The sequence below is a fragment of the Macrotis lagotis genome, chromosome X, assembly GCF_037893015.1.
Source record: "Macrotis lagotis isolate mMagLag1 chromosome X, bilby.v1.9.chrom.fasta, whole genome shotgun sequence".
Taxonomy (NCBI): domain Eukaryota; kingdom Metazoa; phylum Chordata; class Mammalia; order Peramelemorphia; family Peramelidae; genus Macrotis; species Macrotis lagotis.
This window is the reverse complement of record NC_133666.1, coordinates 688,000,362-688,288,719: the sequence shown is the minus strand read 5'-3', so window position 1 is coordinate 688,288,719 and position 288,358 is coordinate 688,000,362. Positions and strand designations below refer to the sequence as shown.

At 40.7% G+C, this 288,358-nt stretch overlaps 1 long non-coding RNA gene across 1 annotated transcript; it reads right to left on the bottom strand.

Annotated features, from left to right (window-relative positions):
• Positions 1 to 265,136: 265,136 nt before the first annotated feature.
• Positions 265,137 to 266,782, bottom strand: LOC141498061 (uncharacterized). The gene is made up of 3 exons (XR_012471535.1): positions 266,699 to 266,782; positions 265,962 to 266,031; positions 265,137 to 265,445 (listed from the first exon to the last, which is right to left on the bottom strand). It is a non-coding gene; the product is annotated as an uncharacterized LOC141498061 (long non-coding RNA).
• Positions 266,783 to 288,358: the final 21,576 nt, after the last annotated feature.

The following is a 288,358-nucleotide window of genomic DNA, read 5'->3' as shown; positions in this document are numbered from 1 at the left end:
TGAGATACATAATGTAGGCTGAACAGAGAGAGATTAGAGAAGGAAAAAGTAATAATTCCCTTGGAATTTTAGGTTATGTTTAGAGGTTGAAAGGATATTTACTACTATTTCCCCTAGTTATTTACATTTTTTCATGTCTTAATCAAATGTTTTTATTATTTGGTTTATGTTATTTCTGATAAAACTTAGCAATGCAGTAAGTAAATGAGCCACCTGTTATATAAGCTATGACTCTTAAGACATTTACACTGAGTCTGGAACTCCCGAAGGGTAATAGTCAATGAAGTTCACGGCCTAGCCTACATATGACCCATTGCTCTGTTGCTAGATTATCCCAGAGAAACAGTCAGTACAATGAGCTCATTTAACAGATGAGACTCAAAGTCAGGTCTTAGGAAGCCAAATGCAACATAGCTGCCTTCCAATCAAGGCCCCAAAATACTTAGGACCATGGAACACCAGGACTAAAATGGTACTGAAGTCTAATTGATATGAAATGAATGAGGAGTATTGACTTTACTACAACTCATTAACCTGTTGTTTTAGGATCTTAGAGATGACTGAAGCCCACTCTGCTCAATTCTACTCCAATCTATTCCATTCCAATGGTGGTCCAATTGGTCTCCAGAGACCCCTCAATGGACCTTCTCGCTCACTCCCACATTAGATCCTCATGATCCTTTGTCTTGAATCCCTGATCCTTCTATCCTTTGGGGTGCTCCTATAGGATACCCCTTAATAGTCGAGGAAATTACTGAATTTTTCTGTCTTCTTTTCTTTCCCTCAACTAGCTAATGGCAAATGATTTTTATTTGGGGTTCCCGGAGGACATTGGAGTGCTGCCGTTTCTTCAGCACGGAATTCCATTTCTCGGCCCAGAGAGCCTTATCAGCCTTAAATATTTCCCTCTGTTTTCTTTCCTGTGGATAACATGTCACTAATATAGTCTCGGAGGTAGTAAGGGGGTATTAATGTATTATGATGGGATGTAGCAGGAGACAGTGTTTGAAAGAGGTCCTGATTGACAGGTGGGGGGGTGGGGGAGAATCTACCCAGCTGAATGGAGGGAGTATGCTTCCCATTTGGAATTCTGTCTCTCAGAGTTTCGAGACTCACTTGGTGAGTGTCAGTAGTGAAGGAATAGAAGTTCTATTCTTGGTCATGGCAATGAAGAAGACTAAAATAAAAAATGGAGGTGTTGGGGGGGTGCTAGTGGGCAAAGAGAAAATAAAAGATGGGGGCTGATTTTCAGTGGGGTTCTTTGGAGACACTGTCTGGCGGGTCTGTGGCCCGGCTGGGGCTCTGAGCAGGTCTGGGAGCCCCCCGGAGAGGCTGTGGAAACCAGATGTGGAGGGGGAAGGGAAAGCAGAGAAGGGGTGGGAAGGAGTGGGAGGGGGAGGTGAGGATCTGTTCACAATTACCCTTGATTTTGTGTGATGACATTGAAATTGTGGTCAAACATGAAAGAACAGCAGTGGGGACAGCCGTGTTCCGACTGGCCAATGGAGGCAGGAACAGAGACTAACACACACACACACACACACACACACACACACACACACACACACACGTGAGATGGCAGCACATGGAAATGTTTTATATCTGTTTTGATGTTTCCCTGACTGAAGGGGTTTCTTTGCCTGGGCTGACTTATGGACCTCCCTCTCCCCTTCCCCCCATCTTACCAGATATAGTTGAGCTCCATGTGGGGAGAGGATAGGTTCAGGACCCAGAAGGCCGGCAAGGCTTGATTATGGGGGCAGTTTGGAAGAGGACTAGGGCAACAGTTGAGTCAATTAATTCAGCAAAGCAAGATGCAGCCAATGGAGGGTTTGAACTTTAAAGGTAGAAAGCCCTGAGTTCAAATCCTATCACAGACTCTTAGCAAGATCTTGGGCAAATTACTTCTCTTTGGGTCTCAGAATCCTCAGCTGTAAAATGGGGACATCAATACTTCTTGCCTTTTTTTGTGAGACTAGTGTAATGAGAGAAGTGTAGGGTTAAAATCTAGGTCCTGGAAGTGGGAAGAAGTGAGTTCAAATCCTACCACTGATATTAGTGACGAGACTGTAGAAAAATCATTTTTGCCCTCCTCATCTCTAAAAGGTGAGAGTCAGCAAGATGGTCTACCAGGTTTCTTTTCATTGTTAATCCATCCTCTGGTATATACAAAGCATTTTGCAAATCTTCAAACTATCAAAATTGCGAGTGATAGCCTGGGCTTTGGGGAGACACAAGTAAAAAGGAGAAAGTGTCCCTGCCCTCAGGAGATTGATATTCTACTGAGATGCTAAGTCAGATTTTAGAACAACTAGGGGATATTAAGGAACATTTAATCCAGTCTTTTTTTTTATGTAACTGAAGATGGCAGATGACTTGCCAGGGTCTCACGCCCAGAATGTAGTGAAACAGAAGCCAAATCCTTGAAATACAAACCTAGGACTCTTTCCACTGGACTTGACCAGTGAAGGAAGTCGGCCTGAAGGAGGTGACACTGAGCACTACAAGATCCTAGAGTAGGAAGGGAACTCAGGGTCATCAAGAGCCAGCTTCTGTCTCCTGCAGGAAGTTTGTCCAGGTTCCTCCAATTTAATATTAAAAGCTAAGATTACTAGCTAGCATCTATGCAGATGATCTCATTTGATCCTCATAACAACCTTGAGTGGCAAGGTTTTTTATTATCTTTTTAGTTATTTTATAATATACTATATCTATTTATAATATAATAATATTTATTATTTACTATCATTATTTTATTATTATCTCCATTTTATGGATATGGAACCTAAATCAAACAGAGGCTATGTGACTTGCCCAGGGTCATGCAGCTAGTAGGTGTTTGAGGCTGGATTTGATCTCATAGCTTCCTGACTGTGCCTCCAAACTGCCCTCATTTCTAAACTAAAATCTCTTAATCCTTCGGAGACTCAGTTTCCTCATTTCTAAAAGGTTGAGCTAATGCAGATGACCTCTAGATCTAGTTTCTATTTTTTTAAAACACAGTTTTCCATAAATATATTGATGGAAAATCTGCCTCCCTGTATCTGGCCCCTGATGGTCCTTGTTCTACCTTCTAGGGTCAAACAGGCCAGGCCTAATTCCTCTTCTATGGACAGAGTCTGTGTGGCAGATTCTGGTGGTCTTCCCCTCCCCCTTCCCTCCTCCCCTTCTCCTCTCCCCATTTGGGCTGTTCAGTGAACTGAGGCCCCTTCCCAGGAGCAAATGCTGCTGTCTGGACCTGTCTGGAAGCTGAGAGCTGAGAGCTGGGAGCTGGGGCTGAGGAAGGGAGCATATTTCCCGCAACTCCAATGACCTCCATGCCCCCCTTTGGAGGGAGGCAGGAAGGGGGCTCTGTAAAGGAAAGGAGGAGGCAGTGAGAGGGAGGGAGGAAGGAGGAGGAGGAGGAGGAGGGAGAGAAACCCCCTGGGGGAGGGGGAAGAGTTGATGAAATTTCAGGATGTTTCAAGTTCACCTCACAGCCAGTCTGTCTGAGCTATCATGAAAGACTCACATTTAGCAAATAGAGATTTTCAACAAGCAAGACCTGGGGTTAGGGGGAGAAGAAGGCTGGGGTGGGGTGTGTGGAATTTTTATTCCTTGCTAAATCCCACAGATTCATAGTATTTTAGAAATGATTTGGAGTCTTGGACTTTATATAATCTAATCTCCTCTGTGTCACTCCCCAGGCTTCATTTGCATACCTTCAGTCATGTGGAACTCACTACCAAGAATGATAGCCCATTAAACTTCAGACCATTGTAAATGTGAAGAATTTCCATCCTCTTCCATTGGTCACAATTTGACTCTTTGCTTTTATTTATTAGTCTCAAAAGGAAGAAAAAATAAACATTTGCTGAATATTTAGTTTATCTAAACACATATAAATATTAACATATTTACATACAATATATTCATCCATATTTACATATGTATATGAATAAACGTGCATCTCCATCCATATATAAACATATGTAGACATGTGTGTATTTATATAGAGTTATATGGTCTTGTGTCAGATAAAATAATGTCAGAGTGAGGAAAGATCACTACTTCTGAAGAAAGAGCATCTGGGTTCAAATTCCACCAAGAGGAAGTTTTACTAGGGTTCTGGTTCCCAGATCTGTAAACTGAAGCTAATGGAATAATAAATCTATTATCTTGTGAGATGTTCTTGGAGCTGCCCCAAATATGAGCTTTTGGCTCTCCCAGATCTGCCGAGGCCTCAGTGACCCACCCCCACACTGCCCTGGGCCTGACTACTCAGCCAGAAATGACCTTCAGAGGCCTGGAAGCCCCTCACCCTTCAGACCAAACCTCTGGGAAGGAGACATAAAGGAAAGAGGCTGGGGGCTGGGCCTCTCTGGTAGCCTCCCCAGAGAATTCCTTGGCTGTCTGGCTTCTTGAGTTAGGAAGACTTGATGGCAAATTTGTACCTGAATCAGCAGGGTGTGGAGAATCCCCTTGGGGAGTGCCTGGTCATGAGAAACGAATGAATGAGAGGGCTAGGCCTTGTTTGTTGAGACCTGGCTGATCACAAGCCGCCATTGTCACAGGGACCCTGAAGGTCTGATGCTAAGGACTCACCAGGCTGGGAATCCCAGAGCCATACAAGGCTGGAGGCGTGAGTTTTAGAAATTAGATTGTGAGCTATGGAAGGATTTAGAAGGGGATGTCAGGGCTAGGAGGGGTCTTAGAAGAGGGGTTGTCAAAATTAGGAGAGGGTTTTAGAACAAGGATGTCAGTCTGGGAGGGGCCTTAAAAACCATTTTGATCACTCCACATGTATGTAAACTGAGGATTTGTGAGGAAGTGACTTGCTCAATTTAACACAGGTCTAAACTCAGGTCTAGTCATGTCATTCCCTCTTACTCAGCACCCTTCCCTTTGAGATTGTCTCTATCTACTCGGTGGGACCCTAGTTATTTATATGTTTCCCATATTAGAATATAAACTCCTTAAAGGTAGGAACTGGCTTTTATCTATTTGTTTGCCTTTTTTTGTATCCCTAGCACCTGACACATTGCTTATATACTAGTTCTTCCGAAGTTTTGCTTTCCTAAATAACTTCCCTAGTATAGTGCTCCCCCTCTCCGCACAGGTCAGATACTGGCTGGGGTCTAAGGCTGGCTTTGTCTCCAGAACTAGACTTCCTCTTCTTGGAGAACTTCAAGTATTGTCGAGATGGCCATAGGTTGATATGTTCTGGTAGATATTCCTCTTGGATATGGGTTGGGCTAGATGTTTTTGGAGTTCCTTCTAACTCTAGGGTAATGTATTTTGTGAATTTTGTTGTCCAGTTATTTCAGTCATGTCCAACTCTTTGGCACCCCATTGGGGGGTTTTCTTGGTGGAAATACTAGAGTGGTTTGCCATTTCTTTTTCCAGATCATTTTATACATGAGGAAACTGAGGCAGATCAAGTGAAGTGACTTGCCAAAGGTCATGCAGTTAGTCTCTGAGGTTGAATTTGAACTCAGGAAGATGAATCTTCCAGTGCTACAATACCTCCTAGTCAGTCTTTTGTGAATAGTGAGCTTGAATTATGCTTCTGCCCCTTTCTCTTGTAATCTTGGGAAAGTCATTAATATTCTAAAAATCTGTTTCCCCTTTGTAAATAGAGGTTTATGCTTATATGACCTTCAAGATCTTTTCCCTGTAAGCTTGGAACAGAATCCCCTTCCTGCTTCTCCACACCCCCTGATCTCATGGAAAGTTGAGGAAGACAGAAATTGAGCTTCTCCTCATATTGACTTTTCTCTCTGAGATATTAAAAACCTCTGTGGCATCCCACAGGCCAGGTCAGTCACACAGGTGTCCATCCCATCTTCCTCTAGCCAGAGCTCCCTCCTGGAGGCTGCAGTGAAGCTGAGAGCTCTCCAGGGAAGCTCCAGCTAGGGCCTGTGGCCCTCGTTAATGAAGGAAATTGGGCAGAACCCCACTGAGGTCTCACCACCAGGCTCAGGCTCCTTGGGGATCCATTCAACGCTATGTTGTTGAATATTTGTGGTATACATGGTTAGAGACAGGATTAAGAGGCATCAGTGTGTGTGTGTGTGTGTGTGTGTGTGTGTGTGTGTCTGTGTGTGTGTGTATGTGTGTGTGTGTGTGTATGTGAATGGGGGGGTATGGGGGGGCTACCACTTGGGATGGCTGAGTCAGACCTTGTTTTCTCCCTGGACTGAGTCTCTGAAAGACTGGAGATCAAACATAACCCAAGTTACAATCCCATTAAACTAAGAGCTTGGGTGTTAGAAGGTTACCCTCCTCATCTTCTTGACAAAGCACAGTCCTGGATGCCCAGGCTGATCTTTTAAACCGCAGATTGGACTCGCGTTTCAAGAGGATTCTCTGTTAACATTGGCTTAGTGCTAGGGGAGAAATAAACAGCTATAAATACGCCCTCAATTTGCTCTGTGAAAGCTCTTCTGTAAAGTTTACCATGCAGGGGGAAATATGAACAAAAAATAAACTCACCACTCTAAAGGCTGAAGAGGCCTTCTGGGCTTGTTCATGGTGGTAGCCATCGCACCCTTGCCCCCATTTTAAACTCCCTAAAGATGCTCTAAGTTAAAAAGGAAATCTTTTTCCTAGGGTTTACTATCGTGATGAGGCTTTGTGGGACTGAATGGAAGGGAGAGAATACAACCCAAGAGGAGAAGCATAGATTTAGGGCTAGGGATACAGAAAAGGAAAGTGAGGCCCAGAGAATTGAAGTGAGTTTCCTAAATTAGTGACTGAGGCAGGATTTGAACCCAGGCCTTGTGGACACCATGTCCATCATGGAGAAGCAAGAAGCCAGCCAGTAGTCTTTGTGAAAAAGAAGGAGGAAGAAACACAAAGCAGACAGCTATTTAAAAAGTCTGTGAAATGCCAGCCTGAGATGGCATCTTTGTCCATGTCATTAACATCCTGGACAAATGGTTAAGGGTGGTTGGGTTCTAGACCTAAAGCTTCCTTAGCTTAGCCTCTTTGGGCATCAGAGGACTGGATAGGGTGGTCTGTGGTTTTCTGGGTCTTATAGGCCAACAATCTGTGATTCCTTTGACTATGTTTTATGTTCTAATATTTCATATCCTAATTTCAATTCAATTCATTCCCACAAGCCTCCAAAGAACTTCCAAACCATGGAGTAGAGATAGGGAAAATGTATCCCAATCCACACCTGGATCTATCATCCTACGATGCTGAGTAATTAAAAATTATATTCTAATTTAAAATATTGTAATTTTGAGGGGGAGAAGCATTAACAATTGGGGGAATAAAAAAAAAACCCTTTCTATATGTGGGGCACTTGAATTGAACCTTGAAGCATTTGAAGAATTGAGATGAGTAGGGTGAGTATTCCAGACAAGATGGGTTTCATCAAAGTGGGAAATGGAATGTCATAAAAAGCAATAAAAAATGGACCAGTTTGGTTAAAGTTCAGGGAATGTGACAGAGAATAATGAAAAAATCAATCTGCAAGGATATATTGGAACTGGCCTGGGAAGGATTTCAAATGATAAATAGGTTTTGTTTGGCAATAGGGAGATTATGAAGTTTCTTGAGTAGAGGAGTGCGTGGTCAGATCTGTACTGTAGGAGGATGGCTTTGACATCCAAGTGGAGAAAGAATTAGAGGGGAGAGAGAGATTTGAGACCACTGGGCTGGCCATTGAGATGATAGGTGATAGGTAGTGATTGTGCAAGAGGAGAGAATCAGTGGAAAGGGAGAGAAGTTGTGAAGGTAGAATGGACTGAATAGGGGACAAGGTTGAGAAAAGTGTCCAAGATGGCTTGGAGGTCACGAACCTGGATGACTTTAATGTTGGTTTAGGAGAAATGAGGAGAAAGGTAGGGTGGATGTTTTTATTGTGCTTTGTTTTTTCTTTGCTATTTCGTCTAGTTGTGTGTGGGTATGTTGTTTTTGTTTGTTTGTTTTTAGAAATATAATCAATTCTATTTTTTACAGATTGAGCCTGAGGTGCTTATAGTACAACTTTTTGGAGATGTCCAGTAGGTGCATGGAGCTCAGGGGAGAGAGGAGGGCCAACTATGCAAACTCAGTAACAGAAATGATTGGCTTTTGTGTTTGACAGTTCATACTTTTGCTTTCTAGGGTTTTTTTCTGAGTTCTAATATTCAACTATGATTCAACTACAGAGGGAATAGCTTTTGCCAATGAAAATGATACCTGTATGGAATTACTAGTCTTAGAGAGTATCCTGGAGACCCTGAGAAGCTCTCGAGTCAGAACAAGAAGCATTTATTAAGTGCCTGTTGTATTTCAGACCCTGTCCTAAGCACTGGAAATAGATAAATTAGAAAAGGGGGAGGTTCCATTCTCAAAGAGATTTCATTCTAATAGAGGAAGACACCACTTAAAAGGACATAAAAAAGGGGGAATGGAGAGAGAAGGTATACTGGGGTTAGAAAGAAGTTCAGAGATGGAAGAGAGGAGGCCAGATCTGAGCTTGGATGTTGGCTAGCCTAAACCCTTCCTCAAAATGGAGCTTCAATTGTTCTGCTTTCCATAGCCAAGATGGATTAGAAGCAGGACTTTATTCTGAAGGCAGTTCTCTATGAACTGCATTACAATGACTCTGTCTCTCTATATGTGTCTTTCTGTGCCTGTCTCTACTTCTCTGTGTTTGTCTCTCTGTCGATATTTCTGTGTCTTTGTATTTCTCTGTCTTTCAGTCTCTGTCTCTGTTTCTGTTTCTGTCTCTGTCTCTGTCTCTTTTTTTTTAAGTTTTTGCAAGGCAAACGAGGTTAAGTGGCTTGCCCAAGGCCACACAGCTAGGTAATTATTAAATGTCTGAGACCGGATTTGAACCCAGGTACTCCTGACTCCAAGGCTGGTGCTTTATCTACTATGCCACCTAGCCACCTCTTTCTCTTTCTTACACACACACAAACACACACACACACTCACACACTTTCACACATCACATAAACCTTCATATCTACGACTTTGCACCTGAAGGATTGGATCTGGCATCAGACAAAACTGGACTCCAATGTCAGCTATGGTATTTGTTTCTGGTCATTCTGAACCAGTCACAACCTCTTTGACCTTTAGATTATTTTCTAGATTGATCATTTAGAGATGGCCTGGGGTCTGTGCTGGGGGAAGATGTTGCCACACCAAGAACATCCCCCAGCCCTTTTGGCTTTTCACATAAGATTCCTAAATCCTAAGGTTCAGTGACTCTTAAGTGAACCATTCATAGGCTTTCATTCTCTCCCATTTTGGGATTCTTGAATTCTTGGGGGGATGGAAAGGGAGCAGGAGGGAAATCTGCCTGTGGCAGAAACCTGCATGAAGAAACCAGCCCAGGACCACAGAAAGGCTGTCTGTCCCCTGGCCAAGAAAAAAGACAATGAATTGGAATGGGCATTAGCTCGTAGGGGCCCAACCTAATACAGACACAATTACATTATGCGGGAATAAGATTGCATTAGTTAATTGAGATGACCTCAGCAGTGGAATGCCCTCTCTTATTAATTCATTTATGATAATTTCATTAAGTCTCTTTCTCCAACTGAGTCTAATAAGAGTGTGTCTCCATGGTCAATAGCATCTGAGTTCCCAGAGACATCCTCAAGAGATTGTGGGGGTTTTTTCCATCTTATTATTTCTCCTTCTGTGGTCAAAGGGATATTCTTGAATCAAATGGCCTATGATTAAAATTGCTAAGCTGAATCTTTGCCAGGGCTGAGGTTTTTCAGGTAAACAGACTCTAGAGGTGTAGGTTTAAGAATCATAAGCTTTATAGGGGAACAGAAACACACAAAAGACAAGAAAGAAAATGAGGAGGAAGAGAGGAATGAATTGGTAAATTGTAATTTCAATCCCAAATTTTTTGTGCCTCATAAATCAAGTGACTTTTTTTTTAGGTCCTCAGTTTCTCCATGAGGAGGTTAAAGTGGATGATTTCCAAGGTCTCTTCCGGGATGCACATTCTTATACACTAGTTTAAATTGATGTCACAGCAAATGTCAAAGCAAGTGAAGTGATAGAATTATAAGGCGTTTTAAATTCATAGAATGTTAAAGTGGAGAACAGAGAATGTCAGACCCAGAAGAAGCCTTAACTGTTATGGTATGTTAGAGCCTGAAGGAATCTTTGAATTCTGCCAGAGATGGAAAAAGGAGTTTGAAAAAATAGAACAGTGGAATATTGAATGCTAGAACATGTAGTAAAGGAAAGGAGAGATGGAATGGGACTGTAGAATCCAGAACATCAGCACACTTAATATTAGAATATCAAACAGGATTCTAGAACTGGAAAGGGACTTTAGAGCATAGAATGCCAAAATATAGAAAATCAGTCAAAGAAAAGAGGAGAAAACTCGAGATGGAAGAGACCTTGGAACAAGGAAAATGTAGGGGAAAAAATAGAATGTTAGGACACAGAACAGAGAAAAAGGAGGAAGATACTTTGGAGACCATCTCTCTCCATTTTAGGCAAAGTCCCAGAAAGGGGACATAAACATGCTAAGGTCACAGATTAAGTCAGTGGCAGAATCAGGACAGAAACTTACCACCATTTCAGCTCTCTTTGGGGGTGCTTTCATTTCTTCTCTTCAAAGACCTGGAGTTTGAATTGAATCTCTGTGACTACCCAGTTATGTGACCATTGGATTCACAAGTCATAATGGAGGCTGTAGGTAGATGTGGGGTTGTCTAGATGTATTCTGGTTAGCAGGGATAGAAAACTCGCAGTCTATTGGTGGATGACACCCATCCCGTACCTGGAGAAGATAGAGAATTGCTAGTACCTTCTCTCCTCCCCCAAATACTCCAAGGAGGGCTATGATGTCTATCAAATAATCAATAAACATTAATGAAGTATTTATTATATGATGACCCTGTGCTAGATGCTGAGGGTACTATCAGAGAAACACAATTCTTGTCCTTAAGGAACTCACATTCTGTTGAGGAGATAGTGTGTGCATGCATTTATTAAATATTATATATATATATATATATATACATATATAGTTACAACATAAAGTTGATAGAAGAGTGGGTGGGGTGAGGTTCTAGTATCTGGGAATGAGTGGGAAGAGCCTCATGTAGAAGAAGACACTAGAAGGATGCTAAGGATGTCCAGATTCAAAGGTAAGCTCCCACCAGTGTTACTTTTCAATAGTACCCAAAGATAAAAAATAGGACAAAACTTTGACATTTTCTAACACAGGGCAACACAATATTTCCCCCACCCCAAAGTCAGGGATAGATCCTCTTCAATTATTGAGTATCATTGAAGGGAGTGGGCATACACTGATATTATAAGAAGAGAGGAAACATGTTGTCAATGCACATGATTGCTGTTGTTCAGTCATTTCAGTTGTGTCTGACTTTTTGTGTTCCCATTTGGGGCTTTATTGGAATAAATATTGTAGTGGTTTGTTCTTTCCTTCTTGAACTTATTCTACTGATGAAGGAACTAAGTCAAATATGGTGAGGTGATTTGGCTGGGGTCACCCAGCTAAGAAATGTCTGAAACTGGATTTGAATTCAGATCTTCCTGACCCAACACTCTATCACTATGTCACCTAGCTGTCCAATATACATGGAGCAAGGGGGTAAATCATGTCTCCCAAGACTACAGAAGGACTGATGCCTCTATTGCACTTCCTGACCAATCTTGGTCTCTACAAAATGCTGCCACTGACAAATGCTTTGCTATTGTCTCCACCACCTCCAGTTCCTGGCTTAGATAAAGTCCTTGGCTAGAATATTGCTAGAAGAAGCAGGGACCCTCCCTCTTCAAGAATGTTTTTGTCTTGGCATCCCTCCTTCCTGTCTATCACTCTCTCCTCAAGCTTGAAACCTAGGACAGACTGAACTGATAATATTTTCCCAAGGTATCAAGTCAGAGAATCATGAAATGTTAGTGTAGTTTCTTTTCTCTTTTTTAAAAAAAACTTTTATTTTATTTAAGGCAATGGGGTTAATGTGACTTGCCTACAGTCACAAAGCTAGGCAATTATTAAGTGTCTGAAGTCAAATTTGAACTCAGGTCTCCCTAATTCCAGAGCTGGTGCTCTATCCACTGTGCCACCAAGCTGTCTCTAGTTTCTTCTCTTAGATGCTTTCTCAATTCATAATAACCTGTTAGATCCTCCAGCTTCAAGATTCTCCATGGATCTGCATTCTTAAAACTATAGTTTCTGAGCCCCTACTGAAGTATTTAATCTCAATAATGAGTCAGAAGATACAATTAATTCAGGCAAAAAGCATTTACTATGTAACAGCATAGTAAAATCAGTTGTATAACAAAACATTTCACCCACAATCCTTAGACACATTCATGTAAATTCACACAGTGTCAGAAGGAAGAGTGGACACGCACATAGAGCTCACTAGTAGTTCTTGTCCTGGAAGGCCTTAGTTACTTTCCTCACATTGATCCCCTGGGGTTCAGCATATCTGCTTGTGATTCCATTCCACTGGGAAAAGTCTGAAATGAGGGGAGTTGACCCCATCCCATTAGGACTAGAAGGTACTTTATAAAAGAAAAGAAACAAGTTGAGAGAGAGGGATCATCTTAGAATAGAGAATATCAGGGCTAGGAGTGGCAATAAGAGCATCCATTGTCAGACATGAGAGGGAGCTTAGATTATATAATGACAGAACTAGAACTAGTCTGAGAATAGAGTGTCAGAGCTAAGAGGGTCCTTAGATGAGAATGTCAGAACTGGGAGGGTCTTAGAACAAGGAATATCAGAACTGGGAGGGGACCTCAAACAGGGAATGTCAGGACTGGAAGGGACTTTAGAACAGGGGATGTCTGAGCTGGGAGGGACCTTGGAACAAGGAATGTCAGGACTGGGAGGGGGCTTAGAGATCCTATAGTCTCATATTTCATTTTAAAAATTAGGGAAGGAAGTTTCGAAGAAGAGATAGATCGTAAGTGCCCTGGCTCCCTTCATATAGTGACGGACACAGGTTTAGATTCCCAGCTTCCCTCCTCCTAATTTCCAGGGTTCTTTCCTTCATTCTGTCCCTTCTGCTTTCCTCAGAAGGTTTCCCTCCTAATCCCAGCAGACCTGAGTCTATTCAGGGTCCTCAGAATGCCCTTGATGTGGAGACTCAGAAAACTTGGTAGGTGGAGGAAGGCCCAGCCTCCCCCTTCCTTCTGCACCAGCATCCTCATTTCGCAACAGTTGTTCCAAGAACAAGTTGTCTTCCAAGGAAAGCAATTTTGAACAGAAGGTTTGGTTCTCCCCTGCGTTCCCCCTTTTTCCTTCCTTCCCCCCCTTCCCCTTGGCCCCCAAACACTCAAGGATCCTGAATGATTTCAGCTGTTTTGGCGAGAATTCTTTTTATGACATCATAATCGGATGCGTGGGTTTGGTTTGGTGGGCTAAATGGAGTCAGATTCAACCCCCCATCCTCAGAGTTGGATCCAGCAAAGTGTCCACACTGGGGATGGCCCATGTCCTTGGTGAAGACTTTGGACAGTGGATTACATTCTAAAGGCTGCATCCCTATATGCAGTATATAGCATGTGCATGCTTATTTTTTTAAGCTGAAAGACCCTGAAAAGATTGTCTTCCTCCCAAATAGCTCCCTCTCTGATCAGTTGCTTTCTCTGTGTTTCCCATTTGAAGATTGACTTCTTTGGGTTAAGGCGTTAAGTTTTCAGAAGACTTCTGGACAACATGGTCTCTAAGGTCAGGGTCTCTGGGATCCTTTCCAACTGTGATGGAATTTTAAATCTAGAACTGGAAGGAAGTCTTGGGAGACATTGAATCCAATCTCTGTCTTTGTCTCTCTTTTTTGTCAGTCAGTCTCTTTCTCTGTCTCTGTCTCTGAATCTCTGGCTTTGACCTCATCTCTCTTTCTGTCTCTATCTTGGGCCTATTGTTTCCTAAGAATTTTTCATAAATAAATGTTCAGGTTTTAGAGTTGGTGGAAGGGACTTTGGTATTATTTACTCCTGGGGACAATGAAGAAAATTACAAATAATACTGATCCTAAGACAGAGGATGGATTCAAATAGAACCTCTAATGTTCTTGTCATTGAGCGAACAACCCCCCTGGGCCTCACTTCCCTTCTGAGATTACAGACTAGATGCTTCTGAGGTCCCTTTTAGTTTTAGATTTATGATCTGACCCTTATTGAGAAGAAATCTATGGTCCATGGAGGGAAAGTCACTTGCCCAGGGTCACAGAGCCAAGGAATGACAGAGCAGCAACTAGAACCCAGTTTTTATCTCTTCTCAAGCCTCTTTTCACCATTCTTTGGTTTGCTTACTCATCCCTATTGAAGGAGGGGAGAATCCCTTGGGCAGCTAGTCTGCCTTTTGCCTGGAGCCTTCCTCCAGTTCCATTCTCTGGAACATCCTATCATAGCAAACTAAGAACAAAGGATCTGACAAAGGAAGCTGGTGGGTATGGACATGGGGGGTGGAGGAGGGAAGCAGAGAGAGAAGGGGGGAGGCATGAAGGGGGAGGGACACTTGGCTTACCTCCCCTCTCCCTTTCTATTCCCCAAGTGTTTTGATTTCAAGACTGAATGTAGCTTCTGAGAGAGAGAGAGAGAGAGAGAGAGAGAGAGAGAGAGAGAGAGAGAGAAAATTCATGTTTAATTTGGAAAACTCTTGAATTTGAATTTAACACTTTCCTACCAGGGATTTGGGACCAAGAGAGATGGGGCAGGAGAGATCTCTGATTGTCTGGTGACATCACAGACTGTGAGAGATGGAAGGAATCTCAAAGACCTAGAAGTGGTTTTCAACATACTTCATTCTAGTTTGTACTTCTTATTTTATTTGTGATACCAAGAGAAGCTAAGAAATTAGGGCAAGGTCACCCACAGAGTAATGGCAGAGCTGGGATTTGAACCTATATCTACTGCTTCCAAAATTAACATCCTATTTGTTGTATCTTGATATCTCTGTATATAAACAAAGGATACCAGAACCTCTATAGACCCTAGAACATGGAATGTCAGAGTTGGGAGGGTTCTTAGAACCAGAGAAATATCAGAGTTGGAAGGGGCCTTAGAACAGAAGAGCCCTTAAAACTTAGAATCTAGAAAGTAACCCTGTTAGTTCTTTCAGATCAATTATAGTTTTGGAGGGGGATAGCACCTTCTAGGTCATCTATTCCAACCTCCTTATCCCATGTGAGAAACTCTTCTATAAAACCTCTGAAAGTTGGTTATCCAGACCTGGATCATATATTCCCAGGAAAAATGGAGCTCACCACTATTCTTAGAAATTTCATTGTTTTGCCCTCATGTTCTTGGGTTTCATGGTGTGTGTTTGAATCAGTTTTTTTGGTTGCCCCTTCAGATTGGCCAAAGACATTGACTTGGAAGAATTGGATTTTTATACTACAAGGATGCTTAGGCTTCATCTTCTCCAGCCTCTTCATTTTGTAGATGAGGGAAACTGAGGCTCAGAGAGGGAAAGACACTTGCCCAATTCACACAGCAAATTAGTATAAGAATCCAAGTTTTCTCCCCATAAGTCACCTCATGGGTATGACCTTGATAGAAGTTTGAGGACCAAAGAGAATAAGCATTTATTTAGTAGTTGTGAGCCAGAGTGTAAAAGTATTTCACAAATATTATCTTATTTAATATTTCCTACAGCCCTGTGATGAAGTAGGTGCTATTATTATCATCCCCATCTTTTTAGATGCAGAAACTGAGGCAGAGAATGGTAAAGTAACTCACTGAAGATTTGAGGTTGGATTTGAACTTGGGTCTTTCTAACTCTAGGTACAGTGCTCTATCCCGGTACCACCAAATGGCTCTGGCATCCAAGGACCATCACCAGAGTCCAGGGTCCTGGCCTGGGAACTCTATGATCCACCAGCTCATCACAGTAGGTATGAATATACAGCCCCAAATCTAGTCATGCTTAGCCTTGGTCAGTAATGGAAAATGAATGATAAGGGTGCGTTTTAAATAATAATGAAATCAGTTTTTAAAAAGAGATTTTCTGTGAAACAGAAATTTGAGGCAAGGCTCAGAGCTAGAGTTTTCTCAAGGGGGGGGTACCTGTTTCTCTCTGATATCTTGACATCCTTGGGCTGGAGAAGGGCTCTTCAGTTCTTCCTCCACGTGCAAGCCACACTGAAATTTTCAGAAAAGGGTTGTGAACTTCTTTTCTTTTGTCCAATTAAGTCATATATTCCCCAACCCTGATGTAGAGCAGAAGTTCCTGGACTGAAACAGGGGAGGAGACCTGTGGCTTTTACTACCTTTTCACCTACTACCTATGTGAAAGTCATTTCTCTTATATGAACCTAATTTTTTTCTTTTAAATTGGGGATAAATGAGAGGTCAGTCTGCATTGTCTGCAGTAATCATGTCTACATTGTGTATCTCACAGGGCAGTTGTAAGGCAAAAACACCAAAAAGTTGTAAACTAGAAAGCATCAGATGGATGGTCACCATTGTAACTAACATTGTAACCAACTAACATTGTCTTAGTGGAGGTTCCCACCCCCAACCCACAGAGGACCCAGACGTTTATAATGAATCAAATAATCAAATTATTTTATTAAGCATATTATATAATTATATCATGTATATTATGTTAATTATGTATGAATAACCCCTTATCCAAAATGGAAGAATCACAGGGGCTTTATTTGAATGAAAGCCACTAATGCCATACATGAAATGTCTTATGGTTGGTTGAAGAAAACCAGTCATGCTTCATGGAACTATGTATAAAAACAGTAAGTTTGTCTGGAGCTAATCAGTTGAATGGTAGCCAGATCTAGCAGTGAATGACTAGAGAGGGAAGTGCCTTGGGGGTGATGGCTGGGGGTAGAGGGAGGAGAGTTTTCATTCTCTCTCTCTCTCTCTCTCTCTCTCTCTCTCTCTCTCTCTCTCTGCTTCTCCATACCTCTCTCCCCACCCCTTCTCTCTCTCCATCCTTCTCCCAAATGGTCAGATGACCTTCAGAAGACTGGAGGACTAGAAAAACTGGAGTTCCCATTGATGCCATTGTCCATAATTGTCACTGGCAATCTTTCTAGAGTAGCAGTGGTAGAATCTGTATCCAGATACAGAGACATACAAAAGACAAATTAGATAAAAGTAAAACCCAGAAACACTGAGGAAAGCTAAGCTCAGATTTTTTTACATTTTATTTATTGAAAGCAATGGAGTTAAGTGACTTGCCCAAGGTCACACATCTAGGCAATTATTAAATATCTTAGTCTGGATTTGAACTCAGAACACCAGGGCTGGTGCTCTATCTACTGCACCACCTAGCTGCCCCTAAGCTCAGATTTTACAAAGACATTCAACCTCAGTGCCAGCAAAGTTACAGCTAAATGGAGGAAGGACTTCCAACAAGCAGGAACTATGAGTTTACTAGCTGGACATGTGTTCTCTAAGTTTGAACCCACCCTTCCTGAAAAATTTTGCATTGTAAGGGGAAGGTATATTCTTGTTTTGGGAGATGTTTCTGTAATAATTGTCCTTTCTACGCCTTTTTAGGAAATACCCCTTCTAAAAGTAAATTATATGACTGAAAATTAATAGGGAGCACACAGATGGGGGCAACTAGATGGAGTAGTGGTTAGAGTTGGGAAAACCTGTGCTAAACCCAGTATCTTGACCAAGAAGATGCTCATATAGTATCATGGAGTCAGAAATGTCTGAAAAGACTGAACAACAACACAGATAAAGAAACTGAGGTTGAAAGGAATTAAATGACTTGCCCAGGATTCTATAGCACATGGGTAGAAGGTAGGCTCTGAAGCTCAGAGAAGAAACAAACTTTGCCCTGTTATACTCAGCTGATGAGTTTCTGAAGCAGGATTCAAACCCAGGCCTCTTCTAAGTCTAAAGCAAGAACGCTTTCCATAGGACCACACTGCCTTTAGGGAGAGAGAAAGAAAGAACCCAGAGAATAGCCAGACACTTAGTTTCAGAGAGACTGGCCAACTTCTTTAAACTTGTTTCCTGAGTTGTTACCCTCCTCATTGTTATATATAGTATTTTTAATGTTTTATTTTTGCATTTTTCTTTTGTTTTTACTGTTATGTGTCCATGGTGTTTTCCCCAATAAAAAGTAAGGTCTTTGAGGTCAAAGACTGCTTCAGTTTATCTAAGTATCTTCAGATTCTAGAAGAGTGTCCAGTATATTGTGGGTGCTAGGTAAATGCTTTCTGAATGAAGGTATAAAATAGATAATCTCCAAGGTTCTTCCCATCTCTGACAATAAATGTTCTAAGATCCCTTTGTCTCTGAATTTCTGTGTTCTAAGGTCTCATCCAGTTTTTTCTTCTCTGTTATAAATTCCTTTCCATCTGAAATTCTTAGTTTTAAGAACCATCCCATTTCTGATGTTCTCAGATGTTCTAAGATGTTTTTGAAGAATGTTAGATGATCTCCAAGGTTCTTCCCAAGTCTGACATTAAATATTTTGAGATCTTCTTATTTCTGACATTTACTTTCTAAAACTCTTTGACTTCTTTCATTTAATGTTCTTGGCCCCCATTCATTTCAGACATTCCATGTTCTAAGGACCCTCCTAGGTCTATTATCTGTGGCCAGAAGGGGTTAGTTGAGGGTTCTGAGAAAGATGGAAGAAGGGCCAGATTAAGAAAGAAGGCAAAAACAGGCACTTCAAGATAGAAGGAACTCCCACAGTCCATTGTATGCTGACTATGGTTGAAAAAACTCCACTTTGGGGCCCAGGGAGGGTCAATGGGCAGCAGCCCCAGTGGCCTCTCAGGCTGTTCAAATCTCCATGGCTCTCAAGTAACAAGATTAGGCAATTTCGGGCTCCAGGAAGGATACCAGTAATTACCGACTGATTGGACAAATGGTGTAATTCCAACAAGCAACGGCTGCCTGTTCTTGTGGGAGCTTCAGCTGCCTGGGTAGGGTCTGACTGGGCTTGGTCAGACCACGCCATCTGGATGGGCACAGTCTCATAGTCTCTGGTCAATGGGATCTGAGGAACCATTTATTTCAGCTCCTAGGTAGAGTAGGAATCCATTGTCCTGCTGCCCTGATTACAGTCCTCCTGTTCTGGTTGAAGACCCCTAGAGACAGGGTCCCTCATGATTCCTAAGGCATCTACTTCTTATTTGGGATAGCCCCAATTATTGAAAAGATTATTTTTAAATAAACCTCACTCTGCCTCAGGTCAACTTGCCAGGATACCACCATTCCCCCTTTTCACAATTTCTTTTTTGGGTGGATGGGGAAGAAGGAAACCTTGCCTTGCAGAACCATCTTCTGAAATGGGGCTGGGGGTTTCCTCTGCTCATCTACAGCTGGACATATTTTAAAAATTAGCTTTTTAATTGCTTTCTGATACCTTAATTTCTAGCTATCTCTTCGAATAAAGAATTTATTTAGGGCAAGATTTAAAGGAAAAAACATTCAGGAACATTAACGTTTAAGCATCAATAGAGAACAACAGTGTCAAAATTCCAAGCCCATCTCCCACCTCTGCGTGGGTGACAATGAGACATTTTCTCATTCATTCTCTAGGTTGGATGAGGATTTAAAAATCTGGATCTCTTTGCAGCCTGTACTCATAGGAAAAAAAAGGCTAAGATTTAGGAGGGGAGGAATTTCTGCCTAATCCAGGTCCTTCAATTTACAAATGAGGAAACTGAGGGACAGAGGTAGAGCAGCTTGCCCAAGGTCACCTGGCTAGGCTGCCAGGCCAAGACCCTTTCCACTGCCCCAACAAGCATCCCACAAGTACATCTGGGAGGCCCTTTCTTTCAGTTGGGCTCAGATTTCTTCCTACTTGTGCTCTCAACAGCTTGATATTATTTCAGGTTGAGCCCTAGCCGCCAACATCCCCCCAGGAAACAAGGAGAGGGGTCCTGCTCAGGGAGTGTGCAAAACTGCGGCCCTGCCCCTCCCCCTCACCCCCAGCTGAGATTGAATATCAGCTGCGCCCTAATGCAGACCAGATTCGGGGGCCACACTCTGGGAGCTGGGCAGCGGCTTTGTCACCAGGTGAAGCAGAGGCGAGGGGCCAGGGCCCCAGGGCCCCAGATCCAGTTACATTCTGCTTGTTTTAGGTGGTCAGAGACAGCAGGAAAACTGACCCCGCCGGAAATTCTACTCCCAAAGAATTTGGCCTGGACCGGCCAGCTTCTGAAGGCCTCAGTGGGGCTCCTCTTCCTCCATCTCTCTCTCTCTCTCTCTCTCTCTCTCTCTCTCTCTCTCTCTCTCTCTCTCTCTGTTTCTTCCTTCCTTCCTTTCTTTTTCTTTTTCTTTCTTTTTCCCCTTCTTTCTCTCCACCTTTCTCCTTTTCTTTCTCCTTTTCTTTTTCTTTATTTTTTCTTTTCAATTTTTCTTTCTTCTTCCTTTTTTCTTTCTCTCTTTCTTTCTCCTTCCTTCCCTTTTCCTTTCTCTTTTTTCTTTCTCTCTCTTTCTTTCTTTCTCCCTCACTTTCATTCTTTTTATTTATTTTTTCTTTCCCCCTTTCTAGATTTCTTTCTTCACTTTTCTTCACTTTTTCTTTCGCTCTCTTCCTTTCTTCCTTTCTCTCTTTTTTCTCTTTCTCTCTTTCCTTCTTTCTCTCCCCCTCTTTCTCCTCCTTTTCTTTTTTCTCCTGCCCCCCTTTCCCCCTCCTTCTCCTTCTTTGTCTCTGTCTCTGCATTGCCCCCCCCTTATCTTAAAAGAAGCTTTGTTAGGAATGTAGCAAACTATTCTTTGTCTGCTAAGGGGCTGGCTTGGGGAAAGGGAGGAAACACATTCAGACACACACACAGACACACACACACAGACACACACACACACACAGACACACACACACACACACACACACACACACACACACACACATGCGCGCGCGCAGAAGTAATCTTCAATTTGGAGATATTTGAAGGAAGTCTCCAGCATAAAGTTTCCTTTCTCACTTTGAGCCCCATGGACTCTCCTCCCCCTCCCCAAACAGACTTTAACCAAATGGAATTCTACCCATTTGTAGTAATAAGAAATTACCAGCCTTTCCTTGGAAAGCTTATAGGCAGAGAACCATCTCCAGTCTCACTTGAACTGTAGACCTTCACTCTATATCAAATATGCTGTCCCCCAAGGATTACAACGCCCCCCCAAACCAAGACAGATAGGAAAAACAGACAGTCTCTGACCTATCCAACAGGCTAGGATATTATGGCAGCCATGGGCATGAAGGCATGGAAGCCAGAGTTGGAAAGGATTTCACTTCAGCAGGAATCTCCTCTAGAACACATGGGACAAGGAAGGGACTGGCCAGATTTTTGGTGAAACCCCAACTCCTCCTAAGGCAACCATGATGAGAACACCATGTTTGGAGACATTTCATTAGTAAAGTTTTGTTACACCCAATCTAAATCTGCCTTTTTGTAAAGAGAAGTCCATGAGATACTTCTTCACCCATTGGGAGAATAGGATTTCTTGACTCTTTTCTTTTCCAGTATAAACAATTCCTTTTCCTTCACAACATCCACTGATGGTATAGACCTCGTCGTATTTTGGGTGGCTTCCTCTGGGTACTCTCCAGATCCTTGTGAAATGGATTTTATAATCCTTCTGGGAATTTCATGGTGGGGGGGAGAATCCTTTCTTTCTGGTCCTTCAGGTGTTAAGGGCTGGACCTGTTATTAGCCAGAACAACAGAAGTGTAAATGTGATCCCTAATGTGTTCTCCAGCAGCTCCTCCTTATTGCCAGACCATGAGCTTAGTTCTGGCTCCAACTCTGGAAGATATCGATGCTTCTCATTTAACACTAAGCCCAGAAAGTCAGTATCACACCAGCCCCTTACTGATTGCCTAAAACCATTCAAGCTCTCCCTGGTGGGGATGATGCACAAAGTCTCTCTCTGGCCACCTTGGAACGTTTTCATCCAATGAGGCCCCATTTGACCGGATGATGTTTAATCACAACACCTAAAACCAGACACACTCAACTGTCCATGATTGAAACCACCTGGGATGGCAAAGAGATGCTTGCTTTGGTCAAGATAGCAGAGGATGAGAAGACATCATGGTGGAGTAGAAAAGAGCATTCAGGATGAGGACAGAGGTTCTGGATTTAAATCTTGACTTTATTACCAGTGACCTTGTCTCAGTCAATTATCACTCCTGCACCTTTATTCCCCCATCTATAGAATAAATCACTTACAATAGATGATCTCTGATGTACCTTCTAATCCTGATCCAACTGTGGAATTGGTTGCACGGCATTCTAAGATCCCCTTTAGCTTGACTTTCCACATTTTCTGTTCTAGGTGACATTCTCTAGTTCTTATTCGGTGTTTTAGGGCCCTTCCCAGCTCCAATATTCTATGTTCTAGAGCAGTCATCAAATCTAATTTCTATGATGTATGGCTTTTTAGTAGGGTTGGTTAAGTGAAATAATGACCCTACTCTCTGTCCCTCTAATTAAAGGGCTGAAGGCAGGGCAAAGAGCTCCTTTCAAAGCTGCCATTTGAGAAGGGTTCCAGGATGGCCAGCTCATGGATTGAACCTTCATGCTCTCCTGCTGGGTCCCTTCTCTTTCCCTTTCCCTCTTCAGCTTTCTTTTGTGTGTCTCTTCCCATTAGATTGGAAACTCCTTGAGCACATAGATTACCCTTCTTTTTAAAATTTGTATCCCATTATAGTATCTGACACATACTGGATACTTAATAAATGTTCATTGATTGACTGAATGACTGATCCAGTTGAGTGGATTTTCTAGCCTGAACTCATGAGTAGAGCTCAGGATGTTTCTCTCCAAGCACCTCAAAGAGCCACAGCCACGATCCATACTTCTGAGGAATCTACAATGAGATTCTTGTTCTGGGCAACTTTTGGCTGAGTTTGACCAGTTAGAACTTTGAGAGAGTATGGGAAGAGTAGGAAAGGCAGGAGAAGAGCAGAGGAGAAGGGAGAGGAGTGAGAAGAATGGAGAATGTTATGATAAAAAAGATAGAAAAAAAGATCAGAAGGGGGAAAGAGGCAGGAAGTGCGGTATGGCGAAAGAGCTCCCTACAGAACTTCGAGGTCTGTAGATTTGACCTGGTTTTGATGCAAATGTACGTAGGGTAAGGCAATCAGGGCTTTGCCCCATGGTCCAAAATTTAGAAATCCACCAGTAGTACTATTTTCATGTCATTTTCTTTTTCCAAATGATAGCAACCCTGGATCCCAGTTCTCAACTTCATAACAGTGGATCTGTTGTCCAGCATCCTAGAACATCCCAATGTCCAGGGGAGGGGCCCTTCCATAGCTCTCATACTTAACATGAGTTCTCCCCCAAATCATTTTGATTCCTCTCAAAAACATTCTGTGTCACTACTCTCAGCTCTGCTACCTTTCATCCATTTCTTCATCCGTAAAATTAATTGGTTCCTAGATCTAGTGATGAAAATGTCCTTGGAAGCCAAGTAGTCTCCAGCTACTTCATTTTAAAGAGGAGAAACTGAGACATAGAAAGCTCTAGAGATCCTTCCCCCTCAAAGTGACACAGGTAGAATTTGCAGAGGGAGGATTTGATTCCAGGACCTTTTACTCCTTAAGCAGTGATGGTTTTGATGTATCACATGATCACCATGATTCTTCCTGACCTTTCTTAATGTAAAATAGTTCAATTGCAGTAGAGAATTCAACATTAAATGTGAGAGTTCAGGGTTCAAGGTCGTCTCTGGGGGTAGGTCTTAGGTAGCTAGGTAATCCAGTGGATAGAGGGTTAATCTTGAATAGATGATTCTGCTCGGTTTTTATAACCTTTCTTGGCTATCTGAATCAAACTGAAGTTATTGGATGATTTTTTTTTTCATTTCCCTTCCAAACCTAGCATTCTAGGAGGGAAATGTAAAAAGGATTAGGGGGGAAAGAGAGGGAGAGCATGGAGAGAAAATGAATAAGCAGAAGCAAAAAAGGAGAAGAGAGGAAGGAAGAAAGGGAGAGAGACAGAGAGACAGACAGAGAGAGACACACACACAGAGAATAGAAAGATATGGGAAGAGAGAAGAAAAATGGAGAAGAGAGAAGGAGATGAGGAAGCTCAAAGAGAGAAATGACAGAAAGGGAGAAAAAATCTAGAAACAGAAAGAGTGGAGAGAAAGGGAGAGAAGAAAGTGAATACAAGAGGAGACAAAAGGGGAAGGTGAGAGTTTCAGGACAAAGCGATTCCCATGGAGGGAGAGCCAGGGAGGGGCAGGTGCTGAACGAGAAAAGAAGAAAGGAGGGAAGGAAGAGAGAATGAGTCACCAGGAGCTGGAGCGAGAGGGAGAGAGCAAAGTTGGGCTGTTTACCTCTGTGCAGCTCGGCTGACGTGAGAGAACGGGGATGCTAGGAGACAACTGCGGGGCTGTGTCTGGGACATGATGCTCTTCTGGCCCAGGGGAGGGAGGAGATGGGAGATGGCCCTCAGAGGTCCAGGTCACTGGAAGAAGGAAAACAGAACAAGATGAGACTCAGAACTCCCTCCCCCCAGTCAAGCCCTTCCAGCCTCTTCTTTTCAAGCCTTCCCTGCCAAGACGCCAGCCAAGCATCTGTATCCTGGGCACATCTACACTCTTGGCTTGGTCACGCTGGTCAAGCATAGCCTTACCTCTATCCTTCACCACCCCACCCCACCCCAAATGGTGCACATGAGAAAGCATCCAGGAAGATCCATTCTCCATCAGACCACAGGTTTCTAAGTCCTGCCAATTTGAGTTACTTAAAACAATAATATATATTTTTTAAAATGAGTTGAGTTTCAAAGTTCATATTTTTCCTTTCTTGACCTCAAAACTCACTAAGCAATGTTCTTTCTCAATTTCAAAACAATCCCAAAGACTTAACTGGGAACAGGGATGAGAGGAGGGTGTGCCTAGGCCAAAAGAGATGGAAGGGAAACCTCATGGCACTCCTGGCTTGGCTAAGACACCACCTGTATAGCCTGGGCTTCAGCATCCCCTTCCCAAACTCGTGAGATAAAGGGAATAAGGTCATTCCAAAAGCTATGGGAGATATAATAAATGAGAAGTGGGTCAGTTGGAAATCAGTCACAGATCAAAGGCTCTGCACATAAAATCGGACAGGGTAGTTTCCCTTAGAACTCAGACAAAACATCAGAGCTGAGAGGAACCTTAGAACACATAAATCCTAAGGGTGCAGTGGATAGAGCACCAGAACTGGAGACAGAAAGTATTAAGTTCAAATCTAGCTTTAGACACTACTTCGGACATATCACTAAAGCACAATTTGCCTCAGTTTCCTGAACTGTAAAATATGCAGGCCATCTGGTTTTAGACACAGACTGGCTGTATGACTTTGCACACATTACTGAATCTCGTTTTGCCTCAGTTTCTTCAAATATAAAATGGGGACCATCTGACCTTAGATATTCATTGGCTGTGTGACTTTGGACAAGTCACTTAGGAAAAAATTTCTATTTGCTTCAGGTTCCTCTAACATAAAATGAGGATCATAACAATGCTCACTTCCCAAAATTGTTGAGAGAATGAAATAAGACAATAGTCTGCAAAGCCCTTAGTACAAGTACCTGGGACATAAAAATATTAGCTATTATTATATAATATTTTATATATTATTATTATCCACCTGAGAAGGGGACCATCAGATCATAGATTTAGGGTTCAAAGGGACATTCAAGGTCTTTGACTCAAACTGCCTTTATGAATGGGGAAAACGAGACAGACTGAGGTGAAGCAACTTGCTTAGGGTCATAGAGTTAGTGGGCATCTGAGGTAAGATTTGAACTACAGACCCAGAGTTCTAATCACTGTACTACCCAGCTGCTTTCTATGGAATCAGTGGCTCTGGGAGGCCTTGGGGGTCTAAGAAATGTCAGAGCAGGGAAGAAGTTAGGGACAGAGCACATAGGTGGTAGGAGGATCACTTACTTACATTGCCAGGAATAGAGAGGTCCTTGGAACACAAAGTTAGCATGGGCCATAGATCAGCAGAACATAGGATGCTATTTAGGAGGAAAGAACTTAGAACCCAGATGGATTTTATTGACACCATTTATCCTCTTTCATTTGGAAAATTGGGAAGTTAATGCTGGCAAAAGGGAAATGACTGAGCAGGTCTGGAAGGCCCAGTTACTGACAGAGCCCGGACCAGAATGTGGTGGGCTCTTCTTTGCATCCTCTTGCCTGTTTGACTTCCAAGATTCTGGGTTCTTAAGGGCCCCTCCTGTTCTAACATTTTCTATTCTATTGACCCTGCAGACTCCAGAATAATATATCCTTGGGTGCCTTTGGGAAAACAAAACAGTTATCATCAAGGGAAAGTTGGGCCTATAATGGTGGTGGCCCAGTTTGTTTTCTTTTCTCCTGTCTCCCACTCCTGGGAATAGTATCTTCAGCTTCAACTACCAGAAGGTGAAAGGAAAAAAAAGAGAATTTTGCCCTCCCCCCATCATTGTTGTGATTTATCTCTTGTGGAGGGTTTCTTGGCAGATTTTGAAGTAGTTTCCCAAGCAGGGGAGGAGGCATCAGCATTTGGAGCAGGTGAGGACAACCATTATGGGGGGGGCGGTGGGAGGGGATTAATTGGATGGTTTTCCTATATCTGAACTGTGATCCTACACTCTCTGGCCATCGCTGATTATTAGCTCACACTTTGCCTTCTCTCTGCCTCTCTGCCTCTCTGCCTCTCTCTCTTTTTCTTGACGGCCTATCCTTTTCCCTCATCTCTCTATTCTCTTCTGTTTCCTCTCTGTTCTTTTTCCTCTTTCTCTTTCTCTCTATCCTCTGTCTCTCTCTCTTTCTCTTATTCTCTCTCTCATCTCAGCTTCTTTCTGTTCTCTTTCTATCCTCTCTCTCTCTCTCTCTCTCTCTCTCTCTCTCTCTCTCTCTCTCTCTGTCTGTCTGTCTCTCTATCTCTGTCTCTGTCTCTGTCTCTCTCCTCCTCATGATTTTTCTGGAGTGGTGTGCTTTGGCCTGAAAATCTCCCTTCTAGCCAGAGAAGAGATAATTCCACTTGGGCCGCGCCCCTGAGGGACGTGCAGGGCTTTGGAGACAGGAAATAGTGAACGTATTACAGGCCTTTCCCCCTCAATCTTATTTTCATAATGCCTGGAAAAATAGCGGCCTCTCCATGGTTGGAAATCTTAGAGCTGACGGCAAGTTATTCCCCAGTCGAAAGCTCTTTTCAAAGAGAGCTTTGCTGTGGTCAAGAGGCCAAGTGTGTGTGTGCGTGTGTGTGTGCGTGCATGTGTGTGTGCGTGTGTGTGCATGCGTGTGTGTGTGTGTGTGCATGTGTGTGCATGTGTGTGCGTGTGTGTGCGTGTGTGTGCGTGCACACTGGAGACAGAAGGAAGAGACACGTACACAGAGACAGAAGAGATGCAGAGAAAGTCAGAGACAGACACTCAGAGGAAAAGAGAACTGTAGGTTGGCTAAGTGGAGAGACAGACATTTAGAAAGATTGAGAATCCAAGACGGGGAGAGAATAAGAGACAAGGAAAGAGGAGAAGAGAGGAGGAGGGGAGAAAAGGCAAGAGACGGACAGTGAGAGAAATAAAAGAGGAGACAAAGACTGTGTCTGAAGACACAGAGAGGACTGAGACAAAGACAGTGAAAGAGGGATGTAAAATATGGGTGAGAGAAAGACACAGAAAGGATGCCAGTGAGTATATGGAAGGATGAGAGGGATCTGTATCAGGAAGGATGGAGAGACAGAGAGAGAGACAGAAATAGAATACAGAGCAAAAGAGACAGACAAAGAGGAGAGAGAGACAGAGAGATAGAGACACAGACAGAAACAGACGGACAGAGAAAGAGATAGGGGCAAAGAGAGACAAATAGAGAGAGAACAAGAGACAGACAGAGACATACAGAGAGACACAGAGACAGAGAGACAGAGAGACAGAGAGAGACAGAGAGACAGACAGAGAGACAGAGAGCGAGCGAGCGAGCAGGCGAGAGAGAGAGAGAGAGAGAGACAGACAGACAGACAGAGACACACAGAGAGAGTGTGTGTATGTGTATGTGTGTGTCTACATCTTACAGACTGGCTGAAGCCCCACCTGGGGCTAATGCTGAGCCAGGCTGTTTTTCTCAACAGGTGGTCTGTCAGACAGACATTTCCCTTGGGCTGCACAATAGTGGACGTGAGAAATCCTCTAGCAGAAAACCTTGGCCTGTTTTCGTTTATTTTCCCTTTTGGTCTGGATGCTGAGGCTGCTCCCCAGTTGGATACAAAGAAATTCCTTCTCTCCTTAGGTCTGGGCTCTGCTACAGAAAGTCAAAGAAAGGGAAGCTGGTGACTAGAAGTTTCAGGATCTCTTCTTGAAAGCCTTGAAGGTCTGGGAGCCAGGCAGGGTAGGGGGACATTTGGGCAAGACACTTGACTTCCTGCCTCCATGTCTTTTGCCCTGGCTGTGCCCATGGTTAGCATGATTCCTCTCCAACCTCTGGCCCTTGGATTTCTGAGCTTCCTTTCAAAAGCTTTGCTCTTGCGTTGGATGATTGGATAATTGGTTGGTTGGTTGGTTGGTTGAATGGTTGTTGTCCGTCATTATTGAAGAAGACCAAACAACGTTACAATGCTAGAGGCTGGCGTGTTATCTCCTCTAGGAAGCCCTTCCTGGTTCCTAAGTGCTTTCTCCTTCTTCTCCTTTTCTCCTTTACTATGTTATGTACTAAATCCCTAGCAGTACGCAAGCCTCTTGAGGGGAGGTTCTGTGTTTTAGGACAGAGCTTAGCAGGGCTCTCCCTCCTCAGTTCAGATCCGTATTAAGGTGAAAAAAAGCTCTTTACTTTGTACCTTGCCTGGAAGCACAGGGAGGCTCAAGACTGGCTCAAGATCACACTGTCAGAGCCAGATGGATGACTTGAACAAGGTTCCCTTGACTCCTTTTGCCTACATATAGTAATACATATGCTTTGATAATGCTAACGATGTTGATAGCCAGTCATTTCTAGAATTCTTTAATGTTTCCATTGCATTTACAATCCATTGATAAATGATGCCTCTCCACAACATTGGAAGAATGAGGTAGTATAAGATTAGGAGTCAGGGTTTAAATTCTGTCTCAGATACTGACATTGTGACCCTGGACAAGTCATTCAACTTTCTCATGTCTCAGTTTTTTTAATCTGTAAAATGAGGACAATATTAGTACTTACTTCTCAAATTGCTATGTAGTCACAGTGGAGCACCATTCTTGGAATCAGGAGGACTTGAGTTCAAATCCAGCCTCAGATACTTGGCAGTTACTAGTTGTGTGACCTTGGGCAAGTCACTTAACACTGATTGCCTCCTGTCCAGGGTCATCTCCAGTCATCCAGCTAGTCACTGGATCCAGATGGTTCTGGAGGGGAAAGTGAGACTGGTGACTTAGCCCAGCCCCTCCCTCACTCAAATCCAATTCACTTAGTTGTCATGGCATCACTTCCCGATACTGTGGCCTTCTTCTAGAATGAAGGACAAACACCAGGTAAACATGTGGCTAAACTTAAAACCCTCTTGCTATAAGTGCTATTTATTAGAGGCATCTCAATTTTGTGGACCAGGAAATTGAGGTTTAGAGAGGTAAATCACCCAGAGTCATATGGCTAATGAGTACCAGAGACAGACTTTGAACACAGGTCTACCTCTGTCTACGCTCCCATCATGCCCTTCCTTTCCTATCGCATGCTCCCACAAATAGAGATATTTAATAAATGTCTTTCATTTGCTTGTTGAATTGAGGAATTGAGGTCTCGAGAGGAAGTGACTTGGCTAGGGTCATCCTACAGGTGAGAGGCAGACGGCATCAAAAGACCTCAGGTATCTTGAATTCCAACCTGGTGCATTTTCCACTCCCCAGGCAGGCTCTGGACTACAGCTAGGGAAGGGGGTTGGTGAACCAGTAGGGAGAGATCTATTAAGACAGGACCCCTTGGTACGTTGGTGGGAGGCTATGGGAAGGCTGCTGGTATCTGTCCAAATCAAAGCAGACGTCATCTGCTTCTCCTGACTGTTCCCAGCCAGGCCAAGCCAGTGTTCTAATTGGATTCTCACAAGAGAGGCCTTGTAATAACCTGGAGACGCTGGAGAGGTCACAGGGCAATCGGGGAGGCTGGAGACCAAAGGCCTCTTTTGTTTAAGCTAAACAGACATCCCAGCTGCGGCCTGGGTCCCACTTTAGAAGATTTTGTGACAACAACGACTAAAAGATGAGAGAGCTGCCTTCCAGCCCCGGATTGACCACTAACAGGCCGGGTGACCTTGGGCCTTAACTTGCTTCTCTCCGACTCAGTTTGCTAATCTTGACAAAATAGGTAATTTTCAGTTCCCTCTTTGTCTGACAATTTAGGCTCTGGGTCCTTCTAGGCTACGTTATTTTCTGTTCAAAAAATGGCCCCCGTTCTATACCCATCTGTCTTCTGAAATCCCTTCCCCTCTGCCAGCCCAGGTTCTAAGTACTCTTCCAGGTCTACTCTCCTCTGATCTCTGTTCTGAGGTTTCCTCCAAGTTCTGATTTTCCAGGGGCCTGAGGCCCCTCCCAGCACCAGCACTGGGGCTTCTCTCTTAGAGAAGGATGGCCAAGCAGGATCCTTCTCTTCTCTGGTGTCACCTTTCAGTATGGCCAGTTGCTATTCAATATATGTATTTGTGTTACAAGTGGGCATTTTACTTTTGTTTTTATATCACCCGCATTCAAAAACGACACACTGCTTCTTTACTCTATCCAATGATTCCTCCCTTTTAACAAAGAATTAAAAAAGGAGGAAAACACTCAGTTCAGTCAAACTAAGGAACACATCTACTAAATAGGGATACTGAGTCTCATCTCTAGTCTAACTCCACAGTCCTTCACCATAAGAAAGAAGAGAGGGAGAACATTTTCTCATTTCTTTTCCAGTTTTAAGTTTGGTTATTATAATTGTACCATATCCAGGTCTTCCCTCCTTCCTTCCCTCCCTTCCCCTCTCTCTTCCTTCCTCCCTCCCTCCCTCCCTCCTTCCTTCCTTCCTTCCTTCCTTCCTTCCTTCCTTCCTTCCTTCCTTCTCTTTCTTCTCATAGTCTAGAATTTTAGGTTCTAATTATTTGCCCATTGGGGCTTTATGTTCTGTCTTCTAATGTTCTAGGTTCCCAGGTCATTTCCAGTTTTAATATCCTGTGAATTTGTGAGAATATGGGTGACCAAATTTGAGGTTCATAATAGAGTAGAAAGCCCCCCCCAGTGGGGGGGGGTAAGTGCCAAAGACTTCTTTGAAGTCACTTCTAGTTCCAAGTCGATTTAAAGACTGGTCCAGACCCCTGGCCTCCGTGACCTCCAGGCCCTTGGGGGCTGACTTTGTAAAGAGGAGCCTGGCCAGGCCTGGAGGGTTTTCCACTGGCCGGTGATGACAGGTCTGGAGAGCAGTTACTTCTCAGCTTGAATGAGCCTAGCTGGAAGGTTGCAGGGGGCAGGGCAGAGGGGGAGGCAGGAGCAGGGGCCAGGGAGGCCAGCCAGCTTGCTGAGCAGAAGGTGGGCATCTGACACCGATTGACAACCTGCATTTGGAGGTTTCTTTTACCTGCCATGGAGCAAAGCCTTGGGGTGCTCATTACAGTGTCTATGGCCTCGGCTCATGGTCTGAAGGAGCCTGGTGAACAGTTGGAGTATCCCAGCTGGACAGCTGTCAGCTGTCCAGATGACGGCGGGTCAAGGCTGTTGGGGAGTGGGGGGGGGGGACTTGAAGGAAGCCTCATGGAGCTGGAAGTCAGTGTGGACGGTCTCTTCCTTTCTGTCTCTTTGTCTCTGTCTGTCTCTGTCTCTGTCTCTCTCCCTTTTCTCAGTCTATCTCTGTCTCTGTATTTATATCTCTCTCATCTCATTCATCTTTCTCCTCTTCCCTCCCTTCCCCCCCTCCCCTCTCTACCTCCTTCTTTCCCCTCTTCTCTCTCTCTCTCTCTCTCTCTCTCTCCCTCTTTTCTACTTCTCTGTCCCCTCTTCTTTCTCTCTTTTCTCTTTTACCCCTTTCCTCTCTCAGCCTCTGTCTATCTGTCTCTGCTCTATCTCTGTCTGATTCTCTCATTTTTTCTTTCATTTTCTCTGCAATCATGTCTTCCTCAAGCTTTCTTTCTATCTCTCTTTCAGGTTCATTCCATCTCTGCTGTATATTTTCTGTGTCTCTGATTTAACTTTCTCTCTCTTTCTCTTTTTCATGTATTTCCTCGCAGTATCTGCTTCATGTTCTCTTCTACATTTCTGTTATCCCCAGAGTTTTAAAAAAATGACACAAACCCCCCAACCTTTTAGAAAACATCTATCAGAACTGTAACAAGGAATTTGGTCACCCCCACCCACTTCCCAAGATTATCCTGGAGGGTTGGAACACTCTCCCAAAGGTGGAGACCATGACTTATGTTGAGGACGATTCTGGAGAGACTGTTACGGGAGTCGGAGGTTAACAAAGTCTGTCTAGGCCAGGCCATGAGAGATTTTTCTAAAATGTAACTTCTCCAGAGAGTGGGTAGAACACAGAGGAGAAGCAAACTTCCTGTTTTATCTAATTATTCTTGTTTTCTCCCTCACTATCTTTTACACTGTTAAAGGAATATGAATTCTCTTTGTGCCCACTAAATTTAAGTACCCCAGGACTTCATCCCTGTCACCTCATCCTAGTTATGGTTCCACCTCAACTCCACCAAGATGACAGCAGCTGCAACCCCAAATCTGCTAACTGTGTTACCAACACCTGAATGAAATCACCCTGCCATAGGCCACTTTTATCAAAAAAAGCAACTTATACCACAGATCTCTCTATATTACAAAAACAAAATAAATATCACACGTATATGTAATATATTTTAGACTCAGAGCTGTTGACTCCCAGTCTGAGGATATTCCCATTACATCTGCAAAATAGGAATAATAAAACTTATCTACCTCCCAAGGTCTTTAGGAGGGTAATCATTAGTTATCCAGGCTGTTAATTTTACCTCTTACAATTGTTATCTAATTTTTTTATTTATTTTTGTTTCTGTTATCATCATTATTATTACATCTGGCTCAGAGCTATAACCTTACTCAATACTGATCTCCATTACCACCAGATTAAGGGTGGTTTACCATTTTCCAAAGCATTGTCTTGATAGCAACCTTGTCCAGAAAGGTGAATCGTTATTCACATTTTATTGATTAAAAAAAAACTGAAATTCAGAGAGAGGAAGTGATTTTCTTAGAGTCTTCCAGTGAATAAATAGTGAAGGCAGAATTCCATCTCAAGTCTCTCTTTCTTGATTCCAGGTTACAGGTTAGGGATAAGCATTGACTGCTGCAAAAAATAGAACAGATGCCCAAGGAGACCCACATTATCTCTATCAACACATTTCATCCACACGCTAATCCTCTGTGGAAGAATGTAAGTAATTGGGGTTCAATGAAGATAGCATGTTGGATTTGAGGTTAGAAGTTTTGAATTCAAATTCTGCCTCAGAGGCAAAGAAGGTAGCCCCTACTAGTCTCTCCTCCCTTGGTTTCTGCATCTGAAAATGGGGCTAATGAAATCTTTAACTGTTAAATGGATAATTGTTATGTCAATGGCCGCTTTTATGCTACCCCATGGCAGGTGGTTTCATTATATTATGCTATGTTATATTCTATGTTATATAATATGTTATGTGCTATGTTATATTATTGCATAGAGAGAAGGCCATATCAACACTTAGATTAACTGTTGTCTACCCTTGGTACTTGAAGAGGACCATGCCATCAGGAAGGGGATGCCATGACTAAAAAGTGAATTGGATCTAAGTGGGTGGGGGGGTGTGAAAAGTCCCTAGCCTCACTTTCTCCTCTGGAGCCACCTGAGTCCAGTGGCCACATGTGGATCAGGTTGACTGGGGAGGACCCCCCCCCACCTCCCCTTAGATTAGTATCTGGCAGGGAAGGAACTTTGTAAATACTTCTGGATTGATTGATGGATTAGTTCCATTTGACAAATGAAGAAATTAAATTTAATTCCATAAGCATTTATTAATCACCTACTTTGTGCAAAGAGGAGAGGTGATTTATTCAACAATCATGGGAAGGAGTAGGGGAATCTCTTTACTTTCAAGCTAAGAATATCTTTGCCAACACCATTGGCTACGGCGTCCTAAGAGGAAGGTTACAATCCTTTGATTTGCCTGGACCTGGTCAAAGACTTTTTCCTAGAAACACCAAAGTCTAGTGGGATGCATACAGAACCCTGAGACATTTACTGAGTGAGCTTGAAATGTGCTACAGAGGAGACCTGGAACCAGAGACTTGAGTTCAAATCTTGTCTCTGCCACTTATCTCTATGACTGTAGGCAAGTATACATAACATCCTGCAGTCTCGGTTTCCTCATGGGGTTTCATGACCTATGAGGGTCCTTCTTTCTTTAAGTCTTGGATCCTAAGTCATTTCCCCTCCCTGGGCCTACTTTGAAATGAGGAAAATAGGCTACTGAATCTAGGCAGCCCTCCCATCTCTGAATCCCAGCATTGTAGAGGAGAGCTAGGCAGGGCCTCGGTGGCTGTGCAGTTCTGCATCCTATTTGAGGTTTGAGGAGACTAAGTAACTTCCTGGAGGCTGTACAAGGAAATAACCGCCAAGGGTGGATATGAAGCCAGGTCCTCTGACTTCAGCATAGATGCCCTTCCCACTAAGATCATGCTGCCTCTCAACAGAAGGCCTTTGGATATTTCTTTGGCCATTTTTAGTACTACATGCCGACCTCCGGGCCTCGGCTTTTTTACCTGAGACAAACAGATCAGTACTAGTCTCTGTCTGTGTGTGTTTGTGTGACCTGCATGTGTGTGGGGGTGTGTGGGGAGGTGACAGCATGTCAGAGGGAGATTAGTGGGTCCTAGGCCAAAGGCCTAGACTGGCTGCGGGTCAGCCAAGGGAGTACAGAAAACCTTCTTGAAGCTCTTGTTTTCTTTACCCAGCTATAAATCTCTGGGAGGAGGGATAGTAAAGGAGCAAATTGGCAAATATTTATCAAGGCCTGAAGGCAAACATGCTGGGCCTCAGATGACTTCAAGCCTAGACTGGGGAATCCTCCTTCCCTTCCCTAGGGCCTGATATTTCTGGAAAGTGGTGTGAGACCTGGGAGGGTTCTGTCCCTCTCTAAGCATCCTGTGTTTTCTACCTGTGTGTATAAAACCATGCTTAACCAGCTACCCTGTAAATAGCCCAGGAAATCCTTGACTGTTGACAGGAGTTAGGAAGACCTGGGTTCAAATCCTACTTCTAACTGTATGACTTTGAGCAAGTCACTTAACCTCTCTCATCCAGGCTGGTCAATAAAACTGATTATAACCTTAGGAATCTTTTACATTCATGAGACTGCAAATTCTTGGCTTCTTGGTAAGCTGTAGGTGCATCAACATCAGGATGACTAGGTTGGCATAGGGCCTGAAGCTCATGCCATGTAAGAAGTGGTGGGATTCAAATAAATTTACTGTTATGCCAAACTCAACATAAAATTAGGTATTGGTTCTGCCAATGAACCAGTTGAATCTTACCACTACATGTGAGGCCTGGCTAAAGAAATTGAGAACACTTAGCCCAGGGATATAAAGACTCAAGGGTCCCCTAAAGGTTGTGTTCAGGGATTTCTTCACATCTCATTTTGCTTCATTTATTCAATATGCTACCTACTGTGTACCTGGTGATGAGCAGAACCCTAGAGAGCAGAACCAAATCCAGGGATAGAAAGTATAAAGAGATAGATCCCCAAACTGTGCAAGCTAGAAGGGAGGAAGACAGCAGGATTGCTAGCAGACTAGGCTGCCATGGGAAGCAATGGTCTCCATCTCTCCCTGGAGGTCCTTAAACAAAGGATGAACACCAACTGCTTTAGCACATTGTAGCAATGATAATTTTCAGTTTTGGTTTGGAGTCACTGTCCTCTGAACTGCCTTCCAACTCTTAAATTCTCCAATTTCTCAGAGCATACCTATTCTGACTTTCCACCCTTTACCTCTTGTTTTGCTGGAGGTGCTATTGGGATCAGATGAGATCCTATTGTTCAAAGAGGGACCATAGAAATCATGACTTCCAGGTGGACCCTGATCCACCTGGATTCCTTCTTGAGGCATGGAAAGGACCTGAGTTCACAGAATTAAAAGTTTTGATATGCTCATGCTTAGAGAACACACCTGGAAACCCAATGTGGATCAGTCTGTTACTGGTCGCACAATCTATCACTATGGCAGCATAATTGATCTGTAGGGTGAGAAGTTTGAAGTCGCTGCCATTACCCTATCAAGGTCACCAACTTCTTTCTTACCATAAGACTGGTGGTGGTGGGGGGGAGTTGCTAACCTCAGAATTCAAGCTGGCCTAGGTGTCTGAGCTGGCTCTCTGAAATTGGCCCTTGCTATGTAAGGAGGAAGACCCGGGAGCAACAGCAGTATCTTGAGATAGAAGAAAGGAGTTCTGGGAAATTTGATTACTGAGCGATTTTCTTGGTGTGTGCATGTATATTCAGCTAGATAGTGCAGTGGATAGAACACCATCCCTGAAGTAAGGAAAAACTGAGTTTAAATATGGCCTCAGACAATTGGCACTTACAAGCTGTGTGACCTTGGGTAAGTCACATAATCCTGATTGTCTCAAATCCAGGTTCATCTTCAGTCATCCTGATTCCTATCTAGCCACTGGACCCAAGTGGTTCTGATGACTTAGCACAGCACCTCCTCACTCAAATTCAATTCATGTGTATGTCACAGCATCACCTCCCCGATATCATGGTCTTCTTTGAGAATGAAGAAAAAGCATCACCATCAACATCATCATCATCATCATCATCTTCATCACCATGTGGATGTACATGTGTTTTCTATTTGGCTATGAGTATCCTTCACATGTGTCCTAAGCATTGCCTTTTCTTTCAGATCTTTTTCAGGGACCCACAGTAGTCTTAGATAGCATTTCATTCATAGTCTATTCCCAGTGCTTTATATCAACATAGTAGATATGCCTTCTGAGTCATTCTTTTTCTCTTTTGACCTGGTCAAAGGTATCAGACTTGGACAATCAGATTCTTTACCCATTTGGGTTAGGTTCATCTTCAGGAGAGTGGACTTAGGACATTGAATTTTTCAAGATGGAACAACTCAATAGGACTGTCTAAAAACCAAAAATGGCCAAGATCTCCCACTGCAAGAGAGTCATCTCTAGGCCACTTGATTCATATCTTTCCATTGGAACAAAGATGGCTCTAGAGTAGAGTTTGATAATTAGGTTTAGCCCTTCCTAATTGAGATCCAATTCACTTGTTTGTCATGGCATTATCAGACAAAGGACAAACAACAACCAAGGGGTGGTGGGGTTAGGATCTGCCACCTTGGAAGAACACAGATAAAAATCAGTGTTTCCTGAAGCATTGATGTAGGTAGACACATCTCATGGGTTTTTGTTCAGTGTCTAACAGTTCCAGATCATCTCTTTTGGGTGTGTCATTTGCTAATCAGTCTGTGAGGTTTAGTTAGTTATATCTCTTCTTGTTCCTTCCTTCCCTCCCTCCCTCCCTCCCTCCCTCCCTCCCTTCCTTCCTTCCTTCCTTCCTTCCTTCCTTCCTTCCTTCCTTCCTTCCTTCCTTCTTTCCTTCCTCCCTTCCTCCCTCCCTTTCTTCCTAATATTCATGGAACCAAACATTAGACTAGAAATGTAAGAAATGTAATTTTATCCCTTTGTACAATTTCTCTCTTTCTCTTAGTGTTTAGCACAATCCTTGGCACCTGGCAAGTGGTTAATAAATTATTTTTTAGGCATTGGATCATAGATTCCATTCTAGAAGGTATCTTAGAAGTCAGTCTTTTGTAGTTCAGGTTTTTTTTTTCAAACTCTTCATGACATTTGGGGTCTCCTTGGCAAAGATACTGGAGTAGTTTGTTATTTCCTTTTCCAGCTCATTTTACAGATGAGGAAAATAAGACAAACGGGATGAAGTGACTTGCCAAAGAAATAGTTACTAAGTGTCTGAGGTTAGATTTGAACTCAGGAAAATGAATCTTCCTGACTCCAGGCCCAGAACTCTACCCATCAAGAAATCAGGGCTCGTTGAATAACCAGATATTCAAAACATATTGGTATTGTGTATTTCAAATCCCTAAAATCAGTAAATGACTACTAAAGGGAGGGATAGCCATGTTTCTCACCTTGCTGGAAACAATTCAAACCAGTGGTAAGCCTAAAATTCCATCAACAAAAGGGTGATGATGATATTGACTTATGAATTACTTTCAGGGTTCATAAAAAAGATGGTGTTTTAGCAAGACTTCAGGCTATGAAATAAATCCTAAAAAAATGAATAGAATTTTTATATAATACCAACAAAAAATAAGAAGAATAGCAGAAAGCAGAATCCTATTTCAAATAACTTACAAATAAAAACATCTGAGGATCAATCTCTTTTTAATGTATAAATATTTTATTAGTTTTCCAATTATATACAATAGTAGTTTCTACCTATCATTTTTTGTAAGGTTTTGAATTTTACAATTTTCCCCTCATCTTCCCTTCCTTCCACCATAGAAGGCAGTCTGATAATCTTTACACAATGTTTCCATGCTATACATTGATCAAAATTGAATGTGTTGAGAGTGAAATCATATCCTCAAGGAGAAAATAAAATATTAGTGATGGCAAACTTATGCAGTACATAGAACTTTTAAACTGTTTTATTAAAGAAATTGTAGGTAATCAGTTTTTGATCTTTGTTTAAATTCCACAGTTTCTCTGGATGCAGGTGATATCTTTATCACAGACAGTGTTCCAGTTTATTGCACTGATGGAATGAGCAAGACCATTAAGGTTGATCATCACCCCCATGCTGCTGTTATGAAGTACAGTGTTCTTCTGGTTCTGCTCATCTCACTCCGCATCAGTTTATGCAATTCTTCCCAGGCTTCTCTGAAATCCCCTACCTCACGGTTTCTAATAGAACAATAGAAGGATTGATCTCTTAAAGCACACAGAAGATTGCACTATAAAACTTCCCTAAAGGATTAAAGAATCACCCAAATACCTGGAAAAATATTCAATGTTCATGACTAGGCCATGCCAACATGATAAAATGACATCATTCCTAAAATTAATTTGCAATGTTAATTCAATGCTAATCAAATTATCAAGAAGATACCTTATAGGGCTTGGAAAGATAACAAAATTTATTTTGAAAAGCAAACTATCTAGACTATCAAGGCAAATGATGAAAAAAGAGGAAGGAGCAATGGAGAATAACACTTCTAGACTTCAAGCTATATTTTGAAGCAGTCATCAAAATCATCTCACGATAGATCAATGGAACAGCCTAGACAAAATAATTTCAGAAATAATAGAACTCAATAATTAGTGATAACAAATGGAAAACTCTCTATTTGATAAAACTTCTGGGAAAATTAGAAAGTAGTCTGGCAATGACTTAGACTAACCTCTTATGTCCCATGCCATATATTGTTCATATATTATAGATCTTTCAAATATAGTACATTCCAAGTGAATTATGTGACCTTACTACTAAAAATAAAAAAATCAGATCATGTATTTCTTACTGTTAAGGGCGAGGTATATTTTCTTAATCAAGTGATAGAAACAATTATATGAAATACAATAAATAACTGATTATTTGTAACTGAAAAGCATCTAGAAAAAGAAGAGATTGCATAGCATAAAAAAGCCCTTTGTGTCTGATGAGGGTTTGATAGCTAAGATATATAAACAATTTATATATATATATATATATATATATATATATATATATATATATACACATATATATGTATATATTTGTATGACTGATACACATTCTCCAATAGATAGATGGCCAAAGGATATGAAGCACCAGTCCCCAAAAGAACTGCAAAATGTTTAGATGAAAATGTAAATGAAGAATGCTACAAATTACTAACAATAAGAGAAAACCATAGCAAAATAACTTTAAAGTTCTACCTCACACCCTGCAAATTGGGGAAAAAGACAAACAATGACAATATCAGTATTAGAAGGATTGTGGGAAGATATACACATTAATACATTATTTGTGGTGCTATGAAATGGTACAACCATTTTGCAGAACAATTTGGAATTATGCAAATAAAGTGACTAAAATGTCCATATTCTTTGAACCAGAAGCTTTATTACTGAGATTATACCCCAAGGAAACCATCAATAAGAAAAAAGTCTCCATATACTCCACTTTTTGTAAAAGCTAAGAATTGAAAACAAGCATGTGCTCAATGATTGGGACATGGTTAAACAAATTGTGGTATATGGAGTAATGAATATTATTATGCTCTTAAAAATGATGCACTGATATATTCAGAGATGCAGAGTGAAGCCAGCAGAACTGGGAAGACAATGTAAACCAAAATAATGTAGATGAAAATAATAATACACAAGAAAATTGAAAGAAAATCTAGCAAAATGCTAAGATCCAGAGGGACTTAAATGAAGAGAGATGAGAGGACATTCCAACCCTATTTTGGTGGAGGTGGGAAGTTCACAGGTATCACACATTGCTCGTGTCTTTAGACTTTCTCAATATATGCCTTCGTTAGACTAATGTTTTCTCTTGAAAACAAACAAAAAAATTATTTGCCATAGGGATTACACTTGAAAAAATGGGAAGGGAAAGATACATGAGATGCTGTGGTGGTATAAGAAATATAACATATTAATAAAATGATTTTTAAAAGTACTGGATTTAGAATCAGAAACCTTGGATTTATCTTTTAGTATCCTCAATAATTCTTTAATTAGCTTCTTCTTTTCTTTGAGTCTCTTCTATTAAATAAGGGAGACTTGGTTAAATTGTAAGATACCTTACCTAAGATCTCTCATTCTATGAGTCTTTGAGACTGACTGTATTGAATCTAGTGTCATAGACCTGGACTCATTGGCATCTCTTGTCCTCTTGGCTAACTCAATTGTCCCTTTGTCATTGAGTCTAAATGTTTATTTTTGTGAGAATCTAGACACAAAGGAATCTGAAAGGGTTTTACATCCTCAGAGAAACCAGAGAAAAGCAGTTCTAATAGAAACTTCTCTCCTCCCCCAATTCATCTCACTACTCCCTGGATCTCTAATAGCATGTTCTGTTTTGGATGATTCCCAATGTTCATTGGTCACACTCTTCATTCCCTCCTAAGTAAATAGAAGGAATGTTCCTTGAACTTTAGAACAAAGAAAGATGCTCAAGATGTGGTCTGGTCATGGTGAAATGCTAGGAAAGATTGAATCATTGTCATGCCTCTGTTAAGAGCCCATATAGTTCCTGAATTTTAGTATAGTGCATATGGATCCACCCCCGAGGAGATTCGGAGTAAAAATGTAATACCCTGTGGCAAGAGGATAGGGTAATAATGGGGACAGGCGGGCATTACTTGAGTAGTTTATAGGACATTGACAGTGGGAAGGCCTGAGGACAAGTAGATGGAACAGTAAGGGATCAAGGATGATCCTTGGCAGGGGGCGCTGCCCTTAGACTTGACATACCCAGACCTACCAGTCTTTGAGGGAAGACTGTCTTAGCCACTTACACAGAAGGTGGCTTGTTGAGGTAGGAAAAGATCAAGATCCCACCCTTCTGTTTATTTTTATGTATTATGTTTCTGGTAGAAATTGGATATTGTGCAAACATTGAATGTGAGAGACCTGGAGGAAACCTAACCAAAACAAATAAGGAACTTAAGAATGGAATTTAGATGTGATTATGGAGACATCATTTTAGACACTTTCTCTAGACCCTTTTACTTTCTAGGGACAGGCACTGGATTTGTGATGTCATTAATATACATCATTCCCAGATGAGCAATCCCCTTTACCAATGTAGTTTGACACCTTTGCTACAATTTGTAGTCTTTTGGTGAATTTGAGTGATTGTTTAATATAGGTTATGAATGAAACTTGAACCCCGATTTTCCTGGCTTCTGGTGTAGTGTTAAGATAACATGCTTCCTCTGATTTTAACTTTCTAACTTGTCTCTTTTCCGATTAAAAAAAAAAAGGAATTTCCCCTCAGAAATGTAGATAAACCACAATTTGAATCCATGGGGGAGTGACAAGAGAAAATCTGGCAAGGCAAAACCCTTAAGAATCATCATCAAAGAATACTAATATTCAAAGTGCTCACTCAGCACCCTATTTCTTTCAGAACCTAAGTGACTCATGGGTTTGGACCTGGAGGATTTATGATATTTTTTCCACTTCAGAGATTATCACAGTCCACTTTCACAATCCTCACAACATGCAACAAGTAGTAGATGCTGATGCTGCCCATTCATATCTTTATGCATTAAAAATATTGCATTGCCCTGTGCCCTTTTCTTGGCATCACTATTGCTAATTCCCCCCCACCCATCAACTCTGAGAGAGAGAAAGAGGAAAAGAAAAAGAATCTTCTAATAAATAAGTGAAATCAAGCAGAATGAAACCACACTGGGGCCATGTCCAAAAATGAATATCTTTGTACCTAGGGCCTGTCATTTCTCTTTGAAGAGGCGGATAACATGTCTTATTAGAGTTTCTCTGGAGACATGGATGACTATTACATTGAGCGGCTTTCCTAAGTCTTCCATTCTTTAAAATGTTGTACATGTAGAAATCATTCTCCTGACTCCACTCCTTTCTATATCAATTTATACGACCCAAGATTCTCCGATATTGACTCTCATTGTTTTGAAAATAATTTGTTCTTTCAAAATTTATTATGGCACCATAGTATTCCATTACTTCCATAATTTGATCACTGATTCCCCTATTGCCTAAAAGTTAATCTGAAAGGCCTCCTTAGATCCTAGCATTTGTTTCTTGGCACCCCACTTTAGTCTATCATTCAGGATCAAGAGGTATGCCTTGCTTTCATTTGTTCTTCATATTATTTCCCCTCACACATCCCCATTTGTTTACCAGTTACATTTACTGTTTTTCCATCTCCAAGCTTTTTGTGTAGAGTATGTGGTTGTATATGTTCAAATCCTCATTCTCCATCAATCATTTCAGATTCAATCCCATCATTCCTTCCTTAATTTTTATAGTTTTCACATATAATTATTTTGTCAAATGGACAAATAAAAATTGACCTTTCTAGGTTTCTATGAACTTTTATTTTTGGTTTTCAGTGTTCCTTTTCTACTCTGGCATCATATTTTTTTCACAGAAATTCTGAAAAAGTATTCCATTCCATTAAAGGCTTATTTTTTCCTGTTTAAGATTATACACAGTTTTCCAGGGTGAATGATATGTGGTTGCAGGCCTATCATTTTCAACTTTGGGAATATAATAATCCAAGATCTTCCTTCCATTATAGTTTAAAAAAAATCCTGCCACTTTAGTAGAAATTATAATTGTGATTGTAGATTTCTGGGATTTGAGTTCCTTCTTTTTGTATTCAGTGTTGTTATTATTGTTGATTTTGTTTGTTTTTTCCTTTGATATGGGAGCTCTGGACTTTTGTGGGACTTCTCCTTAGAAGGTTCCTTTGGAGATAGCTGATCGATTTTTCCCATTTTTCCTATCTCTTCTAATACATCGGGTAAGCTTTCATTTATACTTTCTTAAAATATAGCATCCAGGTTTTCTTTTTAAAATCCTTGTTTTCAGGAAGTTTGATGATTCTTGAGTTATCTCTTCTTGTCTTGTTTTTCTGATCAGTTTTTTTGATATCAGCTAACTTAAGTTTCCTATCATTTTTTCAACTTTGTGATTTTATTCTAACATCTCATACTATGTCACAAGGTCATTGATTTTTCTTTGGCCTAAACTGGTTTCCAGAGAGTCATTTTCTTGGTCGGGGTTTAATATATTTTCTTTTATTTGTTCTCCTTCTAATTCTTTCTCCTAGAGCTTTTAAATTTCTTCCTTCCTTCCTTCCTTCCTTCCTTCCTTCCTTCCTTCCTTCCTTCCTTCCTTTCTTCCTTCTTTTCTTTCTTTTTTGGTTTTTACAAGGCAATGGGGTTAAGTGACTTGCCAAGGACACACAGCTAGGTAATTATTAAGTATCTGAGGTTGAATTTGAACTCAGGTCTTCCTGATTCCAGGGATTGTGTTCTATCCACTGTGCCATCCAATTGTTTCTGCTTTTAAATTTCTTAATTCTCTTGCTTCATTTATAAAATGAAGAATTTGAACTAAAATTTGAGCTAGATGGCCTCTATGTCATTTATCCATGTATCTATTCATCTATCAGTTGATTAATTGATTCATGAATGTAGGCACCCATTTATTTATAGTTTCCCAGAGTAGCACGTAGAAGAGACTTCAGATATAATGTACCCCAAACTTTACTACAACAGGAATCCCTTCAAATCAATGGTTAAAAAATTCTGTCTTCCAAAACAATGCATTTTACTTTTGGACTCAGGTTTGATTGTTAGGAAATTCTTTTTTGTTTTTATTTTTGTCAACTCATGATATCCTCCAAGAGAAGGTACAGTCTGGGGAGGTCTGGGAGTATGGAAAAACATCAGAAAAGGCACTGCAATTAAATTAAATTAAACCTGCAATTTAAATTTTAAATCAGGAAATACCTCCTAATAAATGGAGATGAGAGGTGGTGGGCTTGCCTCTTCTTAGAGATGTCCTAGCAGAGACTGGATGACCCTAACCAGCTTAATGTAGTGGGGATTCTGATTATGTATTTAACTCCCTAGACAGCTTTGGAGATCTTTCCCAATTCTCAAATTCTGTGATTCCAGGAAGTAAGTCATATTCCTTGCCTTCAGGGGTCTTATCTTCTAGTAAGCAGAATAAGGGATATGCATGGATAAATTGATTGCAACTCAGAATGTCATAGGGACACTAGGAAAACAAAAAGAAAAGGAAATATTTGTTGAGTTGCAAGAAAAGTGAGATTCTTTCTAGATTGGGGTCTCCTGGAAAAGGTCATAACTGAGCCGGGCCTTGAAGGATGCTTGAAGAAGCTCTGGACGAAGAACAAGGAGCCATGTGTGGCTCTTGTGCTGGCATTAGCTGGAGGAGACTATTCTGGGGCTAGCGTCAGCCCAGATGCAGAGAGGTCTTCCCTTTGGCTTAGTGAGGATTTTAGAAACTCCACTAGAGAGAGAAAAAAGGGAAAGCGTTTAGCAAAATCAAAGGCATCTTGGGGTGGGGGATGAAATGGAATGAGCAATAAGAATCAATACACCAATGAAGAATTGGAGCCTAGGGGCCAGAGTGGGGGGGGGGGGCCCTCCAGGCTTCTGATTATGCTGGAGGATCGACGAGGTTCTGTAAAACTCCTCAGCTACCGTTTCTTCTCCGACTGATGTATTGATTTTCCCCTGGGAACCTCCCAACTTATCGTGGCTAAACAAAGCCTTTATTTCCCACCAAAAGGAGAAAAGTTTCAGGCCTTTATAATTAAGTGCCCCGGTGAAGGGCAGCTGCCGAACGCTGGCTCGGGGTGCCTGTCAAGACCAATGATGGATTGCAATAACACATCATTAGGGTGGTGGCACTGGTCTGAGATATGGCTGACATACATCATCAGAGTGCCAGGCAAGGCAGTGTAGATCATGAGAGCTCAAACTCACCATGAGGGAGCAGTTTGGACCTGAGGGTGGGGGGTGGGGAGCAGGCCAAAGAAGGGGAATGGAGATGGCAAGAGCCAGTGGTGGCAGGAAAGATGGCACCTAGGGATGGCGGTGGGGATAGTTCTGGAACTAGAACTCTGTGCATGGGTTCCAGTTCTGCTTCCTTCATTAAAGAAGTATGAGATGGGGTAGAGACACCAAACCTCTTTTGGCCTCAGGTTTCTCAACTATAAAACAACTGGGGTGGACTAAGTCATCTCTAAAGTATTTATTCAAATGTTTCAGATTTACAAATTCCTGTCAGATCTAAATTTTTATTCTCAGCATTCTAATAATATTTATTTCAGCTCCAATTATTATATGTGCCTATTGAGAATCCCCTTCCAAGTTAGGCCTTCTTTGTTTGATCTTCTCAGGCCCCTCCTATCTCTGGCATTCCTTGATCTAAGACCCCCTCCAAGCTCTTCAGTCCATCTTCCAAGAGACTTTCCAGCTCTTCAGTCCATGTTCTAAGATAACTTCCAGCCTGGTCATTCTCTATTCTAAGGTCCCTCCATTTCTGACATTCCCTGTTCTATTAGTCCGTGCTCTAAGGGACCTTTCAGCTCTGTCATTCTCTGTCCTAAGGTTCCTCCAATTCTGAAATTTTATCTTCTCAGGCCTTTCCCAGCTCTGACACAGCTCTGTCATTCCCTGTTCTAAGACATCTCTCAACTGACACACTTGGTTCTAAGCTTCTAAGAAGGGTATGAGCAGGGAGTGTCAAAATTGGGAGTCCCATAGAACAAAGATCATCAGAGAAGAAAGAGATGTTGAAGACCACTGACTACAATTTCTTCTCTGAGCAAACGATGAAACTATGAAGCAGAAACGGGAAATAACTTGTCCAGGGTCATAGTAGAGTTGGAGCTACTGAGTCTTTTCGTTGACTCCAACTGGAAGATCTTTCTTTCAGGTTCAGTGGGGAGATTTCCTAGGGTGAATAGAGTCCAAGAGATGACTCCCATTTCTCAAGTTTATCTCAGGAAAGGCATATCTGCCTACAAGGTATGAGCTTTCTCTCCCCAACCCCCGCCCCAATTTGGTTTCTCCAAAGGGAATTAGAGATCAAAAGAAGTTACCCTGGTTTCATTCCGGAATCTCTTCAGGCCGTCAGGTTGGGGAGGGTCCCAGGGGCCCAAAGACCTTTCAAACCTTTGCAGCAACTAATTATTTTGTATTCCATTTTCTGAAAGGTCAGGGCTGGGGCCACTGGCAGCAAAGGGAGGAGGGAGGCCTAACCCAGGAGTTGGGCCAGGAGGTCAGTCATGCAGCAGGCATCCAGGCCAGGGGGCAAAGGGGAGGGGGCCAACTTGGGGCTGTAGATGGGGGAAGGGGCCTGTCCAGGTCTGAGACAGACCCACAGCACAGGGCAGACATCAGGGCTGCCTGCATCTGGAAGAAGAGACCATGACAATGGAAGTTCGGGTTCCAGGGTTTGAGCAAAGGGGCCTTTGGTAAAGAGATCCTCATTTCTGACAGGAAAGAACAAACCAACCTTCACCAGGAGAAAGCACCCTAGGGCACAGTCTGCTTCTCGGAGAAAGGATAGTTGGACTGATGGCCATGTGGATCCCACTAGTTCTCACTCTCTGCTCTCTTATTTTTTCCAATTTTGAAATTATGTGTTTTTGTCCAGCTTTAGTTTTCTAGGTTATGTTTTCTAAGGCCCCTCCCAGCTGTGACATCCCCTGTTCTAAGAGCCCTCCCAGGTGTGGCATCCCCTGTTCTAAGGCTCCTTCCAGATCAACCATCTCACATTGGGTGATTTTAAAATATTATCCTTTTTCTCTTAATAGAGAAGTCTTGGCCAAGGTCAGAAGGGGCTTCTGGAAAAACAACCTGGGTTCTCTTCCCAGGCCAGACAGCTCTCTTAGGGGCTTATTGGACAGAATCTAATCTGGTAATGGGTGGGGGCTGTCATTAGGGGCCTCCCCTTCCCATTCCTTTACCTTCAATTTAAATTCTCCCAGTGAATGTTTCGCCTTCTTCCTTTCTGCTTTGTGGCATCTAGAAGGAGAGAAATTAGTATCCTGAGACTGGTATCTGAGACCTGGAGAGGCCACATCATTGTTAGCAGTTGTCCAGACTCTCCGTCTGGACATTCATGTCTATGTTTATGTGAACATGTGTGTCTGTGTAGGCTGCATTGTTGTCCCTGTGTTTTATATGCATTCAGTATTCATATGCATATCTATGTCTCTATCTGTGCACCCACATGTATGTATTTATGTAGCATTGTGTGTGCTCACATGTGTATGTTTATATATGTTGTGCATGTGTGTGGATTTGTGTTGTGTTGCAATGTTTAGATGCTACATGTATATTATATAATGCAAATATGTGTGTATTTGTATGTGTATTTGTATATGGTATATTGTATATAATATATAGTAGGGCAACTGGGTGGCACAGTGGTGAGAGCACCAGCCCTGGGGTCAGGAGGACTGGAGTTCAAATCTAGCCTCAGACTCTCACTAGATGTGTGGTCTTGAGCAAGTTACTTAACCCTGATTAGCTCACATCCAGGACCATCTCCAGTCATCCTGATCCTTATCTAGTCACTGGATCCAGATGCTCTGGAAGAGAAAGTGAGACTGGGACTTAGCACTGAATCCAATTCACATGCTTATCATGGCCTCATCTCCTTGAGGTCTTCTTTGGGAACAAAGGACAACCACCTAATGTGTATAATATATCTGCATGTATGTGTATGAATGCATGTGCATAAATGTGCATGGGGTGGGTACACATGTGTCATATGTTGTCTGTATGCAGTGATGAATAGCATTTCCATGTGTATGCCAAGCTACAGCTGTGCACAATAATGTACAGTTGTGCATAAGTCAATGCTGATATATGTTAATGTCATGCTAAACCACAGGGAACATGTATGTTGAATTCTCTGTGTGAATGCACACATGCATTGTGGCCTGTGTTGTATGTAGATGCATGTGGCATGGATATAAGTATGAATTCACCCTTTTTTGTGTATGTGTAGAAACATGTATTTATGTTTTATATGACTAGGCATGCACATGGCTGAATATCTCATGAACTTTTTGTATGCAAAGAAATGTATTTTCTATTATACTCTGTGATTATGCACACATTGAAATGTGAGTGTGTATGAATGCACTATGTTTATGTCTGCATATGTCTGCATTGTGACAAAAGTTTTACTTTTCTTTACTTCTCCTTGGGGAGGAAGGAAAGGCGCTAGTGAGAGAAGGTCCATTTTTGCTCAATAACAATAACAAAATTGCATTAAACTAGGAATACTAATTTTGCAGCTGTCCTATGAGGTAGATAAGATAAAGGGGAGACAGTGGAAAGAATGATGTCATTGCTTTGCTGTCTGACCTTGGGCAAGTCACTTCTGTCTAGGACCCGTTTTCATCTTAGCTTTGATGAGATCTGAGTAGATAACCCCTATATTGTCCTCCATCTCCATCTCCCCCCCAATTTTACAGGCAAGGAAACTGAGCCCCACTTGGCATTCATTGGTTTCCTAGAAGAGGAAAGAGGAGAGATCTGACTCTAGATTCAGCAGCTTTGACCAAAGAACTGGACCATCTATATGTGACCTTGGGCAAGTCAGTGCCCACGTTCTGGAGAGAGATAAAAAGAAGGGAATCTTCCCCACTCCCCAAGTCCCTGACCTCAATGAATTTACCATCAAATGAGGGAGACAATAGGTAAATATTTAATATAGACAAAATGTGTTCAGATAAGTTAAAAGGTGGTGGGTAAAGAGAAGACACAGTAGCTGTGGGACCATCCCTTTAGAAGAGGAAACTTGGGCGCCACTTAGTCCAACCTCATTTTACAAATGACAACATCTTGGGAAGATAATGATCTGCTCAAGGTTTCTTTCAGATCTAATCAGGCCAGGGTTTGAGTTCTCCTCCCGAGACTCAGTCAATGAACTTTATCCTTCTATGATTCAGGGATTTTATGCGTTAAATCCTATGATACACAGAAAGTCAAAAAATACTATCCCACTCTCAGGGAGCCTACATCAGAATCCGGAAGACAATATTTAAACAACCATGTGCATATATGATGGGGTGGATGAGAACTGTAGGAAATTCCTCTTCCAGAGGGAAAATTTGAACTGTCTTGAAAATCAGAGAAAATTACAATGTGAGACAATTACAATGGTGTAATAAGACTGCAAGGAATTTGAAGGTGAGTGAGAGGACAGGAAATAGAAGCCAGGTTTCCTGAGGCCTTAGGAAAGGAAATAGAGGCATCAGGAAATGGCTAGAGGGACTGAAGATCAAGTGAAGATGTTTTAGGAATGAATTCAACATGGTTGTAGGGCAGTGGAGAGAGCACTAGGTCTAGGGTCAGGAAGACCTGAGTTCAAATGCAGCCTCAGACATTTACAAGTCATGTGACTCTGGGAAGTCACTTCACCCAGTTTAGCTCAGTTTCCTCAAATGCAAATGATCTAGAGGAGGAAAACAAACCATTCTGGTATTTTTGTCAAGAAAACCTCAAAAAAATCATGGTCACCAAGAATTGGACACAACTAAAACTACTGGGTGTGTTTGTAAGGAGTCAGCAGAAGGAAGAGATTGAAAATTAGCCAGAGAGTGGGAATGGCAGTAGGGGCAATCTGTTGGAGAAGAGAAGTGCTGTTGACCACCTGGAAATGAAGGAGGAGATAGCTGGGGAAAATATGGATGAGATGTTAGACTAGGAAAGGGAGAGATCAGGAAGCTTTCAGTGCGTGACCTCAATTTTTTCAGTGAAATATGAAGCGAGATCCTTAGCTGAGAGGAAATGAGGATGGGGAGCCATGGGAGGCTTGAGAAGAGATGAGAATGTCTGAGCCAACTGTTGTGGTGAGGGGGATAGTGAATCAATTAGAAATGTGGAGAAGCATTGACTTTCTGCAGTGAGGGCTGAGTTGAGACGATATCACATAAATTTGGAGTTGACTCAGTCAGCCCCATTTCATATTTCCTCCAACTCGATTCGGTAGCACTCAAGTAGGATTGAAGGCAACAGATGGTGGGAATAATCCAGGGTTGGGGTTTGGCAAGACAGGATTGGTAATAGGATAAGGGATCAAGGAATCTATGAGAGGATGACTGCATAGACTTTAGCTGGCTCACCAAGAGAATAAGGGAAAGGAAGAAGATATGGCTCGTTCAGGGGTCATAGCCTGGGAAGGAACTAAGGCACAGTGAAGACAAAGAACAGTGCTAGGGTCTTAAGTCATAAGGAAAAGGGGATGATCAAAGATTATGGTGTAGTAAAGAAACTTTAGAGTTCATGAACATGGAAGTGGAACTCTTGTGGGGCATGGGAAGATAAAAGGTGTGATCATCTCTTTGAGCAGCAAGATGGAACAAAGGAATAGGTCATGGGACTTGAGTAGTTTGAGGAACTGGAAAAATGGGGCAGTTGAGGGACCAGATATATGTTGAAGTTCCTTTGTAAAACAGCAAGAATTTGAAGAGTGAGAAAGACTGTGAACCAGGTCCATTAAGAAAAGGAGAATGCTTTGGGGGGCTAAAGGTAATGACTTATGGGACTTAGATTGGGTGATCCATTTGTACAAGATGGCACAGTGGATAGAACACTGACCTTGGAATCAGGAGGATGGGAGTTCAAATCCAGCTTCTGACACTTACTACCTATGTGACCTTGGGCAAGTTACTTAATCCAGGGTCATCTCCAATCATTCTGATTCATATCTGGCCACTGGACCCAGATGGCTCCAGAGGAGAAAGTGAGGCTGGTGACTTAGCACAGCACCCCCTCACTCAAATCCAATTCATGTACTTGGCATCACCTCCCTGAGGTTGTGGTCTTTTTTGAAAATGAAGGACAAACATTATTCCCATCATATAGGAGAAATATGGTGGTCAGGTCAAAAAGTTAAAAACCATTTATCCACAGAATCGCCATTCTGATCTTACTGTTCTATTACCTATGAAATGTGGACATCCTAACAGTGCCATGCCAGGAAACGGAATTGTTTTCATTTGAATTGTCTTAGAGGATTCTGAAGATCACCTAGCAGGAGAAGATACCAGATACTGAGGTCTTTTCTCGAATGAAACTTTCAAACTCTACTGCAGAGAATGCTACTCTAATGGCTGGCCATATTGGTTGAATGGCATATACATGATTACTCAAAAGACTGTTTTACAGAGAACAAGGTAAGTGCTCACAAGGTCAGAAGAAGTGATAAAAGGACATTCTCAAAGTCCTTCTGATGAACTTTAGTATTGACTGTGAGACATGGGAGACACTGACCCAGGACCATCAGCATGGCATGCCCTCATCAAAAAATCTCTATGATGGGACAACTAGGTGGCTCAATGGATGGAGCACTGGCCTTGGAGTCAGGAGAACCTGAGTTCAAATCAGGTCTCAGACACTTAATAATCGCCTGTGTGACCTTAGCCAAATCACTTAACCCCATTGCCTTAAATAAAAAATAAAAAAATCTCTATGATAAAAGCAGAATTATAAAACAGGAAGGAAATGTAAACTGCAATAATCCAGTTTCCTCTACTCTAACTGTTCTGTCTACTTGTGTCCAATCTGTGATAGACTCTTCTACACTCATATTGGTCTGATCAGCCAAGGCCCAACACACCATACTCTGATATCAACATTGTGATGTCATTGGTCTTCTTTGAAAATGAAGGATGCCCAACAACTATATGTCAGACACTGTGCCAAGTGAAAGGAATAAAAATAGAGGCAGAAATAAAGACGATCCCTGGTCTCAATGAGTTTACATTCTAGTAGGGGAATTTGCCTCACTAAAGGATAGCTAAAGAGCAGGGAGAAGATAGAATCCAGGGAAGGGAGATGATGAAGAAAGCCAAGATTATCAGGAGTGGGGAACACAAAAAAATTAAGACTTGATCTGCTCTGGAAGCTTTCCTTAAAATGGAGGGCTTAGGATGGGATTGGCCAATCAGAGGAAGGGGTCATAAAGGCTCAGCATCTTTCCATTTTGAAAAGACCAGACAGAGAAAAATGATAGTGGAGAAACTACAGAGAGGCAGATTCTAAAAATGAAAGAATGAAAAAAAAATGGAACACACAACATACATACAAGTAAACAATGACCATCTAAAAAAATAATTAAACAGAACTCATGTGACCTTGGCAGAACCTCAATTTTCTTTTTTTCTAAAGACAAAAAGTTGAACCAGATGTGCTCAATGGGCTCTTTCGACTCTGAAATCTATGAAGTCTGGATTTGAATCCCCACCCCATTCTAATACAGAGTCCATGTGAAAGAACAGGTCATATGCCCTTCTGGGCCTCAGTCTCAAGTTCTCTAAAGTGGGGTAAATTCCACTCATATGCTTCCTCTTGTGAGTCTTTGGGGAGGAAAGGTTTTTGTAAGCTGAAAAGTATGTTGGTGATATTCAATGTTTTCCCCCTGAAATGGCCCCTGAAACTTGCCCTATCTTTGGGCCCACTTGGCCATGTCTGGGTGAGGAGACTCCTGGAGGAGATTTCCCCAGGACCTTTTCCCAGTCTGTAGATGCAGCCCAGGGAGGCTGAGGAGCAGGGGGAGGAGGGCTGAGCCACTGGCCTTGTGAATAGAAGAGCTGTTGCTAGTCCATCATCCCTCAGCCTGCTCGCCGTGTGGTCATGTCCTGCTGGAGGCTTATGTCATGGGATAGAGGGGTTCCAGGGGAACCCAGACCCCAGCGGGAGCTGGCTAGAGAATGTGGGGGCCAGCAAGGCCCATGGGCCAGCTCAGGCCATGACAGGATGAACAGGACTTTTCCAGGCCCTGCTGAAATGTTTATTTATAACTCCCACCGTCTGGCCAGGGCCTTGCCAATCAAAACAGATGGAGGGTTTTCCAGCGGCTCAGGCGTGTTCCTTTCAAAGGCCTTTTTTTTCTTCTTCTTTTTTTTTTGGAGGGGGGGGCATGATATTCGATAGGAGTTAAGCTGCAAAATTAGTTTCAGAACAGCGGGCGTCTCTTACCCATCAGCCCTTGCTGTACTGGGGGCTGCCGGGGAAGTTAACCCCTTGTTTCACCCTATTCAATTGGACTGAGACTGGAGCCTAGGTCTGCAATAGAAAGGGAGAGGGAAGAGATATGTGCCTCAGTTTCCCTCAGGTAAGGGGGGGTGATTTAAGACAAGTTCTCACAAAAAGAAACCTACCTCTGCCTATATGAATGTTTCCCTAGCCCTCCAGAAAGATATTCATGCATTACAAATCTAACAGTCATAAAAATAGCACCATACTAGAATTTTTTTTTTTTGGAGACAGGGGAAGACAGGAGTAGAAGGTTTATGGCTTAAATAGTGTTTATAATTAAAAGAAGTGATTTTAAATCTTAGCTCCTCTAAATACAAAAAGGCTAAAATCCCATTTTCTTTTTGTTAAAATTGGAAAAGTCCTGAGAATTTTGGGAGTTGGAGAGAATTCTCGAGGTCACTTGGTCTAATCTCCCCCATTCTACTAAGGAGGAAACTGAGGGAAGTCCTTTGGCCTGAATGACACATTCTGACACTGAATGACTGACTCAGCCTCTTGAGTGTCTTCACCAAAGCTCCTGATAGGCTCCTAGTCTTCAGGTTTAGGCCCTTGGGGGTCTCACCCTTTCTGTACCCTAGAAATGAATGGGATCCAGCCCCAAGACTCGCTAGGAAAGGCAGGAGTAAACAAGTCACTTGGCTAACCTGGCCCTGGCCCACATCCAAACTCAGCATCTCTTTGCAATATTTAACAATGACAAGAAAATCCATTGCAGGGCCTGAGGGAAAAGGAGAATTCATATTTCAGCCTGGCCTGCCCCTCCCCCTTCCCCTTCTCTCATCCTCTCTCCCAATCCTCCCCCTTCATCACCACTCATACCTCCACCCCCCCCAATGTGCTCCCCTGAGTGGTCCCCCTGACCAACCGAGAGAGAGAGGGAGAGAGAGAGAGAGAGAGAGAGAGAGAGAGAGAGAGAGAGAGACCCTGTTCCATAGCCACCAACTAAGAATCAATGACTGTTGGACCATAAGATGGCAGAGCTTGGAGGACCCTTGGTCAAGAAATATTTTTAAGGTCCCACTATGATCTCCAGTGGGGGGAGACACCATGGGACCAATCGGGTGCAACCAAGAAAGAGTTAGGCTTGGATTGGCCAAGAGCACTAGGGAAAAGGCCCAAGATCCAAGGTCATTAGGGAAGGGCGTACCAAAGAAGTGGTTGGGATTTACAGGAAGTCAGGGAAAGCAGAAAGTAGAAATGAGGAGGGATAGAAGTCCTGGAAGAGGAAGAAATTCAGAGAAAAGACCAAGAAGCAGAGCTGGAGGGTTCTTTGCAAGGAAGCTAATGTCACTGCGAAGAAGAATTTGTGGGAAGAGGTAAGGAGTAAGAAACTGGCAAGGTAGGAAACAGCACTGCTAAGAGGTTAGAACAAGGGATGTCAGAGCTGGGAGGAGATCGAATGTAATTCCCTCCTTTCGGGGCAGCTGGGTGGCGCAGTGGATAGAGCACCGGTCCTGGAGTCAGGAGGACCTGAGTTCAAATACAGCCTCAGACACTTCATAATGACCTAGCTGTGTGGCCTTGGGCAAGCCACTTAACCCCATTGCCTTGCAAAAAACAATCTTGCAATTCCCTGCTTTGTTCAGAAGAGAAAGCTAAGCCTGGGGGAGAAGGACTGAACTCCTTCCAGATATTAGACAAAGCTCCATCCAGGTCTCCTTCGCTCCCATCCTTTCATGTGGGTGACTCATTGATCTACTTGGAAGCTTGGCATGACCTGTTTTTCTCCTTGAGGGTCTCTCTAGTTTTACTTGGTCCTGAATGACAAACCCTCTCTCTGTCACCTGACCCCCTGAGATGACATGTTCAGAGTGGAAGAGGAGTTGGAGTTGGAGCTGGAAAGAGAAAGACCTCAGTTCATATCCTCCTTCTGACACACCCTGGTGGAACGCTGACCAAGTCACCCAACCATTTGAGCTCAGTCTTTTCATCTTTAGAATGTGAATGACAGTACTATCTGCAGTACTTTCTTCACAGAATGGAAACAGATTTCTACATGGAATTTTCAGATGAAAATTTTTCTGTCCATCTCCAAGTAACTCTCCAGGAGGATAAGAAACTGGACTGGCTGAGAGACAATAATGAAGGAGAATCATTGGGTAGTCCATGTGATCCATCCATTCTGATCTTTGGAGGAAGGTAGACAGGCTATCAGCACATAGAATGACTTTCACCTAGTAAAACCAAGAGAAGGTAGAGACAGACAAAGGAGAAGAGTTGAGATACACATGAATGGGACCCCTGAGCCACTAGTGCATTATATATTTGGACAATAAAGGAAATACCTTTATTCCCATATGTGTAGGATGATTAGGAGGAGGAGGAGGAAGATGAAGATGGTGATAGTAATGTTGAATATAATGATGATGGTGGTGGTAAAGATGATGTTGATGATGATGATGGTGGTGGTGGTGGAAATAATGATGATGGTGATAACTTGCATTTGTAAATCACTTAAGGCTTTGAAGAGCTTTAAAAACATTATCTTACTTGATCCTCCCAATAACCCTGGGAGGTTCAGTTGCCTCTGATTCTTTGTGACCCCATTTAGGATTTTGGCAGTGATACTAGAGTGATTTGCCATTTCCTTCTTCAGCTATGAGGAAACTGAGTTAAATAGGGTGACACGACTTGTCCATGGTCACAGTGCTAGTAAACTTCTGAGGTCAAATTTGAATTCAGGTCTTCCAGAACTCTATCCACTTGGCCATGGATATAGTAGAAAGAAGGGGTGAAGCAACCAAAGGTAGACCACCTCAAGAGATAGAAACTGTTATCTCCCATATTTTACAGATGAGAAAACTGAGGCAAACAGATTTAAGTGACTTGCCCAGGGTCACACAATTTAGTGAGTGGCTGAGGTCAGATTTGAACTCAGGTCTTTCTAACTCCAGGTTCAATGTTCTTTCAACTTTATCACCCAAGACCTAAATTCAAACCCTACATTAGATGATGGCTAACTATATATCCCTAAGGTGGTTAGCATTGATGGCCCCCAAGGCCCCTTCTGTTGTGGATCTATTGACCAGGGCCAGAAGTTCTAAGTTTGGATGCAGACTTTGCCACAGCCCAGCTGTGTGACCCTTGTACATGGATTTCTCTATCTTATTGGAATTAACCCTACTCGCCTTGGTTATTTTATAGGCATATTGTGAAGGAATTGTCTTTATGTCCTTAAAGTATTAGAGAATTAGAAGTGATGATGAAAAAGATGAGGATGAAGATGAAGCAGAAATGTGGATCAATCATCCATCTTCAGAAGGGGATTCACAGGCTGGGCTAGGAATGATTCGTGAGTCGTCCCCCCCCGCCCCCCGCCATAGGTACATCTTCTGCACTTGCCCAAGATTTGTTGGTAGCTCAGAGTTTTAATCACTTTAAATATTGCCAATTTTGTGAGAGGAATTAAAATTATTTGTTATCCTGGCTATTTTTCAGCTCCTGAGAAGTCTTTGGGGGCATTTTTTTCTTTCTTCCACAGCACAGGGCTTGGTACCTGGTTAATTATGAGATGAGGAAGGTTTGGAGAACTCTAAGTTTAGATGGAATGTGGGATTTTCTTGGGATGTGTTGAGACAGTTGCTGCTGGGAGGAAGGGTATGTGAAAGGGAAGGAGTCCCAGGATGGGCTAGGAATCAAATTGGAGAGAAAGACATTGGGGAAGGGGCATCACAGGGAATTCAGAGGTAGGCAGAAAACCACAAAGATTCTAAAACCTTAGAACCTTAGTTAAGAGACCATTGGACAGCCACCATCAGAGGAGAGAAATATAATAGTAATAACCTAATAAGTGTAAGAGTAATAATGAATGTATTAGCATTGATATACCATTTAAGATTGGCAAAGTGCCTTTGCAAGGTTTTTTGTACTTATCTTCATAAAAATCCTTGAAGGCAGGTTCTGTGAGCATCACCATTTTACAGATAACAAAACTGAAGCAGACAGAGGTTAAGTGACTTGCCCAAGGCCATACAACTAATAAGAATCTGAAACTGAATTAGAATTCAAAACTTCCTGATCTCAGGTCCAGAGTTCAATATATTTTGCTGCCTAGTTTTACAAAACAGAATATGAGAGCTAGGAGGTACCTCAGAACAGAGAATGTCAGGGCTGGGAGGGACTTTAGAAGAGGGGATGTCAAAACTGGGAGGGGTCTTAGAATTAAGGAATATCAGGGGCAGCTAGATGGTGCAGTAGATAGAACACCAACCCTGGAGTCAGGAGGACCTGAGTTCAAATCCGGCCTCAGACACTTAATAATTACCTAACTGTGTGGCCTTGGGCAAGCCACTTAACCCCATTTGCCTTGCAAAAACCTAAAAAAAAGAAAAAAAGAAATATAGAATAAGGGATATCAGAGCTGAGAGACTTTAGAACAGGGGATATCAGAGATAGGAGGGGTCTTCAAATAAAGGATGTCAAAGAGGGAGCAGAAAAGGACAATACAACTCGGAATCCTAGAGTTGAAAGGGAGCTTAAACTTAGAATGCAAGTATTGTAAGGTACATGACCATAAAATATCAGAGATAAGGAAGGGCTATAAATGATCAATCAGAGTTGACAGTTATCAAGATTTTAAAATATTGTCTCAGTCAGTAATCTTTAAGGCAAAATCATTCTACCCTGCCATTTTTAAAAATGAGGAAACTGGACCCCAGAAAGGGAGCTTGACCCTCCTCAACAATGACTTTGTTTCCCAACTTGGATTCCAGCCCAGTGTCCTGAGTCCTGGGTCAAGGGTCCTTTGACCAGACCAGGCAACCACCTTGCTCACCCTCCTTCTCCACCGCCTCTTGCTCTTGACCTTTATAAGCTCATCCTTCCAATGATGTTTGAAATTGGAGAAGGCTGCCAAGTGTTCGTTCCTTGTCACTATGGGATGACAGCTGTACTTAATAAGTTCTCTCAGGTCAAAGGAGAGAACCCATCATTGATCTGAGCTGATTTCCATGGGGAGGTGAGGCTAGTCCAGATGACCTCTGGGGATTTCCCTCAAACTCTTTGGCTTTCTGGATACAAATTTCTCAGTATCCCCAGTAGATTATGGCTGTTTCCTGCTCAAAACATGCTGGCTGGAATAGGGACAAGAAAACAGACAAAATAATAGAAATATTGCTTTATATTGCACACCATCAACCACCTCATTCAAACTCGTCTATCTTTTTTGGGTCATTATTGCATTACTGCAATGGGCTTCTAGTGTTTTCAGAGGTGGAAGGTGCTTTGAACAAAGAATGTCAGAACTGAGAGGAAACTTAGAGTCTAAAATTCTAGGCTTTAGAAGGGAATTTAGATGAGAAAAATGTCCAGAGCTTTGGAAGACCTTAAAACATACCCAAGACTCCTGAGAGCAGCCTGAATCTGATTAAAATATAATTGGAAAATGATTAACAAAATAAATAAAAATATAATAATATACAGAGAGTACCAATAGAATAAAATTTTTGATGTGCCTACCCTTTGACCCAGCAATCTCACTACTGGGTCTATACCCTGAAGAGATCATGAAGAAGGGTAAAAACATCACTTGTACAAAAATATTCATAGCCGCCCTGTTTGTGGTGGCAAAGAATTGGAAATTGAGTGAATGTCCCTCAATTGGGGAATGGCTGAATAAATTGTGGTATATGTACGTTGTGGAACGTTATTTTTCTATTAGAAACCAGGAGGGATGGGAATTCAGGGAAGCCTGGAAAGACTTGTATGAACCAATGTTGACCCAGAACACTGTCCACCCTAACAGCAACATGGGGGCGATGATCAACCTTAATGGGCTTACCCATTCCATTAGCGCAACAATCAGGGACAATTTTGGATTACCTGAGATGGAGAATGCCATTTGTATCCAGAGAAAGAATTGTGGGGTTTGAACAAAAACCAAAGTCTATTACCTTTAATTTAGGGGGAAAGAACTGTCATTTTATTTTGTAATTTTGTTATCTCTTATAATAACGATGTGAATTCTCTCTCATCACATTCAACTTAGATCAATGTATAACATGGAAGCAATGTAAAGATTAACAGACTACCTTGGGGGTGTGTAGGGAAGTGAAATTAAGGGAAAAATTACAAAATGCAAAATAAATTAATTAATTAAATAAAAAAGTAAAAATTTTGAAGTCAATTTGTGTCCTGAAAGGATTTTTACTTATTAAGGATTATTATGATGGTGATGTATCAGTCTGGACTCAGGAAGCCCTGAGTTCAAATTTAGCCTCAGACACTAGTTGTGTGACCCTGAGTAAGTCACTTCTCCCTGTTTACCTCAGTTTTTCATCTATGGAATTGGCTGGAGAAGGAAATGACCCAACAACTCCATTATCTTTGGCAGGAAGACCCCAAATGGGGTCACAATGAATCAGACATTACTGCAAACCAAATAAACAATTTGTTTACTATTAGTAAAATTTTATTGTAAATTATTTTATTATAGTTTAATTAAAATAATTACATTTTATAATTGAAAAAGATATTATTATATTTATTTGTAGATAATATGCTATTATTATTATTACTAATGTCTCTCTAATAATTTAGGGGACTCCATTTCTATTTGAGAATGACTTCATTTCTTGAGAAAGTAAACTATTGGAACTGGGAGAGGACTTATTTTTTTAATTAATTTTTATTAAAGATATTATTTGAGTTTTATAATTTCCCCCCCAATCTTACTCCCCCCCCCACCATGGAAAGCACTCTGTCAGTCTTTACTTTGTTTCCATGTTGTACCTTGATCCAAATTGGGTGTGATGAGAGAGAAATCATATCCTTAGAGAAGTGGGAGAGGACTTATAAAAAGGAATGTCAGATCTGGGAAGGATCTGAGAACAGGGAAAACCAGAGCTGGAGGGGCCTTGGAACAGGTAATGTTGGGGATGGAGGTATGTTAGAATTTAGAACCAATGATGTTAATGCTAGTGGGGACCTTTTATCATGATACTCCTAGTCCCTCCAGCCTCCTTGCCATCATCTGACAAATAAGCCATGTGAGGTCCTGACTGGTTAAGTGACTGCCCTAAGGTCATCCGGTCAACATTGCAATGGTAAGTCTAAACTCTGCTCCTCTAACTTGGGACCCAGCACTTTTCCCAGAGGCCAAGCCATGTCTATTCTACATCCAGATTCTTTCTCCTCCCCACACAATCCTTTTTTTCCTGCCCTAGACACAGCCCTGAGCTTGTCATCAGGTTGTCAGGTCTCCTGAGCATTTCCTGTCTCTTCTCTCTTCTTTCCAACCCATCTTCCTTCCACCAAGATGCCCAGTTGATATTCCCTAAATGCAGCCTAGTCCCTAGCCCTGGCAAGGGTGCCCTCCTCACCTTTACCACAGAATCCTCGGCATCTCCCTGGCTTAGAGAAATGCCACCATCATCAGGGAGCCAAGTCTGAGGCCTGATGGGGAGCAGCCCCTCCTAGTCCACAGAGATTCTTTGGAATCTCCTTCATTTTTATATTTGGAATTTACTCTCTCTGTCCACAGTGTTTTAGTCATGGAGATTTCTTGAGGGAGAACGGGATTGTTGGCTGTCCTCCTTGGATGTCGAGGACTTGACCCCTGGTATGTACTTTCAAGGTTTGTTGAATGAATATGACTCAATGAATGTCTTCCCTGTCGAATGTCCGCACGAAGCTGGGTCCTCACAGTCCAAAACCTCAGGCAGAGACTTGGCTTCAACACGGTCTCCAACTGAAGCTCACCCTCGGGCTCGGCCTCTCCCTCTTCTCTTTCTGCCTCTGGTTCTCCATGTCTGTCTTTGTCTCTGTCTCTGCAGCTGGCTCTCTCTCTGTCACACCCATACACATACACACACACACACACACACACTCACACACATACATACACACTCACAATACACTCACACAGGCACACACACATACGCATACACACTCACATACAAACACACTCACACAGACACACACTAACACACATACATATACACTCACACACAGACTCACATACACTCACACACATACCCACACATGCACTCACACACTCACTCATACATATACATGCATACATACACACACACTCACAATACACTCACACACAGACACACATACTCACATATACACTCACACACACTTACACATGCTCACACATACACTCATACACACTCACACACAGACACACTCAAACACACAGATACACATACACTCACAATACACTCACACACATACAAACACACCCACACACATAAAGACACTCACACACCCAACATACTCACACATACAAACACACTCACACACATACTCACCCATACACACACACTCACACACAGACACATACTAACGCACATACATATACACCCACACACATACACATACTCACGCACACACATACACACACTAACACACATACATATACACTCACACACTCACATACACTCATGCACATACACACATGCACTCACACACTCACACATATACATACACACATACTCACAATACACTCACACACAGACACACATACTCACACACAGACACACATACTCATACACTCACACACACTCATACACACTTGCACACAGACACACATTCAAACACACAGACACACATTCACTCACACATACATACACAGACACATACACTCACACACATGCACACACAAAACACTCACACATATACACACACTCACACATACACTCATACACATATAGATACCCACACACACCACTCACAACACACTCCCACATACACACATACAAACACTCACACACATACTCACACATACACATACTCACATTCACATTCACAGACAGACACACACTCACACATACATACACACACTCACACACCATACACTCACAGACACACAGATGCACACACACATACACACACACACACACACACACACACACACATAGAAAGTCAGTCACAAGAGAAATGGCTTTGAAACCGCATGCATGTGAAATCTGGCCTTGCCTATGTTTGGGAAAGGGGGGAGAGAGTGAGGGGATGAGGATGAAGCAAACCACTGTGTCTCCTATCAGAGGGAGGAGGGCCTGGGAAAACCCAAGGGCAAAGGTCAAATTCCAATCACTAAGACACATCCATCCACAGGAACAGAGTCCCCCCCCCCCTTCCCCTTGCCTTTGAGAGAGGAGCCTGGGGGTAGGGAGGACTGGCTGGGGCTGCTGCTGGAGGAGGGGCCCAGGAGATGAGGATGCCTGGCCTGGATGCCAAAGTAACCCGCTTCAGAAGCTCATCATCAAAATTTGTCCAAAAATAGTCATGAGGGAAATAGTGTTCCCATCCCAGCAGCCTGGGTTTCCCTCTTTGAGAGGAAAGGATCCTGGGGTGGGGGGCAATATGGAGAAGACAGAGGGGCCAAAGGCTGTTTTTAAAATAAAATTGAAAAATATAAAAAGAATTGATGGGTCTAAAATAAGGAAGAAAAACTACCCTGGGGAAGGCAGTGCCCCAGATGATGTTGGGAGATCCTGGGGAGAGGGGGGAATCACTGAATTCCCCGTCAGAATCTTGGGTTCCAGTCCCAACTCACCTATTGATGTTGTGATGTGGCCTTGGCTGATCGAACAGCCAAGCAATCAATTAATGAGTTTTTATTATATATGGATATATATAGATATAGATATAGATAGATAGATAGATAGATAGATAGATAGATAGATAGATAGATAGATAGATATCACACACACACACATATTAAAGCAAGTCTTATTCTAGACTTCTAGAAAGCAAGGTTCTGATCTCCAGGAGGTTGAATTCATGCTGAGAATAGACATAGACATGGCAGGGATACAGTTTCTTCCCTTCTAAAGTAAGAGATTTAGATAAGAAGACCCTTGAGAGGAGGAGCAGGAAACAAAAATGAGAAACTCTTATTTCTAGTGCACTGAGAAGGGAAGGTCGGAGCTGGGAGGGCTCTTAGAACAGAGGATGTCAGAGCTGGGAAGGGTCTCAGGATAGAAAATGCTGAACATCAGTCATTGACAAGGACTTTGGAGTTGGAATTTGTTCCATTTTATAGAGGAGACAAATAAACTCTCACGTAGAGCAATAACCTAGCCCAGGTCAGTCAGAATGTGCCAGATTGACAGTCATGAAGGCTTGAGTATCCAGATGCTATCTCTTACCAAGAATATTTCAACATCATTCTCCCTGGTTTGACCTAGGCCCAATTTCGTCTTGCCTCCCAGGCCCAGACCACCTCTATCTTTACCAATATTGATACCTGGGTCCCCAAAGGAAAGAAAAAAAAGCAATAACATAAGAAAGAAATGTCTTTCACCCAAGAATTTTATGAGAACTCCAAGACAATGGGGAACAGTGACTGGTGGTGGCTAATGAGGTGGATTTGAAATATTGAAGCATATGATAAACCGTTATGCAAATTGAATTCATGGCTAGCTACTCTGCAAAATCATCCTGTTGGCAGAAGAGTAGATAAGCAAGGGGTGAGAGATTGTCACTTTATTTATCTTGAAAATGACCTAAATTTCTTATTTCTTCTTATTCTGGTTGGGACGGGGGACATGGAGCACAGGACATGAAGGGTGACCCAAGCTCTAGGTTAGTTGAGTCTCGTTCAAAAGGGTTTATCAGGTTTTTCTTAATTTCATACAAACACTGCCTGAGTATTTTCATAACTGGCACTCTTTAGGAGGGGTCCCAAGTGACTTTTTTTTTTTTTTTTGGCTTTTGCAAGGCAGTGGGATTAAGTGACTTGCCTAATATTATACAGCTAGGTAATTATTAAGTGTCTGAGGTTGGATTTGAACTCATGTCCTCCTGACTTCAAGGCCCGTGCTCTATTCACTGTATCAACTAGCTTCCCCCAGGTGACTTTTCAAAAACATTCCTGACTTTGATCTGAGAAATAGAAATTTGAAGTGAAATGATCAGGAATTTAATAGTGACTGGGCCCCTAATTCTTCGCTGCAATTTTGATTAGAACGTTAGAACAATTAGGAGATAAATGACAGATAAGATAGATAAGAGATGAATGAATAGATACATGTATGGGAGAAAGCAAATAAGATAGATTAATGCGAGATATAGATAGATGGTAGATAAGAGATAGATAAATGAGATAGTTGCTGCTGTTGAGCCATTTCAGTCATGTACTTCTCTTCTTGACCCTATTTTGGGGAGGGTTTCTTGGTGAAGACACTGGAATGGTTTACCATTTTCTTCTCCAACCCATTTCCCAAATGAAGACTAGAAGGCGACAGGTGACATGACTTGCCCGGGGTCACACAACTGGGAAGTGTCTGAGGCAGAATTTGAATTCATGAAGTTGAGCATTTTGAATTCTATGTCTGATGAGTCACTTAGATGTGACAGATGGATAGATGGAGAGAAGGATAGACGGATGGATGGATGGCTAGAGAGATAGAGAAAGATGTATGGGTGGATAGCTGGGTAGATAGCTGCATAGACAGATAGATAGAGAGATGATAGATAGATAGATAGATAGATAGATAGATAGATAGATAGATAGATAGATGATAGATAGATGATAGATAGATAGATGATAGATAGATAGATAGATAGATAGATAGATAGATAGATAGATAGATGATAGATAGATAGATAGATAGATAGATAGATAGATAGATAGATGATAGATAGATAGATAGATAGATAGATGATAGATAGATAGATAGATAGATAGATAGATAGATAGATAGATGATAGATAGATAGATAGATGATAGATAGATGGAGAAATAGATAGATAGATAGATAGATGATAGATAGATAGATAGATAGATAGATGATAGATATAGATAGATAGATAGATAGATAGATAGATAGATAGATAGATGATAGATGATAGATAGATAGATAGATAGATGGATGATAGATAGATGATAGATAGATAGATAGATAGATGATAGATAGATGATAGATAGATAGATAGATGATAGATAGATAGATAGATGATAGATAGATAGATAGATAGATAGATAGATAGATAGATAGATAGATAGATAGAGAGATAGAGGAAGATGGATGGGTGGATAGCTAGCTAGCTGGATAGATAGATCGATAGATAGATGGCTAGATCTTATGTATTTACTTTGATACCTGCTTCAACTGCCTCCACCCCTAAGGCTCCTTCTCCCATTGGTTAGTTCTACCCAGAATCTCAATTTTGAAGAAGGGCCTCACCAGTCACTCTTCATACTCTAAACTTCAGCCACCATTTTATCCCCCCTACCCCACTTTTCTGGAACCCTCTCCCCTTCCAGCTCTTCAGCTCCCTAATATGAGAGGTCTTCCCCTATTAGAATATAAGGTCCTTGAGACCAGGGCTTCTTTCATGTGCAGCCTCAAGGGCTCAGGAAAAAAGAAAAATCAAAACCAAAACAACTACAACAACAAAATAAGATAATCCTTGTCCTCTTAGAGTTTTGTCTAATTGGGAAAATTACAAAAAAAAATACAAAGCTAAAGGAGGAAAGGAGGAGGCTGAAGATCCAAGAAGGGGCCATGCAACTGATGAAGGGGTATCATTCACTCAGAAGTGAAGGGAATAGCAAAGCAAGGACCTCACCTCCTATGTTACTTCTGGGCTGAGACTCCTGAATCAACAAGAAGTCCTGGGCTGGAAAATTATTTCCCCGGGCCTCTCTTCTAAAGCTCCTCTCAACTCTGGCATCCTATGTTCTCAGACTCCAGAGCACTGAGTAGAATGCTGACCCTGAAGTCAGGAGGACCCGAGTTCAAATTCAGTCTCAGACAATTTTCTGCGTCACCTTGGAAAAGTCACTTAATCCTGATTGCCTCATATCAGGGGACCATCTTTAGTCCTCCTAATTCATATCTAGCCACTGGTCCAAGATGGCTCCAGAGGAGAAAGTGAGGCTGGTGACTGAGCACAGCCCTTGCTCTCTTGAATCCAATTCATGGGCATATCATGCCATCGCCTCCCTGGTATCATGATCTTTGAGAATGAAGGACAAAAACATGTGTTGCTGTTGTTATTATTATTATTATTATTATTATAAGGCTCTTCCTAGTTCTGACCCCCCCCTGCACTAAGATCCTTTTTCCAACAGACATTCAGTGACCCTAATACCATAACAAGTATCCACAAGCACAAGACTCTGCGTCTTTATCCCTAACCTGCCCCCTCCCACATGCCCCACTCCCCCGCCCCTGAAGAAATCCTACCTTTTCCTCTCCCATCTGTGACTCTGATATGAGTCAAAGCCACGTCTCCTCCTGTGGGGAAAGAGTTGATGCTTTGAATCTCATCCCAGAAAGCGGGCCTTAATTCCGAGGTGATTTCTCACTATTAGTATTTTTATGAATAATCATCCTGGTGTCGGCTACAATCTGTCTGGCTGCAGTGATGGGGACCGTTGGGGCTGGCCCAGCCTCTGCCAGCTGTGCTAATGGGATGCTATGGGGGTGAGGCTCCCTCAGCCTCCCTGGTGAGCCCGGCATACTCTTCTCCTGTAGCTTCTTGAGTAACTCCATGCATAATTTATAGAATGGGGACTATATTGAGGAGTTTGATTAAAACACACACATACATGCAACTCCTCCTTTTTCTGTTTATTAAAGGTGAGTCTCTATCCCCATTGCACCTTTGTAATCTGCTCTATGACCCTGGATGACCTGAAGACCTTTATTAATTCTTGCTCTGTGGGCAGATACCAGTGGTTATGCTGTTCACACTGACTTGGTGAGTCGTCCAACTGGAGCTGGTCAGTCCTTTCTGGAACACCCTTCTTTGTTTTCCATGAATGTTTTCCCTGGTGGCAAGATCACTAAACTAGAAGGTAAGATATTTGTGTTCTATTTCCATCTCTATCCTGCCATTAGCAGTTTGGGACCTGGAACGCTGGAGTTAGGGATGAAGGTCATGAGTTCAAATGCATCTATTGGCTGTTCAAAATCCACTGTTGATTAATTAAAAGCTTTAATATTTAAAATTAAAAAAAATTAAAACTGAAAAACTTTAATAGAGAAGGGAATGGTGGGCAGGTCCACTCCCTTTTCATAGATAGATGAGTGATGTGTATATATATATGTATATATATATATGTGTATATATATTATACATATATATATATATGTATATGGATGGATAGATGGTAGATAAATGATAGATAGATGACCTAGTTGCAGCATCATTTCAGTCTTGTACAACTCTTTATGGCCCCATTTTGGATTTCTTTCTTTTACCTGACTAGTTCAATAATCTCCGAAATTGGTCTTCCAGGCTTCTATCTCTCATTTTCCCGGCAGCTGCTGAAGTAATTTTCCTAAAACACAGATCTGGTCACATCACACACTGAAATTTCAATCCTCCATGACTCCCTATCTTTAGGATAAAATATAAAATTTCCAGATTGTTATTCACGGCCTGCCACAATGTGCTGCCCACCTACCTTTCTCCTTCATTTATTATCCATTCTAATTAGACTGGCTTGCTCCATATACCCCAAAGACCACTTTGCCTCTCTCACTTTTGGTGTTTCCCATGCCTGTTAAGCTTGCTCTATACACTTCCAGCCTCAGTTTCTCTGTTGTCCTTCAAGACTCAGCTCAAACTGCTCCTTCTACAAGGTGGCATCCTTGGCCCCAAGCACCTTCCACCCAACCCTATGGGCAACTGATAGTTTGGTGGACAGAGCACCAGCCCTGAAGTCAGGAAGATTGGAGTTCAAATTCAGCCTCAGGCGCTTGTCACTTGTGACCTTGGGCAAGTCATTTAACCCTGATTACCTCACATCCAGAGCCATCTCCTATCATCCTGATCCATATCTGGCCACTGGACCCAGATGGTTCTGGAGGAGAAAGTGAGGCTGGGGACTTGATACAGCACTTACTCACTCAAATCCAATTCATGTGTTTGTCATGGCATCACCTCCCAAATGGTGTTCTTTAAAAATGAACACCAACCATCATCACAACTTTTAACCCCAAATTAGATTGGTTTACATCTATTCATGTTTTTTCATCCATTAGAGTACAAGCATCTTGAGGCCAGAACATTTTCATTTTTGCATTTATATCCCTAGCTCTTGGGCATAAAAGATGTGACTGAAATGTAGTAGGGAATTAAAAAATAGTTGTTGGTTGAAGTCAAATATATTATCCTTGAGGGTCTTGTCTTTGTATCTCCACTGCCTTGTACACGGTAGACTCCCCAATATAATTTCATTAAATTGACTTGCATTAAATGTAATACGCAAAAGTGCTAGTATTGGAATAGATGCCCTCTAGCTGTGACTTTTTATGAAATCATTCGGCTCTTTGGGGAGGTAGTGGCCCTCCCAGGCCCTGACTCCCTTCTAGTCAAGCTTTTCCCAATCCTAAGACTCCTCTTTATGTTTTCTTGAATGAGATCTTTTTTTTTCTTCTTAGAAAAAAACCAATTGTCTGAGGTGAGAGGGAGGGTGACCTATTTCTTTCTGAGATGAGATGGAAATCCATTTCCCAATTTAAATGAAAAAATCAATCTCTTCCATTTCCTTAGTATTTTATGATTCAAAGGACAGAGAATGATGGAGTCGGAAGGAACCATAGAACATAGTTGCAACGGCAACGATGGCAACAACACCACAAACAATAACCGAACATTTAGAGTATTTCAACATTGATAAAGAATTTTCTTTGTCTCATCTCATGTGATGAATGTCAGAACAAAAGGACTGTGCTGACTTTGGGGAACCTTTGAACCTTAAAATAAAAACCACAAAATGGGGAGCCAAGAGGAAACATAGAATACAGGATGAGAAAGAAAGGAGTGATCTTAGAATAATAAAACTGAAAAACTCCAAGCCAGAAGGAACCTTAGAACATAGGACGTCAGACCTGTCAGGGACCTGAGGATAGAGAATTAGAATTTGGAGCTCATAATGCCAGAGCTGTCAGAGACCTCAGAGGAGAGAATGTTAAAACATCCAGTAGAGAATGCTTTTTTTTCTTCTGCATATGGGAGGACCTGGAACTAAGGAGCAGTTGACAGAGCCCCCAAAATATTTTGTTTTGTTCACATGTATTGAGAATTGGAGGGATCGGGCCTAAGGAATCGGGGGTTGGGCCAAGTTCTGTTTTTAATCAGGAATCAAACTTCTCATTGCAGAACAAAATCAAGTTTATACAACCTCTTTTATAATGATTTCAAAGAACACATATGTGCAAGCATCATTTTTGGCTGAGATGTGCATGTGTGGGTTGGGTGCCCCAATAGTCTGAATTATTGCTGCGGAAATGTTTGTCTTTTTGAAAGTACCAACTACATTCCCTCTTTTGGGGTATCTCTGCTGTGTTCACTGACTTTTACAGGCTTAGACACAGAGTCATGCACAGACTTAAGCTGATCGAGACAGAGACAGATGCAAACAGACAGGCTCGTGCAGGCCCAGCCTCACAGACAGACACAGACACACAGGGCGTGAGACACAGGAAACTGGTCGGTCACATTGATTAACCACCTACAGTATGCCAGACATTCTTCTAGGTGGCTGGATACGAAAGAAGACAAAAGAGAGTTCCTTCTCTAGGAGTTCACAATCTAGTGGGATAGAGAGCTTGGAAGCAACTATGTACAAAGAAGATAAATACAGGATGAATTGGGAAAAAAATCAATTGAGGGAAGAAAAGTGAGTGCTGCCCTCAGAGGCAAAGGACCCACATTCAGTCCTGCCTGAGGAATGCTTCTGTGGACCTCAGTTTCTTCATCTGTACAATGAGGGGGTTGGAGTACATGATCACTGAAATCCTTTACAATTCTAGAGTTAGGATTCTATGTACACATATAGAAACATATGGTTTTCCATAGGTTTATGCCACTAGACACAGACTCAGTCCTTGTCTTCTTTCTTCCTTCATCCATTGAAGATAGTGATAATTTTTTGTCCTTCCCTAATCATTAAATTTTCTGACCTCCATTTTAAATCTCTTAAGCCAGCTCTTATATGGCCTGGTGTCTAGGTTCCTTACCACCTGGTCACTTTTCTCTGTTCATTTTCCCCATCAAAATGACATCCATTACAGAGTCCAAAACTTCCAATTTGATCTGAATAGCTTATAGTACCTTGAATCCAGCACCCGAACTTCTCCTCCCCCACGTGTACTATACCAAATCTGATCTCTTAGTTACTTCTTTGAATAGAATTGCATACTGTTGGTTTGGGGGCAGCTAGGCAGAGAAGTGGATAGAACACTGCCCCTGAAGACAGGAGAAGAATTCAAATCCCACCTTAGATGTCTGACGGTGACTAGCTGTGTAACCTTGGGCAAGTCACTTAACCTTGATTGCCGCACATGCAGGGTCATCTCCAGACATCCTGATTCATGTCTGGCCACTGAACCCAAATGGTTCTAGAGAAGAAAATGAAGCTGGTGACTTAGCACAGCCCCCCTCACTCAAATCCAATTCATGTGCTTGTCATGGCATCACCTCCATGAGGTCATGGTCTTCTTTGAGGAAAAATAAAGGATAAACATCATACTATTGATTCATATAGTTTGTGGGCCAGTAGGACTCCAGGTGTTAAGGAACGGGTCAAAAGATGCAAAGACCTGAGGGTGTGTGGAGCAGAGTATTCAAATAGGAGAGGGATTGGGGTCAGATACTTCAAGTTTAATAAGCTCTATTTGTCTATTCAACCATTTATCCATCTATCCATTTCTATCTATCCATTCATCATCTATCTATCTGTCTGTCTGTCATCTATCATCTATCTATCCATCTATCTAAAGATGGAGAAATCCTTTTATTGCCCCTTCTCTTAAAACTCTAAAGAATAACATGTTATTAGAATCAGGACAATGGACTTGAGATTGAGGCATTAACATAGGATTCAGTAAATAAGAACCATAGATATCTCTGAATACAGCTATTTGTTTCCCAGAGAGGGGGAATGGAGGCTTCAAAAGGTGAAAATTACTTGATTTATATTGTAAATCAGAGTGCCAAAATTTGAACCCAGAGCCTTTGTCTCCAAACTCTTTCCTCTTCATGTTGAGGTTCTAGAACAGAGAATGTTTGGGGGGCCTAAAAGCCAAGAATATGATTCTCAGAAGGCTTATTTAAAGATGATCTCATACAAATATTTTCTTTTACAGATAAGGAAACTGAGGTCTGGTGAGGGGAGGCAGTTTACTGGATTAATAGCTGAAGGCCTTCCTCCTCCCAAACTGGAGATCTAACTAGTACAGTAAAAACAAACAGTACTATAAGATCAGTCCTCAGGCATCAAAACAAGCCCTTGGCTGCCTGGGTCCTTCATTTTGCAACCAGCTGTTAGCTCACAAGACAGAGCAGCCTGTGATGCATCCTCCTTCCCCAACCCGGGACCCAGTCATCAGAAAGTTAATGTGGCCAGAGGAAAAACTGAGTCTAAGTTTGAGAAGACATTGCAGGTAGACTGGGCTGCCATCCAGGGAGGGATGGTGGCCATCCAAGCCCAGAACACAGAGAGCCCCTTCGGAGCAGGACGCTAGGTAATGGCGCAGACGGGGGCGTTGATAAACATGCCTGTCAGAGAACTGGCCAGCCATACTCACCAGGATTAAGAGGGTTATTCATAACTACTCCTTCCCCATCTCCATCCCTTCCTCCCCCTAAATCCTTTTTAGTGGTAGAAAATAAGGAGCATCCAATTCAACCTGACTTCTCCCACTTTGGTACCTTTGGCTTCTACATCAGAACCCCAACTCTGCCACCCACTTGGACCCTAACACCCAGAGAGAAAAGGTGGTACCCTTTAAATTATTCATATAAAACTTCATCCTTGTCCATTCCATTTTAGTATTTTGAGAAATATCGGGCAATGTGGTCATCTTGGATAGTAAATTATATAATTTATAGCTGGAAGGTACCCCAACATCTGGTACCTCCCCTTCCATCTCTCCCTGAAATTCCTTTATGTTTAATCTCCATATATTTTGTGAATGTATATACCAAAAAACACAAAGAGACATATACACACAGATTTACTTGGCTCTATGATTCTCTCTCTCTCTCTCTCTCTCTCTCTCTCTCTCTCTCTCTCTCTCTCTCTCTCTCTCCCCCTCTCTTTCTCTCTCCCTCTCTCCTTCTCTCCCTCTCTGACTCTCCTTCTAAAAAGGCTCTTAACTACAGACCCATACAGATAGGTGTGGTTCATTCCTGGGGGAACCTAACCCTACATGGGCAAGATTTTTTTCTTAAACTCATTGGCTCTTTATAACTCTGTCTGGAGCCCCAGGAAGAGTCACTTAAAATTTCAACTTAGCTCATGTCTAGAGTCTCCCCAAGACAGAGGTGGGAAGTAGCAAAATGTACAATGTAAATCAGGGATAGGACATTTAGTTATTTCCTCCACACAAAGTAATGTTTAAAACACATAAGACTTATAATCATGCACTGACAAAGATTTAAATATGAAGCCTTAACTTATAACTACAATTACATTCTCCAGGGACAATGAGACCTAAAGCAGTAACGCAAAAATATTTTTGCAGGAATGCTGAATAGACATTTTACTTTCCCTTCTCATTAGAGCTGTATGAATAGTATCCTCAAGGGACACATCTTTGGCAACCCAAGTCAGGCATTAGGATCTTCCTCCTATCCATTGTCATCTTCTCCACGAGGCATTTGAAGTGCAGGACCTCAACTTTGGCCCAGGTCATCCCCCCTCCCATCCTTTCTCCATCTGAGTCGGAGAACTTTTTAAGGAGGATTTCTCCTCCCCCATCTCCCCTCCCCACCAGCTGCAATGAGTAGACTTGTATTCATAACCACAAAGAGCTCAGCTCAAAAGGACACCATTTTCTAGAGAACACTTTGAAGACTAGCGAAGGGGTTTGCAGGAGTTGGGAGTTAACAGCTTTGCTTGTCAGAGTTAGAAGGTAGTTTCATGGGGTGACTAGGTGGCGCAGTGGATAGAGCACCAGCCCTGGAGTCAGGAGGACTGGAGTTCAAGTCCAGCCTCAGACACTTCATAATTGCCTAGCTGTGTGGTCTTAGGCAAATCACTTAACCCCATTGCCTTGCAAAAACTTTAAAAAAAAGAAAGACTTTCCTCTTAATACTATACATATTGACAAGATACTCTGTTGCAGATGTTGGAGGGATGCTTTGTATCAACTCCCATTTCTATATCACTTTATTGAATATTCATCAAGGTGGCACACTAGGGAGAGCACTGGCATGAAATCTGGAAAGCCTTAACTCAAAATCAGATTAAAAGACTTAGTAGCTTTGGCAGCATTGTATTGATTAGAGTCGTCTTTCATAGATGATCATTATTACAATGCTTCTATTGCTATGTACAGTGTTCTCTTGGTTCTGCTCACTTCACTTTGCTTCAGTTCATATAGGTCTTCCCAGGTTTTTCTGAAACCATTTTGCTTAACATTTCTGATAATATAATAGTATTCCATAACAATGATATAACACAACTTGTTTATCCATTTCCCAATCTGAGTATAACTTCAATTTCTAATTCTGTGTCACTACAAAAAAAGTTACCATAAATCTTTTTTCTGGAGTCCCATATCTCTTTTTGATACAGCCTTAGTGGTGACAGAATCTTAAAGGAGGTCAAGGTAGCCAAAAGGTGAAGGAGAAGAGGGAGAGTATTCCATGAATGGATAGGAGCCAGTACAAAGACTTGAATCTGGACATGGAGGATTATGCCTTAAGAATAGCAAGAAGGTCTATGTATCTGAGTTGCAGAATATTTGTAAGGGAATGAGATATCAGCATACTAGAAAGATAGGAAGGCTCCAGATGTTTGACACCAAAGAGAGAATTTTTAATTTGATTCTGGACAGAATAGGGAGTCGCAATTTTGTTGAGTAGGTGAGTGACATGATGTGACTCATTTTGGCAGTTGAATGGAAGATGAATTGGAGTGAGGAGACACTTAAGACAGGGGGACAATGAGAAGGCCAGTTCAATGGCCCAGATGTAGAAATGATGAGTAGTGGCAGCTGTAGGAGGGAGAGATAGGAAAGTATATGAGAGATGCTGTGAAGAATGAAACCCAACACTTGGCCGCAGATTGGCTAGTGGAGAGAGAGGAGTTGAGGTTAAGAGTCTGAGTGACTGGAAGGATGCTTGGAACATCTTTCCTATTTTCCCTACTTTGAGGAAGGTTGGAGAGGGGGTAGATAATGAATTCCATTTAGGACATATTGAGTTTAAAATGACAATGGACTTCTTGTAGACTAAATTAGGGTCAGGAAATCACAGATATTTGTGCTATTTATTCAAAACCCAAAACAAGAGTTTTGACAATTGTAATATCAGGTCGTCTGTTTTCTCATGTGCTATCCCATTCTCATCTTTTCATTCTCTGTGGAAAGAAAATGCCAGAGATTTTCTGAGGACAATGTGCTGGTATCCATCTATCCACTGGTTGTCATTGACCAAGTTGGTTTTTGCCATCTCTTGGTATTTCTTATCCAGGTCCTTTTCTGGGACATCTTATGATTCTCTTTTAGATATCTGGGTCTTTCTGTCTCCCTCCATAATTTTTTTTTTCAGGAAAGAGATCAATCAACGTTAATTACGCAAATGCTATATTCCTCACTGTGAATGAAAGAACAAAAGTACATTCATTAAGCACTTACTTTGTGACAAGCACTATGTTAGATGATGAGGAGACAAATACAAACTTCAGTTCTAAACTTTAAGGAACTTTCATTCTAATGGTTTGGAAGGAGGTAATACATATGGGGAAGTGATGTCTGTGAAAGGCACAATAGATCAGCTAGAGATCTGGGCCTGGAATCAGTAAGACATGAATTCAAATAGTTGGGTGACCCTAGGCAAGTCATTTAATCTTTATTTCAGTTTCTTCATCTGTAAAATATGGAAGATAGGAAAAAGAATGTGTGTGTGTGTGTGTGTGTGTGTGCATGAGAGAGACAGAGAGACAGAGAGAGAGAGACAGAGAGGGGGGGGAGAGGAGAGAGGAGAGAGAGAGAGAGAGAGAGAGAGAGAGAGAGAGAGAGAGAGAGAGAGAGAGAGAGAAGAGAGGAGAAAGAAAGAAGAGAGAAAGAGAGAGGGGAGAGACAGAGACAGAGACAGAGACATAGACAGAGACAGAGACAGAGACAGAGACAGAGACAGAGAGCAAGTGGTTCTTATTGCTCAGACACTTTGACCCCACCATTTTTGCCCTACACAAAGTGTATGCCAATCTACTCCCCTACTCCTTCCTGTCCCCTCTCTCTTTCTATCTATCATCTATCTGTCTATAACAATTGTGATAGATCTACACATCTACATATTTGCACATTTATTTTTGCATTTGTATATACATATATAAGATATATACACATATAGCTATAAAATATGTGCATATCAACCTATATAGAGATATATTACACACACACACACACACACACACACATGTTTATATCCTGTGTTAAGAATAGGACAAATGGAGATAAAGGGGAAAGAGGTGAGGTTTCTACTCTATTGGAGGGAATACATATACATTTATAAGTATATAAAATATAGGACTAGTAAGATTAAGGATTAAATCTATGTTCAATGGTATAAGGGACTTCAAAGTGAGAAAACAACCTCAATGAAGGTTGACAGCTTATAATAAGGAATAGCTTGGCAGAGGGCAAACAAATTCTCTCATGTTCCCCTGAGTAGTTTCCCCAGGATTCAGGGACATATGTCCCTGAAAGAAAAGGGAGAGCTATTTCTGCCCCCAGCATCTGGGAGCCTACCCTTGCCTCCTTCCTTCCTTTCTCATTTTCCTTCTCCATCAGTTCTTTCCTTTCCTCTTGTCCTCTTGATAGTCACCTTCAGCAGGGAGTTGACCTTCCTCCAAAGAACTTGGTCCAAATTGGGTTCCCCCACAGCAATGCTCTCACTCTTGATTCCACTCTACAATTGTTGGCAAGGCAAAGGTGAATGATGGGACAAGAAACCCATAAACCTGTAGATTGTTGGAGTGGGGAAAAACCTGAGAAGCCAGATCAGTGATCAGGAAAAGATCTATGAGAAATTGGCGGGTATGGGGATGTGATGGTGGACAACTGAGGAAGAGAAGGGGACATTAGAACATAGGATATCAGAGTTGAAAAGTACCTGAGAATCCAACATATCAGAACTGAAGAAACCTTAGAGACTACTTAGGGGCTACCCAGGATTTCATTGATGTTCAAAGTTGCTGGTTGAGAAAGCTAACCAAGGCCAATCCTCTGGTCTTAATAAACAGAATATAACAAAGAGAATGCAAAATACAAATATATTTACACACACACACACACACACACACACACACACATATATTTTATACACATACATGCACTTTTCCTACAATGTACACTCTGAGAAAATTGCCTGTAGCAGAGGCATCAAACATCTAGGCCCCTCAAAACTTGCAGTCCACCACACTCCAGAGGGTCACCTGAGCCAGATGAAAATGAAATTGGGAAATAGATAACAAATTAATAAATATACAATTAAACATAGATAATATAGTTGAATTCTGACAATATGGGTCTACAGGAATCCTTGTGTATGGATAAATGACCCTCATTTCTATCTGAGACATCATTGGCTGAAAACGCTAGAATATGAGGTGATTGCCTAGGGTCACATAATAAGCATATGACAGAAACTAGATTTCTTGACTTCTAGGCTAGTTCTCTGAAGAATACACTATGCTATTGGATAATAAATAGATTATAATGGAGGAAATGCAAAATATAAATATATATACACACATTATAATAGATACACATGCATACAATGCACATGAATACACAAATATGCAAATATACACTGTAATTTTATATAGTTTGTATATTTATTTTATCTCTTTATGTAGCATATTGATACAACATAGATTCATAATGTCTAAAATATATAATATATCATAACATATTATACTATACAAAATACCTATATATAATTTAATAATAATATAATATTATACATTATATAATTTAATAATATAATATAATTTAATAATATAATATATACAATATATAACTATGAGCATATACAGCTACAGATAAATGCATTCACGTGTATTGTCTGTGTGTGATATACAGACACACATACATACAATACCTATGTATTGTATACCTCCAGACATATGCACATGCAAGCAGATACACACACACACACACACACACATGTAAATCTTCCTGTCCCCAAGCTTATTAATATGGAATGTTCTCCTTATTAGTAGAGCTGAATGCCCCATCCTACGTGAGAGGAAGGGTGGAACTGGGGAGAGATTGGAAGCTTCAGTTCTCAACCAGTACCCCATGGGGACTCTTCCAACTTTTATTTGAGTCCCCAAGTACTTCTACCAACCCCACTTGAGATAACTATAGGAAGACAGGAGAGGAGAAGTCAGTTGCCATCATGTTCCTATCCTCAGCTTTTGACTCTAGATATTTCAAGGAGCTTCCCTTAGGTGACTTTAAGGTTTCTTTCTCTCTTAGTTAAGCTGACTTATCTAACTCCCAATGGAAGAGTTTTTTTATTCAGTATTCTCTTGTATAAATTCTTCTCTGATTTCTGTTTTGCTATGATTTAGATAAATGGATTTCTTTGGTATTTACTATGTATGGTCATTGTGCAACTGGTATTTGGTGCAAAAGGGGTCGTTTTGGATATAGACTTTGGGGTCTTCCTCCCCCCCCTGACAAGAATGACAAAGTAATCAGAAGTTAGAATGATCCTGATCATATCCCCTAGATGAACACTATTTAGATATACTTCTTTTTTTTAGGTTTTTTTTTTTTTTGCAAGGCAAATGGGGCTAAGTGGCTTGCCCAAGGCCACACAGCTACGTAATTATTAAGTGTCTGAGACCAGATTTGAACCCAGTAGATATATTTCTAACCTGGTACTCCCTCCCTCTGAGGACAGTTGAATGATTTTCTGGTCCCAACCCTTAATTTCTTCTCCTGGCAGAAATGAAACACTCTCTTGAAGAAGAGGTCAGGGATAAAAGGCTAGAGGTGTCTGTTTTACTTTCCATTGAGTCTCCTTTTGTTACCTGAGGGTGTCCCTAAAGTTGTATATGTGGAACTCTCTCTTATCCTACATAGAGACATACATATCTACATATCCACATATATGTAGATATGCAAGCATACATACAAACATACAGGTGGGGAAGATGCTCTGTGTTGAAGGCAGTTGAGAAAAGACTTCCCATAGGATATGTTAACTGAGTTTAAAGAAGGTAAAGAGTCTAAGAGGTGAAGGTTAGAGGGTATACATCAGGGACAGAGAACAGTTTGAGCAAAAACAGAGGTGTGAGATTTGTGTGTGAGAAGCATAAAGAAATCTCAGTGGGCTGAACCTGAGAGCACATGATCAAAGGGAATAATGGATAATGAGGCTGAGAAAGCATGTTGAAGCCAGGTTGTGGAGGGTATCACACAGTAAATAGAAGAATTCTATTTGGTCTTCCAAGAAGTAAGGAGTCACAGAAGCTTTTGGAACAAGGAATGGATATGGTTCAACCAGTGCTTTGAAATGTCAGTTTGGCTTCTATGAGGATGATGGTTAGGAACAGGAAAAGTTCTAAGCAAGGAATACAAACTGGAAGGTTATTGGGAATGTCCAGAGAAGATGAATGAGGACTTCACTAGAATGGGGGCACTAGATAAAGGGGTACATGCTGATAGAGGAATTATGCCAGTAGAAACACTGTTGGCAGTGTCCTGAATTTCTTTGGTGAGAGGGAGGGAAAGGGGTCAGATGCCTCCAAGGTGGCAGCCTGGGGGACTGGAAGGAAATAAGGAAAGGAGCCAGGTTCAGGGTTTTCTTAGAATTTCAGAATCTTGAAAAGAAACTTTGTGGAGTTTCTAGTTTAGAGGCATTAAACACAAGAGCCACAATACTCCTCTGTGTTGCTCGATCAGTTAAAATGGAATGGTGGGTGTAATTTAATGGTGTATTTCAGAAAAACCTGGAAAGACTTAAATGAACTGATGGTTAGTGAAGTGAGTAGAACCAAAATATTGTACACAGTAACAACATTATATGATGATTAACTATGGTTAGCTCTTCTCAGCTATAGTGATCCAAATGATCCGAGACAATTTTAAATATTGTGATAGAAAATTTAAAAATAGTGATCCAAGACGATTCTAAAAGACTTGTGATAGAAAATTCCATCTGCACCAGAGAAAGGTCTCTGGAGTCTGAATGCAGAACAAAGCGTGCTATTTTCACTTCTTTAAATTTATTTTTTTCTCATTTCTTCCCTTCTGTTTCTTTCTTTGCAACATGACTAATATGAAAATGTGTTTAATAGGACATGCATAGAGCTCAAAACTATTGATGGTGTTCTTGTCAACTTACTGCATTTGAAAATTAAATAGATAAATAAATTAATTAAAATAAAAATGTAATGTTTTAACAAAAGAAATAAAAATATAATAGAAAGTAGATAATGCTATTATGTGGTATTCTAAGTCATTGTGGTACCATGGGGACCCTTATGTATGTTTTAGTATTTCTATTTGATTTTGACACCTATGGTCTAGTCTAAATTGTTTAATTTTGTAGAAGATGAAGGTGAAGCCCAGTGTAAAGCAGAGACTTGTTTAAAGAACAAAGAAGAGACCGAAAGAGTCTGAGAGATTAGGAAATCCAGAGAACAACCAGCATGGTGCCTGCTATCGAGTAGGGTATCAGTATGGATTTGTTAAATTGAAGAGAATAGAGAACATATGACTCTTAGAATATTGAAGTGGAGAGACCTAACAGGACTGTTCAAACAAAGAATGTCAGAATTGGGAGGATCCTGGGAACAGGGAATGTCAGGGTATGGAGGGGTCTTGAAGGAAATATCAGGGCTGGGAGAGTCCATAGAACAGAGAATGTCAAAACTGGACTCTTGCCCAGAGAATATCAAGACTGAAAGAAATTTAGAATGCTATCTACCTGATTGAGAGAGTCCTTAGAACTGAGAATATCAAAATTGGAAAAGATATTGGAAGATAGGTAATATGTTATAAATGTTTTTTGGAAAATAGTATGTCAGAACCCAGAAAGCCAGAGGGCCTTTAGAACAAAGAAGGTCAGGATAGGAAGTCCTTCATTTTTCAGTTGAGGAAACAGGCCCACAGTGGCTGAGTGACGTCCCAAGGGCCATGAACCTCCAAGTTTTCCTCCCATTACTCAAACCTGGTTCTCCTGCCTCCAGGCCCAAGACTCATTCCAAAATAGCGAGCTGCCTGTAGACCTACCATTGTTGTGAATAGAGTAAAACTTGCCCTTTAAGAATGTTGTTTGTGGAGATAAATAATTTCTGCCACACTTGTCAGATATATTTGAAAAACATATTAATCACTTTAACAAATATTAGCTCAGAAAGCCGATAAATACATTCAGTGGGATATATTCTTTGTTGTTATATTACAATGAAAAATATGCTAATATAGTTGCCTAATTGATTGTATTTGAATAACTTCCTTTATGACAATAAATGTTTGTGGCAGTGTCATTCAGATAATGAGAAACAGAGACTCCCTGATGCCATGAACACTGCCTGGTTTGCCTGGATTATCTCCCTTGGCTCCAAAGACAGCAACACAATAAGCTAGGCCTTGTAGGATCTTTGGATTAAAAACTGGAATGACCCTTGGAGGCCACTGAGGCTGTTCAACCACTTACTTTATTTAAAAGAAGGAAACCAAGGCCCAGCAAGATTCACTGAGTTACCTGGTATCCTGCAGGTAGTAAGGGAAAGATTGGGTCTGGCACTTCAGGGTTGTGGAGTAGAGGCATTGGAATATGACCCTTTCCTAAAGACTTTCTGTAGTAAATGAGAAGAATCTCTCTGGCATTGTTAACCCCATGAGAATTAGTCAACTCATCACCACCATCCTCCAAAGCAGTTCCTAGATCAGCATGAATGTGAATTGGGAATAGTACTGTCACTATCTGGATTTCAATGTGCTCATCTAAAATGAAGGCTACATTAGACAGCTTTGATGGTACCTTCTTGTACAATGATATTAGGAAGATTCTTCCATATCTGCCAGTTCTAAGGTAGATTCTAAGGCCTCTCCCCATTCTGACATTCCCTATTCTGAGGTCCCTCCCAACTCTGACAACCCCTGTTCTATAAATTCACATGAGAAGTTACTAAAAAGCAGTAACATCTCCCTGCCCAGTTACATTCTATGGTCAACCATTGGCATAGCTTCAGTGAAAAGCAACAGAACTTTTGTATCTCTGAATTGTGATAGAGAAACCAAAGGAAATGTCTTTCCAAGTACAAATTCCATTGGGAATCAAAATGGAAATAAGAGAAGTAAGAAATATTTATATATGTATGGGTATGGGTGTGTGTGTATGTGAGGGAGAGGGAGAGAGAGAGAGAGAGAGAGAGAGAGAGAGAGAGACAGAGAGACAGAGAGAGAGAGACAGAGACAGAGAGAGACAGAGACAGAGACAGAGAGAGTTTTGTGTAGGGGGGTAAGCAGGGGATATTCACTTCAGGAAAAGAGATTATCTTATTCCCTTTCCTTTGACTAAAATGTGTTTACTACACAAAGAAGGCCTAACTAAGGAAGAATCTAGACTTTCCTTTTCTTGATATTGGATCTTTATAGGGAAAGCCAGGATGCATGGATGATCACTGGGTCTATATGGCGTGACCTGGTTGGCCCCAGACTGAACAATGGTGTCTGACAAATGTCCCTTTGTAACTCCTCTCCATCCTGATCCCTGGCTGCCTTAGATTCTTATCAAACATCTCTCATTACTGTTGGTCCTATTAGGCTTTCAAAATGAGCAGCAGTTAGCCCAAGGGGAACTTTTCCTCCTAGAGTAGATGGGGTTGGGGGGGGGGGAGGGAAAGAGCTATGAATGGACAATTTCTACAGACCCTATAGGGATTCATTTGTTTATCTTTTCAACACATAAAAATGATGGCTTTATTTAAGCCGTCTGAGGCCTCAAGGGTGACAGGAAGACTAAGATATCCAGGCAATGGGATACAGTGAAATATTTTCCCTCTTATACTGAGGTGAGAGAAGGAAACAAAGGTTCCCATGCTAGTCTAGTGTCCCCTAGAGACTGTAACTGGTAGTACTTTCTTTATGGAGGGAAGTCAACTTATCTTCCGGCCTTGAGTAGTCAATCTCAATATTTTGGAATTCTAGAGAAGAACACCTATGAACTCACTTTCCTTGGGCCTTTTATCTGAGATATGATGAGGAGTCTCTTGAGTTCCATCAAACTTGATGACTACTGCCTCCATCAACTGATATACATCCAGACAAATAAAACTACCCAAAGGAACCTAGCCATCACTGCCAAGGATTATGAAGTCCTGGGCAGGAAAAACAGATTTCGTGCTGAGGGAAGTTTGAGGATAGGAAGATGAATAAATATTTTGCTTCCTATTCCTGAATGATCAGGGTCTAAGCAGTCAGCAAAGGCAAACAGACCGGAGTAAAAATAAAGTCTTGGCCAATTCGCCTTTAAAATATCAACCTCTGTGGAAAAGTGTGTCCTCTCCTGGCATCTGTTTCTACACTGATAACTTCTCTTTGAGTATTTCATACTCATTGACTTTCTTTATACTTATACCCTTTGTACACTCAGTGTTCCCAACAAACAGGGCTCCCAGTTATTTTCCCAACCCAGAATTCCATTGTCCAACTTGGAGTCTTTACATAGAATATCCGGAATGCACTTGTTCTTCACTTTTACTTCTGAGACTCAATAGCTTCCTTAGATTTCCATTTCAGATACTACCTCTTATATTAAGCCTTTCTGATTCGTCCATTTATTAGTGTTCTTTCTCTCCTGAGATTTCTTAGTATAGTTCAGCAAGACTGAAAGTAAGCTTCTTGAGGCAAAACATGATTTAATTTTCCTTTCATTGTATTCTAAGAGCCCAAAACTTCTCTACTTTTGTCAGCAAACACTTGACTTCCCTACCAAATAGAGATGAGAATGAATATAATAATTAATAACATAGCTCATTACAGATAGGGTTGGTTTCATTCTTTGCACTTATTTCTGGGACACCTACCACAGGGCCAGACAAACCTCAATTACTAATAAATAATTGTTGACATTGATCATAAAGATAGATCTTGAAAGATTACAAGCAAAATAACCTCATATAGTGGAGACTAGCAGCAGAGAGTAAAACCTATCAGCAAACCTTATCAGATACCTTGAATGTTACAGAGTTAGCAGCAATTGTTTCTGTTCTGGCTAGAAACTGAGTCTTCCCTTTCCAGATTGATGCTTTTGTGAAGTAAGGCTAGGCTAGGCCATCTCAATTCTTACTAGTCTTTAATCACTGAATAAATGTTTCCTCAGAAAAACTGAGACTGGGAAAGATCTTAGCTTAAAAAGGTCAAGATCTCCTAAGGACTCCTATCTGGGGCCATCTTATCCTATGACTTGTCACTGGATTCAGATGGTCTGGAAGAGAGAGTGAAACAGATAACTTTATCTCACATCCAGTTCACTTGCACGTCAAGACATCATCATCTGGATGCCATTGGTCCTCTTTGAGAATAAAGGATGAACAGCAACAAGAATAATGATCCTGGGCACCAGGTGAAGCACTTGGGATACAAAACAGCAAAAATGAGATGATCTTCAAGTTTGGCCAGACACCCAACTAAGCAAAGTTACCCTGAGGGCATTTGAGGATATAAATGGAAGACCAACACCTAAGAAATATGGCAAAAAGATTATTACAAAAGATTATTAGAGCAAACTGTTTCCCATCAAGGATACTAGAGCCATCCATACTTGGATTTTATCATCATTTGTCATCAAGCTGTTCTTTTACAAGCCCTAGAAATAGGACTAAAGAGAACAGACACTGGACCAAATAGCAATTAGAACACAATTCTGAGCCTATCTCCAATTGGTCCTGTTTGCACATAATTGTGTGCATATTGTCTCCCTCATTAGATGGTGACCTTCCTGAGAGAAGGAACCATGTTTTTCTTTCTCTCTTTATAACTGGCACTTAGTAGCTACTTAATGAATTACTGATTTAACTTGATATTTGTAGGAGGTTGAAGAATTAACAAGGTATCTGAAAGAATGGAAGTTACTGTGGGGAAAATGGTCTCATGTTTTCTATAATACTGAGCAACTTGACTGAGAGAATATTGAGAATTGTGGACTTATGTCCCTATTTTCCAATCTGAACAACACTGAGGAATCTTCATTAATGTATGCATGGACTCATCAAAATTAATCAAGATTCCGAGAAAGCTGTAACAACAGAAGTGACCTGATCCTGCTTACAGACATGAGATGAAACATCAAAGAAGGAGATGAATGCTCGTCAAAAATGTTTGCCAGAGATGGAGGAGAATCAGGGAAGGATTCAACTTTAAGAAGGTTTCTCTGGGCACGATGAACTCTTCTATCAGGTGATTCTATTTGTAGGTGACATTGTGCTAGTTGCATCAACCCCTCCGTCCCCCATTGTAGAACCCCCTGAAAGAGATCTGAATTTTCTCAAAGGAGTTTAGTCCAACCATCCACAAAGTAAAGTGGATGAAGAGTGTCTTGATTAGACATTTAATTTCATCGACAACATGTTGAATCTATTTATCTACATGTATATCTGTGATGGGCAATATAAATAGATAGCGGAATAAGCTCAGAATGAGCCAGAAGAAATCAAACATCCCTGATAGCCTTTAGGAAATTGTAAAATTTAAAATGATCTCAAGCTTCTCCCAGAAACACAGGGTTTTGATATCAAGATTGGAATGGTGTCATTGTATAACTGAGACATGTAGAACGCAATAGACTCCAAAGAGTCAAAAATGATTATTTTCAATGTTGATTCTAGGTTGACTGCGTCCAAACTAATACAACCTTGGTGGACTTGTGAATTGTTCTAACTATTCTTAGCAAATCTTTAGAATTATTCTAAAGAAGTTACCTAATTGTCCCAATAATTTGACTTAGAAAGCCTATACATCTCCCAGAAGTCAGAAACCAAAAGATACCATATATGCTAAAAAGTATTCACAGCAACTGTTTTGTGGTAAACACGAACAAAGTCAAATTGAGTCACTGAACTTTACTTAAGCACTTCTATGTGACAGACATGGTGTTAAGTGCTGTGGAGACAGGGAAAGGTAAAATCCTTGTTCCTTTAAGGAACTCACAATTGGTAGCTATTGATTAGGCAGTGAGTTGTGGTGTGTTTGTGTTTGTGTGTGTGTGTGTGTGTGTGTGTGTGTGTGTGTGTGTGTGTATTCCTAGATATTGCTATTTTCTAGCAAGCTATGTTGAGCTGCTGGGTGGCACAATGGCTAGAAAGCTAAGCCAGAAATCATCTTCCTGAGTTCAAATCCAGTCTCAAACATTAGCTGTGTGATCCTGGGCAAGTCATTTCACCCTATTTGCCTCAGTTTCCTCATCTATAAATGAACTAGAGAAGGAAATGGCAAACCACTCTAGTATCTCTGCTGAGAAAAACCTCAAATGGAGTCACAAAGAGATAGATATGATTGAAATGATCAACAGAAGTAGTGAATATGAATGATTGGAAGTCAATTCATATAAATTGATGCAAACTAAAATCAGAAGAAAAAACAGGCAAAAACACACAATGATAAGACTGTAAATGGAAAGAATTTGACTAGCAAGAAAGACAAATGTATAATTCTAATTAGCAAGGCTCGATGTAAAGAAGAATTAAGAAAGTGAATGAATGAAAATGTATTTTAAGTGCTGATCATGAACCCAGGACTCTGCAACCTGTTGGGGAAACCTTTAAACAAATGATACAATTATAGTTCTCAAGGACCTGATATTCCAATAGGAAGAGATGACACATGTAAAAGGGAAGTGAGAAGTATTTGATTACAATGGAGCACCTGATACAATTGTTGTTCAGTCATACCTGACCCTTCATGACTATCCATGGGATATTCTTGACAAAGATACTGCAGTGGTTTCCAGTGGTTTGCCATGTCCTTCTCCACCTCATATTAGAAATAAAGGAATTGAAGTAAACAGGGTTAACTGAATTGACCAAGGTTATACAATTAGTATGTGTATAAGGTTGGATTTGACCTCGGGTTTTCCTGAGCCCATTTCTTTATCCCTTGAGCCACCTAGCTCCCTCCATATCCTAGGACATCGGTGCTTAATAAAAATTTTGTGGATTGATTATCAAACAGTAGAATGGTTAGGCCACTAGGCTGTGTCAAGATCTGGTTTTGAATTTGTCCTCAGACACTATGTCTTTATGTAACCCTGTGTAGGTCACTTAAGCTCTAAATGCCTCAGTTTCCTCAGCTATAAAGTGAATGGCCTCTATGGTTTCTTCAAGCTCTACAAATATAATACTGTGATCAAATGACTGGATAGAACAAATAAAAATCATTTGCATTTGCCAAGGTTGGTGGCTCCTAGGGTCTGGGACAAGACTGACCTCAGAGTCAGTCTGATCTACTTCCTTTCTTTTGCAGAGGAGGAAGCAGAGACCCAGAGACCAGAAGCTGCATGTTAGTGGCAGAATCAGGATATAAATTTGGGTCTACTGGTTCCAGCTCTAGTCTCTTTCTCTCCTCTTGTGCAGCCCCTGTGTCCAGACTCTGTCTCTAGCTGTCAGATTAACTGGCTGATTCTCACGTTAGACTGTTCTCCTCCCTAGGTCTGAGTCATCTCTCCCCTTCTGCTCTGACTACAATCTCTCCGGGACAAACAGGCCTCAGCAATGTTCCCTTCCAGTTGGCTAGGAGATTTGGGCCTGGGGCACACACCTGGCTTCAGGGATCTCTTTGTGCACATGGAGAGCAGGTGTGAGGGTTCAAAACAGTTGAAGTTTAGAGAAGGTACAAAGAGACAAGTACTGTTCCCATTCGTTCCCTGGACATACCTGGAAGTGGAATAGCCTTTTGGAAAGACTTGATGTCAGGTCAGGAGCTAGAACCCTTCCTGGGTCCAGAAGAGGTCATAGAACAAGGATGTCAGAGCTTATGGGGCATCCTTTCTAAGGCTAGGGAGAATTCTTAGAGCAGAGAATGTCAGAGCTTGGGGGGTCCTGAGAACAGTGTCAGAGTTAGAGAACTTTAGAACAGAAAGTGTCAAAGCATGAAGGATTGTTAGGACACAGAATGTCAGAGCTTGGGAGAGCCTTGGAGAATGTCAGAGCTGGGGAATTTGAGAACAATGTCAAAGCTAGAGGAAAGCTTTAGAACATTGTATTTAAGAACTGGGAGGGGTCTTAGAACACGAATGTCAGAGCTGGGGAAGAGGGGGACATTAAAACACAGGATAGAGGACTTGGAAGAGTCTTAGAGTAAAGATTGTCAGAGTGGGGGAGGATCCCGAGAACAGTCCAAAACCTAAGTGAGACCTTAGAACAGAATATATCAGATCAGAGAGGGGTTCCCATAGTGTTAGACCTTGGGAACTTAGAAATCATCCCATAGATTTTTAGAAGACAAGTTTGTATTGATATTTTCCATTTCTTACATCATCATAGTTAAGTATTCCTTTCCCTCCCCACCTGAGAGAGACATCCCATATAAAAACGGTATTTGAAAAGAGAAAACCAAGTACATAACTAGCTACACTGGCTGAAAACCTGGATAATTAGGGGCCTCCCATTTCCTGAAAGGGGTGGGTTGGGGGTGTCCTTTCATCTTTCTTCATTTGAGTCTTGCTGGAGCTTTGTTATTTTATTACATTGGCTTCCATTTTTTTTGTTGTATGGTGGGGTTTTTGCATTTACATTGTTGCCGACACTGTATATTTGCATTCCATGATTCTACTGATGTCCTCCTGCATCAATTCACAGAGATCTATCCGGGTATCTCTGTATTCATCACCTGCTTTGTTCTTACAGCACAGTACCACAGTACCACAATTTTTGTAACCATTCCCCTACAGATGGGTGTTTACTTTGTTTATAATTCTTTTCTATCACAAAAAGTAATTATCTAACCATTTTAGTGTATATGGGGACATCCTTGAGGTAGAAGACTGCATTGTTATTACACCATCCATCACCTTCATATTACAGAGAAGGAAACTGAGGCTCAAGAAATGGGGACAGTGACTTTTTTAGACCTCACACAGATTGTCAGAGTGAGTCTTTTCCACTCCCCCCCCCAACCAGGATCTTTTCTAATTCTCCATCCTCTTTCCTATAATATTAAGAGATGTGGATAAGAGATCTGGGAACCTCCCAGATGAGAACACTCCTTTTACCAATGGAGGTTGTCACCTTATCTTCAAAGTTCTAGCCTTGGAGAGCTTCCTAGAACATACATTAAGAGGTTCAGTGTACTATCCAGGTTCACACAAGCCAAGATATGGTAGAGCTGACCCTTGAATCCAGGTCCTCCTGACCCCAAACTAGGTGAAGCCACACTACCTCTCCTAGACCTCTGTGAGACTTTTGTGACCCATTAGAAAACTTCTTTAATCATGAAACCAAAGGGGTTGGGGCTCATTCTTGTTACTTATTTTCAAAAGGAAGAAAAGAGAACTTCCCACTGTTTCCCACCCCAGCCTCAGCAACATGGTGAAACTTGGTCTTATTTGGAAAGGAAGCTCACATGGAATATATGGCCAATCCATTACTTTTTGCTAACCTTTTCAACTCAGTCTGTTTGTTTTCATTTTGACAGAAGAAATCCTGCTTCCAGGGATCTGCTGGATGGATGAAAAGCTCAGCCCAACCCCCCAATGCTTCTCTGGGCCCCTTGCCCTGTCCTATCTCCCTCTGAGAGTCAGTGCCAGTACTTGGAGGGCTGCCTGGCTAGACCCTCTGCTGCACCACCTTGAACCCCTCCAGTTTCACCACTCTAAGGTCTGCCAGCTGTGGGAGGTATCAGAACACAGGGAGAACATGACCTAGATTAGCTAGGGAGATCATAGGGCTTACTTTGGCTAGGGAGGAGTCATGAATCTAGGCTTGAAAGAAGTTAATGTCTGAGAAGAGGGCAATGTTGGTATCATAGCTTACGACTCACACAAGTTCCAACCAGCCGAGAGAGCTCGGATTAACAGGTGATGACCTTTCATTCGGGGTTTATAGAATATCTGAAGGAGGAGTAACTACAGTATGGGGATGACCAAACTTAGAGGAGCCTCTGGAATATGGTGTCAGTGTGGAGAGTGATCTTAGGACAGGGAATGTCAACGCTGATGGTGATTTTCCCTTAGAATAGAGAATGTCAGAGAAGGGAAGAGGCCTCTGGAATAGGATGTCCTATAGTATACTATAAATACTTTATATCATATTATGTAGTATGTATATCACTAACAGGAGTGATATTTGAATTTCAGAGCTGTAGAACAAAGATTGTCAGAGAAGGAAGGACCCTCCTTAGAGAATATCAGCATTAGGAGGAACATTAGACATAGAATATTAGTATAAGAAGGGGTCTTAGAACAGGGGATGTCACAGTTGGGAGGGGTCTTAGAACAGAGGGTGTCAGAGTTGAGAGGGACCTTAGAACAAGATATGTCAGAGCTTGGTGGGACTTTGGTGGAAGATATCAGAGTAAAGGGTGGGACATTATATACCTGGAAAGTTCCTTAGAACTCAAAACATTGTAACTGAAGAGTCTTAGAATGTAAAGCATGGAATGGCCCTTTGAAGTCATCTAATGTAAACTTCTCACAACAGCAAACTAATGACCAGAAGGGAAACAGTCTTGCTCAAGATAATGCTGTTAGCGAGCAATGGAGTTGGGTATTGAACCTTAATTTTTTGTTAGTTCCACCATACCTGATTGATTAGAGGATCATGGGTTCATAGACTGAGAGCAAGATGGATCCCAGAGTCCATCTAATCTAACTCTCTTATTTATAGATGGGGAGATTCTGACCCAGGAACTAAACCAAGTTGCCTAAGGTCACAATAAGCTTTGGGGACAAAAATTGAGACCTGTTTTGTTTTTCTGTAGTTGGTATTCTTCCCATTCTATTCAAATCTTCAATTTGACAGCTTTAGTGTATGTGTGTGTGTATTTTTCTACCATAAAAAGAAACAGATAGAGGAGTGGGGAGGAGGTGGGAGGGATGAAGAGCTAAGAAACCAAAGAAAGAACTTTGGGACAGCATTAAGATTGTCAAACCAGTTCGACCTGTTTTCATTTTTTCTCCCTTGGGTCACAGGCTTAGTGTCTAATTCAATGCTATTTCCATAACTAAGACCAAATGGTTTTGAAGTGATGAAAGCCCCTGGCCTAGCCCGATATCTGTGAGATACTATACTATGTTTTTTCACTGCAAGCCCAGTCCTTTCTGGTAGTCTTCAAATACAGAGAAACAATCAGTTTTTAAACGCCTACTTCAAAACTTCAGAAAACCCATGATTACCTTCGCATGGGTCCCTCCTTTGGCCAGTAGGGGATTTTTCCCAAAGGTGATGTGGCCATAAGCATTTATCATTCTGTGACTGAACAAGAACTTCTCTATTTTGATGGACTGAATCAGAGAAAATATAATTAGAATTAACATTATGAAATGCAACTAATATTTACATAGTATCAATCATCACAACAATCCTGAGGAGTTATACTCATGGATGTATTATTGTTCCTATTTTACAACTGAGGAAACTAAGGCACAATAAAGTTAAGTGACTTATCCAGTATTGATTGATTGAAACAGTATTTAAACATATATCTTCCTGACTTCAGGTCTAGCTTTCAATTCACTGTGACATTTCTCTGCCCCGATAAATGTTGGCTATGTGCAGGCACTCTTCTAAGAAGGAATGATACACAGGCAAAAATGCAACCCTGGAATATTCTTTGCTCTCCATTGTCATTCTGAGGCTTACCTTCTACCACCATCACTCTGAATCTCTCTTCCTTTGAAGTTCACTCAATCTATATTTATTCTCTCATCAAAATTCTGGCAGCTGTCATCCATTGACCTCCAAACCCTCCCTTTCTTTCCTTAATGATTTTGGTGTTTAGCATATAACCTTTCTTTCCTCACCCAACTCCTTCCCTCATATTATATAACTTTAACATACCTTTTAATTTTCCAACATTCTATTGTCCCACTTCCTCCATTTACTCATTTCCTGTGACCCTACACATACCCTTGATCTTGTTTTTATCTAAAAGATGTTTTAATTCCATGTTCATTATCTCTGGAATAAATTTATCGGATTATGATTAATTATCTTTCATTTATTCCTTTTCCTTGCATCCCCAATTGTGTTCTTCATCTTCACAGTGAACTCTCTACCCTCCAGTTCTGTCCCAGGCAATAACCCTTACAACAACTGGATACTCATATCTTCACCATCTTTAACCTTTAATGAACTTTAATGAACTAGTATGTTAACTTAACACTACCTTCTTCCTGCCTATTTCTCTTAATTGACTCACCATCTCATGCCCCACAGCTGTTTTCCAAACCTTTTCATCCCTTTTCAAGCCTCTTCTGCCTTCCTCACTCCCCAGTATTTCAGTTGAAAACTTAAATCAGTTTTTACTAGAGTTGAGGCCATTCACCAAGACTTCACTTCTTCTCTCTTCCTCATTGTACATCACTCCACTCCTTTCATCCATTATCTCCTTCATCATTTTTGTCTCATAAGAAGTGGTCCTTCTGGATTCTGAGGAAACACCCTTTACATGCACAAGTAATTGCATTCTATCTCATCCCCTTCAACATATTGTCTGTTCCTTCTAATATTCCCTTTCCCACTCATCTTCTCTCTCTTTTTGTCTCCTAATTGCTTCTTTTTTTGCCTACCAACATTCGCACATCTACCCAATGATCCCCAAATCCTCCCTGGATCCATTCATTATCACTATTATCCCATATCTCTCAACTTTTTCATAACTTAAGTCCTCGAGAAGATTTTCAACAAAACATGAAGAAGACATAAAGAGAGAAAAATCTATAGATTCAGATATCTAAATTTAGATATATAGAGATCCAGAACTATCTATATCTTTCTTAAACTATCTTTCTATTTAGGCAGACAACAGACAGACGGATGGAGATGGACGGCTAGACAGACAGCCAACCAGACAGACACAGAGACAAGTAGCTAGATAATTGGGGATTTCCAAAAGGCAGTTGGAGATAGGTTAAGAGAGAGATTAGGACAAGATAAGTAGATCTGACTTTTCTACATAGAAATTACAATTGAATCTGCCGAAGTTGATGAGAGTACCAAACAAAATGATGTGAAGGGAAAAGAAAAGAGGGCTTGGGACAGAGCCTAGGGGAATACCTATCTTTATTGAGGACTGGATGAAGATCCAACAAAAAAAGACAGAAAAAGAGTGGCCAGAGAGATAGAAGGAGAACCAGAAGAGAGTTATGTCATGACAAACTTGAGAAAATATAGTGTCAAGGAGGAGTGATTAACAGTGCTAAAATCTATAGAGAAGTCAAGAATAATGAGGATTGAGAAAAATAATAGATTTGTCATTTACATGATCACTGTTAACTTTAGAGAGAGGAGTTTCATCTGAATGATAAGATCAGATGGATGATTCCAAAGAGTTGAAAGAGAGAAAATGAAGTGAAGATACCTATTGTAGATGGTCTTCTCAAGGACTTATCCCATAAAAAGTAAGAAAGCCATGGAACAATGGTTAGTCAGCAAAATGTTTCCCTGTTACTGTCCAGGGTACCACCATCTTCCTAATCTCTCAGGCTTGCACTTGCTACAAATATCCAATTAGTTGTTGTCTTTGATTCTTTCTTCACAGCATCTATTATATACACACACACTCTTCTCTCCTTCAATGCTGCCACTAGGCTAGTGAGGCTCTCCATCACCTAAATCCTGGACTATTACAATTGCCTGCTGATGGTTCCCCCCTGCTTCAAGTATCTCTCTCCATCAGTCCATCTTCCATTCAACATCAGATCAATCATCCTAAAGCACAAGATTGGCAAGGTCTTCCCTCAGTCAATAAACTCTAGAGATTTTTAATCACCTTTAGGATCAAATAAAAAAGTGTCTTGCTTTTCAAACCTTTCATAATCTGGTCTTTCTGACATTTCCTGCCTTTTTACACTTCACTCTCTTTTCATGTAGTTTGTGATGCAGTGACCCTGGTCTACTTGCTCTTCCTGACATAGGACATTTCACTTTCCAACTTCAGGTAGTTCACTGACTGTCCCTCACACAAGAATCCTCTCCTTCCTCATTTCTATATGTCCACTTTCCTGACTTCTTTCAAGTTCATTGAAATTCCCACCTGTGAGCAAAGAACCTTGCTTAGTGCTCCTTCACCTTAGTACCTTCACTCTGAGATTATTTACAGTTTATACATATAGGGATGACAAGGATGTGTTCTTTCATGTCAAAGTTTTTGTTAATGAATTCTTGTGAATTGTTGTGTTTTAAGACTTTCTTTTGCATGCAGGAAATGAATAACTACCCTATACCTGATTTAAAGTGTATTCAAACTTTGAAAGATCCTAGACACTGAGTAGTAAAATGGCACAATGGATAGAGTATTGGGCTTAGAGTCAGTAAGACCTGAGTTCAGATCTGCCCTCAGACTCGCTAGCTGTGTCACCCTCATTGTCTCTGTTTCTCATCTTGAAAATGAACTGGAAAAGGAACTAGCAAAACTACTCTAGAATCTCTGCCAATAGGACCCCCAAAAGAGGTCATAAGGAATTGGACATGACTGAAATGACTAAACAACAACATGGCAAGGGCCGTGAGGCTTTGAGATGGACATGTAGGGAGACAGGGTGAAAAAGCAAAGGGAGACTGATGTTTCTCTTTTAAGATTGAGCTCCCCTAGAATGATCCTAGTGTGCATGTGTGGATGCTAAACTAAGGAACCCTACAGAGGGAGAAGTTGAGTAGTACAGTGACCTTAGGCCTAGTAGAGGTTATGGTATCATTAATACTTGAACATTCTAACTCCTAATTTTTAAAGCCCTTTCAATCTATGACATTCTATGTTCTGTAATTTTCCTCCACATCTGAATTTTCTATTCTAAGTCCCCTCCCATTAGACCTCCTGGCATTCTCTGTTCTAAGACCAGTCCCTGATTTTACATTTTCTTTTCAAAAAGGGTAGTGGCTTAAAGTCCTCAGTCAAGACTCTGGTGTTCTATTACTGAGAAGCCCCTTCTTGAGACAACATCCCACCTGTCAGAAGCACCGTAAGCATCAGACTTGGTGGTGGAGAGCTCAAAGATCGTGGGGAGTTCTCTCTTTCTGGGTGGTTCTGTAAAGATACAGTTACACAGGGCACTCCTGGGATGCCATTGAAGCCCCTTAATTGATTTTGATTTTATTTTTGTGGCTGTGGTGTAATTATGAAAGCTTGCCATAATTATTGAAACACAACTCGAAGTATTTCATTATTAAAATACCCCCATGGCCTATTATTAATTCATTAAATAAATTTGGATTGTATCTCTCAATAATTAATGTGCAGAAGTGTATCCGGTGAACTCTTCCTTTATGAGAGAATGGGGCAGCTGTTGGTTGGCAGGGAACATATCCTAGGGCTTGGGAAAAGTGATTAATTGGGCAGAGAAAGCTTAAGGGGAGAGAAAATGGAGGCAGGTTCTGGGGGTCACATGTGGACTGGCCTCAGGCCAAGTAACAAAGTGAGTATGCTTGGTATGAGAAAATGGAGAGAACCTCTGGCCAGGAAGCAGGAGTTCTAGTGTCAGAGGTGCCATTAGGCACCTTTGGCACTTCTTTCCCTTCCTGTCCTCAGTTTCTTCCTCTGCAAAATGAACAATTTGAATAGCAACATGATTCAACAAATGGAATGTGGGATTTCACATGACTTCACATGCATTAGGGGTACCATATTGCTTGCCTTCTCAATAGTGGAGGAGGGGTTGGATTAAGAGAGAATTTGGAACTCAGAATTTTTAAAAAATGAATGCTTAAAAATTTTAAACAGGAAGAAAAAAAGGATATTGATTGACTTGGGAATTATAGGATCTGGATTTAGATTCTTCCTTTCATATTTACCATCTGTGAGATCTCAGGCAAGTCACTGTACCTTCTGGACTAGAGTTTTATCATCCACTTAAATAAGAGGTTGGTCTCTGAGGGTCTTCCCAAATCTAGATATATCCTACTTGGACTAAATGGATTAGGTGATGTCTTGGGTTTGAGGGTCCTTTGAGGATTGATAATGTGAGGGAAGCGAGGTTAGACAATAGTTTATTTAACAAATCAGAAAAGATTTTCTCGGGGTGGCTAGGTTGCACAGTGGATAAAGCACCGGCCCTGGAGTCAGGAATACCTGGGTTCAAATCTGGTCTCAGACACTTACTAATTACCTAGCTGTGTGGCCTTGGGCAAGCCACTTAACCCCGTTTGCCTTGCAGAAAAAAAAAAACACCTAAAAAAAAGATTTTCTGGTAGTCAGCTCTAATTGTCACTAGTGTGATGAGGTAGCCAAAAAAAAAAAATCAATGTTATCTTAGAGTGAATTAAGAGAAGCTTAGTGTTAGGGATTAATCAGAGAAGGTCCAGACATTTTGATTGAATCAGTTAGTCAATAAAAAAATACTAGTTATGAATAAATCCTTAATCAGTTTGGAAGAATCCCAGGGACATTGGGTCATTGACCAAAACCTGATGATATGACATGGGACATATTTTATTTTTGCTGGGGGAGAATCAGTCACGCTTGGTGGGTTTATGGATAAGAAAACTAGAGGGTCTTTGAGTTCAAAACTGTTTTATGAGTTGGTAGCATAAGCTATCTGAGAAAGAATCTGTAGAAGATACTGCTATGTGAACTTCAGAAGGTCAGAAGACCATGAGATCCAGTTGGTGTCAGTAGCAGTATGCACAAGAACAAGAAAATTGTCCCAGGATCATTAGTGGTTAATGGTAGATTCTACATTGGGACCTGAGGAACAAAGAGTAGAGAAATTAGGTACACCAAGAGAAGACATTTTCAGGACTCTACAAGGATCCAGCATATACCTTTTCTTTGCAAGGCAATGAGGTTGCCCAAGGCCACACAGCTAGGTACTTATGAAGTGTCTGAGGTCATATTTGAACTCAGGTCCTCCTGACTCCAGGGCCAGTGCTCTATCCACTGTGCCACCTAGCTGCCCCCCAGCATAGACTTTGAACTAAGGGAAATCTCACAAGAATTCAAGAGGGGAGAAAGGAGTTCTAGGAATCAAAAGTTGTGAATTTATCCTTTGACCACACAAGTTTTTTACTTTTGAGCTAGTTCTAAACAGTGGTCTTTTGTGTGAAAGTGGGGAGTATATTCGTGGGGGGAAAGCATGTTTGCTTACTAAATTTTTCTTGTTTTTCATTCAGTCATTTTAATTGTGCCCAACTCTTCGTGACCCCCATCTGGGATTTTCTAGACAAACATACTTGGAATAGTTTGCCAATTCCTTCTTTGGCTCATTTTATAGGTAAAGAACTGAGGCAAATAGGGTTAAGTGACTTACCCCAGGTCACACAGCTAGTTGTATGTAAGGAAATCTGAGAACAAACCTGAACTAAGGAAAATGAATCTTTCTGACTCCAGGTCTGACACTCCAACTACTATCCCACCCAACTGCCTTGTTTGGTAAACATCCTTTCGAAAAGTCTGGCTGATCATTGGAAAATGTGCTGGTGGGGTCTCATGAACAATAGTACTAGCAGATCCCAGTGACCCTCAGAATTATTTCTAGAATAATGACTAGGAAGAACAATCAGTCTCTGGTTACCTGACCTATCATCTTTAGAGGGAATTGAGAGAAGTAACTCTTGGTGGGGTGTGATAAAATAAAATGATAGTATTCAAAAAGAATTGCATCAACAGAATTGCTCAACAAAAGTCTTCTTATGTTTCTTTGACTTCTTGGGAAACAAAAATATAGATTTATTTTATTTTGAAGATTTGTTCTGGGGTGGCTAGGTGGCTCAGTGATAGAGCACTGACCCTGGGTTCAGGAGGACCTGAGTTCAAATCCAACCTCAGACACTTAATAATTGCCTAGCTGTGTGACCTTGGGCAAGTCACTTAACCCCAATTCCTTGTTAAAAAAAAGATTAGATTTGAAGATTTATTTTAAATTTATACAATTTAAATTCATGTATTATAATTTGTATTCAGTCATTTCCAATCAATAGACATGCACTTTGTTTCTAGTTCTTTACTTCCGTAAAAATGCTTTTGCAAATCTTTTGCTTTATATTGGGAATAGAGAGCTGGTCTTGGTGTTGTCTTGAAGACCTAGGTTTGATTCTCAGTATATACTGATTGTGTGACCCTGGGCAAGTTACTTAACCTCTTAGTACCCCCAGGCAACTCTCCAAGATCATTTGTTGCAGTCAGGGAGTCAATCAATTTTCACAGAGAAAAGCCCTCTGTGCCAAGGAAATCACAGAAGTGAACCAAAATAATGAAAGATGTGAAGAAAATGCTGAGATAAAAATGATAAATCTCTTGACCTCAAGGAGTATAATGGAGGAGATGAGGAGTGTTTGCGGGTAAGAAAATTATAAAGCATAATGTTATAGAGCAGAGGTATAGTTAAAAAAAAAATTGGACCTAGAGTCAAAATACTCAGTAAACCTAAATTTGAAGCTTTGTGCTGTCATAAGTCTTCCTGAACTGAGAAGTCTAGTCAAAGAGGACTTCTCTTTTATTCTCATGTATGACATTCAATCTCCTATTTTTATACCTTTGCACTTGCTGCATACCTTTGTGTGGGATCAGAACCATGTATTACAACATTGGTTCTCCTTAAACAGAATAAACAGAAGATCCATACTAGAGAACAAAAAGGAACTTATTTACTCTCATCAAGAAGAGGGCATAACCTTCATAACATGACTTACAACCCTAGTAGTACGACAGTGTGGTGGGGGGGAGAGTGCAAGTCCTTTTTATCCTAGTCCCTAATGCAGTCCCATCCCCCTGACTTACTCCCTATTGGCTAGATAGCTGGGCTCACAATCTTTCTGCTAGTATCTAGCCAATCAGCACAAAGCATTTTCAAGCCCTATTTGCATAATTATTCAGATTTAGTTTTACCCTATCAAAGAGAGATTATTCTGTATTCTTCCATCTATGGGTTCAATCAGCACAGTGCTACATAATCTTTGTTATCACCTGACCTTGGGGAAGTGGAAACTTTGCAATTCTTGCTGATGGTGTGTTGAAAAAGGAAGATTTATGAAACCATGAAGGAGGCTTCACTCAGTTTTAGTCCCACTTACCTTGAATGTCTTCCAAGGGAAATCTCTGTCTCTCTCATATAATACAACTTTGGATAACTCTCTCTCTCTCTCTCTCTCTCTCTCTCTCTTTCTCTTTCTCTTTCTCTCTCTCTTTCTCTCCTTTTCCCTCTCCCTCTCTCTCATTTTCTCTTCTCTAAAATGAGTGGGATGTTTTGTTGAGGGAATGACTAAACAAATGATACTACCTGAATACAATGGCATATTACTGTATCTTAGCAAACAATGAATTTGAAGAATCTCAGATAAGCATGAACTGATGTAGAATGAAGTAAGCAAAACCCAGAAAATAATATATACAATTGCTACAACAATGGAAAAAACAAATGAAACTGAACATCACTTAGTTTATTTAGACATAGTAGGATATAACTAGAACTGGAAAATACCTTAGAAACTATCTAGTTCAATTCCTTAATTTACAGATTTATATATTATACAATTTACTATTATATTTAAGAGGTGCAGTCACTTGCCTAAGATCTCACAGAAAGAAAGGATTTGAATCCAGGTTCTGTGACTCAGTCAATGTTCTTCTTTTTGTTTCTAAATCTCGGCTTCCTCCTTTATAATATGGGAGTGATAGTTAACCCTTGTTAATGCAAGTGTCAATGCAAGAATTATAAGAACCTTAATGTGCCTTACAAACCTGCATAGGGGTTTCATTGCTATAGAGAATTTCCAGAGAGATTTCCCTCTAAATGTCATTCACCATCATGTTGGCAGCTAATAGTGTTGGAGTGGAGCATTGTAACTTTCTCAGGATCTCATAGCTGATATAAAGTCAGGGTTAGGACTTGAACGCAGTCCTTGTGTCTCTGTAGCTAAATCTAATTACTATAATTCCTTCTCATTCTTCCACATTCTAAAATCAATAGAGACCATGTACAAGCAATGATAACTCTAGACACTATCCTACCTTTGTTCTTTCAAAGTCAATGTTTGTCATAGGTAGATAAAATGATGGCTTTTGTAAGTGAATTAAAACATGAAGATGCAAGCTCATAGCACATCTTTGAAACAACAATATCATCAGATAGGATGATAGAGAAGACCTGGACCTACTGCTCCCTTCCCATGGTTCTTATTTCTTTCACTGGATATCTAATTTGAGAGTTTTTTATTTCAAGTAGTTTGGAGCTCTAATCATTAGGTATGAAAGTATGATACTTAAATCTTCATGAATCAGTGATGAAAATGCTATAACTATTATTAGACTCATCGCCCTCATCTTATGGAGCTCCCAGTATGACAGCTCCCTCTACCCAAAGAAAGAGTGACTTGCCCAGAGTCATATAGCCAGTAAGTATCAGAAGCTGAATTTGAACCTAGATCTTCCCAACCCTAAGTGTAACATTTTTATACATTATTTTTCTTTTGCATATTGATTTATAAAAAAATATTGCAGGGTGAGATGCAAGGGGAAACTGAGACCTGGAGAGGTTGAATGAATTTTCTTAGATCACATAGACTAGTAATCAGCATAGCTAAGACTAGAATCAGGGCTACCTAACACTCAAGACCCAACCAGGCTCTTTCCACTATACCATTCCAGATTCCAAAGACAAAATGGAAAATTCCAGGAGGTCTGCAAGGCTTCTACCCACATTGCTTCACGCCACCGGTTATGCCTGGTGAGAATTGTACTAGTTATTCTTCCCTCAAATGATCCCCAACAGGAAACTTCTCTAGAGAAAAGAAAAAAACATTTTCCCCTTAAACCTATTTACTTTTCAGATTTCCGTTGCCATGACAACTGGAAACAACTATTTATATGAAAGTCAGGGCCGTCCAATTCTTCCGGGTGCTTCAGCAGGGGATGAGCACAGCTCAACTACTGCAATAACAACACATTTTTTCAATCAATTTTGGGCTCTGTGTGAATGTATGTGTGTGTATGTGTGTATGTTTTTCTCTAAACACAGAAAATAGGATGTGTAAAACTTAAACACACAAACTGGGATGCCTCAGGTCCACTAGCTCCATCTTTCTCTAAGTACCTAGAGAGAGGATGACACAACAAAAGGGATTGATTTCCACCTCTTTTTTTAAAGAGGAAAGAAAAGTAACAAGAAACCAATGGGGCCTGGCTATTGCACATTTCAGATAGAGAATACACGGCCTGTACTTTGCTATTTTCTTTTTGTCACTATTGTATTTTTGTCCTTTTTCTTGAAGAAGACCAATGACATCAGGGAGGTGATACCATGACTTGCAAGCTGATTGGATTTAAGTGAGGCAGAGCAGAGCAGAGCTACCAACCAATTCTCCTTTCTGAGTCTAGGGGCAAGATATGAATGATTGAAGATAACCCCAACACAGTGGAAGACCTTGCTCTTTTTAAGCTGAGATCTTTCCCAGGTCTCAGTTTGTCTGAGGTAATACCCATTCAATGATTAAAGTTAGGTAAGAAATGAGGCAAAAAATGTCCTCTTTTTTTCTAGTTAAATTAAAAAAAATTAATCTGGGAGGGAAGACCCTCAGTATGTCTGGTCAAAACAGAAACAATTGCTATTTACATTCACCCTGAGTCAGCAGAATCTGAACAATGACCAAGGTTGGCTTGTTCTGGGACCTATGGGCAGATAGATGGCACTGACCTGGGAGTCAGGAGGGAGTTCAAATCTGAACTCAGACACTTGACTCTTACTAGCTGTTTGACCCTGGGCAAGTCACTTAATCTTGACTGTCTCATGTCCAGGACCATCTCTAGTCATCCTGATTCATATTTGGCCACGGAACCATTGTAGTTCTGGAGGAGAAAGCAAGGCTGGTGACTCAACACAGCCCCCCTTCATTCAAATGCAATTCATATGCTTGCCATGGCATCACCTCTCTGATGTCATGGTCTTTCTTGAAAAAATGAATGAAGGACAATCATTATTGTTGGTCAATCTGTGAGAATCAAAGTGATTTAGTTTTAAGGCATGGTCCTTAAAAAAGAAATATAGCTATAAACACCATGATCTGTTGTGAGGTTTCAGCAATCAAAATTTAGAGTACACACAGGTAAGGGTATTTTTTCCTATGTGACAGAGAGAGAAGTTGAAAAGGAGGGAGAGGAGGTTGGGGAGGAAATGGAGAAAGATGAAAAAGAAGGAAGGAAGGAAGGAAGGAAGGAAGGAAGGAAGGAAGGAAGGAAGGAAGGAGGAAGGAACTGATTTGCTCATCTGGGACTAATATGTTCATGATTAACCACATAGGCTCTATTCCACTTCCATAGGATTACATTTCTGCAAGGAAGGGGGCTATTTCCTTAGTTCTTATCTGGGATCAAATGGTTCTTAAACTCTCTGTTCAGGTTTAATGAGCACAAAGATTTATGATTCTTGTAGCAATGCTGTGAGAAAGTCAGGGCAGGGGCTAATTGTTATTACCGTTTCATAGAGGAGAATACTGAGGCTTAGGGAAGTAATAGGGTTTGGCCAAGGCTATGTAGAGAGTAGGTATTTTTGTCAGAATTTGAACTTAGATCTCTGAATTCAATTGCAACAGTCTTATGCTACCACCCTCTCATTTTATAGATGAGGAAAATCAGACCCAGACAATTCATATATCTATATATTCTTTTTCTTTTTCCACTCAAATAATCACTAACTGATGAATGAAACACTATTTGGTAAATGAAGAAAACATTAATCAAATACTTTTAATGCACCAAGTACTGCTGTCAATTGTTGGAGGTACCTATATACCTATATTATATTATATATAATTCAAATTGAGGTTTGATGATAAATGGATCTCTAGAGGAGTAGACTGACAGTCTTCCAGAAGCTAGTTTCTTTCTTGATTTGACTATGTTTGCAGAATTAGAAGTGGGAGAGGGGGCAAATATCAGGGATGGAGTAACCAGGCAGATGGGAGTAGAAAGTCATGACTGGAGGTAGCTTGACTAGTGTGGACCAGGGGATGTCCCTACTAAGGAGAGTTTGGCATCCCAGGTTAGAGTTTCAGATTCAAGTTGTTGTTACCTCTTCCTTGTATTAATGTTAAGTTTCACAAGTATGTCTTCTTGTCTTCCTTACTTCTTCCCCCAAACAAACCCCAAACCCCAATATGAACAGCTTTGCAGACTTGACTGCAGGTGACTATGTTTGCCCCTTCTCAGAAGTCTTCCATAATTCCCTGTGGAGAAACATGGATTGTAGAGCTGTTTCTCAGTCTAAAATTGGTGGCAAATATTCTTTGCATTGTAGTATAATGTTACTCTCTTCCACAATCTAGAGTCTAGCCAAATCGGGCTTACTATTTATTGCCTGAATTGCAAAAAGTATATCTTAGACCAGCCTCCTGTGACCTAGGAGGATTTGGGCTTGAATCTTTCCTTGAGTCCCAGCTCTCCTGTAAATGAGGAGGTTGGATCAGGTGTCTTTTAAGGTTTCTCTTGGAGTTCTGACTCCAAATGGAATATGAACTCTATCAGTTCGTGGCAGTTTCTCTCTGCACCCATACAGAAGGCTTGTATGCATATAATGACAGACTGATGAGTGGGGGGGGGGAGAAGAAGGAAAGAAGGTAGAGGAAGAAGGAGAAGGAGGAAGGAGAAGAATGAGGAGGAAGGAGAGTGGGGGAGGAGGAGGAGAAGAAGAAGAAAAAAGAAGGAGGAGGAGGGGAGGAGGAGGGGGGAGGAGGAGGAGGAGGAGGAGGAGGAGGAGAAGAAGAAGAAGAAGAAGAAGAAGAATGAGGAGGAATAAGGGGAAAAGGAGAACAAGCTGGAGCAAGGAGAGCAAGAGAAGGGAACTGAGGGAGAGGAGAAAAAAGAGAGAGGAAAAAAAGGACAAAGGAAAAGGAAGAGATCAGTTTTGGAGTTGTCTTACTCTTCCCTGAGATATTTGGAGGCAATTTACTGGAAGTTCAGATTCTGCTTCTCCCCTCTCCGAATCTTTCAGATTCCTTGTCAATTATTGTCTGCTCCTCCTTCACCTGCAGGAGCTCAATCTAGGATCATGCAAACTGTGCTTTGGAATCTCCACAGGGGCAGTTCTGAGGTTGATCAGTCTTCTTTGTTGTCCAGGACACAGTCCAACTAGGCTGTGAAATATGCAGCTGTGGTTGAATAAGAGGGGGGTTATGAACACAGACTAAAAGTCTTGTCTGCCAATATAACTGGAAAATACCTTAGCTGTCATATAATCCATTTCTTTCATTTTTGGAGAAGGACATAAGCACAGAATGGAAAAGGATTCACTCAAGATCAAACAAGGCAAGAGTTTTAATCCCAGGTGCTCTGATAGTGGGTCCAGAGTTTCTCCCACTATAACATTGTTTCAAGGAGTGTGTGTGGTTTAGGGCAAAGAATACAGGAATCAGAAGAACTGGCTGCAAGACCTGACTCAGACATTCACTTGCTTTGTGACCAGATTTCCCATCTTGAGAATTTTGACCTATGAAAAGAGTATAATGATTCTGGTACTATTTATCTCATTGAGAGTCTATGGTGATCACAGGAGATCATAATGAACATGGGGAAAGAGGGCTAGTCTTAGAGTAAGAGAGATAACTATGTTCAAGTCCTAACATTTCTATTTTTTGGAATTCGGAAGAAAATGACTAAAAGCTGAGGCTTGGATCTTGTCTTTCCCAAAGGGAACAGAATGGTGTTCAATGTATATGCTATTAATTTCTTCCACACAAAAGACTCACAAGCACACATTGGTAAGATTTAAGCATAAAGTTATATGTTATGGCTTAAAATTCATATTTATTTATGATATTTAAAGTCAAAGTATGAAGTGTTTGATTAATAGATTGATAGAACTCTTCTATCATATCCAATTATATTGTTTATACAAAATATAATTATCATTTAAGGGACAGCCAATGAACATCTAAAAAAGGAAATGGTAATCACCAGGAACCAATATGCTTTCTTCAGTGAATTACAAACTGATTGGATTGCTTACCTGGGTCACTTGAGTCTGCTACTCTTTTTACCAAGACTATCAATAAGGCTCATTCTGTCTTGAATCTGTCATGGGCTCTCTTCTCTACTGCCAGAAGTCTCAGGCCTTTGCAATGCTTCCTACTCCTGGCTTTGTGTGTTTGTCTCTCTTTATTCCCTGCTGGATTGGATTATTAATCCCAAAACTACCAAAGATGGGGGGAAGATGGAGAGATTTGAGATAATTCACTCCATAATCTCCAGTAATGTATGGTTGGGGGCCACAAAGATGTCCTATGTATCAATTGTTTCTAGGCAGATTTGGCTTTATAAAGGGACATCACTGATTTTTGATCATTTGCCTTTCTAATTCCTTTATACTTCATTAAGAAATAGCAGGGTATAGATACATTTTAACATATTAAAGCCATGTAATCTTCATTAGGCCTTCTGGGACTCCTCTCCCAATTCACACTAGACCAGTGAGTTGTCACCAATGCTGAGAGCATGGTGAGACTTTACCCCTCAGGAGGTTGATTGAGACTACTTTCTCCTCTCTGTTGGTCTGCCTCTGGAATGTTTTATTATTTTCTAAATTGTCAAACCCTACAGGGTTTAATCAATACCATCAATTCTAGTATGGCATCACTTTGTTTCATTCCATGGCTTTCAGTCCTTTCAATTTATTTCTGGATTTTTTCTAAGCTAGAGTTATGTGATGATTATGATTCCTTCCCAACCTCAACCTCTGCCAAGGTACTATGAGATCTAGTGACTCTGACTCCCTTGCTGTTCCATCTCCCAGCTATCTTTGTTTCCTGGAATGTTCCCAATCTTACTCTCTGTGTCCTAGCCTCCCTGGTCTCCTTTAAGCCTCAGCTAAAATCTTACCTTCTACAAGAAGTCTCTTCCTGTCCTCTGAAACCTCAATGTTGAATCATTTCTTCTCTTCTCTTCTCTTCTCTTCTCTTCTCTTCTCTTCTCTTCTCTTCTCTTCTCTTCTCTTCTCTTCTCTTCTCTTCTCTTCTCTTCTCTTCTCTTCTCTTCTCTCTCTCCTCTCTCCTCTCCCCCCCCCCTTTCTCTCTGAGAATTTAACCTGTCTGTCCCTGATTTTTACATAGATATTTCCATGTATTCTCTTCTATTCAGACCTCCTGGAGAGCAGGGACTATCTTTAACCTTCCTTTATATCCCACAGCACCAGGAAATAGAAGATACTTTTAAAATGCTTGTTGCTTGTTGACTCAATTGATTGATTCAGTAGAAGGGTTTTCCTTGACAAAATCCCATGGGATCAAGGCTTCTGTAAGGTGTTTCCAATGGAGTTGAGGTGATTGATTTAATCCCCTAGTTTGAGAAGGAGAGACATCAACTCTCCCCTCCCCAGGAATCTAACTGATACAGTTTTTGGAAAACATGGAGAGTTGGATTGGACTTGTTCACAAACAAACAAACACTTCCTCAGAGCTGCCTAAGAGAAGAATGGTTTAATTAGAAAGGGCATGGGTTTAGTCTTCATTCAAGAAAATAATTGGTGACCATTTGGGGGGTTGTTTTGGTAAAGTTATTCAGGTACAGGTTGGCCTTAGAGATCCTTTTCAATTATGAGCTTTTATTATTCTTGGGCAAATGAATCTTTCTAAACACTAAGGTACGACTGAGATCGAAATCTGGGACTTCTTTGACATCAGAGGGCCATGGGACAATAGCAGGAATTGACCTGAAACCACAGATCGTAACTCAATATCACATAGTTCTAATAATCAGAGCTATGTGGAAGTAGAAGAGGTTGTTTTGTATGTAGTGAGTTCTCTGTCATTGGACATAATCAAATACAACACTCAAATGCAAGAGTATTTCCTTTACGGGGAGAAAAAAAATGCAACAACTAGATTTGTGTATTTGACTAGCTATGGCTTAGTTGGAAAAGTAGAAAGATAGAATAGAGAGGAATCAGAAAAAAACTCATCTTGAGTTCAAATCCAGCCTCCGAGATTTCCTAGACAGACAAGTCACTTCACCTTGCTTGACTCAGTTTCCTTATCTGTAAAATGAGATGGAGAAGGAAATGACAAACTACTGCAATAGTTTACCTTCTACAAGAAATCTCTTCCTGTCCTCCTAGTTTTTGTTACTCTAGTATCTCTGCCAAGAACACCCCAAATGGGATCATGAGGAGTCACATACAACTAAAATGACTGACCAACAACAAAGTTCAGTGTCACCCCATTGCTAAATTATCTATCACAATAGAATATAAATTCACTGGAGGCAAAGACGTTTTAAAAATTTTTGTCTCTGTAGACTCCCCACCTGACCCAATGTTTTGGATAATAGTTCATATTTAATACATGCTTGTTGGGTGAGATTTTAAAGGAACCTTATGTAGATGGCAACCACTATTATTATTATTATAAGCTCCATCAGAGTGGGTATTATGCTCTATGAGCCTAATTGAAGGCAGAATTGGCACAACTGAAGCAGTTCAAAAGACATGTGAAATAGTTAAGTTTAGAGTAACCAATATCTACGTGCTGACCTGGACTATTTGTGCCTCACCTGTGATAGAGCATCCAAGCTCAACCCCTGTCGGATATACTATAACTTGGCTCTAACTTAATGATGCCATTTTGGTCCTCTTTGATAATGAAGGACAAGGAACCAACTAAGCAGCCAACCAACAAGTATTTGCTCCCTACGTGAAGTGACAGGTTGGTATGCCGTCCTTGCAATCTAGACGTCCTAAATTCTAATCCTGCCTCAACCACACACAATTCGTGTGACCTTCTGGGTAGGATACTTATTATTTCTCAGCCTCAGTTTCCCCATCTATAAAACGGTGGTAACCACAGCACCCACTTCACAGGGTTGTTGTGCTTATCAGATGAGAAATGGCTATAAAAGGATTTCCCCATGTCAAAGCCTATATAAATGTTAGCTGGTATTAAAAATAAAATAAATAAAATGACCTTTAAAAGGAATTTTCAGCTTTACAGTTCTGCATCTATAAGAAGGAGAATGAAAAGGATGGAGGAAAAAGAGAAGAGGGAAGAATGTCACATTTTCTTCTGTAACCTTGAATTTATGCTTATCATGATCATTCTCTCCCTTTACTAAATAGAACAATAATCCCCCTACCCCAATAAAGCCTTTGTGGGCCTTGTCCCCCCACCTCATTCTGTGTTCCCGCGGCTCTCTCCAGGCTCCCTAGGATGCTTGATGACCTAAAAGGGGAGAGCACTCCACTTGTCCTTGAAGACAAAAAGCGCAAGTCTCCTGGAGGTTGAAGCCAGGATCCATCCAATTTCCCGCCTGCCGCCACATCGAAATGAGAAATCTGAGGCAGAACCAGCCACTGGGAGCTGATAACAGACGTGCAGGTGAACCTCTTCCCTTATCACAGCTGGGGTCAGCTCTGGTTTTTAAAGACTGGTTTTCCAAAAAAATAAATAAATAAATAAATGAAAAATAAAAAAAAAAAATGCCAGGCACTTGGAATAGTACAAAGCGGTGATGATAAAATGAAGCTAAGGGCAGGAAGGGCAACATGCAGGAGAAGTAGTTCTCTGGGAGGGAGGAATTGGGGACATTTTGCTCCTCCCTTCTCTCTTACAGATTTCTAGAAAAATGAGATGTCTAAATATAGGAGGACCATGCAACAGGAAATGTCAGAGCTGGGGAGGGGTCTTAGAACGAGGGATGGCAGACTGGGAGGGAGCTTTGAGGAGGGGATAGGAAGAGTCTTGGAGCAAGGAATGTCAACTTGGGAGGAACTTTGGAAAAGGCAATGTCAGCCTGGGAGGGACCTTAGAAAAGGGAATAACAGGACTGGGAGGGGTCTTAGAACAGGGATGACCAAGTTGGGAAGGGTTTTAGAATAGTGAATGTCAGAATTGGGAGGGGCCTTAGAACAGGGGAGGTCAGGGCTGGGAAGGGTCAGAGATCAAAGACTATAAACAATGGAAGGTTCCTTTGACACATGGGACAAGGAATTTTGGATCTGGAAAGGATATCTCCAAGCTAATCTAGGCTATGTTCTCCCTCCATCAGAGAAAGCTGGCCTCTGGGAGGTTGACAGAGCTTGTGGCTGGGAAACTGGGACGGACTTATGGGAGAAGGCTGGGGAGCTGGTTCTCTCACTTGTGACCTGTTCTCTTTCCAATCCCAGATCCTTCTTCACAGCCCACACCAGAACGACTCCCCACACCAACCTCTCCCTCCGCCTGCCAAAAGTAGCGACCAGAAGGGAAAAGGAAAATAGGAAATTATTTAGATGGGTTTTTTTTCTCCTCTCTCGACGTGGCAACAGTTGCTGCACAAAGGAGACACGCACAGACTTTCACACAGATTTGTTTAGCAAACAATCACCCGTGTTTTGTATATGAATCGATAATGAAGCTTATTAAAAAGGAAGAGGGGGAGGGGCAAGTTTGCTCAGCAAAGCCCGCCAGTTCTCCCATCCCAGTCTATGGGGAGATGTAGGCCCTGCTCGAAGGCTTCGGTTGACTGCAGGCCTGCCAGGCCAAACCCTGCCTGATCTTCCAGGGCTGAGGTTCAACATGGAAAGGGGCTTGAGGGACAGTTAGGTGATCCAGTGGATACAGCAGTGACCCTGAAGTCCAAAGGACCTGAATTCAAATTCTACCTCAGGCTCTGTGACCCTGAGGAAGGAAGAAAGGAAGGAAGGAAGGAAGGAAGGAAGGAAGGAAGGAAGGAAGGAAGGGAGGGAGGGAGGGAGGGAGGGAGGGAGGGAGGAAGGAAGGAAGGAAGGAGGGAGGAAGGGAAGGGATGAAGGAAGGAGGAAGGGAAAGGAGGAAGGAAAGAAGGAAGGGAAGAAGGGGAGGAAGGGAGGAAAGGAAGAATGAAGGAAGGGAAAAAGAAGAAAGGAAGAAAGGAAAAAAGAAAACTTGATAAATGCTCTATTGCTCTATTATTGCATATAAGTATCCATGTCAGTATGTATGTCTGCATATATATATATATGTATGTGTGTATTAATATGCACACACATGTGTCTAAGCATGCCTCTATGATAAATTATCCATATTTGCATCTCTCTTCTTTTTCTTTGTGCCTATCTATTTATATATACATTCTCCCACAGTCAAAGACCACCCCTTAGGATCATTGAAGGGACCTAACAAGGCAGCTAATACAACCCCTTCATTTTACAGTTAAACAAAATGAAGCTTGCAGAGGCTATGTGATTTAGCCATGGCTTGAAAGGGTCTGAGGCAAGACTTGGATTCCAAGTCCACTTCTGACACCGATGAACTCTCTGACCTTAAGCAAGTCACTGAACCTGCCCATTCCTCAGTCTCCTTCTGAAATAAGGATATTGAACTAGATACCCTTGAAAGTCCCTCCCAAATCAATTGGTATATCCCATGTTAGTCACGGATCCTTCTTCAAAGAACAAGTTTTTACCAGGGCAAGGGGAAGATAAGTGGTACATTGAAGGGGAGGGAGAGAGTTTGACCAAGGAGTGGGTGGGGGAAGGTTCTAGAAAAGTTTGGAGATCCTAAAATGGTGGGAAAAGAAGGCAAAGGGAAAGAAGAAAAGATAGAAGGATCTTTTGATGGTCTTCCTTCTTTTGCTGAGAATTACTCCAGGATCCCTAAACTTAATTGAATGTGAGTTTTAGAGAAGATCATGGTGGGGGTGGGGGGGAGAGGGTTCAAGATTAGAAAGAGTATGTTTCAGGATCTCTGACTCTACTGAAATATGGAAGCTGGATGTTCCTAAGCTTAGGATGTTCAAACACCTTTTGCACAATGCAAGAAATGGAAGGGACTTTAGAATCCTAATCAAAGCCTATTGATACACAGGTAAGGGGAAGTGACATATCACAGATTTGGGAGATGGAAGGTTCCTCAACTTTCTTTTCCTTCTTGGCCCTAGACCCAAATCTCTCCTAAGATATTCCCAAGAGGGAATCATTTGGTCAAGCCACCACCTGACTTATTTTTTTGTTTTTTTAAGGTAGTGGGGTTAGGTGACTTGCCCAAAGTCTCACAGCTAGGTAATTATTAAGTGTTTGAGGGAGGATTTGAACTCAGGTCTTCCTGATTCCAGGGCTGATTCTTCATCCCTGTGCCACCTAGCTGCCCCCAGCCACTTGACTTTTCAAGTGCTCCTCATCCCTATTCCCACTCACCTTGTTCTCTTCCCTGAGTTCCCTGTTCTTCTCATTGAGAACTGCAGCATGAACCACTATTTCAAGAATGGAACTGGTCATGATCCACTTCAAGTCTCAGGACTTGACTCTGGGCTTCTCTTCCTGACCTTTTCCTCCTCTGCTTTCTACTTTCTCACCAGTTTCTTTCTTTCCATTCAATGTTCTCCTTTTTCTGTGTTGACTTGCCATTAGACTATATGCTTCTTGAGGGCAGGGACTGTCTTAATTGTTTGTCTTTGTATTCCCAGCTCTTAGCATAGTGCCTCTTACTTAGTAGGTAATCTATCTATATCTATCTATCTATCTATCTATCTATCTTTCCATCCATCCAATTATCTATCAATCCATCATTCCCCATCTTTATCTATCTAATCTCTACCTATTTTCTAATCTGCATATATCCAGACCTTATCCATGTGTATATATCATCTATCTAGCCACTTATTTGTGTGACTATCTACCAGTGTCTAATCTATCCATATCTACTCATTTATGCATCTGTCTTCCTATATATTTATCTTTCTGTACCATATCCATTTTAATATTTACCTATTTCTATATCTTTCTAGCCATCTATCTTACATTTATTCATTATCTATCTACCCTTCTATTTCTATATCTCTACATATGTATGAATATATCTACCTGTTTGTTTATCTATTCACCCATAAACTCATCTACCTATCTATCTCTGTCTACCTCCTCTCAGTTTTGTATTTATCTACCTGTTTGTCTTTCTGTCTATCTATCAAATCTATCTGACTGTCTAGCCATACATCTATCTATTGTTCCAATCTCTCCGGTAAGAAAGAACTCAGTACCTGTTAAAAAAAACAACTCTTTTGGGGGCGGCTAGGTGGCACAGTGAATAAAGCACCAACCCTGGAGTCAGGAGTACCTGGGTTCAAATCTGGTCTCAGACACTAAAATAATTACCTAGCTGTGTGGCCTTGGGCAAGCCACTTAACCACTTTTGCCTTGCAAAAACCAAATAAACAAAAAAAAAAAAAAAAAAAAAACCCTTTCCCCTTGAGATGACTCTAGTCATTGGGAAGTTTTTTCCTGACATCATCTTGAAATCTGCTTCTCTGCACCTTCCCCTATGGCTCTTGCTCTGCCCCATCCAAGTTGAATAAGGCTAATCCCCTTCCACCCAACAGTCCTTCAGATAAAGTTGTCAGTTCCTCCCCTATTCCTTTATCCCTTTCATCCATTGCTGCCCCTCTCACTCAAGTCTAAATAATGGCATCAAGATTCAAACTCAAAAGTGACCTTAGAGATTACATATGAGGCAGCTAGCTGGCATAGCATACAGAGTGGAATCATGAAGATCTGACTTCAAATCTAGCCTCAGACACTAACAAGCTGTGTGACCCTGTGCAAGTCAATTAACTTCTGTTTGCCTTAATTTCCTCATTTATAACATGAGGATAATAATATGACTTCTCTCCCAGGATTGCTCTGAGGATCAAATGAGATATTTGGAAGGTGCTTTGCAAACCTTAAAGTAAAAAAATAAATGCTGTCCAACCCCAATCTTGAGGAAGCTGTCTTTCTGATCCAACTGCTGCTGCTGTGTTGGGTTGATCCTCATGGCAGCTCATCCCTTCCTGAATCTCCCAAATCATCCAATTTAAATAAACAAATCTACAAAACAGAGCTCTGTAATGAAACCTCTGACAGCCCCTTGGCTATAGCATCCAGGGCCTCGGGGCCATAATAAACTGCCCCTGAAAGAGCTGGAGGAGTTATTGAGATAGCTGTATGTCTATGACAGTTTAATCAGATCTCCAGAATCAGGAACATTAGACTTTGCACCTGCTCATGGGAGGGAAAGACAGACATTGTGATTTTCCATCATGGATGGTTTTATGTACCAGCAATATGCTCTGAGTATATCATTCATATGTGTGTGGGGGGGGGATAGCACTTAGGTCAAATGAGGACTAGGGAGAGCTGGGGTTGAATATCAAGTGAGCCTTGGACAAAAGGGCAGCCGGAGCAGAGGGCAAGCTGACAGATATGAGGAAAGACCTGTCAGAATTGGCCAGTCACACAGAAAAGGGTACCTGGCTTTTTTTGTACCCAGGGCCTGGATAAACCATAAGCAAGAATCTTGGCTACAGATGAGCTCAACCCACACTTCTTCTGGGATCCAGGGATCCTGGGCCCATGGCCCAAATCTACCACTGTGGCACTGGGTCAATCTGGGCAAGTCCTATTGGCTACTCAGTACCTAGGTAATGTCCTAGAGGATGTCACTTCCCATCACCTGGACTCTACCTCTTCAGTTGGATCATGAGGACGTTAGACTAGACCATTGATTTAGCCCCTTTCCAGCTCGAATGTTTGATGAAAATGGTTCCCAGGTCCAAATCTTCCACTTCCTTGCTGTTTGATCTTGGGCAAGTAGTGTGCTCACTCTGGAGCTCAGTTTCCTTTTTCTGTCATTAGAGGAAGTTGAGCCTTTATGGCCCATTCTAGCTCTTAGAGCTGGCCAATTTGGGCCTGTGCTGGAGACCCTGCATCTTCCAAATCTGACCTGAGCAGCTGGTGGCTGTAAGCAATCCTCTTAGCCTGGCAGAATCTCCGTTCAGCTCCCACATTTTTGCCTCTTAAATGCTCTAGATAAACACAGCCAGAAGGTTTTGCTTCCCAAGTCATTAGCTTTTAAGTGGTCTCAACATCTGTGCAAAGGGGCCCAAGTCCTGGGAGAAGAAGCACAACGCATCTGGGGATGGGGGTTGGCGGGGAGGTTTCCCTTGCCAAAGTCCTGGAGAATCCAGCACTCTAAGGCAGGCAGAGGTAGGGCAAAGCTGCCACTCAACTCAATTCAATTCAATTCAATTCAATTCAGCCTTGCTGATGCCAGTCATTATCTATGGGACCTTGACAAGTCTCAGTCTTAATTAAAATCCCATCTTTTCAATGAAGTCATTCCCAACTCCTCTTAGTTCTAGTGTCTTCCCTCTGTTAATAATTTTCTGCTTATCTTGTGTTGATCTTCTCTGTACGTATAGATTTGCTTATTATTTCTCTCACTAATTTGTAAGCTCCTTGAAGTCAGGGATTATCTTTTACCTTTTTTCTTGTATTCCCAGGCCTTAGCACAGGGCCTGATACAGGAGTTTAATGAATGTTTATTGACCCACTGAGTGGGCCTCAGTTTCCCCCTCTTGTAAAATAACAGAATTTGATTTGATCATCTGCCTCAGGTTCCTCATAGGGAAAAGGAAGGTTTTGAACCAACTCAATCTATCCCTGATCCTATCAATACCACCTACAGTAGCAAGCCTGTCTTGGGGCCTCAGACAAATAATGTATCCTTATGGGATTGAAATGACTAAGAAACACAAGAGTTCAAGGGGAGACCTCCCCTTTCCTATTTCCTCTTGCCTAGGTGAAGCCAAAAGCCCAAAGGCAAAACAGTAGAATAGTATAGAATATGCCCTCTCTCAAATTTAAAATGTTTTTTTCTTAGTTTTCTTTTCTTCCCTACCCTTCTCATTTCCTGAGATAGTAAGCAATCTGATACAGGTTCTACATGTGCAGTCATGTAAAACATTTCCATGTTAGTCATTTTGTAGAAGAAAATAATATGGAGGAAGAAAGAGAGGAGGGAGGGAGGGAGGGAGGAAGGAAGGAAGGAAGGAAGGAAGGAAGGAAGGAAGGAAGGAAGGAAGGGAGGGAGGGAGGGAGGGAGGAAGGAAGGAAGGAAGGAAGGAAGGAAGGAAGGAAGGAAGGAAGGAAGGAAGGAAGGAAGGCAGGCAGGCAAGAAGGAAGGGAGGGAGGAAGGGAGGGAGGGAGGAAGGAAGTCAAAAAAGAAAAGAAAGAAGGAAGGATAGAAGGAGATAGGGAAGGAAAGAAATAGTAACAAATTGCATCCTTCAGTGTGTATTCAGATAATAATTCATTTTTTCTCTGAAGGCAGATCCCAGGCTTCATCATGAGAGCTTTGGGATTGTCTTGGATCATTGTATTGCTGAGAAGAACTAAGTCATTCACAATTCTTCATGGTACAACATGGCGGTTAATTAATATAATGTTCTCCCGGTTCTGTTCACTTCACTATTATCAGTTGGTATAAGTCTTTCCAGATTTGTCTGAAATCATCCGGCTTATTATGTGGCAGAGTGGAGCACTGACCTTGGATTCAGGAGGATAAGCATTCAAATCCAGCCTCAGAAACTTGCCATGTAGCTGTGCGACCTTGGGCAAATCACTTAACCCTGATTGCCCCACATTCAGGGTCATCCCCAGTCCTCCTGCTTCCTATCTGGATCCAGATGGCTCTGGAGGAGAAAGTGAGGCTGATGACTTAGCACAGCTCCCCCCACAACTCAAATCCAATTCACATGCTTGTCAGGGCATCACCTCCCCGATGTCATGGTTTTCTTCAAAAATGAAGGACAAAAATTATTATTACTATAAATATTTTTGTACAAATTGGTTCCTCTTTTGATAACTTTGGGATGAATTTGTAATTTTAAAAGCACTCCACCTATCTGAAGAGGACTGAGGCTCCCAGAAGTATTTCAAACCAACCAGAAGAACTGCAGTCTCTTGAAAGGATCCCTTCCCCCAAACCCCAACACTTTCGCCCTGATCATTTGTGCCACTCTTAAGGGCGACCATTGCCCAGACTCTGAATTCCTGCCTTGGTTTGGAGGTGGTAGTCCCAGGTCTAGACCCAGAGTTAGGGTTTAGGGAGGCTTTCTTAGCTTTGGAGGTGCTAAGAAGGAATGTATTGGAGCTAACAGGAGCTCAGACATAGAATAACTAAATTTTGGAAAATGACAAACTATAAATTGGGTCATTTTATTGTTTTTGTTGCTTTTCTAGATTTAAGAAAGTGATAAAAAAATACTAATAACATATTTAACTTAAAAGTGAGCTCTGCTTGAATTTTTTTTTCTGAAGAGCCATTTGTTAAACATTTCACCAGCACACCTCTTAAGGGGACCATTGTCCAGACTCCCTGACTGAGTTCCTGCCTCGGTTCGGAGGTAGTAGTCCCAGGTCTAGCCTGCTTCAGAGTTGGAGGGACCTTAGAAAAATGGATGTCAGAGCTGGGAGGGACTTTAGATTCACAGAACAAAAATTACTAAAGAGCATTTCCCTTCCTCCTCATTATGGTCATCTCCCTACTACCACATTACTGGGTTGCTGGGTTCATCTTACACACTGATGCCAAATCATTAACTGGAAAGCTCCCAAGCTGGGTCTAAAGCTCATGTACCCAGGTCTGTCCTTCAGGTTACCCCCAGAAGTTGGGGCTTCTGGATAATTCTCTTTTAATGGTGAATTTGTACATAAAGTCACACTCCTTTCCTCAACCATCTCCCAATTCCCCTCTTTCCCCCAGCAGCAGGGTCCCAGAACAAGCTGTTTGTATCCTCATTTTCCCATTTGTAAATTGGAGACAGTAAAAGATGTTATAATGTAGTGGAGAGAGAACTGTAAGATTTAGGCATATCCTGCCTAATTCACATCCTGGTTGTGCCACCCTGACCATATTCTAATCTCTCTTGGTGACCAACAGTCTAACTCCAGAGCAGGTCTTAAATAATAGTAGTGGAGGGAATTCTCTCCATGGGAGCTCTCTAGTACAAATATAGGCTTAGTGTAAAGAATCTCTCTGTCCTCCACCCTTTCTCATCTCTTATTCCAGTTCCATCTATCCATCCACCAATCCATGTATCAATTTCTCTCTCATTTGTCTCCATCTTTATCCATCTCTCTCTATACAGTCACTCATCTTTCTATCTCTTTCTATCTCTCTGTCTTTGCCTGTTTTGTCTGTCTCTGTCTTGTGTTACTTCATTCACAATGGGAGATAGCCTTCACTCTGTATCATCTGACATATATTCTCTTTTATATCTTATTTATATTATACCTTATTTCATTTCTGTTTTGCTATTGATTTGTATAAATGTTTTTTGGATAAATACTATATGGGAATTATGAATTGGATTTAGTGGAAATTAAGTATTTAGAAATCAAACCTCAGATATAGAGGTCAGGGTCCTCCTTCGTCCTCCTTCTCCCCACTAATGAGACTGTGATCAGAAGTTATTTTGAACATGATCACAACCCTAAGACTAAAAAATATTTAAGGGAATAGAGTGATATAATTCTTTATCAGTTCTGTCTGAGGAGGACCAGATGACCCCTAACCTAAACTCCATTTCTACCTTCCTGTCAGGAATCAGTGTCTCTTGGAGAAGAGGGAGGAGAGAGTCAAGAGAAGTCCATTTTGCCTTCCTTTGGGTCATTCAATGACACCGCCAAGCTACAGATGGAAGACAATTAGCCTCACCACATTTTTATTATACATGCGGCTTCTATTTATATCAATTTATCTTTACCAATATGCTTTCACTGATGACCTATATGGCATCTATATCTATTAAGGACGTCAATAAGCAGACAGACTTATAGTTGAAAGAACAATTGATTTCTTACCCAAAGTCACAACTTCCAATTATGACTTCTATATTTCTTTGTGGTGTGACCTTCTCTCCTATCTAGTTGCACTTTTACAGATGAGGAAACTGAGTCTCAGAGTAGAACAAGGTGATACCCAAAGAGCTATAATCCAAATCTAGGTAGGAAAAGAAGAAGGTGGCTAATAACCCTCACCTTAGGGGGCTCCTTGATTCTCAGGAGTAAAGTGCTAGGGAGTACGGAGGATGTGGGACTAGGGTATAAGAAGGATGATGATGAAAGCAGGGTCACCACCATGAGTTCATGACATTTCAGGGTCTTTGGAAGAAACTGGGCAACTTAAAGAGAAAGTTCAAGGAGATTCAATGGACATCTTGAAGTCTTTGAAGGACATTCATATGCAGTAGAGATGACATTTGTTTCATTTGGTTCCAGTCGGAAGAATGAGGAACAAAGTAGGAAACCAAAAAGGGTCCATTTAGGTTTGGGGTCAGGAAAGTTGCTCAAGTGGATTGGTCTAGAATTGGTGGGTTTCTGCACCTTGGAAGACTTCAATCAAAGACTGGGTGATTGCATTTGTAACAGTGTGTGTGTGGGGGGGTGCCTACATGTGGCTTCACTGGATTACATCCTTAGAGTCCCTTCCAACCCTAACATTCTTTGTTTAAGGGGTCAGGGTTTGATTCTTGAATCTGAAACCCAATGCTGCCATTTGTTAGTTTGATTGGACAAATCACTTCCCCTCTCTGTGACTCTTTTGCAAATTAAAGAGGCTAAATTAAATGAACTTTAAAGACCCTCCAAATTCTAGATCTGTGATTGTAAACCTCAAAGCCCACAGGTCTGAAACTGGTGATAAAATATAAAACCATGTACATATAATAAAATGTGTAAGTATTATGGGACAGCTAGGTGGGCAATGAATAGAGCACCTGGCTGGAGTCAGGAAGACCTAGTTCAAGTCTACCCTCAAACCCTTAATAGTGGTATGACCCCCTATCTGCATCAGTTTCCACATCTGTAAAATGAGGTGGCAAACCATTCCAGCATCTTTGCCTAGAAAATCCCAGATGGGGTCATGAATTCAGACATGACTGGAAAGCCACTCAAGAACAGCAATAAATAGTATATGAACTATGTATACATAATATATATAATATATAATCTAAATGTAAAGCACATATGTAAATATCATATACACACTATAAATATATATATATATATACGCATAGAGAGACAGACAGAGAGAAAAACAGACAGAGAGGACAGAGAAACAGAGAGAGAGAGAGAGAGAGAGAGAGAGAGAGAGAGAGAGATATGAAATAGATATGAGTATGTGTATTTGTATGGGTGAAAGAGAGAGAAGGAAGAAGAGGAGGGAGGAAAAAATCAATCTTGTCCCAAGAAACCAGACCTGAACACAAGCCAAGAAAATGCCTCTGGTCTTGTTGAGTGACCTGACAGGACTGCACACGTCTGAGGGTCCTCACTAAGTGTTGTTGACTGGCCGACTGAGGCCACGAGAAGCCTCGTGCCAGCCAGAACGCACGAGAGCCTCCGCTGATGGCTTTGAGGTCTTGGCCTTGGATGCATTAAGATATATATGATCGGGAAAGAGAGGCATCTATCTTGTCCATAAATATTTCCTTAATTTAAATCCAGGTGGGACAAAGCCAACGACAGCTTCGGAATTGTGGAGCTCTCTTGACTGATGAGGTCCATTACCGATGCTCTCATCCCACTAATAATTATGCCCCGGCACAATTCCATGTCTAATCATCTCCGGAGATGGATCTACATTTGCTGCAAAAGCTGGCCTCTTTCTACCACCACACACACACACACACACACACACACACACACACACACACATTTTTTTTCATCAGAGTTGGAGTTCCAGAGTTGTTGTTCCTCCCACCTTCTTTATCATTTTTCAGGAGAGTTTATCGGGATTCAGTTGAATGGCATCTAGGTGCCACAGTGGATGACTTGGTCTCAGGAAGATCTGAGTTTAAAACCTTCTTCAGACACAACACTATATGAACATGTAAAGTTTTTTTTTCAATTTTTTCAAGTATAAAATGGTGATACTCAGCACCCTGCCTCCTAGGGTTTTTCCCCTGAGGAGTGAGTGAGATAATATATTTGTTTTGCAAGTCTTAAAGTCTTAAAAACCATGCTAGTTTATTATTATTATTATTATTATTATGGGAAGAGCTTCAGGGAATAGAACACCAGAACTGGAAGGGCCATTAGAACATAGAATATCAGAGCAAGGTGAGAACATAGAACAGAATGTCAAGTAACATGACCTACTGGAGATAGAAAGAATCTTTGATATTATGTAGTCAAGACACCTAATTTTCGAGAAGAAAATGGCAGCCTTGGGGATGAAAATTTGCCCAAGATCACTTTGATCACTTTGTCCTCTGGCAGTTTTCTAGTTGGGACCAGCGTAGTAAGAGGTCTGAGGGGGGAGTCTCTTCAGAAGTCTCCTCAACCTCTTCCCAAAAAGGAACTGGTAGGCTGGTGGGAGGCATTTTCCTCATTAGCCCAGCTCTGGAAGCTGGATCCAGATGTTCACAGTTCACAGAAGATGCCCCAGCTGTGGATATAGACTTTATCAGACCCTATAGACTCCCTTGCCAGAGTTCCTTCAGGAGCTTTCCCCATAGAGTTCAACCTGAGTTCTTTTCTTTGCCTGTTGAATAAAACATACAGATACATCCGGTATAGCAAGAAATTCCAGGCAGGAGAATTATTTCACTATTTTGATGGAGAATTCCTTTTTTTCTGTATTCATCCTTGTCTTCCTCCCATCAGTTCCTGACAAAAACACAAGCCCAGATTCTACGGCTAAGATCTCCATGAAGGATCCTATCTTATGAGAGAGAGAGTGTGATAATTAGGATGCACACTGGCTTCCAGATCTAATGGACCAAATGACTTTGGAGAAGCAACACTTCCTCTTGGGGACTGAATGTCAACTAATACTCCATAAATCTTTAGGTGAGGCTGATATCCCTGGTTAGGAGACCCCTGCCCCAAATGGAATGCCAATTCTGTCTCCAACCACCCTAACTGTCCCTTGATCAGGAACAAGTCATCTCCAATGCTAAACTTATACCAAATAACTAGGAAGAATGCCATAGAACTCTTAATTTGGAAGAAACCATAGAACACAGAAGAACACAAGATGTCAGAGATACAAGGAGCCTTAGACATTAGAACAAAGAATGCTGGCACTGGAAGAGATCTTGGGACATAGAATGTCAGAGCTTAGAAAGACATTAATACACAGAATATCAAATAGGAAAGGATCATTAGAACACAGAACATAGGATGACAGAACTGGACAGGACCTTAGAACACAAACCATAGAATGTCAGAATAGATGGGATCTTAGAGCATACTATGGGAAGTCAAACTTGTAGGGAACCTTGGAACAGAGAATGTCAGAACTGGAAGGGGACTTGGGACAGTGAGTCAGTTGATCTACATTAATTAAGACCCTGTCCTAAACTCTGGGGTACAAAGGAAGACACTAACTTAGAGTATGTAAGAACAGGGAGGGACTTTAGAACACAGAAGACAGAACATAGAGTATCACAGGCAGGCAGAGATTTAGAGACTATTCAGCTCAATCTTCTCATTTTACCAGATACTAGCAAGCTATTTGCCTAAGGTCCTACAGCAGCAAGGTGGAGCAGTGAATAGAGCACTGGTCCTGGAATCAGGAGGACCTGAGTTCGAATCCAACCTCAGACAATTGACACTTACTAGCTGTGTGACCTTGGGCAAGTCACTTAGTCCTGATTGCTTCCTATCCAGGGTCATCTCCAGTCATTCCAATTCATATCTGGCCACTGGACTGAGATGACCTCGGAGGAGAAAGTGAGGTTGGTGACTTATAAATTCACTTGCTTGTCATGGTATCACTTCCACTTTCTTCAAGATCAAAGGACAAATATCATCATCATCATAGCTAGTAAGAGTTAGACCCAAGTCTGAATGTGGGTCATCTAACTCTCAAATCTATGTTGTTTCCATTACTCTACTCCCTGAGGTACATACTTTCATGAAATCTCCTCTCTTTCTCTAAACAGGGGTTCTCTCAGGAGATTCTATATATGGGTTGCCTTAATTCAAATATTGGTTATGATCATGTGACATTATCCTCAGTTTCCCTACCTGTAAAATGTGCAGAATCATCTGTGCACTCCTTACCCTACAGGGCTATAGTGGTGAAATTCTTCTCTGTAAAATAAGGTCATTGGACTGGTCCCATCAATGAGTGACATTTTAGACTGTCTGTTTTAAGATCTCTGCCAGCTCTGACTTTCTATGTTCTAAGTGTCCTCCCAGCTATGACATTCAATATTCTCAATTCCCTCCCAACTCTGGTTTTCTATATTCCAAAGCCACTTCCGGGAGCATATATGTCTATGAATTTCAGCTATGGACGTGGTTTGGCTCAAAGTTATCATTTTCTGTAGCCCTGGGCTCTGGGCCAGACTGTGGGTACAAATCCTGGGGCTATGGGGCTCAGGCCAATGGGCCCAGTGGGGAGTGCAGGGGAGAACCACAGTGTGGTAGTATATCCTACCACATTACAGACCCCAGAGGTTTCCTCTGTGGCAGGAATCCTGGGGTGGAAGAAGAGCCCCATCAGCTCTGTAATGGGGAACCCTTTCCATGATAGTCAAGGTCTTTAAGCCAGGAGGAAGCCCAGTGTTTGGAATCCATCACATGGGGAGTGAATCCAGATCCTCTGACCCTGTCTACTTCTACCCATTGCGAACCCTTCTTCCCTAAGGAAGGTCACAAGAAAGAAGGGCTGCCATTTTGACTCCAGACTGGGTTTTCTCTCTGAACAACTCACCTGACCATGTACTGACCTCAAGTCATGGGAATCCTACAAAAGGACTGAGGCCAAGTTAGTAAATTATTATGATTTAGTCAAGAAGTTGGGGGTGGAGAGAACAAATGTTCAAATTCTTTGGGGCTCCAGTGTTATGGAAAAAAAAAACACTCTGCTTTTAAGAACCACCAGCATTGTTTTCTGGGGTGAAGGGGGAAGGGGGACCTTTTGATTCTTTAAAAATGACACAGACTTGACCACTCTAGGGTCTTAAAAGGCAACACTCGATTTCTTGAGTCATTTATTGGCCTCATGGAATTGTAAAATGGCATCTCTAGTAGGGGGAACAGCATGAACAAGGGTGTGGAGGCTATAAACCCATTTTGGTAGTATGAGAGACCAATCTAATCCGTGCTGTGGGGTCGATTAGGGGAGCAGCCAGAGTGGGTCAGAGAGTGGGGGAGGCTTAAATTCCAAGTTATTCAATTTGGCCTTTGCTCTTTAGAGCTGGGGATACTTGAAAGATTTTTCCCGGGAGTAGAGATGCAGTGAAACTGAGGAAGATTCACACAGCACTTGGGACAGCCTGGGTTAGAAGCCAGCTGGCTGGGTCCCATCTATTCCGGGGCCTTCTCTGTCTCAGCCCCCGCTGAGACTGAAAGAGTAGCCCCATCAGAGCAGCGCAGAATAATGGCATGTCAGGGACCCGCTATTGCTGATCTCAGCATCTCTGGAGGAGGAGGGAAAGGCACGCCTGAAGGAAACAAATGGCCTGCCTTTGGGGAGAGCTGGGGGGCCAGGGAGGGTGGCTACAGGTTGGTCCTCTCCTCCTTTCCTAGCTCAGGATTCTCCATCACAGTTTCCACTGCCGGGGTGTTTTAAAGTTAAAAAATATCCTCTCTGAAACCCAGTAACATAAATTCAATAAGTATTTTTATTTAAAGTTCAATATGGCACATTAAGTTGTTCAAAGTTCACAAGTTAGAGCTGGAAGGGGCTTTAAAAAGCTCCTTGCTAATAGGTGGTGCAGTGGATAGAGCACTGGCCTTGGAATCAGGAGAATGGGAGTTCAAATCGAGTCTCAGCACTTGACTCAAACTAGCTGTGTGACCTTGGCCAAGTCACTTCATCCCATTTGCCTCACATCCAGGGTCATCTCCAGTCATTCTGATTTATATCTACTTAGACCCAGATGACTCTGGAGGAGAAAGTGAAGCTGATGACTTAGCATAGTCCCCCACTCACTGAGATCCAATTCACATGCTTGTCGCAGTGTTGGGGTCTTTTTCGAGAATGAAGAGACAAACATTATTATTATTATTATTATTATTAATCCATTTCTCTCCTCCAAACACATTTTATGGATAAGGAAACTGAGCCTCAGAGAAGGCAGATGACTAAGATTTGACAGGAAGGAAATGGTCTAGGTAGGATTTGAATTCAGGTTCTCTGCCTGTACTAACAGTGCTCTGCCCCAGTGGTCACCATGCTCCCCACCAGATATCCTCATTATACTACATGAGGCTATAAACCTGGCATCATGGAGAACATGGTTCTACCTGGTTTGTCTGATGGGTATTCCCAGCTCTTCAGGTTGCATCCAATCAATCAGCTTGAGATTCTGGTCTCTTCTTTTTCCTTTCTCTTTCCCACCTTCTTTTAGCGTGAGCATGACCAAAATCCCTTCCACTATTATATCGAGATAGCAGCTTGGTGTATTGGAGGCAACTCCAAATTAGGAATGTAAATACTGGGGGCCAAATTGCGGTTCTAATATATACTTCTATGATCTAAGGTCTCAATATTCTCATTTGTCAATTGGGGATAAGAAAATCAGCCCTGCGACCCTCACAGCCCTCTTCAGAGAGTAGAACCTGGGAGGGATGTCAGAGGTCAAGTCGTCCACATTGCCTCATTTGACAAAGGCGGGGTGATGAATAAATGACGGAAGACTGAATGAGAAGTGGGGTCAAAGAAGTGAGACTCCAATCCAGGGTCCCTAACTCCATCTTCTCTATGGCACAATTCTGAAGGATTAATTAGATCTTATGAATTATGGGTTTTTTTCCCCTCTAATGATTTTTCCCTTCTTTGGTTTTCATCTTCCTTCACAGCGTGATTAATATGGAAATATGTTTAGCATCGTCATACGTGTAAAACTTAGATTGCTTTCCTTTAGGGGAGGGAGAAAGGAAAATGTGAAACCTTGCAAAAAATGATTGTTGAAAGCTTTGTATGCATGTAGTTGGGAAAAGAAATAAATAAAATATTATTAATTAAAGAAAAGAAAAAAAGTTAGGATTTTTGTGCCTTCCCTGAAGGCTCTACAGCCTCACATTTGTCTTTGTATTGCTAATGCTTAGTCTAGTGACCTGGGAAGCTAAGTGGCTTATTGAATAGAGCACAGAGCCTGGAATCAGGAAGACCTGGGTTCAAATCCGACCTCAGACACTCATCACCTATGGGACTGTGGGCAATCACTTCACCCTCTTTGCCTCAGTTTCCTCAGTTATAAAATAAGCTAGGGAAGGAAATGGCAAATCTCAGTCTCCCAAGAAAACCCCAGATATGGTCATATGGCTATTTCTGAAAAACAAATAACCAATGACAGCAATAGCCTAGTGTCCTGTATATGGTAGGGGCTTAATAAATGCTAGCTGGTTGTTTGACAGGCTATTTTTATTTTTAGCCCAGCCTCTACTCCAGAGTCTGGTACATGTAGGCATTTAATAAGTATGGTGGGCAGCTAGGTGACATTGTAGATAGAGCACTGACCCTGGAGTCAGGAGGACCTGAATTCAAATCTGGCCTTAAATACTTAATGCTTACTTAGCTGTATGATCTTAGGTAAGTCATTTAATCCCATTGCCTTGCAAAAATTTTAAAAAAGCATCAAAATAAGTGCATGGTGACCATGATAGATGAATAAAGTGCTAAAGAAATCCCCTCCCTCCTTCACGTTACTATTAGCAGTATTACTATTAATGTGTACAGAAAAAATGTAGCAGAGTCAGGATTTCATTCACTCATTTCATTCATTCATTCATTCATTCATTCATTCATTCATTCATTCATCAAACAATAAGTTTCCACTATGTGGAAGGGTCTTTGTTTCCAGGGATGCAAAGACCAAAATCAAAGCAGTTTCAAACTATTTTCTTGGAAGGATGAAGAGAGAAAATGAAATGTAAATCTGTCTCTCTACCCATACACACATACATCTATGTGCCTATGTGCAGGTGAACATGTGTATGTATATCCTTGAGCAGGGAATAGACAGAGGCATTTCTAGGAGGAAGGACGTCCTCAGGAAGACAGAAGCAGGGCTGAGCACTGAAGCAGGTGAAGGATTCTAGTCCTGCCTCTGACGGCCTAGCTGTGCGACCCAGGGCAAGTGGATGAAGCCTTCTGTGGCTCAGGCTAAGACCCAGGTGGCTGTGGGAAGCTTCTGGGAGAGAGTCATTCTGGAGACCAAAGGGGCTTTATTATTGTGTTCTTCATATTTTGATGATTATAAAGCTGCAGGCCTCTTGTTTCTCTCCTAAGGAAGACGGCAATGTCTGCTTAGTGCGGTTCGGTGCTTCTCTTCTTTCCCCCATTTCACCCACAGACACAATCATCGACACTCACACACACGCTTACACTCCCAATACATTCATACACACACACACACACACATTCATATTCATGCATCCTTCCACATACACACATATACACACAGTCTTAAACACTTGCATGCCATATATACTCAAACTGGCACTCACACACATCTACATAGTCTCAAACACACTCATATACACAGGCTCACATACACACATACTCACTCACACACACACACACACACTCATCCCCCCACACACGGGCACTCCCATACCACATTCTTCCACATATCCTCAGACATACTTGCACACACACTTATACCCTTACACACATATAATCTTACAAACTCATAGGCACTTATATACACATCTGCTCATATACATCCATTCACACATTCACAATACTCACATTCATACACACATACACACACATGCACCCACTCACATACATCACACACATACCTACTCACACCCACTCCCAGATATACATTCTTATACATACTCTCATGCACGCACTTGCACTCTCACACACACACACAATCTTACACAATCATAGGCACATACACTCACACACACCCTCACTACTACAACACACTCACTCATGCACCCACATACTCCCATAACCCTCTCATGCACACACTTGCGCACACACACACACACACACAGTCTTACACAACTCATAGGCACATAAACTCATCCACACTCACATCCTTACCGACAGATACACATTCATACACACATTTTCACATGCATTCATAACACATTCTTATACTAATCGCACACACTCACCTACACATATTCACACACACACATCCAGACTCACAGCCTCACAATCATTCACACACTCACACATATAGTCATATACACATGCTCACACACAGTCACCTACAGACACATGCATTCATACACACATTCACACACACACACACACACACACACACACATTCCCAAGCACATTCATACACACATTCACACAAACATAACCAACAAAGATACCTAGTCTACCTACGTGGAGGTGGAGGTGTCTGGTGGAAAGAAAACTATTCATTCAAAGAGTTTGGGTTCATGCTTATACACTGCCAGACCCTGGGGAAGCCCCTTCACCTCCCAGACCTCAGTTTCCTCAACTGTAAAATGAATGTGTCTTATCCTTTGACCTCCGAGATCACATTTCACTCTTAGCCCATGAGTCTGGGCTGATCCCCAGGCTGTCCAGCTTCACGCTTTCAGGGTCCAGACTTCTTCTCAGTGACCAGCAGGCCCAGGGATGGAAATAATTCTTAAGTAAAGTCCGCTGTTCTTAGAAGGCCTATTGATTTCTCCCTCACTAAATCCACACACTGACATTCTGGTGATTTTCTCACCAAACAAACCGAAGCAAGCTTGGAAATACATAAACAGGCTCCCGGACCCATCTCCTCCTTCCCCTCCGGCCTCCGCTCTGGGCTTTTGAATCCTGCCAGGGTTCCACTTCCTGGAGGGTAGATGCCAACTGTGAGGGGAAGGCTGAGCTGGGCATGGGGGACAGGCTGGGGGTGGGGGGGTCAGCATTCCCTGAGGCCTGTCTTTTTTTTTTTAATTCCATAATGGATCTGTGCAGGAATATGGCATATTTACAGAATCCAAATCGACTCGGGCTGTGCGGACCACCCTGAGATGGAAGGTGGATAAAGAGGCTTTTAGGACTATTAAAAACCGGCTGTGCTGGGAAGGGAGGCCGAGCTGATGACGGGCAAATTAACATTCCGCTCCAGCCCAAGGCGGCTGCAGCTCCGACTTGCAGCGCCATGCATCGATCTGTTCCAGCATTTGACTTTCAACCATGACAAAACTGAGCGAATTAATTGTTCTCCAGGATATTAGGAATCAGAGTCTATTAATCCTCTCTGGAGCCGGACGAGCCGTGCATGCTAATGGCTGCAGCGGGAGCCACGGGCCGGCCTGGAGGGGCCGCCCGACCTGGTTCAGGGTGCCAGGAGGCCAGGCGGGGAAGGCCCCGCATCCAGGCAGCCATCTGCCAGGCCGGGCCCCACTTGGGGCCCGGGACAATGGGCGACGATAGAGGGGGAGGCCGGCCGGCGGGCCAGGGGCTGGCAGCCAGGAGAAGCAGAGCCAGGCCCGCCAGAAGGCCACAGCAGAGATGCTTGGATGCAAATTGCAATATCTGTATTCAGGCCCGTCTGGAGGATGAGCCTGAGTGGGGAAGGATTACCGAATGATGCCCCTTCACATGGTCTCCCTGCTTCTGTGGCCTTTCATGGGGGGGGTGGGGAGAAGAAACCCTGCTGGACCCTGGCCACAGTGGCTGGATGCAGCTGTCGTGGTTGTTACTGTTAGTTCAGTGAGGAAAGAGTCCGGGAGAAGGCCCTGGGGGGTCTGAAGCCCAGGTGAGGAAGGGGCAGTGGGTGAAAGATTCAGCAGGTCTGGGGTCCGGACCTGGGCCCCTCACTCAGCAGCTAGGACACCATGGGCACTTTTTTTTCTGGGATTCAGTCTCTTCAAATGTAAAATGATGAGAATTTGAATGGATGCCCCCTTAAGATTAAGCAACTCTGACATTCTGTTTTAGGAGAAATCTCAGCCCTGACATCCCCTGTTATAAGTCCCAACATTCCCTTCTCTTAGGTTCCTCCTGGTTCTAACATACCTTGTTCTAAGAACCCCTCCTAACTCTGACGCCCCCTGTTCTAAGGCCCCCTCCTAACTCTGACATCTCCTGTTCTAAGACCCCTCCCAGCCCTGACACCTCCTGTTCTAAGACCCCTCAAGCTCTGACATCCTTTTTTAGTACCCCTCCCAGCCCTGATGCCTCCTGTTCTAAGGCTCTTCTCAGCTCTGGCATCCCCTGTTCTGAGGTCCCTCAACCCTGCCATCCCTATTCTAAGGGTCTCTCCCACCTCTGACCTTCCTTTTCTAAGGTTTCTTCCAACTCCAACATTCTTTGTTCTAGGACCCCTCCCAGCTCTGCCATTCTGAGTTCCAAGGCCCCTTCCAGCTCTGCCATGTCCTGTTCTAAGGCATCACCCAGTTCAGACATCCTCTGTTCTAAGACTGCCTCCAACTCTGATATAACCTGTTCTAAGTATAACCTGCCATAGTCTATCCTCTCTGCTCCTTCCTGCCCTTCAGACAGCCAGCAGGTACTGATCCAGTGACACTGCCCCCCATCTTCTGGCAATGCCTCCCTCCATCCCCCGCCCTGGCCAGGGCTGCGGCTGCTCCTGAGGGGGCCCCAGCTTTTTCTCTGGACGCCTATTGGAGCAGAAGAGAAATACTGCCTAGTAAACAGAACCCCGATTAGTCTGCTCTGTAACAGAGGAGATATTTATGGCTGTGCAAACACGGCCGGCTCCTTCTGCATGATTTCGAGGTAAATGCAGTGTTACTTCATTAAAGCCCAAGCAACACGCAAGGATATTACACCTATTAGAATGCTCGGACAATTAAAATTCCAACGGTCTGCTCTGCACATAGATCCTGGAGACAGAGGAACCCAGGCTCCTCTAGGGCCACTCCGTTGGCTGGGGAAGGCACCCTTTCCTTCCCTTCCCTTCCCCTCCCTCTTCCTCTTTGGACCATGTTGGAAGGGTCTATACTACTCATTCTCCAATTGGGAATACCAGCGACCTTTTCTTTATAATAACACATTTATCAAGCCCGTTTGGGCTTGCAAAACTCTTCTCTCAGAAGGCCCAGGAAGGTGGACAGTAATGATAACAGTAGGTATCTGTAGATTGCTGGAAAGGTTACACAGTACTCTGTAACTATAGTCTCTCTTAAGCATCAGAATGATTATTTTTTAAAAAATAAAAAAATAGGTGTCATGGTGAATAGAGCACTGACTCTGGAGGAGTCAGGAAGACCTGAATTCCAATCCAGATGTGTGACCTTGGGCAAATCACTTAACCCCATTGCCTTGCAAAATCCAAAAAAAAAAAAAAGACAAACACTACTATTGCCTCCATTTTACAGATGAAGGAACTGAGGTTGGGAGAGGTTAAGAATTGCCCAGGAGGGATTTGAATCCAAGCCTTCCTGATGACTAGTCCAACATGCTCCCCCATATAGGCCACTACTCCTGGGTTGAATAAATCAATATTATTTTTTAAAACCAAACCAATGAATGTTTTTATAGAAGGAATTATATCAATAGAGGTCTAATTCCTTACAGAGTTGCTCCAAATAATTCAGCATTCCCATCAGCAAAAACTGTACAAAATACAGGGTATCTGCACAGCTAGGTCCCACTGAGATGGTGCAGTGGATAGATAGAGCACTGGTCTTGGAGTCAGGAGGACAGGAGTTTGAATGCAGCCTCATTTTCTAGCTGTGTGACCTTGGGCAAGTCACCTAACCATGACTCCCATCCAGGACCATCTCCAGTTGTCCTGATTGCTATCCAGCCACTGGATAGTATGACTGCTGACTTAGTAGAGCCCCCCTTACTCAAACCAATTCATGTGCTTGTCGTGGCATCAGCTCCCTGAGGTCATGGTCTTCTTCTAGAATGAAGGACAATCATTACTAAATAAAGGTAAAAATACATTTCCTATCTTCCAGGTGCTCACAGAGTAGTGGGAGAGACAACAGAAGACAACTATGAGCACGCAAGACATTTACAGAGTGGGTAGAAAGTAATCATTACAGTAAATGACTTGCCCAAGGTCACACCACCAATATATGTCCAAGGTGAGACTTGAACCCAGGACTTCCTGGCTCTGAGGCCAATTCTCTAATCATTATGCTGTCCTCTTAATGTATTCAGAGCAATGAGGCAGGAATTTTTGGCCCCTTTTTAGCTATGGAAACTGGAGGGCTTTGTCCAAAGGGTAGAGCCAAAAACTGAAAGAATAAGTGATTTCCTAATTCTTTGCCTGAGGCTCTTGCCACTAGGAAACACTGCCTTCCTCTATGTTGAGGTTGTTGTTTAGTCTTTTCATCATTTCAGACTCTTCATGACTCCTTGTGGGGTTTTTCTTGGCAAATATTGGAGTGGTTTGGCCTTTCCTTTTCCACTTCATTTGACAGATGGTTCAAGTCTCACCTTGGAGATATGTTGGGGGTGTGACCTTGGGCAAGTCACTTGCCGTAATGATTACTTTGAGGTTAAACAGGTCTTAAGATTACATAGCTAGTAAGGGTTTGAGGGAGATTTGAACTCAGATCTTCACTCCAGGGGAGACACTTTTCTATATAGGAAGCTTCTAACTTGTGAACACCAAGTTGGGGGGTTAAATATACTTGACATTCACTCCTTTTGTAAACTTAGGAGAATCATTTTCCTACTCTGGATCTCAACATCCTCAATTATCTCAGGGTTATTTATCTCAAATAAGGGGATTTGGAGAAAAAGTCACATGGGTTAATCTTGGAGTTGGAATGAGAAGGGATTAGATTGCTCCCAGACCAGATGACTGTGGATAAGTCTTTTAACTTTTTAAGACCTCGGCTTCCTCACTGGCAAAATGAGGGCTTTGAGCTTGATGTCTTTTAAAGCCTCTTCTTACTCTAAATCTGTAATTCTTTAAAATCTTTTCTGATAGATGACTGTCTAGAGACAGTAGCTTTTGTCTGAACCATCTTTTTTTTTTTTAAATCAATCTGGGATGGTCCCAAACCCTCTGCTCCAAAGAGCTCCCTTCCAACCTTGTACTTTTTGAGGAGCCCCATGGAAGTATTTAGGGGGTCTCCATGCTCCATTCCTTCAGGGCCTTTGAAACCCTCCCCCTGCTATTTCATTGAAAGTGAAATCTGGCCCATCTGGATAGCAGGAGGGACATTCCAGAGAAAGCTAAAGCTTACAGGTCATCTTAGCAGGAACCTCAGCCGACTTGGTGAGGTGAAAGAATCTTAAATTTAGAACTAGAAGGGACCATTGATATAACTCCTCTACTTTTTACTGATAAAGAAACTGAGGCTCAGAATGTTTAAATTAAACCATGACCACTGACCAAGACCAAACAGGTTCGTAAACATCGGAAATTGTATTTAAAACAAGTCTTCTGATTCCAGAGTTAGTAATGGGGAGAGAGAAGAGACAAAACCTCAGAGAAAGAAGAATGTGATAATAAAGGTAGTAGGTTAGTGGACCAAGGCCGCCCTACCACATGGGAATGTTGTGGGATAATTTCTGTCACCCCAGCCTAAGTGAGGGTCTGTAACCAGGGTCATATTGGTTGATTCTTGGGTCAAAGCTTACTCCACTGTGTGCAACTGACTCCCAACCAGGGACTGGGGACGGAGCCGAGGCCTAGGGCTTTCCTCTATTGATTATCGCCAATTTATACTGTCTATAATTTATGTGTATGTGACCATCTGAAAGTTGTCCCCCTTCTCACAAAAGCTCCTCGGGAGAAGGGACTGTCTTTCACCTTCCTTTATATGCTCAACTGGCTCATAGGTGGTTCTTCATAAATGTTTATTGATTGACTGACTGACAGATGGCTGTATCCCGGGGAGAAGGCTGCCATTAGTGGCCTTAACATCAATGGCCCTTTGGTCCACTGTACTCTTTTAACTGAGAAGGAAATGGGAGCCCAAAGAAGGCAGACAACTTTTCCAGTCATACAGCCAGTAGAGAGCAGAGTGGGAATTTGAAACCCTCTGAGACCAACCAGACATTCCATTGTTGGTGACAAGGCCATGCTTGTGGGGTGCAGAGATCACAGGCTGGCTTTGCTCTCCATACTTTGTAACTCATCCCAAGTGGCCCCTGTCTTGAGGTCTTGGGACCCAGGTATTCACTCTAATTAGGGGGATTAGGAAATATCTCTGATATCCCTGGCTGGTTTAGAGATAGATTCTGATCTCTCCCTAGACAAGGATTAAATAAATAAATGCAGGTGTGTGGCAGGGAAACAGCTAGCCAATCTCACCTGGATTTAAGGTGAGCAGGGTTTTGGGGCCAGGTTGCCTGCTGCTGAGGCAAATCAGAGAGGGGAGGCAGCTTCCAGGGCCTCATGGAAGCTTGGAAAGAAGGGCCCAATGAAGTGTCTAACGGCAGAATTTCTGATATTCTAGGTTCTAAGCTTCCTTCCACAGTGTACACACAGTGCTGACATTCTAGTCTCTGAACTTCCTTCCATTTCTGACATGCAATGTCTCACCCAGTTCTGACATTCTAGGTTCTAAGGGCAGAAGTATGATTGGCAAAGATGTATACAGAATGGATCTCTTGCAAAGGAGAGGTTGTCGCTAGGTGGATAGCCTAGCAACTGGAGCCAACTGGAGAGCTTGGGCTAGTGGCTGGGAGAACAAGATGGCAGCTGGGGAGAGGGGAATGGACTCTGAGGGGCCCTGAGTTATCAGGTGATGGGCTTCAGTCTATGCTATATATAATGGGGTCAATACTAACCAACGGGCTTAGGAGGTCGGTCATTGGAACAAAGTTCTAGCCATAATCCTCCAGGGTATAGAATTTTAGATTTATAACTAGAAGGGCACTTTGAGGTTATCTAATCCAAACCATACCCACACACATACATACACACATATTTAGCTTGAGAGAAAACTGGAAACTGAAGCTGAGAGAGAAAAAATCATAAATAATCATAGGATCATACTATTTTTTTTTTAGTTTTCGCAAGGCAAATGGGGTTAAGTGGCTTGCCCAAGGCCACACACCTAGGTCATTATTAAGTGTCTGAGACCAGATTTGAACCCAGGTATTCCTGATTCCAGGGCCGGTGCTTTATCCACTGCGCCACCTAGTTGCCCCAGGATCATAGATTTATAAAGGAGTAAATAAGATAGTTGTAAAGTGCCTAGTTCTGAATTTTTAGTTTCTAGGTTTCTTTTTTTTTCATTCAGTGCTCCATGTTCCAAGGTTCCACTGAGTTCTGACATTCTAGGTTCTAAGCTTCCTCCCATTTCTGACATTCAGTGTTCCATGTTCTGATGAGCCACCAAGTTCTGATATTCTAGGCTCTGACCTTCTTTCCATTTCCTGATCCTTAGTGCTCTAGCCTTCTAATGTACACCCAGTTCTGACTTCTTAGATTCCAAGTTTCCTTCCAGGTCAAGCCTTCATCATTCCATGTTCTAGGTCCCATCTGGTGTCCAGGTTCCCTTCTATTTCCTACATTCTGTTTTCTGTGTTCTAAGGCACACCCTAAGAAGCACTGTGATATGGTAGAGAGAACTGGCTTTAGAATCCAGAAATTGTGAATCAAATCTCTACCCCTAACACAGGCTGTCTGAATAAACCTGGGCAAGTCATTTAATTTTTTTAGGCCCTTAGAAACACTCCAATCTGTGATTTGCAGAGAAGGAGATAATGTGTGTTAGGAGAGGGACTTTCTTCACTTGGGACTTCCCTATCCCAGTGTAGTTCCCTTCATTTTGACATTTTCTATTCCAAGACTCTGCAGCTCTGGCATTCTTTGCACTAAGGCTGTGGACTAAGTTTTGATAACCTAGAGGTCTAATGGCAGTTTTGTCCCATCATTGCCTCTGTCTCCCCAATAGTTCTGGGAACACAGGAAGGAGAACATCAGTGCATATGGGTCAGTCCTGGACCCAGCTTCTTGGAGGAAGGTCCACTTCCTACTGGAGGGGATGGATGGACAGAAGGGTGAAGGGAAAGTTTAGAGCTGATAGATGAGGGAGATGAGAGAGAAAGGAAGGGCCAAGGTCCTGGGTCTGGGTCTGGGGGGGAAGCACCCCCCTTCTCCCTCTGGGACAAGTTAGTTCCCTGGAGCCTGGGGAGCCGCCCTTGGGGAGCCTGGGGGGCTGTTTTCTTTCTGCCTTGCTGTTCCCCATTATCTCAGAAGTCTGTGTTCTATTTCAGAGACTGACTTCAAATAAAGGCAGCCCTTTGGACGCAAACTGGAGGCCGGCATTCCCTGGCTGATTACAGTTGGGCCGCAGCCTTTGACAAGAAAATAGGTGATGGGGCTTGGAGAATTTTGCTTTACTCATACATAAGAAACCCATTACATATTTCTGAGCGCGCCAGGCCTCAGCTGGCCTGCTCCAAACTCGCAGGCTCGGCTTTGTTCACTCCCTCCTTCCTCCCCCTTGGAGGGATCCAGCCCAGCTGGGAGGCTCCAGGCCTGCCTTCCAGCGGGGGGTGGGGTGGGAGGGTGGACTGATGGATGGAGGGACAGACAGACGGACGGAGGCGCCTAATGGGAACCAGATCCAACTTGGTCCTGCTGCCTCGCTGGCTGTGGAATCCCGGCCATCCGTCAGGTGCTGCCTAGGGAACTCTGGACAAGGCCCCAGGAGGGGCTGGCCGCCCTTGCTCCTGCTGCTGCTGCTCCTCTTCCTCCTCCTCTTCTTGCTTTTTGCTTCTTCTTCCTCCTCTTCTCCCCTCTTCCTCCTCCTTTCTTTTCCCCCTCCTCTTCCTTCTCCTCTTTTCTTGTTCTTTCTCTTGTTCTTCCTCCTCTTCTCCCCTCTTCCTCCTGTGTTTCTTCTTTTCTTCCTCCTCCTCCTCCTTCTGCTCTTTTTGTTGTCCTTCATTTTTCTCCTCCAGTTTTTGGGGGATTTTTTTATCACCACTCTCTAGCATACAGTAAACACCAATTAAAGGAGCTGGGAGGGGTCTTAGAATGGAGACTGTCAGAACAAGAAGGGGGTCTTACGATAGAGAAGGTCAGAAAGGACCATGTTATATCATTTTAGATCAGAGGAAAGATAACCAATGAAGAAATATGACTTTTCCAAGGTCACAGGGTGAATGATTTTGAGCCAGAATCTCTTCTTTCTTTCCCACCTGCTCTCTGTGGTTTCCTTGCCTCTCTCAGAGCATCTCCATTTTTGGCAAAGCTATGTAAGCCTCTCTTGGACAGATGGTACCGAAGGAGGAGGAGGGTGAACATCATGGGTTGGGTCCTTGGAGATGCATGAAGAAAGCAGGGGCTTCAGAAACAATGATCCTAGAAGGAAGATGGAGTCAGGGAAGAACAATGGGCACCCCTTCCATCCTCTTGGGCTTCCTACACTCACATCATCTTGATCTGGACAGCATCTTTGGTCTCTGGGGATGACTCCTGGGCTCCCAAAGGCAGGAAGACTGGGCAAAGTGATGACTAGACCACTCAGCTGACTGTATTTCCAGTTTAACTGTAAGAGCAGTCTGGTCTGGTTGAAAGAACCCTGGACCAGTCTTTGGGACCACTCAAGTACATTCCCTGTACTGTTGAGTTAATTGACCTTGGGCAAGAAATGTCCTTCCTCTAGGCCTCAGTTTCACCATATTTCAAATAAGAATATTTGTTCCAGGTGACTTCCCAGAGCATTTGTGAGAACAGCCTGAAAGGATGTTCTAGAAAATGATCTTGAAACTTTACAGCCTGTCAAATGTCAGCAAATATTATCATGTGGTCATTGACAAAGGAAAGCATATGCTTAACAGTTTGCTTTTGCCTTGGATTGGAAATGACTCCCAGTACTACCCAGGGGAAGTCAGTTCAGAATAGTATCTTCAATAATAACAGAAACAGCAACAGTAATAATATGGGTACTGTGCGGAATGCTTTACAAAGATTTTCTCCTCTGATCCTCAACCATAACCCCATGAGGTAGGTACTATTATTATTCCCATTTTAGAGAGGGGGAAAGTGAGGCCAACAGAGGTCAAAAGTGACTTGCTCAGGATCACACACACCTAGTAAATGTCTGAGGTTAGATTTGAACTCAGGTCTTCCTGACTCCAGGTCCGAAACTCTGTGAACTATGACGCCATCTAGGGTCCCCAGTCATACCTGCAAGATACTTGCTCCTTCCATAATCCATTTGCTCCTCACTGGTCAGGACAACCTGGTCCAGTAGAAAGAACATTGTCCTCATGGGACCTCACTTCCAATAGCCATTTGTATGACTTTGTCCAAGTCACCAGCCCTCTGGACCTCAGTTTCCCCAGTAATTGGACTAGATGGTTCCTGGGGTCCCCTCCAGCTCTGTGATCTCATGACTGTTTTCTCAGGATCCCCGGTTGCCCTGGAAAAAAGGGATAAAATCCTCCTCAGGGAGAGGAGGGAGGGAGAGAAGAAGGAGGGGGAACCAGGATGGTGCCAAATTCATCACTGCCAGGAAAATAGAAGCGCATTATTTTGTCACTGAGTCAGAATCTTTCAAAATATTAGAAACTGAAGACATTTTCCTCAGCCCCACAGGAGTTTTCAAAGTGCTTTTTAAAAGTTCCTCTCGTTTCTTTATTTATTTACGACAGTGCATGCTTTGAAACCTGCCTGAGTGACTTCACTCCTCCAAAAGCTCATTTTCTTGTAGGTGGCTTGGCCTCCTCGGGGCCTCCTCCCACCCACCCCTTTCCTTCCTCTATTTTCACTCTTGCTTTTCACAGAATCTTAGGATTTAAAACCAGAAGAGACCTTCCAGACCTCCTAACTTAATGTCCTCATTTGGCAAAAGAGAAAACTGAGTCCTTCCCCCCATTTTCATCCTTGCTTTTCACAGAATCATAGAATCTAAAACCAGAAGGGACCTTCCGACACTTCTAACATAATGTCTTCATTTTGCAAAAGAGGAAACTGAGTTTTTCCCCAATTTTCATCCTTTCTTTTCACAGAATTGTAGAATTTAAAACTTCCAGCACTTCTAATATAATGTCCTTATTTTTGAAAATATAATGTTCTCACTTTGCAAAAGAGGAAACTGAGTCTTTCCCCCTTTTCATCATTGCTTTTCATAGAATTGTAGGATTTAAAACTAGAAAGGACCTTACAGAACTTCTGACATAAAGTCTTCATTTTTATAAAAAAAGGAAACTGAGTCTTTCCCCATATATTCATCCTTGCTTTTCTCAGAATTGTAGGATTTAGAACCAGAATGGACCTTCTAGAATTTTAACATAATGTTCTCATTTGGTGAATGAGGAAACTGAGTCACAGACAATGAAAGAAGTGACCCCCTTCCCAAAGTCACCCAGAGATCCCTGTGTAGTTTTTTTTAATGATCTTAAAGTCATAAGAACAGAACTTTCAATCTCGAGCTAGAAAGGAAATGTAGTTCAAATGTTCCCATTTTATGAAGGAGGCAACTGAGGCTTCAGCAGTTCAGAGTGGTCTCCAGATCCAGAATCACCAGATATTTCAGAATTAGAAACACTAGTGATCACTGTGTCCAGTCAATGCCTGGGAAAAATAATTTCCTTCCCAAATGCATAACCCTCCCCACACACTTTTCTCCTTGTTCGTTCTCCAAGGCCAAGCAGAAAAAAAAATCTAACCTTCCCACACATTGATGACCCTGCCACCCCCATCTCCCAACCCCAATGAGTCTTCTCTAGCTCACTCTCTTCAGTTTCTTCTGAACAAAGGAAAGAAATATTTCTTGAACAAGTTTTATGGGCTAAGCACTTTGACAAATATCATCTCATTTGATCCTCACAGCAACTCTGTGAAGTAGGGATTATGATAATCCCTATTTTACAGATGAAGAAACTGAGGCAGACTTAAGTGACTTATCCAGGATCGCATAGGCAATAAATATCTGAGACTGGATTTGAACTCAAATCTTCCTTCCTTCAGGCTCAGTTGTCCAGCTCCTTTAATCCCTTCTCCTACCTCCATCCTGTCTACCATGCTCTGCATGCTCTCCAACGTTCTGAGTTCTAAGTTCTGTTCCAGCTTTGACATTCTAGAAGTCTATGAAATGAGTCCCTTCAAGGATGATCCATTGAGCTCAGAGAATGTGCAGGAGACTGGGAAGATCCTTCTGTACTTATCTATTTTCTTCTTTCATACTACATTTGGGGAAACAGAGGCAAAGAGAAACATGACATATCTAATGTTTTACAGAGTTCTAAAGTGCCTTCAAGATCACTGTTCCTCCCTAAACTCCATTTCCTACTTCTAAGAGTTTACTTAGACAGCTCCTAGTCCTAGATATGAGATCTGTAAGTCTACTTGCAAATGCTTTCTCCCTCCTCAAAGAGTTTTGTATCTGCCTATCTATTTCCATGTGTTATGGTGCCCCCCATTAGAATGTAAGCTCCCTGAAGGGAAAGGGAATAAGCCTTTATTTGTATTAGATACTATGCGAAAGAGTTTTACAATTATTATCTCATTTGATCCTCACAAAAACCTTGGGAAGTTCTGTCGTTATCCCCATTATACAGACGAGGAAACAGGTGAAATGACTTGTACAGGTTCACACAGCTAGAGAGTGAATGAATACAGATTTGAACTTAGGTCTTTCTGACTTCAGGGGCAGTTAGATGATGTCATGGAGAGAGTGCCGGCCCTGAGTCAGGAGGATTTGAATTCAAATTTGGCCTAGACCCATACTATCTGTGTGACCCTGGATAAGTCACTTGTCTCAAAAAAAAGACATCATCTTAGTTTTCTGGGGGTGACTAGGTGGCACATCAGTAGGGCACTGATCCTGGAGTCAGGAGAGCCTGAGTTCAAATTTGACCTCAGACACCTGACACTTATTATCTGTGTGACCTTGGGCAAGTCCCTTAACCCTGATTGCTTCCCCAGGACCATCTCCAGTCTTCCTGATTTCTATCAGGCCACTGGACCTAGATGGCCCTGGAGGAGAAAATGAGACTGGTGACTTAGCACAGCCCCCTCAAAGCCAATTCACTTACTTGTCATGGCAACACCTCCCCTGAAGTCATCTTCATGGTCTTCTTTGAGAACAACGAACAAACAAATGACAGGCATATGGGAGGAGGTATTGTGCCAAATACTGAGAAGAAAGATGTAAATATGGCATGGTCTCTGCCCTCAAAGAACTAAAATGATTCCAAGACTCTATAAGGTGCCTAGGCAGGCATCTATTCAAAATTAAATAGCACTGATGATAATGTAAGAGGTAACTTGTTTTTGTATATGAAGAAATAGACTTGTGTTCAGGGAGATGTGAGTTCAAATCCTGCCTTAGAGAAATAATAGCTGTAAGAACCTGGGCAAATCACTAACCAATCTGCACCTTGGTTTCCTAGAGGATCTCTTAGGGACCTTCCAGCTCTAAATCAGTTATTATGTATATACAGACATGATCTATTCATCTATTTAGCTATATATCTGTCATCTATTTATATATCATCTATATATCTATCATCTATCTATCATCTAGCTATCTAGCTATCCATCTGTCTATCTAATATATATGACTATATATGCAAATATAAGTATATGACACACTTTCATCGATTTTTATATGTGTATGACATATCTGTATTTTATGTGTGAATCCATATGTGTACCAGCAACATACAGATATATACAGATATGTATATGCATCTGAGATCCACCCACATAGAGAAAACTTTTAATTGTAATATGGATGTAAGTTACCATTAACACAGAACATTTGAATCTTAAACTAGAGGCAACTTAGGGATTCTGGCCATTCTCTCCCTTGATACAGTGGTCCCCTCTTTATTTTAAGTGATTTTTAAAAAATTATTTATTTAAGGTAATGGGGTTTGAGTGAGTGACTTGCCCAAGGTCACACAACTAGGTACATATTAAGTATCTGAGGTTTGATTTGAACTCGGGTCCTCCTGACTCCAGTGTTGGGGCTCTATTCACTGTGCCACCTAGCTGCCCCCAAGTGATTTCTGTACTAAGATGGATTGTACCTTCTTTTAACATGACCATTTATCCCTAATCTTCTCTCCTCTTTCCACCCAAGGAAAGCACCATGGGCCAAGCACCTGAATATCCTTAGAACTTGGAAACAATTCCTAATGGGCATCATCTGCCCTCATGAACACTTGCCACGCCCTGAGAACTGGTCACTACTTAAGGTCCTCATCCACTCAAACCATAGAGGTTACCTCCATTGAGGAGCAGGGAGTAGAGAAAGAGGATAATCAGCCTTTGTCCTGAGAGCCATGTGGCACTGTTTGGGTATGTGGGGACCCACCTGCCTACTCTAGGTCAGGAAACACTTCCCACTCCAAGATTTATTCCTACACAATGTTCTCCTGAGTCTTTTGAATCTGGTGCAAGCCTGCTCAGCCTCAGAAGCTTTCTGGGTTCTCCAGTTTGAAGGACCCTGCCTCAGTTTCCACATTGATGATACTACTTTCTGTTTTCCTTCAGTTTAGATCTCTTCCAACTCTGACATTCCCTGTTCTAAGGACTCTCCCAACTCTGACATCCATGTTCTAAGGGTCACGCCATTAAAATAATAATCTGACTAGGGAGGCAGGAAGCTGTAACAGTGAGTCTTATGCTCATGCTTGTGGGCAGACACCCCTCCTTTATTCCCATCTTATGGTTAGCTACCAGCTGACCTTGAACATCGCCACTTCCTAGGGTCCTCACCCTTCCTACCCTAGCAGTCACTGTTTCCTTCACTTGTACTCGTGCGTGCTGCCATTAAAGTGACTCCCATCCCCATTCTGCTGGACCCAACTTCACTCTGCCTCTATTCTTTGCTGGGGACTGGGTGTACGAGATTGAATTAGGGACACTTTGTCTTGATTTAATTTTCTTTCTGCTCTGCATCTAACAAAGCCGCCAATTGTCTGCTGAGGTTGTTTTACCGTTATTTATAGAGCAATTTGCATCCCGAAAACCAGTTTGCCTATCAATAAGAAAGAAAGCAATTAAAGTCGCCTATCCTAGTGGTTCATCTCCTATTCTTGTGTCTTTATCACTGCATTTCCCTTGTCACCCTCCCCGGGGGATGGCCATCCCACTCGAGGACTGCTTCCTTCTACTCGGCCAGCCCACTGCTGCTGGAGGAGATAGACCACTTTGGGATGTGAGAAGACTATTAGGAACTAGGAGACCTGACCTTCAGTCTGGGTTCTTTATAGTAAATTTACTGTGTGACCTTGAACAAGTCATGTCCCTTCTCTGGACTACAGTTGAATCACTGATGAAAGGAATGTGTTGAGGTACCTAATCTAGCGTGACTTTTAACTCTGATGTTTTCTGTTGCAAAACCCCCTCCCTGTGTGGCATTTCATGCTCTATACCCAAAGATCCCTTTTACATGTGACATTGTTCAAAGGTTCCATTCACATTTGACATTGCATGTTCTATGTCCAAGGAAAGGTCCCTTCCAGTTCTGACATTTTATGATGTTATGATTCAGATAGACCTATTTTGACTCCTATTTCTGATCACTGATGAGCTATCCCTTGCCTTTCTTAATTTCTAAAGATTTCCCTAGCACCCTGCCACTCCCCCCCATACCCCTCTCCCTCTAAGAACAGGTAATACCTGTACCTTAGCAGCATACCTGGATCACTCTTTCCTTCTCTTTTTCTCCTTCCTCCCCTGTCATGGTTGAAGAGGAAGGTCCAGGTCTGCAACTGGTTTCCATGCTGGTTAGAGTCGGGTGCTATGATGTTGAAGTTGTGTGAGCACCAGAGGGTGATCATTGGTTCTAATTTCCACTCTTTTAATCCAGAGGCCCTAGAAGGAGTGTGTGAATGCTCAGGGAATATCCATTCCCTCTCCCAGGAAAAGGGTGAGTTCAGAGATCCATATATATATATATATATATATATATATATATATATATATATATATATATATGGGTATAATTAGGACCACTCTTTTCAGACTCTGTTGACTTTTAGACCCCCTAACCCTTACAAATCTCTGGTGGGTTTTGATCCTTGTATTTAGAACTTTGGGGGGGCCTCAAAAAATCTAACCCCCTTCATTTAAACAGGGTCCAAGGAGATAAAGCAATTTCTCCAAGGTCACCCAGCTCAAGGAAATATAGACTTAAGATGTTCAGGATCAGAGAGGTCTTTGAGTTCAGTTTCTTCCTTTTATAGAGGGGGGAAAACTGAAGTCTGGGGAAATTAATGACTTTTCCTTAAGTCCCACCAGTGGTAAGTATGAGTGGTACAATTTGAACACAATGTTTTTGTCTCCCCACTATATCACACCATTTCCCTTTATTCTGATCTTTGTTTAAAAGATTGGTCCAGGAGAAAAGGATGCATGGATAAGCACTTTTTGCATGAAGACCTCCCTCTGGCCACCCAGAGCAGGCCCAACATCTCTACCAGACTTCTCTGATTTCCACCAGAGGGTAGTTTTTATTTAAAAGGCAAGAAATGACAAGAAAAGCTCTCCTGCTGTTTTTTGTATTTTTCTTTAGAGTTTCCTTTTGTTCTATATTTAATTTCTAGTTTTAAATCCAGTTTGAATGGAGGCGTGTGAATCACCCATGGTTATTGATTTATTATTTATGTGGAGCCATCAATTACTTCAATCCTGTCTTCTGTCCCTTTCCTGATTCAAAGACGCGAAGGACAGAACAAGGAAGCCGACCGTGGGATCAGAAAAGCTGGTTGGCATTGTCTGGTGCCCTGAGATCTCCTCTTGTCTGAATGAAATGAAAAGCTCGCATTTGGAAACTACCTGGAAGGGCTAGGATGGATTCAGGAGAAAGAGCTTGGAGAAATTTGTAAGCTGGGTGGCCCTGAGCAAGTCATTTCCATTTCTTGTTTTATAAAAGGAGGTTATTCTATGTGGTCACAAATACTCCTCTACAGCTTGGATAGTCTAGGTTAATGAACAATTTCTTCCTTTCTCTGACATGCCCCTGTTCTACAGCCCCTCCTAACCATGACACCCTATGTTCTAAGGTCTTCCCATCTCTGACATTGTATGAACTGTAATTCTAGAATTCTTCCCATAATCTCTGATTTTCTCAGATTCAGTTATCTCTGCCAGTTCTGTTCTCTGAATTTACAGAGAAAGTAGTTTTGGTGAGTAAGGATGTCTGGAGACTAGGACCAGGAAGTTGGAGATCCAGATCCCCTTGCTTGTGGGCTTTAGGAAGATGAATACATACAAAGGAGGAATCCCCTTCTTTTTTCCTAGCTGAGTTTTACAACTCCTCATGAGTCCCCATCATCTCTAGGATGTCTTTAATGTTGTTTCTTGTTCCTGTCTAGCCTTGGGGGAGGCGAAGGTTTGAGGTGAGGTGTGGCTGGAATGTCTCTGAAGGAGCAATTAATATAACCAATCTATTCATTATCTCTACCCTTCCCCCTACTTTCCCAATACCCTATAGGATCTGACTAAACAGACAGGGATCTTCAGCTGTGTTCCCTACAGGTATTAGACTCCTTGCTTGAGTTATTGAGGCTACTTCCTCTCATTCAATTAATTTTGAGGAGCAGGATAGAGACTTTACCAGAGAAGGAACCCCATATTGTCTACCTCATTCTTGTAATATTAAAGCAAGCTGAAAAGTCAAAAAATTCAACTAAGTGGTCTGTTCTCTGGTCTACAAAGCACCAACAACTGGGTTTTTTACTCTTAGTTTTCTTCCGTAGTGAAATGACTCCTTCCTTTGAGGCTCCATGGAAGCTATCATTCAGAATTCCAGAACCTGAGCCTTGGGTACTGACATACGCAGGCTTATACCCTGCCTACATTCTGCATTCCTATAGCAACCACGGCCACAATCTTGTCTGTCTCCCCAGATGTGTCAAAAATCACCTTCCAGAGACAGGATGGATCATATCACACACACACACATGGTACCCATTTCTCTGGACTTAAATGAAAATGCATTTCATACACACACACACACACACACACACACACACATTTTATATATATATATATATATATATATATATATATATATATATAATATTTAAATTGGACAATATAGACAATGTTCCACCTCAGAGTCTTCCACCTTGGCAAAGAGATGGAGTCTTCTGTCTTTTCAATGGAACCAAGCTTGGTCATTCAGGGAAATCATTCTATAGTTTCAGTTTTAATTATCGATCCCATCAGATATCACCTCTCAATAATCATTTCTGTGTTGATGAATCTCAGATCTGCTTATCTAGTTTTAATCTCTTTCCTAATCTCCAGACTGGAATCCCTAATTGCCTACTGGACAGCCCAAACTAGGGGAACCATAAATGTCTTAAACCCAATATGTCTGAAACTGAATTCAAAATCTTGACCCGCCTACCCTCTCTTTATCTTTCCTTCTGGTTTGTAAAGGACAATCATTCTCTCATTTAAACTTGCAACTTAGATGTCATCCTTAATTCTCACTCTTACCCACTCCCCAACCCCTTAACAAATGATTTTATTTCTACCTTTGCAACATCTCTCATGGAAACCTTCTTTTCCCTTCAGACACTACCACCACCATCATGCAAACTTTATGATCCCCTCATGCTTGTTCTTCTCAACTCTAGTCTCTCTCTCTACTCCAGTTTATCTTCTCTGATTTCACCTGTCAAATGAATCTTCCTAAAGCAAAGTTCTGACCATGGCACTTTCCTATTCAATAGACACCACTGCTTCCCAGTTATCTCCAGGATCAAAGAGAAAACCCTCTGCTTGGCATTCAAAGTCCTTCGTAACCTACTCCCTCCTACCCTTTTTGGCTTCTCAAAACCCACATACTTTCACATACTAGTCATCTTGCTGTCCTTTGAATCAGATCCTCCACGTTTTTCCTGGAACAAAACACATTCAACTTTTTTTCATTTTCACTGCTTACCCTCACGACTGAAATGTTCTCCTTCATTTCTGTCTACAAATTTCTCTGGTATCCTTCAAAATTCTACCTTCCATATGAAGCTTTTCCTGAATCTTCTTATTTTTTTCAGGTCTGCCAAATTACTCTAATAGGATTAATTTAAAAAAATATTTTATTTATTTATTTTTCCAACTGAATGAAGCAGTAGTTTTCAATGATCATTTTTTGTAAGATTTTGAATTTCACATTTCTCTCCCTCCCTCCCTTGCCTCTCTCTCCTACCCCCTGACAGACAGCAATCTAAAAAGGCTATACCTGTATAACCTTGCTAAAGTAGATACATATTAATCATATTGTAAAAGAGGAATTAAATCATGGGGAAAAACATTAGAGAGAAAACATAATATATAAGACAACTTTTTTTAGGTTTTTGCAAGGCAATGGGGTTAGTTAAGTGACTTGCCCAAGGCCACACAGCTAGGTAATTATTAAGTGTCTGAGGTCAGATTTGAACTCAGGTACTCCTGACTCCAGGGCTGGTGCTCTATCCACTGCGCCACCTAGCCATCCCAAGACAACTTTTAAAAATTGAAGATAGTAAGCTTTGGTCTGCATCTAAACTCCACAGATCCTTCTCTGGATACGGATGTTTTTTCCATCACAAATCTTTTAAAATTGTCTGATTATTGTACTACTGAAATGAACATATTCATCTTAGCTGGTCATCACCCATTGTTAATTTAGTGTATACAATGTTCTTCTGGTTCTTTGCTTCATTCAGCATCAATTCATGTAAGCCTTTCCAGGATATTCTGAAGTCCCATCCCTATTGATTTCTTATAGAACAATAGTATTTCATCACATTCATATAATGCAATTAGTTTTGTCATTCCCCAATTAATAGGCATCGCCTCAATTTCCTATTCTTTGCCACTATGAGAAGAGCTGCTATAAATCTTATTTTATATGTGGGTTTTTTACCCTTTTTTGTAATCTCTTTGGGACACTGACATAGTAGTGGCATTGCTGGATAAAGGGTATGCATAGTTTTATTGCACTTTCAATGTAATTCCAAATTACTCTCCAGAATAGCTGGATCAGTTCACAACTCACAACAACAATGCATTAGTGTCCCAGGTTTCCCACATTTCCCCCAACATTGATATTTACCTTTTTAGTCATATTGACCATTCTGAGAAGTGTGAGATGGTCCCTCAGAAATGTTTTAATTTGCATTTTTCTTATCAATGATGATTTAGAGCATTTTTATATGACTGTAGATAGCTTTAATTTCTTCATCTGAGAATTGTTTTTCATATTCTTTGATCATTTATCTATCAAGAATGACTTGTTTTCTTAGAAATTTGACTCACTTCTCTATATGGATTAGAAATGAGTCCTTTCTCAGAAACAATAGTTGTAAGAATTGATTCCCAACTTATTACCTTCCTTTTAATCTTGGTTACATTGGTTTCTTTTGTGCAAAAAAATTTTCAATTTAATATAATCAAAATTAGCCATTTTGCATTTTATAATGTTCTCTATCTCTTCTTTGGTCATAAACTGCTCCTCTTTCCTTAGAATTGGCAAGTAAATTATTACTTGTTCTCCCAATTGGCTTATGATATCACCTTTTATGTCTAATCATATACCTATTTCATTCTTATCTTGGTATAGCGTATGAGATGTTGGTGTTTGCTTAGTTTTTGTCATACTATCTTCTGGTTTTCCCAGAAGTTATTTATTTATTTGTTTGTTTGGTTGGTTTTTTATTTATTAGCAAAAAGGGAGTTCTTTTCAGAACTCCTTTTTTACCTATTTTTCAAAAGCTGGTGGGTTTGGGCTTATCAAAGAGCAGATTACTATAGTCATTTACAACTGTTTCTTTAGTACCAATTCTATTCCACTGATCTATCACTCTATTTCATAGCTAGTACCAAATAGTTTTGATGACTCATGTTTTAAAATATGATTTTAGATGTGGTATGACTAGGCCACCATTCTTTGCATTTTTTTCATTAATTTCCTTGATATTCTTGACCTTTTGTTCCTTCATATAAATTTAATTACTTTTTTCCTAACTCAATAAATTAATTTTTTGGAAATTTGATTGGAATTGCACTGAATACGTATTCTAATTTAGGTAGAGTTGCCATTTTTATTATGTTAGCTTAACCTAACCATGAGCAATAGATATTTGCTCAGTTATTTTGATCTGATTTTATTTCTGTGAAAACTGTTTAATAGTTGTTTTCATATTGTTTCTGAGCATTCTTGTGAAGGTAGACACCCACGGATTTTATGTTCCTTTATATTACTTTATTTTTTTAATATACAAATATTTTATTTGTTTTCCAACTATATACAATAGATCTACAGTTGCTTTAAATGGAGTTTCTTTTTCTGTCTTGCGTTGCTATGTCTTGTTAGTAATATATAGAAATGTTGATGATTTATATGGGTATATTTTATATCCTGCAACTTTGTTAAAATTGTTAATTATTTCATGCAGTTTTTTAGATGATTTTCTAGGATTCTCAGTATACCATCTGCAGAGTGAGAGTTTTGTTTCTTCCTTACCTATTCCAAAACCTTCAATTTCTTTTTCTTTTATTATTGTTAAAGTTAACTTATGTAATATTGAATAATAGTGATGATAATGAGCATCATTATTTCAGCTCTGATTTTCCTGGAAATGTTTTAGTTTATACCCATACATATAATGTTTCTTAATGGTTTTAGATAGATACTTCTTAACATTTTAAGAAAAATTCAATTCATTCATGTGTTCTCTAGTATTTTTAGTAAGGATGAGTGCTTTATTTTGTCAAATGCTTTTTCAGTTTGATTATTGAAATAATCATGTGATTTCTCTTAGGTCTGTTACTGATGGGATCAATTATGCTGATAGTTTTCCTAATGTTGAACCAACCCTGCATTCCTAGTATAAATCCTACTTGATCATGGTTATAACCCTAGTGATAGCTTGCTGTAATCACTTTGCTAATATTTTATTTAAAATTTCATGGGGCAGCTAGGTGTCTCAGTGAATAGAGCACTGGCCTTGGAGTTAGGAGGACCTGAGTTCAGATACAGCCTCAGATACTTGATAATTACCTAGCTGTGTGATCTTGGGCAAGTCACTTAACCCCATTGCCTTGCAAAAAATTTAAAAAAAATTTTGGGGGGGAAACCATATTCATTAGGGAAATTGTTCCATAGTTTTCTTTCTCTGTTTTCACTCTTCCTGGTTTAGCATCATTTTGGTGTCAAAGAAGGAGTTTGGCAGAACTCCTTTTTTACCTATTTTTCAAATAGTTTATATAGAATTATAATTCATTGTTCTTTGAATGTTTGGTAGAGTTCACTTGTGAATCCATCTGGCTCTGGAGATTTTTCTTAGGGAGTTATTTTTTTCTGAGATAGTATTATTAAGTATTTAATTTCCTCTTCTTTTAACATGAATGGCTCATATATTTTTGTAAATAATCATCCACTTCACTTAGGTTGTCAAATTTTTTGGCTTATAGTTGGCCAAAATAGCTCTGAATTATTACTTTAATTGCCTAACCAAAGATTTGTCTATTTTATTGTTTTTTTCCATAAAAACCAAAATAGCTTTATTATTAACTCAAGAGTTTTCTTTTGATTTTATTAATTTCTCTTTTGTTTTTGAGAATTTCTAATCTGTTATTTAATTGGAAATTTTTAATTTGCTCTTTCTCTACATTTTTTAGTTGCATGCCCAATTCATTGATCTCCTCTTTCTCTATTTTACTCAAGCAAGCATTTAGAGATATAAAACTTCCCCTAATAATCGCATTAGCAGTATCCCACAAGTGTTAGTATATTATCTCCTTACTTTCATAGTTTTGGATGAAATTATTAATTCTATGATTTGTGATTTGACCACTCATTCTTTAAAATTAATTTGATATGCTTCTTTCTGATCAGTTGCATGATTTTCTCCGTTCTGATAATTCTGGAGTTTAGCTACAGTATTCCTTGGCATTTTCATTTTTGGATCCCTTTCAGAAGCTGATCAGTGTATTCTTTCAATGACTATTTTGTCCTTTGGTTCTATGATAGCAGGGCAATTTTCCTTAATGATTTCCTGAAGAATGCTGTCCAGGTTCTTTTTCTGATCATGGCTTCAATTATTCCTAAATTATCTCTCCTGAAGCTATTTCCAGGTCAGTTGTTTTACCTTTGGGGTATTTTAGATTTTCTTCTATATTCTTCTATATTTATTCATTTTAAAAATTTGTTTAGGGGGTGGCTAGGTGGTGCAGTGGATAAAGCACCTGCCCTGGAGTCAGGAGTACCTGAGTTCAAATGTGGTCTCAGATGTTTGATAATTACCTAGCTGTGTGGCCTTGGGCAAGCTACTTAACCCCATTTGCCTTGCAAAAACCTAAAAAAAAATTTTTTGTTTAGTTGATTCTCATGGAGTCATTGGCTTCCACTATTTCAAGCCTAATCTCCAAGGAATTATTTTCTTCACTTAACTTTTGCATCTCCTTTTCCATTTGGTCAATTCCATTTTTTTAAAGGAGCTGTATCTTTTTCCATTTATCCAATTGCATTTTTAAAGTATTTGTTTTCTTCTGTCATTTTTTGTTGCAAGATGTTAATTTTCTCTTGCATTTCTTTTCCCAATTTTTCCATTTAATTTTTAAAATCCTTTCTGAGCTCTTTCAAGAAGTCTTCCTAAGCTGGAGACCAGTTCAGATTCTCCTCCAGTTTCACATATAGTATTCCTTCTGATCTCCTTTTCTGAGCTAGTATTTTGCCCATCCTTAACTCCAAGGTGACTTTCTCTGACCTTTCTTAGTCTGCTTTTCTCTGATCTTTCTTATTCATTTTGAGATTTATTTCTAGACACTAATCCCAAAGTTCTTGTTTGGAGAGGGATGTTAGCAGACCTTAGGAGCTGAGAACCCTAGAAGCTTGCTACTGGTCTGGGGCTGTGAATGTTAGGAATTCTAGGGGGTTGCCAAGTGGGTCTACTCATGGGGAAAGCCAGAGGCTCTCTTTCTGGACTGTCAGCACTAGGGATGTCAACCACCCATTCCATAGGCTGTTGGGAATGGTGGGAGTGCCTGATGGTATCTATGGGCTATCTGTCATGCAGCCCAGTTGCTGGGCTAGGCCCTCTGTACTGGAAATTCCAGAGGCTCTTTCTCTGGATTTTCAGTACTGGGGATGTCAGCGGCCTACTCCCTGGACTATTGGGAGAGATGGGAACACCTGGGGCCGTCTCTGGGCTGTCTGCACAAGGGAACTGCCAGACTCTCCCATCTGGGATTGCCAGGGCCTTGCCATCTGAGTCTCACCATCCAAACCAGCCACACAGGCTGAATGGTGGTCCTGGGCCCCCACACTGGAGCTCTCCTTGCCATGCAGTAGACCTGACCTGATTCTGAACTGTGAAAGCCTCTGCTGGAGATCTCCCTCATAGCCAAGGTCAGTGCCCATCCTGAACTGCATTGGGTTTCTGTTCTCTGCCCTAGGTACACTCATGGTCTACCATGACAGACTTTGCTGGAAGATGTTCCACTCTGTTCTTTTGTGAGTTCTATTGCGCCAAAGTCTATGCCCAGTGGTGAAGGGTATGATTCAAACAGACAGACAGTTTAGTCACTTTCTTCTTATAATCACAAATTGCTTTCCAAAATGGGGACCAGTTCAAAGTTCCACTAACAGAGCATTAGAGTGCCCATCTTTCTACAACTCTTTCACATTGATTATTCCCACTAATTGCCATCTTTGCCAATTGACTGGGTAAGAACTGAAACCTTTGAGTTGTTTCAATTTTCATTTCACTTAGTAGTTTAGAGCATTCTTTCATTATCATTAGTGTGGTGTTTTTGTCTCCTTTTGAGAAGTGTTCATATCTTTTGACCACTAATGAATTGAAAAGCAATTCTGTCTATTGTTTTAGTATTACTACTATAGTATTTTATTATTAATACTATAGTATTCTGTTAATACTTTAGAACTATATGTACTTTAATATCTATTCAGCTGAGACCCTTATCAACTATATAGTTTAATAGAGTGTTTTTATCCCCTAGTCAACCTTTCTTTATCCCAGATGCATAATATTTTTCACGGCAAAGATTTTCTGAAGTTATTCATTGAAATTATTTTAGCATCTGTGTTCACCTTTATTCATGGTTTGGCTCTATTCTTTGTCATAGCTGCTCTTCTTCAAAAATTTTTATGACATAGCCTTTTTTCATTTTTTTTGTGATTTGGTGAAATGTGGTAGTCAAATCTTTTATTCAGGTCCTCAAATCTTCATTGTATTTAAGTTGTATCTATTATCTTAGTTTCAGCAATTTATCTGTCCCTTCCCCATGAGAATCATTCACCCTCTTGGAGGACAGGAAACCATATTATCTTTGTTTTTGTGTCTTTGATCCCTATCAGCCTACAACTGTCATTTTATAAATATTTATTGATTAATTGACTAGAGGGTTCAGATTGATGGAATCATAGCAGGCATTAAGTCCCTTGAAATAGTCATGTTTTTATGTATCTTAGCAAAGTCAAGTCAAACCCAAATGAAGAGTCAAAAATGAGACTAAAAACTAGGGGCAGCTAGGTGGCACAGTGGATGGAGCACTGTCCCTGGAGTCAGGAGGATCTGATTTCAGACACTTAATAATTACCTAGCTGTAATTATTGGGCAAGTCACTTAACCACATTGCCTTGCAAAAACCAAAGAAAAAAAAGAAACACAAGATATGAAGCCAGAAGTTCTAACTTTGAAATTCTTGCCAGAAACTTACCGCTGTGGCTGGTCCTTTGTCTTTCAAAGTAAAAATGAAAATAACTGAAAACTACTTTGTAAATCAGAAAATGTGATAGAAATGTGTTGTTAATGGTTGTTGCTATTTTATGTAAATTGTATTTGTAATGTTTTGGTTTTATGGTAACTCTCTGAATTCAAAAGTTTTAGGTTTTTTTCCAGTTCTGGGTGAATTCTTGCATTTAGGTAGGACCATAGATTCAGAGTTGGATCATCTTTTCCAAGCTCCTCCTTTTACAGATGAGACAACATCAGACCCTGGAACAGAAATGACTTCCTCAATACCATTCAAAGAGTAAATGGCAAAGTTGGGCTTCCAGTTCAGATCATTTACCTCTAAATTTGGTCATTTTTTTCCCTCATGGGACCAACACTGGCTCAAATAAGGATTTATTCATTATCCTTCACTTTTGTTGATTTACATTTGCCATAGAATTGGGACTAATTGTAGATTTTCTTTGACCTTAGTTGAATTACTCAAGTGGATTATTAGTGAGAGTAGGGGGAGGAATGTCAAGGAAGAGTAAATGAATCCTTTTTTTATGGAAATTCTCATGTCATCTTAGAATTGTACTATCTAAAATATTACCTTAAAATGAATGAGTCTCAACCTCAGGTATAGGATTTTGTTGTAGTGATAGCTATCACAGCAAGATTTGACTTGTCTCCCCAGGCCCATTTTCCTTTTTTATGGAATGAAGGTCAAGCTGATACAAACTTGTTTTCAGTATCTCTCCACAGACTAATAGAAAACTGAAGGGGTTTACTTCATCGTTCTATCCCTCTAGGATCTCAAAATAAAAAAAAAATATCTCTGCCTAATGAAAGTTTTCCTGAGAAATGAAATCATATTTAACAAGAGATAATGCCTTTCTTTAATAAACAAGATGCACTAAGTTTTGGCACAAAGAAGAATATTTTGCTGGATAGGTATTACTAAGATTTGCGATAATAAAAATGGACTCAAATATGGTTCTGAGTTGTTATAACTTTTTCAAATTAAAAGATATATGCTGCTCAGGAAGAAGTCTTAGCTAAATGACAAAAAGTCAGCAGCCAGAGCCAGGAAAATATAGTAGAGAATTTTTGGGTGAAGAGTCACAGAAGGAGAAACAGAGGTGTTTTGTTGTAATGATTTAGATTATAATAGAATAGAGTATGCATCACCAGAACAGGGATAGAAAATAGATGTTACCTTCTATAGTTGTAATAGAGGAAATTGGACATAGTGCAACATTAGCTTTAGATTTCTAGATTTGGAGAGCATAGATTTCAAGAAGTTACCAAGAATGATAGGTAGTTAAAGATCCCTTTAACTAAAACTCGATGTTGCAGTAGAGATAGGGAGTTCTTAAGACTCAAATTTTAGGGATACACAAAGAAACACATATAATGAAGGTCAATATCCTGGAATTATCTAGAAAGATCAATGTAGCTCCACATGAAACTCACCAACCTAGATTTTTAAAAAAGATTTGTGGGGAAAATCACAGGTAATAGGGAATGAATTTTTAAAAGAATGTTAGGGTTCTTAAAGACTAGTACCATAAACACTACAGCTGACAAGTAACTGAGATTGCCTTGCAAGCAGTATGGTTCCCTTCTTCAAGCAAAGACTTGGTTCTATTTGTGTAATAAATATGGGTACAGAATTTTTCCTCTCCTCCTCCTTTCCAGTTTCCAATGAACTAGATGATAGTTAAAGTTCTTTGTGACTTGATGTTATCCATATATCAAAGGAGACCCTATAATGAAATGTGACAATATTTCCTTTGAGTTTCTCCCTTTTCCTATCTTTTGAGGTTTATTTTTTAGGTTTTTTCAAGGCAAATGGGGTTAAATGGCTTGCCCAAGGCCACACAGCTAGGTCATTATTAAGTGTCTGAGACTGGATTTGAACCCAGGTCCTCTTGACTCCAGGGCCGGTGCTTTATCCACTACACTACCTAGCTGCCCTCTTTTGAGGTTTTAAAACTTTCCAGTGACTCCGATTTTGTGTAGTTTTTCAGTCAAGTCACTGCCATATTGAAGGACCACTTGCTAATCTTCCGCTACTAATATTCAACATCATATCGTGTCTGGCAACAAAGATGGAGAACCAGAGGGATAAATGACCACTGTGCACCATAATATTATTTTGCATCTAAAAGTAATCCCGGGAGTGGATTTAGATTCAGAAGAGCTATTTTCTAATCACAGCTACTCTACTTTCAACCTTTGTCACCCTGGTCAAGTCACATCATGCTATCATGTCTCTGGGCCTCTTTTCTCTTAGCTCTATAAATAGCTAGAATAGATGATATAAAGGTCTACTCAACTCTCAATCTATACATGTTATGTATATAGTTTTAACCCTGAAACGAAAGCCAACTTTGTGCTCCAAATAGTTGTTCTAAAATATATCAAAGATACAGTAGGCTGACGTAGGCTTCTTACATAAGGATGCTATGCTTCTGTGTTGAAAAAATAAAATAGGAGGCTCAAAATTATATATATTATATATAATATATTTATATAATATATAAATATATTATATATATATATACTGTGTTTTTGAGAACTCTGCAGGCACCAAATATGTCATCAATATGCCTATTACTGTTCTTGCTTTGTTTAACAAAGAAATCTTTGAAGAATTTATAGGATGACTGAGAATTTCTCTTTCTTGATCTAAATTCAGAAACTGATTTCTCCGTCAAAATGAAGACCACCCTGAAGACAACGATACAAATATTGTAAACTATGTGATCTATGTCAAAACAGCAGTGTAGAAAGATTTCTGAGATGGTATGTCGTCTTAGCATCTTATTTATGGAGGATGAAATGATAATTATTGATGTTAGGTCATTTTAGTTGTGTCTGATTCTTCATGATCCCCACTGGTCACTCCATTTGGTTACTCCATTTAGTTTTCTTGACAAAGATACTGGAGAGTTGACCGTTTCCTTCTCTGTCTCATTTGAAAAATAAGACAAAATTAAGTGACTTGTTAAGAGTCACACAGTAAATAAGTCTGAGGCTGGATTTGAACTTATGAAGAAGAGTCTTTTGATTCCAAGACAAGTGCTCTATCCATTGCTCCAATGATAATAGCTGATGAAAAATTCATAACATTTAAGACTGACAAAGAATTCCACATACATCATTCCATTTGGTTATCATAAAACTCTGTTAGGTGTGACCTTGAGGGTTGTTATGTAGTGAGTGTTTCATTGATAATTACTGTGATCATGATTTTACAAGTGATACCATGAGGTTCAGACAGGTTGACTGACTTGTTTACAATCACACAGTTCATTAAATGTCCTAGTTAGTAATAGGAATCCAGGGTTCTTCTTTCTCCATGTCCAGGTCTCCTTCCACTATACAGAGATGGAAGTCTCTGTTCCTGATGAAGCCATTCCCAGAATTGCAATATGGAAACAATAACCAAAGAAGTGGAAAGTGATAAAGATTTCATGGTATGATAGAGCTCAAAGGGGCTTCAGATCATCCAGTTGAGCTTTCGTTTGACAAATACAGAAATATAAGGGACTTGGCCAAAGTTATTCTTAGTTAGAAGAATTATAGTCCAAAGATCATGATTTCTTCCCTAATTAAAATTCAATTCCATTTCAAATGTAGAAACACATTTCCTCCTCAGAACTCATAAGGCTTTTGCTCTATACTCCTTAGGCCTTTGCCTTTCTTTGCTTTGTATTTCACCTGCCTATGATTGTAATGTGTTGCCTACTCCAAAGGTTCTGCTCATCTTTACTGTCCCATAGTACCCAGAATAATATCAAGAAATTAGAGTAAAGGATGACAGAACTGGAAAGACCTTGAACTGTAGAAAGATAGAGCTACAATTGTCCTCAGAAGAAGCAGGTCAGGGGGGCAGCTAGGTGGCACAGTGGATAGAGCACTGGCCCTGGAATCAGGAGGACCTGAGTTCAAATTTGGTCTCAGACACATAATAATTGCCTAGCTGTGTGGCCTTGGGCAAGCCACTTAACCCCATTGCCTTGTAAAAACTTAAAAAAAAAAAAAAGAAGCAGGTCAGGACTGGAAGAAAACACATGACCAAGAATATAGAAGCTTAGAATATAATGCAAAGAATTTCAGAGGTAGGAGATTTTTAGAATAGGGAATGTCAAAGCTGGGAGGGGTCTTAGAAGAGGGAATTTCAAGGCTGGGAGGGATGTTAGAATTTAGAATCTTAAATGTTAGTGCGAAATGCTCCTTATCTGACCCCACACACACTCACTTTGATGAGCCATATGAGGTCCAACTGAGGAACAACTATTCCAATTCCCTTATTTTACTGAAAAGGGATGACCAGCCTTCACTCTACTGGCTAGTGATTGAGTGAAGAACCAGATTTTGCTCCTATTCTGGGGGATCTGTTGTCATGCTTCTTTCTCATGTGACCAAGTCCCTGGACCTCAGTTTTCTGAAATGGAGGGGCTAGAGCTTCATGGCTTCCAGGGTTCTGTTCAAGCTTCTCCCTCTACCTACACAGAAATAGTTGTCTATTCCTTTATTCCATCACTTTTAACCTGCTGCTAATAAATGCTGCAAGGGGAAGTCTTTTACTAAGGGTACTATGGCAGACTCTTATTTGGGGCCCAAGCCTAAAATGTGTTTCTTGAACCCTTCTGCTTCCCTTACAGGTATGGAGGTCCTCATTTAGGGGTGTTGGGGGCACCTGCTTACAAAAGAGACTGGATGAAATACAGTAATTACAAGCATCCAATCAATTATACCCCCTGTTCAGGGAACTGACCACAGCAGTCGGCCTGTGATTGCAAATCTGCATATTTATTCAGTCTCATTAATTATGCATTATGCAGTATTAATCCCAATAATATGTGTGTGTGTGTGTGAGTGTGTGGCAGACAGAGCAAGGAGGCCCATCTAGGGATGAATTAATAAGGAAACCACTGGAATATCCTTTGTTACAACTGCCAACAACAGTAACAACAAAAGCCCTACCCAACCTTTTAGAACCTCGACCAATAGGAGCCAGGTGGTCCTTTGGACTGGCGCAGCATGGCGAATTCTATGTCACCTTGATTAAATGATTGTTTCCTGCCCCTGTGTCCAATTCTATTCTATGGAATCTTATCCAGCTGGCCCCCAATCTCTCTCTCTTCCTACTTCTTGGCCATTCTTCCTTTTTCTTCTCACTCACCCCTTCCCAACTCCCAGCCCTTGCTCCAGATGGATGATCCTCCCCCTCCCCTATCTACCACTATACGTATGGTCATGGATGTGGCCTTTTTCTTTCTCCAGACTTCAGTTTGCTAATGTATGAAAAAGAGGGGGACTGAATCTCAATTTTGTCACTTCAGAGATAGAGGACTGTGTCTGTCTTTGCACCTCACCTTTTCTCAACATTAAAATGGAATTGGACCAGGTCAGGAGGCTTTTTTATGTCATGGTACCCTTTGTAAAGGAGACTAAAATCATTTTTACAACACATAGGATAGTTAAAGGAAACTAACTACAATAAAATATAATCAAAGTTTTTTTTTTTAATTTCACAGACCACAGATTAAGAATCCCTGGACTAGAGGGTCTCTAGGATGATTTCTAGCCATAACCTTGTGATACCGTGAGCTTTTGAATCAACGGACTCTTTGATTCTTTCTGACCTGAGATTCTATGGTCTTATTTTTAGATCTCCCCTGCCCCCATTATGATCAATTAATAAGTCAATCAACAACCATTCAGGAAAGTGCCTTTCATGTACTAGTCACTGAGGGAGGTTCTGAGGTTACAAACACTAGAAATGGAACAACCTCCAATGCTTCTGTAAACCCTGAGGAGATGATAAGGAATAATTATGAAAATAATAATTAATAATGGTTAGTATTTCTATAATGCTTTAGATTTACAAAGCAATTATTTATTCTCTTATTTGATCCTCACAGAAATCCTATCAGAAACTGGGACTGAAAGAGTTTAAGATTTGTCCAGTCACATAGCTTATAAGTATCTGAGGTAGGATTTGAACTGTGATCTTTTTGACTCTAAGCTGAGCAGTGCATCCTCTGAATAAGGACAGCTAGAGGGTTCCATAGTGCATAATGTTGGACCTGGAGTCGACTCATATTCCTGAGTTCAGATTCAGCCTCAGATATGTACTAGTTCTGTGAACCTGATCAAGTCATTTCATCCTGTTTGCCTCAGTTTCTTCATCTGCAAAATGAGCTGGAGAAGGAAATCGCAAACCATTCCAATATCTCTGTCAAGAAAACCTCAAATGGGGGTCACAAAGATTTGGGCATGATTGAAAGAACTGAAAAACAGCATTGCCAGACTGTGCCTCTCTCATCTTATACTTGTGAAATTGATTTTTTGGACCCAATAACAAGACTTTACATTCATCTCCTTTGAAATTTATCTTATTAAATTTGACTCAAGGCTGGAGTTAACTGCATTTTTTTTTATTCTGACTGCCATCCAGAATGGCATCCATATTCCAAACATTGGTTCATTTGAAAATTTGATGGATATGCCATTATCACTTTCATTGATAACTATATTAAAGAGCGTAGGCCAGGCTCAAATCCCTAGGAAGCCTCCTTTGAAGACTTCTTTTCTCTTTGACCATGCATCTTGAACTACTCTTTTAGTCTGTTTCTCTTTCCATTTCTGAATCTGTGTAATAATATTGCCATTAAGTCCATATCTCTATCTTCTTTGCAGAAATTGTATGAGCTATTTTATCATGAGTTTTATCACAGTCTAGGGAATCTCTTAAGGATTTTTCTCTTCTATCAGGTTAGATTCTCCAGCATAAAACTGAAGCAAGGCTAATCTGGCCTCATCCGTTCTTGTTGGAATTGGTGACTTTATAATCACTGCTTTCTTTCTAGATGTGAATCAACCTCTTTAATCTGTTCTAGAATCCTAGATTTCTCCTAGTCTGACATTAGTTGATGCAAGATTCTATTTAGTTCTAATATTTTCAGTTCGGCGAGTCTCTTCCAGCAGCCAGGTTCAAGGAAAAGGAGAGAATAATGTATCTTTAGATTAAAACTCTTAACTTGTGGTCCTGAGTGGGATTACCTTCTAGTAGTCCCCACCACCTCTGTCCTCTAAGATCTGGCCCCTTGATGGGGAATCTTAGCAAGTACTGGGCTTTTTAAAAACTACTTTTCCTCTAGAGGTATGTTTCCCCAAGTTCCCCTTCTACCCTTTGGTCTCTGCAGTCCAAATGATCTCCTCAGCACAGCAAATCTTAAGAAATCATTCCCCTCATTTCTATCCTAGTACCTTTCTGCAGGAACCGAACATGGCACTGTTGTCTTGGGGGAAAAAATAACAAAAGCTGCTCTTGGGGGAATTCTTCATAGCAGGTTGGGGGTGATGAGAAGGAAGGGAAAAAAAATACCAGTTTTTGGTTAACTAAAGATGACAACCTACCTGAAAAAAAAAACAGTATTTCCACATAAGCCCCAATTCCCTTGACGCTCTCTTCCTTCAACCCCCCGCCCCCATCATCCAACATACTCAGTGAGCAGGAAACAAAAAAACTGATTCTTTTGCAAACTGTAGTCAGCAGAATTGTCTGCACCCCTGTGGTATGTGTGAGCAGCTTACAGTTTTTCCCTGAGGCCATCACCCTTTTCTTGGGGGGGGAGAAGAATCATATTATCATAGAATCTTGGGGTAAAAAGGGCCCCTCCAAGGTTATGGGTGAGTTCTAACAACTGCCGGAAGGGAGACATCCCTCTCCCACATCCTGGTCATATGGACTTTGAAGGACTGCTGGGATTTCCATCAAGCCTTGAATTCAGGAGATAAAGCTGCTAACGACACTAAGCAAATCAGAGAAGACCCTGCCACCATTTTTATTCTCCAGGTATCTCAGGAGCCTCTGTGTTTTCACAGCTCTCTCCTTCCTCTATTTTCCCTGTGCTCTAATTATCTGGGGACATGTCATATACCCTCAATGTATTGTAAGCTTCTTCAATGCAGATAAACCTTGGTTTTGATTTTGTATCCTCCGTATTAGCTAGTTGCCTGGCACACGTTTGTTGTTCAATGGTTTCAGTCATGTTTGATTCTTTGGAGTTTTCTTGGAAAAGATACTGAAATAGTTTGCCATTTCTCTCTCCAGATCCTTTAGAGATGAGGAAATTGTGGCCAAAAAGGTTAAGGGACTTGCTCAGGGTTATACAGCTAAAGTATCTGAGGCCAGATTTGAAGTGAGGTCTTTCTGACTTTAGACCCAAAGTGCTATCCATTATATCATCTAACTTTTCTTCAAAAGGTGGCTACGCCACTTTGGCTCATGCATGTCAGGTCATCATTTCCTTGACATCATGTTTTGCTTTGAAATCAGAGGACAAATTTCGTATTATTATTATTAAGTTCTTTAGATATATTATTGTTGTTATTCAGTCATGTCTGAGTCTTTGTGACCCTATTTGGGTTTTTGTGGCTATGACACTGGAGTAGCATGCCATTTCTCTCTCCAGCTCATTTTACAGATGAAGAAACTGAGGCAAATAAGAAGTGACTTGCTCAGGGTCACACAGCTAGAAAATATCAGAGGACAGATTTGAATCCAAGTTGTCCTAACTCCAAACCCAGTTCGCTATCCACTGTGCCACCTAACTGTCCTGTACAGAGTAGTTGCTTAAACAATCTTGTTGGTTAGTTTAAAATCTTTAGGATTTAGCCACTGATTGACTATAGAAGTAAGGAAGAGGGAAATGTAAAAGCCTAGCCCAAGCTTTACCTCTGAGTTGGAGGGGAAAGTCTGATTCACACCATACCCTTAGCAAGACAAATTAAGGGAAGGGGAGTTGGGTGGCAAGATCTGAGATTTGGTTAGCTTCTTGGATATCACAGCTACTGGGGATGTAGAATGTCAGTGTAGGGAGAGGGAAGAGAACTGACTTCTGACATGATGGAACTGTGTGACCCTGGGCAAATCACTACACCTTATTTGCCTCAGTTTTCTCAACTGTAAAATGAGTTAGAGAGAGAAATGGCAAATTATTCTATGATCTTACCTGCATTGTTCAAAGGAGTTTTTTCACTTGGGGTTACCTAGGCAAGTTAGTTCACTGGCCAAGGTTCTTTTTCCTTTTTATGATAACATCTCCCAACCCCCAAATTAAATCCAAGTATGAGTACTGTTAGGAATACTGGAAGACAAAATACCTCTATGATCCCTGAATGGGGAGAGCAAGAAAGGATTCTTTCTAAACAAGGTGGATTTTGTGGGCGGATAGCAATTGAATCCTGGTTCTTTCTCCTATTAGCTTTGTGTTCTTGGGCCTTGGCTTCTTCATCTGTAAAATGGGAGAGCTGGTCATCAAGATTTTTTTCCTAGTTCTAAATCTAAGATTTTGTGAATCTGTGTGATCAAGAAGTAGATTCATTTTTTGGGGGGGGTCTCAGCTAAATAAGGGGTTTGTATTCAAAATATCTTGTCAAGTCCCTTCCAGTTTTTCCATATATGGATTATATGGAAGCCAGTTTGGGAATTTTAGAGGTATTCTGGGAATGGGAGACACCAAAGAAGTCACAGAAAGCCATGAGGGATGGGTCTCCCCCAAACCAAAATTCCTGCATTTGGGGCAAAAAAGAAAGAAAGCCAGAGGCCATCCTTCTGGGCTGTCAGAGCTGGTGACACAGGTTACAATTTGCTGTGATTGGTGGTTTCTTCTAATAAGCTTAATAGCTGAGACACATCTGTTGGGAACAAGAAGGCCCCCTTCACCCTCTGACCCAGATGTGCCTGTACTGGGTCCATTGTGAGAGAAGGAGGAAACCTCTGTTTCTCAGCTCCCTCCGAGGCCTCTAGGGCCCTAATACACTCCCCCCCCATGCCCTTGTGCCCTCCCCATTTTCCTGGGAAGGGGGATATGGGAGCAGGACGACAGAGGTATTTTCTTTCGGTACTGGGGACGGCTAGAAGCTCCCCAGAACATAAGATCCTTCAGAATCACCCAAAATACACTGAGACTTTCAAGCCCTGACAAGCTCTGGAGGGGAGCGGGCGAGGAGGGCCCAGCTGTGTAAATGTTTTCAGTCTTGCTGAGGAGGCCCTGGTTTTGACTCTGGGCCAAGACAAGCCTTCCCCAAGTTGTTTTTGGCTCACCATCCCATTGCAGGAATGTCAGCATCACTTGCAAAATATGATGGTGGGTAATTTGGACCACAGGCTGAAAGTGGAGCTTCTGGTACCTTTGGAGGGCCTCTAATTACTGTGGAGTGGGGCAGGGAAGGAGGAAGGAGAGGGGGGAGGAGGAGAAGAAATACCCCCCCCAAAAAAATGGAGGGGGTGGGAGCTAATCCTGAGATCCATCTGTACCTTCTTCAGATTTGGAAAAATGGGTTGGTCTCTCTTGAAGAGATTTAGTGGGGTGGGGGAAGCTTATTAAAATATCTAGTCACATTGAGGACTGGAAGGGATCTTAGGAGCTAAAAGGACAAGTGCAGAAAGGCCATTGGAACAGAAAATATCAGAGCTAAAGGGACATAGAATAGCAGAACTGGGAGGGTCCTGAGAACAGAATCTATCAGAACTGGAGGGGACTTAAACAGAGAATGTTGGGGCTGGGAAAGAGTCTTAGAACAGAGACTTTCAGGACTAGGATGAGCCTTGGAACATGGGATGTCAAACTTGAGGGGACCTTAGAACAAGGGGTGTCAGAGCTAAGAGGGGCCTTAGAACTTGGAAGATATCATTTAGAACCCAGAATGTCAAGACTGGGTGGAATTTGAATAGAGAATGCCAGAACTGAGAGGGAATTCAAAACAAAGAATTCTAGACAAGGGAAAGAATTTAGCACACATATTGTGAGCTGGAAATGACCTTGGAATATAAAGAGACATGGTGTAATAATAAATCACCTGAAAAAGATCTTAGTTGCCTATTAAGACTAGTATGCTCTAATAATATGATAAAAAGCAGCCAGGGAAACTAATCTAATCTTAGTCTGTATTATAACCCATAGACTGTGTTGAAAGGTTATTTCCTAACTTATTGTTAAAACCTGTCCTCATGTAGAATGCTGGTCCATACTATTTATGAAGAATTGCATTCAGTGATTGGTACCACACTTTAGAATGGGCATTAATAAGATGGATGGTATAAAGAGGAAGGCAACTCATTCAGGGAAGGGCTTAAATTAAAAGTTAGTTGTGGATTGGTTAAAGTAACCAGAGAAGGCTCATCCTGGAGATAAGACCTCAAGAAGAAATCAGAACTGTGGCAGTTGTATGGATGGGTAGGAAGATGTCTTCAGTTCTGCTTGATTCCAGAGGGCAGAATTTGGAGTGGTCATACAATATAATGGAGAAAGAGTTCAACAGAGAATCACGGGACTGAGAATTAATATGCATTCTCTTAACTGTGACTGATATAACCATGGCAAGTCACAGTCTCTTTGGGTCTCAATATTTTAACCTGTAAAATATGGGTATTTAAGTAGATGACTTTGAAGATCTCCTCTGGCTTTAGATCTAAAGGATTTGATGTCCCAAAATTTCATATTTAGGTTGGGGGAAAAAAGAACCAAAAGGGACTTTTTTAATAATTAGAACGGCTGCCCTGCAGTGGATTGGACTACCTCGGGAGGTAGTGAACTCCCCTTTACTTGAATCTTTTAAGAAAAGATTCTGATTGGTCATGTGATGATGATGATGATGATGATGATGATATGGATGATGAAGATGATCATCATCATCATGATATTAAGGGCAAAAGCATTCTTCCAGTTCCTCAGGCTTATAACCTCAGAGTCATCTTGGATTCCTCATTATCTCGAATCCCCCAAATTCAATATGGTGCCAAGGCCTCTCCACACGCCCTCTGCAGCATCACTTGTCCATTTCGCCTCTGTTGGTTTCACTTCCGCAATATCTCTTGTCCATTTCGCCTTTGCGACATCTCTGGTCGGTTTCACTTCCGCTAGGTCTTTTGCCCATTTCACCTCTGTTGGTTTCACTTCCTCTTGTCCATTTCGCCTCTGTTGGTTTCACTTCCGCAACATCTCTTCTCCATTTCGCCTTTGACATCTCTGGTTGGTTTCACTTCCGCAGTGTCTCTTGTCCATTTCGCCTTTGCAACATCTCTGGTCGGTTTCACTTCCGCTAGGTCTTTTGCCCATTTCACCTTTGTTGGTTTCACTTCCGCAGTGTCTCTTGTCCATTTCGCCTTCGCAACATCTCTGGTCGGTTTCACTTCCGCTAGGTCTTTTGCCCATTTCACCTCTGTTGGTTTCACTTCCTCTTGTCCATTTCGCCTCTGCAACATCTCTGGTCGGTTTCACTTCCGGTGTCTCTTGTCCATTTCGCCTCTGCAACATTGTTGACTCCTTCAGCCTCTTGCGCATTTCACGGCCGCATTACCTTGGCCACCTCCGCGGGCACTCCCCTCCTCTCCTCTGACCTGTCTTGGCCTTGTTGCAGGTCCTCATCACCTCCTGTCTCCACCATTGCAGTACTGCTGAGGGTCTGTCCTCCCACTCCAGTCCTCCACTCAGTCACTACAATAATTTTTAAAATACAAGTCAGATCATATTACCCCTCAACTCGATAAACTTCCGTGGCTCCCTATTGTCGCTAGGATCAAACACAAAATGCGACTTGCCTTTCTCACCCCGGACCCCTCCTCCCTTTGCAGTCTTCTATCTTATCCCCCAACACATAATCTTTGAACTGGGGGTCTCTGGCTCCTGGTTGTTCCTTGAACAAGATACTCTATCTTTTGACTGGGTATTTTCAACAACCCTGGGAGGTGGGGACTGACATTATCTTCATTTTTATAGATAAGGAAACGGCAACTGTTGAGGTCACATTTAAATCATTGATCTTATGACTCTGCTAGCTATCCCTTGAATTTGCCAGCATCTAACTTAGGAATACCTTTGGAGATTATAACCATCTGTAACCAGAGCATAGTAGGAGATTTCTGAAGGTATCAGGTTTGTGGTGGCTGTGTTGTTAGTCAACCCTGGGTTCAACCAACAGTCAGGATTTGACAAGAAATAACAAAAGGGAGAGAACAAGCAATTGTTAAGTTCCTACTACATGCCAACAAACATGGTGTTGAGTGCTTTAAAAATATATCCCATGCTTTTAATGACAATGCTATGAGGTCGTATTATCTTCATTTTACAGTTCAGGAAAGGGAGACAGATCAAAATTAAGTGACTTGCTCAGGATCCTACAACTAGTATTGCAGGTTGGATTTGAACTCAGAGTTTCTTGATTCTAGGCCCAGAACTTTATTCATCGCACCACTTGGCCAAGGTGGATTTCTAAAAATAAGACGAACCCCAGAAAAGGGGCAACAGAAACTGGCAGAAACTGGTAGCATTGTGTAATATGATCCAAACATGTGGATCTCTGTAAGAGAGACAGCAAATTGCTTAGGTCTTTAAGCATCAACCAGAGTAATCCATGACACTTAGCTTCTTGACTGATGGACCCTTCCCCAAAATAGGCACCAAACACCTAGGATTGTCTGCAACAAGCTGGAATACTAGTAAAGCAGTAGAATAAATAACACACTTTTACCCCACTGGTGCCCTCCCTGTATTGATTGATTATCTTCATTTTCTCCTTTCTAAGGTTCATGTAGACATGACTGTTTTTAGGGTGTTTCCTTCATTGCATTCATTGAAGGTAGGATCTAATTTTTGCCTCTTTTTATCAGGAATACGGGCAACCAATTAATGCTTGTGGACAGGCTGAGGCTGTTTACTCTATTGTGGACCAGATATGATTTAGAATATGGGTACCACCCATCACAATTGCTTACAGCAATCCTATGCATTAGTGCTAAATAAAAGTCAAGTGACTTCTCCAAGATCACACAACTAGTATATGTCTGAGGCAGGATTTGAAGTCTGGTCTTCTTGACACCAAGTCTGGTTTTCTATTCACTGGACTACCTCTTTTTAAATTTTTCTTTGTATTCTTTAAGTTTTCTTACAAAAGATGGTTTGGTACATAGAAGAGAGCAGAAGAAAACCTACAAGGAAGCCAAAAAAAGGACAATTTTGAACTCAATGTATTGCATTTATGATATAGACTTTCCAAAATGGAAATTCATTGCTTTTTATTATGAATATTCTCTTATGTTTGCTGTGTACTTAAGTTTTTTCCCTTATTTTTGTATTTAAGTTTAAAATTTTTAAAAGAAAAAAAAGAAAATGAAAGAATTTTTGATCACAAAGTGGTGGTTTGCTGAGGAGGGGATTGGAAAGAGATATATTCAGAAATAAAGGTGATATAAAAATAAAATTTATCAAGACATATAAATATTAATAAATATGGTCCTTTATGTCATGTAGTGGGTAAAGCACTGGGATTACAGTCAGGGAGACTCATCTTTAAGAGTATAAATCTGTCCTCAGATTCTTATTAGCTGTGTGACACTGGGTAAGTCACTTCATTCTGTTTGTCTCAGTTTCTTCATCTGAGCTGGAGAAGGAAATGACAAACTATTATAAGATCTTTGCCAAAATAAAAAACACAACTGGGGACACAAAGAGTCAGACATGATTAAAAATGACTGAACAATAAAAAAGTCCCTCACATCTTACAGAATGCTTTGCACACATTAATTATTAATTAGTCATTTCTATGTGGTGACCAGTCCAAATCAATGTAATATTGCATTTGGGGTTTAATTTATATATTAAGCTTTGTATGGCAAGGAGAATTAACTGATGTGATCATCTGTCTTATTTGTCAAGAATTCCACATCATGGACTCTTAGGGACCACCAATTTATCCTATACCAGACCAAGAATTTGCCCACCTACTTCGAAAAGTGTCATTCAGGTCTTTCTTGAAGGCCTACAATGAGGGAGATCTCACTTTCCTGCTTTGGACAGCTCATTCCCCTCTGGAATAGTTTGACATCATGATTAAATCTTTCTTTCTGCAATTTTCCCTCGTTGTCCCTTGTTCCACACTCTGGAGCAAAGATGCATAAAAATAATCCCTTTTCCATAGACGTTCAGAAATATAGACTTTCAGAATATAACTTCCCCTTGCCCGACATCATTGCCTATTGTCTCTTCTGCAGGCTAAAGCCCCCTGTTTCTTCAACCAACCCTCATATGACAAGATCATGAGGCCTTTCACCATCCTGCTTTTCTTCTACTAGAAGGTGACCTTACCACCACCCTTTGCGGAAATAAACAGCATTCCAGTATATCCCGACCAGGGGAAACTACCATGATACTGGTGACTCCCTCATTCTCATTACTGCACTTCTCTTAAGTGCTATAGGTTTGGGGGTTTCCATGTGACCCTGTTGAGTCATATTGAACTAACATTTCACTAAGCCCCCCAGAGCTTTTTCATAGGGACTTTTTTGTCTAACCATCCTTCTATCATCCCGTATCTGTGACTTTTTTTTTGATTGGGATATTTATTTCTCAATAATTTCATTTTTTAGAATTGCTATAATAATCTAACACATTGAACTCTTTTGAGATCTGGATTCTGGCATCCAATATCTGAGAAATTTTTGATTTGATATTATCTAGAAATTTGATAAGCAGGCTAACTCTACCTTCAATAAATCAAGCAAGCAATATTTATGAAATACCTATTTAGTATTATGCTAAATACTTGGGATACAGAGAAACAAGAAAATAAAAGAGACCCTGCTCTCAAGGAGCTTACAATCCAGGGAATTGTATAAGGGAATACAATACACAAATAGGCTTTCTTGGCAGAGAAGCCGGAGTAGTGGGCCATTTCCTTCTCCAACACATTTTATAGATGAGGAAACTGAAGTAAACTGGATGAAGAGACTTGTCCAGGATCACACAGCCAGTACGTGTCTGAGATAAGATTTGAAATCAGGAAAGTGATTCTTCCTAACTCCAAGCCCATTACTCTATCTGCTGTGCCACCCAGCTACCCCTAGCAACCCATATACAGGCTAAATAAGATTCTTAAAAGATGATATTACTATGGGCTCTAGGGCCAATTGCTCATAGGAGAGAAAGGGTATAGGGAGAGGAAATATACTCATAGGCCCTTGGAACAGATATCTGGAGCAAAATATTAGTGAAGCATTCCAAAGCAAAACAGATGCAACTTTTCCAATGGAAAACCTCAGAAAAGGACCAAATGTTGACTGGTGACCCAACCCATTCACAAACAATGAACATCCTTGTAGGAAAATTTGAGAATGAGTCAGGCTTGGCCAACTACTTGCGCCAGATGACTATAAGATGTGATGGTTCAGTCCCCAAACGATGGGATATTGCCAACCACTGCAATGCAACTTAAGACTCATGCACAATTTACCTGGATTGAGGCATTGTTACTTAGAGAGGGTGAGGTGCCACCTAGGCAGTAAGTTAAGATATCTTTCTATTTAAATGGCAATACCCCAAGCATAGGGAAACAAAAATATTTCTATTTGGACTCTCCCAGTCTGGTAAATAGCTGCAAAAATGATTTTCCCAATATGCAGATTGGTTCTTGCGACTTCCTTCCTATTGAATATAAAATCAAAAGCAACACCTCTTTTGATCAATTTAAGAACGTCAAAACCTCCCTCTGAACCACCAGAATCCAGACCCAGAACGCGATTCGCTATGTTGTCCAAATAGAAAAAGATGTGACCTTAGATCATGGACTATTAGGACTTTAGAACTATTTGTTTAGTTATTTCAATTGTGGAACTATTAGGGGCTTTAGAACAAAGAAGGACCAAGCTGGGAAGGCCCTTAGATAGACTTGTAGGATAATATTGAGGACATTAAGCCTGGAGAGAAAATCTGAAAGTCACACCACAAGGTAAGGGGATTGGAAAAAGAAAAAAACAATTTTGCCTTGTTGGTTTTGTGTTGGACTAATGCAGGGGCCCAGCAGAAGGAGAATTGTGTTGGCTGAGGGAACCTAGAGTCTCTGATACCTCATTCCCTCTCCACCCCCCCCCCCAATTCCCAGTGGCTCCTCAGAGACCAAGAGAGCAGCAGGAGGCTTTCCAGGAAGCAGGGGGAGCTGAGAGTGACATGTTTACGTTGGACTTTGTATGGAAACAGAGACGGAGAGCCAGGTCCAATATCCCCCCCACTGGTTTTTAAGGGAACGTTTCATCTGCATTCCTGCTGTTTGGGGTTGGGGGAGTGGGCAGGAATAAAGGAAGCGGTGATGGATCACAGCTGAGGACCAAAATGCTAAGCAGCCACCAAGCATGGGGGCCAGGACCCAGAATCCCCGAACCTCCCTTCTGGAGGAGACTAGGGGGGCATTTCATCCAACACACACCTGACCCAGAATCCCCTCCACAGTTCTGACACAAGGAAACTTCTAAAGAGAGAGCTACTGCAGACCCCAGGTATCCTAATCTTCTCCTTCTCCTATTCCATAAGTCTGGGGAAGAGCTCTTGGCTGATTACATGTCCATGGGCAGTCAATGGTGTTATCAGATCTGCAACTCATCATTTAGAGCCTCAGAAATGATACCTGGGAAAGGCATGATGGGACATGCCGTTTTGCTCAATAAACTCAATGGAACATGCTTAAGGACAAATTCAGAGGTTGGTGTGGAGAGTGGGGGTGGAGAGGGAAGGATGAGGATGGGGATGCTCCTAGGTCAATATTGCCTAAGACGCACTGGATAGGCAGAGGAGGGATCAGTTAGGGATAAAAGCAGGATCTTATTTGGGAGGCGAGGAGAGAAAGGCATCTAATAACTTCAGATAGGGGGTAAGAATTCAAACTTGGTGCTAACTTAGTCGCTTCCCAGCTGTTAAATGAGCCAGTAGCCCCTAAATTTTGGCACATATGGACAAAGCCCTAGTCCTTCCTAGTTATGGTTGTTGTTACTGTTGTCATAAATACTTGCTATTTAGTGTCCATGTGGCATTCCTTCAAAATAACCCATGGTCTCCCTCTTCTGTTCCTTCTTCCCTCCTTCTCTCCTTCTTTTACTTCCCTATTTCCTTTCCTACTTCCTTTCCTTCTTTTCTCCCTCCTTCCTTTCTTTCCTCTCTCCCTCCTTCCTTCCTTCCTTTTTTTCCTTTCTTTCTCTTTATGTTTATCCTTCTTTCCTTTTTCTTTCTCCTTCCTTCCTTCTTTTATTCTTTCTCTCTTTCCTTTTCCTTTCCTCCCTCCTCTTTTTCTTCTTTTCTTCTCTTTATTTTTCTTCATTTCTTTCATCTTCCTTTCTAGTTCTTCCTTCTTTTCTGTCTTTCTTTCTTCCTTCTTTCTTTTGCTCCTTCCTTCTCTTTCATTCTTTTTCCCTTCCTTCCTTTCTTCCTTTTTCTTTTCTTTCTTTTTTCTTCCTTCTGACTCCTTTTGTATTCCTTCATTCTTTCCTTCATCCCTTCCTTTGTTTATTTCATTCTTTTTTTCCTTTTCTTTGTTTTTCTTTCTTTCCTTTTATTTTTCAACTTCCTTCCTTCATTCCTTCCTTTCTTTTTCCTTTTTCTGTTTCTTTCTCTCTTTCTCTGTTTCTTTCCTTCCTTCCTTTTTCCACTTTTCTGTTTCTTTCTCTATTTCTTTCTTTCCTTTCTTTCTCTCTTTCCTTCTTTCCTTCCTTCCTTCCTTTCTTTCTCTTTCCCCCTTTATCTCTCTGAGTCTTCCTTTGTAATATTCTTCTCTTTATGACTATATATTCATAAGAAATAGCAAATTCCTTTCTTTCACACCAGTCTCTCTATCCTGAAGCTATTTATTTTTCCTATAGTTGCTATTTAATGATACCTCTTCTTTTTAACATCAGTTTCATTGATGAGTACATTGATGAATCCTTCCCAATCCCTTATACAATGGAAATAAAAATAAAAATAAGGAAAATCAAAACAAGAAAAGAAAAGAAAAAAGATCTTAGCAAAATTGGCAAGCACCTTTATTGTATCTGAGTGGTATATTCACTGTCCCATAGTCATAATTGCCTACTCCTGAAAGAAGGGAAAAATACATTTTTAAAAAAATTATTCTTGAGACTTGGTTAGTAACAAAGCATTGCAATTTTTGAAGTTTTTGGTTCTTTCCAAATACATTGTACTCATAATGTATATCATTTTCCTAGTTCTTAGACTCTGCATCAGATATCTTCCCCTGCTAGTCCATATTCTTCATAGTCATAATTTTCTAGGGGCAGAAATATTATTTCATTTTATTCATATACCATGACTTGCTTAGCCATTTCCCAACCAATGGGGATCTGTTTTATTTTTCAGTCCTTTACTACTACAAAAAATGCTACTATAAATATTCGGGTATATAAAGGGTTCTTTTTAAAACAAACAAAAAATAATAATCGTTGACTTCCTTGGGATATAAGCCAAGCAGTGGGATCTCTTAAAAAGGTGAAAATACCTTTGCCTCTTTAATTTCACATTTTTTATTTCCAGGACAACTTCATAGATGGATCAACCAATAGTTTGGAAATGGATCTATCTTTTCACAACATATATGTTGTCTGCCATATCTATCTTTTGTCAATTATGCGAATTTGCTGGCTGAAAAGTGAAGTGAAATTTCAGGATTGTTTTATTCAAACCACTTATTAGCGATTTGGAGTAATCCTTCAAAAGACTGTTAGTTATTGTTCAGTTGTTTTCAGTTGTGTCTGACTCTTGTGACCCCATTTGAGATTTTCCTGGCAAAAATATTGGAATAGTTGGTTGTTTCCTTCTTCAGATGAGGAAACTAAGGTAAACAGGATTAAATGATTTGCTCAGGGTCATCCAACTAGTAAGTGTTTTCAAGACTAAATTTGACCTTAGGTTTTCCTGATTCTAGTCCTGCTACTCTATCTACTCACTGCCCTAGATGTATGTTAACTGTTTCAATCCTTATTTTGATAACTTTGATATCTTTTGATCATTTATTTATTAGAAAATGAGTCTTGTTCTTATATATGCTTTAGTTATATATAATGTATATTTATATGTATACAGAGAGAAGATGGATAAAGCTATCAAAAATAATCCTATATACATCTATAATATATTCAAAATAATAATATATACTATATAAGACATAAATATATATCACATATATAATCATATACAGTATGCTATATCCTTATTATATATTATATAATAATTATGTATATATTTTTGTTTTTCTTCTTTTTTAATAGTGTTATATTTTCCCCCAATTAAAATCATGAAAATTTTATCATTCATTTTTACAAGATTTTGAGTTCCAAATTTATTCTCTCCCTTGTCTCCCCTTTTCTGAAAGCAGGCAGTTTGATATTGTTTATACATGTACTACCATGTAAAACATATTACCACATTAGTCTCAGTTGTGGAAGAAGAAGCAGATCAAAAGGAAAAAACAGCCACAAGAAAAAACAAAGTAATTTTAAAAAATATGCTTCAGTGTACATTCAGAGTCCATTGGTTCTTTATCTGGAGATGGATATCATTTTCCCTGATGCCTTGTTGTCTTGGATCATTGTGTTGCTGAAAACAACTGAATCATTCACAGTTGATCATCACACAATGTTGCTGATATTATGTGTTTGTATATCTGAATATTTATATATATATATATATATGTGTGTGTGTGTGTGTGTGTGTGTGTGCGTGTGTGTGTGTGTGTGTATTCATATTAGATCCATATGTTTTCCTGTGACAGTTATGGTGGGGTAGGGAACGGATGTCTCTTTTAGTCATTGCTGACAAGATTCTTGCCAGAGTTCTCAATAGGCTGATCTTTCACCCAGAAGAGGGGCAACTAAAAAGAGTCAGTGAAATACTAGGTACAGAATGGAGGTCTGTACACAATGTCCATTGATCTGACCAGGGCCTTTTGACACTGTCAGTTGTGAGGGTTTGTGGTAGATCATGACAAAATTAGATTGTCTGGAGAGTTTCATCAGTGTTGAATGGTGGCTTCATGATGGTACACTTGTATGAATTCTGGATAATGAACAATGCTCTTATGCTTTTCCCAAATGCCAATGAAGTGAAGTAAGTCTATGTCCTTGATCCTATGCTTTTTAATATGATGTTTTCAGAGATGTTATTAGAGATGTTCACTGAAGATAAAAATGGCATCAAGGTCAGGTATCATGCTAATGGTAAATTTTTTAACTTGAAAAAGTTATAAGCTAAGACTAAAGTGGAGGGAGAGTTGATGTGTGACTTTTTGTTTGCAGGTAATTGTACACCCAAGTCACCTCTCAGACTGAAAAGTAAGAAAGCGTGAATTAATTCTTTGTTATTTGTGCTAATTTTGGCCTCATATTCAACACCAAGAACACCAAGTTACCTTTTATTCAATGATAAGTATCCCATTGACAAAGCAGCCACCATTTTACATTATAAGAATTACTTGACAGTGACATTATTTAACATCTTATATCTCAAGAGGTTCTTTAGTTTTGATGTATCCCATAAAATCTTATTCTCCATGGTATTCTAAGTGGCAATGTCTAAGTGGCATATTCTCACACTATTTTCCTTGATGAATTACAATTTTCTACTTTAGACACCTTCTTAAGTGGAAGTCTCTGAGATATTCACTTCCTGTTTAATCATAGTTTTAGTGTGGATAAATGGGTGAGTACTCTGATGTTGATTTGGGAAAGATACCACTAGAACCAACAAGTCAGAGATAAGGAGGACTTCTTTCAGCATAGTACAAGTGGGATAGGTAGAATATGGATCAATTTTCTGGTGCTTGTATTTATTAATTTTGACCTAACAATTAATACCATGAAAACAAGTTTTCCACCAGCCAACACCACACTATCCAACAAATGGAGAAATTTTGAATACTATAGACAAATTGACTTACTTTAACAGTATACTTTCCTGGGAGATCTACATTAATAATGAGATTGACAGAGATATTGCCAGGGATAGCTCAATGTTTGAAAGACTGAAGACAGGAAGAGAAGAAGTATTAGACTACCCGCTAAATTGAAGGTTTACAGAAATGGTATGTTGACCTCAATGTTGTATAACTGTACCATGACAGAAAACTGAAGCATTTCCATTTGAATTGTCTAAGGAAGATTCTGAAAATCATCAGATAAGATAAGATACCAGACCCTGAGGTCCTTTCTCAAACTGAACTGCCAAGCATTCAAACTCTGTTATAGAAACCGCAACTTCAATGGGGGCATCACATTGATCAAATGCCAAATAGAAACTGGTCTATAAGACTGTTCCAGAAAGAATTTATATAAAACAAGTGTTCATAGGGGGATCAGCAAAAGAAATATAAGGACAGCCTCAAGGGCTTTTTGAAACTTTGCAATTAATTGTGAGATACAGGAGACACTGGTACATGACTATTCTTCCGGCATACGGTCATCAGAGAAGTTCTCTGCTCTCTGAATAAAGTAGAATTTCAACAACTCAGAAGAAATGTGAAGTATGCCAATGGAGAGATCTCTCTAGTCCAAATTTCATGTGAACCATTTGTGCCCAACCTCTAGTGGAGCCTTCCAAGCTCATATTGGATTGCTCAGCCGCAAATGGAAACATTGAAAATTGGCCCCAATCCAGTGATGTCATTTTGATCTTCTTTAAGTGTGAAGGAAAACAACCATATGCATATATAACACTACCAACTTTATAATATATAATTATTTAAAATACATGGCTTATTATTATGAATATATGATTATATATGCACTTATATAAGTTTCATTATTCAAATGATACATAGGATATACTTATATTAAGGAATATATATATATTTTCCTTAATCTCATTCTCTTCCATGTGTAGGTATGTACACATATTCATGTACTTTGGATAGTATTATGAGAGATACGGATACAAATATTTCTTCTAGTGAATAGTGCTTCTTTTCATTCTAGTTGCATTGATTTTTCTTTGGAGAAGTACAAAAGTTTTTCTAGTTTTTATAATTGGAATTATTTAATGTTTTCCCTTTTTTGCTATACATTGATGTGTTTTATTTTGCCCTAATCTAATTTTATTTCATTTAACATTTCTCAATTAAATGTAAAAATAGATTAGCATTTTTTATTTAAATTCCAAATTTTTCACTTCTTCATCTTTGAGAAAGCTTGCAATTTAAGATAGATGATACATGTGCAGTCATTCAAGGCAAAGCATGTTTCCATATTAGCTTTGTGTCTTGCAACAGACACAGAAATAAAAACAAAAAAATGTAAAAGGTTTTTAAAGTATTCTTTGATCTAAATCCAGACTCCATTACTTCTTTCTTTCAAGGTAGGCAGTAATTTTCATTCTAAGTAGTTCAGAATTGTCTTGGATCATTGTATTGATCAGAGTAGCTAAATCATTCATACTAGATTATAACTATTGCTCCTTCCTGCATATTTCTTTACTTTTAATTTTATATTAAAATTGAGTTCTCTCTCTCTCTCTCTCTCTCTCTCTCTCATAGTTTTTTGCAAGTCAGTGGGGTTAAGTGGCTTGCCCAAGGCCACACAGCCAGGTGATTGTTAAGTGTCCAAGGTCAGATTTGAACTCAGGTACTCCTGACTCCAGGGCCGGTGCTCTATCCACTGTGCCACCTAGCTGCCCCTGAGTTTTCTTTTTTTCCATGGAGTACATATTGTCCCAGCCATCAAGGTTTTTATACTGCTCTTTAAAGATCTAATTCTGAGGGTCTGAAAGTTTGTGGTACTTCCAAAGTGCTATGATCCTAGCAGAGTTGTCATCACTGCTCTCCTGGCCTGTGCTCTGGTCTTTACCTAGGAAGAGACCTTGTTCCCTGGTAGCCACAAGTGTTAGTGCTTCTCTTGGCCCTGGAATAGTTACCAGGGCTCTTGCTTCCTTGTGAGTAATCACAAACTCTCTTCTCCACTCTGTAACTATGTTCTTTCTTCTCTGGGCACAAGCACATACAGTCAATGTAAGAGTTCTGCCCTGGGTGCCAGGAAAGGGTCTCTTGTAATTGTTTTCTGACCATTTGTCTGAACCCCTTATTCTCTATGGGTGCAGGGTAGTCATCTCCAAGCACCTCCAGTGGGCTAGATCTTTTGTGCTTATCTCCCAAATTCTTTTGAACTGAAATGTTCTACCCTGACTTTTTGTTGGTTCTATTGCTTCTGAATTCTATTTGAGGTGTTATTTGAAAATTATTTGGAGGAGATTATGGGAGAGTTCAGATGGATTCCTAACTCTACTCCTCCATCTTATACTGAATCTTTTTTTCCCAATCAAGTCTGTTCCTTAATCTCATTCTCTTCCATTAAAATTATTCTGTAATTTTTCATATTCAGAGTAAGACCAATGATCCCTTAATTGCTAGCTCCAATGACCAATCGTCATTCTTTTTGAACTCTATGAAGCTGTTGATACTGTTGACTTGGATTTTCTCTCCTCGCTGGGTTCAGGTGGCAATGTCTTGGTTCTCTTACATGTGTCTGACCATCAATTTTCTTTTTTACTCATCTTCAGGGCCATGTCTGCTAATGAGGTTAGATGCTTATCTAAGAACACATTCTCTTACCTTTCTACATCATTCCTTGATAATTTTATTAGCTTCTAGCGATTAAATTCTGATTTCAATGCTGATTTCCATATCTATATCTATATCAAAGTGCAGAGTCATATCCTCTGTTAAGCTTTTAAAGCTCTAAAACACTTGAACTATCATACCTTTCTAGACTCACGAATATAATTCTCCCTCATACATACTGGGAATTAGTCAAATCAACCAATCTTTATTTATTTATTTCTCTTTCTTTCCTTCTTTCTTTCTCTTTCTCTTCCTTCTTTCTTTCTTTCTCTTTATCTTTCTCTCTCTCTTTTTTCTTTCTTTCCTTCTTTCTCTTTATCTCTTCCTTTCTTTCTCTTTCTTCCTTTTTATCTTTTTCTCTCTCTTTCTTTCTTTTTATCTTTTTTCTCTCTCTTTTTTCTTTCTTTCTTTATCCCTTCCTTTCTTTCTCTCTATCTCTTCCTTCCTTTTCCTTCCTTCCTTCCTTCCTTCCTCCCTCCCTCCCTCCCTCCTTCCTTCCTTCCTTCCTTCCCTCCCTCCCCCCTCCCCCTCCCTCCCCCTCCCTCCCTTCCTTCTTTCCTTCCTTCCTTCCTTCCTTCCTTCCTTCCTTCCTTCCTTCCTTCCTTCCTTCCTTCCTCCCTCCCTCCTTTCTCCCTTCCTTCCTTTCTTTTCTTTCTTTCTTGGCTATCAGGGTCAAATGCCCAAGATCACACAAAATGTCTGAGTTCACATTGGAACTCAGGTCTTCCTGACTCCAGGGCTGGTGCTTTATTCATGGTGTGGCCTACTTACCTTGTCTTTTTTTTCCCCACTTAGGGAAAGACACCTCCCATCTCTTTTTATGCCTTTGTTCTTCACATTTTGCATTCATCTGGAATGAATTCCCTGCTTATCTCCATCTCATAGAGTTCTTTTCCTTTAGAATTCAACTCAGACATCATCTTTTGGGTAAAGTCTTTAGTAATCCACCCCAACTCCTAGTGCCTTTCCTCCTAGGTTAGACAAATAAGCAAACCAACAGGCATTTTTTGGGACTCTTTACATGCTAGGCCCTATGCTAAGCATTTGGGGTACAAAGAAAGAAAAAATTGACCCCACCCACCCACCAGGAGTTAACATTTTAATGGCAAATAAAATATAAACAAATATGTATATAAAACATCCATATAGGGCAAGTTAGAGATAATGCTAAATGGGTGAGAAGAGACTGGGAAAGGCCTCTGGTAGAAGTATGATTTGAATTGAATCTTGAAAACTAAGGAAACTAGTAGGCAGAGATGAAGAGAGAGAGTAGCCTAAGCATGGAGAGCAGAAGCAAGCCACAGGGTAAAGAGAGTCACTACCATGTATGTAGAAAAGCCTAGCAATCAATTGATTAACTAATGGCTACTGTTCCTAGCTGTAACCACAACTGCTCCTTACCACCGACTTATTAGACATTTTGAATGGATTGTTTAGTAGATATCTCAAACTCAGAATGTGCAAAACAAAACTATTCATAATCCCCTCTGAAACTAATCCTGTTTCTGAAGTCTCCTGTTCCTGTTACTCTCACCTCCACTCCCGCGGTCACCCAGGTTCCCAAACTTGACATCATTGGTGAATCCTTATTCTCACTTCCCAATGCCAATCAGTTGCCCAAGTTTGTCACTTATTGATGGAACAGCACCTTCTCTCTACTGACTTGGTCATTACAATGCTTTAGAATTGGCATGGATTATTGCTAGTTTGCTAATTGGGTTCCCTCACTCTTTCCTCTTAAATCTATCCTTTTAATACTTGTCATGGCAATAACATTACTTAAAGCAGGTCACACTATGTCACTTTTCCACCTAATACAGTTCACTCGTTCTCCATTACTTGCGGGATCAAATCTTAACTGAATTGCTTGGCATTTAAACTACTTTACAACCTTTCCAGTCTTATATATGAATTGTCTTCTTGCCAAATTACCCTTCACTCTGTTCCACCTCATTTCCTATCTCCACACATCTGCACAGGCAGTGCCCTCTATCTGAAATGCAGTCCTATCACCCACCCACCAACTCTAGAACCTCTAGTGCTGGTCAGACTTCAGATCATGGGCTACTTCCTCCATGAAGTCCACCCTGCTACTTCCCTAACAAAGCCAATTTTATTTCTCTTGTATATGAGCATATACTATGCCCCTCAATAAAATCTACTCTCCTTGAAGGCCATTTTGATTTGTTATACAAATGCTTTTGACTAACTAATTAATTATTGGAATGACAGTTCCTTGCAGGTGGGGACATTTGTCATACTTCCCTTTGTCTCTTCAGCTTCCTGCACAGTTTCTGGCATAAGAGGAGATGCCTAATACCTACTTGTGGCCTTTACCTCTTTTGTAGCAGAAAAATCCTGTATTTTGAATAGGGAGACCTGTGAATAAATATTGCTTCTAATACAGTGTAAGACTAAGATGGTCCTTCATGTTCCCCAAGTCTCCTGCTTCAAACAGAAAGAAGGAAAGAAAAAAAGAAAGGAAGGAAGGAGGAAAGAAAGGAAAAAGAAAGGAAGAAAGAAGAAAGGAAAGAAAGAAGAAAAGAAACAAAGAAAGAACCAAGAAAGAAACAAAGATAGAAGAACTTGGAAGTCTCACCAGTCCTAAATCAATGATCCTATAATCTTATAAGCTATAAAATGAGAACCTCATTTAGATTAAAAACCTTCACTAATTAGTATAATCCTCCTGAAATAAATATAAATAAATGTTCTGAAGTTCAAAATCTTCCTGGATAATTATAGAGGTACCAGTTTTTAGGGATAGAGTAACTTTTCTTTCACTCTCTGATGCTGTTAGCATTTCAAAACTTAAAGCAAGCTACCTTTTATTGAATGACAAATGCCCCACTGAGCAAGTAACCACTATTTTGCATCATAAGGATCCCTTGACAGTGTTATATTTAACATCGTGTATCACAAGGGGACCTTTAATATTGATGAATCCCACAAAATCTTGTTTTCCATGGTATTCTAAGTGACAGTATCTTTGCAATATTCTCTCACACTATGCTTTCCTCAATGACACAAACATCAGTGGAAGAATGTGAATTGTATCACTTCCTTCTTAACCATAGTTTTAGTGTGGTTGGGTGAGTGAGTGCTCTGGTATTGATTTGGAAAAGCTATCACCAGAACCAACAAGGTAGAGCCAAGGACTCCCTTTATACTAGTGCCAAGTGGGAAAGGTAGAATATGGATCAATTTTCTGATCCTTATGCTAATTTTTGGCCCAACAATTAAGATGAAGAGAACAGAGGTTTTCCACTAGCCAGCATCACAACTTTCCAAATATGGAACTAATTGGTAACAGCAAATGGAGAAATGTTGATCACTGTGGACAACTTCATGAACTTTATTTTTGCTTTCCAGGGGTGTTCATACAGATCGGGGTGGGGGACTTTTTCCTGCCAATGTCCATGTGAATATCTATAACATCATTTGTGGGCTATATTTGGTCAAACATTTAATTAATTCACCCCTAAAAAGTTGCCAGATTTGTTGAACTTGAGTTCCATCTGTGGTTACTTTAGCAATGCCAAACCAATCTGGACCACTGGGGAAGGTTCTCTGCCCCTGAATGATGAAGTTGAGGCATGTATGGTCAGAGCTAACTCGGTATTTGGGAGGCTCTGAAGAAAACTGTTGGAGACAAGGTTTTAGACTGCCTACCAAACTGAAGATATACAGTGCCATTGTGTTGACTTCCTTGTTGCATGCCTTTGTCTACCAGTGCCATGCCAGGGACCTGAATCACTTTCATTTAAATTGTTTTAGGAAAATTTTGAAGCTCACATGACAAGAGAGGTCCTTTCTCAAGCTAAACTGCCAAGCATTCAAACTTTATTGCAGTGTGCAACTCTGATGAGCTAGCCATGTTGTTCGTGTGAATATCTATGACATCATTCGTGGGCTATATTTGGTCAAACATTTAATTAATTCACCCTTAAAAAGTTACTGGATTTATTGAACTTGAGTCCCATCTGTGGTTACTTTAGCAATGCCAAACCAATCCGGACCACTGGGGAAGGTTCTCCGCCCCTGAATGATGAAGTTGAGGCATGTATAGTCATGTACACTTGCCTAACATATTATTTTATGGAAAATTCACATGAGGCAAATGTTCACATGGAAGTCATACAAGGACATGCTCCAGGTCTCTCTGAAGAATTTTGGAATCATGGGACACACTGGCACAGGATCACCCAGTATGGTGTGCCTGCATCAAAGAAAGTATTCTACAATGAGCAAAGCATAAGTGCAGTAACTCAAAAGAAATGTGAAATGAGTAAAACTAGAGACATCTTCACTCCAAATATTCATATGGTGCCAGACTTGTGGTGGAACCTTCCAAGCTCATATTGGTCTGATCAGCCACAGTCAGACACGCCATACCTGGACCCTAACATAGTAATGCTATTTGGATACTCTTTGAGCATGAAAAGCAACAATCTCAATGGACCAAGCAAGATAAGGAGTCTAGACAGATAGAAAATATAAGTGGTTTCTGTTCCTGATAACATTTCACACAGCTATTCAGGCACAAAGGAAGTTTCAAAAATATTTTGAGCAAAGAAAATTTCATTTGAGAGAGTTGGTTCTGTTATTTTTGATAGAATATAAGATTTTGGAGGGCAGGGAATATTTCCCTTTTCCCTTTGTTCTTCTGGTGTCTAGCACAGTTTTCTAGATTCCATAGCCCAAAAGATTCCTTTGAACTTAAAAATTTTTGAACAAATGAAGCCATTTCCCTTCTCTGTTTGCCTCAGTTTCTTCCTCCAGAAATTGCAGAGGTTGAAACAGGTGACCCCTTTAAAGTCCCTCCTAGTTCTATATCTATGAAGGGAAGGGAGGGAAGAGAGGGAAGGGAAGGGGGAAGAGCATTCATATAACATCGATGAACAATCACTGTTTTTTTTCTTTTTTGCAAATATTATCTCATTTAGTCCTCATGACAATCTTGAGAAGTAAGTAATATTATTAATTCCATTTTACAGTTAAGGAAACTAAGACAAACAGGGGTTAAAATGGGCCTTGCCCAGGGTCATACAACTAGTAATTATCTGATTTAAACTCAAATTTTCCATACTCCAGATGCAGCATTATATTCAATGTGCCATTCCTTATCTCTGGGCCTTGGTTTCCCCCCTTTGTAAAGTTCAGGTGTTCAGTCTAGATGACCTCTAACATACTTCCAGGTGTGTATCCATCATCTTATCAAGTCACTTCCTATCTCTGGACCTCAATTCCTTCTGCTGTACATTGAAGTCATTGGATTAGATGACCCCTAACTGGGGCCTTTTAGAATTAGACCTATGAGAAGATGAACATCCCAGTCTTGAGACTGCAATTGCAGGACTTTTCTCATGCCCTCAGATTATTAGTCCCCAGTCCTCTTCTTTGAGTACCTGTCCATATATATACATATATATATATATATATATATATATATATATATATATATATACACACACATATATATATATATATATATACACACACATATATATATATATATATACACACACATATATATATATATATATATATATATATATATGTATCACCTTCTCTCAGACCCAGGTTAGGAGGGCAATTGGCCAAGTGACCTCCATGATGTTCAGAGGGACCTCATGTACTAATCAAGAGTCTGGTTCCAAGGATAGGGCAATAATAGAGAGGGAGATATTAATGGAGCCAAGTTCAGGAGTTCTATTACAAATAACTGGAATCCCAGCTCCCTTCCACCCCCCTCCCTCTCAGGCTTTGCTATGCCAGGAGAGGCTGATTGGAAATCTGAACACACAAGCCTTCCCACACTACCCTTCTATGTACATAATGAGCAGGGAGTGAGTTGATAGATATGCTAATTTCATTATTCATGTACATAATTACAATCTAGAGGTTGGGAGCTTTGTAGGTAATGACAGGAGAGAGAAAAAATTTACCTAACTTTTTTAATATACATGTAATATTATTTAACTCTTAAATTAAAAAACCAAGGTCTCACTCATTCATTGAGACATCTGGATCTTCTTCAGTTAGAAAGAGAACCCATTATGGAATCTAAGTATACTGGCCCAGGAGTCAAGATTTCTGAGTTCTAGTCTCGTCCCTGTCATCCAGTGCACCACCTTGGACAAGTCAAGTCTCCTCTCTGAGACTCATCTGGGCAATGAGATCAGAGTTCCTTCCTAGTTCAGATTTGCTATATTGTCTATTCTAAAATGCCTTCCTATTTGAACATTCTATGTTCTATTTTCCCATAGAAATTAAGCTTCCAGTGGGCTGGAATTATTTTACTGTGCCTTCTTAGTCCTTCTACTGCCTACCCCAAAAGACAATTGGAATCATTTAACAAAGGTCTGTTATTTAATTAACTGGTTGATTCTAAGATGACTTCTAGGTCAAGCATTCTTTGTTGTTGGTTCTTAAATCTTTCTATCTTTAACATTCTTTGCTCTACAGTCCCTTCAAAATCATTCTATTTGTTAAGGTCCCTTGCATTGCCAACATGTCTGTGGTTACCTTTAGCAGAGCTTAGGGATAACCTTCCAGTGCCAATCATCCCTGCCCCTTATGATAGCAGAGGGCAAACATATATCACTTTCATAAATTCCATCAAGGACCTTTATACTAGTCCCTGTCCAGAGGGCTTGACGGACTGATTGGTCAAGCAACAAATATTATCAGACTATCTGCTGTGTGTTAGACACCATACTCAACACAAGGAATACAAGTCCAAAACAAGATGGTCCTTGACCTCAAGAGGCTTATAGATTCTCATGGGAGATAGCACTGACATATAAAAGAATATACCAACTTTAAATAATACAAAATCATGGCAGGGGAAGGGAGACATTTGGAGGTATTAGGAAAGACCTTATTGGGAGGTAACATTCGAGGTGAGCTTTGAAGGGAGAGGTATAGATATGCAAAACTATATATTTGCTATGGATATATAAAACATGTTACATGTATGCATGAAAGACTATAACAGAGAAATAATATGTACACACATATGTTTGTATGTTTGTATGTACACTGGGATAGAACAACACTTTGCTATAGTAGCTAGACTGAGGGAAGGCTCACCCGGAGGTGAGGCACATGAATGAAATGGAGCATTGAAAGAAATAATGAATCTGAAGAATTCAAGGCATAGGAGAAGACTTACATGAATCCATGCCAAGTGAAGGGAAGTGGGAGAATAACAAAGACTATGGCCATATGAATGGTAACAATAACAAGGGCAGAAAAATGTTAAAACAGAATGCTGCAAAATTAGAATGACCCAAAGGAGACAAACAAGAGGAAATCTTTCCTGCTCCTTTGCAGAGGTAGCAAACAAAGAGCCTGAAAAACTCCTATGATATCACATATGTCTGGTATGCTGGTTAGTTTTGGCCAATTTTTTTTCCTTTTAATTCTTTCTAATTCTATTCATCTTTCTTTCTTTCCTTCCCTCCTTCCTTTCTTCTTTCCCTCTTTTCTTCTTCCTTCCTTCCTTTCTTCCTCTCTCCTTCCCTCCCTCTCTCTCACTCTCCCTTTGTTTCTTTTTTCTCCTTCCTTCTTTTCTTTCTCTATCATCTACCCCCCTACCTACCTATGCATCCATTTTTTCCTATCTATTCATCCATCTATTTGTGTCTATCTGCCTATCTATTGCCTGTCTGTTTTTCTGTTTATCTATCTATCTGCCCGTCTATCTTGCTGTCTATGTATAAGAGTATAGTCGTCCACATGTTTCCCTCATTGATGTGAGAACTTTTTGCTGGAGGCATCTGCCTTCACCCTTCTGGATAGCCTTAGTCTTAGTTCAGTGTTCAATTCATAGTGCTTAACCAATGTTTACTGTTTTTCTGACTATTTGCCAGTCACTACATTCTTTGTCATGACCTAGTTGGGACCATCATGGAAGGTTACCTTCTTCCACAGGTGGGGATGAGGGAAGGTTTCTGTATTCAATCTTCACTCAGGAGCCCATGGTCTTTCTCCTATGCTCCTTCACTCATCCAGCTCATTCCCTTACCCCTTACCCTGAGCCAAACTCTTTCAATGGACAGCAACAGCTGCATAAAGAGAAATGACTGTTGCAAAGCCCCAAGCAGTGATTTATCCTTAGCTCTGCCTGGCCCTGCCCTGGGAGAACAGTACTGGGGGGAACATGAAAATGCAGCTGCTCTCCAGTCCTTGGTGTTCTATGTTTGCATGTGTGTGTGTGTGGGCAGGAAGGATTCTGGGATACAAGCAGATGTTTGGGGAAGAGAAGGGGGGAATAGAGCAGAGATTAGTGAATTCCAAAAGGTAGGCTCAGATTTCAGGTAATGTGCAGGAAGGGAGGTGAAGTCATCCCCAATGGCTACAAGATTCATTCATTTCAAGTCTCAAATTAAAAGCATTCTATATTACGCCAAATAGGAACTCCATGGAAGGACTGGGGGCACCCTTGGTACGTGGAATGGCAGAACTTGGAGAGGGACTTAGAACAAAGAAGGGCAGAGCTGAGAAGGATCTTAGAAGAGGAAATGATAGAATTGGGAGATGTTTTAGAATAAAGTTGGGAAGGATCATAGAACATGGAATGTCAGAGCTAGGGGGGAACCTAGAACATGGAATGCTAGAGTTGAGAGGGGACTTCAAACACAGACTGTTCAAGTCTGAAGAATCAACCAATCAATCTACAATCATTTATGAAACACCTATTATTCTTCCAGTTGGTGATATGCAGATAAAGCTAAAATAATTTCTGGACTTTCAGTACTTGAATCCCATTAAGGGAGATGATAAGAGAACTTATAATATGTTAAATGTTAAAAAATAAATAGAAGGGGCAACTATGTGGTGTAGTGGATGGAGCATGGATTCAGGAGGACCTGACTTCAAATCTGGCCTCAGACACTTAGTAATTGCCTAGCTGTGTGACCTTGGGCAAGTCACTCTTAACCCCATTGCCTTAAATAGATAATTAGAAGGCAATTCTGGCAGGATAGGAACTAGTGCATGGTGGGATTGGGGGGGGTGTGCAGCAAATCAAGAAAGTTCTTTTATAGAAAGTGGATCATGGACTAAACCTTGAAGGAAAAGTAGATATTCTAAGAAGCAGAAATAAGGAGGTAGGGCATTTCAGGTAGGAGGAACAGCTTGGGTAAAGACCTGGTGATGGGAGATAGAATATCTTTTTAGAAGAAATTACAATCAAGTTAGTTTTGCTGACCCTTCAAGAGGGAGAATGGAACTATTGCATAATAGCAATGGAAAGGTAGCTTTGAGCCTAGTACTGAAAAGATGAAGGCTCCAAGCATAGTTTAGAGTTGATTCTCGAGGTAAGTGAGAGCCACTGGAGTTTTTTTGAGTGGGAGAGTGATATAGTCAAATCCGAAGCATAGGACCATTGCTTTGACTGCTATTTGGAGGATGAATATGAGAAGAAGGTGTTTAATGGAAGTACCATCCTGGAACAGTATAATACATAATTGATCAAAACAAAGAAACAAGTAGATATATCTCTGTGGTGTCCAAGCTTAGTTACCAAAAGGTATCAGATAGTCAGGCAGTACCAGGACATAGGATTGATTTTAAAACCATCCTCATATCTAAGTGGATTTTTTTAAGATGACCCTTCAAAAGATAGAAGAACTTGGAAGTCTCACCAGTCCTAATCAATGATCCTATAATCTTATAAGCTATAAAATGAGAACCTCATTTAGATTAAAAACCTTCCCTAATTAGTATAATCCTCCTGAAATAAATATGTTCTGAAGTTCAAAATCTTCCTGGATAATTATAGAGGTACCAGTTTTTAGGGATAGAGTAACTTTTCTTTCACTCTCTGATGCTGTTAGCATTTCAAAACTTAAAGCAAGCTACCTTTTATTGAATGACAAATGCCCCACTGAGCAAGTAACCACTATTTTGCATCATAAGGATCCCTTGACAGTGTTATATTTAACATCGTGTATCACAAGGGGACCTTTAATATTGATGAATCCCACAAAATCTTGTTTTCCATGGTATTCTAAGTGACAGTATCTTTGCAATATTCTCTCACACTATGCTTTCCTCAATGACACAAACATCAGTGGAAGAATGTGAATTGTATCACTTCCTTCTTAACCATAGTTTTAGTGTGGTTGGGTGAGTGAGTGCTCTGGTATTGATTTGGAAAAGCTATCACCAGAACCAACAAGGTAGAGCCAAGGACTCCCTTTATACTAGTGCCAAGTGGGAAAGGTAGAATATGGATCAATTTTCTGATCCTTATGCTAATTGTTGGCCCAACAATTAAGATGAAGAGAACAGAGGTTTTCCACTAGCCAGCATCACAACTTTCCAAATATGGAACTATTGGTAACAGCAAATGGAGAAATGTTGATCACTGTGGACAACTTCATGAACTTTATTTTTGCTTTCCAGGGGTGTTCATACAGATCGGGGTGGGGGGACTTTTTCCTGCCAATGTCCATGTGAATATCTATAACATCATTTGTGGGCTATATTTGGTCAAACATTTAATTAATTCACCCCTAAAAAGTTGCCAGATTTGTTGAACTTGAGTTCCATCTGTGGTTACTTTAGCAATGCCAAACCAATCTGGACCACTGGGGAAGGTTCTCTGCCCCTGAATGATGAAGTTGAGGCATGTATGGTCAGAGCTAACTCGGTATTTGGGAGGCTCTGAAGAAAACTGTTGGAGACAAGGTTTTAGACTGCCTACCAAACTGAAGATATACAGTGCCATTGTGTTGACTTCCTTGTTGCATGCCTTTGTCTACCAGTGCCATGCCAGGGACCTGAATCACTTTCATTTAAATTGTTTTAGGAAAATTTTGAAGCTCACATGACAAGAGAGGTCCTTTCTCAAGCTAAACTGCCAAGCATTCAAACTTTATTGCAGTGTGCAACTCTGATGAGCTAGCCATGTTGTTCGTGTGAATATCTATGACATCATTCGTGGGCTATATTTGGTCAAACATTTAATTAATCCACCTTAAAAAGTTACTGGATTTATTGAACTTGAGGTCCCATCTGTGGTTACTTTAGCAATGCCAAACCAATCCGGACCACTGGGGAAGGTTCTCCGCCCCTGAATGATGAAGTTGAGGCATGTATAGTCATGTACACTTGCCTAACATATTATTTTATGGAAAATTCACATGAGGCAAATGTCACATGGAAGTCATACAAGGACATGCTCCAGGTCTCTCTGAAGAATTTTGGAATCATGGGACACACTGGCACAGGATCACCCAGTATGGTGTGCCTGCATCAAAGAAAGTATTCTACAATGAGCAAAGCATAAGTGCAGTAACTCAAAAGAAATGTGAAATGAGTAAAACTAGAGACATCTTCACTCCAAATATTCATATGGTGCCAGACTTGTGGTGGAACCTTCCAAGCTCATATTGGTCTGATCAGCCACAGTCAGACACGCCATACCTGGACCCTAACATAGTAATGCTATTTGGATACTCTTTGAGCATGAAAAGCAACAATCTCAATGGACCAAGCAGATAAGGAGTCTAGACAGATAGAAAATATAAGTGGTTTCTGTTCCTGATAACATTTCACACAGCTATTCAGGCACAAAGGAAGTTTCAAAAATATTTTGAGCAAAGAAAATTTCATTTGAGAGAGTTGGTTCTGTTATTTTTGATAGAATATAAGATTTTGGAGGGCAGGGAATATTTCCCTTTTCCCTTTGTTCTTCTGGTGTCTAGCACAGTTTTCTAGATTCCATAGCCCAAAAGATTCCTTTGAACTTAAAAATTTTTGAACAAATGAAGCCATTTCCCTTCTCTGTTTGCCTCAGTTTCTTCCTCCAGAAATTGCAGAGGTTGAAACAGGTGACCCCTTTAAAGTCCCTCCTAGTTCTATATCTATGAAGGGAAGGGAGGGAAGAGAGGGAAGGGGGAAGAGCATTCATATAACATCGATGAACAATCACTGTTTTTTTTCTTTTTGCAAATATTATCTCATTTAGTCCTCATGACAATCTTGAGAAGTAAGTAATATTATTAATTCCATTTTACAGTTAAGGAAACTAAGACAAACAGGGGTTAAAATGGGCCTTGCCCAGGGTCATACAACTAGTAATTATCTGATTTAAACTCAAATTTTCCATACTCCAGATGCAGCATTATATTCAATGTGCCATTCCTTATCTCTGGGCCTTGGTTTCCCCCTTTGTAAATTCAGGTGTTCAGTCTAGATGACCTCTAACATCCTTCCAGGTGTGTATCCATCATCTTATCAAGTCACTTCCTATCTCTGGACCTCAATTCCTTCTGCTGTACATTGAAGTCATTGTATTAGATGACCCCTAACTGGGGCCTTTTAGAATTAGACCTATGAGAAGATGAACATCCCAGTCTTGAGACTGCAATTGCAGGACTTTTCTCATGCCCTCAGATTATTAGTCCCCAGTCCTCTTCTTTGAGTACCTGTCCATATATATACATATATATATATATATATATATATATATATATATATATATATACACTACACTAAATATATCAAATATGATATATAACATATCATATTATTATATATAATATATACAACACATTATATATATATATATATATATATATATAATATATATCACCTTCTCTCAGACCCAGGTTAGGAGGGCAATTGGCCAAGTGACCTCCATGATGTTCAGAGGGACCTCATGTACTAATCAAGAGTCTGGTTCCAAGGATAGGGCAATAATAGAGAGGGAGATATTAATGGAGCCAAGTTCAGGAGTTCTATTACAAATAACTGGAATCCCAGCTCCCTTCCACCCCCCCTCCCTCTCAGGCTTTGCTATGCCAGGAGAGGCTGATTGGAAATCTGAACACACAAGCCTTCCCACACTACCCTTCTATGTACATAATGAGCAGGGAGTGAGTTGATAGATATGCTAATTTCATTATTCATGTACATAATTACAATCTAGAGGTTGGGAGCTTTGTAGGTAATGACAGGAGAGAGAAAAAATTTACCTAACTTTTTTAATATACATGTAATATTATTTAACTCTTAAATTAAAAACCAAGGTCTCACTCATTCATTGAGACATCTGGATCTTCTTCAGTTAGAAAGAGAACCCATTATGGAATCTAAGTATACTGGCCCAGGAGTCAAGATTTCTGAGTTCTAGTCTCGTCCCTGTCATCCAGTGCACCACCTTGGACAAGTCAAGTCTCCTCTCTGAGACTCATCTGGGCAATGAGATCAGAGTTCCTTCCTAGTTCAGATTTGCTATATTGTCTATTCTAAAATGCCTTCCTATTTGAACATGCTATGTTCTATTTTCCCATAGAAATTAAGCTTCCAGTGGGCTGGAATTATTTTACTGTGCCTTCTTAGTCCTTCTACTGCCTACCCCAAAAGACAATTGGAATCATTTAACAAAGGTCTGTTATTTAATTAATTAGTTGATTTCTAAGATGACTTCTAGGTCAAGCATTCTTTGTTGTTGGTTCTTAAATCTTTCTATCATTAACATTCTTTGCTCTACAGTCCCTTCAAAATCATTCTGTTTGTTAAGGTCCCTTGCATTGCCAACATGTCTGTGGTTACCTTTAGCAGAGCTTAGGGATAACCTTCCAGTGCCAATCATCCCTGCCCCTTATGATAGCAGAGGGCAAATGTATATCACTTTCATAAATTCCATCAAGGACCTTTATACTAGTCCCTGTCCAGAGGGCTTGACGAACTGATTGGTCAAGCAACAAATATTATCAGACTATCTGCTGTGTGTTAGACACCATACTCAACACAAGGAATACAAGTCCAAAACAAGATGGTCCTTGACCTCAAGAGGCTTATAGATTCTCATGGGAGATAGCACTGACATATAAAAGAATATACCAGCTTTAAATAATACAAAATCATGGCAGGGGAAGGGAGACATTTGGAGGTATTAGGAAAGACCTTATTGGGAGGTAACATTCGAGGTGAGCTTTGAAGGGAGAGGTATAGATATGCAAAACTATATATTTGCTATGGATATATAAAACATGTTACATGTATGCATGAAAGACTATAACAGAGAAATAATATGTACACACATATGTTTGTATGTTTGTATGTACACTGGGATAGAACAACACTTTGCTATAGTAGCTAGACTGAGGAAGGCTCACCCGGAGGTGAGGCACATGAATGAAATGGAGCATTGAAAGAAGGAAAGAAAGAAGAAAGGAAGAAAGGAAGAAGGAAAGAAAGAGAAAGAAAGAAGAAAGAAAGAAAGAAAGAAAGAAAGAAAGAGAGAGAAAGAGAGAAAGAACATATAAAACATGCAAGTATTCCCAATATTGTGAACTGCATGTGCATTTATATTAATAAGTTTTTGTAAACATCTGGGTATCTACATACACGTCACAGATATGCATCCATGCACAAATACATGTGTTGCTTCTTATAGGTGACCGTGCAAACCCATATACAATGTATGTACACGTATCTTCGCTCACATGATTTGTTTCTGTGGATATGTATGTGGCATGTGTACCACATGTGTGTCCCTTGATGCAGGAAGGACAGAGAGACTCCGGCAGCTGGAAATGAAGATTGGGTGTCAGCCCCCTGACTCTGGAGAAGAAACAGTGCTTTTGCTGAACTCAATCTCCCCCCTCCCGCGGCCTCCTTGCAGTGTCTAAGCACCAGCTGTGGCCGGACCCGAGTGTTATCTGTACAATGAGCTGAGAATCTCCCCTTGTCAAGTGAACAGGAACGTATTTCACCGATTACTGACTTAACTATCTGTCCCCCGAGAAAATTTAAGTCTAATGTTAGTGTTATTTCTGTAACCGGGTTCGTTAAAGACGATATATGTCAGTGTTTGCTTACAAGTCTAGAAATAGGATGTTGGCATAAATCCCCAAAGTGTGGTGAGGGGTGGGGAATGACTGGGGGGGGGGGGTCACTGAAGAAGAAATACTGGTTTTCAACTGGAGGTTGAGCAAGATGACCTCCAAGGTATCTTCTGGGGCTCAGATACTATGAAATTTAAGATCTATTATACCAAGAATGTTATGAATGTTATGAATTTATAATTCTAATCTAGGATCCTACCATTTTAAGAATTCATAACCCTAATGCAGTGCACCCCCCCCCAAGGAATATAATTCAAGGCCAGGGACTGCAGAGCATATGTACCTATCTTCAGATAACCATCAACCATAATGACATAGTTTGTATTGTGATGATAAAAAAAAATCATTAAATTGGCGACTGATCTAGGGCTCCCTCAATATCCTAAAGAAACTTCTGGCTCGCTTCTCTTATGACTTTGTGGGCACACAGATGATTGGAAGATACATTCAGAAGGGCTTTGGTGGATAGAGCAAACCTTATCTTCCACCTGCCATCTGCCATCCCCAAAAGCCCTTAGTTTATGTCTTAGTAAGGCAAGATCAGTCCTAGGATGGTACCATCTTGCCTTTTCTTTCCCATCTAGCTGACTGAGTGGTCCTGAGATGAACCAAGTGACCCTTTGACTTTTCAGAAAGTCATGCAGGCCAACCAGAGAGAAACTGCAGCATCTACCAGTGTGGTTAATTGCAATTGCAGCAGCAGTAGATATGAACTCATACCAAAGGAAGAATTAGTATTGGAGACAATGGTCCCAGCAGAAGAGACAATACTTGAGGGATATTTAGCATTTGATGGGACTGTATTCAGTAGAGGTGAAATATGGATAGGGTCCTAACTTTGCAAAGAACTGTTGTCCTGGGGGCCTAAGCATGAGCTTCCCAATTCATTGCATGAGGAGTCATTAGTTATCATAATCAAATCTAAATAATTGGGGTGGCTAGATGGCACAGTGTATAAAGCACCGGCCCTGGAGTCAGGAGTACCTGGGTTCAAATCCAGTCTCAGACACTTAATAATTACCTAGCTGTGTGGCCTTTGGCAAGCCACTTAACCCTGTTTGCCTTGCAAAAAAAAAAAAAACCAAACCTAAAAAAAGTCTAACTAATGCTATGATTCTATAATACTTAGCATTTTTTTTGGTGGAATAAACTCCCTATTCCATACCTGATTCATATTTGTTCCTATTACCTGTTTATACTTTTTATAACTTTCTCCCATGCTGGGAAGACTCTTTAGACTTTAAACATAACCATTTTTATAATTAACAATTTTTTTCCTGGCATGGTTGTGATGAAGATAAAGACCAATAAATATGAAATGGAGGAATCAACTTCTTCTATCAGGATTCCCCTATAGCCTTACCCTGAGCAAACCATGGTGGCACGAGGAAGACAGCCCTTGTGACCTCAGTCAAACCATATCTAGCAAGTCACTGTATTAGAGGAAGAATCTAAGATGTCCTAAATTAAAATCTACAAGCATTTATGAAATACTTGCCCTATGTGAGGCAGTACAAGGCTCTGAGCATGCAAAGCAAACAATGAAATAATCCCTTGTGTTCAGGGAGCTTACATTCTAATGAATTCCACAAGGATTGTAGTTATTTATTATTTTAAAATTTTGTAATCCTAAGAATATATAATGCCAATAGGTTCTAATTTTCAAACTCTGATTATCTCTAACTCTAGGACTCAATGATTATAAAATTCTACAATTCTGTGCTTTTATGAATATCTACTGGATTATTGGGGTAGTTAGGTGGTACTATAGTGGATGGAGGTTTTGGGCTTGGAATCAGGAAGACTCATCTTCCTGAGTTCAAATTTGGCCTGGGGCACTTAGCAGCTGTGAGACCCTGGGCAAGTCACTTTGCTCTGTTTGCCTTTGTTTTCTCATCTATATAGTGAAATGGAAAAGGAAATGACAAACTACTCTTGCCAAAGAAACCCATAATGGTTGTTTTTCATTCTCGAAGACCATGACATCAGGGAGGTGATGCTATGATAACCACATGAATTGGATTTGAGTGAGACAGCTTCACTGTCTCCTCCAGTCATCTGGGTCCAACAGCCAGATAGGAATCAGGACAACTGGAGATGGCTCTGAATGTGAAGCAGTCAAGTGATTTGCCCAAGGTCACACAGCTAGTAAATGTTTGATGCTGGATTCAAATTCCCATCCTCCTGACTTCAAGGCCAATGCTGTGTCCACTGTACCACTTAGCTGACAAAGAAACCCAAATGGGGTCACAAAGAGTCAGAGATGACTGAAAAATGTCTGCATAACAACAAAACTAGATTATTAGGGTGGCTAGGTGGCACAGTGGATAGAGCACCAGCCCTTGAGTCAGGAGGAGCTGGGTTCAAATCTGGCCTCAGACACTTAATAATGACCTAGCTGTGTGGCCTTGGGCAAGCCACTTAACCCCATTTGCCTTGCAAAACTTAAGAAAACTAGATTATTGGAGATTATACTGTAGAGAAAAGGGGTATGAGGGGAGATTCATGACATTATAGGATCCTAGGCTTAGAGCTACTTAGACCATTTAGTACTTCCTGATTTTACACATAAGGATCTTGAGAATGCAGGAAATTAAGTGACTTGTCTAAGGTCTCACAATTAATCAATACCATGGATAGGGTTTGGCCATGAACCAACTACAGCTGGTGTTTCTTCTACAGGATCTCACTGGATCTTGATTTCTCTTCTCAGTCCTTATCACCTCAATGGAGTTTAAAATGTAAGACCTGCTGAGCTCCAAAGATACATGAATCCTTTTTATTCTAGAATCTGTTTCCTTTCAGAATTCCTGCTAATGAGAATTGACTTAAGAACATGTCCTAAAATGGAAGATTGTTTGGGTAATCCAGGCTCAGGTGTTCTCTCTGTGGGGCCTCCTTGGCTCCCTCCTTTTGGTATGAAGTGTTGGTTTTTCACTGTGAGATGACTTGTGGTGAGTCCTAGAACATCCCTTCTGTGGGAACTTCCTAGAGGTAAAAGATGGTGGTGGGAGGGAGAGGGTTGGACTTCTGAATCAGTTTCTTAGACAAATCTGTGATCAAATGTGTCAGTCACCTGATCTCTTTAGATCTGCCTCCTGTTCCTTCTTCTTGGAACCCACAGACAGACCCAGAGAAACGGGGCCCCGCCCAGGATCTCAACTGTCCCAGGGAGACAGAAGATGGACCTCTCCCCTGGACTAGAGCCAGAACAAAGGGAAGGGAAGGAGAGCTGGGAAACATGATGCGCAGGGGAGACGTCAATGTGAATGGAGTGACAACCACAGTAGGATAGAAAATGAAAGTGCAAAATTATAAAGAATAAGCTTGACTCCAAAGAAGTGATATATAGGAAGACATGGCCTTCCCCATCATGGAATGTCAGAGCTTAGAGGGGCCTTGGAGCACAGAGGACAGGTCATTTGAATTAGGAGGATTCTTAGAACATAGAATGTCAGTGCTAGAATGAGTTTACAGGTTATTTTCTACAATCCTTTCCTGTTCTAAAGAAACTGGAGTCAAGAGAGTTATATGATGGGCAGGTATATAGCACAGCACTCAGGAGGACTAGAGTTCAAATTTGACCTCAAATGCTTGATATTCACTAACTGTGTGACTCTGGGCAAGACATGGCTTAGAGAGAGACAGAGACAGGGAGACAGAGTGAGAGAGACACACACATACAGAGAGAGAGAGAGAGAGAGAGAGAGAGAGAGAGAGAGAGAGAGAGAGAGAGAGAAATTTCCTTTATTGTGGTCCACCAGACTCAGAGAAACACTCATAGGGACCTGTCAGTGGTAGAGCCGAGGACAGATTGAATTTCAGAGGAAGCAGTGCCTGGGGGAAATGAAGGCTTTCTCCCCTTCAGAAAGTTCCAGTTACTCACATCAAGGCAATGGTCTTTCTTGCTCAACAAGTCAATTCTTGTTGACATATTAAAGACAAGATATGTGTGTGAGCCTAAATGACACAATCAAATTCTCTTACATGTTTATCTTTCTTCTTCATCCTCCCTCTCCTGCCTTCCTAAAATGCAAGTAATTGTATGTTGTTAAAGGTTTAACAACCAGACCTCTGTGGGGAAAAAACGGGATACATTTTAAGTTTTAGGCTGCATTAGCAATTTCTTCCTCATTTTCTTACGTCTAAACAATTAATGAAACAATAAACCAAACTCTGATTTGCAACTTTTGCAGATTTGAGTGATGTCAATGTCCAGACTGACCATTTAACAATCCACTCTTTCTCTCTCTGTCTCTCTCTGTCTCTGTCTCTGTCTCTCTCTCTCTCAGCTGGCTCCAGCTATTGGTGGATCACCGAAGATGGGAACTACAAAAGATGTTTAGGGGGGCAGCTAGGTGATGCAGTAGATAGAGCACTCACCCTGGAGTTGGGAGGACCTGAGTTCAAATCCAGTCTCAGACACAATAATTGTCTAGCTGTGTGACCTTGGGCAAGTCACTTAACCCCATTTCCCTTAAATAAATTTTAAAAAAATTAAAAAGATATTTATGGAGAACTATTTCTGTGACTTGATACTGACCTTAAATATAAGCAGAACAGGCAGTCCAGAAGATGACATAATGGGAGGGGCAAGAGGTAGTCACCCCAAGGAAGCCAATGGAAATGTTTCAGAGCTAAAGATTAGACCTTCATTCCTTCTGTATATTTTTGTCACAGTCTCTCTCTCCCTAGGACATAGGACAATTCCTAACATACAGCTGGTGATTCACAAGTATTTGCAGAATTTTTAAAACTTTATTTGTTTAATAAATATTTTATTAATTTATTTTATTATGTATTATTCTCCTTTTTAGATCATTTGTTTGGTAATTTATTTTCTCTAGTTCCATGCAAAAACATTTGTATCACTCATTTTTTTTTTTAGGTTTTTGCAAGGCAAATGGGGTTAAGTGGCTTGTCCAAGGCCACACAGCTAGGTAATTATTGAGTGTCTGAAACCGGATTTGAACCCAGATACTCCTGACTCCAGGGCTGGTGTTTATCCACTGCGCCACCTAGCCACTCTATGTCATTCATTTTTAAAATTTTGAGTTTCTAATTATTTCCCTCCCTCCCTACCTGGTCATTGAGAAGGCAAACAGTTTAATAAAGGCTATTATGCATTATGTCCCTCATTTTACAAATGAAGAAACTGAGACCCAAAGTGAATAAGAGACTTTCTGGAGGTCAAACAGCTAGTAAGTATCAGCAGCAAGATTTGAAAATTGTAAACTCCTTGAGAACAAGTTTTGGTTTTTGTCTTTTTTTTTTTATATCTTCAGAGTTTACAGAATGCTTGGTTCATAGTAGGTCCTTAATCAGCATTTGTTGCCTTATTCTCAGTAAAACATAGTGCTTTCAGTACCAAAGAAAGATGGCAGCTAGAAGATACAGAGGATAGGGCACCAGGCCTAGAGTCAGGAAGACCTGAGCTCAAAGTTGGCCTCAGACACTTCCTAACTGCATGACCCTGAGTAAGTCTATTTACCTCAGTTTCCTCATGTGTAAAAGGAGTTGGAGAAGGAAATGACAAACCTCTCCAGTATCTGGGCCAAGAAAACCCTAAGTTGGGGAAGAGTCGGACACAACTAAAGTGACTGAACAACAACCAAACCAACGTCCATCCACAAGATACCTAATCAATCTGATCCAGTTGATTCAACAAAGAATGACTTAGTGAGTAACTATGGGGCACAATTTTCTGTTCCTTTGGGTCGAGAAGACCCCTGGAGGCAGCTTGTATTCTATTCCCCACTTTGCCAGCCCGGGTCCCTCAGCCTTTCAGAATAAAAAGTTTACATTTTTCATCCATTTCAAACCTATCATGTTAGAGGAGAAAAATGAACCCTAGGCAGATCAGCAAAGTTACTCCTAGTCCCCCACCCTGACCCCTCAGAGTAATTCCCTTTGTCCCGTATTTGCATTCATAATTTGTATCCATAATTATTCACATGTCTCCTCAAATTGGAAGCTTCTTAAGGGCAGGGGCCATGCTTTTGCCTTTCTTAGTATGGTGCCTAGGATTCAGTGATCCCTTAATAAATGCTTATTTATTGACTAACAGTAATGGTGGAGGGAAGATTCAAGCCCCCGATCTCAAACTCAGCACCTTGTCCAAGGATCAAATCTTTACTCTGACATTTCCCTCCTATGTGACCTTGGACAAGTCACTTCTCTATGGCCCATAGTTTCCTCATATATCCTCTTTTGCTCTGAATGGGTTTAAGGATCTTGGGCAGAAAGAGGTGGTGGTGATGATGATGACCTTCGTTCTTTTGGCTTGTGCAAGGCAATGGGATTAAGTGACTTGCCCAAGGTCACACAGCTAAGTAATTATTAGGTGTCTGAGGTCACATTTGAACTCAAGTCCTCCTGACTCCAGGGCCAGTGCTCTATCCGCTGTGACACCAAGTTTCCCCTTGCCCTTCATTCTTGAAGAAGACCCATTAGGGAGGTGATGCCATGACAAGTACATGAATTGCTTTTGATTTAGGGGGTGTGTATGGAGGGTTGGGCTAAATTATCAGCCTCACTTCCTCCTCCAGAGCCATCTGGGTCCAGGGACCAGATATGAATCAGGATGACTGGAGATGGCCCTGGAGGTGAGGTGATCAGGGTGAAGTGAATTGCCCAAGACATCAAAGGGAGAATAGGAAATGCCCTGGATTCCTCATCTCTGGTGAGAGGCTCCAGGGTCTGCCCAGGTAGGGAGGAAAGAAATTTAGATTCAGACTTGGTGGACTTAGATTTAATCCTGACTGTACTCTATATTGTCTCTGGGACCACTGAGTAAGAAGCTCCCCATTTCTGGGCCTCAGTTTTCTTCAGTGGCAAAGGAGGTGGGTCACCTAGGTAATCTCTCAAATTCCTTCCATTTCTAATTCCTGCTGTCTTATTGGTCCCAGCCCCTGACTGGTTCCTTTGTGTCCCCTCCCCCTCCCTTTCCTCCTCCCCAATTGCCTTCCCCTGGAGGGGCCCCTGCCCAGTAACTCCTAGAAGGGTCAGGTTTCTGGGGGCTGCGTCCACAATGCCAGCCAGCTACCAGTTGCTGGGCTGGGACCTCTGAGACAATCAGCCCACTGTCTGCCTCCCTCCCTTCCTGGCTGGCCGGCTGGGCCTGCCCCCTTCAGTTGTGAGCAGTGGGGGGCACTCGGGGTGGGCCTGGACTGGTGGGGAAGGGGCAGAAGGCCGGGCCTGGGCTCTGGAGGGGCCCGGCAGCAGCAGGGCCGGCTGGCTGCCAGGGACGGCCACATTTGCATACTCCCAGTTTAATTCTCTCAGGGTATGCAAATATATGCAAACAGCAATCCGGAGAGAAGCAAAAATAGAACAGAACATTCAAATCACCCTCCTTGAATATTGTTTTATGCAAACGACAGCACTGGCAGGGTGTAGTTTATTTAAATAGAATCAATGTCAGGGTAGCTACCCTTCCTGATAGCCCCCCCACCCCCACTCTTGGGGGGGTGCCCTCTCTGCCTCAGGTGGCCCCTGGGGCCTGAGAGGGGGGCTGAATTCCTTGGGGGTGGGGTCCTGGACACCTGGTGGACACCTGGAGGTGACACCCAAAAGCAGACCAAGTCTCTGGACTGGGAAGAGGGAGGGCGTTAGGCTCTGGTGTCTTTGACCATTCCTGTATATTGCCCAGGAAGGTAGACTTGCTCCCTTGGAGCCCCCCTCCTACCTCCCCCCGTCCCCCCCACTCGAGGCTGACTCACTGGACTTGTCTCTCTGGCTGCAATCTGGGCTTCTCTCTTTCTCTTTCCTTCCCCCTTTCCCTTTTCTTCCCTTCTCTCCTTTCTCTAGAGCCCCCTCTCCTTGGCCCCCTCCTCTCCTGAACTGACTCGCCTCTCAAGAAGTTTCTTCTCTCGTTACTCCCCCACCCCTTCCCTTTGTCATCGTCCCTTCTTCTCCACCATGGCCCCTTCAGGTATCCCCTACCTATTGTTTCCTTTCTCTTCTTCTCTCTTCTCCTTTTTCTCTTCCATTCTCTTCTGCTGCTCCTCCCTCTTTCCTATTCTCCCCTTCCTCTCTCCCCAATCCCACTCTTCCATCCTGTTCTCCCTTCTACTCCTCCCCCACTCCCCCTTTCCTCTCCTCCCTCTCTCTCCTTTCCGGAATCTTTTCTCCCATGTTTCTTCCCTCCCCCATCTCTCCTTTGTCATCTCCTCACTTTTCACTTTCCCCTCTCCCTTTTATCCCTCCTACCATTGTTCCCTTTCTCCTCTGCCCCTTCTCCTTTCTCTCTACCTTTCTGCTCCCCCTCTTTCCTGTTTCCCCTTCCTCTTTCCCAAATCCCACTCTTTCTCACTCTGCCCTGCCTCTTCTCCATTCTGTTTCTCCCCACCCCTCCTTTCCTCTCCTCTCTCCTCTCCTGAATCTTTTCTGTTTCTTCCTTCTCCCCACCCCTCCTTTGTCATTCCCTCTCACTTGCCAGTTTCCCCTTTCTCTTCTACCTCCCCCTACTCATTGTTCCCTTTCTTCTCCCCTTCCTCCTTTCTCTCTTCTTTCCTCTCCTCTCCTACTCCACTTCTTTCCTGTTTTCCCTTCCTCTCTCCCGAATCCCTCTTCCACCCTGTTCTTCTCTTCCTCTCCCACATCTCCTTTCCTCTCCTCCCTTTCTTTCTCTTCTCCTCAATCTTTTTCTCCTGTGATTCTTCCCTTCCCCTCTACCCCCCCTCACTTTTCAATTTTCTTTTTCTCCTGTCTCCCTCTCCCTATCATTTTCATTCTCCCTTCATTCTCTCCTTTCTACTCCCCTTCTCTTTCCTAGTCTTCCTTTCCTCTCTCCCAAATTCCATCTTCCTTGTACTTCCCCCTCTCCTTTTCTTCCTTTTCCCTCTTCCCCTCTTATTCTTCTCCTGCTCCCCTTCTTTCCTTTCTCTCTTTTTCTTCCTTCTCTCTCTCCCCACCCCCTTGCCCACTCTACACTTCTATACCATTCCTCTCTCTTCTCTTTCTCCTCTTGTCCTTCACCTCCTCTCCTTGCCTCTCTGTACTCTCCCTCTCTCCCTTTCCCCTTCAATTTTCTCTTCTTCACTCTCCTCCTGGACTTCATTCCTTATTCTTTCCCTCTATCCACGTGACTTCAGGATACCACAAGTCCAGGACCTCATTTTCAGTCTCACCTCCTATACCTTTCAGTTCCCAGATCCAAAGCTCTCCTGCTTGACTTGGCACTAAATTGGGGGGATGGTTGTATCCAACAAAGCCCCCTGCCCCCTTATGTGTTTGTGTGCTTGTAGCTGGGAAGTGAGGCTGGCACCAGTTGGGGGGGGTAAGGGGATTTGTTGCTGTTACATTCTTAGTTTGGAGAGGAGTGAAGGGAGATTAGGGAGGGCAGCCATGAGTGATTACAGCAGCCTCCAAGAATGTGCTTGCAAGGCAGGTTTGTAGGAGTTGGGAAGGGCTCCAGTCCTTTTCACAGCTTCTGGCTTGGCCCAGGTAAGCTTTGGCCAAGGCTGAGGCCAGGCTAAGGATTGGATACCAAGAGTTAGACCTCCAGCTCCTCGCCAGACTGGTAGCATGAAGCTGAGATGAAGAGAGGGTCTGGAGGGGGTTTCTGTATCTGGCAAGGAAAGCTCATGAGTAGGCCCCAATCATCTGACCTAATACCAAAGACCAAGATGATTTAATTCTGAGGCTGAATTGGAGATGCAAAATAAAACATCTAGGTTCTCTCTCAAGTCTTCCTTCAAAGGGTTTACAAGGCAAGGTCCTTAGAGACCTGCTTTAGGGAACAGATAAGAAATATTACCTCATAAATAGGAGTACCTGTTTATATATAAACATTTAGGGACCATGGTCCCACAGCTAACTTGTATTTTCTTTAAGGACAGCATGGCTTCTTTTTTAAAAAAACAATATTTATTTAAGGCAATGGGGTTAAGTGCATTGCCCAAGATCACACAGCTAGGCAATTATTAACTGTTGGAGGTCAAATTTGAACTCGGGTCCTCCTGACTTCAGAACTGGTGTTCTATCCATTGTGCCATCTAGCTGCCCTGAAAACATGGTTTCTTATAATAGGTTTGTTAAAATAGAAAAACTTCAGTTCAAATCTCACCTCTGAAGCTACCTTTGTGATATTAGGTAAAGCTCTTAAGAGTTTTCTCATCTGTAAAATTAGGAGGCTGGCCTATACAGAACCATGAGCTCCCTTCCAGCTCTTTAATTCTATGACTTTAATACTTTACCTTGCCTTCCTTCCTCTCCTCTTCTTTTTAGTTGATTTTTTTTGCAAGGCAATGGGGTTAAGTGACTCTCCCAAGGTCACACAGTTAAGGTAATTATTAAGTGTCTGAGGCCAGATTAGAACTCAGGTCCTCCTGACTCCAGGGCCAGTGCTCTATCCACTGTGCCACTTAGCTGCCCTCATCTTCTTTTCTTTTTAAAAATTCTTGTTGTCCAACATCTTCAACCTTTACTGGTAGCCAAACCCAAGGGCCCAACTTGTGCTTTCTTACAATGTCTCCTCCCTAGAACTTGGTCTGCCATCTTGTTTTCAAGTGCAGCAATGTAGGATGGGGGCAAAAAAAGAAAACCAAATTCTTTGATCCAGAAGTGCTGGGTTCAAGTCCTGATTCTGCTACTAATTGGCTATGTAACCTTGGCCACTTTCTATGGGCCTTAGTTTCTTTCTTGGTAAAGCAATAGAGTGATCACTGCATGCTCTCTTGTTCAGAAATTCCAAATTCTAACCCTCTTTAATAAAAGTTTGGTTGGGGTTTTTTGTCTACCAGATAAATGGCCCAGGGTTATAATTTCTGTGAGGCAACGGTGCCCTCAAGTGGTAATATGGGGGTGCCCACATCTATGAATCCATTGTCTCTAGGGCTTGGAGGCTGAAGAATGAATTAGGTTGCCCTTTTTTTTCCCCCAATCATAAAATGGAAGAAAATCAGACCTAGAAAGAAATTTAGAGATCACATTGTCCACTCACCTTATTTTACAGATGATAAAACTGAGGCCTAGACCAGGGATCAGGAGTGGGGAATACTATTTCCTATAGATTTACATCCAAATAACAAATAAAGTTAAAGACTCTTAAGAGTTCAAGTACTCATTCTCCCCCTAACTAGCTGTGCTACCATTAGTAGGTCACCTCCCTTCTTGGACCTCACTTTTCCCTTCAATAAAATGGGAATGAGACTAAGTCTATTGTGTTTGTTAGATAGCAAGAGCACTTGAGTAAGAGGTCCCAAATGTAAAGAAAATGAGTGAAGTATAGGATAACACAGGGAAATGAGATGGGCTTAGTCTCTCTTCATTTATAAAACAGGATTGATAAAACAGTCTATTTCACAAGATTGTTGTGAAATGAGATTATTATGTAATTTTACTTTATTTTTATGTACTTTTAAAAAAGGACAGCTGAGTGGTTCAGTGGATGGAACACCATACCTAGAGTCAGCAAAATTTGTCTTTCTAAATTCAAATCCAGTCTCAGGCACTTAATAGTTATGTAACCATGGGCAAATCACTTTATCCCATTAGCCTCAGTTTCCACATCTGTAAAATGAACTAGAGAAGGAAATGGCAAACTGATCCAGTTTCTCTGTCACAAAAACCTCAAGTGAGGTCAGGAAGAGTCAGACATGACTGAACAACAACTTTTAAAGCAAAGGAGGGAGGGATGGTCAGGTGGTGCAGTGAATAGAGCACTGGCCCTGGAGTCAGGAGGACCTGAGTTCAAATCCAACCTCAGACACTTAATAATGACCTACCTGTGTGGCCTTGGGCAAGCCACTTAACCCCATTGCCTTCCAAAAAAAAAAAAAACCCTGAAAAAAAAGGATGAGGGAGAAAAGGAAAGGAAATGAAGGAGGCTGGATTTCTTTCAGCAAGGTGAAGAGAAAAAAAAGAATATTTTTAAGCAGGGAAGTAATATAACCAGAGTTGTACTTTAGGGTAATAAGCCTGTGGTGGTAGTGGTGGGGTGAATTGGAGGGAAAGGAAGCTAGAGAGAGGGTCCAGTCTATACCATATTATAATGGATCAGATCAAATATATTGAACAAGTGAACTACGGGGTGGCAGGAGCATCATAGGAGCATCATAGATATAATATTGGAAGGAATGACTCCAGCTTTCTAATTTTATAGATGAGGAAATTAAGTCCCAGAGAGGTTGAGTGATTTGCAAAAAATTATTAACTCAATCCAGAAACTATATGCTTTTAATATAAATAAAGTCAGATGTGAACAATTGGAAAAATATCATTGCTCATGATTAGCCTAAGCTAATATTTTAAAAAAAATGTCAATTCCACCCAAATTACTTATTCAGCGCCATACCACTCAAACTACCAAAAATCTGTTTTACAGAGCTAGAAAAAAATCATAGCAAATTTCATCTGGAGCAACAAAAGGTCAGGAATATTAAGAGAATTGATTAAAAAAATACAGAGCTGCATCAGATCTAAACCTATATTATAAAACAGCAGTCATCAAAACTGCCTAGTCCTGGTTAAGACTTAGAGTGATGGACCGGAGGATTAGAATAAGTCCAAAAGAAATAGTAAATGTAGTCATACTATACATTACTATAGTAATCTATTGTTTGAGAAACCCAATGACATCAGTTTCTGGGATAAGAAGTCACTATCAGCCAAAAAATTGCTGTGAAAACTGGAATAGTATGGTGAAAACATACCCTATACCAAAAAAAAGTCAAAATGAATACAGGATTTATACTTGGTGATACCATAGACCAATTAAGAGAACTGGATCTAAGGAGGGGGAAACAATTATGACCAAACAAGCAAAAGAGAACATTATAAATTGCAAAGTAGATGATTATGACTACATTAAATCAAAAAGTTTTTGCATAAATAAAATCAATGCAGCCAAGATTAGAAGGAATGCAGAAAGCTGGGAAACAATTTTCTCAGCTAGTGTTTCTAATAAAGGACTCATTTCTAAAATATATAGAGCATTCAAATTTATAATTTTATAATTCATACCTCAAATGATAAAAGGTCAAAGAGTATTTACAGTTTATAGATAGAGAAATTAAAGCTATTTATAATCATATGAAAAAATGCTTTAAATCAGTTTTGATTAGAGAAATGCAGATTAAAACAATTATGAGGTACCACCTCATAACTCTAAGCTAAGACGACCAAAAAGGAAAATTATCAGTGTTGGAGAGAATGTGGGAAAACTGGGACAATAATGCACTGTTGGTGGAGTTGTGAACTGATCTAACAATTCTGAAGAGCAATCTGGAATAATTCCCCAGGAGCAATAAAATTAATCATATCCTTTGATCCAGCACTATCAATAGTAGGTCTATATTCCAAAGAAATCATAAAAATGGGAAAAGTCTCATATGTTCAAAATATTTATAGCAACTCTTTTTTTTGTAGTGTCAAAGAATTGGAAATTGAGGGGTGCCCATCAATTGGGGAATGGCTGAGCAAGTTATGTTATGAGTGCTATGGAATACTAGTAGGAAATCATGAGTGACTGAATTTTAGAGGAGCATGGAAAGACTTGAATGAACTGATGCTGGCTAAAGTGAGCAGAACCAAGAAAACATTGTACACATTAATAACATTGTGAGATGACCAACTTTGATGGATGCAGGTCTTCTCAGCAGTTCAAAGTTCAAGGACAATCCTGAGAGACCCGCTATGGACAGTGTTATCCATATCCGGGGGGGGGGGGGGGGGGGGGGGAACCATGGAGTCTTAATGTAGAGCAAAACATACTATGTTCACTTTTTAAAAAAGTTATGCTTTTTTCTTTCTTTTTCATGATTTTTTAAATCTTTTTCCTTAGTTCTAATTTCTCTTTCATAACATGACTAATCTGGAAGTATGTTAAACATGATTGTACGTGTTCAACTTTTATGGGATGGGGAGGGAGGGGAGGGTGGTAGAGAAATGTGGAACTCAAAAACTGGCAATTGGATGAGTGTTGAAAAGCTACCTTTACATGTAATTGAAAAAAATAAAATAAAATTTCAATAGAAAAAAAAGATTATTAACTCAAAAGTAATGTGGGTAAAAACAGTACAGTCTTTGTGAGGTGAGGAATTGCTGATATCTCTCCTCTTTTCCAAATTGTCTTGTATTTATTTTGCATTTCTCATTTTGCATACTTTTTATAGATATACAATAGAAGCCCCTTGAAACTAGGAACCTTTCGTTTCTATTTCTAGAGTCACGTGAATTGCCAGACAGAGCTATTTAATATGTTGGATCAAGGTCTGTTCTCTTGGGACATCATAATTTTGGTTTCATGGGGATCAGTAAAAAAAGACTGGATTCAGAATCAGAGACTCTGAGTTCAAATTATTAATTTGATATATATATACATAATAAATATATCAAACCAATAATGTATATATAATATATACATATTTATTTATATATAATATATATCAAACTAATTATACATATATATATATATATATAATATATATAAACTTTGGGAGGGAGGGAATAAATATTTGTGAAATTCTTACAATGTGTCAGTGATTGTGAAAAGGTCTTTACAAATCTTATGCTATTTGATTGCCACAATAATCCTGTGAGTTAGGTATTATTATTATCTTTATTTTACATTTGAGGAAACTGAGGCAAACAAAGATTAAGTGACTTGCACAGGATCACATTACTATATACCTCAGGCTAGATTTGAACTCAATTCTTCCTGACAGCAGGTTTGGTGTTCTATCTACTATGCACGTACCCTGGGCCAATTCCTTTCCAAGGTTTTTCATCTAGACAAAGAGAATACATGAATTAATTGATCTCTCAGTTCCTTCTAGTTCTAACCCCATAATACATTTAGAGACATTCATCAGGGCCCACTCGCAATCTTTCCCGGAGGGAAAAACAACCAAAAATATCCTTTTAAAATTCATATACAGAAGTTGGAATTTAGGGCAGGTAAGAAAGAACAGAAATATCACAGGAGTCATCCCCAGAGGGAAGGGAAACTCTCAAAAATGAGATTCTAAAAGACAAGACTAAAAACAATTGTGATGTAGAGGAAAGGAGGGGTTGTCCCAAGAGACTAGTGTGGATACACAGGGAACTCACCCACCACTGAGATTTGTACAAAATACAAGTAGAAGATAGAAGCAAAATCAGGTAATGGAGAATGGATACAGAAACATTTCTTAAACCTATAATAATAATAATGGTAGCTACTTTTATAAGGTTTGTGAAGCACATTATTACCTGTTCATTTGATCCTCTCAACTCTGTTCTAATTATTACCATTTTACAGATGAGAAAACTGAGGAACAGAGAAGTTAAGTGACCTTGCCCAAGGTCACACACTGAGGGAGCTTCTGAGACAGGATTCCAACTCAGGTCCACTGACTTCAAATCCTGCTCTCTATTCAGTTCAGCACTTAGCTGCTAAACCTTGGAATGAGCTAAAGCTGACAAAGAAATCTCTGAGGTGAAAAAACATAACTATTTAAAAAAATCTATGTCCAGCAAAGAAGAAAGACCCAATAAGGAAGAGAACTTTAACTCTGTCAATGACAGTGGATGCCACTGAGAATGTAAAAATTATTCATCTCTTTTTTTTCTACTTCTCCACCACTTCCACTCTCCAAGAATGATTTTTAGAACAGGAAAAGGCAGATCTGAAATAGTTAATAGAGATTTGAGGACTAAGATATTTCTGGATAGAGTAAAGAGCTCCTGATGCATCCCTAATTAATTTCAGATTTGAAAAATAATATTCAAAAGACAGTATTCAATGGAACTGGCAGAGCTGACAAATGAGCCCCCATTTGTGATCTTGGAAGTTCATGGAGGACAGGTGATGTATGGTAGGATTAGAGAAGGGCAAATATTGTTATATAGTTTCAAAAATGGGAAAAGAATGGAATGTGCAGATTCCTGAAAAAAAATTTTTTAAGACTAACCTTTATTCTAGAAGAGATGGCTAAAGCACAGCTAGAGATGAAAGTCTCATTCACAAAGAAGCAATATGACTTCATTAAAAACAAGAGATCTTGACAAAATGATTTACTTTTCTTTCCTTTTTTGAGATGATGGTGGTTGGGAGGAGGATGATGGAAAGTGACTGGTCTAGAAGGCTTCATCCTGATAACATAGCTTTCCTGGTCATATTTTTCAACATTGGATAGACTTTCATACAGATTCCCTGACTCACTGGTCATGGGGGGTGTCAGAATATTCCTTGTTCCCCAAAGCCACTTTTAGACTCTCTCCCATTGTCATTCAGTTATTTCTTGTTCCTCTAATCTGTATTTATCACTCAATCAAGATTTTGGTGGCTATTATTTGCCAACCTCTGGAACACTCTCCTTTCCTCAATGAGTTCATTGCTTGTCTCAGAGTCTTTGTTTCCTTTCCAACTTCTGCCCTTATTCTAGAGATCTTTACCACAATTATTGATGATGATGATGTCTGTTCTTCATTCTCAAAGAAGACCTTGATATCATAATGACAAGCACATGAAATGGATTTGAGTGGGGGGGGGGGGGGCACTGTGCTAAGTCACCAACTTCACTTTCTCCTCCAGAGTCATCTGGGTCAATTGAACAGAGATGAATCAGGATGACTGGAAATGGCCCTAGCTGTGAGGCAGTCAGGGTCAAATGATTTGCCCAAGGTCATACAGCTAGTAAGTGTCTAGTATCTAACTAGTTTCTGGTTTCAAACTCCCATCCTCCTCACCCCAAGGTCAGTGCTCTATTCATTGTGCCACCTAGCTGAAACACCACAATTATTGATATTCACTCAAGCATCCTAACTTTTTAGTAATCTGATTAGCTAATTTTCAGATGACCCTCAGCAGGGAGGTATGCCTATCATGTTGGAAAACACAAGGATTCACAGAAATTTTAGGCAATATGGATGGGCTGAATAAAAACAAGATCAAATTTAAGGGGCTAAACGTAAATGATTTCATGTGCGTTCAGTTTTGAAGTCAACTTTAAAAGTATTAGGAAAGGTCGAATAGACAGCAGTTTGTTTGAAAAACTTCTAGAGATTAGGGTGGTTACTGGAAGGACAGTATAGTTAAAAAGAATAAAGGTCCTAAAGTCAAATGACCTGGGTTTGAATTTTGCCTCTGATGCTTGCTATGTAACCTTGGGCAAGTCACTGATGTTATGCCTAAATTTCTTCATGTGTAAAATGAGAAATAAGATCTCAAGGGTTGTTTTTGATATTAGTTCTGGAATTCTGTGCTTTTAAGATTTTGCCCATTTGATCTCAGGAAATTCCTTTAACTTCCCTGGGTTTCAGTTTCTTTCCCTATAGGAAGAGGGGATCAGACTAAATGGTCTCTAACATCTCTCCCATCTTATATGTATCATACCATGATCCTGTCTATGAGATCTCAACTCACTGGACCTTAGTTTCCCCTGATGTGAAATAAGGGAATTGTACTAGATGGGCTCCAAAATTCTTTCTAGCTCTAAATCTATAAACAGGGAGACATTCTAAATCTATAACTGGGAGGGAAACAAGGAGATAAACATTTATTAAAAGCCTACAGTATTTGGAAAGAAGGAAACAAGCCCTCCATGGACCTTGGCAACCTTTTGCTTCCCTCCTGGGAGACCCCCCAAGGAGCTGACTCAGCTTCCAAGGATGATCCTATCTTCTGGGAAAATATTTGGTGAAATGATAGGACACAGAATGTAGGAACTTCAACCAGAAGTGGCTTAAAAACCACAGAATGTCAGAAATATGAAAAGGAAATTTCAGAGCTGGGACAGACCTCAGATCAGGTAATATCAGAAGTGGGAGGAACCTTAGAACAGGGAATTTCAGAGTGGGGAGGAGTCTTAGGACAGATGGTATCAGAGCTGGAAGGGGTCTTGAAGTATATTTCACAGCTAGAATGAGAAAGCCCCTCTCCAGAAGCAGATTGCCTGCTTCTATCAGTAATACCCATTCTCTTACTAATCTTTCATTTCCTTCTTGTCTTTCCTTCTCTCTCCTCTCCCCCTCCCCTCCCCTCTTCTCTTTCTTTTCTTCTCTACTCTCTTCTCTTCTTTCAATTCTCTTCAATTCTCTCTCTGGACCCTTCAGTCTTGTTCACTGAACAATCTTGTTCATAAACAATTTATACTGGACATATTCTAAGCTAAATTCATTTTCTTTTATCTCAGTGTTCCCTCTTCTGACCTTCCCTCCTCCCAGTCTCCCCAGATCATTTCTTCTGTGTCATTCCCAACTCCATGCTTACATTCACCCCAAATATTCAATCCTTTCCTCAACATTTCTACCTTTTCAATATCTTTAGCACTTACCCTTTCTGATTGGTCTCTCTTCCCTAAGTCTCTTCTGGTTCCAATACTTCCTCCTTCTAAAGCCCAACTTGGAGCATGTCAATCTCCTTCCCCCTTACTCTATATACTTCAATGGCCACCCATTATCTTCCAGACTGAATAAAAAATCGGTTTGGTGGTTCAATCCCTTCATGTACTGGCTACTTCCTCCTGTCCAATCATCTTACTCTTGTCTCCTGATCATGTACTCTACAATCTGATAACACTGGTTGTTTCTTGTCCTTTCGCTTCATGCTTGGCCACATGTCTTTCTCCAGGCCTAGAATGCTTTCCCTCCCTGTCTTAGTCTCCTGCCTTATCTTCCGATCCCACTTTCCACCTGAAGCTTTTTCTATTTCCTTGCCCTCCCCCACAATGAGCATCTTTCCTCCTAGGCCACCTTCAGTTTCTCCTGTATTTTGTATGCGCCTCTTTCCATGCTATCTCCATTAGATTGTGAACCTCTGGAGGGCAAGGGCCGTCATTTGCCTCTCTTTACCTCTCGGTGCTTTCCACAGTAAGAGACAATTATTGACTGTGATCCTGTTTTAGGTCTTAGAACATAAAAAAGACTTACTGGAAACAAAACACAATGTAAATCAGGGGTGTTCCAATGTCTACAGCTTTCTTGTTTTTGAAGTTCCTTCTTCCATCTGTTTAATTATTTTTGGACATGTCCAACTATCCCTGACCCCATTTGGCTTTTTTTTTGAAGATACTGTAGTGGTTTGTCATTTCCTTCTGCAGCTCATTTTACAGATGAGTAAACTGAGGCAAACAGGGTGATGTGACTTACCTAGGGTCACCATTTGGTAAGTGTCTGAGACTGGATTTGAACTCAAATCCTGCTACCTCCAGCCCCAGCCCTCTAACCAGTGTGCCATTTAGCTGCCCTTCAGTCTTGGATCATCCCCACTTTACAGATGAAGAAACAGAAGCCTAGACTCTAGAAAGACTTGGTCCATTCTACTACTCAGAGCTTAAAATCATAGGCTATAGGCTGTCTGAGTAGTGTGGGATCTTAGAGGTCATTTGAGTTCAGCTGACTCACTGGTAAAAGTGAAGCAATGAAAAACTCTGGGAAGGAAAGTGACCTCTGCCAAGTCCCATGGATAGAAGCATATGTGAGCCCAGAACCCTTTTTAAGGACCCCTTGGCCACTGTGGAAGGATGGAATCTTCCTTGCAAACCAATCGGCCTTGGCCTGCCCCTTCCCTCTCACTTTTTTACTTTTCTTCTCTCCTTGGCCACTCCTCAATGTCTAATGTTATTCTTTTTTTTTTTAAAGTGAAGAGAAAATTGGGTTCTGGTGCTTTAAGACCCTGGGGAAGGCTATCAGTGAGGAAGGATCCCAACCCCATCTGTTGACCCAGAGAAAGGAGAGAGAACATCTTCCTTCCATGTGTGTGCTTTGAACCCCTTGGCTCAGGGACCCACTGCCAAAGAAAAACAAACGAAATGTCCTGTCTTTGTCCTCTGGCACTTGAGACTGGGCCCCCCCTGGGGAGAGAGCCAGTGCTGTCCACTGCCTTCTGACCTTTCCCCAGGGAACGGGACACACTTCAGAGCAGAGAGTATTCTCGGGGGCTGGATGTTCTGTGGGACAGAGTGGATCAAATTGTCAGAAATTCCAGACCTGACTGCCTCTCAGGGAAGAGCAACTCACTTCTCCTTTCTGTGCCTCAGCTTCTTCTTGTGAAGAGCTCAAGATAGACAGTCTTCCAGTATTGCATCATTGTTTTATGACCATAAGATCCTTCCTGGGTTGAAGTATCTGACCCAAGAAGGGAGGAAACAAGAATTTAAATACTTCTCATATATCAGGTACTGGGTTAAATACTTTACAAATATCTCATTTACCTCTCTGATAACCCTGGGGGATAGGTGCCCTTATTATTTTCATTTTATAGCTAAGGAAACTGAGGCAGACAGAAGTGAAGTGACTTGCCCAGGGTCACTAGCTGGCACATGTCTGAGACTGGATTTGTATTCAGGGAATACAATGACTCCAGGCCCGACATTCTATGCTCCCTGGTTTCCCCTAACTGCCTCTGATAATAATGCCGGCTCACCACTGATGTCTGAATAGTGAGTCTGAGAAGGAGCCATGGAAACTCCAGGAGCAAATCATTTCTCCATGGGTCTCAATTTCTTCATGTGTTCAGGACATGGCTTCCACATCCTTTGATGATCTCTAAACTATATCTCATCACTGTCATTCTAGGTTCTAGGTCAATCAATCAATCCAGGAACAGTGATGTAAAAGGAAGCAAGAAGCTTATCCTGACTTTAGGAAGATTAGATTGTAGATATGAAATTCTATGGTCTAAGATACCTCATAGTTCAATGTTCTAAGGTTTCTCCCAACTCTGGCATCCCTTGTTCTAAATCTCCTCCCAGCTCTGATATCCCCTGTTCTAAATCTCCCAGTTCTGGCATCTCCTATTCTAAGACCCCTTACAACTCTCACATCCCCTGTTCTAAGGTCCCTCCCAACTCTGACATCCCCTGTTCTAAAGACCCTCCCAGTCCTGACACTTAAAATTTCACCTGTCTCCCCCAGTCCAACATTCCTCCTCATTTAAGTTCCCTCCTAACTGTCCTTCTGAGGTACCATGATAGCTTTTAGCATTTATACTTTTCCATACTCTATCCTTTTTTCCTCCTAAAGAAAATCAGTTTTTGTGACTCATTCTCACCAAAAAATCATCTTTTTGGGGTTCCCCTTGCCCACTAGGTCCATTGCAGGGCCGCCTCCTGGAGGCAGCCCAGACAGCTCGGGATCCTGGCTGTGGGTTCTGTATTCTTCACACCACGTCTTGCTCCAGAGCAAGCTGCAAAGTGCTACTGGCCTTCCTTCCCAACACAGCCGCCCCCTCTTTGTTTGAGAGCAGATAAAAGAACTGAGGCTGCGTTCTTTAAAAAGCCTGAAATTATGGGATGCCGTGTTACCCAGCAAAGCCTATTTTCTATCCTTTATATTTGGTTCCCAAATATGCTATATGTCTCCTTTCACAGCCCGTTTACCTTCCTAATTATATTTAGCTGAAGCTAACTTTCCATGGAGGTTGGATTGCCTAAGCCTACACATCAATGAGGGGGCTGGAGTACCTAAGGAGTGAGATCTTTTTAGAATGTTAGAGCTGGAAGGGCCTGAGAACAAGGGATGTCAGAGATGGAGGGGTCTTAGAACAGGGAATGTCAGGACTGGGGGAAACCTTTGAACAGGTAATGTCCAAGCTGGGAGGGACCTTAGAACAGGGAATGTCAGAACTGGGAGGGAACCTTAGAATAGGGAATGTCCAAGCTGGGAGGGACTTTAGAACAGTGGACATCAGAGTTGAGAGGTCCTTGGAACAGAAGATGTCAGAACTGGGGGAGAAGTCTTAGATCAGGGAATATCAGAGCTGGGAGAGAACTCAGAACATAAACTGGGTTCAATCTTAGAAAATAGAATTTCAAACCTGGAAAGAACCCAAGAACATAGTATATCAGATCAAGAAAGGGCTTTAGAAAATAAAAAGGCTGAGATGGAGGAAACTTAGATCACAGAATGTTAGACCTATTTTGGCCATTAGACCATAGGATATCAGAACACAAAGAAACTGCAAACATACTTGTGTTAAAAGACATCTTAAAAAATATAATATAGTTCTAAAACAAACCTGAAAGAATGGAGCAGAATATCAGGGTTGTGAGGGATTTTCTAAATTATAATGTTAGAAAGAGAACCTGTGAGCCTGGGAACACAAAACGTCATGGCTGGAATGCCTCTTACAACATAATATCTAAGAATTGGCCAGCTAGTAGAGGACAAACCATAGTCTTATCAGTTGAGGTGACCTGAATTTAAACTTGGAAAAAGGGAAACTTGGGATACAGAATGTAAAAGCTTAGTCACTCCTTTCAAAAGTCTTAGTGGCTACACTGTGGAATCTAATGAGACTTATTTTGCTTCATACCAGAAGTCAGAATTGGCATCCTTAAGGAGTAAAAGTTATAAGTAAGCTCTCTTTCTCTCTCTCTCTCTCTCTTTCTTTCTGTCTGTCTCTGTCTCTCCTTTTCTCTCTTTCCTATATTTCCATATATTCTATTAATTTATTTATAAATATCTCTCTCAATGTACATATAGATATAGGTATGTATATGTAAATATAAATATGTGTGTAAAAATATATGCCAGGTGGTGAATGTTGGAGCTGGGAAGTAAGTGATGGCCAGAGATGCCTCCCATCTTACTTCCAATCAGGAAGTTAGTGAGAACTCCAGTTAGAGATGGAACATTCCTCTGTTAACCCCAAGTTCAGTTGGCCTTCAGATCTGCCCCATCACTTCCAAAGTCATCTCTTTTCCAGCTGTACCTCATCTTCCTCTATCTGGAAGTCATCATTGAAAGAGAATTCTTGGATCCAGTGCACCAAGGTGTCACCACTACCCATGGATCACCAAATTCTGGAATCTCCCAATTGGACAGGACCCCAGAGAGATCTAGAACCACTCTGGAACAGAGTAAGCATCTCTATTACAAGACATGCTTTTCATGGAAAGAATTAGAGGATCTGTGTTCAGATTCCCTCTCTGTCACTTAGTGGGGCAAAGCACTTTTCTTTCCCTCTATGAGCTTCAGTTTCTTTATTTGTAAAAAAAAAAAAAGTCATTACATGAAAGGTCTGGAATCCCTAACCTATAAGATTCCCTCTGATTTTCTATCTGTGATTTCATACTGGAAAAATGGTCATTCTCCCAACCCAGGATGCTTGTTGCATTTTTAGACAGTTCTAATTTTATGAATTGTTTGCCCCCAATCTCAAAATAAGATCTTACTTCTTTGCAGCTTCTATCTGTCGCCCCACACCCCCCATCTCTTCCTCTTTGGATGTGACCATTGCTGCCTCTCCTGACCCACCCTGGAGCTCAGCGGGGAGGGGGTTATTGGCACTCTGGAGAGATGGGCACCTGATGGGCCCCAGTCCCCTCCTCCTGCCGTCTCCCCAGCAACACTTTCCAGTGTCCATGTTAGTACTGGGATCCGCTAGGGTCTTTGGAGTGGCTTTCACTGAGGACCTGTTGTTTATTCAGGCCGATCCTAGCTGCCGTGACCTTTGTGAGCGGACGCATTCCATCTAATTATGATTGGCACTTCATGGAAATGTGGGCCCGTGATTGGCAGCTGAACGAGAGGTCTTCCTTCCCACAATCCTGTGGGGCCCTTCCCATCAATAGACAGAATGTTGGCTACTTTTCTGGGATAAATAGCAACCTTTGGCCCTGCCTTTCTTTGGCAAAAGCTCAACACTTCATTCTTTTCAGAGTTGGCTTGGAATGTGGCTGAAAGGGCCTCTGGTGAGGCCTTCACTCTGTTTCTGCTTCCAGGGCAGCAATGGGGGAAGAAGAGGAGGAGGAGGAGGAGGAGGAGGAGGAGGAGGAGGAGAAGGAAGGTTGTTCCCCACCCCCCACTCCAACAAAGGCCTGTTAGGCCACCCTTTGGAATAGCGTTTCAAAATAAATTTGTCACTTTGGAATAAAATAAACTGATTTTCTGCCTATTTTTTGCTTAATTCCTGATTATCATGCTGCTCACTAGACAGAGCACTGTGGGTTTTCACCCCATCCATACCTGGTCTTATTTTAAAGACAGTCTCTCACATCCCTCATTTTTATTCTCTCTTCTTTCCTCTTTATTTTTGCTTCCCTCTACCTTCTTGCCTTAGTCTTTAATTTTCTCTGCTTTTTATTTTATCTCCATATTTCTGGCTATGTGTTTTCCTTTTTCCATTTCTTTCTTCTTTCCTTCCTTCCTTCCTCTCTCCCTCTCTTTATTCCTTTCTTTACTGCTTCCATTTTCCTTCTCTTTTTCTCTTTTCCCTCTACTTTTCTTTCTCATTCCTCCCTTCTTGTTTGTTCTGTGTTCTTTTCTCACTCCCTTTTTTTCTCCTCATCCCTCCATTCTCTACCTCATTTTCCTCTCTCTTTATCTGATCTCTGTCCCTTTATATGTTTCTCTTTCACTCCTTCTCTCTGGTTCCCTCTTTAAGGTTTTCAGATGTCATAGACCAAATACTGTATTTTTGTGTGAGCTCCCCATGATCATTCATTTAGATGGGCTTTTCAAATGAGGTTTGAAATAATAAAATTAATGAAAGGGATTTACATTTTTGGAAACAGTTCTGATCCCTCTTATTACACTGAAGCCTTTCACTGTTATTAATTTAGAAAACCCATTGTGAAACATTCAGAGAAAGAAATGACTTCCTTACCTCAGACTCAGTTTACATAGTAGGCCCAGCTGTTGTCTGAATTTCTCGGGTGACACTGGACTGGTTATTTTGTATCTCTGGTATTTGTATCTTCATCTGTAAAATGAGGGCATTGGGTTTTCCCTGATATTCTGGGTAGGACACAGTGTATTGCCATGGAAAGGGATATTGGGGTCTGACCTTCAGGGCCAGTTTTTGTCTTTACTATCTATGTGATCTTGGATAAATCATTTACCTTCTATGGCACCTATTTAACTGACTAGTGAAATGAAAGGCTGGAATTATATGGCCTTTAATTCTAATGAATCAATAATTCTGTGGCCCTTCAGCCCTGAGAGAGTAGACTTCTCCATGCTCTTCCCTGAAAACAAAGCCCATGTAACAACAGAGCTGGAAGGGGACCAAGAACAAAGACTATAAACTGAAAAGCATTTGAGGATAGTAAGAATGTTAGAGCTGAGGAGGGATCAGGAATTTGAATTATGTCAGAAATGAGGGGGACACAGAAAGTCAGAAGTGAGGGGGACCTTAGGACAGGGAATGTCAGAGCTGGAAGGGGCCTTAGAACAAGGGTTATCGGGGCTCTGAGGGCCTTTAGGAAAGACAGTGTCAGAAAGTGTGGGGATAGTCAATGCTGGAAGGGTTATGGAAAGATAAGTATGTTAATAAATAATAATTTTAAAATAAATAACTATAAAATAATAATATACTAAATAGTAATAATCATAATAATAAAGTTAGCATTCGCATATCTCTTTAAGGTTTTTAGAATGTTTTGCAAATTTTATCTCACTTTATCCTCACAGCAACCCTTAGAATTATGTGTTATAATTATTCCCATTTTATAGATGAGGCAATTGAGGGAGACAGAGGTTAAGTGATTTAATCAAGGGTCATCGAGCTGGCAGTCATCTGTGGCTTTCATTGGTAATAAAGTCTTCCTGGTTTCAGGTCCATCTCTCTGTCCACTGAGCCAACTCAAGGTAGAGCTGTGAAATGGTATGGTACAGCCAGCCTGAAAATTTTGGAATTATGTAAATAAAATGACTAAAATGACCATGCTCTTTGACACAAAGATTAAGCTGTTAGACATACATCCCAATAGGTCGCTGATTAGGGCAAACTGGGGGGCAAAGACTGGGCTTGGACCAAGAAGATTCTTCTCCTTGAGTTCAAATTCAGTCTCAGACATGTTCCAGTTGTGTGACCCTGAGCAAGTCACTTGACTTTATTTGTCAAATGATCTGGAGAAGAAAATGGGAAACCACTCCAGTATCATTGCCAAGAAAATTCCAAATGGGATCACAGAGAGTTGGACATGACTGAAATGAGTGAACAACATTTAAAAAGAGAGAGAGAGACAGTCAGACAGAGACAAAGATCCTCTCCCCAACACACACACACACACACACACAGAGACAGATAGACAGAGACAACAAAGTCACTGATTTAAAGAAGATAGACAAAGAGAGAGAGAAAGTCCTCTATATTCCAAATTATTTATAACTGCAATTGAAAGCAAATTGTGGCAAATCCTATTACATACTCTACATAAATGATACATACATAAATGTAAAATATATAGAGATATGCATAAATGTGGATACATACAAGTATATATAGTTATGTGTAATATACAACTTGTTGTATTTGCCACAAATATAGATATTTGTGTGTATATCAAATTATATATTTTTGATATTATATATCAAATAGTATATATTTAAATATTATTAAATTATATGTAATAAATTATTTATATTATGTAAATATGCCTATATACATATAGATTTGAAACTATGCTGTGGGAAAGTACAGAGAAGCTTGCACAGATTTATATGAACTGATACAACATAAAGTAAGCAAAGTCAAGAAAATACTCCACATGAGATAACTAACTATACTATAAATAGTAGGGAAATGACCACCACCACAGGTCAATTTAAATTGAATCTTGTGAAATTATAAAAGCAAGCTTGGCTCTTTAGACAACTTTACTGAGCATCCACAGTTCTGAAATACTGTATGACTTCCCCAGGTTTTTCAATGTATTGATTCTTTTTGCTGACTTTTTTTTTGTCTTTTTCTTTAAAAAATTTTTGACTTTCCAGGGAGAATAAGGGGAAGCACAGGGGGAAACCTTAAATGAAACCAAAAAAAGAATAAAGCTATCAATAAGACATTTCTTGGATAAAACACCAGCCCTGGAGTCAGGAACACCTGAGTTCAAATCCAGCCTCAGACACTTAGTAATTACCTAGCTGTGTGCCTTGGGCAAGTCACTTTAACTCCATTGTCTTGCAAAAACTAAAAAAAAAAAAAAACAAAGATATCCCCCCCAAAAAAAGTTAAATTAAATGTCAGAATCAGAAAAGTCTAGACCACCAGAACTGAGAGGACTTTCGATCATGGAAGATAGAATGCTAATGCATAGAAAACTTGACCACAAACTCACAAGACACCACAAGTAAAACAGAATTATAAGCATGTATGATAATATAATCTTAAGCTACCTTAATAACTGGGTAATTGAGTGCCTATTACTGAAAAGGGAACTTAGGATGTTGAACCAAAAGATGCTGACCAGCTGGAAGAGGTCTTGGGACATAGAATATTTAAGTTTTGAATGCTGAAGTTTAAAGGGACCTGACAACAAAGAGTGCAGAATGTTGGAGCTGGATAAGACCTTAGAGCACAGCATGTGTGAGCTCAGAATCACAGTCATAGAGGGACAGGGCTGAAAAAAAATCTGGTTTTATGGAGCTCAACCAATTCATTGACTTTTTTAGATCTAAGAGACCTGGACAGGCAAAGTGATTTACCCAGAATCATACAGTGACTTAACTGACCTAGCTGTCTCCTGGAAACCTGCAATGGGCCCCTTAGGCCTCACTCCTTGATTACTTTTTTTTTGTCTGAGACCCACATGGTGGAATGTGTTTATTTCTAGGTGGGTTAAAATGCTGTTGATTATAGGCACATATGGAATACCAAACATTTCCTGAAAATTTACATTACAATCATTGTCCTTAATGACTTACAGTGGCACCAGAAACCTGCCTCCAAACTTTTGGTTCTCAGGATGAAAGAGAAAGAGAAGGGGAGAGAAAGGAGGAGGAGGAGGAGGAGGAGGAGGAGGAGGAGGAGGAGGAGAAATGGATGGAAAATGGGGTTTGAAGAGATTTTGGAATGTGGATAGGATCTAGATCCCAGAAAGTTAAAGTGGGAAGGTTCCTTTGGGAACTATCTCATCCATACTTTAATTTTACAGAGAAAGAGAGAGAGAGAGAGAAGGGAGCAAGACAGACAGACAGACAGACAGACTGACTGACTGACTGACTGAGACAGAAAGAGACAGAGATGGGGGAAGAGGGAGAAAGAAGAGGGAAAAGTTGAAGAATTTATCTTTTATGCATTTTTGCCATTTCCCCCATAGTTAAAATGCTGCAGGCCCTTCCAAGTTGTATTTGCTAAAAAACAAAGTCTATCTTTATCAACAGGCAGAGTACAAAGTCATGTATACAAAAACCAAAAGAAGGTCCAACTTAAGAAGTTTGCTCATTGGAATTCCTATGTTAAACATTCATTTTGGATTTAAATTTCTCATTGTTTCATTCTTTGTATCTTTACCCTCAGAATCTAAAATAGGTTCTAAATATTTGCTTCCTGAGAGAATGATTAATTATTCTGTCTTTTATTGAAACATAGCTGTTTCTGGTGAGAGGGCACTCCATAAACTGGGCATACCCTTTGTTTGGAATGCCCAAAATACTTGAGTTTCTTATTCTGAAACAAAGGGAATCAAAGGAAGGTAGGGTTGAATTAAAGCCCAGTGTTTAGGAGAGCTATGTATCCTGTCTTGTAGATGAGATACCTGAGTAGTCTGAGAAACCTAATCATTGCTTAAGTGCCTGTATCCCTTGATTCATGCAGACTTTTGATTTACACAGTATTAGCTCATTGACTCCCTATATAACTCTGTGAGGCAGCCAAGTCAAAAATCTATATTATACAAATGAGGAAATTTAGGCTTTGAGGATGATAGTGAAGAGTCAGGGTCACACTATTGAGACTCCCTCTAGAATCCAAGTCTTCTTTTTAGGGTTTTTTTTTTTTTTGCAAGGCAATGGAGTTAAGTGACTTGCCCAAGGCCACACAGCTAGGTAAGTGTCTGAGGTCAGATTTGAACTCAGGTACTCCTGACTCCAGGGCCACTGCACCACCTAGCAGGCCTTTAGAATCCAAGTCTTTCAAAAAATACGAGCTCTAGATTTTTCTAGTATTCTGATGCCTAATTTTAAAAATTGTCAAAATTTGATTTTCCTTCCCTCTGGATTCTGGACTATAATTGGGGGAAGAGATGGAGAGGTCTAGTTACAAAGCTGCATAGTCAAGCAGACATTCCCATTCTGAACCCTGAGACCATACATCACCTCTATTCAGAGATCCTTTGGAATCTGGGCCAGTTTCTGCATTGATCAAGGTTCTAAATCATTCAAAGTTGCTTGTCTTTAAAATGTCAATGTTATTAAATAAAATCTTTTGTTTTAAACTAACTTTATACTATACAGTAGGTTTGTTTTTAGTTTAGTTTTAGGTTTTTTTATTTGTTTGCATTCCTGGTTTTTTGTTTTATTTTTATTTTTTTTTTTACTTTTGGAGAGGACAAATGGTATACAGGTATTAAATAAATCAGTGATCTTATTGGAAATAATTCATGATGTTATCTTCCTCTATCAGTCTTCTCATATATAAAATGAGATGTTCTTTACATTCTTTGCCTCTTAGACCTCTACAAGATTTGACATTCCCTATTACAAGGTTCATATGAGTTCTGATATTCCATGTATGGGGATCCCTTCTAGCTCTGATATTCTGTGTTCTCAGCTCCCTACTTTCTTTGTTTGACTTTCTCCATTCTAAGAATTTCCCAGCTCTGATATTGCATGTTTTAAGACCCCCCCCCCCAATCCCAACATTCCCAATTCTAAGGCCCCTTCTAATGCTACATTTTATGTTCTCAGGTTCCGCATACTCGGTACTCTACTGCTTAACTCCAACTTCCCCCACCCTTCCTTCTTCCACATTCTAAGTTCTTTTCCAGCTCTCCCATTCCTGGGCTTCATTTAACCCAGTCTAGACAAGAGTCCAGCAGGGACAACTTCAGGAACTGCTACATTATGGGAGAACCAGTGAAGAGGAACCCTCTTTTTCCAATGACCTGGAATAACTTTTATAGTCCATAAAAGGAGCTCAGAGAGTAAAGCCTGAAAAAAAACCCACTGAAAATATAACGTCTTTCTTTCTTTTCCTCATAAATTGGCAGAGAGAGCCCAGCACATTGTAGAATGAGTAATTTGCTTTGCCAACTCAGTCTTGCTCTCCCACTCTTGGTTCTCTCATATATGCATTATGTGGCCAATTCATTGTGATGAATGTTCAGGACACAAAGGGTGGAGCACTTGGAAATTCATTCCTCTAGCAGTGTTCCAGAGACCTGTGGCATTATCTGGAGAAGTAGGGGCTAGAGCGCTGCTATTCCCTTTGTCTTTATGGGCTTTCCCAGGAAATCAAAAATCAGATGTGAGTCTGGGAGGCCCTGACCTAACCTGGCCATCTTCCAATCTAGCAAGAGTCTTTAGAAGACCAAGACATGGGTAGAAAATGAAATGCAATCCAAAGATTCTAATAGTCCATCAAAAGACAAAAATTACACACCATTATTGAATAAGATTTCCCTTTGCATTGATTTTTCCTTTAAATATGTGTTGCAGACCTATGTGGTAGAGTGGAGAACAGTAGACTGAGGGTCAGGAGCCCTGGGTTCTTGTCTTAGGTAGTCCCTGACTTGTTCTGTAGCCTTGGTAAGTCTCTTGCTCTCTTTGGCCCCTAAATATCAGAACATCTCAGAGTCAGATTCCTGACTACAGGAATCTCCTCCCTATCATTCCATTCAGCCTCTGCTTAAAAACAGTTATTGAGGGGCAATCTACTACCCCTAGAAATAGTTCATTTCACATTTGACCTTATCAGAGTCTTAGGAAGTTATTTCCACTGGCAGACTAAATGGAATCCTCTCTGATGCTGCCCAACCTGCTCTTTGGGGCCTAATAGGATGATCATTTTTTTTTCTGGAAGTCCCTATCTAAATAATGAGTCTGTTGGACTGGATTGGTTATAAGTATCTTTCTAGTGCTAACATTTTTTGATGTCCTGTGTCTCAAGGTCTCTATTAACTTCTGACATTCTGTATTTTAAGGCCTCACCTATGTCTGACGTCATATTCTAAGGATCTTTCCAGATTTGACATCTTGGTTCTAAGGTCCCTTCCACATCTAACATTCTCTGTCCTAAGGACCCTTCCAACTCTTAAATTCCTTATTCTTAGGTCCTTCTCAGCTCTGATATTCTCTATTCTAAGATACTTCTGACCTTATAGTCTTTGTTCTATGCCTCTACCAGTTCTGACATTCTCTGGTCCAAGGCCTCTCCCGGACATAGTAGTCTATGATTTAATATCACAAATGATCTTAGTCTTTCTGGGTTGGAGTTTGGGAGCGTGAACTATTAGCTGTGCTCCAATCAGTCAACCAACTATTAGTTCCAGATCCAGTGAGGATTCAAACTAAGGATAGAAAACCTACTTATCAGGGCCGGAGAACAAGAAGCATAATCCAACATTAAGAGTGGATACATTAATGTAGACACAGGTGCATGCAGATAAGGGCCATAAACACACTAATTACCGCTTGGTGCTGGCTTACCTGGATGGGTAAAAATTTAGGTGACGTGACTGCTGGTGTATTTTTACGGTCTTTCATATTTTAATGATATGCAATTTAAATGATGTAGACACATCCCGAGGCCCTTGGGCTCAGGCCATATTTCTCAAAATCCCAATAAATAAATACAGTAGATTAATGTCCTTACAGGGATTTTTATGGGCCAATCTGCCTTTGAAACTGGCTTGTTACCGAAGGAGCTGCAACATGGTGGAGTCTACCAGGTAATTAGTTACTGAGTTATGAGACTCACTTGAAGTATAATTATTAGACCCTCTTCGGGAGGTTGTCTTTTTAGTTGGGATTTACACGGTGTGGTGAAGGCTCTTCACAGGTCCTTGTGGGGGTCCCTGAAAGATGAAGGAGACTTTAGTGAATTTAGATTCCAGGGACATCAGTTCTGTGCCAACTCATCTCTATCCTTTGCAGGAAAAAAAAATCTTAGAATAAGCTTTAGGCCAAACCCTGGGACTGAAGGGGATGTAGAGAGATTCAAAATACAAGATTCCTACTCTGGAAGAACTCCTGTGGTAGTAGGGTGAAAGATGAGGGGAGAAAATCTTGGGAAACATCAACATTTAAAGGTATGTAGTCAAGTCAAACCAAAAATCATTTATTTGACACTTTCCATATTCCAGTATAGTATTGCAACTAGGTGGCACTGTGGTGGATAGAGCTGGGGCCTGGAGATGAGAGTTCAAATCCAGTTTTCTACTCCTACTAGTTGGGTGACCTAAGGCAAGTCACTTTACCCTATTGCCTTAGTTTCCTCATCTGTTAAATGATCTGGATAAGGAAACCGGAAACCATTCCAGCATCTTTACTCAGAAAACCGCAAAATGAGATCACAGAATGATAAAAACAACTGAAATATAGAAACAAATAATGATTATTGATTTATAGTTGTATACATTGTACATATTTAATCTATATCATATTGCTTGCTGCCATGGGGAGGGGGGAGGGAAAGGAGGGAGGCAGAAAAATACGGAACTCAAATGCTTGCAAAAGAATCAATGTTGAAAACTATTTTTGGATGTAATTGGAAAAATAAAAAATAATTTAAAAACTCAAATAATTGTTAGGAGTGATTTTTGTGTTGTTCTATTTCTCAAGGTCTTTATTAACCTCTGACATTCTATATTTTAAGGCCTCACTCATATCTGACATCATATTCTAAAGATCTATTTGACATCTCTGTTCTAAGGTCCCTCCCACATCTAACATTCTCTGTTTTGATTCATGAAGTCTTGGGTTCCAGTCTCATTTTGTCTACAAGTGTCCTTGTGACTTTGATAATTCCATTAACCTTTCAGAGACCCAAAAAACTCTGGGATTATAAATTTTTAGGATAAATTTTGACCTGCATAGATAGAGAGGGTTTCCTCACTGGCAGGTTCTTTTATACCAGTAAACCCACTGATCTAAACCTTAAATCACTAGACTTTGTTTTTCATTTTTATTGACAAATTGATTAATTTGACCTCTTTGGATTTTGTTCTTGCATCCAAGCAAAGCAGCTTAACTCCATTTTCATTTAGCATTTCTTCAAGCACTAGAAGACAACCAACAATGGCCCCTCTTATCATCCTCTGCCTCATTTTTTCTTCTCTTCCCAAGGATAAACATATTCAATTCACAGGGACATTAAATCTGGGAGTTAAAGCTGGAAGAGACTTTAGAGGCCATTGAGATATTACCAGCTAATAGGAAAGCTGAGGCTAGGGAAGTGAATTCAGTAAGTCACTTGTCCTACTCACATGTAGAACAAAAGATTGAGCTGGTTAAACTTCAAACTCAGGACCTCTGGACCTCTTTGGTCCAGGCCCACTCCCTCACCAGGCTCAGTCTTTAACTCATCCTCATCTAGAAGAGTGTCTATCCAGGTATTTAGAGGAACAAGGTAATGCCATAGTGAGCAGAAGGAAGAAGAGATCAAAAATGAGAAAAGACATCCTTGCTCAATTGCCAGTAAGAGAGTATTTTCTTGCTCTTCTCTCAGGCTTACCGGTTTACATCTTATATTTTTCCTCTTCCACTGCCTCTTGTTTCTCACTTTTTAACCCTTTCAGAATCTGGTTTCAGTCTCTGTCCCCCCCACCAAAAGTTTCAATTTTAAGTTCCCCAATAACTTATTGACTCCAATAATCAATAATATTGATTGATTCTTCAATATTAATAATTCTTTACATTACAAGTTCGTTTGCTCAACTTTTACTTCTTCAAACTTGGGTCTCCTTGGGTTTCTGTGACATTGCTTTCTCATTTCTCTTTATCATCTTTTTTCATTTTCTTTGAGGTATCAGAGTAGGGCAAAAATGATATTGAAATTAGGATCAGAAAATCTACATGTATTCCCCAACTTTCCCACTACGTGAGGATATGGCCCAATCTATTGCCTTTTCTCTACCCAGGGGTCTGATGTGTAAATGTGGGAGGAAGTAATAAAGTTAAAATGACTTCCTCAGGGAAAAAAAGTGATAGATTCCATGTATGATGACCAGGGTAGAACCTAAGAGGAGTCCTAGGCATATTTAAAGGAAAAACTTCATATATGACTATGAATTAAGGGTAATACTTAGTTGACATTTTAGAAAGGACACAAACAAACTGGAAAACATACAGAGGAAGGAATTTAGTTTAATCAATGCTAAATTAATGCAGGACTCCTTTAGGAATGAGAGATAGACTCTTCTCCCCTAAATGCACTTCTGTCCACATGCTCACATACTTCAGAACAGTATAAGCATCTTCTGAATATTTCTCATTAGCTTTGGGCTAGAAAGTAGTATATAGTCTAAGTGTGCAAATTCCACCTCTGAGGTTTCTTATCTTGCTGGTTCAGGATCTGTGTGCTCAAGAATGTCAATGCCAAAGACACCTTTCCTATACCTAGCACAAGCCATGACTTATTGTATCCCAAGGCATGTCTATGTCTTGGATAGATACACCTTTTTCTTATATCTTCTTTTCTGTTGGTGCATGACATTGTGAGATCAAGCACCTTCCCCTTTCTTGAAAATCCAAGCAGTGGAATATCAACAGAGGTAGGTCAAGGGAAGAAAGGATTTCCTCTTCTATAGAGAGAAGATAATGAACTAGTTGACTCTTCAATCCTCTATCAGCTATAGATTTATGATCCTTTGGTTGTTTTTGAGAGTAGGAGTAGTATAGTTAGAATTAGGCTTTATATGTGGATCATTTTGGTAGGTATTTGAAAGATAAAGAAGGAAGAGACTAGAAGTTTCTCACTCCTACGGTTAAGAGTAATATAGGGTAGTGACCACAGGGAGAGAAGTGGTTGGATACTAGAGATGTTTTGGAGGTAAATTTGACAAGAGGACATCTAATTGCATAGGTAGAGAGTGGTGAGGAAGAAAGAAAAGTCAAAGATAAACTATTTCAAAGGCTTAAAAGAAGGGTGATGGTAAAGATAATGATAATCTCAGACAAGTCAGAGAAATTTGGAGAAGGAATCTGTTTCGAGGAGAAAGTGAGTTCTTTGGGGTACTTTTTTTGATTCTCTGGGGTGATCATGTGGGGCTGTCCATCAGGTAATGGACAATTCATGATTGGAAAAAAGCGGAATGATTTTGGACTGGATCAAGCAGTAGCTGTTGTTAACAATTGAACCTCAGATACTCCTTAGCTGTGTGACTCTGGGCAAATCACTTAACTTCTCTCACTTTTTCTAATTTGGTAAATGGAATAATAATACCTCCCGGCTTTATTGTGAGGATCAAAAGAGAGTATATATGCAAAATGCTTTATGAAGTTTAAAATGAAATAAAAATTTCAGCTATAATTATATTATGGTTATTAATAATAATTATGATGCATTGAGAGTCATTTGCTTAGAAATGGTAACTAGATTCATAAGAGCTTATAAAATCAACTAGAAAATGAATATAGGGAAATAAAAGAAGAGATTCCAGGACAAAGCCTTTGATCGTGACCATGTGATGAACATTGCTTTAGCGAGAAAACGAGAAATATGTCAAGTAGCTGGAGAAATAGGAGAGAGAAGAGCCATGGAAACTAAGAGAAAGAAATAGTCCCCAGGGTAAGGAGGCAGTGGTTGATAGTCATAGAAACCTGAGGAGAGGTGAAGGAAGCCCAAGATTTAGAAAAGATCTTTGGATCGAACAATTAATAGATAAATGGTCACTTTGAAGAAAGCAGTTTAGTCCAGTGGTAGGAGCAGAAGATAGATAACATAAGATTGAAGACATGAGAGAGAGATAAGGCATTGGTGAGTGATTGCCCATAGATTTTTCTAGCATTTTGTCTGCAAAAAGGATGAAGAATATGAATGGCAGAGTCACAGTACCATGATTTAAAGTAAGATTTAGAAGCCACCTAGTTCATTCCCCTCGTTTTGAAGGTGAGGAATGGGTTATTCAGTTAAGAGCCATTTGTTAAGTACATATGTTAAATGTATTTGGCAAGTCTCACATCCTGGGCCTTCTCCACTAGTCACTGATCCATATCTGACCAATTGGATCCAAATAGCTCCAAAGAAGAAAGTGAAGCTATAGACTTAGTACACAACACTCCCTCACTGAAACCCAATCCACATACGTGTCATTATATCACTTGCCTGATGTCATGGTCTTCTTTGAGAATGAAGGACAAATATCATCATCATCATCATCATCATCATCATCATCATTATTTGGTAGACACTATTTTGGGTACTCAAAATAAGAGAAAGACAAAAAAATAAGATAAAAAATAAAACCAAGAGCAAAAACTGTCCATTCCACGTTGGAATATTACTTGGGATAATAGAGAGGGTAGTTGCCTAAAATTCTTTTAAATGGTTATGCCTGCCTCTTGCTCCTATTCTCCTATGCCTTTCTCCTTCCCCTCCATCTTAGATCATCACTCAGTTTAGTTTTGAAAGGTTTCTCCAGCCCTAGCCAGAAGAGGTGGAAGGGGTCTTTGAGGTGATCAAGTCTAAACTTCTCAATTAACAGAGAGGAAACTGAGGTTGAGAAAGGTTAAATTACTTGCCTACATTATACAGTTAGAATCTGAATCAGAATTCAAACTCTGTCCTCCTGAATTCCAATTCATTAATCCCTTGCTGTGTCAGTTAGCTGCTTGGTCTCACCGCTAACTCTAATGCACTAGAGTCATTCCTTGCCACCTTTTTCACGTTCTCTAGATTCTAGTACACCTGGACTGCTGAGTTTATTCTTATTGGTTGACCTACCTCCCTTTCTGATCATACATGTTTTAAATGAGCTATTTTTTCAGTCACCCACCTAATGCCTCTCTCCATGGTCTTTCAGGTCGTTCACAATTTTTATTATTTGTATATAGGCTGTCCCTCACCATCATCATCTGTGCCTAGAACTCATCTTCTCTTTACCTCTCTGGCAGGGCACATACGAACCTTCATGTGAAGCCTCACAGCTGTTCTCCCCATGAAATTACCTTGTATTTACCTTGTATTGATTTGCATTTTCTCTTGCCAATAAAATGTAGCTACTTGAGGATTCAGACTTTTATTTGTATTTGTAAATAGACAATAAGTCACTGCTGATGAATTATTTTAATCGAAAATAGGATGTAATGTTGTTGAGGGGAGGGGCCATCATATTTTTGACTTTGTAAAAGCAGTGCCCAGCACAGTGATAGGCACATCGAAGGTGCCAAATAAATGACTGTTGAATTGACTCAGATTTAATACCTGATGTTCCCAATAGAATCTAAGATCCTGAAGGGGCAGAGGACTGGTCCAGTATCCTCCTCATCCTCCGGTGCTCAACATAATGCAAGATACACTCACCACTATTCTCAATTAGTTGATTCTTATCCATTAAACTTCTCAAGAGGAGAAAGCCAGGATTAAGAAGACAAAGTTTGCATAATCATGACTAACACTATCATTGTTTTCCATCCCTAGAATTTTCTCAGCAATTCTGAGAGGGAAGGGAAGTAGACAGGTTGATAATTTGTGAAGGATGATCAAGAGTGAATGAAAGTGAGTAAATACTGCAGTTCCTCCTTGTCCAAATCTTTCTGGAAAGTCCTCTAGAAAAGATGTTCAGCAATCCCAAAGGATCTTCATCTCCTTTTAAGTCCTGTGACTGACCATTGCATGGAGAAGATCTGTTATTTTATTTAATTTCCTCAGCACTTCATATGCAGATGTGGTTTATTTTCTTGGGTTTCCTACTTCCACTGTCATCCCTTCAGAGGCTTCAGGCTATCCTAATTTGGAATCCTAGTCATTAAGATTGGAAGAGATCTCAGACACTATTTAGAAATCATGCTTTTTTAGACTTATAAGGGACCTTAGGACTCATTTAACCCCAATGCACTTACTTTATAATGAGGAAACCTGGTGAGGTTAAGTGACTTGTTTTTGGTTACAATGAAAGAATCAGAATTAGCATCTTCTTTCTATGATATCATTATGCTTTTATCAACTAATCCATATGCTTCTTCATTTGCCAAAGGAGAAAGCATGCATAGAGAAGTGATTTTACTCAATGCCATGCAACTAATGGAAAAATAACAGCAATATGATGACTATGATGATGATGATGATGATGATGATGATGCTGAGGATGCCTTTCTCTAATGGAGTCACTTTCAAACTTTTTTAGTCTCAGCTCCCCTTTACACTCTTAAAAAACTAAATAGCTTTTGTGTGCATGGATAATATCCATTGCATTAGAAATTAAAATTGATAAATTTAAAAATATTTATTAGTCACTTCAACTAACAAAATGATCTGTGACATGTTAACATAAATCACATTTTTATGAAAAAATACTATTTCCCAAAATGAAAGTAAATGAGAAGAATGGCATTGTTTTATATATTTTTGAAATCTTTTTAATGCCTAACAGTAGAAAATCCAGGATTCTCCTATCTGCATTCTATCTGTTGTTATTTTAGTTGGAATAAATGAGGAAAATTTACACACACATACGCATGCACACACACGGATATATAGCTGTAACTAAAAGGAATTTTTTTTCCAATTACATGTAAAGATTATTTTAATATTCACTTTTTGCAAAATTTGGAGTTCTACATTTTTTTTCCTCTTTCCCTTCCCTTCCCCTTCCCCTTGTTAGTGAGTAATCTGATGTAGGTTATGTGCAGCTATGTTAAACATATTTCCATACTAGTTGTGCTGTGAAAGAAAAATCAGAACAAAAGAGAAAAACATGCAAAAGAAAAAACATAAAACAAATTTTAAAAAGTGAAAATAATATGCTTTGGTCTGCATTCAGACTCTAAATTTCTTTTACTGTCTGTGGATGGTCTTTTAGGAGGAATAATTTAATAGACCAAAATATCAGTATTGCTAAGATGATAATTTTGACCTTAAAACTTCAAAGGAGTCTTAGGACCCTCAGGTCTATATGGACTATATACTTTGAGATATCTAATGTTTCTAATGATACCAAAATGAAAGTTCGACACAATAAATGTAAATTTCTCAATGTAGGCCAAGGAAAAATAAAGATTTTGAGCATAAATCCAAAGGTCAAATAGAACCAATCAACATAGGTGACACTTGAAAATACCTTGACCTCCTGGCAAAAGATATTGAGTCCAAAGTTTTCAAGGAGAAAGTTGTGGCTGGGCATGTGAAGAGTGAGCATATCTCTATGGGAAAAGATATTTAGAGCAATTAACACCTCTGGAAATCAAACTTTATTGAAAGCTTTTAAACTGGAAAAAAATTGGATGATAGTGCATATGTAAATATATGTATAGATTTGCATGTATATTTAGGTGTGTTTATATATTATATGAATATCATATATATTATCCACACACTATATACAAATATATATTTATCCAAGATATATTTATATATTTGTACACATACACATTTATATATAAATACATGTATAGATTTGCATGGATATTTAGGTATGTTTATATATTATTTGAATATCATATATGTTATCCCCATACTATATACAAATATATATTTATACATATACACATATATAAATATGTAAAAACATGTATATATTTGTATGTATATTTAGAAATGTTTATTTGTATATATATTATATGAATATCATATATGTTATCCACACACTACTTGCAAATATATATTTAAACACAAACACATTAATGCATATATGCATATATTTGCATGTATATTTAGGTATGTTTATATAGTATGTGAATATCATTTATGTATCCATACACTATATACAAATATATATTTTATACAATACATATTTATATATTTATATACATATGCATTTGTATATGTACATATTTTCATGTGTATTTAGATATGCTTATTTGTTTATATATTATATGAATATCATATATGTTATCCACACTATATGCAAATATGTATTTATATATATACACATTTATGCATATATGTTTATACACATTCCCAGTTAAAGCTGCCACATTGCAGGAGTTGGGAGAGCAGCTCTCCTGTGATCCAGAAAATTTGTGTAAAATTTTTGACCCTTCTTATGGAATATTTACAGTACTATACATATATTTTATACATTTATGAATTTCTAAATTTTTTCTGTGTCTTGTGCTAGCCTCTATTTGTCATTTAAGGTTTCTACAAAACTCCCTCCAAATTCTCATTTAATTTCTTATGCCTCCCCATGTTTTATCAGAATCTTACTGAGTAAAGTCATAATGGAGAAGGGGAAACTGTACATGTGTGTCCATACATACATACACATGCATAAATGTATATATGAGTATATATATATATATATATATGAGTATATATGAGTATATATATATGAGTATATATGAGTATATATATATATGTCTACACATACAGACACATCTTTTTTTAATATTAATTTGAATTTACCACTCAAAGATAGCTTCAAAAAAGAGGGAGATCATGGATAGATGTTCTTAAAATGTAAGATGATTGGGTTAAATATTTACACAAACACTTTTTGAACAGTTACTAATTCACAGCCCAATGGTGAAGGCTAATAATTGAAGCATACTATGCAATTTATCAAAAGTTACTGTTATTAGTTTACTTTGGGATGAAAATGTCAAGATCCAAGGAGAGAAACCAGAGCCCCTCTGTGGGTAACTTCTACTCAAACACAACCAAAAAAATTTCAATAGAGAAAGGTTGAACAATTTAAAAAAAATGGACTCTATAACTATTTAAACTCAATGTAATTACCAAAGCCTCAGGTAGTTCCTGCTTAGAGAGCCTGGTCTCAGAATGATGCTATATTTTTTTTACAAGGAAATAGCAAAACATTTTCATGGTATCATATCATTTATAAAATTATATAAATTTATATATATATATATATATATATATATAAATTACACACACACATATAAAATAGGTTATAAAAATGTAATACTTACAATTATCTAAAAAGATAGTCAGGAGACAAAGTGCACAGAATTTTTAGCTTGGTGTCAGTAAGACCTGAGTTCAAATATTACCTTAAATAAGTACTAACTCTGTCAAGTCATTTAAACCCTATTTGCCTCAGTTGTCCCAAAGAGACTTTCCATGAGTCTATGAGAGATGAGTTTGCATCTCAATCTTGTAATTACATATAAAAATAAGTTTATTCATCTGTGTATTAAATAATTTCTGAACTAATTAATATCTTTAGTTTACAGATGAGAAAACTGAGATTTTTGGATTGTATCTATAGCCACACAGTAAATAAAAGAGTAGGGGATTCTCTACTAAAATCTCTGTCCTCTATTGAGCAGATGAGGAAACTAAGTCTTGAAGAGGGGAAGTAACTGGATGAGGATGGATAGAGTCAAATTCTGAAGCTGCTTTTTTTTAACTATGAGTGGAGCATTGCATCTCACCTTCATGATGATAAACTAGAGAGGTCTCCCTCATTTCCCCTTACCACATGCTCTTCTTCATATCTCTCTCTTTCTCTCTCTCCTCTCATTCTCATTCTTTCACTCTTTTTTCTCTCATTTTCTTTCTTTCTTTTTCTTTTTTCTCTTTTCTTCATTTTTCCCTCTCATTCTTCTGTCTCTCCTTTCTCATTCTTTTCCTCTCTTTCCATTATTTTATGTTTCTCTATTTTATTATTTCTTTTTCATTTTTTTCTCACATTATCCTATCCTCTCTCTCCCTTCCTTTTTCTTCCTTCTTTCCTCCCTCTCTCCTTCACTTCCTTCCTTTCTCACTTTCATTTTTTCTCTCATTTTCTCATTTTCCTCTTTCTTATGTTTTTCTCTTTCATTCTCTTTTTCTTTGACTCTTCTTTCCTTCCTTTTCATTTCTTGCCATCCTTCCTCCTCCTTTCTCCTTCTGCCAATGTCTATGAGAAAGAGAGAGAGAGAGAGAGAGAGAGAGAGAGAGAGAGAGAGAGAGAGAGAGAGAGAGAGAGAGAGAATCTCAGGGCAGGTCTGATGTCTTGATGGAATGTATAGTAAGTGGAGAGTAGAATAGCAGCTGCAATATTGCCGACCAAAAAGAAGTACAAAATTTACAGCAGTAAATTTTTCTCTCTTCAGGGTGGTTAATTATCTTAATTACTTTTATTATCTTTTATCTTTTAGGATCCTAAATTGCTTCTTTCTGTTTGTGTTGCCAAAGGGGGCTGCATATTTTTTATGGGTGCATGCTGAGGAAAGACATTGCTATGTACATCTTCCCAGTGCACTTTAAGAGAACTTTGATTTATGGACAACTTCTCCTTGGGATTAGGATGTGTAGGAAAGACAGAAACAAAGTTATCTGGTATGTGGACTGACTGATGGACAGAAGGCTGACAAAGGCTCATCTTTCTTCTTGTCTTTCCTGTCTGATTGGATAGGAGGAAAAATCAATTGTCTGAAATGATCTAGTTTAGGCCTTTGACCTAGGCAGCTCTTAATGAATGCTTTTTGTCTTGGAAAGAAGAGGAAAGATCTGCTTCCCAAGGAGATGGAGGAATTGTGAGACTCGCAGAAGAGAGAATTTCAGAGATGGGAGACATCTCAGCCCCTAGGACCCTGGAGTGGGAAGAGGCATTAGAAGAACCATCACAGAATGTTTGAGTTTCAAAGACTCTTGGAACTTAAAAGAGCTCAAAAGCATCATATAATTAGGGACATGGAGACTCTCCGAATGTAAGGATATTAAGAACATTTACTCTTGGAATGTTAGATTAGAGGGGACTTTAGAACACAAAAAGAAATAGTCTTCCCAACTTGGAAGGGGGACTAAGAAAGGAGGACTTAGGAAACATCAGCTGGAAAGGACCTTTGATCTTGAAATGAAAGAGACTTTCAGACAAAAGGTATTAAGATTGAAGCTGCTTTAGAATATAGAATGTTGTGATTGGGAAGGACCTTAGAATAGAGCATGTGAGAACTGGGAGGGGTCTCAGAACAGAGAATGTCAGGATGGGGAGGGGTTTCAGAACAGGGAATATTAGAACTTGAAAAGACCTTAGAACAGGGAATGTCAGAACTGGGAGAAGACTTAGGCTATAATAACAATCATTTACAATTATACAGCATTTTAGATTTTTACAACTTTACATATTTTATCCTATTTCATCCTGAAAGACTAATAAAACTAGTGAAGTTTTCATGAAATTTAACACCTAAGAGAGAAAGGGGACTTGAAACTCAGAATGTTGGAGTTGGTATGAACTTTAGAAATTATCCATTGAATTTCTTCATTTGGATGATGGGTCACTAAGAGCCAGAGAGAGGAGATGTCTTTTCCAACAGGCACAGTGGATAGAGCACTGGCTGTGGAATCAGGAGGACCTGAGTTCAAATTCAGCCTCCAATGCTTAATAATTACCTAACTTGTGACCTTGGGCAAGCCACTTAACCCCATTGTCTTGTAAGACCAAAACCAAAACCAAAACCAAAAACCAACATTTCCTCTCATCCAGTGAGATGGTCAAATCCTTGTTTCCCAGCAATGAGGCCTGATTTCTCAGTTCTTTCTCCTCTTTTCCACTCCTTTCCAAGGCTGCTCTAATCTTCTCTTTGCATTTTTTATTAAACACAGGATTAGATATAAGGGTTCCTAGATTTCAATAGAGGCTTCAAGCGTTGGTCTCCATTCACTTGGCAATGCAGCTGTACCCTCTCCTATCATCTTTTTCGATCCACACTTCTCCTCTGGGACTTGGAGAACCTCTCCTGTTACATCACATATTCCTCATGGCCACTGTGATCTGGCAAAGTCCAAGTGTCCTATTCTAACAGAATGGAAGCTCCTCAAAGTCAGAAATCATGTCCTTTATAACCAGTCCTTAATCCAGTGCTTGGTAGATCATGGGAGCTTAAATTCTGTTGAATTGAACTAATTCGTGGAATTGGACTGTTGAATTATTAAAGAAGGCAATGATGGTGATGGGGTGCTGAGGAGACTTGGGATCTTGGCTTTGGATCTTGGGAAAATGTCCAACCTGTAAAAATAAAGGGTTGGACTCAGTGATCTCTCAGGTCCTCCATGATATTCTGGGACATATTGGCCCCAATACGATTCATTGGATACTGAATTGGAGATAGCAGAGATCTTTGAGATCATTTCCATTTTTACAGAAAAGGTGAAAGAGTGAATGATGGAGATCACACTGGTCAGAAGCTAGGATTCGAGCCTTGATTCAATATGCAAATACTCTTAACATCATACTGCATTGCTTCCATTGTTCCTGGTTTAGGGTTTTGTTTTCATCTGGAAAAACACCTTGAAAAGAAGTGGTTTCTTCACTTCCATGTGGCTCTTCCTGAAGCAAGACCTCCCTAATGAATTTCCAGTTCCCACTCCACACAGCTGTTCCAAAACTTCTTTTCCTTCCTTAAGACTCCCATACTTCCCTCTACCTTACCTCTCTCAGAAGATTTTTTGCCTCTTACTTTCCTGAGAAAAATGAGGTCATATCTCACAGATCACTGACAATCTCCTACTCCTCTTTTCCCCATGTTCTCTAATAAAAAAGCTGGCCATTTTCATGTCCTACAGATTACATCCTCATATAATCTCCTTTCCTCCTTCTAAACATCAGTATCTACTGGTCCATTCTTCACTGTCTCCAAATTTCCCACATTTATCCCATTCTTAAACAGTTTTTAATTGGCCTTGTCAATTCTTTAAGTTATTGTCCTGTATTTTCCCTTCCATCCTTAGCCAAACTCCCTGGTGAGAGAGGGGGAAAGGGGGAAAACTCCATTGATGCCTCCCCTTCTCCTCTCACTCAGCTCTCAATCTTCCATTATTTGACTTATGATCTCGTCACTTAACTGAAATGGTCTTTAATGTTACTAACGCTCTCTAAATTGACAAGTCTGATGGTCTCTTCTCAATCTTCATCCTTGATGACAGGTATGTGGTACTTGGCAATGCTGATCACCCTCTCCTCCTGGATGTTCTCTCCTCTCTAGGTTTCCCTGACACTGATCTCTCCTTCTATTTGACCTCTATTTTCCAGTCTATTTTGATAGTTCATCATCCTTATTATGCTCCTTACCTGTGAATGTTCCCCAAGAGTCTTTCCAGTCTCTTCTCATTGATTCAACCATCTAGATCTTCGCCATGTTTTGTTTTGTTTTTTGCAAGGAGATGGGGTTAAGTGGCTTGCCCAAGGCCACACAGCTAGGTAATTATTAGGTGTCTGAGGCCAGATTTGAACTCAGGTACTCCTGACTCCAGGGCAGGTGCTCTTATCCACTGCACCACCTAGCTGCCCTTCTCCATGTTTCTCACATATCACACTTCATCTTCCATCCCTTTGTGTTTTCATTAACCACCCCACATGCCTGGAATGCCCTCCCTCCCTCCTCACCTCTGCCTTAAAAAAAAATTGATTCTTCAAACTCTAACTTTTGCTCAAAACCTTTTTATTTTGATCCCCCAAACCACAGTGCCTATGCAACCCAAACTATCTCATAGTTAACTACTTAATTGTATATATATATATTAAATGACTTCATATTTGCTTGTTTTCTCTTCCACTAGAATGTAAGGCCTCTGTGAGAGGGCACTATTTCACTCTTTATACTTGTATTACATAGTAGTATGTTTTGCTTACAGTAAGTGCTTAATGATTTAATTATTATTGATTGATTTATTAATAAAAAAGCAACTTAATACAATGTAAAGCCCATTGACTAGGAAGGAACAATCTTCCTCTGCTACTTCCTGTGTGAACTTGGGAGAGCCTCGATTTCCCCTTCTGAAAAAGCATGGGGTTGTATAATGTCAACTACAGATGGATAACCTCAGAGGGTCACTAGGGAGAGAGATGTTTGTATTTATGTGTGAGAGTATTTATGCATGTGTATTGGGGAGTGGGGGGGGGGAAGAATTCTTCTAATTTGCTTTTAGGGAAAAGAGGAAAAAAGGAGAAAAGAAAACTTCCATCTGGTGATAGGATGTGAGAAAATTCCCTTGAGGGTCAAGAATTGGGAGGAGTGCAGGAAGAGCTTAGAGATGACTGGGGGGGGGGGGGGGGGGGCTTAGACAGGTCCTTTATTATTCTGAGACCTGAGGAGAGGGTTATGGGAAATGACCTAGGTGGCCAAGCAGCCTGCACTGACCCTTTGGTTTGTTTTGAGTGGAATAGTGAGACCTAGGAGAAGGTTGTTGGTGACTGATCTAACTCCTGCCTTCCTCCCATAGCTAGGCCAGCAGAAAACCAAGAGCCCATGGAGAACTCTACCAGTCCTCTAGGAATGCTCCCAGTCCATCTCATTCCTCAGTTTACTCTGTACTGATGCTTTCTTTGCCTGCTTTTCCTCTCTTTCTATTATATCTTCTCTACTCTACCTGTGTTTGTCATCTTCCTTCTCCTGTCTCTCTTCTCTTCTTTCCTCTTTTCCTATTTCTTTCCTCAACTGAAACTGCCTTTCTAGTCCCACTTTCTTTCATCCTGTTTTATTCCTCCTATTATTTCTGACTTTCTCTCATTTTCTCTTCTAACTGTCCCAACCCATCTTTCAGTCTCCTATCTCTCTCCTCCTTTCTCCTTTCCCCTTTCCCCCTAACCTCCCTGTTTTCTTTCTCCTCCCTTTTCTTCCTCCTCTTCTCCAATTCCCATTCCTCTCCCCTTCTTTCTTCCCCTTCCTGCTTTCCCTTCCTCCTCTCCCTCCTCTCTTTACCTTCATCTTTCAGCTTTTTCTTTATTTGCTGTTCTCTTTTTCTCCCTCTCTATTATTCCTCCCTCACTATCTCTCTCCTATCTCCATATCTGTTCCCACTCTCCACTCCCCCCCAGATTTTCCTTCCTCTCTCTCTCTCTCTCTCTCTCTCTCTCTCTCTCTCTCTCTCTCTCTCTCTCTCTCTCTCTCTCTCTCTCTCCTATTCTCTATTCCCTCCTCTTATTTTTCCTTCTGAATGGTCTTTTCCAGGAAACTCTGCCTTCTTTTGTTTTGTTTTTGATAGATGAGAAGGGTTATTGTGGCCTCCCCCTCCCCATCCCACACTCTCCTCTCCCCCCTACCCCCACCAAGGAGCCAGTCAGTGAAAGTGCCAGCAATCAAAACAGAGAGAGGAATGGAGGAGAAGGAAGAGGATGAGGGGGAGGTGGGGGGGGGGGGAATGTGAGGGAGCCAGGCATTCTTCTGTTCCAGCCAAAAAGCCCTTTAAATGTTCCCAGGTGTTTGTCAAATGGAGCCTGATTCTTCCACCATTCATTTTCAAGGCCTTTCTGCCCATGGACCTGGAGTGAGGGACCAAGTTGGGGAGGTGAGGTGGGCCAGGCAGGGCATACTGAAGACCCTTGTCTTGGGGCAGGCAGCTGCCAGGGAGGCCTGTTCATGCGAGAGACAAAGCAGGAAAGACTGCAAGTGTGTGTGTCTGTGTGTGTGTATGTGGGGCATGTGTGTATGTGTTTGTCTGTGTAGGTCATATGAGTATATGTGATTTTTGGACTATGCAAAAGAGGGTCTTTTCCATCTCTGAGAAACTAGTCTTCAGTTCCCAGATTGATTTTTTTGAAGTGTTCATTCTTGGCCTCTTATCCTCATCTCTCTTTTACCTAACTTAAAACTGAATGGGCTTTGCCTCAGTCAAGTCTAGGACTAAAGGCCTTAGTTTTTCTTCTATCATCCTGATTCCTATCTGGCCACTGGACCCAGATGGTTCTGGAGGAGAAAGTAAGGCAGGTGGGGCAGGTAGGGATCTGAGTTCAAATTTGATCTCAGACACTTAATGATTACCTAGCTGTGTGACATTGGGCAACCCCTTAAGAAAAAAAAAAGTAAGGTGACTTAGCACAGCCCCTCCACTCAGATCCAATTCACGTGCTTGTCATGGCCTCACCTCCCTGATGTTGTGGTCTTCTATGAGAATGAAGGACAAACATCATCAATCAAACATCATGTGTATGTATTTGTATGTGTATGTAGGGGGAGTGAAAGGAGGGGAGGCTGCCAGGACAGGCATCCAAGTTCCGACCAGTCCTGGGGGAACTGGAGGAAGGATTGGAAGGAAGAGTTTTCACTCTGGGAGCTATTATAACTTGAAGAGAACATCAGGACCTTTAATCAGAGATTGTCAGGAGTCCAGTGTCCCTTAGAACCCAGTAGGGCCAAGAAGGGGCTTTAGAAGCAAGAGTATCAGTCAATGAGTCAATCAACAGCCACAATTATCACTCACTCTGTGCTAAGTCTGGAGATAAGAAAGTGGAAACAGTCCCCACACTCAGTGGTTTTAGGAATAGATGAGACAGCATGCAAAGGATTGTACCAGGGAATGTAGACCATAGCCATAGGAGAGAATGGCCTTAGATCAGAGAAGATTAGAGCTGGGAGGAACCTTAGAACAAGGAATGTCAAAGTTGTAGCCTTAAAGAAGGGAACATGTGAACTGGGAGAGCCTTAGAACAGGGAATGTCAGATTGGGGGGCCTTAGAAAATTTAAAATAAGATTTTACAGATAAAAGAACCTTAAAACATAGAGTATAGAATGGTTGATCTGGAAGGATCTTTAGAATATAAGACATTTGGAACTTTGGAGCGCACAGAGTTAGAAGTGGGAAAAACTCTTACACCCAGTTTGTTGGAATTTGAGAGACCAGTGAGTACAGAATCTTACACATGGCATGTTAAGTGTAGAAAGAATCTTAGAACATAGGATGTGAAAATTGGGAGAGACTCTAGAATGTGAGAACTGCAAACGACCTTAGAGTTTAGAACAGAAACTATTAAAACAGTATGTAACCTCAAGACATAGAAATCATAGTATATCTAAAAACAAAATATTAGAATGAAAGAAATCTCCAAACAAAGACTGTGAGAACAGAATAGAACCTTAAATGTCAAATGTAGGTCAATGTTCCACTCAGATCCCTTATTGCAGAAGAGTAAATAGGCTCCCTAGGGGCCGTGGGGTGCTCAAGGACACATGGTTCAAGCTTCAGTGGCTACCTGGCCCTAGGCCCCGAGTGACCGGCGTCTCCCTCCCAGGATCCTTGCATTCTCTGCCCTTCGGCTCCCTCAGCATAAGCCTGGGGTTTATTGAATGCCACTCAGGGGTGAATTGGCCAGTAAAATTCTTGGAAGGAAATGGCAGACCCAATGTGGCATCTGAATTTGCTTTCACCTTTTATCAGTCATAAATAAATGAAGCAGGCAAACCCCCACCAGACCAGAAATAGCACTTCCCACCCCCCTCCCCGCTTCCCCCACCCTGGACCCGAGCTTGTTTTCCTTCTGGCCTAACTCTCCAGCTCTGTGCTGTCAATGGAAATTTATACTCTGGTTTAGAAGTAATTTTTAGTTTGGAAGAATTGTCCTCCTGCCATCAGCTATAAATAAGCCCCACACATCCATTTCCTCTACACTCTCAGCAGTCAAAGTGGCCCGGCTGCTTCCTTACTTCTCCATTTCCCCACCTGCACAGTTTCCGTTAGAACAGTATAGGGGCGATAGTGAGGTCCCCCCCCCAAAGCAATCTGACTGGCCTTCTCTCCTGAGATGGTTGAGGGCCAGATGACCCAGAGACCTGTCTGGCACCTTATGGACAAACCCAGGCCTCCAAGGTCAGGAGGAGAAAAGGTCTGGCTTCCCTGGTTGGCACTGCCACCACCTGGCTCTCTGAGATGCCTCTCTAAACTTCACCTATAAAATGAGGATGCTCCTTCCTCACCCGGAGGATGGGAGTGCGCCATGCAGATGGGAGTGCGCCATGCAGATGGGAGTCATGATGGGCACGAGTGGATCAATAAGGAGTAAGCACGATTTGTGGTCTGTGAGTCAGGAGACCTGCATACTTCGTGAAAATGATTGTTTCGCAGAGTTCTGGGCCTGGAGTCAGGAAGACTCATCTTTCTGAGTTCAAATGCTGCCTTAGACACTTCCTAGCTGTGTGACCCTGGGAAAGTCACTGCACTCTATTTGCCTCAGTTTCCTCATCTATAAATTGAGTTGGAAAAGGAAATGGCAAATCATTCTAATATCTATGCCAACAAAACCCCAAATGGCTGAACCAAAGTAGAATTGCATTTTAAGGTTTGCATAGCACTCTGTAAACAATGTTCCATTTTATCTTTACTTATCCTGTAAGATAAGTGTTATTATCCACATTTTTCAGATGAGGAAACTGAGGCAAGCAGATTTAAGTGACTTGCCCAGGATCACAGAAACTAGGAAGTGACTTGGGAAGGATTTGAACTCCTTAGGTGCTCTATCTGTTGAATTTGGCCTTAGAGGATCAAGGTTTAAATTCTATCTCTCTATGATCTCACTTAAGAATAATGGCATGAGGGGGCAGCTAAGTGGCACAGTGGATAGAGCACTGGCCCTAGAGTAAGGAGGACCTGAGTTCAAATGCAGCCTCAGATCCTTAATAATTGCCTAGCTGAGTGACCTTGGGCAAGTCACTTAACCCCACTGCCTTAAATAATTTTTTTAAAAAAATGAAAGCATGGGCCTCAGGTTTTTCCTCTACAGAGTAATGTTGAGTCATTTCAATCATACCTGACTCTTTACGACCTCATTTAGGGTTTTCTTGGCAGAGCTTGGAGTGCTTTGCCATTTCCTCTCCTGTTCATTTTTGAGAAGACTGAGGCAATCAGGGTTAAGTGACTTGCCCAGGGTCACACAGTTAGGGAATGACTGAGGCCAGATTTGAACTCAGGGAGGTGAGTGTTCCTGACTCTAGACCATGTGCTATTAGATTCCACCAATGTTCCTTCCAGCTCTAAATCTACAGTCCAATGACCTGGTTTCAAATCTTGGTTCTTCTATTTACAAACTGTGTGATCTTTTTTTTTTTTTTTTTTTTTTTTTTTGCAAGGCAATGGGGTTAAGTGGCTTGCCCAAGGCCACACAGCTAGGTCATTATTAAGTGTCTGAGATCGGATTTGAACCCAGGTCCTCCTGACTCCAGGGCCAGTGCTCTATCCGCTGCGCCACCTAGCCACCCCCAAACTGTGTGATCTTGAGGAAGCTACTTCCCTTCTCTAGTGCAAGCATGACTCTGATAATATTATGCAATCATCCCTTTACCACCACAAGGATTAGGTGGTGTTGTGATCTGGAAAATCCACATAAAACTTTTTGATCCTCCCTTTGTACCAGAGAAAAAGTCTGAATGATTATGGAATGAAAAGATAAAATATGTTGATATTATGCAATTCTGTACAAATATTTTATGCATTCTGAGTTTCTAAACTTTTTTTCTGTGTGGTCTCCTGTCATCAATCTACAAAATTCCCTCAAAATTGCCATTTAATTTTTATGCTGACCCATGATATATCAAAAGCATGATGCTGAAGGTTGTGAAGAAGGGGCAAAGAAACAGCCATCTTGGGAACTCATTGGCAAAAGCAGGAGGAGATCACAGTGAATCCCCATTGCAATGTCTCTGATCTGGCAGAAGAGAGGAGAAGAAGCAGACTTTAGCATCCTTGACATTGTGCCAGCTCAGATGTCTTCCCTGTCAGTCTGTGATATAACAATGGATTATCTGGATAGGAGGTAGCAGATGCAATGGAAAGAGAGCCCAGATTCTGGAGTCAGAGGTCCTGGCTTCAAATGATAACTGTGTCTCTCTGAAAAGCTCAATCACCCCTCTTCTCTTGGTCTCAACTGCATCAGTTTTAAGATGAGGTTAGGTTTGGTGACTTATGAGGCTTCTTCCAGCTGGAGATCTAGGTTCCTATGCCCACTCACTAAAGTTTCCCTTAGGTGTCTCTCCATGGTGTGAAGGAACCCTGCCTACCTAAAGGTTCTGCCCAACATGGATAAACTCTGTCAGTTCCAACTAAGTTAGAAAGATTTTTAACATTGACTGGGCAATGGACCTAATGTCTGACATCCATATGGAGACTATTGTAGTTAAATATAAGGAATGAATCCCCATAGAGATGAGCATCAGGCAAGTTTTGATTGTTGATGTTGGCTTATGGGATTAGTGACATGATGAGGATGAGGGGCTAGGATGTAGACCCCTGGAGAAATCTCTCATGATGATAAAACCAGAGATCTGTTAAAGTCCTAGACTAAGACTATGCGATCAATTTTTCCTCTCTTTTCCATAAGTTTAGCATATATATATATATATATATATATATATATATATATATATATATTGATTGTGTCTCTATTCCATAGAAAAAAAAATATGTATTTTTTCTCTAAATATAGAAATGCCCCCAACTGACTAGACCATAGAGTCCTCAACAGGGCTTAGTTCAAAACATGTTGGAGAGAATCATTTCATTCCTTTTTTTTTTTTTATCATCCATGTTTCTCCTTCATTGAATTGGAAAAGGCTCTTCCTCCCTGATGGTCTAGTCCAACAGGGTTAAATGACTTTACTAGGTTCACACAGCTAATATGTTTCTCAGAGGACATTGGATCTCAGATCTTCCTAAGTTTAGACCTGGAATTCTGTCCCCTAACTGCCCTACATAGATTTAGAGCGTTCTAGAGTCGACCTCAATGGTGTGTAGTTGTCTTACCCATTCATCTACAAAGTGAGTAAACTGAGCCCTAGGGAGCAGAAGAGACTTCCCCAAAGTCACACAGCTAGGCTCCTGGGATCCAAATCTAGGACTAGGTCTAATCCTTTCATTTTGCAGATGTGGAAACTGAGCCTTAAAGAACTGTAAGAGATCCTGGTGTGGGAGAGCATGACCCTCCTCTGACTCCATCCCTGCCACTGGAACCAACAATACGAAGGGAAGGGTCTATGATTTCTTCAGCTGAGGCATGGAGAGCACTCTGAATAACTGGACTTGAAACTGAAAATTCAAGACTTAAGACCTCCCAAGTTTCCTCATCATGACTCTTCCTCAGCTTAGTTAATCTGGTTTTCAGATGAGAGGCAGATAAACACCAGACAACCTTGGTTTTTGTTCTGTGAACACAGGCCAGGGCAGTAAAAGTGAAAATAAGTCCTGGGTTCAAAACCCACCTCAGCATCTTACTGGCTATGGGATATGCGGCAAGCAATTTAACCTAATCTCAACTGTAAAATGGGGATGGGGTTAGACTTCATTGTTTCTAAACTCCCTTTAGGTCATGTGACATGTTAATCCAATGAATCCTATGACCCTGTCGATAGTCCAAAATTATCATTCAGTTCCAAAATGCAAACATTTTCTCCATCTGTGCAATGGTTTGTAAAAAGTTTATTATTAGAAAAAGGAGGGGACGGCTAGGTGGTTCAGTGGATAGAGCAGTGGCCCTGGAGTCAGGAGGACCTGGGTTCAAATCTGACCTCAGACACTTAATGATGACCTAGCTGTGTGGCCTTGGGCAAGCCACTTAACCCCATTTGCCTTGTAAGAAAAACCCCACCTAAAATAAAAAGTGAAAAAATAGGATCATAACTTGAACTGGAACCATTTCTTTATTAATTCTGTTGAATATAAGATGTATAGTATTTTAAAAGTTCACACAGTACTTCATCTAAGTCTTCCCATGATCTCAGAGATATTAAATGCTTGGCCCCTGTGTTCTACTGAGATCTAAAGCCAGTTCTCCAGGGCATCAAAGTCAGAACTCTAGTCATTATACCCCCACTCACAGAGTCACTGCTGGAGGGAGGGTGGGGATGGGAGGCATAATTGTCTTGCATGTGATAAGAGTCTAATAAATGCTTATAGAATGAATTATAAAAAGAATACAACTAATTCATTTCTTTGAACTATTTCTGTCAGCAAAGAGATCTCCCTGCCAAGAAAACAGAAAGAACATTCATTGGTTCTGAAGTCAGAGGTCCTGAGTTCAAATTCTGTTTTGATGCATACTAACTGTGTGATCTTGAGTATAACTCTGAATTTCCCTCTTTTTGATATACAGGCACTGAAGTGTTAATTTGGAGACAGACGATGTGAGTTCACATACAGACTCTCCTTCCTGGGTCTCAGTTTCTTCTCTGCGTAATAAAGGGGTTGGATTAAATGGCCTTCAAGGTCCCTTCCAACTTGAGATCTCGAATTCTGCCCCTCCCACATAGCATTGTACATAGATTCCTTGGCTTCATGTCTGACCCTTATTCCTCTGTTCCTGCCCTTCCTCTTGTGAGGTCACATGTAATCTTGGGTATTGTGGTGCCTCAGGGGATGGGAGGGGAGTGATATTGTTGGCCCAGGATGGACGCAAAGAAATGCATGGTCCGGAGCACATAGAGACTCATGTATGGGTATTTGGTTAAAAGGACACCGATAAATTATACATTTTTCTAGACTATGATGGTCTGGAAGCAAAGGGCAAGATTGGGGGCTAGATCCTAGGCCAAGGGCTGGAGAAGGCCCTTTGGTTCCATTCACCATCTTTAGTTCAGTCTGATAATTTTTATCTTCTGTCTATACCTTCCTTTCAGAGTAAGGGTCTAATTTGAGGACTAAGTCATTAGACCTGTTTCGGTAAGAAAGTTTCCTTTGAAATTTTATCTTGTTCCCAGAAGAATAGAAGTCCCTTGAGGGCAAGCTCTAGATTGTTTTTGGTTTTATATTCAGGAAGAACAGGCAGGCCAAGTGAGGGTGAGGGTGAGAGAAAGCAGGAAGACAGCTAGAAGGCTCCTATGACATTCTTTTAATATTAGGAGGAATGAAAAATGAGCACATCGTTGGAAGGAGCCTTTGGTAGTCTAGGGGAAAAACTCTGTTTCTGCAGTCAGAGGACCTGGGTTCAGATTCTTCCTAGCTGTGTAAGTCATGGCCTCCATTTCCCTCTTGGTTGTGCTTCTGACTTTCCAGCCTCAGTTGTTGTCTCACCTTGGAATATTGCTTAGCCTCTTCATCCGCCTGGAGCCTCCTCATCTTAGCATCAGAATCCCCGCATCCACTCTCAGGTTCCATTGGTGAATTCCTCCAAATGACTCTGGGAGAGGAGTTAAATCTGGTCAGTCTTCATTGCCCTCCCCCCCCTCTATTTTTGCCCCATTTCATGAATGAGGACTTCTTTCCTTCTCTATCAGTTCCCTTTCTTCTTCCTACTGTTAGGACAGCTAGGTAGTGCCAAGGTGGATAGAGCACAAGTCATAGAGTCAGTAAGAGTCAACTTCCTGAGTTCAAATCTGGTCATAGACAGACACTTCCTAGCTGTGTGACCCTGGGCAAATCACTTCATCTTGGCCTCTGTTTCCTCATCTGTAAAATAAGCTGGAGAAGGAAATGAAAAACCGTTCCAGTAGCTCTATCAAGATATTGCCAAATGGGGTCACAGGACGGCAGACGGGACTGAACAACAACAAAGCTTCTTGAGGCCAGCAACAGTTTTTTTTTTAAATTTTGCTGGGATTTATATCCTAGACACTCATCATAGAGTTCAACAAGTGTTCTGGGGTTTGAGATAACTTCTGAGCTAGTGTCTGATCCACAATTGCTGTTGCTTAATCAATGATGGTTGTGATGAATTGGCTTTGTTCACAACTCACAGAGTTGTTTAAATGTCATTTGGGGGAGCTTTGCTAAGCTCCTTCCATCAGCCAAAATGATCAAACCCTGTGTCATTCAAAGTCTAGGTCTTTGCGAGTCTATTCTTTTTGATAGAACCATCAATTTAAAGGCAAAAAGAGAAGTTAGAGACCACTGAGCTCATCTGCCTCATTTCATTGAGGACAACTCAGGACAAAGAGAAGTGAATGACTTGCCCAAGGTCACACAGCTATTAATTGGCAGAACCAAGATTTGAACCCATTGCTTCTGACTCTAAATCCATTAGGCTTCCCATTTCCCCAAAGGAAGTGTGGCTCATTCAGAACACAGGACTAGAGGCCAATGCTCTAGTCACCGAGTTGCCTAGCTGCCCTCTGACCTTAGAGTCAGGAGGACAGGAGTTCGAATTTGGCCTCAGCCACTTGACTCTCTGGCTGGGTGACCTTGGGCAAGGCACTTAACCCTGACTGCCTCACATCCAGGGCCACCTGAAGTCATCTTAATTCATATCTGACCACTGGACCGGATGACTGCAGAGGAGAAAGTGAGGCTGGTGACTTAGCACAGCCCCCCCTCAAATGCAATCCATGAGCTTGTCATGACATCATTTGATGTCATTGTCTTCTTCAGGATTGAAGGACAAATGCCATCAACCTGCTTAGAAACAGAGTAAACATTTAATAAATGCTTACTAACAGTTTTCTCATCTGTAAAATGAGAGGGATGGGCTAGATGACCAATGAGTTCCTGCATGTCTCTAAATCATCTGACCTGAATACTGGCCACAGCCCATTTATGTCTACCATGGGTCTCTCCACTGCCCTCTGGTTCAACTGTGATGATGATTTATCATGGAGCATGGTTTCCCATGACTCGCCCTCTATTATTTTTTATGACATATAGTGTCTCTCATCTTGGTATTATGCTCTCTTAATATGTTATAGATGAAATATTTAGGGGTCTCCTACCCCTCTCACCCTATAGGTCCCCAAGGGCAGGGATGGTGCCTGTGGAAACTTTATCTCTCTTTGATTAGTTAGCACATAACTGTCCCTGAACAGGGATCTCTTCTCAGATAGGATGGATGGTGGTCGTGATAGAGATGGGAATGAATGGATAAATGAAGAATGAATGAATGGCATTCATAATATGCAAAGTGCTTCTTCTATCATGCTCTGTCCACTATAGTGCCACCTAGCTTCCTTGTATCTGCTGGTTTTATTTACATGGGTTTTCTCTGTTATTAGGAAAAATTCAGTTTTACTGGACAGTGTCAGTGGAGTAGAACCAAAAATGCCTATGATGAAAAAAAAAAAGAAAAATTGTTAATAAAATGTGGTTGTTTTCAGTGAACTGAAACTGAGCCCTCCCACCTGCCAATTTTCTTCCTTTGTTTATTTTCAAGGTGAGGGAGGCACTCTCAGATTCATCTGACATGGCCCTGAGAAGATACTTTAACCTCCCAGCAGCACCAAACCCAACCCCTCCCTCTCACTATCTCTGGCCAGCCTGGCCCCAGGGAATCTGCTATCACTGGAATGAAACCACACAGAAACAATTCAAGATAGTAAATGGGAGTGGGGAATAAATGGAGAGTCCTCCCTCAAGTTCTCCTTTCCTCCATTACCTTCTGGACACCCATATAGCATCTGAAGACTGCTCTTTCCTGGTAATGACATTGCAATTGCTTCCAAAGGCCTAGAATTGAAAACCATGGAGAATCAGAACTGGGAAGGTCCATAGAAGAGGAAAATCATAGCTAGAAGGGGCTTAGAACAGGGCATGTCAGATCTGGGAGGGGTCTTAGAATATAGAGAGTCAGAGCTAGGAGGGACTTTAGAACTAGGAATGTCAGAGCTGGGAGGGATCTTAGAACTGGGAATGCTAAGACTTGGAGGGACTTAAGAATAGAAAATGCTAAAACTGAGAGGTGTCTGAGAAGGGGGAATGTCAGTTGGGAGGGACCTTAGAAGACAGAATATGGAATGTCAGTACTTTGCATGATAGAACCCAGGAAACATCTTGCCATAGGCTGTTAGGGGGTACAGAAGAGAAAATGTACAGGCTCCCTGACTGGAGAATCTTTAGAACCTATAATGCTTCATTAGAAGCATGTACTATTAGAAATTGGATCTTCTACCAGGCTGCCATAAATGGACAATGGAAAGTTCAAGATGGAAGGGAAATCTGAGTCTCCAAAATAAAGGCCTCTATGTAGAAGGAACGTCTGAACATGGAATAACAGGTCAGGAAGGAACTGTTAAACAGTGCCTGCAGTAGAGCTGTAGGGACTTAGAAAACACTGAATGTGAGAGTTGTAAAGAAACTTTAAAATAATAGCATACCGGATCTGTAAAAGACCTAAAAAGTTCCAAGTCTCTCATTTGACAGAAGAGAAAACTGAAGTTCAGAGAGAACCAGTCAGTTAACCCTTTAGTGAGAGAGAGACTTGAAGTAGTCTCTCAAAGGCCACTGGTCTTGACAGTAATACTAATAAATATGGACATTTATAGACTGTTTTATTATGTAAAAAAGCTTTGAATGACCTCATTTGGGGCAATTTTCATCCAGGATTTTCCCAACATTATACGGTTACTGGCTACAAAAACCAGCCCTGGGTTTTGGTTCCCTTAGAGGAGTGTGGTCAGCTTTGCCTTTATAATTTTGACCAAGAGACAGTCCCATTAGTAGAAGTCTTAGCATAGATTCTAACTCAACTCTTTCCACCTCCTGCCATCTACTATTTATTTCCTCTTCCCTTCTGGCCCCAGGTGAGGAGGTGGGCATCCAGGCCCAGAAGTACAAAGGATCAAGCTTAGTGTCCCCAGTTTGGTGGTTGTTGGGAAGGGGCTAGTTCAAAGGTCAGACTCTCTAGAGCTGTCCACAGGAGCCAGGAAGCAGTGGGAGCCCCCACCAGTGTAGGCATGGAGCTCCTGACACAGATGAGCAGGAGGGAAAACAAATAGAGAGTAAAATGAACAAATTATCCCGATAATTGGTGGAAAAAAAATGCATCAAAGAAAAATGATATCCCGTAATACTGCTGGTTTCTAATGAATGTGTGTGTAATGAAATAAAGCAGTTTGGGCTGGGGTTGGCCCCGCGCTTCTCATCCCCAGATTAAAAATGGAACATCTGTGATGATTTAATTTACATGTTAATAACAAACAGGCCTCCAGAAACCAAGGAATAAATGTCTTTTATTGCCGGCGTATCTTTGCCATTGCAGCTTGAATGAAAACTCTGGTAATTAATTGTTTTAAGCGATTCTATTAAAAAGTGTCTGGAAGTGTTGTGTGCCGCATGTTTATGGGGGGCCGGGGAAGGGGAGGAATACAGACAAGACTGAGGACCCTGCTCCGTGGCTGCCGAATGCCTCCGCCATTCGCTTCTCCCAAGGCAGGGCCTTAAAAACACAAGCCAGTGGTGGGTACCCACAAAGCTAGTGGTTTTTAACATATCACCCATGTGTCTCCCTCCACCCCAATTTAAATCCCTTTGAATGGATAAATCCTAGAATCACAGAATCTTGTTGTAAGAAGGGACCTCAGAGGTCATCAGATCTATTGTAGGTTCCTTCTCCACCAGTCAGTGAGGAGTGCCTGGGTCTGGCCTCCATGCATAGCCAGGAGATAATAGAATCATAGGTCTAAAGGTAAAAAGAACCATAGAGATCATCAAATCCATTTCATTTTACAGATGGGGAAACTGAGGAATAAAGAGGGGAAAGGCAACTTTCTCAAAGTCATAAGTACATGGGGCAGCTAGGTGGTCCAGTGGATACATGACCAGTCCTGGAGTCAGGTGGACCTAGTTCAGATTCGATCTTGGACAATCACTTAACCCTGATTGCCTCACATTCAGAGCCATCGACAAAAGTCAACCTGATTCATCTCTGGCCCCTGGACCCAGATGGCTCTGGAGGAGAAAGTGAGGCTGGGGACTTAGCACAGCCCCTCACTCGAATCTAATTCATGTACCTTAAAAACAATATACGTAGGATACCTCTAAATCTGGAAAGGAGCTCAGAAACCATGTAGCCTAATCCTTTCATTTTACAGATAGAGAAACAGAGATCCAGAGAGTGCCTTGCCCAAGATCACCAGGGGAGTAAAGAAAAGATGGAGAGTTTTAACCCATGTCTTTCAATTCCAAATCCTACACTATTTGTCTTTTCTCTTTTTGCATCCCATTTCCCTTCAAAGTTGTAGGATTGTTGTATTATAAGCCTAGTGCTATACATAACCTCAAAGCCCTCAAAAATGACACACTCGTTGTACTGTTGAGGTTCCTGATCATCAGAGTTAAGTTACCTGCCCAAGACCACATAGGAAGCAAATGCCAAAGTCAGAATTTGAACTCAGGGGCCTCTGACTTCAAATCCAGTCCACTTTCCTTTGGACTAGGTTTAATCCCCATCCACTTTAGAAGACTGGAAATAGCTGAGGACTAGGGTGATCTCTGTGACTTGCTAGGGTTCTGGTCCCCCCCCACCATAGGCCCAAGGTTTCATCTTTTCCAATGGAGAAGGTTGGACTGACCCCTCTCAGAGGCCTGATAGTCTGTCACCTGGACCCCTGAACTTCCCCCAGACCCCTCTGAGTGGCACTGCAGTCCAGTCTGGAAGGGACCAGGCTGAGAGTGGGGCTGCCAAGCCTCCACCCCTACTTCCCAGCTGAGTTTCCTGGGCTAAGACATAGTTTCCTCTTTGTTCTTCCTTTATCAAGTGGGAATTGGGAAGAGTGGGAGGAGATGAGTGTGAAAACTCTCTAGCTTAGGCATTCTGCAGTTTTCCTTGGTGTTTCTTGTAGAACAGTGATGTTCTCTGATGTATCCACAGAAGTCACCAAATGTCCCAGCAGAGCCACCCACCCATCCCTCCCTTCCTTCTTCAGCATCCCCCAGGTGCCTGAAAAAAAAAGACTGTCTGTACTTTGAAGAAGTCCCATAGGTTAGCCTTGGCCCTCTAATCATGTTCTTGTTGCTTGTCCCTCATTTTTGAAGACGATCATGATATCAGGGAGGTGAGGACATGACAAACAAGTGCACTGATGGGGGGGGGTAGATGCTGTGCTAAGTCCCCAGCCTCACTTTCTCCTCCAGAACCATCTGAGTCTGGTGGCCAGATATGGATCAGGATGACTGAAGGTGGCCGTGGATGTGAGGCAATGGGTTTAAGTGACTTGCCCAAGGTCACACAGCTAAATAGTGTCAAGTGTCAGGGAACAGATTTGAATTCAGGTTCTACTGACTCCAGGGCTGGGGCTTTATCCACTGCACCACCTAGTTCATAGGACAGGAGACCAATTCCAGTCTCAAACACTTGTCACCTACTTACCTATGTGACCTTGGGTAAGTCACTTAACTCTTGACTCCAGATGGCTCTGGAGGAGAAAGTGAGGCCAGTGACTTAGCAGAGTTCCCTTCTTGCTCCAATCCAATTCATGCTCTTGTCATGACATTGTCTCTCTGATGTCATGGTCTTCTTAGAGAATAAAGGACAAACATCATCATCAACAGGAACCTTCTAACAGAGCAGAAAGTGTGAGATCTGGGAAGAGACTTATAACCAGGAATGCCAGAGATGGGTGAGAACTTAGAACATGGAATGGCAGAACTTGGAGAACAGTGTTAGGATAAAGAATAGAGTAGGGGAAGGGGAGAGAAACCTTTGGGGTCATTGATTCATTGAGTTCAATCCCCTCATTTTTCATAAGAGCTAATTCCAACAACAGAGAAAAGTGATTTAACAATAATAGTGTTAGCTAGCCGGCATTTATATCAGTCTTTTTACAAAGTGTTTTATAAATATGATCTCATTTCTTCTCCATCATATGCCTAGGAGGTAAGTACTATTATTATTTCCATTTTATAGATGAGGACACTGAGTCAAGGAGGGCTAACTGCATTGTCCAGGGTCACACAATTAAGTAAGGGTCTAAGGTCAGATTTGAACGCAAGTCTTCCTGACTATCGACTGCACCACCCATTTGTTCTTACAGCACCTACTTCCCAAGGTTTTGGTGTGAATCAAATGAAATAATACCTGAAAAGCATTTTACACAGTGTTGGAATAATAATAGAGACTTAATAAAGTTTATTACCTTCCCAACCTACTTTTCTTTTGGTGGAGAGATCCTACTGTCCCAGGAGGGGAAGGAATGTGCCTCAGTTTACCTAGTCAGTCAGTATCCTCTGAGACAGAGATAAACTTGGGTCACAGAGACATTGATTTAAGATTGGAAGGGGCCTAGAGATCATATGACCTAATCCTTTTATTTTGCAAATAACAACAGATAAAATTTTGCAGATAAAAACAAAGAAACTAAGGAAAGGGCAGCTAGGTGGAGCAAAGGATTGAGCACTGGCCTTGGAGTCAGGAGGACCTGAATTTGAATGCGATCTCAGACATTTAATAATTACCTAGCTGTGTGACCTTGGGCAAGTCACTTAACCCCATTACCTTGCAAAAACCTAAAAAAAAAGAAAGAAAGAAACTAAGGAGACAAGCCTTACTCTATGGTTAGCCACTAAAATCTGAAAGTCTGGGGCAGGTGGAAAGACAATCAATGCAGTCCAAAGCAACATTTATAAAGTGTCTACTTGGTGAAGGCATCATGACAAGGGATAGAACGATACAGAACAAAATAATAGGGAAAAAATAGGGTCTGCCTTCAAGTAGTTTCCTTCTTTGTGAGATGGCGTAGGTAGCTAGGGAGTGGGCAGGGTTTTAAGGTCTTTCCCTTTTTTAACAGATTAATCATTTCAGAAATAATTTTCAAAAATTCCGTTCTTTAAGGCAGGAACAATAGAGTACATCACACATCCCACGTGCTATAAAAATGAGAACATTTCTGGAAGCATCCTCTGGGCTGGAGACTTGGGAGGCTAGTGATATCAAGGATTTCTCCATCTACATTTCTTGTGAGGATATAACCCAAATAAAACCCAAATCCTCTGGGTCCTTCCTAAAGAGACTCAAGGGCAGAAGGCAAATGCCAAGGGTAAATTCAAAAGAACTGGTGAAGAACACGCACACCAGTCTGAGTTAACCGATCTAACACAAACAAGTAAGTAATTCTCAGCAAAGTGGGAATGATTAGGTCTAGATCAAGTCAAAAGTCCCTTTCCAGCTCAAAATCTGGAACACTCCAACCTTCCTGGTTCCTCAGTTTCCTTTTCTGTAAAACAAGGAGGTGGCATATTCCATAGCTTCTGCTGTCCCTTCCTGCTTGCCATCTGTGATCCTACACATCCCTTTTTCCTTTATCTATTTGAAGGTAGCTGCAGTCCAATTCACAGGCAGTGAGCTCTTCCTTGGAAACTCTCCTTCATTCTGAAGAAGACCGTGACAGCAGGGAGGTGGTGCCATGACATGTACTTGAATTGCATTTGAGTGAGGTGGGGCTGTGCTAAGTCATCAGCTTCATTTTCTCCTTCACAGTCATCTGAGTCCAGATAGGAATCAGAGATGGCCCTGGATGCAAGGCAGCCAGGGTGAAGTGACTTACCCAAGGTCACACAGTGTCAAGGTTCTGAGACTGGATTCAAACTCTTTTCCTTCTGACTCCAAGGCCAGTACTCTATCCACTGCACCACTGGCAAATAATAGGTGCATCATAAATGCTTGTTGGCTGAACTATGAGTTGCTGGGAAGGTGGAATGGGAAATAATTGTGATAACTGTGCAGTTTGCAGTTTGCTCTGACTTCTCCCATTCTCTTCTATTTTTCCTTGAGAAATGTCCAAAGGACTCAGGGACAGGAGCCGGTGACTTTGGCTTGCGTGTCTACTCTGCTCTATCGTCACTGGCATGACAGCAGACAGTAACCATGGAAGTCTCCTAAGTACTTTGAGGCGAAAAATCCCACGTTTGACACCAGTGTGAGGCCCCTCAAGGCCCTTCTATTGATCAGCTCGAAGGGGAATGGCGGCCCCACTCAGAGCTGTCAGAGTTTCCGGCATTTCTGAAAATGATAGTGGACGGGAACAAAAACACCCTTCCAGCCTCTCTGACAAAGGGGGGGGGGGGACTGTGATGAGAACGGCCTAATTGTCTTGTCTTCAAGCTGTGACCACATTGCCATTGAAGGGCACACATCCAAGCGACGGTGGAGGGAGAGAGGCAATGGGGAGCCAGAAAGACTGCCCCTGGCTCTGCCCTTGACACCCTGGGTGACTCTGAGCAAGTTGGATAGCCTTCCCCAGGACTATTTTTGTTACCTATAAAATGATAGGTGGTTTGAAGGGCTCTTCCCAGCTCTGACATCACCTGTTCTAAGGTCCCTCCCAACCCATCATGTTCTATAGCCCCTCCCACCTCTGACATCCCCTGTTTTAAGGCCCCTCCCAAACCTGACATCCCCTGTTCTAAGACTCCTCCCACCTCTGACATCCCATGTTTTAAGTTCCCTCCCACCTCTGACATCCCCTGTTCTAAGGCCCTTCCCAGCTCTGACATCCCCTGTTCTGTAGCCCTTCCCAACTAAGACATCTTCTGTTCTAAGGACTCTCCTAGCTCTGATACTCAGCTTTCTAATTTCCTTCTCTTAATAATAGGGAACCTTGAGCTTTTTCTGGAGCCCTATCTGAGAAGAGCAAGGAGTATCTCCCCAAAAAGACCCTAGTCCTAAGGGATTTTGATTCCTAAGGACTCTTCTAAATGAAAAAAAAAGTTTTGTTTAAAAGATGATTTGCAAGTTCCCTTTCCTGCTGCTTACCCTGGATACCAGAATCTCTCAGTATGGCTCTGCTCTGGGTCACTTGTTCTCTTCTGGATGCCATTCAAAGGAAAAAGATTGTTCTTTTTTCAATTCAAAATCTGCATCTTGATAGCATCTACCTATTGTTTCTTGCTCTGTCCTCAGCAAAACAGAACAATCCTAATCCCATTTTCAAACACTTGACAACAGTGTGGATGACAAAATCATAAATTTTGAATCAGAAAAGGACTTTATTCATGTTTTTCCTGATTTCCTCATTTTACAGGTGAAGGAACTAGGTCCCAGAGATTGACTTGCCCAAGATCACATGAGGGGGGGAGCAAGTAGAAGAACATGGACTTGAACTCAAGTTTCTCCAGTCCTGTGGGGTTGTGACTCTAATCCCATTTTTTCTGCCCCCTGGGTCACTCTCCTGTTGTCTCCCCGCCCCCCCATTCTCCATTCCCATGACCTTAGTCTGATCCTTCCACAAAATAGCCTACATTCCCTCAGTCTGATCATTCCTGTTTAGGCCTTCTTTAAATTATTGAAATCCTTTCTACAATGTGGTCCCCAAGATGAGCACAATGCCCAGGAGGGCTCTGAGTTTCTCTGTTAGGAACAAAAGATTGCTATAAATTCAGAGAAAAAAATGAAAAGCTAAGATTTACTATGAACACACTTAACCAAGAGCTTACTATGTGAAGCTTCCCTCTTCTTAGACCTGAGATGGAGAAAGCTCCATCTCCATCTCCTGGGAACTCATAGTCAGTCCAGTGACTGCCAATTGGAATATCCATCATGAATGAGAAATGGACCATCCACAGATTCAATTCACTTTGTCTCCCTCTTTACACAAGTATCTTCAACACCAATTCACTAATCTATAGGATCTTTGCCTTTTCTTGTATCATTTTTCCTTCAACAACCTGGGTAAGCCTAGAGAACCCAAGGGCATTTGGAGTACAATGGAGTTGTTATAATTGTTTTTTTTAAGTTCATGGATCCCAAGTAAAGAACCCTTGCTAAATTGATCCATTTTCACCTCAGTATGTGTATTCTAGATGCATATGATGACCAACCCATGCCTGCCTGTCCTGCAGGATTCTTTTCTATGTTCTCCTATGAGTTTTCTGCTTGTGAGGTTCAATTCAATGTGCTAAGGACCTTTCTGAAGGGCACATCATTTATTGATTCAACCAAGCATTTATTAATCACTTACTGTGTTCCAGACACTATTTTTAAGTTATAAAGGAAGAAATTAAACCATTCTGCCCATCAAAGGGTTTACATTTTATTTGGTAAAAATAACATATGTATATATATATATATATGTTTAATGCATGCATGAGTATTTGTTGTTGTTCAGTCATATTTGACTTTTCATTGACCTTAAGGTTCATCCTATCTATAGGATCTTCTTCTGGATATTGAAGTAGTTTGCCATTTCCTTCTCCTGTAATTTAAGGCAAATAGGATTAAGTGACTTCCTCAAGGGTCACAGAGTTAATGCACAACTGAGATCACATTTGAACTCCCGTCTTCCTGACTTCAGACCTAGTACTTCACACACTGTGGTGCCTCTAGCTGCCTCCAGTATGCATATATATGGTTTATGCAAATATTAGTCATATATATATGTATAATATACATGTGTCCACATGTCTTTTTGTACATATACTATGTCACAACCTTTTCAATGATAAGGAAAATCTCTAAAACTAAAAATTGAAGCAAAGATCCTGATTATTTTTCACTAGGAAAAATTTTCTCTTAGAAATTTCCTCAACCAAAGAAATAACCAGTCTAGCTCCCATTAGATATAGAAATCTAAGTATGTTCACATGTCTCTATTTTTTTTAGCTGCTAGGTGGTGCCTAGTGGATAGAATACTGGACCTAGAGTCAGGAAGACCCATCTTCCTCAGTTCAAATTTGGTTTCAGACACTTGCAATCTATGAGATCATTTCACCATTTCCCTCAGTTTCCTCATCTGTAAAATGAGCTGGAAAAGGAAATGGCAAACTACTTTAGTATCTCTGCCAAGAAAATCCCAAATGGAGTTATGAAGTGTCAGACATGACTAAAACAACTTCACAATAACAATAACCTTGTGTGTACTTGCATCTATGCATTTGTATGTAAGAACTAATTTGGAGAGCGGGGTTCCAGTATCTTCCTTTGACAAATACATGGAGAGCCTGAGCAAGTCTTTTCCCATCTCAATATTCTAGGCAGCTCCTATGATGCTAACTTTCAGAGATGATGCTGAATTATCAATGAAATCAAAGATCCAGTCCCTATATATTCATATATTAAATGAATGAAAGAATGAAAAAAATGAAAAATATTTGTTAAATGCTTACCTTGTACCAATCCATGGATATATTAACACAAAAACATGATTCCTTCTGACATTCTAATGGGGGAGCCATTATCCATGGGGCAATGGGGACCAGAGAGAGAGAGCAAGAGAGTGCGAGAGAGAATCACTTTGGTCTGTATATGTCATGATTCAACCTTACCAAGATTCTAGACCTGGAAAGGTAAAGGAAGGAAGGGAAGGACAGGCTATATTTCAGCTTTTCAAGACAAAATGATGGAGACCACAAAGTATGTACATTATCTTTTTCCTTATTTTTTGGTTTTCTCCATTTGTCTATAAGCTCCCTGAGCTTATGTTTTTATCTCCATACCAGTGACTAAGTTCTACTAAGGATACCCACGTAGTAGGTATCTTATAGATGTTTATCATAAAATGAATGCATTTGGAGAGGATTGAATGGTCAAGTTTAGTTGGATGATAGAAAAAACAAAGGACTGTTGGAATAAAGTTGGAAATATAGACGATGGTCATGTAAACAGTCTTCAATGCAGGAGAGTGATGTTTTAAAATTTAATATTTGGTTTTTCCTCAGTTACATGTAAAAACATTTTTTGCATTCATTTTTAAAACTTTGACCTCCAAATTCTCTCCCTTTCTCCTTCCCCCCACCTGTTTATTCTTTTCTCTCTCTCCTTTCACCCTGTCCCTCATCAAAAATGTTTTGCTTTTGACTATCCCCTCCTCTCATCTGCCCTCCCTTCCAACACCACTTCCCCTTTCTTTTATTCTATCCCCCCCCCCCCATAGAATAGATTTCTATGCCCAACTGAATGTGTATGCTGTTCCTTCCCTGATGAGTGTAAGGTTCACTCACTCTCCCCATGACCCCTTCCACTCCACTGCAAAACCTTTTTCTTGTTTCTTTATGTGAGATAATTTACCCCATTCTACCTCCTCTTTCCTTTTCTCCCAATACATTCCTTTTTAATCCTTAATTTTATTTTTTAAAGATATAATCCCTTTAGATTCAACTCATACCTGTGCCCTTCGTGCATATATACTCCTTCCAACTGCCATCATGAGAAAGTTCTCATAAATTACTGGTATCATCTTCCTATAATTAGGTGATTTCCCTTTCCTGTTTCACTTCTTATTATCATCTTGGTCTTGTGTTTGAAAATCAAATTTTTTGTTCCTCTCTAGTCTTATCATCAGGAAAGTTTGAAAGTTCCCTATTTCATTTCATGTTCATCTTTTCTCCTGACAGTATGCTCGGTTTTGCTGGGTAGTTGATTCTTGGCTGTAATTCAAGTTCTTTTGCCTTCCAGAATATCATATTCCAATCCCTTTGATCCTTTAATGTAGAACGAGCTAAATCTTGTGTTATACTGATTGTGGCTTTACCATATTGAATTGTTTCTTTCTGGCTACTTGTAATATTTTCTTCTTCATTTGGGAGCTCTGGAATTTGGTTATAATATTTCTGGGAGTTTTCATTTTGGGGTATTTTTCAGGATACAATCATTGGATTCTTTAAATTTCTATTTTTACCCTCTGATTCTAGAATATCAGAGCAGTTTTCCTTGAGAATTTCTTAAAAGATAATGTCTAAATTTTTGTTTGTTTGTAGTTTTCAGGCAGTCCAATAAGTTTTAAATGATCTCTCCTGGAACAATTTTCCAGATCAGTTGTTTTTCCAATGGAATATTTCACATTGTCTTCTGTATTTTCATTTTTTGGTTTTACTTTATTGGTTCTTGATTTCTCATGAAGTCACTAGGTTCCATTAACTTAATATTAATTTTAAATGAATTATTTTCTTCAGTGAGCTTTTGTACTTCCTTTTCCATTTGTCCATTAAACTTTTTTAAAGTTTTTTTTTTCCTTCAGTGAATTTTCGTGTGTCTTTTTACATTTGACTGATTCTGCTTTTTAAGGCATTCTTCTCATCATTGACATTTTATACCTCTTTTACCATTTGACTTAGCCTGATTTTTAAGTAGTTATTTTCTTCAGTATTTTTTGTATTTTCTTTACCAAGTTAGTCTTGTTTTTAATGATTTTTTTGCATCACTCCCATTTATCTTCACAATTTTTTTCTCTACCTCTTACTTAATTTTCAAAATCCCTTTTGAGCTCTTTCATAGTCTGAGACCAGTCTGTATTTTTCTTGGACATTTCAGATATAGGAGCTTTGGTTTTTGTTATCTTCTTCTGTGTGTGATTTTTGAGCTTCCTTGTAATCATAATAACTTTCTCTGGTCAGATTTTTTTCCTGTTATTTACTCATTTTCCATGTCTATAACTTAATTTTAATTCTTTGTTAAAGTAGGGTTCTACTTCCAGGTTGTAGGGTTCACCCTCCCAAGGCTCTGGGGGTTTTTTGCACATGTTTTCAGAGGGGAGCTTGTAAGTTTTCAGTTTTTCTAAGTTGGTTTGCTATAAGGACAGCTATTGAATACTTTCTTGGTCTGTGCTCTGATCTTTGAGTGACCACAGGAACTATGAGGAAAGTGCCTGCTCCTCTGTGGCAGCAAGCTCTAGTGTGCTACCATTCCCCCTCACCCTGGCACTGTCACTCAGGGCTGTGTGCAAATCCAAGTGTACACAAAACGGCAGAATTCTCTTCCTCAGTGCTAAGAAAGAGACCTTATAATCCCCTTCTGACTAGTTGTTTGATCCCCTTCCTGGGTTTGGGCTGAGAACACTGGAAGCAGTTACTGCTATTGCTGATTCATTGGTTTCCAAAACCTGCTCCTGGTTTGTTGGGTCTGGGTCTAAGCTGCCCTGGTCTGTACTGGACTGTGCTTTTTCTCTCTCATTGGTGTAATAGACCTTTCCTGCCAATCTTCCAAGTTGTCTTGGGCTAGAAAATTGTTCCACTCCTTCTTTTGATGGGTTCTGTGACTCTAAAGTTTGTTAGAATCATTATTTAAAGGTACTCGGAGAGATCTGATGGAGAGTTCAGGCAAGTCCCTGCCCTTACTCTACCATCTTGGCTCTGCCCAAGACTTGTTGAATTTTTTTTTTTTAATAAGACTGGGAACAAAGGAAGGTCTCAAACTCTGGAGAGAGTGGTATATTAGTACATTGGTATAAAGAAGACTGAGAATAGGGATAGCCCCTAATTTCCTCTTCAAATATTTTCACTCTGGCTTAAATGGGGTTTCTAAAAATCATTTCATTTTTATAGAACCAAAAGCTGCCAAAAATAGTTTTAATAATAATGAAAAAGCAAATCCAATTGCCTTATTATTGAAGCTTGACCTCCCCCGAAGGTGAGAGCTTTGCCACCGCCCAGGTAATTAGAAGGCCTGGCAGGGCCTTAGCAAATGACAGTCATCAGTTTGAGGAACTCTTTTGTAGGACACCCCATGGAGGCCCATTTACAAATTAGCCCCTCTTGGGCTCTAATTGAGCCTGGACTTTTTGCTTGCACACCTGGCTACTGGAATATAAGTGCAGAGATCTCCCCTCAGAGACTCCATTGAACTGTTGCTATTAGCCAATTAAAGCTGGTGGGTTGCTTCCTTCACTACTGGACCAGAGGCTGGGGGCTCCACTCTGCAAAGCTTCCTGGGGCTGAGCCAAAAGGAGGCATCACAGGCTGGAGGAATGAGCTCAAAGAAAGTGGGTCATGAGACAGATAGTGTTACAACACACTGTTGATTACAACCAAGAAATGGTTAAAGCACTGGATTTGGGGTCAGAGAGAGAATTGTCAGATTACAGATTTAGAACTGGCAAGAAAAAATATCTAGCACAACTCTCTCAGTTTATAAATGTGGAAACTGAGGCCTAGGGGGGTTAAGTGCATTGTCCAAAGTCATGCATCTAACAATGGGGCTGGGATTCAACCTAAGGCTGTTGGTTTTTAGATAACAGCAATTAGTGTTCAGTGCTGGCCATGACATTTGTTAACCAGGTGATCCTGGGTGAAATATGGAGATTGCCTGAACCTTCATTTGCTCATTTTAAAAGAGAGATATAATAGCCTGGACTACACATTGTCAGATGTGGAGGTCTTTGTGGACCTTACAATGGTAGTAGAAAAAGATGAGTTGTCATTATTGATAGTATTATTTGTATGGAATGTCAGAACTGAAAGGGACCTTAAGACCACTTCCATTGGGTCAGAAGACCAAATTTGTAGAACATATGAGAGACTGAAATAAAACTGAGATAGTCAGACAGGAAAAGAAAAATTTCATACATTTATGGATAATTTTGATCATCATTATTGCATGGAGTCTACAATTACATCTCTCTAATGACCTTTGGACCAAATGTAAGTCCTGCTGCTTGGGGAGAAGGAGATTAGAGAAACTGAATGGCAAGATGCAAGGCATGATCTTGCATCAACCAAGCATGGATTTATTTAATACCTACTATATGCTAGAGGAGAAGCAGGATTTTCTAAAGGTTAGAGAGTTGACTAGAGACTCAGAAAGACCTTGTTTCAGGGCTACCTTTGACACATCCTCAATGTGGGCCTTTGGACAAGTGGCTTAATCCCTTGTGACCCAGGCAGTTCTCTAAAAGCATGAGTCATGGGGCAAGAGTTGGTCTTCTTTAGTAGAGGAGAGGAGGCTTTCTCAATGAGAGTTCTCTCGACCAATGTGTGTGATGGTACAGCTGGGGATGGGGAAGAGGAATGAGATATGCCATCTGCCTTCTGAAAAGGAAGAACATGAACTCAAAGTGTGGAAGTAAACATTTCTTCAGATGTCGTCAGTTTGGTTCGTTTAAGTAGTCTGATTTTATAGAAGGGACTTAGTTTTGTTTTCTTTTGTTTTTCATTCAATTTTTGTTCTGGGAAGGGAAGTTTGGAAAAGAAACAGGCTAGCTGAGATTACCCATGAAATAAGAAGAAACTAAGGAAAGAGGGTCATTGAGACAGTTAAAAACTACAGCAAAATAAGGTTGCTTTAAGACATAGTAAGACAGCTTTGATAATGAATTTGTGGAACTTCTACTTAGAAGAAGATATAAGATTTATCTACTCTTCCATACTGCATATGAAAGTGGTTATCTTAATTATTACTGACTGGTAGTGGTATCAATATTAGTCTTAGGACAAGAGTTAGGAAGAACTGTGTTCAAATCCAGTCACAGACACTAGCTGTGCAATCTTTGAAAAATCACTTAACATTTTTGTCTCAGTTTACTCATTTGTAAAATGATCTGGGGAAGGAAATGGTGAATCATTTCAGTGTCTTTGCTGAGAAAATTCCTAAAAAGGATGAGAAAAAGATATGACAGCAATAACAACAAAAGTTCAGAATAAAAAGAAAGGGGAAAAAATAGAACTTCTAAAAAATTCTCAGATAGTGGAGCAAAAATTTTGCAAACATTTAAGAGAAATATTTGCTGATACATTGATTGGTTGATAAAACATTGGCATTTGAAGGTTCAGAGGGTCAACAGCTTGGAGGGGGACTCAGTTTAAAATCAGAGGCCTTGGGTTCAAATTTTAATTCTTTCATTATCTCCATGATTTTGGGTGAGTCACAACCTCCCTGTGTCTCTTAAACTCCCTTTCTTTTCCAAGTCCATGGAAAATTCTTAAATATAAAAGAAATGATACGGCCAAAATTTACTAGGAATCTTACACCATATACCCCAATTAGCTCCAAATGGAGAAATGACTTATTTATAAAAGATCGTGCATCATAAATAAATTAGAGGAAAGAGAAGTTAATTATCTTTTATAATTCTGTATAGAAGAGTTCATAGCCAAATAAGGGAGGGATAGCAAGAAACACAGAAGATAAAATGAATGGCTTTGATTGTATAAAATAAAAAATGAAGAATTTGCACAAATAAAATTAATGCAGCTAAAATTAGAAGAAAGGCAATTTTATCTGCTAAAGGGCTGAAACTCACTATATACATATACATACATATATATATATATATATATATATATATATATATATGTAAAATTGATTCAAATATATAAGAACAAGGAGCCAGCCCCAATAAATACATGATCAAAGCAGATACACAGTACTTTCTCAAAGGGAGAAATACAACTTCTCAACAGAAGCACCTTAACTACCCAATTCTTCAGTTTATTTATTTCCCATTATTCACTCTTCCAATTCAGTTTAGTCACATCTGGATAAAGTCAAACCTTTAATCCTGTCTTCACACTCAAGTTTTCCACTTCCTAAAAGGAGTCATTTCCCATTCAGTAAATTCCAGTGACTCTCACTTCCAGGATTAAATAACAGTAACCTGCGCTTGGTGTTGAAAATTTTTCATAACATAGCTCCCTCCTTCTTTTCCAATCTATTATCTATATCTAGCCTGGAAAAGTAGGAGAAAGATTAGTATAAATATTATCATTATGTTTTTAATTATATTGTATTATATTTACATCATAGCTATTGTTTATTTAACGATAATTAAGTTATCATGATCATTTTTCTCTCCTGTGTGATATAGTTCACATACAAATAGTGTCCCAGGGCAAGTTTCTCTTAGAATTTTTTTTTTTTAATATTTAATGTTTGCCAGACTTTTACTGGTGGATAAAATCTTTCCTTTTTTAAAAAATTGATTTCAGATATTGGAATGTCTGCTCATTCTCTGTAGACTTACTGAAAGAATATTCAAGATGACTCTCATGGTCTAGATAAGATTACAGTAATAACATGAATTTCATTCTGTCTTCATATTGGTTTGCTTTCTTTCTTAAGTCTACATAATTTTAGATCCTTTCATTCTGTGTATTTGGAATCTAGAATACGGCATGGTACTATTTACTTAAAATGTTATATTTTTGTAGTCAGTATAATTTCTGGGTGTTTGTGGGCAACACTTTGGCAGCTCAAGGTGCTCTGATTTCAGTACAATATATATGTATATGAATTTTCAAGGGTACTTTAAGAGTTTTATTTATCATATCAGGATTTGAGGTAACTTGGTTTCTAGTAGATAGAGCATTAGTCCCAGAGACCAGAAGATCTGAATTCAAGTCTAGCCTTGGAAACTTAACTAACTGTGTGAACCTGGGCAAGTCAATTTTTGGGCCCTGCCTCAGTTTCCTCAACTATAAAATAGAGATAAGAGTATCTACCTCTAAGGGTCTTGTGAGGATTAAATAAGATAATATTAATATGGTGTTTAATATAGTTTGGGGAATATAGAAGAGACTTAATGAATACTTGCTTTGTTCTTTCCTTATCACTTAATACATTGTGATGGATAGTGAACTTGCAGGGTATAATTCTGGTCACTTAATCATGTCTTTCTAGATAATCAGAAAATAAATATTATCAATGAATTTTTATGTTTTTTCTTTGAGTTCAGATAAAATTGATCTTGGGATAAGTCACTATCATGATATTATTATTTTATATTTATTGTTCTTTGGACCATTAGCTTTTTGTCTCTGTTTTTCTCTATCTCTGTATTTTTATCTTTTTATCTTTCTCTTTTTTCTCCTTTTTCTTTCTCTTCTCTTCTTTTCTCTCTCTTCTCTCTGTCCTTCCATTTTCCCCTCCTTTTCATCTCTTTCTGGAAAAAAATGACTTTTTATAAATGAATAAACATTTTGAGATGTCAGTTTGTCCCTTCCGTGTTTTTTCAATGCATCCTTGATGTAAATCTACTAGCAGAATGAACTGCAAGCATAACAAGGACCTCATTCTGTTGCCAAATGACTTTCATCTCCTCTACTAGATCTTTATATTTTGAAGGTGTTTGGGGTCTGTATAGCTTGGATAAGAACAACCAAGGAACATTTATTAAGTCCTTACTATATTCCAGGCTCTTTTCTAGGAACTGGGGTTTCAAATAAAAAGAATCAATTCCTACCAATGATGATGATGATGATAATAACATGAAACAACATGAATATTCTTGCTTATTATTATTTATTATTAATCTTAACACTTAATAAACTCATTAGTGGCTCATTAATATTATTGAGCTTCAGAACTGTGTTATTCTTAAGACAAGGCTGAGGAGAGGTGGCTGCAAGGCATCCTGTGCCTTCTCTGAAGGCTGCCCTGGCTCTCGCTATCTCTCCGCCCCCTTTTCCTCTTGGTGCCCGCTGATGCCAAATCTCATGTCACCTTAGAGGGCAGATTGTCTGGGCTTTTCACAGTTTTCTCCTCCAAAGGCAGCCTCATGAATATTTACTGAGTTGCTCAGATATGCAACAGTGGGAACAAATCCTGGACAGGGGAGAGAGAGAGAGAGAGAGAGAGAGAGAGAGAGAGAGAGAGAGAGGAGGGCTGTTGCTATTTGCATCTTCTACAGACATTAGCAGACTGGGCTGAGGCTCATAGAGGAGGAGCAGTTCAGACTCTAGTCTCTGGGCTTCCAGAGGAATGGGGAAAACAACCTCTTGTATAATGAGATTGACTTTTACATTCCAAGTGTGAGTGGTTTCGAAGCAGTTCAAACTTCCCCGCTGTGCGGTGATTCCCCAGGCTGTACCATTAAGGCATCTTACACACAAGCTGGGAGGATCCAATTAGGTTTTCTGTTATTAATCAATCAATTAAGCCGCAATCTTTAGTATATACATTTTCACTCTTAAAGAGGTGAGAAGCATGCAAGGGTAGGGGGCCCAGCCTGGGTAGAAAGAAGCTGGCATAGAGATCAGACCAAGGAGAGGATTCAGGCCAATTCTGGCAGCCCTCCCTGTGGGGGTGTGAGAGAAGGCCCTAGGAAACTCTACCCAACACCTCTTATTTGCTGGATTGATTCACAGAAAGGAGGGGTCGCTCCATTCAGGGAATCCAGGACCACAAGGACCTAGTGGATAGAAGGACAGAAGTTGGAGAAGGTCTCACCACTTTTCCTTTTCTATTGAGAATCCATGTTCATTATATTGAATGAAAATATTTGCAATGTTCTTAGGAAACTACATTCTAAGGGCTCTCCCAACTCTGGTTTTCTTTATTTGACCCCTTCCCACTCTTCAGAGTATTCCTGTAACTCTGGCACTTCATAGTGTGAGAATCCCCTCCATATCTCCTATTTCCTATTCTAAGACTTTTATCTGCTCTGGCATTTTCTATTCCAAGGTCCCTCCTCGATCTGACATTTCATATTCTAAGATTTTTCTACTCCACTCCTCCCCATTCTAACCCCTCCTCATTCTAACATTAGTCCCTCCCAGCTCTGAGGTCCCCTGTTCTAAGACCTCCTCCTAGCTCTGACATCTCCTATTCTAAGGTCCCTCCCAGGTCTGACATCCCCTATTCTAAGGCCCCTCCCAGCTGTGACCTCCCTTGTTCTAAGATCCCCCCAGAACTCTGACATTCTCTTTTCTCAGGTCCATCCTCACTTCAATATCCTATGTTTTAAGTATCTTTCCAACTCTTACATTGTATCTCTATGTAATTTTAGACTATTTCAAATGAAAACCAAAGCAAAGCAAACTATTCAGCCTCTCCCCCCTTCCCAACATGCTCACTACCTCATTTCTCCAAAGTCCCCAGATACATCTGAGGACACAGACCTCGAGGGACCTTAGCAATCTTCTCTTCTAATTCCGACTCCCTCACTTAGGCTCAGCTAAAGAAAGCCACAGGTCAAGAATCCCACATTTGCTCAGTTAGAAAGCAGGCTTGGAATTCCAGCCTTGGGTCACCTGATTCCAAATCCATGTCCTTGCCAAGAGAACAGAGTGGACCTCAAGGTCATGCTCCATGAGGCTGCAGGAGGTGTTCATTCTTAGTCACCATAGATGTCAAGGCAATAAAGGCAGCCTCCCTGAGCCCTCACCTTGTGTATTTATTGAATTTCAATCAGATAAACCAATGATCCATTTTAAAGGGCCACTAGCTGACTGGATAGAGTGACAGGCATGGAGTCAGGAAGACCTGAGTTAAATCTGGTCTTAGACATGAGCAGTGTGATCCTGGGCAAGTCACTTGTTTGCCTCAGTTTTCTCATCTATAAAACAAGCTGGAGAAGAAAGTGGTTAACCATTCCAGTATCTCTGTCAAGAAAATTTCCAGTGGTGTCATATAGAGTATGGCTGAAACCATTGAACACCCACCTCATAAGGGTGGGCACGTCTAGTTTTTTGTGGAATAGAAAGCTCCAGATTCAGCAAGAATGAAATCTCTAATTGCAAAGTCTTCCCTCTACCTTCAGAGACCTGCAATCCTATTCTAGTTAAAGATCATTTACCTTGAGAAGGTCCAGTTCATTCAGCAATGGCCAGGCATTTCCTCTTTAGAGTAAATTAACAGTGTCACTCTTAAGATATAAAATCTTTCCACATTAGTAGTTAGAAAGGAGGAGGTTTTTTGGGTTTTTTTTAGGTTTTTGCAAGGCAAATGGGGTTAAGTGGCTTGCCCAAGGCCACACAGCTAGGTCATTATTAAGTGTCTGAGGCCAGATTTGAACTCAGGTACTCCTGACTCCAAGGCCAGTGCTTTATCCACTGCCACCTAGCTGCCCTAGGAGCAAGTTTTAAGGAAGAATTGGATTCTGCTATATAGCCAGGGGCAAGAGGGATCAGGGATAGGGAGACAGTAGACAGTGATTATGAGAGGAAAAAGGGAGGAGCCATGATCTCAAGGCTGGGAGGGGTGGCTAGGTGGCGCAGTGGATAGAGCAGCAGCCCTGGAATCAGGAGTACCTGAGTTCAAATCCGGCCTCAGACACTTAATAATGACCTAGCTGTGTGCTCTTGGGCAAGTCACTTAACTCCATTGCCTTGAAAAAAAAACTAAAAAAAATAATAATAGGTGGGGAAGGGATATGGATAGAAGTCCCCAATGAAGACTTTCATCTGTGGGTCACTCCAACTCATACTGACTCCAGGGCAATATAGAATTATAAATTCACAGGACAGTGGAGTTGAAGACTTTAAGGCATAGAATCTTGGAGAAGGAAGGATCTTAGTGAATAGAGTGTCAGGTGTGAGAGGGTCCTTCAAACAGATGATGTAGAATTAGAAGGGACCTTAGAACTTGGAATGTCAGTGCTGAGAAGGGTCTTAGAACAGTGGATGTCAGAGATGGGAGGGGTCTTAGAACAGGGGACTTCAAAGGTGAGAGGACCTTAGAGTCAGAAGTTTGCCAGCACAGTTACCTTGTGCCAATTATTAAATCTCATTTGGATTCTGTTTCCCCATCTGCAAAAATGGGTAGAGGGATGATGAGAGGTAATAAAGGAGGACTCAAAATCCTTTAAGATTGCAGCTCTGTCTCTATTCCAGGCAGAGCACAGAATGTTAAAGACAGATGTGGCCTTAGAATTTAGAATACAGAATTCTTACAGAATATAAACTCTCTGAGGGTGGTAACAACCGCTTTGGTTTTCTCTTTGCACATAGTAGAACCTTAATAAATATACTTGCTGAATGAGTGAGTACATGAATGACTACTAAAGTTAGAACATTTAGTGAGGACCTACCATGGGGAATTTTCCTCTGCCCTCAAGGAGAGAAAGAGAGAGAGACAGAGAGACAGAAGGGGGGGGGGAGAGAGAGAGAGAGAGAGAGAGAGAGAGAGAGAGAGAGAGAGAGAGAGAGAGAGAGAGAGAGAGAGAGAGAGACAGAGAAAGAAGTCCAAGGTAATATTCTTTTTGGCCCTGTGTGAGAGAGAGAGAGAGAGTGTGTGTGTGTGTGTGTGTGTGTGTGTGTGTGTGTGTGTGCATGCGCGTGTGTGATGTTAGGAGCTAGATTAGAGAACGATTTCTGTAGGAGGTAGCATTTGGGCATCTTTGTTGTAGTTCTATGACACTTCTTTGATATGAATATTTCAAAACTTAAATCTATTCACCTTTTGTTGTCCCATAGTGCTTTTCTCTTTGTCACGCACCATTTCCCATCACAGCTCCTTCTCCACTCTCCTCTTGCTAAGGAAGATTTCCCTCATACCAAAATGTTAGAAAAGGAACACAAATTACACACAATCAAAATTCAGCAAAACTAACCACCCATGTCAAAATGCCCCATTCAGCATCCATAGGCCCCCACCTCTCTGGAGAGAGTGAATTTTCTCCTCTCTTCTCTGGGACTAAGCTTGGTCTTTATAAATCCTAACTCCATGTCCTCTTCAGATATCACTTTGTAGATTGTTCACTTGGGTTTGCTTATTTTAAAGAGCATTAATTTTGCAAATTTTCTCAGGATTCCTCATGCTCAGTATGAGTATGATCCAATATGAGTGACCCAGAAAAGTTTGGGTGGCACAACTCACCTTTGACTGTGTGACCCTGGATAAATGTATAACTTCTTGGGGCTTCAGTTTCCTCATCTGTAGAATATTGAACTTGATGATCTCGAAGGTCCTTCCTAGCCTTCAATCTATGTTCTTCCAGTTTCCTAATCAATGGATCGCCTCTTTCTTTCTTTCTTTGTGGAGTTTACTACCCTGAAGGATACCTGGGAAGGGTGAATGGGGGGGGAGCTTTCCTTATATCTTTGTTCCCTTTAGCTGACACCTAAAATTCAAAGTAGAAGGATATCTCCGGAGAAAATAGTCCTGCCGATGAAACAGAAACTAGAGGTGTTTCCAAAGCCCGATCATGTTAGTATTGTCTTTAGGGGTCCCCCAAGCCAGAGATGCAGGGGGATTAAATGCAATGTTACCTTTAGTCTTGTCAAATACTGTGTAAAAGCACTGGTTAATGTTCTTTAAAAAAAAAAAGACCTATTACCACCGAGTGGTGAGTCAGAGGGCCTGCCGGTGGTAATACTGGGCTATCTGGCTCCTGGATAATGGAATGACCCCTCTCCTGCCCGCCTGCAATTCTGTAATAGCCTGAGCAGGCCCAGGGAAAGAGGCTATTTTGGGAATCCAATTGCAACTGGGCTATCGCCCATGTGACAGGAGAGAGGATTGAACAAGATGCAATGTTCTTGGGAAAGTGGGGAAACAATTTTCAATTTGGGGGAAGGTGATGGGGATGAGTTGAGAGCAGCAGCCAGGGTGTCAGAGCAGAGAGAACATTGAGGTCAGCCCCACTCTTAGCCCTCCTGCTCATGGGAGACCCCCTGAATTAGTACCTTCCCTTCTCTGGCCTTTCCTTAGTTATAAAATGCCAGAGCTGGTCTACATAAAATAGCAGATAAAATGATGGTCTCAGAAGATGCTTACTGAAATCTGACCTCAGACACTTCCTAGAAGGGTGACCCTGGACACATCACTCCACCTTGCATGCCTTAGTTTCCTCATCTACAATAATGTTACTTAACATTTACATAGAGCTTACTATGTGCCATACTCTCTACATGTAGTATGTCACTTGACCTTTACAACAAACCTGGGGTGGAACTCCAATTGTTATCCCTATTTTATATGAAGAAATTGAGGCAAAAAGAGATTAAGTGATTTGCCCAGGGTCACACAGCTAGTGAATGTCTGTCTCTCTGTCTCTCTCTCTCTCTCTCTCTCTCTCTCTGTTTTGCAAGGTAATAGAGTTAAATGACTTGTCCAAGGTCACCTAGCCAGCAAGTAGCAAGTTTCTTAGACTGGATTTGGACTAGATTCCCCTGACTCCAGGGTAGGTGATCTATCCACTGGATCACCTAGCCACCCTTGCTTGTTAGTATTTAAGTATTTAAGACTTGATCTGAGCTCAGGTGTTCCTGACTCCAGGCCGGGCTCTCCATCCACTTCATTACAATAATAAAATGGTTATGGTGATGATAATGATAATGATCAATACCATTTATATCACAGTTGCTATGTGCTGGGAATATCATGAATGCCTTGCGATTTAATCCTAGCAACAACATGAAAGGTGTGTGATGCTCTTAACTTGCATTTTTTTTTTTTGAGAATGAAGGATAAACAACAACACATTTTTACTTTACAGATGAAAAAACTGAGGCAGACAGAGGTGAATTGACTTAGCCAGGCAGATACAATGAGTTCGGCTTTGGAATTAAACTCTGATCTCCCTGACTTCAAGCTTTATCCACTACCCCACCTGGATGGGAAATGGTGGTGATAGTAGCCAGAACCTACTTCCCAGGATTAAGGTGAGGGTCACATGAGCTCTTGTAAGTACGTAATCTATGAGCATTAACTAAACACCTGCTGTATAGTTAGGAGGGAAACAAGACATTTGAAGCAATATCTACCAGCTCTGAGCACTTTTGGTTTCTCCACTCAAAACTTTCATTTGGCCTATCAAGAAATTCAGACTCAGAGAGAGGAGGAATGATTTCCCTGAGGTAGCACAGCAAGAAAGTGACTTGGCTGGGAGTGAAGTCTGGGTGTCCTGACTTTCAGTCTATTGCAGTAAAGATAGGAAGGGAAGAAGGGGAGGGGAGGGGAGAGACAGAGAGACAGAGGCATAGCCAGAGACAGAAAAAAGAGAGACAGACAGAGACAGAGAGACAGAGTCAGAGAGACAGAGAGAAAGTCAGAGAGAGACAGAGACAAAGACAGAGGAGAGAGAGAAAAAGAGAGATAGAGATAGACACAGAGAGACAGATAGAGAGACAGGACAGAGAAACAGAGACAGACAGAGACAGAAGCATACAGAGAGACAGTGAGAGAGAGACAGAGACAGAGAAAGAAACATGCAGAGAGACAGAGTGAGAAAGATGAGAGAGGGAGAGAGAGAGAGAGAGAGAGACTTCAGGATTCTTGCCAGCACTGCATCTCAGATGACCTGGAAGGTAACTCCTAAATGCTTGTGTTGGGCTGAGATCTAGGGACTCATTAAAGCTCCAGAATACATCTGGCCGAGAATCTCTGTTGAACAACCCCAACAAAGGAACACACCTTTCCTTAAAGGGGGCACCTCATTGCACTTGGGGACAATTCAGACCATTAGGACATCCTCTCATATATTCTATATGGACATCTCTCTCAATTTTCTCTTTTTTGATCCACCCTCCCAGTTTGAATGGACTCCTCTCCCACCTATTATCTGATGCCTATAGTGACCCATCTTCACCCTCCCAGCCTCCACTCTTCCTCTCTTTCCCTTCTACTTTTCCCACCTCCCAACAGAACTCTTGGACTAAAGCCTGTAAATCCTCTCTAGCAAACTCTTGCCTATGTCTCCTTTCACTCAAAATCCCAAGTGAGGCCATTTCCCCATATCTGTGAGGAGCCAATTGATAGGAAAGGAGGCAAGGATGACACTGGACTGGAGGATGGCCTCCATGACAGCTTCCAGGGAATCATCAAACAAGGTAGGGACAATGAGGTGGTCCAGTGGATAGAGCATTGGCCTTGCAGTCATAAGGACAGAAGTTTAAATCCAGCCTAAGACACTTGCCACTTACTAGCTGTGTGACCTTGGCCAAGTCACTTAAACCTGATTACCTAAAATCTAGGGCCATCTCCAGTCATCTTGAGTCACATCTGGTCACTGGATCTAGGTGGCTCTAGAGGAAAAAGTGAGACTGCTCCACCTCACTCCAAATCCAATCCATGTGCTTGTCGTGGCATCACCTCCCTGATGTCATGGTCTTCTTCAAGAATGAATAACAAACATCATCTTCAGCTAATAAAGTATTCTAGCTTAACTTGGAACTCTCTTCTGGGTTTGATTCACTTAAATGTCTGCCTCTTTAAAGGCAGTGATTATTCAGCTTTGTTTTGGGCCCTTCAAGTATTGAGAGTTTGACACAGTACTGGCTCCCAGTAGGTGCTCAATAAATGCACATTGGATTGCAGCAAATTCATGTTTTTCATTGAAAAACTATTCATTGAGCCATTATAGATATGCATGCTGGGGGGTTCTGACCTTAACTGACAACCCACTAGTCAGATAATATATATATATGCTCCTTGGGAAAGGGGAAATTGTTTCAATCTCTGTCCTCAGAGATTTCAAATTCTACTGGGATTGTTTAACAGGAGGGGGTGAATGGAAGGGACAGGAAAGGGATGGAACTTCTATACAATTCAATGTTTCAGTGGATAGAGCACAGAGCCTGGAGTCAAGATGTGAGTTCAAATTCAGTCTTAGACACTATCTAGGAAAGTCACATAACCTTCTCCAACCTCAGTTTCCTCAGTTGTAAAATGGGAATAACAATAGTACCTGTTTCGGGGTTGTTGTGGGAATTCATTGAGATGGTGTTTGTAAATTACTTATCAATAATGCTTGATAAGGCCTAAACACTGAAGAGATCATGAAAATGGGTAAAAACATCACTTGTACAAAAACATTCATAGCAGCCCTGTTTGTGGTGGCAGAATTGGAAATTGAGTGAATGTCCATTAATTGGGAATGGTTGAACAAACTGTGGTCTATGTATGTCATGGAACACTATTGTTCTATTAGAAACCAGGAGGGATGGGATTTCAGGGAAGCCTGGAGGGATTTGCATGAACTGATGCTGAGCAAGATGAGCAGAACCAGAAGAACACTGTACACCCTAACAGCAACATGGGGGCGATGACCAACCTTGATGGATTTGCTCATTCCATCAGTGCAACACTCAGGGACAATTTTAGGGTATCTGTGATGGAGAATATCATCTGTATACAAAGAAAGAACTGTGGAGTTTAAACAAAGACCAAATACTAATACCTTAATTTATTTTTACAAAAGGATCTCATGTACAAAATAATTGTACACAGTATTGCTATATTTTGCTAATATTTTATTTTCTCAAGGATATGATTTCTCTTTCAACACATTCAATTCAATCAATGTATAGCATGGAAACAATGTAAAGATTTTTCAGACTGCCTTCTATGGGGGTGGGGGAGGGAAAGGAGGATGGGGAGAAATAGTAAAATTCAAAATCTTACAGAAAGTGATAGGTAGAAACTACTATATTATATAATTGGAAAACTAATAAAATATTTAAGAACTAATGTTTGATAAACAGTCAGTACTATAGAAATGCTTATGTCCTTCCTTTCCTCTTTCTTTTCTTTTTCCTTCCTTTCTTCCTTCCCTCTCTCTCCTTTTTCTCCTTCCTTTCTTCTCTTCCTCTTTCCTTCCCTCCCTTCTTCCTTTCTTCCTCCTTTCTCTCTTTCCTTCCATTCTTCCTTTCTTCCTCTTCTCTTCCTCCTCCCTCCTTCCTTCCTTCCTTCCTTCCTTCCTTCCTTCCTTCCTTCCTTCCTTCCTTCCTTCCTTCCTTCCCATCTTCCTTCCTGAGTTCAAAGTGGGGAGGGTGTTCCAGGTGCATACTCCTTTGGGGAGAGAACATCACAGTATTAGGAAGAGACTAAAAAGGATACAAAGATGCTGTGGCCCATGAGCAACTCATCTTTCCATCCCATGGTGGCCATACGATGCCCAGGGATCTGTAGAGAACACTGGGCAGGTTCCTGGTCAAAGCTCAGTGGGAAGGTTTAACAAAGCAGATGAGAATGAATAGATAAGTCAGGAGCTAAGCCAATGGAGGGGAGCTTGATTATCTATCCTACTACTCATTCCTGGGCTCAGTTTCTAGCACCACTAGGGGGAGCTCATGGTGGCATCTCATAAACATAGAGGGGAGGCTAGGTGGCGCAGTGAATAGAGCACTGGCCCTGGAGTCCGGAGGACCTGAGTTCAAATTTGACCTCAGACACCTAATAATGACCTAGCTGTGTGGCCTTGGGCAAGCCACTTAACCCCATTGCTTTGCAAAAAAACTAAAAAAAAATCTTATGGAATGGTCCAAGCAAAACTGGATTTGGCCAGTGTGATGGCTCTCTTCATTTTGCTAGTGCACACCCCACACTAGCTTAAGTTAAAATATAGAACAAATACACAGAGCTTGGAGTTGGAGTTTGACACTAGGCTTTGCTTTTCAGCTCCCTGTATGACCTTGGGAATGTCCTTTCCCCAGTCTGGACTGCAAAATGGTGAAGAGTGGAGTACAATGGTGTATAATGGTGAACCTCTGTCCAATGGGGAAATTGTCCTTGATGGTCTCTATGATCTTTTGGTCCATCTCTCATGTTCCTCTGAGAATTCCTGTCCTGCCTCAGTTTTAAGGGGCAACTAGAGTCATCTAGACATTTGGACACTCAGGGCTACTTTAAATAGACACCTGGAAAGCAACCTGAGGAACTGAGAAGGGACTTTTCTTTGTCCTGTTTAATCTTTGAAAGCATCAGCTGAGGACCAGAGAAGAGGGAAGGAAAGAGATAGGGAAAACTCATTCCAGTTGAAAGGAGGGAAGGGGTATTAATAATGATATTTATAATATGCCTTAAGCTTTACAGTCTTCATTTTTAGTTGTTTTTTAGTCCTGTGCAATTTTTTGTGACCCATTTGGGGTTTTCTTGGCAGAGATACTGGAGTAATTGACCATTTCCTTCTCCAGATGAAGAAATTGAGGCAAGCAGGCCAAAGTGATTTGCCCAGGTTAACAGAACTTGTATGTGTCTGAGGCTAAATTTGAACTCAGTTCTTCCTTATTCCAAGTCAGGTACCTGTACTACCTAACAGTCCCTAGCAAAGTTTACAAATTGCTTTACAAATAAATCTCACTTTATCCTCACAAAAACCTTAGGAGCAAGAGTTATTATTATCCTCAGTTTACAGATAAGTAAGCTGAGGCAGTCCTACCCAGAGATAGCCAGTTAACGAGTGTCTGAGGTCAGATTTTAACCCAGATATTTCAGAGGGAGAGTCTGCTTCCTACCAACAAGAAAATTCACAAGTGATAGCTTGGCTCCTTGGGGATTTTCTATGGAGTGAAAATTCAAGGTTCAGAATTGGGTAAGAGGGAATTCACTCCTGGGACCATAGATCCCAAAATGGAAAGCTATTTTGGAAAAGACCTGAGGCCAGACATCTTGGGATCTGGGCATCAGTCCAGCTATCTCACTGCCTCCTGACCTACCATCAGGGGATCCCTTCGCTTCCCAGCCCTCCATGTAACCCTGGTCATATAACCCTGCCCTACCTTCATCATGGGGTTGATGAAGCAAGAAATCAAATGAATATAAATCTCTGATGGGTTTCAGCACAGGTTGTCTTTTGGCAGAATAACATTGGAAAGGGGCTTGACTCTAGAATTAGGAGATCTAGTTCTTCTGGCCCCATGACAAACTTGCTCTTTGACCTTGGGCAAGATGTTCCCCTATATGGACCATAATTGTCTCATCTCCTCAGGGAGTCAAGAAATATTTATTAAACCTTTACTGCCCCAAGACACTGTGCTAAACATGAAGGAAAGGAAGGCAAAAATCAAGTTTCTGCTTTCAAGGGGCTTATACTCTTCGGGAGACAAGATGCATTCAAGATATGGGAGATTTATATACAGTGTAAATGGGATAAATGTCTGTGTGTGTGTATTTATGTGAAAGACAGAGGAAGAGACCAAGGTAGACAGAGGTATAGAAATGAAGAGAAAGGAGAGAGGGGGAGAGAGAAAAAGAAAAGGAGAAAGAGAAGAGAAAAGATGAGAGGAGAGAGAGAGACAGAGAGACAGAGACAGAAGACAGAGACAGAGATGGAGAGAGATAGAGAGATAGAGACAGAAACAGAGACAGACAGACAGAAGACAGAAACAGAGACAGAGAGAGACAAAGACAAAGAGACAGAGACAGAGATAATCTCAGAGAGAAGAGGGAAGCTTCTGGAAGGAAGGGAGGAACAGGATAGAGAACTGCATCATATAAGAAACTGAGTCTTGAAGGAAACCAGATATTCCAAGGAAGGAAAGATGAAGAGGATTACAGACATTAGAGACAACTAATACAAAGACATATGGTCTGGAGATGAAATGGTCTGTTTAAATAATAGCTTTGGTGGTGGTGGGGAATGGAGAGCATGGAAGTGAATAAAGGAGAAGATAGGAATGGTGAAAAGGGGCCAGACTTTGATGGGTTTTGAAAGCCAAGCAAACAACTTTATATTGATATTGGACGATATAGGAAGCCCCTGGACTCTTTTGAGCAGGAGGAAAATGACCCAGTCAGACATATAAGCTTTAGGAAAATCACTTTGGCCATTGAGTGGAGGATGGATTAGCTGTGGGGAGATACAAGGCTGAGGGACCAGGAAAGATGCTACTACAACAGAGAAGCAACACACAAGGGTCTCTGTTAAGGAACTGGCTGTGTGAGTGGAGAAAAATGGTCACACATAGGGAGATTAGAGACAACAAGATCTGGAATCAGATTAAATATGTGTGGGGATTATGAGTGGGAATTAAGACTGTCAATGAAATGGCAAACTTGGGTGACTAAGAGAATGCTGATACCGTTGACTTCACTGCAAAACTGGGGTAATGGAAAGTTTTTTGGGGGAAAGAGAATGAGATCTTTTGTGGACATGTCCAGTTTGAGATGTCTGAGTCAATCATAAAATGATATAACCAGATTAAATGATATCTGAGGTCATGTCTAGCTTTTTAGTTTTCTATTCCAAGGTTCCCTTCATTCTATTCTTCCAACGTTCCCCAACATTTGGGTTCTAGAACATCCTATTCTGGAATCCAAAGAAGGGATGCTTTATGTTCTAAAGTCCATGACACCTCCAAAATTCAAATTTCTGAGGAATCTCCTCTTATTCTTTCAGTTGACCTAAAGGGTCTCCCATGCTTGTTCCTGTATTATTCCCTTTTCTTTCCTCAATCAGAGAAAAGATTCAAATGTGGGTACAGATTTTTCCTTTGTGAAAATCCCAATTGGAAGAAGTGGATTGTTTGAAATTGTATAGCTATCAGACCTGCTCTTATAACAGAAAAGGAAAATGACAAATGCTGGAAGGAATGTGGAAAAATAAGGATGCTAATATACCATTGGTAGAGTAGTGAATAATCCAACCATTCTGGAGAGCAATTTGGAAATATGTCCAAAAATCTATAAAACTGTGCATACCCATTGATTCAGAAATTCCTACACTAAGTTTGTATCCTAAAGACATTAAAAAGACAGAAAGGAAACGTGTATATGTAGGCATATGTATAAAAATATTTATAGCAGCTCTTTTTGTGTTGGCAAAGAATTGGAAATGGAGGGGATACCCATCAACTGGGGAATGGCTGAACAAGCTGTGATATATAGTTTTGATGGAATACTACTGTGCTGTAAGAAATGATAAGCACAATGGTTCCAGAAAAATCTGGAAGGACTTCCATGAACTGATGCAAAGTAAAGTGATCAGAACCTAGCGTGTGTTGTACACAGTAACAGCAATATTGTATGATGATGTAACTCAGAATGACTTAGCTTTTCTCAACAATACAAAGATTTAAGACTATTCCTAAGAACTTAAGATGAAAAGTTCTATTCACCTCCAGAGAACTAATGAAGTTTGAATGCAGATCAAGGAAGACTTTTTTTTTTAACTTTATTTTTTGGGGTTTTTTTGTTTGTGTTTTCTATTGCAATATGGCTTGTATGGAAATATGTTGTGCATGACTGCACATATACAACCTATATCAAATTACTTGCTTTCTCAAGGACTGGGAAGTGAGAAAAGCAAAGAATTTTGGAACTCAAAATGTATAAAAAGAATGTTAAAAATGTAAAAAAGATACCATTTTCAAAAAATGAAATTGTGCAAATGTTTCCAAAGCAAACTTTTTCCTCAATTCATTATATGAATAGCTCAATAAAGGCAAAAGATTGGCTTTTTATGATAGTAGCTGGCAAAATTTCCTGTTCTGAGGCCCCTTCCAGCTCTAATATTCCCTGTTCTGAGACCCTACCCCAGCCCAGTTATTCCCTGTTCTTCTGTCCCTTCTATAGCTAACATTCTTTGTTCCAAAATCATTTCTAGCTCTAATATTATAAAAGAATTTCTGAAATGAAGAGCCTGGAGTTTTATAGTCTATACTTTGGTGTGACAGATAAATATTAAACTCAGCATGACTGATGCTACTAAATAAATATCTATTAGTATTTATGTAAGACTCTGCATGTGCAAAAAAGAATGCCCTAAATGTTCATCATTCTTATCATATTAAATAATCATGTGGCTAGACCTCAGCAATGAGAAATTGGTTTACTGAGGGAGAAGAGAGAAGGGGAGGGGAAAGGAAAGGAGGGGATAAGGAGAGGAACTTTGATGCTGACTGATAAGGCCTTGCACATTCTTGCCACATTCTATCTTTTCCAGACTCATAATGCCTTGACAAATCCCAGAGAAATCATCTTTCTCTCTGTTGCCAAATAAAATACTTGCTATCTCATCTGTGAGCTTTTCCACGAACCATCTTCCATGTCCTTCATGGAATTCCCAACTTCTTTCTAGACACTGTCCAATCACCACCTTCTAATGACAGCTTTTCCTGATCCATCACAACTGTAAATACCTCCTTCCCTAATTACTTGTATTTAACAACACTATTGTTGTTGTCACTCAATCATGTCCAACTGTTTGTGACCCCCCATTTGAGGTGTTCTTGGCAAAGATACTAGAGTGGTTTACCATTTCTTTCTTCAGCAAATTTTATAGATGAGGAAACTGAGGAAAACAGGATGAAATGATTTGCCCAGGGTCACATAGCTACTGTTTATGACCAGATTTGAAATCAAGTCAACTCTATTCATTGCTCCACCTAGCTGCCACAACCATACTATGTCTACTTTGGATTTATTCATTTATTTATTCATTCATTCATTCATTCATTCATCTATTTATATTAATATTTGTTGTTGAGTCGTTTTGGTCATGTCTGACTCTTTTTGATCCCATTTTGAGGTCTTATTGGCAAAGATATTGGAGTGGTTTGCTATTACCTTCTCCAATTCATTTTCAAATGTAGCAGCAAAGAGTTAAGTGATTTGCCCAGGGTCACACAGCTAGGTAATTATTAAGTGTCTGAGGTCGGATTTGAACTCAGGTCCTCCTGATTCCAGGGTAGGTGTTCTATTCACTGTGCCATCTAGCTGCCCCCTTAGTTACCTATTATTATGAGCATTCACATTATATAATAGGATGCAGTTTGTTTCTTTTCTGTCTTTATTTCACTCCCATCTTGTGAGAGTGTTTTGCCTACCACATAGTAGGTATCAAAGCATAGACAATAACATTTTCTATAATTAAAAATGAATATGACAAAGAGGGCAATGAAGGGGTGCATGGCATGTCAGAGTAGGTGACTTTGGAAAAACAATGAGAAAGAATATAAAAAAAAATGACATGAGCAGAGCGGAGGGAAAGAAGAAAAAGGTATATGGCCCACATAGGGCAAGGGAGGAGGATAACAGAGGATAAATCTGATATTGTTTGAGTATTTTTAAGATGTCAGGAAAAATAGGGGAAGGAAGGGCCAATACTCTGTGATGAATTCAGCAAGGATCTATTCAAGAATTATGCAAGATGGAAAATGTATTGAGTGAAAACTTGCTATTATAATTTGGAATATCCTAGTAAGAGGCTTAATTTGGTTCCTAGTAAATATTAACCAATAGTGGTTATCATTGTTAAATTGTTTTCAAAACACTTTACATGTTCTCTTATTTAAACCTCCCAACAACCCAGGGAGGCAGGTGTTCTTATTTAACAGATGAGGAAACTGAGACTGAGGGCCTAGAATGGAATAAAGAATAAGTAACTGAGGTCATATTTGAACTCAGGTCTTACTGACTCTGGGACTCTATCCACTTGCAGGTTTTCTTCTCCAGTTGAGAAATGAAATCTCTTTGAAGTGCACTTATGAACAAGAGTCATTTTCCATATGTACTTAGGATTCATAACTGTTTAACCATGGCCTTGGGTCAATTTGTTGTGTTTGTGGGAAGAAGAGTCAAAGACTTCTAATCTGTTAGGGATTTCTTGAACTCGAGGGTTAAGGGAGAGCATGCTTTCTTGGTTCTCCTTATATTATAACTGGATTAGAGCAGACAAAATGAAGGCATTTGATGTAATTACCCCATTTTCTCTGAAATGAAGCATTTGCTAAAATGAAGCTACTCATAGCCATCATAGTCATCTAAAAGTGACCTTTTTGTTCTGCCACCATAGCATGGATACCTCATTGGAGGGAAGTTTAAAATCTTTGAAAATTAAAATCTTTCATGTATTTGAGTATTTGATTGACACATGGGAAAAGATTGGATTGTGAGTCAGGAGACTCACATTTTGTCCCTGGTCTGGTATGAACTATATCCTTTTACTTCTCCTATTTCCTTCCTTTGACCTCATTTTTGTCCTTTGTAAAATACTTGCACTATCTTCCCCTGAAGGCTTGTAAGGATTGACATAAGAACATGGAAGAATTTTATAGCTCTAAGCTATTAGCATTAATTGCATAATTATCAGCATTAATAGCAATAATACTGCATAATTAATTGCATAATTATCACCATTAACCAGCATCAAGTATCATACCTGCCACCTAATATGTTCTTAGTGAATACTAGATGAATGGAATGGAATTATGAAAAGGAGGAAGCTTTGTATAATGAAAATAGCAGCTGAAAAGTCAGGAGACACTTCATTTCCAAACTTATTTGTGAAATGAATTAGCTGTGTGATCTTGGGCAAGTTAACTAATCTCTCTGAATTTCAGTTTCCTCACTTCAAATGGGAATTAGAATTATTACTGTAATTATGTCCCAGAGTTATTGTTATGTAGGGCTATCCCTTTTTATCCCTTTACTCCTTTAACCCTACCCCCCCCCCACACACACACCTAGGTGCAAACTTCACACTTGCATTACTGTAGTAATTGTTGGGTGTTGGGGGTGGTTCTGCCTGCCTCATCTCTCCCTACTCTAATCCGTCCTTTGCTCTTCAGAGTGGCGATGTCATGACATGCAGGTGAATTGGATTTGAGTGGACCTGTGCTAAGTCACCCATCTCACTTTCTTCTCTAGACCAACTGGGTCCAGTGATCATATATGAATCAGGATAGAGATTAAGGGTAGCTAGATGGTGCAGAGGGTAGAGTGCTGGACCTGAATTCAAATTCAGCCTCAGCTCCTACTAGCTATGTGACCTTGGGCAAGTCATTTAACCCTAATTGCTTCACATCCAGGGCTTATCATATGTATCAATTTGTCAATCAATCTATCAGTCTCTCTATCTTCCACTATCCATTTATTTATCTCCATCTGAAAATTACAGGTTTAGAAGCACTGTTTCTGCCCCCCAGTCCCACTGCCTCAGTCCCCATGACTGAAACGCCCTCTACTTTCCCTTATCTTTTCATTGACTCTGCATGCAATAGAGCCCAAGTCTTGTATCCATCTCAATTAATAATTATCTCCTGATGAGATCTCAAACAGATCATTATTTTGCATTTCTCTTGATGTGGATTGTTCAATGCTATTGTCCAGATCCCAGATCTTAGAGTTATTATGGCGGTCGCTTAGTACAATCTCCTCATTTTACAGATGAGAAAACTGGACCCAGAGAGGAGACCAGATAGTGTCAGTCAGGGCTATAATGATGCCAAGTTGAACTGGCTTGAGAGAGCCAATTTTTATATTTTCATGTCAGCATTTTGACCTCAGCAAACACAACAAATATGGACTCGATTTATTATTTTGTTCGTTTCCGGACTGAAGAAAGTGATGGACAAAATGTTAATCATTCAGGTTAAACTTAAAAGTGTATCCTGTATAGATATTTTCCTCTCTAGAGAGTCAGTTGTTAAACATTTGCCATGCACCCCAGATGGCAGCCCTGGGCTAGAAATCTAGGTTATCCAATTCCTAGCTCAGGATTGACATCCTGATTTTGCTTAAATTTTCTTTCCTTATAAAAAGGGCACATTTCATGAGGATAGAAATGTTATGGCAAGATAGCATTTCACCTGAAAGGTCTGGTGTACTGCAAACTCAGTTCTAGATAACAGTGGATTGAGATAGCCAAGGAAGCTGATGGGAACTTTGTCTACTTTAAGAGAGACCTAGACTAAGGAAGGTGGGAGGTGATAGACTCTCTGTCTTCTGCCCTGCTCTGAGGTCATTGGGAGTCTTGGGTAGAGCACTGGCTGCCATGTTGATTAAGCACAATATCCAAAGGTAGGTAAGGGGTCTTGAGTTTATCCACATGTGGACAGTTGAAGAAATGGAGATATGAAGGATAGACTGGGTAGAGGACTGAGGGTGTACAGCTTAAAAGCCTTTGGAAAGAAAATTAGACATATTCTACCTGGCCCAAGGACAACAGTAGAATTAAAGAATGAGAATTGTAAAAGGGACATATTAAGCTCAATGGTAGAGGGAAATGCTTTCTAACAAAGTGAGATGTCTAATATAGGATGAGCTTCCTTGAGAGCTACTGAGTTGTCCCTCAGTGGACACATTTGAGCAGAGACTGGATGACCACTTGTTGGGTTGAGCACATAGTAGGTGCTTGTCAAAGTGGATATCAAAGTTGGACTTGATGGACTCAGTTTTTGCTTAATTTTTTTTTCTCTTGGTTCATAGGTACTGTGATTTCTTTTAAAAAAATGACCATGGATAGACTGCAAGAACTCAGAAAAAAATTGGGATGGTGGTGTGCATGTGGGGTAGCCTTGTGAGAACTAGATTGATCCAGAAAGTTATCCTGGAAGGGTTATACTTTAAGAATTGATAGGGCTTTGCTAAGTAGTATGGGTAGATGTGAGGATGGCATTGATTTTTCTCTTTCTTTTTAAGTTTATTTTAATAATTTCTACTTCTAATCCACAATTCTCTCCTTCCATTAGAACTTTGGAATTCCAAATTCAAAGTGAGGTGAGGTTTTCCTTTACTTTTTCTCCACATCAAACCTATATACTGCACTGTGGCCATGCCACTTTTCACCTCGCCTTTATGTCTTGTCTTCCTCTATTAGAATGCAAGATCTTTGAGGGCAAGTCCTGTCTTTTCTAAGATTTGTCTTTAAACTTTATTTTTATTTCTTTTCCCTGCCCATATGCACAGATTGTGACATGCATCTATAATTCAGTTTCTCTGTATCTTTACCTTTTTTAGACTTTTCTCTTCCTTTAGTTCTCAATTCAGGTACCACCTCCTCCTTGAAGTCTCGCTTGCTCCCTTCTCTTGCCCACAGCCACACATGCTTGCCAGCATTTCCTCTCTTTCTAATTTTTTTATACTCTACTTCTCTATGAAATGCTATATTTCCCTCTTCCCCCTCCACTCCACTTCCCATTAGAATATGTAATCCTTTCCATTTTGTCAGTTTATCTTAACTTCTGGCATGATTCCTAAAATATGGTGGACATTTAATAATTTAATAAAGGTTTGTTGAATCTCCCCATCCAATAGTTATTTCTCAGATCATACAATGAGAATGGACCCCTGCAACCATCTAGTACAACTCCAGAATTTTTCAGATGAGGAAACTGAGATTCAAGAAGTTTATGTGACTTTCCCAAAGACATGCCATCTGTTCAGTGTTAGAGGTAGGATTTGAACCTCTAACCCATGACTCCAGAATCAATGTTCTTCTTCCTGTACCTCTTTGACTCCATAGAGCTTCTGAGTCATCATCTCAGATTTCTAGCAGATTTCTCCATCCACTTGTCCCTTTCAGTGTCTCTCTAATTGTCTCTCAGTCAATCCCCCTTTCATGTAAGTTGTAGTAAGTTAGACTTTCCTAGTCAACACCCTTCCTCAGCTTGGAGAGAATGAGCTTACAACTCACCACAGTTCAGCCTTCTGTTCTCTCAGGCTGAAAACCCCCAAGTCCCTCAAGACATCCTCCCTCTTCCATCATCTCCCTTCTTCCATGCTCTTTGAGCAATGAATTTCCCTTCAGCTCATAGTGCCTGAAACCACCCCCCTTCTTCTAATCAGGAGGTGGGGGTGGCTGCCAAATGGTGTGAACAAATCTTTTGAACATCACACTCCATGGAGATGAACTGGGGGAGATCCCACTACCCTTGGCATGGTCTCTGTTCCGTCTGTCCACTGACAGCTGCCTCACTGACAATTTGAGGATTTCAAACACAGCTTGCCCCCACTCATTCCCCCCTTTCCCTCTACCACTCACATTTTTTTTATCATTCCAGAGGAAATACACAATTTGACTGAAGATGGGGAGCCATGAAGATGAAGAGCTGACACCCCAGAAGGGGCTGAGCCACGTGGTTATACTTCTCTTAGACAGGAGAGTCTGGTCCAGGGGATGTTCTTACACATGTTCTATCACATGGGGAGGAAAATTAAAATGGAGAGACCTGGATTTGAGTCAGGAGACATGGAGACAAATTCAAACTCTACTATATTCTTCCTGAGTGTCGCTAGGGAAAAGGAATGAACATTGCTGTGTCCCAAGCATTGTATTAACAACTTGACAAATATCTCATTTGATCCTCACAATAAGCCTGAGAGATAGGTGTCCTTATTCCTATTTGCAATCAAGGAAATTAAGGCAAACATAGACTAAATCATTTGCCCAGGGTCACACAACTTGTAAGTAATTCTGGATTTATTCATAGATCTAGATATAGAAAAAACTCAAAAGTCTTTTAGACTAACCCTCTCTTTTTACAGGGGTTATCTTGTAGCCCGGGGATGTTAGACAACATGTCCAAATCACCCATGGAGTACTTAACAGAGCCAAAGAACTTCTGACTTCAAATTCTTTCCATCCTGGTTCTCCAAAAATTTCTTTTAAAAAAAGTATATCAATAACTTTGTTTTGATGTCACTTCTTCCCACTTCAACAAATTCCTCCCTTCTTTCCACACAAACTATGAATTAAATATGAGGAGGGAAAAGGTGGCTAGGAAAAAAATAGCAAACACAGAAGTAAAATCTGGAAACATATGCTATATTTTATCTCCATATTCCCCCACTTGTGAATATTACTTCTCTGGTTCTTTTTGAATACTGTCTGGTTTTGAAATGGTTTTTGTGGTTAACCTCAGTGATATGGATCATAATGTATATTGTTTTCCTGGTTCTGCTACCTTTTTAATGTATCAGTTCAGAGGAGTCTTCTCATTCTTCTCTGAATTCTTAATTTTCATCATTTCTTAAGGTCAACAATATTCTATTATATTCATATATATCATAGTTTAGTTGGTCATCCCCCATCACTGGTCATCCACTGCATTCACAGTTGTTGCTATCCTTCATAAAGGGCAGCTAGAGGGGCTGCTAGTTGGTGCAGTGAATGGAGTGCTAGGTCAAGAGTCAGAAAGCCTCATCTTCCTGAGTCCAAATCTGGCTTCTAATACCTACCGTGTAACCATGAGCAAGCCAATTAACCTTATTTGCTTCAGTTTCTTCACCTGTAAAATGAGCTAGAAAAGAAAATGGCAAGTTCCTCCAATATATTGCCAAGAAAGTGCCAAATGAAGTTACAAAGAATTGGACAAGACTGAAAAATGACTCATAAATGATTTGGTGTAAGTGAATTCTTTATTATTATTGTTATTATTTTTTTCTCTTTACCCCTCGCAGGGTTATATATATATATATATATATATATATATATATATATATATATACATATATATATATATATATATATATATACATATATCACTGGTTCAAAGAAGGCTGTGGACATTTCAGTCAATTTCTTATCAAAATTACAAATTGATTTTCAGCATGATTGACAATTCAGAACTCCATTAACAACGGATGTATGCTTATCTCTCCACAACCCTTCCAACATTAATTATTCTGTTTTTTTGTGATCTTTGCCAACTTGCTGTGTGTGAAGTGAAATTTCAGAATTGTTTTGATTTGATTTTGTCTTATTTTTCATGATTTGAGGCATTCTTTCATACTTCTGTGAATTTCGGAATTCTTTTGTGAAGGTTATTTGTTTCTATCTTTTGACTCCCTATCCACTGGGGAATGGCTTTTGGTCTTATATATTTTAATGAACTTTATTAAGCCCTCACCATGAACAAAGCCATGAGCTTGGTTCAGAGACAGAGAAGAATCAGCCTCTGCCTTCCAGAAGCTTGCCTTTATTTAATCCTTATAGCCTCAGTTTCCTCTTCTGTAAAATGAAAGGATTAAACTTCATGGTCTCAGATACATTATCCTATGACTTATAGGACCTGTCCATGTCTCTAGACCTAGTTTCCCCATTAAAACTTGGGTGCTGCTATTCCTGGCACTCTCTAAGATCAGCCCTGACTCCAGTCCTTTCTCTTCAGTTTTGCTGCTGGGGTCAATGTAGGTCATTTTTGACTGGTACTCAACTGAAGAGACAACATAGTCTAGGGAAATAAATGAAGGATCTGAGTTCAAATTCTGCTTTGTGCTTACTGGTAAGTCATCTACCCTGTTTTAGAATCAGTTTGCTCATCTGTTATGAGTGCATTAAAAAGTCCAGTGGTCATTAGGATTTAGATGTCAAAACCTAAGGGTCCTCCAGGTACTCAGTTGAGAGATCCTAGAAGAATTTGAGTGGAAAGAATGTAGGTGGGGCCAACTCTCCACTGCCCTGTGGTGGTCTCTTGGATCCAGTGATGCCAGAGGAAATGACTTCAAATGCTACCTCTCCATATACTATACTGGCTGTGAGCTTGGACAGGTCCCTGGACCTTATTTTTCCCATTTATAAACTAAGGATAAGCCTTGACTAGATGATCTCTAAGAGTGATAGAAGATAAGCTTCTTGAGGGCATGGATTGTTTTGGTTTTTGTCTTCAATCCTCAGTGTCTAGCTTAATGCTAGATATATACTGGGCTCTTAAACACTGATTGAATGATGGATGGATTGATTCAGTCCAACTCTATCTAAGCTCTATTATCCTATGATCTTCTTTGGTTTTTGGTTTTTTGTGAAGGGATCAGCAGGTAGCAGGCAAGCATTTATTATAGTTGTGTGCCAGCCACTGTTGGGAGTGGGGGATGGAGGTAGAGGGGCGGGGTAGCAAGTTCAAAGAGTCAGATGCACATCCAGGAGAGGGATGAAGCATGGCCAGCCTGGGCTCCGCTCCAAATGGAAGTCCTTAAATGGAGTTTACCAGTGAGAGAAGAGAATTGGCAAGGCAGAGGATGCTTCAGTCTGAAAAGACACGAGGCAAAAGTTCCAGGGAGAGAAATCATAGGGGTGAAACCTTGGAGAATCAGAATAACAGCAGGGAGGGGAAACCATCAGTATAGGATGACCAGTCAGAGCTCAGTCCATTGTGTGTGTGTGTGTGTGTGTGGGGGGTTACTTGTAATAGATTCTGCATCTTGTATCACATTAATTACACATCATCTCCATCGGAGGATAAACTTCTTGAAGACAGGAACTATTTGCTTTTCTATGAATCCCTAGCCTGATCACAGTATCTGGGACAGGGCAAGGGCTTAATCTATGTCTATTGATGGCTCCGTTTAGGTCATTT